Source organism: Hetaerina americana, unplaced genomic scaffold (assembly GCF_022747635.1).
Source record: "Hetaerina americana unplaced genomic scaffold, ioHetAmer1.1.p SCAF_4, whole genome shotgun sequence".
Classification (NCBI taxonomy): domain Eukaryota; kingdom Metazoa; phylum Arthropoda; class Insecta; order Odonata; family Calopterygidae; genus Hetaerina; species Hetaerina americana.
Window position 1 is genome coordinate 24427557 of NW_027286985.1, and position 207293 is coordinate 24634849.

Sequence of the window (207293 nt, forward strand, 5' to 3'; positions counted from 1 at the left end):
AACAGGGAAAACCAGGGGCGTAGATGATTTTTTTCTTTTTTATCTCCTTAAGTTTAATATTACCTTATGTTAAGTGAACTATGAACATTAAAACCATCCTTGACATTGAGATAAACCCTATTGTGAACACTGTTCCAATTTGAAAAATTTTAAATAAATGAAAAACTTCTACTCATTTATGTGCAACGTTAGAACATCTCGTATATTTTTATGCTGCGTAGTCAACCTCACTACAACACGTAACGTTTTATTAAAATAAAGGGATTTCTGCAAACCCTACTCGATCTTGAGGATGCCGAATTCATAAAATGCTACCTTATTTTGAAATGCTAAAGCGGATAATTTGTGAAATCAGAATCGGTATCCTTTTCGATAGAATCGGAATAAGTACGCCTGTAACATACGAGCGATTTGCGACCGGTTTCGGCGATGCACTTTCCCTCTATGACCCAGCTTATTTAAAGCTGCTCAGATTTTGGATGGACACGACTGATCATCGCTACACTTCCCGGTTCCATCCAAAAAGAAATAACCTAACGCCCCACACTACATTAAAATGTTCTTCAATTCCGAATAATTTCAATCTCCCTTCATTCCACCCAGCATGTTGTTCCTTTTCATCTCCCTACCATGCTTGCCTGAAGTCTACTCTCTCTCAAAACATTCAGCATTTCATCGTAATTCAAAATACCCTGCACCCAACTTTCCTACCTTTTATGGATCTCTTCCAGTAACATTCTTTCTTCCCTAGCCATACCAATTACTTCTTCGCATGTTTAATATTCCATCTATTTCATATTCTTCATTCTCTTAACCCACATTTCAAAAATCTCCATTCTATGCCAATCATCTTGCCTCAAAAACCATATTTTGACAACATACAAAACCAAGCCCCACATCAAAGTTTTTACTAGTCCTTTCTTAACCGCCTCAATCAACGTGCTCACCATTAACCCCCTCTTCCTTGTGAAAGTTTGACTGATAGAATTCTTATTCTTATATCCGAGTATTCTTTATCTGATACAATTCTTATGATTCTTGCCTGGTTAATTTTAAATATCTTTGCCTGACATAATTCTTATGATCTTAGCGGGAAACAATTCTTATGATCTTTGCCGAATACAATTCTTCTTCTGACGCCCCAAATACTTTGAGTATTTTGGTTAAAAACACCTCCGAGTAACATGAAATTTCTCTAATGTATGCCCTCCTATTTTAACGTTTAACTTAGCTTTCCACCTTCTCAAAAATTTCATAAAATGTGTTTAATTTTATATTGATCTTCACGCCAAATCTATCACACTGATTTTCTAACGCTCTCATTAATGATTGATAACTAATCAGGGTTTCACATGACGCTTATTTATTTGCATGTTCACTCTCAATACACGTAGTCACATTCAATATCTAGGGTTAAATGGAAGAAGGGGCCTTATGGTCTCCATTCCGCCCGAAAAAAGGCGTTCATCTATGCCATTTAATACATACCTATATTTTTATTTTTAGTGGGGTCCAGACTCTCTCGACCCCCCCCACAATACCTATGTCCCCGGGGAAACCTATATGTCTTTAGCATTTGTTTTATAAAATAAATCGGATTCAGGAAGACCAAAGTTACGAGGAAGGCTATTCTTAGTCTAACGATTCTGGTCGAGAAAATGATACTTAATAAGCCATTGTACGTAGATTTTATAAAGGCCAAGTGCGGTAAGATACTCAAGCTTCTGGAAAAACTCGAAATGGATTGCAGATACTGAAGGAGATTACATCAACTCTGCAAGAACCAAGTCGCTATAAGATAGGAAAAAGACGGGAGAAAAATGAAGCAAAAATAAATAAAGGGATTATGTCATGAAAAAAAATCTCTCACCGGAGTCATTCAACGTGTACTTAGAAGGAAGAGGGATTGGCATAAAATGCATTAGGGTGAAAGGAGAAGAAATTGACATGCTTCACTTAGCGGATTGCAAGACAGTTGTACGAGGGTCGTTCAATAAGTCCTTATGAAAACTAGACATGGTCCTCTTAGTAATAGTATAAAATGGTTTGTTTATAGTAAGACTTATCTTTCACTAGGCTGCTGTTAAGGTTTCAGCTATATCCATCGCGTGGTTTCATTTTCATAGCCGATTGAAACAAAAAACTTTTACTTTATTAAAGAAATGAGTTCATGCGGTGATTAAACACTTCTTACGACTTCACACCAAAACAGATCAAAACCAAGCAGGATGAAGTTCATAGCACATCCCTGTACTTTCAACAGTTTGTAATTGGTAAATGAGTTCAAATGTGGCCGTACGTCCACAAATGATGAGCATCGTTCGGGACGTCCAGTAGAAGTGACTTCCTCCGAAATGATTGGTATAATTCACCATATGGTTTTGAGGGTACGACGAATCAAAGTTCACGAAATTGTTATGACCACAGGCATAGCATAAGTTACTGACAGCGTTTTCAATTTTGCTCGAAAAAGTGGGCGTGAAAATAAATCTCTGCAAAATGGGTGCCGCTGCGTTTTCTCTCATTGTCGTAAGGCCGTAATCCATTCGAAGGCTGGTTTGGCGCTTTTCCATCGCAATTCTGACGAGTTTCTGCGTCGACAAATAACTTTGGATGAAATATTGGTACACTACCAAACTTCAGGGACAAAGTAACAGTCCAAAAAGTAGGTTTCTAAAGGTGATCCGGCTCCGAATGCTTATACGGTGAAATCAGCCGACAAGGTGATGGCCACGGTTTTATCATCTACAACGAATAATTGCAAAAAAGACAAAATATAAATGTAGGGTAAGTTTTTCCTCGTATTATACATCTTTATTACTATGTTGAGTAAAGAGATAAATAAAAATGTCCTCATTCGGCGAAGAAAAACATTTTCTTTCCACATTCTCCCACTGTGTTTTCCACCGCGCTTATTTTGCTCTACAAGTATCTGTTTAACTCCTCAGTTTATTATTTAATTCTTTTTACTTCCTTCTATCTCACCGTGTTTATATTTTCCTATTTCCTTCTTTCGTCTATCTATATACTCATATCGTCCGTAAAACATGGTTTCTTTGTCCTTTTACTGGAACATACCGTAGAAGAGACATCAAGAGCGGCTATTGAACGATAGGAACCATAAATAGATATCCTTCTATTTATGGTTCCTATCGTTCTCGATGTCTCTTCTACGATATGTTCCCATTTGGCCTCTTAAGAGTACCTAGTTCCCTGTCCTCAAACTTAATTTTCGGTTAAATCCTGCTGATGCTCCTTTCTCGCCGTTCCTTCCATTTTATAAGCGATCCTCCCTGTTTTATCTTTATGAATTGGACGCTACACTTCATTATTACTAAATTATGGTCCGAGTCCGAATCTGCCCCCGGGAAACTAAAAATGAATCACGCTGTTCCTAAATCCGTGCCTAATCATAGTATAATCTATCTTATGATATCCTAAATCACCGGGCATTTTCCGTGGGTATCAACGCCTTTCGTGGTGTGTAAAACGGTGTTCGTTGCGATAAATCCGTCTCCTGCAGAACTCAAATGCTATACTCCGCTGTGATTTCTTGATCCTTAAGTCTCCTACCTCACCACCATCTCTTCCTTCGCCTACCTCCCTCTTCATTTCAATCCCACATCAAATATTGCATCAATCACCATCAAATATTTCTTTTCGGGAACATCCGCGATTTTGTCCTCAAATTGATCGTGTGTCCTTTCGACTTCTTTCTCCCTATGACTGATTGATACCTGAGCATTGGCCAAGCTCGTTGGCTCCGGTTTTTCTTCGAAATCCGGAATTGATGTATTCTATTATTCGCTAGTTTACTAGGTTTCTTTGAACCTTGTTCTTCAATGTTATTGCCCCCTCTCGCATGGCTCTCTCCCATCTCACTGCATGTTTCTCTATAAATATTACCCCAGTAATTCCCGCCATCCTTCCATCTCGCCTCGCACAGACCTAAAATATCTGTATTTATTCTCTTCCTCTCTCGCTTTATATTTTCAAATTTTCCTGCTCTCAATATCGTCCTAATATTCCATATCCCTGTTTTAACTAATTTGATCGTCTTCTGTGCTGCTACTGCCGCTTTTACTTTGCAAGGATTTCGGGAGATGAGGTCGGCGGAAGCCTTGCTTCTTCCACTGCCGTGCCACAACACATGTCCATTGAGCCGAGTCCTGCAGTTGCCAGAACTCATTTTATCTAATACTGTCTATCATGAAAAATCTTTGGATCAATAATTGAGGTGATAACCCGTTGTCATTCTCAAAAGTGTTTTTAACATGATATCATCACTCAATGGCCGCCCCACTGGGGCCAGATGCCTTTGAAGCTGCCTCACTAAGGAACAGACGCTGTGCGGACTACCTCTCATCTGGCTCCTATACTTCGACCTACCTGGCATGGGTGGCCCTAGTAGGAGCAAAGATCATTGCTCCCGCCAGCACAGCTCTAGGGCTCATCAGAACGCACAAGCCCTTGCACCACGTTAGGTTGTAGTCCATGGGGAGGGTTTTTCATGTACATAAGCTTAAAATAGATATTGATAGTCCTCGAAATTTTTAGAACTACAATAATGAATAAAACCCCATCAGGAAATTTTTCGAAAAATTCGATGTGCGGACCATTTACGACTTCATGCATTAGTAGACTCAATTTTCTAAGAGATTGAAAGATAGTTTTGAGAGCTATAAATCACAGGTACGAAGCAAGAGTAAAAGGCAACAAACTGGTTGAAATTAGAGTTGGAAAATGATGAGAACATATAGTAATCTAAATAGCGATGTATCCCAAGAAATATTAACTACTTGAACAAAATTAGAGGAAGAAACATAATTGAATGGTCTTAACCATGAAACAAAAAAGAGAATAAAATTCAATAGTTTTGATGGAAACAAAATTTTTTCTTAACATAAAAAATAACCCCCACGAAACACCCACGGAAGAATTAAGAACAGCCAGAATTAATATTTTTTACACAGAGGTTACAATTTCCTATCATTGTTGACTTTTTCATCCCCGTCACTTGTTATTTTGCAATATTTACGTCCAAAACTAAAAGAAGTCCCAGGCTTCCAATTCCATTCCTATCCCCAATATTGTTGGAGAAAAGGGACAGAGTGCCTTCTATTTATTTTGGTCCATTCCTCCGAATCAAACTTCCACGTGCGCCAACTACAAAATAATTAAAACTTCCCTAGAGAATTGTAAAAGAGACGTGTTTTTCCGAGGTGGGTTCCGAGATTTGGAGAAATTCCACGCAGTTAAGCCAGAGAAAATGTCCTACAATCCATCACTAAATGAGCATTTTTTGAAGAAATCACAAATGCCTAAACATTATTTTTTTAAATTATTATTACTGAATCAATCTCGATTGAATGAATTTGAAGTTAAAGCTAAACTCCCTTTGATGACTGACTTACTAAATATTTGTCAACCGCAAATATAATTAACAATTCCAATTCCCCACCCGCTTCCATTCCTACCTCAAGCTCGGGCAATTCCTAATCTAATATTTTGTTGAGGTATAGTTAGAAAATCACTGGCGGCATTTCGTGCATGGGTTTTTCCCCTCCGAGTCATTCCTTTAGAATAATTCTCCAGTCTATTCCAGCATTGTATACTTCTTTTCACTCTGCATTATCTTCCACAGGAGAGCCCTTTCCGAAATTGACGAAGCAAACAAAGGTATTCTGATTATATTCTTATCACGTTTACGTTAATGCTTCTCCAATCACACTCCTCCGCTCCCTGAGGGAGAGGAGGAGTGAGATTCCTCCTCTCCTTGGAAGTTGTCTCCCATGCAATCTTTTATTGGTTACTTTTAGTACTTCCTTCGTAGCGTGCGAAGTTAAAACTGAAATGTTTTTGCTTTACTCTTTTTTGAATTGCTGAAATAAAACGGACCTAATGAAGTCTTTTGAAAAAAAAGTCCTTCATCGTAAATGCAGAAAATGATGCCATAAAAACCCCTACAATTTTTTTTATAGGCGTCCAAGGTAAATTTTTGTGATGGAATCGTTTTATTATCTATCACAAAAGGCAAAGACTGACGGCATGACTCCTGCCTAATCTTTTTGGGGATTTTATCCTTGCATTTGTCATGATGCCGAATTTCTCGATGAGAATGCCCCACCAGTTAAGGAGGAGCATGAGAATATATAAATCCATCCATATGGGGCTGTATTTGGACTCTATTTTCATCGGGGTGGTCTTAGGTTCCCATATACAGTGCGGAAAAGCACGGTGCCGAGAATCGAGGAACCCGGGTTCGAGTCCAGTCAAGGAGTATGATTTCTAATGTGGACCTCCTGCATTTAAAAATAGAGTGGCTTGGAAGCTTTTCGAAAAGACTTACGCTGCGCTGGCTGACATCCTCGCTTGATGACTGGAAGGATCTCATTTTCTCTGAGAAGCATCTAATCTCATTATTCTTTCATTAACATAGCCGCCGCCCTTCTTCAAATTTCACCCAACGCTTTGATCAACAATTACACTGATAGAATTAAGAGTATCAAGCTTGATGTCGGGGAAACTTTTCATTTTTCAGAAAAAACACCAAAAAATTACACTGAGATATAATACCTCTTCCTTCACTTTCCCTGAATTGATTCTGACATCCGAGTTACATTGAATCACACATGGTTTCACAAGACACCTGTTTTAACGCCTCCTTCCATAATGTACGCATACACGTTGATTCAGTTCCAATGACCTTTATTCGTTCTATAACATCATGACGGGAGGTATCAATTTCTTGAATATTTCATGAAATACTACATTAATTTCACCAAAAATTGGTCGAAACATTTTGTATTTTTGTTGCATCGGTGAAATAGTAGTCAAACCAATAAATGATGGGAAATCAGGCGTTGATCGTCGTTGGCAACACCGAGCCTTTGCACCAATCATAGGATGACTACGCATTTTATTCACGCAAATTAATCAGTGTGATGAGCCATGAACAGGGGCGACGTAAGTAAAACTCAGTAGTCATCCATATCTCGAAGAAGAACTTGTGAGACCTGCCCGCAGTGCCCGCATGCCCTTCTACCGGAAATATTGACGGAGCAGGTGGAAGTCGCAGAATGAAGGGAAGGCAGAGGAGCGAAAAGATTGCCGTGGAGGCAGGGGTTCGTTCCGCAGAGCAAAACATGTACCGCCGGTTCCAAGTAAAACGGCCTCTTCAACGAGCGGTCACTTGGCCGCTTCGAGGACACTGGTTCACGATAGCAGATGGCACTTCTGAGGCCGAACGGAATGGTGCTACCTCTGAGTTCGATGTAGGGACCCTTAAAGAGGTGCGCAGATATTTTGTGCGGTCCATTACAATCCTCAGAGGATGCATAAAAAGCATTCAATGTGCCATTTAGAATCTCTTCATTCTATTTAAAGTAACATAATATTGTGATGCTTGATCACTCCTGTAAACTAAATACCAGCCTTCTTAGTTTTTTGATGCGTAATCTGTCGAGTACTTCTCTTCCAAATGCTTACAATATCATTTGATCTAAATTCCAAAAGTGGGATATTACGTTTATCTAGGCGTAGCCCTAACTAATTGAAGACCTCTCCAGGAGGAAATATTAACGAAAAGTACGAGACGAGAAAAAAATACAAACAAAGAGGGAAAATAAAGATTGAATGAAAGGGCATGAGGCAAAAAAATTGAGAAGGTAAAAACGTTATATCACTTTTCACGTTTTAGGTTTCACTTAGAGCACGTTAAATGGAATTCTTACGAGGTGGGCATGATTTCTCATTACATCGGTTGCGGGGAAGAGGGATTACGTTTTACAATAAATATATTGCTCAGAGTAAGTCAGGTATTTAGAAGAACAGTTATCGATTACTCTCGGACGGAAGGTTTAAAACAATGAAATTCACTCTTGCCTAAATTAGAAGCAGATCATTTTCCATATCCAGTTAAGGGCATGGAGCAAACCCCATTTTATCTAGATACAATAAATGATAAATATAGCATCAACGAGATAGGTTGGGAGGTAGACTGGGGTAAAATATTATTGTTTCTATGAAAGATAATACACCAGGGGAGAGATGTCACATGCCATTTCGCACGTTATCGCTGGCACTGTTCACAACACGATTTTCCTCGGCGGCATGGTTTGCGACCATGCATCTTGCGACCCAGCCCCAATGATATGTGACAGCTCCAGGAATCGCGTCACACACGGTTATGAATCACGAGATTTTTAAGACTAGGAAAATGTGTGGATTTAGAAAATACATGCACGCAATGAAGATTAATGATCGCGCCGCAGAGTAACCGCCGTTGAAATCTCCCAAGAGTCATTAAAATGGATGACATCATTGTACAGCTTTTATTCATTTTTTAATACAAATCTTACTTGTAAATTAAAAATACTCCCAGTTGGTCGCTGAAATGCTTAGAATAACACTTGATATTGCGGTGACTGTTAGCAGTTTGTGGTCCAGTGGCCACTTGTTCAGTCCAGCATTGTTTTATATGTAATTATCTGGTAACTTCTGAAATATGAACAATAAATTTCGGAGGTAATGCGTGCTTAGGTTGAATTCCTTCAACATCATAACGTGAAATGTACAGTGATAAAGACGAAATATTAATAAATTACAGACTTTCATAAGTTTCCACAGTTATACAAACGCACTGTCCAACCGGTTTCGCCTTAATAAGACCTCATGCTGCGAATTCGTGAAGCTTATACTATTCTTTGGGTAGAGGAGCTATTTTGAAAGGAAAGAGACACAGAGAGAGAAGAGGCATGGGAGGGCACTCTTCCTGAGACAACAGATCATGCCTCATGAAGGTGAAACCGGTCACAGGGAATGTTAATAAAACGAGAAAAAGTACCAAGGTCTTTACTTTAATGATTAACCACCACTCCCTCAAATTTATTACAAAGGCTGCAAGAAACTACTTAACATGAAGTTTTTCTTTGAGTACCTACACAAAGAAGCAAAGAGCATAATGATAATCAAGCCTAAAATTAGCTTCGTGGGTTAAGGTAGACTTCATTCGGCAAATCATCAAACTACGGTATAAGAATATGAAAGACGCATACGGAATTATGGACCAGTTAATACTTAAAGGAAAGGGATTACTGGGAAGATGATAGAAGGAAATGGATGATATCTTTTTAACTATACTAATATATATATATATATATATATATATATATATATATATATATATATATATATATATATATCAAACCATAAACACAGTTATCAACCCGAAGGTCGGTTTGGTAGGTGACGGTAGAGTTCACCCAACACTAAGCCCGACGGCGTGTGAAATTCAAACATCAGGTTACGGAGGTAGGTCAGCTCCTTTCCCTTAGGTTTCCTTCCCTTATGTTTTCCAAGAAAGATATCACCCGAAAAATCACATCGCTTGGGTGGAGCTGAGGGTGTCAGGAGAGATTTAATCAGGAATCGAATCCAATCCCTCCAATCAGTAATCCAACGCCCTACCCTTGGACTAGCGCGACCCACACACACACAAACACATTATACACACATATAAATATATATATATATACATATACATATATAGATACATATATACATACCTATATACATATATATATATACATATATATACATACATATACATATATATGTATATACATATATATATATACATACATATACATATATATATTCATATATATACATATATATACATATATATATGCATATAATATATACATATATATACATATATATTTACACACACATATAATATACTCGCATATAAAAAACCGTAACTTTTTCTGCTCCACGTTCAAATGACCCCATTCCTACTTGAGGGATCGACATCAAGCACTGAAGAGCAGCCCCACGTGGCAAGGATTCAGCCAAAACCTTGCCACGGGTAGCAGTTTCTCTACCGAGTCCTCGAAGACTCTGCCCTTGGTTATATTTATTTTCTCAGCATCTCCCTGTGCCGGTTATGGTTTCCCCGAAATAACTGGTACCCGAAAAATCCAAATCTGTCCAAAAAGGATCGCGTATTTTCAATTTCCGCCGGTTACGTATGTTTGATATTTGATTTTTTGATGCGTTATCTTGGTACTTATGTCTCTTACATCTGCCGAAACTTTTGAATGTTCCCTTCATTTTTGTCAGTTGTTTTTCTTGCACGTTTTTTGGCTTGTCTTCGATTTTTGCCTATTCCAAGAAATGGATCAAAGAATCTGTATCAAATTTTGTGTGAAAAAAGAAATTAAGTGTGCGGACGCCTTCCGAATGCTGACTGTGACGTATTAAGAAGCTACCTTGGACCTAAGCAATGTTTATCGTTGGTACAACATGTTCTCAGAGGGCCAAGAAGATGTGATGGACGAAGAGCGTGCCGAACTCCCGAGCACGTCAACGATAGACGAAAACATTGATGAAGGGAAGAATATAGTATTGGCCAATCGTCGAATCACCGTAATAGAAGTTGCTGAGAACCTAAACATATCGATTGGCTCGTGTCATTCGATTTTTACCAATGATTTGGGCATGGCACGGGTCGCCGCGAAATTCGTACCAAAATTGCTCAATTTCGACCAAAAACAGCAACGCATTAACATTGCTAATGGACTCCGTCCGCGACGACCCAAAATTGCTCCAGAGGGCCATAACTGGTGACGTATCATGGTCTTATGATTATCACGTGGAAACTAAAGATGCTCAATCATCCCAATGAAAGCTGCAGCATGAGCCAAGACCGATAAAAGTTCGCCAAGTTCGGTCGTATGTAAAAGTTTTGCTCAGAGTTTTCTTAAGCCCTAACTAAAATCCCACTATTGCACTCCTAAGGTCTGACTAAAATGATAAAAAATTTGCTAATACTCTACGATTCAAATCACAATAAATCATTCTTTAGTACTTCATTATCATTATCTGTCTTAAATGAATATTCATTTACCTCTACGTCGCTTTCCTATCGTTCTCCTGTCTATATCAATCTTGATCATATCGTTGCCTTTCATAATTATTTCGCAACCTCTTGTCCTGCTTTCTTTGATGTTTTCCAACAGCCTCTCATCCCATATCATACCAAAAACATCTTCATTTATTTTCAATCATTGCATTATTGTATCTATTTATTCTTCTTCACATTATCATCTGAAAAGCATCTAATTTAACCTTACACTCTTTTCTTAACGACCAAGTTTCCGAACCATACAAAAGCCATTGATAAGCTATATTTCCTCCGGTTTATCACTAGGTGTAAGAAACGGCAACTCACTGCTCCGCTTCTAGTATTCATTCACCGCGGTGGTGTCTTAGAAACATCACATATCACATGTGTGATATGGTTAAATGAAGGATGGATCTATTAGTCGTGGAGATGATTCGGATTTCATTCATTCTCCCTTTTTCGGGATGCTGTAATTTTTAAGAGGCAAAAAGAAATATTTGATGGGTTCACAATAAAAAAATTGGAATGAAGGTTTTTTAATTATTTGTAACGCATATTCATCTAAAGCAGGATAGAAGCTAAAATAAAAATTTAAGGCAGCGTGTTCATTATCGCTCTTGATATTCAATATGTATATTGAGGAGGTGATAAACGTGACCGAGGAATAGATGATGTAATTGGCGAACGCAACAATTACACTTGCAGAGAATAGATGAGGCCTGGCAAGAGGGGTGAATCATACAGGAAGGCCAAGAATGAATTACGGCCGGCAGGGGAAAGAGCACGAAATCGCAAGGAGCTATGGCGGAATGAAGGGATTGGTAGAAGTCATTGGGTAGCTTGGAGAACTGCCACAAATAAATCCTCAAACTGACAGGTGATAAGCCATCTAGACAAGGCCTTGTTTACGTACTACAGGCAGTCGGCCTATGCGAGTTAAATGTCTTCGTCATCACATATTTCGAACGCACTTATGCGGAGTCGATTTCGCATCATTCGATTTCCATCATCATGTATCATTCGAAGATTTTCTCCCGGCCTTTATGCCATTAACGTAGATTTTGTTTCGATCTGCAATATTCTTGGCTCACTGAAACGTCGATCCTGCTACCTGCCACAGTCTCCACTAATCTGCCGCCACAGCCATCGAATGAATTAATGGTATAAAAGTTGAAAACTAAATCAATTTTCCTCAACTGTTTTTATTCCCCAAATCATAATGTAATGGATAAATGATTCAACTCGTCACTGTTGCGTGAAATCCTTTTACAGTGCTTTTAATATCAATTTTCGTTACATAAGATACACCTGTGTGTGTCAAGATATGGTGAGTGATAAAAAATCCAGAGAAAAAATAAAACTTTTTCAACTCTTAAAATATTACTTGTGAGGAGATACTTATTCAAGGAAAATAAAATGACACAGTTTTCAAAGGCTAAGATAAAGGATTTCTGAACATGAAAAGAGTTGAGAGAGAACGGAGTGCTTCATTGTCCATTCACTTGCGGGTGATTTCTGTAAAGAGGATTATGCGCTGCACATAAAGGTTTATGGAGAGATATAAATAATTTTGGAGAGAGGAGATTGAAATAGACAGGCTTGCCAAGGCATAGAATGACTTTCATTCCTTTTATGACTGTTTTATGGAATAAAATCAATGCTAGCAATGTACTTCATCTCTCTCTCTCTCTTTCTAACTCTCTGTCTGCGGAGTTTATTCATCACACTAAAAACATCTCTTATCAAGCACTAAGCGTTGAAATATTTCCCTCGACGACTGAAAGGCTTTCCAGGCGCACTAAATGCTACACTGTCGTCAGAACTACCCTTTCGCAGGTCTATAAATATTAGCTACAAAATTTTCGAGGGTGCCCAGTGAATCAAGTATTATGGGCAATAAAAAGCAACACTCAGAAAGCGCAGGCATCTGATCTTTTATTTCGAAAGACAAGGTACTAATCAAAACCAAGTGAATGGGTCGGGACGTGCAGAATGCCTCCCGCAAACCAATGCACCAACATTAGTCCAAGGAAGAAGCCATCTCTCTAGGAGTGAGAGTGGAAATCACAACGCGAAGCACTCTAGCACTTAGCCACGTGTAGGATAAAAATTAATGAAACGACCTCAGTATGGTGATTTGGAAGCCTACGAGAAATCACTATATAATTACCTCACTCTTGTCACTAGCACGTCATTCCTGACCACTAAATCATGGTGGCAGTGGGACGCCACTCCTTCCCTCTTGAATTGATTTAATGGCAGCCGTGATGAAATCCTCTCGAGTAGAGCATTCCTTCTTTTGAATCTGCGGGGTACGACTACTTAGAGAGCTCACCCGTCAAGCGTGACAAGACATTTTAGACTGATACCTGGGATCTCAGATGGCTTAGACGACAGGGTACCCCGGTAGTGGTCATATGATGAAGAATTCAGGTGAAGTCAGGAAGGAAGAGGTCAGGTGTTTTGTGAACGAATGACGTGGAAAGGCCCGATTGACAAGACTAGAATGATAATTAAAGCATTGATGTTTTTGGCACGGTGAGAAGATGTGACAAGGCAGGAACATTGTTTCACTTCAATAACCGGAATGAAAGCGCAGAGATTTCAGCGATACGCACAGAACATTAAGATCAAGAATTAAATTGAAGGGCACTATTGCCGTGAAATAATGTGCGAGCAAATCAAATTATGACGAAGAGGCACTATGATCTGCCTTCGAAGTAATAGGAGCCGTGATGAGAAGAATCAAAGGAGAGGAAAATCTAGTCATGCCTGAACACACACCTGGGAGACTTGAATGTGGTCGCCGGAGAGAGTAACGAAATGGAGACTTCAGAAAAAACACGCCGAGTAGGATTTTAAGGAAGAAAAGGAAGAAAAAAGAGATTTTTAGTTCTGCAACGTTTAGCAAAAGAAGAAAAATATAAACTGCGATTATTTTTTTATTCAAATAATTTTTTATTAATCCAAGAAATCATTCCTAAAAATAATTGCAAGTTGTAAAGCTATTTTATGTTACAATTGCTTGTGAGCATTAAAATTATTCATTTCATGGCATACGCACGTGTACTATGCGTATAGTTGTTCAACTGTCTAAATATTACAATAATAGGTAATCTATAGGTTAAGGTAGGTTTCAAATGGACACTACTAACAAATAACTCTCTTGCCTCTCCTAAGAAAATGCAACCCAAAATCCTACTCTGTAACAAGCTCCTCTTCAATTCCGTATACTTCCGTCCTCCCTTAATTCATTTTTATGATGTATATGTACATATATGCATTTGTTAGTTATTAGAAGTAATCCACCGGCCAAAGTTGTTTGGTTTGGGTAGAGTCACCACCTAAACTTTGCTGAATTTCTAAAAACCTCCTCCCGCGACACTACTTACATGTATTTTGGTAAAACAGAGTTCAAAGCCAAAAGTACACCAATAAGATCGACGTAAGCGATCACTCGCATCACTTATCATTTAGTAATCATGAATATTCACAATAACCCTGGAGAATCGATGTCAGGAGGGAAATATTAATGAAATAGTAAGGGTAGATCTTTCAAAGAATGCTTAAAAGAAGTGAAGAGGATGATGAGACCAGAAATCATTCGAAGTTAGATAGATACACATAAACTATAGAATACTGAAAGCCATAAAAGAAAAAGTTGAAAGGAAAGCAGTTGTAAGAAAGCCATGGCTAACGATGATATAATTAAAGAAAGGGATACGGATATAAAAAAGAACGGCAAATGGGCAACGGAGAGATAACACTCTAAAAGAGAAAACCTTATCGGACATGCATCAAGATGTATATAACCGACTCTACAAGAGAGTATTAATTGAATCAATGAATAGAAATAATAATGAAGAAAATTAAGCATTAAAGTATGCGCGAAAGAAGAGGCAGAGATAAACGTAAGAAACCACGTTGAAATGATTGCAAATAATTGCGTGGGCTAAGAAAAGAGCATACCAATCCTCCAGTTGACAAACGTTCATGACGATTAACATCATCGTCGTTCAATAAGAATGAAACATTTTCAAACTTGACTTACGTGAAGATTCTTCGGTATATCGATGCAATTCGTAATTTGTTTATTTTACCGATTAAACGCTAAAAGCTTCAATTCATTTAAAGTTTTCCACTCGAATAGATATTTCTCACTGTGCGATAGTTTTGGTACTTCAAGTACATATAACTAACATAACAGTTCGTAATAGACATTTAAAAATGCCATTTCCAACCTTTCCAAATACCATGTCTTCGCATTTCGAACATGTGGAAGTGGAGTCGACGGCGACCGGTCACCTCGACCAACAGCCCACACCGGAGCAAACTTACAGAGGTCCTTACGTACTTGGCCTCGCTGCCTCTCATCATTACGTAACAACCCCACCCGCATCTTCGCCACAGCACTGCGTAGGCCAGGTTTTATGAGCGAAATCAAATGGCGAGTACAATTTGGATATTTCGCCACCCTTATGAGGACAAAAAACGAGTCAAATCAGTGGAAGGAATACCTAACATGGATATGTACATACGGGTAAAATTTTGAAGATGAGATTGCATCAGAAAAACCATCCCAGGAGTGTCTTCGGGGAGAAATTCTTCCGGGTCTATTATATAACCTCTCTCCAGCCAGCGAAAAAGGAAGCGGAAATCGGCTTTAGCTATGGCTCCCGGCCAAACATTTTATTAATCGATTGTAGGTATGTGAATGCGTTTAGCAGCATGGTTACTTCGGATTAATGTTTGTACTGTCGGGTAAATTATGTCGAATGCTAAATATTTTGTGACAAATGTTTTGTGAAATCGTAAGGTTTTAGCCTTTGAAGTCATGACGACTTTTTCCCACACACTACCTCATATTCCTTAAATCTTTTATGGCCATGAAAATGTGTACCCGGAAATAAGCCTGCGAATGAGCGGTATCGCCTGTACGGAAATCATCGAGCAAATTAACGAGCCCCGTTCATTTCCGCCGTTTAGTGTACTCGTGCAGCACAAGGGTTCCAATGTAACATAATAATGAGGAGAAATCCGTAAAATATGAAAAAAGTTGTCTATTTTTAAACTGTGTCTTTATACAGATTGGTGCCATGGAAGTTGAAACAGGAGGCTGCCCACGAACTACCTCGTAACATAAAGCAAGCGAAACCCAACACAGTCTAAACAGGCTGTGAATATTGACCACCACAAAATATCACTCTGAATCTCATCCAAAATCGGACCTTGAATAATAAATTGAAAATCGCTGCTACGACCGTTAAGTAAGTAAAATGACAAATCCCCGAACCCTCCGTGTTGGACCCGACATAATTAACAGGACCATGGGGAAGGAATAAAGAGAGAAGAAATAAAATAATTTTTCAAATACTTGCACGATTAGATTAGTTTATTTTCCTCTCTATTTCGCGGTTAATTTCCGAAACCTTTCCCTTTTACTCGGCCTCAATGAGTTGGTATGGCCTTGGGGATTGCTGCCTTCACCGGCAATTGAGACCTTAAGATTTTAGGGAAGAGGGGAGTCAAGTTGGTACTAACAGTAACAAAATTGCAAGTGATAATTGCATTGGATCATTTGTTATCATAATCCCATCTAAAGGGTCATATTGCGTAACTCCTAATCGCATCCAGGGATAAAAACCTTACCGACGAAGTATAAGGGCCAATGTTCGGGCTAGACGAATTGGTGCTCACCAGTCAGTAAAAGTAGAATCAATGTATCCGCTAATAAAAACGGCCTTAAGTTTGACGTTTAATACCCTCCTAAATTGCGGGAAAACTTTCAACCAATGGGAAATGAGTCTTAAATTCTCCACCTCAAATGAAAAATTCGTATTTCTCGATATCATCAAAACTGAATAATGATTTGACGGCAGGGTATGTGGGGGAAACAATGAAGCAAGACTCAAATCGCTCAGAGTTTATAAAATAATATCTTTAAACTTAAACAGAAGGCGATATTAAATCATAAATTTAAAGTTGATAATATTTTTTATAATAAGAGAAAAAAGTTAGTTCGGCCAAAATCCAATTACTCCGTTTCTTATATTGTAATTAAATTGTAGGAAGAAGCACAATATTTAGAAAATTGAAACACTTTTTCTGGTCCCGCTAACCCAATCAAGTGTTGGCTTGACAGCAGTTGCCAAAAAAGACGAAAAAATAGCACCACAAGATTTGACAAGCTACGAAATCGTATATAATTTCAAAATAGTACTATTTAAAATGTATTTTCTAGCAATACAATAACCACATTTTTATTTTCTGTTAGCCTTTTACGATGTGATAATGTATTTTCATGACTTTCTGAAGCTACAATTTGTATTGGGCTACTAAATTCCGGTCGAGTGTGAGGTGAAAATATCGAAAGGGACCATAACTTGTCGATACTGAAGTCCCGCGGTAAATTTAAAAAGTCGTCGATGTACAAGTCTGTTTCGCTTCTCCACTGTCCCATTCACCGTCCCACACGTCAGCGTTCTTATGGTTTGTAGCCATTAGCATTTTTGTTCACGTTTGTCATCAAGTTAAGGTGTTCTTCCCAGTTCTCACTATATCTCTGTACCTCAGAGTACCTCTTTTAACCTTCTAACGGTTAAACATTCGGTTCATCCCCTATGGTAATATTTTCATCGTCATCCTCTCTTGTTTAAACTTTAATTTTTTTGAGAAATTTCATTCCTGCTGCTCTGAGTTTTTTCCTTTTGTCTATGTGGAACAATAGTAAAAAGTTTGAAGAATAAATCCATATGAATTATAAATCCAGCCACTAATGTGTCAAACCTTGACATTCTCTCCCAGTAGTTTCACATGCTATCTAAACGCGGACATAAATAATAATACAAAAGAGAAAATAAGTTTAATTAAGGAACAAATAAGGAATGAAAGGTAACAGAATAACCTTAAACAGCCTTTCAATTCATATTGGAAATAAATATGAAAAACAAGATGTTTGTGGGAATAGGTGTGGAGGCACGAAAACATATTGAACTGCAGATCAAACAAAGAAACTACGATAGTTGCTAACGAGACCATTAACAGCATTAAAGCCATAAAGCAAAAGCCCTTAAAAACCGAGGATGCACTGAAATCAACTGAGAACTCAACAACTAGATAGGGCTGGATGAGAGTAAAAAAAATACGATATTAAATTATACAGGGTGCGTTCAAAAAGTAATACAATTAAATTTCCCGCGTCGCTCCTATTGGTCGGAGTGGTATCAAACTAATTTGAGTAGGTAGGAGGAATGCTAAGCTTTGCTCTCAGGTGTCAGCTGTGCTCTCCAAGCAGTGGAAGCGGCAGATCGTCAGTTATTGTAAACCTCTGCGCGCCGACCGTGTCACGAAAGACCAACCGAGCGGACATTTCACGTGTACTTTTGCAACGTATTTGAAAATGAACCTGACTATTTGGACAACTTCATCTCTGGTGATGAAACCTGGGTTTTTAATACGACCCATTAACAAAAGGTCAAAGATCTGAGGGGCACACCGACTAGTCCCCCAAACCAAAAAAGGCAATAATGAGCAAATCAAAAGTGAAAACAATGCTCCTTATCTTTTTCGACAGTAAAGGAGTGATCCATAAGCAGTTTGTTCCTCAAGGATAGACAGTTAACGCTGCCTACCACATGGATGTGCTGTAAAGACTCCGAAATGGGGGTCATCAGGACGAGAAAAGACAGCTCCGCTACCTGGCAACTCCATCACGACAACGCGCCTTGCCATAGCGCACTATGAGCCCGCGATTTCCTGGCCAAACACCAGATGCCAACGCTGCCCACCCCCCTATATTCCTTATGTCACCCCAGCAGATTTCCTTTTGTTCATTTGATTAAGGTAGCCCTGAAAGGAATCCGTTTTTCATCCATAGAAGAGATCCAATCAACCTTGACGAAGACCTTGCGAGAGGTCCCCGAAGACGCCTTCCGGGACGCGTACCGGTCATGGCAGGGTCGCTGGAAAAAATGTGTAGAGGCTCAAGGACAATATTTTGAAGAATATTGAGTTTAAAATTGAGTTTCCAAATATGTTCCATAAATTACTTTAAAAAAAAGCATTACTTTTGTAACGCACCCTGTATGAACGACAAGGAAAGCGTGAGACGACGTTTGCAGAAATGTATGAGCATGTGCAAGATGCAATACAACTGGAATGTTTACGGATTTAATGCTTACTGAAGGTGAAGGGAAAGAAAGAGGTAGATGATGGTACATTTGAGCAACCTCATAAAAGAAAAAGAATACGAAGAAAATGCATTAAGACGGACGCAAGTTAAAGTAAAACAACGAAGAATACCATATTGGGCATGGAATGCAACGTGATTAAGGACTAATTGACAAGCGAGGCCCCAGGAATTAATGCCTTCACATGCTAATTAAAAATATCGGAGTAGAGACCCAAAGGCACCGTATAAATTTATTTGTGATGTATTGCTACGGGAAAAATCAATGGAACGGGAAGAAAGATGCATCGAAGACACTGGCAGAAGCGTACAGAGGAATGCAGCGCAAATAAGATGCCTTTCTAGATAGATAAAGTAGTTTGTATTAAAGAAAAACAGGCACGCCGGAGGCTATTTCAACCCTTAAAATCTCTTCCAAGTAAAGACCTTTCTTTCAAATCGTGGATGTCTAGAAAGCCTTCGGTAATGATAGCTGGAACGAAAAGCTGTCCAATCTGAATAGAGCAGGAGTGGACCTACATAAACATGCCATAGTAAACAAGGTCAAAATGTAAGAACAAATTTTTGTTAGTAAATCTCTACAGAACAGTGGAGAATGGATAATTAAGAAATAGCGTAAATTAACGATGTGCACCTCAACTTTCACACAGGACTCATGAAAATGACAACACTAAAGAACTCCGTTCCCTAGAACAAAATATCAACTTGTTGCGTTTCTTAAGTGATATGGAGGTACTGAGAGAGGAAAAAGGGGAACTGAAGCGTTTTAAAAATGAATGGAGGTGATGGAAAGGTATAAACTGATGTTTCGAAAAAGAATAGTAATAATAGGCTGTTTAAAAAATATAAACACGAAGGCTATCATTGGCATAAAATGGGTAATCAAAAATATACAAATGCATATACTATATGTAATCATTCTTTCTCAGTTCCCCGTTTTGTTTTTGCCGATCAGGATCTAACCACCCTAAAGGCCTTAGACAGTCAAATTCGAGCGCGTTAAGGAAGCGTCTCGCGCCAAACTTGTCTGGATCAACTCACTTTTGTTCTTTTAAAATATCCAAAAGTCCCACTCCTATTTCTCTCTTGGAGTTTTTCTCAGCCAATGTAAAATTCTCACGATTATGCTCAGCGGTTTCTCTCCACCGAAAGTTAAGCCGCGAGGGCACGACCTTGAAAATAATTTGAATTTTTGAGACTCAAAAAATTTATTTTTACCATGAGACGTCCCCAACTTTGGTGGAGAAAAGGAGTATTTCTCTATGATCGGCTAATGCACCAACGTGGATCTAATGAGTGAATCCAGCAAAAGTAATGAATGAAAGGAGGAGTACGCGTGCGCCAAGACATTGCTATGTTAATGTATGAAAAGGCGTGAGTTGGAATAACTTCTTTGAAGGTTAAGTGCGAGCCGGTAGGGGTTATACGAGCAGTCAAAGTCAGCCTATTACAAGAGGTCTGTGAAGGGGTGGGTATGCAAAATGGCTTTGCACGTCACCAGCCTTGATTATTCCCATCACTGCCAGGAAATTCCGTCCAAGAAGATCACTCCCTCAAGAACAACACCCAATATCATTTTATTGCGGTTACATAATTTGCCCAGAGAGTCTGGGTTTTCTGCACGATTTCTTCGTTTGAAGGGCATTCCCTAAAAGAGCCCGTAAGTGGTCTTTGAATGCGCGGAGGAGGGAAGGAAGGTCAAAAGTTACGCAATGACGGTTCCGCAGAGATCGAAAAGATCTATAAGACCTCGCCTTGGTTTGCAGGAAATTATTTGAAATGACAAAGAGTGTCTCGGGAATTTCAATTTCCACGCGATCATTTCCTAAAACTGGTCTTTTATTTATTGGGAACTTAAGAAAATGAACTGCATGCTACTGTATTTCTTACTGCATCATCGTTTTAGCACAGACATTTTTAATAAATACAATAAGTTTATCAGACACTCAAAAGTATTTACTTAGATAAAATTACAATATAGAGAGTCAAACGCTTTATACCACCTCACTGGAGACCTTATTTTCGAGCTACTCTAAAATAATAATGTATACTGAGTTATAAACGAGTCAACTTACCAATAACAACTTTCATAAAATCAACACAAACATTAAATTTCATTCAAGGTAATCTATCTATAAAAATTAGGTTCTGGGTGGCCACAACAGAAAATTTTTTCCAAGCATCACAAGATCGTTTTATTAGTCGAACATTATTTCTTTTTTCTATTTCTTCGTAACTTCTGCCTGCTTTCGTGCTGTTCAAGCTGTTCTTCCCTGGCCCCACTTCTCCTACATTCTTCGCTTGACTAGTTTCTTCGTAACATTTCACAGGGATTAGCATAGATTAGCCATTCGGGATGGATTTTCCACTCGTATTGCTAAATGAATCTTTTTGAAGGTCAAGTGAAGCGTGACCCGGTGCAACTTACGTATTATGGCTATGCATATCCACTAAACGTACCCGACCGCATTTGGAGATAGCACCTGTACCCTATATGGAGGATCACCGTAAGTGTAAGAACTAAGTGATGTAGGCCACAACAGCATCTAACTCCCCACCTTCCACTCCTAACGCGCTCCAAACCCTCCCACAACATCTTTTGGAGTTGAATGTAGAAGACCTTTAGCATTATAAGCAATAGAAAGTGCTCATAAATCCCTTAATGAATCGATTGCTCTTGAACGTATAGCACGGATCAATCTTTCAAAAGCACACGTATTGGCCCAAGAGGTGGAACTCTAGTTCAAGACGGATTTCTTCGAAAGTTGCTGCATAGGAAGTTCGATTGGCAGAGCATCCAGGTACGAACATAGCTAGAACTAAAATGATTAGTCTTTACATGAAGCAGCAAAGATTAAGTACGAGCACTCGTATGGATGAGGAATAGGACCTGTAATATCAGAACCCCACGTAAGAAGATTTGTTAAGTACGAGCACTCGTATGGATGAGGAATAGGACCTGTAATATCAGAACCCCACGTAAGAAGATTTGTAACTACACAATATGCAAAAGAAAGCCATCCATTTCGTTAATAAATATGTTTAAAGGAACAAAAAAGTCTCGCAATTTATGAGAAAACCTTGGGTGGGAACCACTCGGGACCTGAATATTAAATGGAGACCATTTACCAGAAAGGTACAAATCGCACGAGTGGCATGAGATAATAATTCTCGTCTCACGTTGACTGGTAGGCGGGGCCACAATGATACAGTTGAGGCCAACTGGCACTGGTTCAAAAATCGATAGGAGAAATTCCTTTATCCCACGCTTAATAGTGAATATAATAGACAAAAATATACGTACTCAATGAAATTAATACGCAATCTATTATAAAATAAAACTCATGATAAAAATCGTGAATTTTAACTTTTTTCATCCAATCACAAAATGATCGAGTGATATAAATGCATTAGGTCGTCGCCTTTGGAGCATGGGGAAAAATAATGCAAAAAAGCAAAAAGAGAGAGATTGGAACGAACAATTAAAGACAATAATCGCAAAAACTCTCTCACTCGGGTTTCAGGGAGCGAAGTGACCCCCGTGAGTCACTCTCACACAAGCGATTTGGGTTTGCGAAGAGAAATTCCTTCGCCAGTCACCCTTCAGTTGTACTTAAATATATAAATTAGGAGAAAAAATACAATTGAAAACGGCAAATTCGAGGACATATTAATGTTCTAAAATCCTAAATCAGTCATAAATTTCCCACAAAAACAAGTATGTTGAGTTAAACCTCCTGTTACTCTCGGGCTGTCGTTTTTTTAAATGTGATTTCCCATTATATAGGTGGCGATCTAGGTGTAAATTAAGGAAGATTAACTTGGCAGATCCACTTGAATTTTTATTTCTCACGACCCCGATTTCGTCACAAAGCAACATTATCAGGTTTAAAAATCCCAGTTCATTATACCACAATAATTCTGGTAAAATCTGCCAAGCTCGTCTGCCTTCATATACGCCCAGTGCAAAAGACTGCCACCAAGTAACGCCTGAGACAGTATCATATATACGAGAATAATAACGGTAAACCTAATTAATGAGAGTCTCAAAAAGTAGCAAGCTTAAGTCAAACATTAGAATGGATGGGAATAAACATAAGCAGGTCGAGCAGTTTGCATATAATGGCTGTATAATGTAGAAAATTAGGCACAGCGATATTTGGAGGAGAAGAACTTCACGAAACAAACATTTGTGAAGAGGATAGACTGACGTTTTGTACTTCAAGCATAGACGTAAAGAAGGATTGATAAAGTTTAAGTATGAACCGCAACGCCGTAGATTTCGAAAACTTGGTCTTCGTCGGATGAGGGTGAGCATCATCATCGCCATTTGTCGTTCAATCCTATGATTGGTTGACTGCAGCCCTCCATCTTATCTGATGCTAATTAGCTTACTTCCAGGTATTTTTTGCAATACACTTTTTTCTTTATCTATCCCATGAATGTATCCCTTAGCCTTCCTCTAGGGACTTCTCCCTCTATTTTTCCTCCTATTATATTCTTCACTAATATAATAGTAGGAAAAATAGAGGGAAAGCAGAGATTAGGGGATTACCACGTATGGATTCGGAACGGAGTGGAAAACATTAATTGGACAGTGAGTAAGACGTTTTAAGTCTTAAATATGGTGAGGGAAGAGAGAAAGTTGTTGGGAGAATTTACTAGAAGGCAGAGAGGGTGAGTGGAGGAGATAGTCAGAGGCATTTGGATTGATCAAGGCTGTGGCAGAGAGGAGGATGATGGATAAGCGGGAAAGGATAAGGAAGAGAATCGATCTTTTTGACCTCTTTTATAGCTTGTAGGGAGTAAGAAGGAAATAATATGGAACAAGACCTTAAGCTGAGGGAAGTCTATGAGAAACTTAAAAGTTGTTTTGGTCAGTCTATGGTCAATCGAGGGGCCTGATACATGGCGGAGGAGGGCTGCCCCCCCCCCCAATTGGGAAATACTTTTGGTTTTAATAAAACTCAAAATGATTATTAATGCCCCACACAACGTTCATATACCTGCTATTCCTCAGAGCAGGAAATAATCTACTGCATTGGAACAATGTGATCTGTAAAATAGCGAGATTCATTTAAAATTCAATATAATTTTCAAAAAGCATTTTGTTACAATTAAATGTTATGAAATGAATTTTGTTCACATTTAAAGCAGCTTCGTCACCATAAAACTGCCCTATTTCCAACATTGCCATTACTTACATTTAATTAGCAGGTTACCTCGATTATATATGCCTGGACTTGCTGTAACAATATGATACCACGTGCGGATCGTTACGCGTTGGGAGAGTCATGAAACGTGTTGTTCCAAGGACAAGATTTAAATAATTTCGAAATATGCCTTTGTGTGCAGTGATGCTCATGTCTTTCGCGAAGGGAATAATTATTAGAACCAACGCACAGGCGTGAGCGGAATAAAAATGCATGCAGAGTTAAAGTGAACGTAGAAAATACGTAAATGTCTCGAGCCGTTGCTCATATATTAACGGGTGAGATGAGATTGCGAAGTCAAGTAGCATGTATACGAATCTACGAAAGTCTGACGACATTGACAATGCATTGGCACAAATGCTTCTTTTCATTTTTCTCCTTTTTATTCACGATATCTTGAAATTTTGCACATGTCATGAACATTTGCCGACCCCGGTGGCGGCGGGGTATCGTCCTCGTCTGCCATTTCAAGGGTTGCGGGTTCGATTCCCGCCTGGGTGAGTTTCCCTCCATCTAGGGCTTGGATGTTTGTAAATGTGTCCATTGTTATCGTTGTTAATTGTTCGATGTAAAGGCCAAAATGTGCTGTTTTCGGACTTATACTGAATAAATAAATAAAATAAATAAATATTTACTTTGTTATAATTTCAGTTATAAATCCCTTTTTGACTCTTTCAGGGCGAAAGTGTCATACGTGATATCGTAGTCCCGAACGTGACAGTAAGGGAAAAACCCCACAAGTGCTTTATAAATTGCATTGCGTATAATTCTAATTTACTCCATGAATTCTAAGGAAAAAATGTTGACTATTTATGAAGTCAACATATCAGCTAAATTTGTCAATACGAGCTGTAAGTATTTAAGCGTGATATGTAGACGAAGTATGTCTGTGGGTGAATATATATTTTAAAAAAAATATATATATATATAGAATTAGAAGATATTACAGAATACATATAGTATATATATGTTTATTTATTTATTTATTTATTTACTTATTTATTTATGTATTCTGTATTTCCTGAGGACACAAAAGAAAAATACATTCTATCGCTAAAAAAATCATGTGAATTTTATTGATTTAACAACTATTGAAATAAAAATAGTTAAATTTTATTTAGGACGATTTTTAGACCCAATTGAAAACTGTAGCTAATTGAGTGATAATGAAGGAAGTCAAGGAAACGTTATTTTTTTGAGAAAATGATGTGAAAGTTACAATGATTTCAAAATTTATAACAGGCACAACTACGCCTGACTGCACATTTACAAATACAGCGGTCTTACACTTACTTATAACCTTTTGCTTCTAAGCCCCTGTAATTTTATTTTTTTTTTAAACTTAACTTCACATTTAATATGTTGGAGCTGGTGAGAGAGACGCAAAGCACCTGAGATTAACTGGAAATAGACTCAAAGATTAAATATTGAGCAATTTTAAGAAACAGGAAAACAATTATGAGCTTGGTTTTCCTTGGACAAAGTTGGTTCCAAAATCAAACCCGCGTTTCTCTCCTTACTCTTTTTTATGGGTTATTCCTTTCGAACTGTAGTTCTGTCCTCGCCGGATGTCATATATATATATATATATATATATATATATATATATATATATATATATATATATATATATATATTTAATAATTTGTTAAGTATTCAGATCAGATTTGACTCTGTGGCTCATTCCTTCACCGACCCAAAGATCAAAAATTGCAAAATGGGAATCCAAATCGGCACTATTTCAACCATCGTCTTTCTTAACATAAGCAGATGATTCAATACAGACGGCCTATGAAAGTGTAGACATTGCATTTGAAATAGCACTAATAATTACACTTAAATAGAGACCATACGAAAAATGAAAAACAAAAGAATGTTGAGATCAATACATTTCATTTCATTACTGCACTTCAGTTTTCACCATGAAATTCGCACTTCCCAGTAATTTGCGTACGTAAGGAATGAAATGGCCAGAATCCTAGCCTCGATGCTGTTTTTTATGAGGAAATAGCGTAACATAATTTAAAAGGTTGCAGGGGTGGGGCCCCCCAAAAATGTTCGAATTCTGTCTTTGCCTATGATAAAATTTGTAATGCGCCTCTCCAAAGAATCGTTTTAGGATAGCAAGTACATACATGTAAGCTAACTTAAGAAATTATGAATAATGAAAGTGTAATGTCCTCAAATATATGCAATTAATAAATTCCTAATAAGTGAATACTGACAAGCTGAATGAAAAGACCCAAAAAAATTAAAAACCACATAAAACTGGTAAGGCAAGAAGATATCCAAAGCAGAGAATTAATTTATTGGAAAATTCAAACAGATGGAATACTTACCTAGAGGAAAAACCGAAGACAAACTCCGGAATAACCTGGCCTCAAGAAAGAAAAGAAGCTTAGAGGGAACGAATTTGCGAAAAGGAGTGGGTGCCTAAGTGTACTTTATATAGTTCTATTGGGGCTTCCGCATTTAATAATAACAATTTAGTCCTTAAAAATTATACAATTCTGAGGAATGTACTAAACATTCATTAGTATCAGATAACAAAGAAATTAAAACCAAGTTTGCTTACGAGAGATAACAAGGATAGAGTTAATTCCGAACGGAGGTCTAAGGCGTGTAAATATTCAGAGCCTGAGGGGATCAGTCTCTTTCTCTTCCCCACCATTCCGTTCAGTTGCTTGAAGGCACGTGACCCGTGATTGTTAAACTGGAACCTTATGGTGTCAGCCAGCGAACGCCGTACCCAATAGACTACCGCGCTATCATTCAGCAGACCATTAAACCATAAACACATTAATCAACCGGAAGGTCGGTTTGGTAGGTGAGGGTAGAGCTCACCCAATACTAAGCCAAATAGCGTGTGAAATTCACACATTAGGATAGGGGTGGAGGAACAGATCCTTTTCCTGTGCCACCTATGGTTTCCCAGGAAGTGTTGGTACCCGAAAGTTTACACAGTACGGTATAAGTAGAGAGTGCCCGGGAATCAAACCTTCACGCCCTCGGTTGAGAAGTCAAACGCTCTATCACTGAACTGCCACATCAACCATTCAGCTTAAGTAATTATTAAATATAAGAACAGCATATTAGTTAATGATTTTTAAGTTTTAATATAATTAGTCGGAAAAGGGACGAATGGGAACGCTCCATTAAAAAATAATTTTAGGAGTACCTTCTCCAATTTTCTGCGCCTCCCCAAAAAGCACACAAGAAGCCTCCGAGTCATCGTGCAAAAATTATGCTGAAAACTTATGAATACTATCATTAAGTTGTCTCCAAGTGAAACATGAAATCTTATGTATTCCTTAAGGCCCCAAAAACCTGTTATTACCGCTGCCGGGATGTGGACACAGATATTTCCTAAGTTAATGGTATAACTCCTGGGCGAGTCTGGAATAACACTGTCAATTAAATTGATAAATGTCAGGAAATAAATTTCTTTACTCTCTGACACCTGACTTTGATTCTCACTACCTGTTGACGTCAACTTACTTTCTTTTTTCTTGAAAATTTAACACACATTTAATTCCATGACATTTAAAATAGGGTTTTAAGTAAATAAATCATCAAAAAAGGTGATATCTTCTTTCGTGCGCCACTTACCATACCTGTTTTATTGCAGCTGTACTAAATATATTTTAAGTTATTTTTATAAGATTTAAATCAACGACATCACCCCCCCTCATACTTATACGTGATATCTTCCGACACCCTTTGGCAGCTTTACCCTATAACATGAAGGCACTCCGCGAGCCAATCGGTTTCCTAGTATTTTATCAAAAATGAGTAAATTAGATTGTGGGTATTACATATTTATCACTCATTATATCCAAAAACATTCCTAGACATTTAGTCCATTAGAGCAACCGTAATTAGTCCAAAATAACCAAATTAAAACGCATTATTTCAATTTAAATGATAACGGAAGCAGATGAAATATTGTGCTTCATTTACATTAGATCTCGTCCAATTCCAATAGAAACTCGAATAATCAACGGTTATTTTTATGTTTCTGATATATTAGGAGGACATATATCCTACAATTTATGGTTAAAGTATAACGTTTACCAAATTTTCCTAAATACCACTGAACTGAACGAAAGCCGTGCTGAAAATCATTTCATAATATTTTATTGGACTAATAAAGAGACACACATTAAATGCAAATGCCGCATTTGGGAGATGACCCTCCAATTAATGATAAATATGTTAGAATAACTTTCCATCCAACATCACGACATTTTCATCTACTGTTGATAGGTCAAAGTAATCTGTTTGTCTAGTCATATAATATGCTACGATGCGCTATAGTGGATATTTAGTTAGCGCTTTATCAGCGTCCTAATATCTAAATGGTGAATCGATATTCTTATGACTTAAGGGTGCCTTGAAAGTTCTACCAAAATTATTCTTCTTTTTCTTAGCATAGAAATAATGTAATTACAAGGATATATTTATATCCATATACATTCACATTATAATCATCTTAACGCATTTATTAACTTGTTTCTGATAATACGTTTTCCCTGTTATCTTGAAAAATTCAAAATTAAAATTTCCCTGCTACAGGCAAGCAATATTTTAGCCGTCATTTCGACAGCAACATACATGAATGGTCCCGTAAATCCCACCTTTGAAATGTATTGTAATTAAATTGAAGGCCTTCTAGTCAAAAAAACATACCTCAACCATTTACATTCGCTGGACGAGTTGCAGAAGTCATACACGTGATTATTAAAGTTTTCCATTCGCGATTAAAATTTAACAATACACAATTACCGACCACAGTCATAGGAACAAAGTTAATCAATTATGCACAGACCATTTCAATAGATTCGCTCATTTAAATCTAAATAGAGATAAGTAATAACTAATATCTTAAAACATTACAGAAGAGCAGCAGAGTCCAGGAAGTCGTTCCCCAAGAAAGAAACTTAAAAAGGATGACACGAGCCCGGAAATTGGAATACATGTCATCAAGGCACACAGCATGCGCAGTCTACGTCCTTAAGAACGTGAGGATGAACGGCAAAGAAAATGTGATATGTAACAAAGGACACTTGTAACACATGTGGTGCCTCGAGAGAATGAAGGAATTAAATCAACTGATTGAATAACTAATAAGGAAGTTCTTCGAATTGAGGAAGAAGAATGAAGCCGATGAAAAACGCCGTAGGAATAAGAAGGATTAGGGATGTCGGACGCATCTGAGTTGAAATAACCCGTTGAATACCATGAAAGGGAAGTGGCACATAAGGCTTTGCTTTTCCCACATAAAAGACTTTTATTGCCGACTAGTGTCCCTACGATAGCATCATCGGGAGTGCGGTTATATAGTGCGGTGAAACTGGTCAGCAATAAAAATCTATCCTTTGGAAACGCTAAGTCTCATGTGTTACCTTCCCTTCATTAAAACGAAATTCCAATCAAGCATCTGCTTCAAATACCTCTCAAATCGACGAACACAGTTGTGAAAGAAAAATGAAACGGAAAAAAGTACATAAACGAAAACGATCCTGGATGAAATAAGAAAGCGACGTGTTGGCAATATTGACAGAAAGTGAAAACGAATAAATACGGGCCCATGAAGACGCTATCCAACGGGGTGGAGAATTGAGTCAAACCAAATTTCCACGATGGGTGGCCATTAAACTATGATTACATGCAGGACTAATGATTTTCAGTTCTAACTCAACTGGTGACGCAAACGCTCGCCAAGTCCAGCAAAATAACTTCGTCCTCATTTGTTTCAAAATATTAAATAGGTATGCACACTGGGAGCGGGTCGTTTTTGTCGCCGCTTGCCCCTCCCCCTCCCCAATGCGGCAATCTCTCCCGTCCCCTTTTTCTTTTATCATCATTATTATTACCCTATGTTCATATTATTTGTATTACCCTCTATTCATCTATACCCTCGACATGAAGAAATTGGAAGGGGTAAACACAGCATCCACAGGAAAAAATCAAAGAGGACGGGAAACATTCCTCTTTCCGTGATCCTCCTTTCTTATCACGTCTCTCGCCCTTCACTTGCGACCCCCACTCTCCATCAAACCCTCACCATGTACCTACCCTCACGTCGTACATCTCCCTTCCTCTGTGGTGACCACCAGTCGCCACTGACAGCCGCCGCCAGTTACTTGATTTGCGAGGCCACACGCTAGACAGGTATTATTATCTCCCCCTACTCCCTTAACCCCCCTGCAGGCGGTCGGGCTATTTGCGAATGCGCTCGAGAGACGGAATTTGCCATCGGAACATGCGATTGTACCTTAAGAAGTAGGTTTGTAACCTTGAACGTGAAAATGGGAAAAACGAACACTAGATCTTATCGCAAGAGTGAGTGAAAAAACAATGAAGGAACGAGTTACTGATAGTAGGAGGGAAGAATCATGAAACATGGACCCAAAACCACTGAAGATTGTATAGGCGGACGATTTTATCGTTACCTCGTTAGATACGTAATTATTTAATCATTAAAACCACGCTATCGACACGCAAGTGTGCATTCAGCTGCGGTGCAGCTGAGATCGTACTTGCGTCTTCGCAGTTGAATGCGCCAGTAAATGCCTTCGCCTAGGCATCAGAAGATGTGGATAAGAGTTGAGAACATAACTTCGTGGTGAAAGTGGCAACCCTGTGGGAAAAGGAGAGCAATCGAAAAGAAATTAAAAGAGAGATATAACTATGCTGCAAGATTACCTCACACAAGGAACGAGAATTAATACCTTGACTCAATTGAGGTAAATTTCGAGAAATCAAACGTCCAGTCAGCCTAGTTAGTTTCTTTGGACTGAATTCCACCGCTGATTTCATCCATCACAATTAATATGGTTTACCTTTTCATCTACGAGGTGAGAGGAGAGACAAGGCGTGAAAAAAATATATACAACAACTCTCTCAAGTTTCCATTCAATCACAGTGAATGATACCAATATTTCTCAGACTTGCAGCCATGAGCTCCATTCCTCTTCAGCTCTCGCCGTGAGCAAGTATGGGAGAAACGCTTAGATCCACAATCGATTCATTCGGATATCAGTTTCCCCAAGGTTTTTGATATCTGTTGATTCATTTATTTGTCAATTTCCAACGTAATATCTTATAAAGAATAATCCTTATGCGTGGTCCATTAAACAGATGGATGTGGCTGTTTGTTAAAGGAAATCGCGAACGTTAGTAAAAATGCGCACTGTCCGTTTCCAACAACGAAATATTGACTTACATTACTTTTCAAATTAATATAAATAGATTAAAATTTAAATTTAATGGAATGCTGAAGACTGTTGCACAAGGGAGCACGTTAGGTAAGGGAAAGAAGAAATGGACGGAATAAAGGCATGTATGCGGACTTGGAAAGAAGTTTATGGAAACATGTGGTGTAAGGTTTTGTATAGTTCGACGAGGTTAAGAAATTCAGTACCGTATACCCGTGTGTCCATCTAAAATTTAGCTTAAACAGTACACTACCCAATATTAATGCCATTGTGTTTCTTGGAAAACACAATACATATTAATAGGGATTTTATTCCATGCAAAATACACGCCCCTTCACCAATGCCTTCTTTGAGTCGACTTCCAGCACTGTTTAAATTATTATTGTCTAAGAAGTACTCCACCGGTTACACTGATTACAATATTTGTGGGCATGACAAGCGACTGATTGATATGACTCACAGCAGTTTTTCGACGCCATTGCTGAAACGTAACTAGAGTGATCTTCTCTGGCTATCATTTTTAAACTAATGATACTAGAATTTTGATCAAATGTTCTTCTATTAAAGCCTAAATCAAAGTTATGTCAATATCAATGTCAAAAATACATGAAAACACGTAACATTACATGAATGTTGCGTTATAAGTGCTAAAAATGCTGCAGTGAGACGTAGAAAATGTATTAATTTGATGAGTATCGTGCCATTTCCCTATAAATCCAATCTATTTCATATTAAAAACTCAGTTATGCATTTTTTTAAAGTTCTAAACTAAATCTTAATAGGTTGTTTTGAATTTCCGCAGTTTCTCCAAAAACAAAGTTATTTATGTGAAACAAATTTATTTTGTTTAATTTTATGCGACTGTATAATTTACCAATTATAATACTTCAAATTAATAATTAAATTGCATACTCAAGTATGATAAATAATTTATTTTCGCTAAATGTGCTATCACACTTTCGGCTATTATACTGTTCAAAAATATGTCTTCACTGGTGTCCTGGGAAATACAAGCATTTAAAGATTAAATTTCATGTGACGCCACTACGGAAATGCTTAATTGGACTGATTTTTATTATAAGAACCCGCAAAAATACGTGAGATCTTGATGGATTTCAAATGCATTCATATTCCATATTTTTAGCATAATTAGTAAATACTATTCATAATTTTCGTCAATATATTTTCCTCCAAAAATCACTTCGTGGAAAATACATTAATCCCGTCTTCATATCAATTTTTCCTGCGGTAAATTCTATTTCCTTTCATGCCATTAGTCAACGCCAATTCATGTCATTGAAATGTCTGTCTTTATGGGCATGTTGACAGGCTGTATTATATCCAGTTCATGCCGTATTACATTTCAGTTCGCCAGCTTAGCCATGTGCAGGTTCATTACCGTTTCTTTATCTCAGGAATGAAATTGATATATTTCTGACCGGGAAAAACCGTTACGAAACGCTTTTAACAGTTACCAAGTGGGATTGAAAAATAGCATTTTTTGCAGATCTGGTGGACCACATCCCCAATTTAAATTTAAAGGTTCAGGGTAATATTTATAAGTTTGTGATTTACTAGTTCATGCCAAGGCACCCAGGGCAACGATTTTTCTTCTGGAAGGCCAGGTGAGCAATTACAATTTTTTCACACAACTTACTGTACAGAAATGCATAAAAAGGGTGAAGCAAAATCCCGTTTCCCCTCTGTTAAAATTAAATTCTTTGGCAGACTTATTTGTTACTATTAGAGTTATTCCACTTATTCTCAAATACCAATTTTAGAAGCGATTTGATGATTAGGTCAACAATACTAGGGAAATAAGTGGTGTGTTTCAACAACCGTTTTACAATAGTGCTCGTTCATGTCCCGAGTCAAATTCAAACGGAAATCATTGAACTTGAGGCAAGTGGACATTTCAAAGATAAATACGAGGGTTGCTATTTATATTTTGAGCAACAATAAGTGCTTTAGGCGCCCTCTGACGTTTCCATCTAAATTTAAAACCCTTTTAACGTTAACTCTTTTCAGAACATTTTGTCGTTGAATCATAACTTGTGTTGTGAACAGTGGCTCGAAACTTTTGTCTAAGCAAAAAATTGTAGTTAACTCGAGAACACTTTCGTGCGATGAATTAGTACGACTTTCGATGTGAATTATCAAGACAGGAGTGTATCGATCAACTTACTTCCACTTTTGGCGATGATGTCCTATCCTTTGCCACTGTGAAACATTGATAAGACGATTTCCATCATGGCCGCCGTTCGTTCAGCGACGAAAGTCGAGAAGGTCGTCCTAAATAAATTTTTGTGCCAGAAAACATTGATGCTGAGCTAGAACTAATAAAGGAAGATCGTCATGTGACTTGTCGTCAGATTAAGGCATCCCTGGGGATTAGTATGACGAGCATCAATAAGATACTGCATGAACATTTAGCTGTAAAAAATATTTGTTCACGTTGGATCCCGTATAATTTTACAAAAGTTCAAAAAGATGCTCGTGAAAATTGGTGCAAATTAATGCTCAACAAATACAATCGCGGTGCATCAAAAGCTGTATAATATCTACACAGGTAAAGAATCTTAGATTTATTCTTATGAGACCGAAACAAAACAGCAATCCACAGGATCGGTCTTCCAAGACGAGCCAAATCCGACAAAAGTGATTCGTGCACGAAGCACATCGAAGCAAACGATCGCCTGTTTCTTCGGAATAACTGGACATGTGGCAACCATACCGTTAGAGCAACATAGAACCGTGCATTCTAAATTGTATACGAGCATTTGTTTGCGAGAAGTGCTTTGTGAAATACGGAAAGAGAAGCGGCAAAGAAGGATCATTTTTCATCATGACAATTCAAGCTCTCGTGGATCGGCTGAAATAACTACCTTTTGACTGGCCAAAACGTCGAATTAATGGGTCATCCTCCGTACAGCCCTGATTTAGATCCAAATGAATTCTTTTTATTCCCGTTTATCGAGGAACAATAGCGTGGCCAAAGTTTTTAGGCGCCAGAAGAAGCCGTTGATGCATTCAAAAACCATGTTTGGAGATACCTCAATCGGATTAGAAAAGTGTTACGAAAATTGGTTCGAGCGCATAGAAAGGTGTATTGATTATCATAGAGAATACTTCGAAAAAAAATAAAGGCATTTTCAAAATTAAATCAATGTCTTTTCATTATTAGTCTCAAAATATAAATAGCAACCCTCGTTCGAGGACGGTAGTTGACTCGCCCCTATTTTTATAAACTTATGAACTCTGATCATATTCAAAATTGGAATAACTTTGCCTCAATAACTATTTTAGATTTTGGAAAAGCATATCTTTAAGAAGAAATTTCAGGAAAAATTCATCTTTAGAACATTTGATGTCATTACTAATCATAAAAATCAACGAATTGGAACTTAAGTTTAATAGCATTAAAAAATTACCATACATAACTCACAATTACCATTAAATATAGATTTTATCACAATTTTGTGCGAAAATCCGAGAATTCACTGGTGTTGTTTGTTATCATTAATATACCATGTTTTAATCTCAAGTACTCCGTGATTCGTGTTTATCCGCTTTCAACGAAACTCATATACTGTCTCAGAGTTTTTTTTGCTACCACTTGCTAAACAGTGCTGAAGTACCCAATGAGGCCCTCAACAGCAAAAAATTTGGATATCTTTGCCCTGTGTTACCGGTCTGTTTTTCACAAAGTTCTTTAAACTTAAATGACGTACGACTTGGATTTAACATGGCGCTTTCTAATGGTATAACTGGGTGTTTTGATCCTCGAGCATCCAGACGAATCGCTCATTAAGCAGAACGCTTTCCCAATCAGCTTACCCACGTTAGATAATTGGGTAGAGCTATCGGAAATTAACCGGAAGGGTCAAGTTCAATTCGCGGTAAATTAGGACAACCCCAACTTCGCCCAAAAGTTTCTAGGTTTTCCATTTTTTATTTTCTAGCAAAATAGGAAGTTTTTAAGTAAATTAATGCGAGGTCTGTCCAAAAAGGATCGCGAATTTTGAATTTCCACAGGTTACGTAGCGCTTTACTGGACTTTAAACGCAAAGTACTTTGCGAGCACTTGGACACTGACCCCAAAGCTTTCTGGTCATATGTTAGGGAAGTAAATGGGAGTAAACAAACCGTGGCTTGCTTAAGGGATTGTAGCAATATAATTCATACAGACAGTGAGGGTAAAGCTAACATCTTAAATTCATTCTTCCAAAGCGTTTTCTCGAATGATGTTGCCACCGCATATCTCCAAGAAACAATACATACTCCACCCATGGAAAACATAACAGTGGACCAACAAGGAATTCTAAAATTGCTTAACGAGATTAAACCCAACAAATCCCCGGGTCCCGAAAATATACCAGCTAGGGTGATAAAACATTTAGCTCCAAACATTGCCCCGTACCTTGAATTTATATTTAAAAAATCCCTCACAGAGTGCAAAGTACCTAAGATTTGGAAAACCGCGCAAATAACGCCTATTTTTAAAGGTGGTGACAGGGAGGATCCCAGTAATTACAGACCTATATCTCTCACTTCTATCTGTTGCAAAATCTTAGAGCACATAATTGTCAGTTCAATAACATTATGTTACAATGTTACAATACATGTTACAATATTAACTTTTTAAGTGACAATCAACACGGATTCAGGAAAACTCGCTCCTGCGAAACCCAATTAGGATTATTTACACATGATTTACTTTTATCGGGTGAGAGAGGGAGGCAAGTGGATGCCATCTTCTTAGATTTTCAAAAGGCATTTGATAAGGTCCCACATGGTAAACTCATTCATAAATTAAAGGTCGCGGGTATAAATAAGGGCGCCATAAGTTGGGTTAAAGATTTTCTTTCGGAGCGGGAACAGAGGGTAGTCCTTGATGGCGCTAGTTCCGACAGCGTTCGAGTCACGTCGGGGGTACCTCAGGGAAGTGTGATCGGGCCGTTGCTTTTCTTGATTTTTGTTAACGATTTGAACCGCGAAGTGAAAAGTAAAATTAGGATGTTCGCGGATGACACGGTGATCTATCGGGAGATATCTGGGGATGAGGATCGTTTTATTCTAGAGCAGGATTTAGATTGCATTACTAAATGGTGTTCTAACTGGGGATTGACTCTAAATTATAATAAATGTTTAGTGGTAAATTTCTTTAAAAGATCAACGGGATTTGCTTACAAATTAGTTGGAGGACCTAGCAGTAGTTGATACGGTAAAATACCTAGGTGTCACATTCACAAAAGAATTAACTTGGGGGACTCACATACGTAAAGTCTGCGGTCAAGCATATAAAAAATTGGGATTCATTAGACGCGTTGTCGGCAAAAGTGACTCGAAGGTCAAGGAACGTTGTTACCACGCTCTTGTAAGGCCTCATTTAGAATACGCATGCAGCGTGTGGGATCCGAGTGAAAAAGGCCTCATTCGGGAAATTGAGAAGGTTCAACGCCGGGCAGCCCGTTTTGTAAAAAAATCCTACGATAAAACGCAAAGCGTCACCGAAATGCTCATGGATTTGGGGTGGGAATCATTGGCTGAGAAACGATTCAATGCAAGATTGAAATTATTAAATAAATTTAGATCCGCATGTTTCACCACGGAGGTCTCGCAAATTATTCGTACTCCCACATACTGTACATTGGTCGCTTGGATCATGCATATAAAATTCGGGAAATAGATGCCAGAACTAGCCAACTCAAGGACTCCTTCCCACGGACAATACGGGATAGCAACTGCAGGGTTATAGATAGCAAAAATTCCACTTGCCACCCTCAGCGTCTAAAAAATAATTAGTTGTATTTAAATGCATCCACTAACCTTATGTGTTTTGTTATAATAACCCATTCTTGCCGAATGACCTCATTCATGTTCTGTTCATCTGTTTTTAAGTTTCCCTTTCAATCCCTCGTCCCTCTCCGCGGGGGCAAATTCCTGCTACCTGCAACGTTGGGTCGCATTCCCTGCCAATTAGAGACTCTTTGGGGGTAGAGTGTTTCGTGGTGCATTTTCATGTGGTAGTGATGTTTCAATTTCTTGCTTGTTGTGTCCTGGCTTCCGTGTTGTAGAATGTCTTTCGTTCTGCATCATGGGGTGCAGTTTTTTAGTTGTTTTGCGGTATATGTGTTTGCATGAGTATTGGATGAAGGGATTTTTGCATGAGTGTGTGCGCTGCTGTGGGTGTAATTTTCCGTGTTGTTTTTTTTTGCATGTGGTATTTTTCTTTTTTACGGTTGGTGACCTAACACCCCCCGCCACACGCCCTTGCGGCGGCTTGCGGGGTATTATGTAGATGTAGATGTTACGTATTTTTGATTTTTTGAGGCGTTATGTTGTTACTTATGTCTCTCACATCTGCCGAAATATTCGGCCATTTTCAATGTTCAGTTACCTGTTGACTGCTGGTTTGCTTGGACGTGTTTTGGCTTGTCTTCGATTTTTGCCTATTCCAAGAAATGGATCAAAGAATCTGTATCAAATTTTGTGTGAACAACGACATTAAGTACGCAGACAAATTCCGAATGCTGACTGTGGCATATTAAGAAGCTACCTTGGACCGAAGCAACGTTTATCGTTGGTACAAAATGTTCTCAGAGGGCCAAGAAGATGTGATGGACGAAGAGCGTGCCGAACGCCCGAGCACGCCAACGATAGACGAAAACATTGATGAAGTGAATAATATAGTATTGGCCAATCGTCGGATCGCCGTAATAGAAGTTGCTGAGAACCTAAACATATCGATTGGCTCGTGTCATTCGATTTTTACCAATGATTTGGGCATGACAAGGGTCGCCGCGAAATTCGTACCAAAATTGCTCAATTTTGACCAAAAACAGCAATGCATTAACATTGCTAATGGACTCCGCCCGCGACGACCCAAATTTGCTCCAGAGGGTCATAACTGGTGACGAATCATGGTCTTATGGTTATGACGTGGAAACTAAAGATGCTCAATCATCCCAATGAAAGCTACAGCATGAGCCAAGACCGTAATAGAAGTTGCTGAGAACCTAAACATATCGATTGGCTCGTGTCATTCGATTTTTACCAATGATTTGGGCATGACACGGGTCGCCGCGAAATTCGTACCAAAATTGCTCAATTTTGACCAAAAACAGCAACGCATTAACATTGCTAATGGACTCCATCCGCGACGACCCAAATTTGCTCCAGAGGGTCATAACTGGTGACGAATCATGGTCTTATGATTATCACGTGGAAACTAAAGATGCTCAATCATCCCAATGGATGCAGCACGAGCCAAGACCGAAAAAAGCGCGCCAAGTTCGGTCGTATGTGAATGTTTTGATCAGAGTTTTCTTCGATTGTAGGGGCATGGTGCATCATGAGTTCTTGCCACAAAGTAGAGCGGTAAATAAGGAATACTATATTACCTTATTTATGCGCAATTATTACCATATTAATTTACGCGCAATTCGCGCGAAGCAATCCGCCACAAACGCCCGGATTTGTGGAAGAACAAAAATTGGCTTTTGCAGAATGACAACGCCCCTGTTCACACATCGTTACTTGTGCGCGAATTTTTGGCCAAAAACAACACACCAATGATGCCGCAGCCACCGTATTCCCCAGATCTAGCCCCCAGTGACTTTTCCTTGTTCCCGAAACTGAAGAGGCCCATAACAGGTCGACGCTACGCTACAACTGACGAAATAAAGGCTGCATAGAAGGAGGAGCTGAACAAGATCACAAAAAATTATTTGTTGAAGTGCTTCGAGGATTGAAAAAAACGTGGGACCAAGTGTATAATATCTAATGGGGATTACTTTGAAGGGAAATAAATATAAATACATGAATACATAAATAATTTTTGAAAAAACACCGAAGTCCTGATACTTTTTGAGCAGGCCTCGTACATAAATATGTTTCATAAAGTGTACATATTCCATCGTTACTTTTCGTTAATTTAATTTTGTTATGGTATTATTTTAATTTTTATCCTTTTACCCCTTTTCGTGTAAAGTTCAAAATTTATTAATTTAGAACTCAGATCAGTTAATAATTTCGTAATAGTTATTTTTTGAAGATTTATTTTCTTTTTTATTCCTCGATGCTCATTGTTTTTAAGGAGGGAATAAAATTACCGCGGTTCCCATCATATTCTTGCTGGAGCACACAGCAAAGCACGGCACTTCGTTATGAATCAGAAAAAACGTATTCAAAGTTCTCTCAAGAAAAAAAATCGTGGATGGATGAAAATTTGAGAAGATATCAATGTCACTCCTGACACACCCCTTGTCTACGTTTGATGGAGTCATATGAAACATCACTCAGCACTCTTAAAAAAAACCAATCCTATTGGAAAACAATAATTTTCATTAATTCTCAAGGAGGATGACCACCTAGGGAAGTGGAGGATGCATGCATTTTCGTGGAGCTGAGCACGTGCGTAACATTAATTCATAGGCGATCAGCGTGATTCGATTTGATGAGCTCCGGAGCCCCGATGATGTAATCAAGTTGAAGAGAAACCGGCACTAATTGTTGCGTGAAGAAGTTAATTAACGGCGTATTTTTTTAACACTAACACACATATCATACATATAGGGGTGATATATAATTGTCTAAGAAGAATATCTATTAATCATCAGACAATTAGTTTTAGGAACTTTAGATCGAGGCCATGATGAGTTAGATACGGCAGGAAACGCCCAGAAACGCCCTCACCATCAAATAGACAGTTGACTTATTATGTGTGCTTAATTGACGAATGCCCAAAATATACTTGGATAGAGTGATTCAGATAGTTCAGTCTCTTATTATTAATTGTGTGAAAAGTTTAATGGGCTAATGAAGGATTTTCCACTTAGGAAGAGCATCATTATTTTTTCCCATATACTACTGTATATATATATATATATATATATATATATATATAAAAACACAGATGTAGATTTTTAGAATATAGAGACACAAAGAAAGGACACTCACAATTTGTTATTTCACGTTTCGACAGCACGGCTGTCGTCTTCCTTTTTCTGAAGACGACAGCCGTGCTGTCGAAACGTGAGTGTCCTTTCTTTGTGTCTCTATATTCTAAAAATCTACATCTGTGTTTTTATATATTTGTGTGTCGCCGAAGAGCGTTCCATTTCGAAGATATTTTATATATAATATATATATATATATATATATATATATATATATATATATATATTGTTCCCATATAAGTAAAAGTATGACGTTTTAAATGCAAGTACAGGAGTTTAAATACTTAAAATTAATAGTTCAATGCTTACCCACAATGCTATGGTGCGAGTGAGTCGTGCACGCTTCGTCAAAAATCTTTTTGATGAAAAACTCGAAGATGTGCAGAAACGCGTTGTACTATACCATTGAATTTCTACTGAAATTAAGGTGGCATCATACTAAGCGTAGGAAATACTAATGATTTTCAATTTTTTTAAGTTAAGACGATTATTAGGGGATGGAAACAATATCAAAAGAGTTGGTAAAAAATTAATTAAGTAAAACTGGGGAGGAAAATGACCTAAGCAGTGTGCGGAACAGAAGTTAGCTCCTTAGAAATGAGACGAAGAATAAGGAGACATTTTCCCCATCCATTATTTGCTGAAGTAATGACTGAGAATACGGTCGGGAAGAGGTGGAGGTGAATTTTGAAAAAATATAGGTGTTAAAGATGCATTTCTCTAGCGTCCTTTTTTTTGCAACTCAGTTTTATATTCATTTCCCCCGACGATAATTTGTAAGCCCGTTTGAAATATTACCTTGTGTGTGAAGTGTTTTTTGGGTACCAAAATTATACTGCTTTGGACTTAGCGAGCCATCTGTTTTTGACCGAACCTTTACTCTGGTGTGACAGTTGATGTTTATCGCCATATAGTTTAGCGTTAATGACTTATTCAATAAAATTATCCAATTTAATGGAAAACACATGTAAATCGAATCCCGGTAGAAACCGGATCAGTGGTATCCAGATCCCTACTTGGGGTTGCTATGTGGAGAGAACTTAATGCAAGTACGCCGTTCATCGGATGGGATATTAAATTGTCCACCCCTTGGCGCCTCTCGTTAATTGTAGGCTTATGCCGACGCTAGGTATCTCTCTACCTTTCCTCCTTTCCCTGAATATCTTACCTCTACCAAATTACCTCAAGTAAATCATAACTTGCATCATTTATGATTTTGCAGTTGGAGTGGTAATTTTTTTAATGCATGCTGCAGCCTATAGTTACACACAAGCTTGTGTTGATCCAAACCTTTACACCTGCTTATATTGGCTGAATCCGCCCTTGAGGTCTCACCAATGGACTGCCAAGAACCTCGCAAAGCGTCTTGTCTTTTTCATAAAATCTGATTAGAGAGCCTATGGAGAAACTCTGTTTAAAATTTATTTCCCATTACCAATATATGGGACGCGGTAGTTTAGGGGGTAGAGCGTTGGACTACTGACCGGAGGGTCCCGTTCGATTCCCGGGCAAGTCCCTGGGCACCTGCAGCTCCACGCAAGCTATGTAGCTATGTGATTTTTCGGGTACCAGATCTTCCTGAAAAACCATAACCGGCAAAGGGAAATGAACTGCCCCCCCCCTACCCTGTTGTGTGAATTTCACGCGCCGTGGGGCTTAGTACTGGGTAAACTCTACCATCACCTACCAAACCGACCTTCGGGGTGTTTACTGATTTTATGGTTTTTTCATTGCCAATATTCTGATTTTCATCTCAAAGATGAAGAAATAATTGAAGCTCCTCATTACGCAGTATAATTTAAAAAAGTCGGATTGTAACAGGTGGTGAGATGGAGTGATGTGTGCACTATTTTGAACCCTCTGTCTATACACATGTTTAAAATTCTCCAGTCGGCAAGAACTGGAATTTTTTTCTCAAAAAAGTACATAGTGTACGCCCTAGACTTATAGCAGCGCTATTTCATTTAGTAGCACCATAGTGACTAACAAATTGAATTTTCTAGAATACATTTCTCACTCAACCGCCCGACTATACCGAAAATACAAGGTATAGGGCTACACCGGCACTGGAAGACTCATATTAATCAATTTTTATCAATGTTCTATTTTGGTGAAAATTTACTTTATTATTTATTTATTTTATGCTACAGATAATATTAACCAAATGTTTCATTAAAATATCCACCTAAACTAAATTACTTATTCATGATTCGCATAAAGCTGTCAGAACTATCTTCAATGATACTTAACGAATAGTATTGTATGCATGTTGGTCCTGCGAGCACCAATGGAAAGAAATCATCAGGGCTAGGAAACAAGTTCACTATTTTTCCTTTTTTTCCAGAATGATCGACTACTCGACAAAATCACATAACTCGAATGAATAAGGTTATTCTCCCTTTAGTCCAATGCTTTTCTCCACCGTATCGAATGAATCTTTAGGTTCATCATTCAGATTTGAACCGGGAACCATCCGTCCCGTGGCCACGGGGCAACCATGCTCATGAAGAAAGTGAAATAAAAATGTTTTCAAATATAAGCAGAGTAAAATAAGTGAGTTATCAATCGAGTTCTGAAAACTCCGTTGACACGCTGACATAAATTTCAATTCAACGGGATGGTCTCGCGGTAGGCTTTCGGTGATGGTTATCCGGGGCCGTCAGACGGAGAGGGCGTGCCTACCATATTTCTCCTCGGCCCCCCCAGGTCCGTCCCTCATCGCGACAGAGTAGCCCTGGCTTAAATCCCCCCACCATCCTCCCTTCCTCACACCACCTCTCTTATCTCCTACGACGACGCTCGTCTATTCAAACGCCTCTCCACCCTCCCTCTCTCCCCGCGGCCGCCCCCTCGGTTGCAGTCCGCCGCGACTCGCCAACCGCGACCGCCCGCAATCACTTTTTCCACGCTCTCTCATTACCACACCCCGTCATTCAACCGTCATCATCGATCGCCCTCGGAACTCCACCCGGGACCCCCTCCCCCGCGTCTCCTAATCCCGCGCCTCACACCCCCCTCCCTCCTCCTCTCGTGTTACAACCCTTCCCCCAGCAGACACCTCTGTGTGATGAATCCCAACCACCCACCCTCACCCCGGCCACCTCCCCGCCTCTAGCCCCAGGATTGTGTGAGGCCCGAAGGGTGCTGAGCCCCAGCTCATCCCCGCGTCCCTCTCGCCTTGATCCCCTCCCCCTGGGATATGTGACTAGCATCCAAAGCCATGGTGGAGCGATGGAGATTATCCGAGGTCAAATTATCCGTAGGGTGGATTTATATGGGGCGCAAGAATGTTCTCGATTCGGGGCAAAGAAGATTCTCGATTGAAAAGAATAGGTTAGCGACTAGGACTAAGAACACGACCCACACTAACACCATCAACTACCACATTCGAATCTAATAACCAACCGGATATGGTGGAGAAAGCATGGATCTGAATGAAGAATATCATCTCAATGTACCACTGAAGTCATGATGCATATAGCATTAGATGAAATACTAACTATAGCTTAAAATACAAGCACCCGCGGATACGGTTTCCTCCGCGCTCCGCCGTCTCGGAAGCGGAAAAATCTCTCTTTGCGTTCTACATCTACATCTACATCAATACCCTGCGAGCCACCAAAAAGGTGTGTGGCAGGGGGTGCAGCACCAGGAGGAAATGGTAAGGGATGAGGGGGTTAGGGTTTTTTAAATCGATGGGGAAAGGTGGGGGAACCTGCAAAAAAATATATAAATATACTAGTACAAACATGCGCAGTCGTTACCTTGTAGGTTAATACTTATTATGTCGATCCGACTAGTGGGGGATTTCGATTACAAGCATTCTGGTCTCTTATTGTTCTTGGAAAAAATGACAATTTAAACCTGTCAGTCTTGCAGTCAATCTCTCTAATCTTATATTCGTGATCCCTCCGCCCGTAATACGTTGGGGTTCGTATATGTTCTTGATGTAATCGGAAAAGGACCCATCTTTAAATGTTTTTAATAAGTTTAATCTATATTGTAAACGCCGCTGTGTAAGGGAATCCCAGCCTAAATTTTCTAGCAAAGTAGTTACGCTACTGCGTTGGTCATAACAATTTTCATTCGTTGCGTTCGGAAGACTCGTGGAGATTGACGGGCTGAAGGGATGTCGAGAGTGTTATTCACTCCTCAAGAACCCCTGTAAAGTCAAGATATGACGGTTTAATTGGAGTGACTCGCGTTGAGGGTGGTATATTTAATGAGTATAAGACAGGACGTAATATGAACCATGAAACGCATATTTTCTTGTTCATTCTGAGATAAAGACGGCAGGCATGCGAAAATACCGGTTTCCAGTGTGATGGTTCGGGTGTTCTGGACAGAGATGGGTCTCTTCACAGCCTCTCCCTCGAGAGCAAAATGTCGACCTCGACGACACGTGTCTGTTTTCGAGAGCGAGGCTGAGATGACCGAGGGACCAACGGGATAAGTGTTCCCCCGAATCTTCTGTACGGAAGGCGAGAGGGCGGAAGGAGGTCAAGGGCGCCATCTTGTCCTTGAGGAGAGAAATCGCCCGGAAAGGTTGAGGAGCAACGCAAGATGGTTAACGGGCAAAGAATGCAGGAGAAAGCAGGAGACCATTGAAATGGAAGTCCCCCACGGATTCGCTCTGAGTTGACCAACGGTCGAAGTCAGATTAATTAACGTGTGAAGTTCAATTAAAGTTGATTATTCCGGAGGTGTATCCACCTCCGGAATAATCAACTTCGGGACTCCGGGTTGGGTAGCGTCGCGCTTGTGATGCTTTGGAGCATATTACATTTTACAGCAGAAATTCATATACATAAAATAATTACATTTAAAACTTATACGAGGGCAACCCAGGAAGAAACCTCCATAATGTTATAAAAAAATACACCGTGATAGATACAGAAAAATATTATTTTCATTTCAAAACTACATATCTCTACTATTTTATACCTATTCGTCAAAGAAATTTTAAAAATTGTCATGTCTCTGAACTAGTTTTCAAGTTCCTTCACGTAAAAATTCTGCCACCAAAGATCGTAGCCAACCGATGACGGAATCTTGAAAATCCTCGTCGAGACGAGCACAAAACATATGGTAGCATAACTTTTCAGTCCTGTTTCCATGCAACAGAGTCGTAGAAATCTATGGAAAACTTTCAACACAGACGAGCGACCAATTCTGTCATTATTATGGGCATTTTTGTTCACTCTTAATCGAGCAACAACACTGACTCTTGTCTGACTGAACTCTTGTCACTCATCACATTTGTTCCGCATAGGGAACAAATTTCCCGTGAGATATCAGCAATTTTTTTAAGTTTTTAGTCAGTAAAAATATTATCACTGAATGGACTTCACATTTGGCAGGAATTTCAATTGTATTGTTCATTTTGACTCGCAGTAATAGTAGTAATAGTATTTAGGGGAGGTGACCGACAGCTGAGGTCATTTGCACCATTAGGGGATGGACTGGAAAGGATGAAGGGTGGAGAGAATCCCGGCGTCGTCTTTAGCCTACTCTTTACGAAAGGCGCCAAGGGGTCCGCTGCTTTACGTCCCATCCGACGGACGGCGTACTCACTCAAAGTGCCCTCCATCAAAGCACCTCAAGTAGGGATCGAGATATCGTAAACAAACGACAAGCGGCGTGACCTTCCAACAACCACAGCTCGAGGCGCACAGAATTACTGCGTACGTCAATATAGTGATTAGTCGGCCCACACTACTTCTCACGCTATACGAAAACGGAGGTTACCTTCTGGACAGATTTCGTGCGTTAGAATTGAATAAAGTGTTTGGATACGCACCTGCTCGAATACTTGTGTACACGAGTATACTTGTACTCATACGCACGTATCAACTAATACTGCGAATGCATGAATTATGTCCCACACACCCCCTGCCGCACACTCTTGAAGCGGGTCTCGTGGAACACTGTGTAGTAGTAGGTGAGTATGATCGCAATAGCGTGGGGATCTCTGAAACGACGAGTATGGAACAATATACTCGGCAACAGAAAATCCCAAAGAATTATTGAGTTTCATTCTAAACGAAAACTGTGAAAAGAAAGTAGTTAGCTACAAGCGGTGTGCCTACTAAATATCATGATGCAACTCCAAATGAAATGGAGTGAATAAAATGAATTCAATCGGAAACTATGAGAGATGATCGAAAGAATAAAAGAGTTGAGAAAAATTGATTTAACCAGGATATTGGGATTCAATATAAGGGGTAGGATCTGACATGAAAATAATAGGCAAATAAGATTTACAAAAACAAGACAAGAAAGAGGAAAGAGGCTGATTAGTATTTAGGATAGATATTCGTGATATAATAAATGAAGAAGACACACATGAAAAAAATCCCGGGAGCCCAAAAATATCGCTATTGGATTGCAAAAATACCCATACCAGTTTATGAATCAAGTTTTTCAGAGTCAACAGTAAAAGTTACTCAAGTGCTGACCCAAAGAATGACCACAATTTGGCCATAATGTATTGCCGTCGTAAATTTAAAAAAATTTGGGAGACGAAAAATCGGTTGAAACGTGATACAAAGTAATTAAAGTGCGAATATGTGCGCGATAAATTTCATAAAGAAACTCTAGCAGGCACAACAAGGAAAAAGATTGGGATACGGATTTGAACAAGAATAGAAATTTTGAAAAAAAAGATCATAAACACCACCGCAAGGATGATGGAAATCAAAAAGGTGCTAAGAAAACCATGAATAACAAGCAGGTGCTAAACTGAGTTTCAAGAAAGGAGGAAACTCAAACGCTAAGAGGATGAAAACGGATTGGCAAAGAAAAAAGATAAACAGGGAACTCTTAAGAAGAAGAAAGGAAAGAAAGAGGAAAGGTTGAGCCAAAAGGATTTGAAAGATCAAATGGAGAGAAGAAAACAAGACAAGGTATGAAAGAAAAAAAGAAAAATTTTTAGTGAAGCGAAGAGCCCACCTGAGACAATCAAAAGCAAAAGTGGGAATTACGTATTGATGGCTGGTAGTGAAAAAGTCGATTCCGGTTGGTAGGAATAACGGTAAAAATATTGAAGATGATGAAACCAATTTATTGGATGGTCTCTCGGGAGAAATTATCCAAAAATCCGGATGAAAAATACGCTCTAACAATATTATCTCCGTAGTTTACGAAGAAGGAATTACACGTACCATCATAATTTTGCAAAACAATAATTATTTCTGTGCCTTCAATGAAATCAACGTAACTCAGGTATTATTACATATGCATATATAAAGTACTTACCAACAGGGCAATCCGGATATTGAATCAGGGAAAAACGGATGGAGAAGAATATAAAAGGGATACATGTTTCAGATAGTTTGAATTTGTGAAGAAATGAAAACAAGAGAAACTATTTCATTATGAAGGTTAGCGATATTGAAACAATAGAATGTGGTACGCTAAAGATTTTGGGTTGCTTAGCAAAAAATATAAATATAGAACTATTTTAAAATAATGAAAAATGTGGAGCTATTTTTAACACTAGAAAATCACCAATGACCTTCAGAAGCAATGGTAAAATTGTACGATGAAACCACGCTGTCGAAATTCATCAAGGTTCTCATACATAGATACTCTTTGATTTAAGTCATATCTAGAAGAGTCATTAATGTATCAATACGTCAATTAAGCATTCAATAAGTTATAGTAATTATTATTATAGATATTCAACCGTTTAGGAACTTTAGACTAAAAGTGAAAAATGATAAGTTTCTTTGCCATTTCTAAAAAACTAAACCTGATACCCGAGACTACCGCAAATCCTCCTTCAATTAACCATATTTTCTTAAGAATTCATTCCGTCCAATATGCCTATCCTTTTCCTTCCTCACTTGCCCCGTCCATTTCACTCTACATTATCCCATCGCCAATCGAAATGCTCAGAATCCACCATTCCTGCCTCCTTTCGATTTTTGTCAAAACTCCCCTCTCCTCCTCCTCTTCCTAGCAATTCCAAGTTTATTTTTATTACTATTCATTCCACATTTTCCATATTTCTCCACATCTACATTTCAAAAGTCCCCAGTCAGTGCTTATCATCTTGCTTCAAATGAAAATGGTTCCGCGCTGTAGAAAAGTACGCTCCAAATCAACGTTTTAAGGAGTCTATTCCCAACCTCCTTATTCTACTTTACTGTCATCAATTCCTTCATTTTTGCAAAATATTCCTTGCCTCACTCAATTTTTCTTCTCTGTATGTGCCTACTAATTGGACCATTTCCGTTCGAAAATTTCCAAGATGTGTAAAATTTTCCACCTGCTCTAAGTTTTTGCTAGCTTATATTAACGTTTAAATTAGCTGTCTCTGGCGTAAATTTATGGAATTTGTAAAACATATTGAAATGAAATGAAATTATTGACTTTGTAATTCCACAGACATTATTTAAAAACACAACCCAGACTGATTCGTGTTTTTAAATAAAGTGTGTAGAATTACTAAGTCAATAATTTCATTTCGTTTCAATACGTTTTAATTAGCTTTCAGCCATCTCTAAAAGTTATTAATCATTGTTTTTTTTATATTGGGACTCATAACATTTCCATCGCACTAATTTCCTAATGCACTCAGTAATGCTTAAAACCCTTTGGCTGATTGGTTAACTAAGGCTCGACCATCTGAAATCCTAACTGATTAGATTCATTCCCCCACGAAATTAAATTCGATTTCCAGTTTTCCCTATGCCATTTTTTAAATTTTATTTGCAGGTTGAAAATTATGGGTGACAATAGACCTCTCTGTAGTACTCCTCTTCCTAATACTGCCCATCGTGATTCTCCAGTCGTGACATGTACCTGAGCAGTGGACCTAAGGGGTAAGTCGCCTACCCCTTAAATCTAATCCAATATATTAATTAATGCTACCAATTTACTTTGTCGAGCGCCTTCTGGAAATACACAACACAAATACCTGCTGATTGTATTCTGTCTCATTCTCAGTTCGTGACATATTTCATCACGCCTCTTCCCTTCCTGAACCCAAATTTACCAACCCCCAAGGAATCAGTTACCCTCATCTCCATCCTCTCATTGATGTTCCTGATTACAACTTTTTCTGCACATGAAAACAAACGTATTGTTCTATAGCCCTAAAATAAAATCTTTCCTTGTTTTGGCTGGAGTAAACACTGATCGAACGAAATCTTCCAGCCAAATTCCTCTCTCATGAATACTACGAACTAGTCTATGAAAACTCTTCCTCCCACTTTTTCTGAAACCCTAGTACCCTGAAAAGTTGTGCCGTGGGAATATTATCCACTCCTACGATCTTATTTGATTTCAATTTCCGTTATTTCTTTCTTTTTAAAATTCAATTATGCCTGTATTGAAACTATTCAATTTACATCACATTGTGTAATATCTTTCCCATGTAGATCTTCCAAGTACTCTTCCCATCCCTCTCGAAACTTTTCCAGTTTAATTTGTAATTTTCCTGACGTACCTTTGCTAGTGAGCACGGATTTTCCCTTGTTTTTTTCTAAAATGCCTCACCTGTATGGGGTGAACCTCTACTGCCTTCGCTATTTATTTTTTCGTTCCTGTCAATGCTTCTGCCCTCCATTTCCTCAGAAGTCTTCCCCGTCCAATTCAATAGCTATTCTTGAATCTGATGTTACATTTATTAGTACTATGTATAGTATGATCTGGATCCGCATCCGCATCCGCTGCGGGAAAACGTTTCGTAAATTAATTACGCTTTTCATAAATCTGTGCCTAACCATAATATAGCCTAACTGACATATTTCTGAATTCCCGGGCATTTTTCATGCGTACCTAAGTCTAAGGTGGTATTTAAACCAAGTGCCAGTTACGATTAATTCTTATCTCCTGGAGAATTCCATTGTTTTTCCCCGCGGCCATTCCTTGTTCCCAAAGCGTAGTTCCCCACCTCACTATCATCTCTCCCTTTGCCTACCGTCGTGTTACAATTTCTATCACTATCAAATTTTTCCATCCAGGAACACCCTCTTATTTCGCTTTTTCAAAATTATTTACTCTAATTGATCGTATGCCCTGTCTATTTCTTCCTCCCTGTGATTACTTGGTAGCATTTAGACCTAAACAATCATCAAGTTCGAGGGTTTAGCTTTTACTTTACTTCAACTAATAATATTCTCTCAGTCGTTTCCCCTACGTTAACTGCGCTTCTAATTATTTTTTGTTCAATATGATAGACACCCATTGCTAACTCTCTCCCCCTTCGATGCATAATATCCTATGACTATCACTCCAGTAATCTCCGATATTCTTTCCTCTCATGTTACACAGCACTAAAATATGTACATCTAATATATCAAAAACGTGATAAGAACAAAATCAGCATAATGGAAATGGCGGAGAGAGCTTTCGTTAGCCAAAAAAACTACTCCGAGTAAACCGTTACCTGGAAGGGGAGTGTGGACTTTCGTGGACAGAGAAAAAAGAAGTCTGCTATAAAATTGCGGTGCTTTCGAAGAATGTTTATGATATTCCAGGACCAAGGGAGAAGCTATTAATGAAGTGCTGGGGACAGGAAAAGTAGATGGGCTTAGGAAGGGAAAAAATAAAAATTAGGATTATAATTATGAGGCATGTTCTGAGGTACAGCGACTGGATAAAATCTACAGTTAAAGGAATACAGAATTTAAAATAGTTGACACTGGGTGCTGTGCGTAGTGGGAAATCATAAGGATAATTTATGGCCGGCAATGATCGAGAGCTATAAGTTCCACCCAATCAAACCTTGAATATCACAGACCAATTTACAACGGCGGTCATATCTGAAAATATACTTCGTGTGTATTGCCTTTCAACCCAAACTTGTTTTAAATGCAAACGATTTCTAGTAATTTTATTTTTTCCACGTACATGGACAACTGTATGTGAGATTCATGTATGGATAACTTAAGTGGAATCGCTGGAGATGCAAATGTACCGTTCCTCAAATACGCAAACGATACAGTACTGCTAGCTAGGAGTTCAAAAGATCTTAAAGAACCCTATATGGTAAGTGAGAATAACATGCAATGGACAGAGTGAAACGAAGTGATAAGGATATTAAAATTGAGGATGTACTAATGCAACCAATAATAAAACTACGTACAGTTGTGTTGTTTAAAAGAGCGGAAGGAATGATTGCATGCATACTGAGGGTAAATAATGAAAAAATTGAAATAATGAATGATCACGTATATCTTGGTGGCATATTAGCGAATGGTGATAAGTAATATGAGGGGATTAACACTACTAAGAAGGAGAAGGCCTTAGATTTTTAGGACAGCATAGGATACTTGAGTTTTCTTTCACCAGAGAGACAATTATTATGAAGTGTGTTTATATCGTTAGATTCGACAAACAAGATAAAATACGAGGGATAAAATCGTCACAGATAGATTCTAGCAATTTCTCTTACTTCGCAAAACACGCATTTATAAAAAATCGAACCCAAGTGCCCGAATAAAATAGCTTTAAGAATAAAAGTCTAATGACTTTAGGAAATCAAAAATTATTACATGACGCATATGGAAATGTATGTGCTTAAGTGTTTTTCATATCAGCTAGTATATTTTACAATTAATTTATGAGCTAATATTCATGCATGCATAGCTGGTGCCTTAACACCCCCCGCTATCTACCCTCGCGGCGACTTGATGGTTATTGCGTGGATGACGATATAAAAAACGCGTGCGAATGTCACAGGAAAGGCGGTTGGTTGTAGGTGGAGTTTATGAAAAAAGTGCGTTTAAGGCAGTGTGCAACGATTAGTCTATACTTTGAGTAATTGCAAGACATTTGGAGTATCTGAATATTGCCGATAAAAATATATGGGATAGTGTGAGGAACAAGTAAGCCGTGAAATTACGTGAACTGGATGAACCGGCATTGGACAAGAATGGAAAAAGTGTGCGAAGCTGGTTTAGTCTTGTTACGAGAATAGCTGAACATTGAGTAACCAAGAAGAAATACGAGGGATGAGGGAATGGTTTGAACTTAAAGCGAGGTGTTAATGTAAAAAGATTGTGAGGCTTTCAATGACAGAACAAAAAGTAAAAGGGAATATTTTTTTTAAATAACCTCAAACCAGGCTCTTACGGCAAGTCAAAATTTATTTATTTCGTCAAAACATATTCCCTACCATTCCGTAAAGATTTCCATACCGTAGAATGCCTTAGACCATAAAATTAAGCGTTCGCAGGCACTTCAGTTGACGCGCGTATGTCCCCCTCATGTGCCCCTCCAACAACAAATACTCAAACATTTATCGGTTGTTTTCTATCCATCACTTCCCTGTACAGAGTCTAACGGGTTCTCCAGGTTGAATTTACCCTCCAATTGAATAAACAGTGGTAAATATTTATCAATGAATTTTCAACGGCAAAAATTCAACGCTTAATCTAACTTGATCAGACGCGATTTTCAATTTTGCATGGATTATTTCTAAAACCAAATTCGTGACAATTCCATTCTCAAATTTCATGAAAATAAAGGATAGCAAAGAAATCAAATTCCGATATTCATTAGCATCCCGACTCTTCGTTCCCTAACGATAACGGCCTGAGATATGCACTGGTTCTGGATAAGTCAAACATCCTTCCCGTCTATTCCTATTTTCCTCAAAATGCTCATTAATTGTAATGAGTTACCTCCGGCTAGTGCCTTCTCAAAATCCACGAAGCATACAAATGTATCCTGGTTATTGCCCGGGCGTTCCTTCTTACGAGTCGCCTCATTCCTGGCATGACCCCATTCTACGTCCAAACTGATCTTCTCCAAAATATTCAATTGCTTTCTTCTCCACCCTTTTGTTGGTGATCCTAAGTACTACCTTTACCGTGTATGAGATCAACTCCGAGTTTTAATACCCATAAAAATGACTACAACTTTAATTGCATACGCTTAAACGGTAGTAATTAGGGATCAAATTACTATCAGCAAGTATAAAGTCGGAAAACTGAGTGAGATGGTAAATCCATCTTTCATCTTTAGTTAATGTCGTTAACTTTCTGGAGGGTAATAAATTCAACACCATGCCTAAATATTGATTTCAGTAGACCTCTACATTATCTTGTAAAGCCAATTATGGCTTTGAGAGGATGGTATTCGAATCTCTCCCATTTCATGTAAGTTTCGATGCCTGGTATACAACTTTCCTAAATAAAAATGTATATTTGTAGGTAATTTCTCAAATTATTTTTTCAAATAATGAAAAATCCAATTCTGCCACTTAATATATCAGGGTATTCGTTGATTACAAATTATAATAATTATTACAAATGGATTTAGAGAAGCATAAATAATTTTCGCGGCTTAAATTTCGTCATACTATAGATTGCTTGAATTAAAATTTCCACTACACAGTTATCACATCTGTCTTTAAAATTCCATTACTACAGGCTACGAGAGGAGTCAGTGATTATGAATCAGAAATATTTATAAGAAATGGAATCATATCCTGTACATTTTTAATGTCATTAAAGCATTTAACTCACTCAAAACCTTAGAAACAATCCTCATCCCTCCGCTTTGCATTGTTGGGACACTTCATTACTGCCAGCTCCGAGTAATGAGATCGCCGTTGGTAGCATACCTATAGGGAGTTGACAAAGGACAAATCTGCATATAGCATTAATGTTTCTGTACAATTCTTCCTATTTTCAAATAGCTTGAAATGAGATCGGGTGCAAGGGCAAGAGAAATTTTAAATATATTCGTTGAAAAAAGAAATTAATACTCGATGGTCTCTACCACTTCTCTTCTTTGCACTTCTCGGCATCCACTCTCTCGTCTCGACACCGTAAATCAATTGACCCATGTCCTGTCAACGTACTAATACCATTCTCCCCACCATGACTTTCCTTTACTCACATTTCCAAGAATCCGAGAAATTTTCAAAGACATACATTCACAGTCGAGATATCTACGGTTACTATGAATAAACTATAACAGCCTCGTCGAGGCGCAAACCAGGCGAAACTTGGCATTTACAAGCGGATAAATACATTTTTATGAACGAACATGGAAATGCTTTTCGGGGGTGAAAATAAAACTGAAAATTTCTGTGCAAACACAAGTCGGCAATCCATGAAAAGTCCGTTGCAATCAACCCGAAGGTTAGTCTGGTAGGTAATGGTAGATCTCATCCCAAAGCCATCTTCCGCGGTGCATGAAATGCGATTTCTCGAAAACCAGTTACTTTCCGTGAGACGAGACCGTCAAGGCTTCGTTAAAAAAATAATAGTATCCATCGAATTCTTTCTTTGTGAAAAAACCTAACATTAGAGTAAAAAGTACATTATTACAATCCCAGAATCTCCGAAGGAAACTTTAAATAATTTCTCACTGGTTAGATTACACCCATTAGCACAGCGGAGTTAAGAAAATGTGTTGAATTCCCACTAAAATACTCATCAATCGATTTGAATTTAAGCACTTTCACTTTAAATAGGCCGTGCATTAAGGGTTATATGGTAGAAACACTCCATTGTCCCAATCTCGCCCCAAAATAAAGACGACTATCTATCTATATATCTCGTTGGTTTTCCTTCATGCATTAATCTACATCAGCAATACCCAATACGAATGTTAACTTCGTCAATATATAAATACTTATTTGCATATATATTGACAGATATACAGTGAATTTCATTCTTTGTGGTCATAAATTAATATTGCGACGCGGGTTTCGACTTCCAAATGGCGAGAAAAATGTTTGAGAACCAGCACTGAAGTACATTTCATCTCATAGCTAGAGTAAAAAGAGTGACTTCAATTTTTCCACATCTTAAATATCCCCATTCCGGCTTGTTTCCACCTGGCTTGTCTCCAGAAATATCATAGCCCACGCCAATCCGACACTTATCATAACACGATTTCTCCGACCGTCACCGTGACCTTTGCCTGCAGTTTCGCACATCAACTCGCTCCCTACCCTCTCTCTCCCAATTGGCGAGATGTCCTCACTCCCTCCGCCCGACTTTTCCGCAAGCCCCTCCCTGGTGGTGCGTCAGACGGGAACGCAGCGAGTCCATGCCGTCGTGACGCGTCAATCCTGAGTCTTGGCCATTTACCAGAAGAGGGATAAAGCCACCATGTTTCCCTCGCCTTCTTCTAGCAATATAAGAAACTAAGACGTGGGACTGGATGCCGTAATTTCCTTCCTGGGACGGCAGGAAAGAGAACGAGAAGAATGAATGGAAATGAATGCGGAGAGTTCAACGTATCGCTCTGGATTATGAGTTCCCTGAGCTTTGCTTTTTATTTCCACCCACTCACTCCACATGCTACTACGGATGTTTATTAACATTTACGTCTGCAAGCTCAGTTAACGTTGCAGCGAAATGCCGAAAGTATACGAAGAAGGTGAGCGGGGGATCCTCTCACGTTGGGGAACCAATAAAGTTAAAAATTGACGAAGGAAATAAAAGTCAGTTTTCTTAGCTCTTCTCTATTCGTACTCCCACTGACTTTTCAAGGGCAAGTTCTAACTAAATACACAAACAATCACCGAAGACGGAACGCTTTTGGTCCCCTTCTATTTCCGGCGAAGCATTAAAAAATCGACATCTTCAAAATTCTATTCTCAAACAAAAATATTTTCCCACTCAGCCTCCGAGTCGTTCGTCTTCTACCGTTGTTTGCTTTAGTCCCCCTAACCTTAATGTGATTCAATAGATGGACGCTTTTGACGAAGGCATGGTGTAGAGATTGCGAAGTTTTTCGTGAGAGAGAGAAAACTAAAGAGAAGTTAACGGAGACCTGACCACAGAGGGAAATATAAGAATGCCCCATCAATCTCTGCGTAGCAATGAGTCAATAGAACGTAACTGCTTTGATTTCCCTCGGTCAGGGTTCTAATACCGAAGCAGAAGATTTTTTTGCACTAATTCCGATTTATACCAGGAGAACGCTTTGAATTCGGTACCCTATCCGTCAGATGAAACGGACTCCCCCCATCACTCCCTAGAAGGTTGCACTAGGAGTGGGCGGCTTGCGCTGGTGTCTCTCCTCCTCCCGCCGCATTCTAAAATCCGACCCACTACCACCGTACATACCAACCCTTATTGCGCAAAAATCCCGGCTGACGTTCGCCCCTAGTGATGACAGCTGCTACAGAACATGGGTATGGGACTTCGATGGATTCCCTCGACACGGACGCAACGCAACAGTTACATAATGATGTCGTCATAGTCTCCCCCCGACGACAATTCACTCGAAGACGCTTGGATTGGGAATATAGCCAGACGCATAGGGGATGCGCCAGAAGAACGCTTAAACAATATAGCATAAATATTTCTGTCTTTCACTTTGCCGTCCTCTTGTCTTCGATCCATTCCCTGCCCACCTTTTCAGTCCCACTTCCCTGCCAACCCCACCTCTCCCAGCCGCCCCCCTCCACCTCACCATTGCCCTACGCTCCTAGCCCCCCCTCCTCCTCCCTTCACTCCCTCTCTCGCAGGCACCTAGTCCCATCCCATTTAATAGAGCTTGCGGCCGCCCTCTCTGAGGAGCGGGACCGGGGGGGAGGAGGATTCCTCCTCCCTCTCTTCCAATTGGTCGAGAGGAAGGGAGGATTACAATGACCACCGAGCTAACCCTAGGAGCACACAGAACGGCAAACAAAAAAAACTCAAGTCTCTCTCTTCCCCACGCGGCCCCTCCAACCTTGCCCCCAGCCCTTCTCCCCTGCCTGCCCCCACTTCTTCCTCCCGCGGTTCGGAAAAGCGGCGGGCAGGGTGGTAGGAGGGGTGGAGTTAGTACGCGAGGGGAGTCGTGGGGTTGGGGGGTGGAGGGGGCGCGATGCGGCGCGTAATTCGTGGGGGCAACTGGACGACGGTTGAAAGGGGGGAAGGAGGAGGAGGTTAGGGTGGAATTTGCTGCTTCCCCCCCTCTTCCTCCCCGCGAGCTAACCACCCACCACCCCTTTTCCGTCGAGGGGGAACGCGGAGTCATGTCTGCCTCCACATATCATTCCTACATCCCTTGCGATGGCGAGGACTAGTGACCGTGGTCCGGGACGGACTGGTGACCGTGGTCCGGGACTGACTCGTGTACCCTGAGTGCGCCGCGCTGTGATTCGAACCAACCCCTGGATTCGACACCGGATCGGAGGAAATAAGATAAGGACGGACCTCTCACCCCTACCCCCAAACGGTGTTTGGTTCACAAGCCCAAGCGAGGGGGTCACTGAACGATTCTCCCCGACCCCCGCCCGCCGCCGCGACACCCCGTCGCTTCATCTTCGAGGTGCGCTGGAAGAAGAGGGACACTGCCATCCTAGGTGCTCTCCTATTCTGTCGACCCATCTCCCCAGAGGGAGGTCAGATCATTGCGACCTTCCTACCCTCCCCACCCTGCTCCCACTCGAGACTCCGTAAAAAGCACAATCATAATTACCCCGTCGGTCGGCAGACAGCAGTCTCGCGCCCACGAGCCAAAGACCAGAGTAAGGCACACGCCTTCGAAACCGCATTGCTTCGGTTCAATCCGGGTGCCGTCTGTTGGTTGCCCTATTCGAGGTAAGGAAGTGTGTTTTAATCTGAAAGAGTTGCCTCGAAACAAAAATTGCCGGTAAGGAAAAGCTTCGAAACTGATTCAATTTGCACTATCTCCTTGACCTCGCCCAAACAGGAGTAACTGATAATTTAAATATGAATGGATGGGTTAAGATCAGCAATTCAATTCCATTTTTGTCGGGACACCAGCTGGAAATTCGGCTTCGTTTTAAGTTGACGATTTACTGTCGATCGTTTTCCAAGGTTCCATATTCTCCTTGGGTAAATTCAAACGGAAGAGGGAGAGAGCGGGGAGAAAGGATCGGAGCGTGTGTCACAATCCTTGATACACCTCTGGAGGAAAGAGCGAACCCACAAAAGAATCGCCTAACCGATAAGGAACCCAATGTCATTGAAAACGGCGTCACGTCTCCGCGGCATTGAGGTTAGACCTACGCGCCGCCGGCTTCCATGCCCGACCGCTGCGACTGTCTATCCCGACTTCGTAATAAATTGCTAGGAAGCAATCCATTGCGTCGTATGCATACGTTGAGATAGGTGGTACTAAAACACCCACACTGCAAGAACAGACGTCGTCCGTGCGCTAAAAAACTTTTACAGGAACTACAGCAAGTAGGTTTGCCCTATCGGAGTCCGTGGTTAAAATGTAAAACACGGTTAGCAATGAAGGCGTTGGTTCGAGAAAATATTTCTTCCGAACCAAAAACCGGGTTAATAAAATATCCTCTTTTAGATTAATTTCCAAATCACTCCGAATTCTGGCCGAGAAAAAATAAACAATGACGAAATGCGCTTATCGGTACATGCGGAACTCAAATGTTTGGAATTGGAATGAGTCGACTAGGAAACGATATGGATGTCATTCGTTTGATTTCGCCTCCTGTGGTATTCTAAATATTCCGCCCAAATCTTCCACGTTACATACCAGTCGAAGAGCACTAGACGCAATGACACCAACTACTAACGTACGCGATCAAATGATTGGGATTTTGCCATCCCCGTCACAAGTAGACGCACTGCACACGTCATCATCTCATCCGCATCAATTGAAGCAAGCGAGCTCCGATAGAATAAAGTCTCCGCCGCGCCATCTAACATTTGCAACATTTACACCACGCAATCCATGGCTTTCTTGAAGCGTCCCTCCGCGTCCGATTTGGCACCTGCCATGAAAACCATGGAAGCAGGAAGAAAGTGGTGAAGGGGAAACGCATTAATGTGTTAGTGCCTCACTCTTTGTGTGCCATGTTCGCGAAACGAGAAGAGAGAAAACGAATCTCTCTATTTTTTTCACTGCTCTTCGACCTGATGCCGAGGGATATTGAGTATTTTCTCGATATTTGTGACAGTTATCGCAAGGCATAATGATAGGCTTAGCGTCCCTCGGTCGGCAAATAAAGCGTCAACTTTAAGCTTCATAAACTCGGTGAGGGTTTTCAATTCGACTAGGTCCGATAGAAATGTTCATAAAAACCACTTATTCCTCTCATTCCTTGTCATAATCACTCTTTTGAACTGTCAGGAATGTAAAATCGTCCCTATCCCTTTGATTTAATGATATTAGTTTTAGAAATATTACCATCACTATACGAGAAGCTAACGGATATTCTAACAGCTTGGCATCAATAATGGTGTTGTGATGATGTCATTGCTCGCACTTCATTCATAAATCAAAGGCTCATTTCAATATTCTTTGTACGTCTTGCATGGCAATGGATACGATCGTGAATTTCATATCTTTATACGTGAAGTATTTTGAATGGGTACATCATGGCTCATATTCTACCAATCGAGTAGAGTTGCAAACGAGGGATATAATAGATCTTGTTTTGAGAAATCTCGAAATTTGTGAAAATAGCGGATCTTTTAATTTATAAACTTAGGCATGGATTAGAGTCAGTACGTAAGAGTGCGAGACTTAAAGAGTCGAAGGGAAAAAATACTGTTGGTTTTATAATAAAAGGAAGACTAAAAATTAATGAGGATGTAAGCGTTTCTAGACGAAAAACTCGGATTCGTCAGCATTTCTTCGTAAGACAAAGATTGGCACGAAATAAGAAAGTCAGAAAATTATCACTCATGGACTGTAGACTGAAAGAACTGCAGCCAGAAACTCCATTCTACCGGTGGGTCAAAATAATATCCCTCTTAAAGGTCAACTCCGACGCTCACTGCACAAGTATTTATTTTCGTGACACGCACCCAATGGCCGCTGTCTGTACTCGGTTCGGCAATGACTTCTGTCTCCTCAAAGGGTCAAGGAGAGACTGGGTACTTCACGTTGGAAGGCCTACGTCTCGCACGATTGATAGACCTGCGTTGCCCCTTAACCACTTCCCTAGCTCTTAAGAGCCGCATTCGTTATAAGACCCAGGACGACTCATAGGAGAGCTCGAGTAGTCCGGGTCATATTTCACTTAGGAAACTGTTTTCTTGCTTTCGCATTCAATTAAGTAAACATTGGTATTTATAATTTGATAAAATTTGTTGTCCCTGGCGTAACTCTATGGAATTTGCATAACATATTGAAATGAAATGAAACAATTTACTTTTTAATTCATTTATAATTTGATTGCAGGTATAATCGATACGGATCTATTATATGTAGAGGGCCCAAGAAAAATGTTTGGACTCAACACACCCCTTCGAATCAAACCCATGGTGGCTAAAACAACACCAGTTTTAAGGGCAGTTTTGTAATTAGTCTAGCGCAAAAATTTTCAACAGCCTATGAAAATAGATAGCACAATAAACACCATCCTTGAAATCTGAAATATAAAACTGCCAACAAATAAAACGGGATGATTTATAGTTTCACACTTCTCGAAAACGTTGACTGAAAAGCGAACTAAAACGCACCTAAAAGGATAAACTATCATTCTTAGGATTTATTTATCTCATAGAAATGTTCAGTGGTAGATGATCATGCAATTTTTTAAAAAATTTCGTCACTCTAGCTACCAACTTGAACGTCGTTTTCCCTTCCTATTCACTTGCACATAGAGACCCTACTCGTGTGAGTCGATTTATGTCATTAATCCGCTCCATAGAACCAATATTTTTGTGCAATTATCGTAAAATGAATCAATCAGCACATTTATTTGTGATCATTCGTTCCGAAAGATGTTGTTTCATGCATGCGTAAAATGAGCGTTTGTTTATTATTTACCCACCTTTGGTTACAAGCTGCTGGGGAAAATAATAATGACCGGAAATGAACTGACTTTTATTACACGCTTAATGACTCAATATGACCAAATGAACACGTTTTAACTCCTTACGACCGGTTAACGCGTGTTCGCCCGGATCGTATGCATACCGTCGCCTATTTGCCCGCGCAGCCCAGCGAAACAAAACTTATATTGAACTTCTCATGTTCATCGTTACCAAGTTTACTGGCAGTGGCCAATGTTTACGTCTTAATTCCGTTGAATCAAGGGAGCAGAGAGGCTAAAAGCGCGGGAAAATGTTATCTCAGACGCCAACACAAACGATCATTAACCTATAAACCTTAACGCTATCCAGCTGAGGATCATCTGCCGTGTTCTCCTATCATGAGAGAGCGATGCCTTGTCGTGCAAAATCACTGTCTGGTAAAATAAGAAGAGACAACCTCCTTATTTTACCCGAGAAGTCATCGAGTGTATTAATACTCGTGAAATTTAATTTTTGTGGCTGGGGGAGAGAAAAAAATCACAGTATTAGAGGGGGAGATGAGGTAATGACAAAAGTAGATGGAAGCCTCGCGATTGGCAACCCAAACATACATATGCGATAGGTAACTACACCGCCCATCCCGTTTCTTAGAATCCTTGGCCTCTCTCTACTCTGACACTCCCACGTCTACGACTTGGATATAAATGACGTCACGGAATAACAGTAGTCATTTCTTTTCAATAGCAGCAACGGGAAAGGCCTACGGGCATGCTATTCACCTCCGAACTCCGCCCACACCTCTCTCCGTGCAGTCCACTGAATGAATTTTTTCATGTCGCGGAATTCTTGTCGATATAATACTGTGTTACTCTTAACTGTCGACGCAGAACATCCATCTCAAAATCATGCCTCGCTATTTTCGGCTAGGCCATAGCACATTATCAAGAATGTGTAAAATATCTAGGTGCAAAGGGTGACAGTTCATACCTAACCCCTTGCATTAGCGGAGCCCCGGCATTTTTATAAAAACCCCTAATCAATTAAAACAGTACTGAAGATCATAAACACATACAATGTGTTATTTTGATAAAACTGAATAACAATGACATTAATATTTTCAAGTCAAACGCGACTTGAAAATAATTCGATATATATAATGAGCTTTGGTAAATGAAATCGAAGCATAAAATACGGAAACCACTGTAATACGCGGATAATTGTTTACCAGTTTGAAATTCGAGAAAAACGGCGAGGAGATTACTCAAATCACGTGCGAAGTGAAATTTCTAAGTACTTCCGAAATCGTAAAATGAGCAACCAATCATGAATTGAGTTTTTTCGAAGGGCATACCGTAAAATTAATCAACCGCAGGGTAAACGTGTCGTATAGGGACATCGTAAAGTCAGAGTAGAGTATTCCCACTGTTCTTGGCAAGCTAACAACACACACAACGGAGCCATTTACCTCCAGAGTGGCAATAATTGACCACCAGCTCTATGAAAGAACCCTATCTCTACTGACTATCGAGTATCGAAAATACACATGCCTCGTTCATTCACATTCCCCGCTACATCGTCCATGCCAGACTTGAAACAAAATTTACTATGTTCAGTCATATTCTTCATTTATTTTTATTCAGCTACTAATCTCCGAAAAAAATCGAATATTTTAAGAGATAGGCATGGGTTCGAAACCTGAAATGTTTTTCATTGTAAAATCATGGTGATAGACTCCGCAGTAGCCAGCGTACTCGCGGGATAAGATAAAGGCTACGGGATAGAACCTTTTATGTCCTCAGAGATGTGTCTATGAATATATTTTTTTTCATTTCGGTAGACTATGTTTTTGAGAGGACCCTAATGGATACTTTAATCACAGATAACTTAAAATCACCGAATACTAGCGCCCATTCAATATTTTCACTGAGAAGTTTCATGTTCTCTTGGATGAGAGAGTTGTCCCACTTCGCAGGAAAGAAGACGACCATCTATATCTATTATCTTCTAGCATAGATAAAAAAATGGGTGAACTTTTAACCTCCAACAGGTATTTAAGATACCCACCGGGTCATTCCTTAAATTATGGGATTTTTTTCTAATTTAAATGTGAAATCCTGGAAAAACATAATGTAAACTATTCCGGGTGCACCAATGCACGCGCCCATTATGTAACATGGAGATCTATGAGCCCCTCGATATACCCTCCGTAGCGTCCTTGACTTCCGAAACTTTTTCCGATGTTATGTAACCAAGCTCCTATTTCCAGTTGAGTTTCTTGGTTCCCCGGCAGTCGAAATTTCTCTCTGGTACGAAGGGCATCCCTGTCGCGTGGAGTGTGTGTGCTGCTCCGTCTCAAACGTGGATTTTTTTAATTTCTCGCATTTTAAGTGACACTTGAGCCGATCGTATACCCTAAGGAACGGAAAGGATTCAGAAGTAGTGTATTTACAGGTACAAATTTTATTTATATCTGCGTGATGGTATCCTAAATGTGCGGGTGCGAGCGTATAATCGTGTGATGTGCCTTTATGCTTTTTTTCTGCATTTTGATTTAATCGAACCAGAGGATTAAAATGCAAATAATTAGGGAATAAATATAATTATGAATTATGTCGGTGATGCATCGATTGCTTCGAGTGATTGTGTACCCTTTTTTTTTCAATTTTCGTATTGCTTGCACGGGTATTCACAAATATACCTATGATAAGTTGGTCGAAATCGAAATTTTCACAGTGATTTTGATGCATCTCGAGGTAGGATTATCGGAGTGCTTTGACATAGGAATATTGTATTTCAAGATGTTTTACTCTAAATATAATGGTAAATTATGTGTTTTTGATAATCTTACTTCAATGTCATCGCTGTAATCCTGCAATGGTGTAAATTATTTGATTTTCTTTAATTTATCTGGGTACATGGTAATCCAGTTATAGAGCACTGGGCTACTCACTCGGATTTGACGTCGCTAGACAACCTTAGCTTCACCAAAACTTTGTGATTTCTCGGGTACCGTATCTACCTTGGAAATAATCGGCGGCACAGGGAAAGGAACTAGCCTCCCTAATAAAGAACGGATAGTAACAATTTTCCGCTTGACAAGTTTCATATAGGGTTAATCTGGTGGAAAATTTGTTACTATCTGCTCTTTATTATGTTCAATTTCCACCACATCACGCCTGAAACTACTCAATTAGCTTCCCTACCCTGATGTGTGAATTTCACATGCCGTTGAGCTTTGTGTTAAGTGAGCTCTACCCCAACCTATTAAATCAAAATTCGGGTTGAAAATTATGATGATTAATTTATCTGACCACCTAAGGCCTCCACCTTTAGAATGTGTAGTATATTTACTTAATGGTATTTCATTCACCATACTCATATTTTATATAATACGAGGAAAAAATGAAATGTTTACTGCCTATAATTTTGATTTTGGTTTATCTCCTTGGACTTTATTTGGCATAATCCTGAGATGGAAGTATATGAGAATCGCATAAGGAGAAATTGCTTGCAAACATCTTTTCCTATTCAATGCAAAAATTTGACAGTGTAGAAATCATTCGCCTTGACCGGGATTCTATCAATCTATCTATTTCTATCGCTAAAGAAATGATTCAATAATCTCAGAAGAATTTATTTGCAGACTATGTAATTGCAATGATCGGAGTTGTGAAAATGTTGACGTTTCTAACCGACTTAAGACAATCCGATTTAATAGAATTCTCTACGAGTGGGTGCACAAAGAAACAATTCTTGTTCCCGATTTACGTTTATTAGTTTGAGCAAGATTAATGGTCCGTTTTGCATTTAAATCATCTTCTGCAAGGATTATGAAGTCTCTCAGTGTGTGTGGCGTTTTATTTCACCGAAGTATTTTCGCATTCATATTGACGAACGTTAACCTCATAGGAATTAGGATATGCGCTCACGGTCGATTTATGCTGGTATTTCACAGACTGCATACAGGGACCCTTCTTCGTAAATTTCCCCATAAGTCTTCGGTTCACTAAATGTATTCATTTTTTTTTGAGAAGGAAGAACTCTCACTTCCGTCCGTGAATTGAGGTAGCACCGCGGTATAACGTTATACCACCGTGGTCGGTTATCGACGGCTGCTTTAGCCGGGTAACCATCGCATGCGCGTCCCCCGACGTGCCACAGGCGTCCGGGGCTAATCAATCACCAGACGCAAAGAGTGCGTGAAACATTACGCTAGTGCATTCTATCGTGTAAGAAGTCGGATTACGCTAGTGGTCGGCGGTTGGACGCTAATAAGGGTTGGCCGATTGGAAATTAGTCATTGCTTGAATCAGTGTCACTCGATTACGTAAGTTCTGATCATGAAACGACCACCCACATATCACCAGTTTGCTAATCGTTTAAGTCCACGGCCGGGGCTGCGTTTAAGTCCACGGCATTTACAGCATGCGTTTCTTATCACAGTTCATCATATTTCAATGTTGAAGACTGAATGTTGGAAACTATGTCTGAAATACATAAAAATATCCCAATAAGTACGGTATGGGGAATAGTGCTCTTGAGTATAACTAATACAAACACTTCCGTAAACGTACACGAAAGGGAATGGACAAAAATATATTTTTTGGATACATGATCTCTTTGGTGATTTCATATCATACAAAAGGAAACCTTAATCAATGTGATTCTCTCACCCAAGTTGACATTCTAATCCCTGATAGTTAAAAACATACAAATAGGTAGGCTAATTAGAAGGTTCTATTATAGCTCACCATGACCACTGTCATTGCCATGAGCATTGTCACTTCTTAAAACCCTTAAAAGAGTTAGTAATGGCTGTGTAATTGAGAAATCAGCGATGGTATAATTGAGAGACCAATTCTAGTGGTATAAAAAATGCCCATAAATTTTAATCCTCACTAAAAAGTTTCAAACCGTAGATCACTAAACTATGCTATCGTGTCGGTGGGAAAATTATACCACAAAAATGCCATTCTGGTTACGTAAGGGGGTTCGTATTTTTATTTTATAATGACTGAAATCTCATCGATGATGAAATTTACGTTGACTATTCATTTAAATGAAGTTGATTAAACAATTTACACAAGTGGCCTATTTGCAATACTGATTTTATTCAATACTAATCGTTCTTTTAGTGTATGTATTACTTTTTATCGCCTGGAAAATTTTGTTTTATTTCAGTAATTAGTATAAACGCTTTAGTTTCAGAATTATTTTTTATGAATGCAACATTTTGCTAACTCTGGTTAAAGGAGGCTTCCTTAGGAAAACATATGGACTGCGTTTCCACAAAATGTGGGGCATAATGATTATTACCATGGGAAAAGTTATCTCTATGCATGGAAAGCAGGAAAAGAGTCATGGAAAAGTGCGCAGGAAATTCGCTATCATTCAAACATTCCTTTCAGTAAAAAAACGAAAAATTAATCAATCAGATTTAAATTTCAAATATCATACAACGCAACTATTTACCTAAATAGATATTTAGTTTTGCATTGTAGTGATACTATTAATGTAAACTTTTGACATAAAACTAGAATGGTACATTTTAGCCACGCTAAAGTTAGAGTGTAACTTCACTCATATTTCACTATAATTCGATGTATATTATGTGTCATAGTTCCGCTAAAAAACCAGACCGCAGAGATGAGTCACCTACTCTCAGGCTTGGTAACCTGACAGGAAGGCGTCTTAAGTTTGGAAAATTCTTGTACTTAAGGTATTGCAAAAGACTAGACAATAAATGAATGGGTAACACGTCTAAGCTTGCGATGAAACGAAACCAGACTATACGTCCTGAGGAAAATTAGAAAAATTGAAATGATCATTTTGGGCATATCACTTTAAGCCTACATGTATTAGTTTCACAACGAAAAAGGATTGCAGTCTACTCAAAACGGCTGAGCGCTGGCTAAAAACCTTGACCCTCTTGAAAACCTTGAAAATCGTCCTACATTTCGAATGCTGATTCACGTGTCGGAACTTATTTTTTTCTTTATCCTCAAAGATACTCGGAATCTTACAATCGCATAAAAGTTTCACACGCAAAGGGGGACAAGCGTTCGCAGAACCCTTTGAAAATTGTTCTTGCGGGTGTCATTGCAACATGTTTTTCCCCCCTCAGCCTTGACATCGCACATAGTTTTGCATGAGTGATAACTATATTTTCCTAATAATTTAAATTTGAAGGAAATAAAAGGAGGTTTTTTTCGGCAGTGGGAGAAACATAAGACACTTCATGTAAAACAACTAACGAAAGTAGTCGGACGAAACCGGCACACGTCTTTATCCATCCAAGTTCGAATTTAACGACTTCCACACGAGTTGCTAACTGATTTCCCAGATATATGATCTGCTGTAAGAGTTCAGAGGGAAACTTTTAAAGCAGAGCAAGGCAGAAGTAATAAGTTAATCTCGTTTGGTGTTCATCAGTTGATAAATGACGAAAATGGAGGCGAGATGAGGGACGTTATAGGAGGAAGAGGTTTGGTAGTATTAACAAGCAGGAAGATCACGGGGATATTTTCAAACGAACAGCGACCGGATCCTTTCCCAGTTGAGTTGGGCCAACATCGATCGCCATTGTTCTTATTATCAGATTGCCCTCCCAAAAAACATCCCTGTTTCCTTCGTTGGAGCTGAATCCCTCCAACGTACGAAGCATTCCGAAATGCGCCCGTATCTTCCTCGACTAAGGGGATCCCTACGATTCCATCCTGCCTCTATCGGTGACAAGCGATACCTCCCACGCCCCTCTGCCGCTGGGGCGTAGACTCGTCCTTACGTAAGAGGCTTAAAACAAAACCGAAAGAGGATGAAAAATAAACTATCTAGGAAGTCCAACGGAAGCCCTTTGACAACGACTTACTGTCAGATCCCAAAAAAGGTCAATATTTTGATAGAAACGAATCCGCGCAAGTCGCGATTATCTTGGTTTATTATACATTTGGTATATCTAGATATTCTCTTAAAAAGATTGAATGGTATTAGGATTATTTACCACGCTTTTGTTTTTCGACTGCTGGTAATTTTAAAGGATAAACCACAAGAGTGAGTAAGAAATCATTCTCGGAATAATTCTATAGAATACAACTGCGAAAAGAGCTAACAATATAGTGATCATGATTGTCTCCAAGGCCATGAAGCAAAGGAGAAAGCAAGAAAATATATGAGAAAAGTATGCAATTTTTATTTTTCAAGCAGTAATGAGTCCAAATCGGTACGGAAAACTTAATGGATAACAAAATGGTAACCGTTAAAAAGTCGATTAGCTGACTTATGCATGCGAAGATAATCAGGAATATCCGAGAAATTCTCGTAAAAATAACCGATGCTATTGCTGATTAAGTGTACTGTCTAGATAAGCTTTTCTGCAAGAGCAGAGAAATGATCTTCCCGACAAATATTCTTTGTATAGTGAACAATATTCATCGCAATTCATAGCAACCAAAACCGTAACTATTTATCATATAATACGTATACCTAGGGTCGTAATTATGAATCAGAAAGTATTGTTTCCGAAAATAAAGAGCATCAAGAGGGCAAAAATAAGAATAAATCATTTGTAGAACTCAGCAGGAAGCGTGGTTTAGGTACACCGTTATCTTTCGCAGGACATTCGGAGAATGACTATCAGGGTTTAAATATGGGCTGCACTCTCAACGTTTCTCATTCATCGGCTGTTGACTTCTTTATTTTACCACACCGCGCACAATCGTAGTTCCCTCACAACTAAATTGTTAATTTACTAGTGTAGTTTAAAAAGAAACCCTTTTCCACTTGGCCCCCATGTAATTTACCAAGTACCAAACCGTCTTGATTTAAGATATAATTAAACTTTTAGGACCCTCTGTGCGCGGAATTATAAGATACCATCGCGAAATGGTATAGATCCTGAAAACTTTAGGGCTCATAAAGTTTAAGATCGTAAATCAATGAAATCAGTCGCAACGCCGCTCGTTTGAGGATCGCCTTGTTTCCCTCGAATAACGGAATATCCTAGACAAGTACGTCTATATAACTGAAAACTGAACTTCGAGGTCGTGAGTTGGGCGGTCAAAATGGATCTCGCGTCCCAGACGAAAAAAAATTCTAGAACCCGTACTATAAACCATCTTACATAATCGCTCCTTCCTCCGCCCACCCCAATACATCTCACACTCCCCTCCTCTCCCTCCTCCACCCTCCACTCCAAACGGTTCCCCTTCCACCCTCCCCTCCTCCTCAAATGCGTGTCCGCCATGAAGGAATGCCTTCCTCTCACGCCTCCTCTCCTCTCTAGACGGTGGAGATCTTGCATTGTCGATCGCATCTAATCCGTCACCGTGATACCCACCTCCGACCTCGGCAGAGCCAAATGGTAACACGAGAAAGCGGTATTTCGTTCCCGTTCATGCTTGATAGGATGAAACAGAATATTGGCGAACGGCTTGGGAACGGAGCGGGGCAAATGGAGTGGGGCAAATGACGTGGAGGGCGGGAAGAACTAGGCGTTCATAGGCGAGAAGGGTTGAAGGGTTCCAAACGGGAGGAAGTTGCTAGAGCGTAGGTTACGCTAGAATAGGGAAAGAGGCGATGGTTAAACACGAGTATGGCTTCCCAAGGTTTCCTCTGTATGGCGAGTTAAGTTCCACTCTGAGAAGAAAGTACAGCGGGATTTTTTTTCACGCCGGTGTCCTGGCGTAAGCTCTTTTCACTAAGTCATCAAGAATGAACTGAAGCCACATATCCGTTCGAGTAAATTCTTGAGAGATTTTTTGATAAAACTGCTACAATTAAGTTAGAAAAATCAATGAGGAGGATAAAGTAAGGAAATGACGGAGCATAGATTACTGGCAAAAAATCTTTATTTTTTAACGCTTAGAAAGAAAACCTAAATGCGGCAACCTCCACGATTATTTATCAACCTCTAAATTATGCTCATTGGCACAAAAAAGTATTTCAAACGAAACAGCTTCGTTGGTAAACGTACACAAATTTTTAAACGAATGTTGTAAATAATTTGGTCTGTCACAAATGTGTCGAGCCTACGACGACTGCTTCAAAAGCATTAAGATCGTTTCAGATGTGATTCCGAGACAACATAACGTAGCAGACCGGAGGATATATTTAAAACACCTTTGGAAATAAAAGGATGTCAGTCCACAGGGAAAGGGCACGACGTCAAATATATCCGAGTCGTAAAATGAATGTCTTTCATTCCGAATGCGTATCCAGTAAGGTAGTAAAAAACAGCAGGTTTGTAAGCCTATTACGCTACCGGCTAGTTGCGAGGTCTCTGACCTCAGGTTGAATTGAAGGCAAGCCAATTAACAAGAGATATTGAAACTCCTAATTGAGTATTCTTCTGTGGCATACATGTACTCGTATATACATAATTCTCATTTATCGGAATGGTTTATAGATAAAATTATTCCAGTTTAAGTAAAGGAATATTATATAAAGACCGTTTGTAGTAGAACTGCATATATTTTCATCCTTGAAATCACTCATTTAACTTCGACGTTCTCTTTCGGATCAATACCCCCATCCGAGGGCTACATTTGCCAAATATTAGTGCCGTGATCTAGCCACGTTTCCACATGGCGAATAATGCAATGACCGCCGGTTGAATTTCTAGGGATCGGGCGATTAGTTAGAGCGATGAAAAAATCCTATATTGCGCGGGGACACCTAAAATGCATAACATTTTTCCTACGTCAAAATAGTACTACTCAAAGCATCTTACGCTTCCCGTTTTCAGAAATGTAATAGGTTTCTAATATTTGAATGATTGAATCCTGCCGACAGAAAGTTGAAATAGCTCAAAACCAAATTAAATCTCGGTTGCCATAATTCTTTCATTTTTAGGAACTCACAATGCGACTCGACACGAGGGTTCATAAATTGATAAAAAATGGTTTCGGTTTTCATGCAATGATTACTCGCTCAAATGAAAAAAATGAATGAAAAGATAAATTAATTATTCTCCATTTCATATAGAATTTATTATTTTAAGATGCTCCTCGAATAGTCTGCGATGAAATTTCCTGATTATAATCAGGGCTTTACGTATGAAATAACATCAACTGCCATGATAGTCCTTCGGCTGATACCAATTAATTTCAGTCAATGTTAATCTGGATCTTCAATTGCCACGGACATTCGTCTTTATGAAATGAAACCTACCTTTTCCTGATTTTAAATACTGCGACAGTAAAACAACTTTAAACTGATATTAATATGGCATTATGGGCAGTGTTAGGAAGAGGTGTAAGGCAGGGTTGTCCACTATTGGTGCTGTTCAACGTATATGTGGAGGAAATGATTAGAGAGGCATGGGAAGAACTGGAGGTAGGAATGAAAGTGGGCGGGGAATTCGTAAAATCAGTTAGGTTTGCTGATCACCAAGCTTTAGTTTGTCAATCAGCCAAGGGGCTACAAGCATTGCTTAGTGAATTGGAAATTCAGTGCGACAGGTATGGAATGAGAATCGATATTAATAAAACAAAGGTTATGCGATTTTCTAGAAAGAAAAAGGATAAGCTTAACATTAAAATAGGGGGGCAAAAACTAGAGCAGGTAGAACAGTTTACGTATCTCGGTAGTGTTTTGGACCAACACGGCCAAAGTAGTAGGGACGTAAGGAGAAGAATTGCGCTAGGCAAAGAGGCTTTCACAAGGAGGAGGGAGTTGATGACGGGGACGTTGCGTAAGGATGTTAAGAAAAGACTCGTGAAAACTTTGATATGGAGCGTAGCTATGTACGGCGCGGAAACGTGGTCATTGAAGCAGGAGGATATACGTAGACTGGAGGATTTTGAAATGTGGGTGTGGAGGAGAATGGAGAAGGTGAAATGGACAGAGAAGAAAACAAACGAGGAAGCACTTGGTATGGTGGGGGAGGAGAGGGTTTTTTGGGAGAAATCCTAAGGAGGTAGGAAAAATGTATGAAGGGCGTATTGATAGGCAGTGGGATGTTGAAGATTTTAATAGAGAGGAGAATGTCAGCCAAACGAGTAAAGAGCAGGAACAGGATAGGGATGTTGAACGGAATGAAGGGAGGAAGGAAGTACTCAGAGATGAAGAAGGACTTGATATAGAGTAGGTTGCTGCATTGTGTTTTGTTAGGAGTCACAAAATATTTATTCGGTAGTTGTGCCCAAAACCTACCTTAACCGGTGGATTACTAAAAAAAAGACAACATAGGCGAAAGAGCTAATAGGTTTGGTCAGGTAAAAGACACGCTGCGATCCCCTCACCCAATGACCGCTGGTTCGAATTCTTCCTTTATCAAGGATGCTGCATTTTCCAGAGATTTTAATGAACCTAAGAATGCGCCGTCCTCAGTCAAGGCATAGGGACGTCGTTTGACGTGACAGCTGCAAGCCAGAGAGGCATCAATCGTATGGACTCAAGAGCCACTAAGTGTTATATTAGGAATAAATATTGGCTTTGACAATTCATTGTTCATCACAGGAGCAATTTGAGTAGTTGTATATTATTTATTGAGCACAAATATTTCCATGAAGCGGGGGAAAGCGGGGGCACGCGAAACAAGTGCATTTTCGGGATTACATTGAGAATGCAACAAGTAAATGTTCATGAGCCATTCTGTGCCAGTGAAGAAAAGCAATTAAACCCCTTGCTGTATTACATAATCCGTTTTAGCATCAAGTTTAAAAAATTTGCACGTTCCCGAAAGCCTCTTTGTTTTATTAAATGTTGCCAACTAATAATTTTTATTACAAATGCACGTCACTACCTGTGAGAAATCATCGTTACCATGAGTGATATGTATAAATATTTAATAGTTTAGGACGGCAGGATTCATACATTCGGAACCCCGCAATGCAAGAAGTAATGCTTCCCCAATCGTCATCGCACAGAATCCTTGCATAGAGGAATCGACAGAGACAGCAGAAATGAAGACACAGGAGAGATCCGCGCCAGTTATAATACGGACTTGGAGTTTTAGGACCACGTTAAGGACAGGGAAATTAGAAAGTACGAGCGGGGGTTAGATGGAGGAAATATAGATATGAAATACTCTCCATTCTTTGGACGTCACCGCGTAGGTTGTTCTTCTGACAACAGTTTCGCCCGTGTTTCAACGAGCGTCTTCAGGTCGAAGTCTTTAAACCTGCTGGTCGCTGCACTGCCTATTCTATTAATTTATAGCATTTAATATTCTTAAAGGGTGATTATGTAACCTCCCAAAAGGAGATCTGGGCGCAACCTCTCTCTAATGCAACAGCGCACGTCACTGTCATATGTGTTACGTTTCAGGCCTACAAATGGTGACGTTAATGTAAATTTATATTCGGAGATGAAGGCCACCCTCTGGTGTGAATTCAAGTTTCCGGTGCTCACCCGTGCGTTTCGATCTCCGGAAAACCTCTTACTGGAGTAAGGCGGTGTGACCTATCGGAATTCCGGGGACAACATAAGGGTCAGAGGAAAAGTTTGAAAAAAGTATATGTTTGATGTTTCAATTTTCCAAAGTGCCATCCCCTCGATCAGGCAGTCAACCAACCAACCGCAAAGTCTTCAAAACCCGAAGGTCGGTTTGATAGGTGAGGGTAGAAAATTATCGGCCGCTAATCCGTACGACATGAGAATTTCACACATTTGGGGCAACGGAGCCTGTTTCTTTCTCCGCGCCGCCTGCGGTTTCCCATTAAGTTGGGAAAGCAAAATAAATAGAAAAGAACGAGAGAAGAAAATGTGGGCATCGATTTGGTGCATTCTCGGTCGGCTTGCCGCCTGCTTCCCGCTCCCAAGGACTCGGATCCTATTCCCGGAAGTAACGCGAGTTTTCACTGGAATTTCGATCCCTTCTTGCGTAACGTTCCGAAATTTAAACACATCCCTGCGATGGTAAAATGTGGTACTTGGTGTTTTCTTTCTTAATGTAGCTGTTTTAACTTTTGTGAAGGCGATCGTCATCTGAAGGTTGTTTGTTTATATAGTTAGGTAATACGTTGGGATTTTCAGGGAGTGGGGGTAAGTAAGACGGAAATTCGGCGTCAGCTTTTGCCTCAGTGTCGTTGATTTGATCTCGTGGTGATAGTAGTTTTTATGGTAGGCGACCGACAGCTGAGGTCATTTGTGCCATTAGGGACGATAGGAAAGGAGGTGGAGAGAAAGCTGGCGTCGGCATTAGCCTGCTCTTAACGAAAGGGACCGCATCTTAACGTCCCATTCGACGGGTGGCGTACTAACTTAGAGTGCCCTGCAAAAAGCACCTAAATTAGGGATCGGGACACCACTGAAAAATATCTGTTGCCACCGTGATTCGAACCCGGGCCCTCAGGATGGGAGTCAGTATGTTAGCCACCGCACCATTCCGATCCCATTTTTAAATCTCGTATGTGTTTTTACTCTCGTATCGATAGGCGCATCGGCATTTCAATTGAAAATGGACGATTCTCATAAAATATTGCAATAAGTACACATTCACGTCAAATTTGTTCATGAAAGCTTGAGAGATTGGAAATCGATTTATGATCAATAATCCCCCTCAATGGTCTCATCAACTCGATATCTTGGTCTGTTGCTGAACATAGAATGTATATACATATATGGCGTTTGTTGACGGATCGATACTGTCATGTGACATCGTTTGAGCGTCGAAGATTTATGAGGAAATAACGCACCAAAGAGTTTTAAATTTATCGTCCCATGTGATGGACGGCTACTTATTACATAACTTTTCCTTTGTACCTCTAGAATGAAATGAACAATCGCATTTCTCCGTAAACATTGAACTGACCTTCGGTCCAAATGAACGGTGGTGAGGGGGGGGTGAACTGTGACAACAGTGACCACCTACACAAGAAAAATATTTAGATATCGAAAGGTTCCCGTTATAGCCGATATCTGAGCTTAAAATCTGTTGACTATATTCGGAAACTAATGAGGAATTGGAATATCAGTGAAAATTTCGCCTCGACCGACTTTTGATTCTGGGTCCTCTTCATTGAAAGCGAGTGCAGTAGCCAGAAGCACCAGTGAAGATCGCTCATTCGCCAAAATTAGACTAGTATCAATGAGAAACTTCCCCTCTTACTTTGCCCACCAATCCCTAATGGTACAAATAGCCTCAACCTTTCAGTCACCTATCCTAAAACAACTACTAATTCTCCATATCCTAAATCCCAACCATCCTACTCCCTAAAATGTTGTTGAAATCATTTCACAGCTCAAAAACAACAGTAGATAATACCACTGCATACGAAAATCATGACAACCATCACCTCATAAGTTATCTATCCACTCTACAAGCAAGAACGACCAATAGGTTCATTAAGGAACCTACGGCGTTTCAGAATATTCCCGACGAATCCACACCTTTTCGGATTTTCTCAGGATCATTTTCTCCCCTCATTTATCGCAGAACCCCTTCGTTATCTACTCTAACCACAAATTCGATCTTAATAATTTTCTAACATAGCGTTACCGCCCCTTTCAATATTTTTTACCTTTCGAAAACGTCTCGAGGAACGGAAAACGCGCAATATGCATGCTTTGACGAAGTATTCTCTAATTCCCAATTCTAACATTAGAATGGTAATGTGTCATTCCATTCGCGTTTATTCGGATGTCATCAATGCCTAGGGATGACTCTTCCCCATGCTATTCCCGTTCGATTGCACACCAGCTTGCTCGCTCCTGGGTGCTGCCGACAGCTCGCGAATCGCAGACGGGCGGAGGATGGTGGAGTAGTGGGGAGAGTCGAGAACTACATCCACCGCAGAGATGTGAATTTCGGACCGCAACGTTAGAGGGGGAGGACCGCAAAACCACCAGCAGGTTGTCTTGGGTTTGCCTTGATGCCTTGGGTTTAAAGATGGGAGATGCGAGGATATCTAATTACGGGAGCATACTTATACTGACCTGACATAATAAGGATATTTATCCAAACAAGTGGACGCATCTATATGCTCTCATTTTTAAGGGCCAAATATTTGAGGCTTCTCTTTTCCCCGAATTTTGTTATAAATGATATAAGGTGAAGTTGGGTGGTGAATTTAGCATTCGAAATGTTTTTTCAACTATGGAAAAAATTGTGGGACACGTAAATGAATATGGGCAACGTGTTTGATATATTAATACATGAATATAATGAAATATTTATTGGATATGGTGGATATGAGTGAAAAATAGAAAGCTTACGTTAAATATTCAAGTAAATTAATATAAACTGTACAAGAACGCCGTCATTGAAACAAATACATTTTTGAAACTTTTTAATCTCAAATGTAATGGTAAATAGCTGATGAGATAATCAATTTGAATTCTCTTCCAATATAACTGCATTGTCGATGCTGATATAAATAATTTTAGCCTTTCTTTCTCTACTTTAACCTACAACTTTGCCTTCTAAAGAGTTTTTAACGTGTTTAGAAATCTTTTTTCCTGAAAAAACAACTTATATACCTTCAGTCAAAGGTAGCTCTCTAAAATTATGAATATTTTTTGCCCTCCCTTATGCCGTTTTCAATATCCAATCTTTTTCTCCTCCTTCCTCGATTATCTAGCTTAATCTAAAACATTATTGAAATAAAAACGCGATTGAATTTTAATATCCTTTCCAACGCTCTTCTCCGAAGTTTCCTTCTTCCCCCTACGACCGCATTTTCGAAGCAACTGGCGGAAATAGGTACCTTGGAATACCTAAGAAAGAACACTTTTTGTGGTTTTTGTAATTACTTGTGAACCATAAATGTTTTGCTGCCACTGCACAATAAATGTGTAAGATGTATCACTTGCCTTTTTGATTCCATACATAGCGAATAAAAACTAACATAAAAATCCAAAAAAATAAATTATGGCAATTACTTGAAAATATAATGAAACGAAATATTTTATTTGCTTTAGATATATTCATCTTCGGAATTTTAACAAGAGAAAACCTAAGAAGCAACTCTAGGGTAAGCTAAAGCATTTAAATTTAAACAAGCTGTTAAATAAGATTCAAATCTAAAAACAATTGCGAAATTAAAATTGTCATTTGTTTGGCCTAATACTCATTTTAAGTATGCCCATCTAAATGTTTCAGGATAAAAGACCAAATTCTTATTTTCACCGAGTGTCCCCGAGGTGTCTATTATTTCCAATTTTGTTACATTTCAAGCTGTATCAGATTATCCTGCCTTCTTGGCAGGTATTTGTTTTATCATATTCTGGGGGTTGCTCTGTAGTAAATGTAATATATTATCGAAAATGAAGTTAATATATAATTGATGCATTTTAAAGTAACATTCACTCAGAATTTTTATTCTACATGGTTTATAAAAGAGAAGAGTTTTTTGTCCTATTAGGACAAAACGACGATCAAGGCCATAATCAACAGTCCTCGGAAGAGTCTAAATTTGAGCCTTGGGTGCCAAATTCTTTTGCAAATTGCCCAGTTACTTCCCCAGTCAAAAGAGTTCCGTGAAGCAGTTTCCGCCTACGGCTGAAGGATGCTTCTTCCGGCAAGTCAAGGTAAGACTACCGTTTTTCAAACTGGGCGTCACTCTGAGTGGTGTTAAATCCGACACGCCGTTATGCGACAGTTTAATTGATGTCTTGTCACGGCATGGGGGTTGACGTGAGTAAACCAATCGAAACTATGACTAAAAAAGATAGGAGAAAGAGGGTAAGGAGGTAATGCACCACAAGGAGGGTAAAAATCCATAATAAGATACCACCTCACTAAAATGTTTATTTCCACTGCGGTAGGTATTCCTAAAAATATTGGTGAGAATTTCAATACAGGACATAATGTTTTCTAGATCAGGAAAAACGTCTTCTTCAAGAAAAGTACGATCGTAGATTAGAATATTTCAAGAAGAGAGTAAGAATAAGGATAGAAAAAATAAGCTGGATAGAGAGGAAGACAAGCTTAGGGGACTGAGATGCAGTAGGAGACAAGAAAGTCGTGGGAGAAAATGTACGTAGAAAAAAAGCAGAAAGTGAGAGGAGATTTTGAGAGGCAACGGGATTTTTTAGATAGCAATAAAAAAGAATAATTATAGGCAAGCATTTAACCGGGAATTAGAATAGAAATTTTCGGTGGCATGAAGTGGAATGAAATACAAGGGTAATTTGAAAAGTTTTCGGAATTGAATAGAAATAAAAGACTTCTCTCGGTGAAATTTTTTTATTTTTTAAAGTAGTCTCCCGTACACTAGTGCACTTGGTCCAGCAACGTTTCAATGACTTACTCGAATACTATCTCGAAAATGAGATTCCTTTAGGCCAGCAAAACACCCATCTACTTCGGCTGTTAGTTCTTTGTTTGAAGAGATCTCCGTCCACCAAGGAAAATTTGAGCTTGGGGAAGAAAGGGAAATGATGGATGCAAACCAGGCGAATAAGGTGGGTGCTTTTTTGCTTTAGTTGGCCCAGGAGGTAAGCGTAGTTTTTCCAGTAATTCCTTAAGCACGGGGAAGATAATCTATCAACAGAATCTCTTTCGCATCCCAGAAAACCGAAGCCATCACCTTTCTGGTCTTTGCTATCTTTGGTTGAGGTGAATCAATATGTTTCCACTGCTTTGACTGCTGTTTTGTCTCTGGGGCAAAGAAGTGGACCCAAGTTTCATCTGTGATTACAAACCGTGGAAAATCTTGTTGGCTGCATTTGAAATGGGTCAAATATTGTTTGGAAATTTCCATTCTGATGCGTTCGTGATTCTGCGTCAAGAGTCATGGCATCTATCTAACAGATGATTTTTTTCATATAAAATTCCACGGTTAAGATGTAAAATGTCCGTTCAGATGACATTCCCATAGCTTCAGCGATTTCTCGCACTTTAAGTCGGCGATACTCCATGACCATAATATGCATTTTTGCAACGATTTCTAGGGTAGCGGCACATTTTGGCCGACCACTACACGGATCATCATCTAAGCTGCCTTGACCAAACGGAAGATGGATATTCCACTAAATGAACGGGAATTTGCAAAATTAAATCGTGAAAAATCAATCAGAGTTCATAATCGCCATCAAAATGTCTATAAAAATTAAAAAACTTCACTACAACCTTCTGATGCCGCCGAAATCATTTCAGAAGTAACAACAAACGCCGTGAATCATAAACCTTAAATCATGCAGCCTTTACAATCTATATGCTGCGGAAGCCTATCAAATCACCTTTATCTTCCTTAATCCCCTATCTCTTAAAAGATTTCATTCTTTTCATAAATCTAACTTTAGTACCTTTAAATGCTTGGCTTCACCAAATATATCACGGCGTATCTGTGAATGTGGGGTCACCAAAAATTTGGCTCTTTGCCCTCAGCAGTGGATCTAGACAACTCTTACGGAGGAACCATTTTCATATTTATAATTTTATTTTTTTAATCTATACAGAAAGCCGGAAGCCGTCATGTTACATTTATACGTACCTGAGAGTATGTGACGAAGACAGACTTCGCCGGTGTAAAAACCTTCTGACTTAGTTCTAAGTTTTTAAATATATGACACTGTTCACAATGGAAGCACAATGTATAACTGAATTGTGAATGATAATAGACTCCAAAATCATATTTTAAGTAAGCTTCGATTTAAAAAATCAGAAACTGGGGGTTTTTGCCTCGATTGAAATTCTCCCATTTGCCGCTGTTTAGTTCACTGGGAAAGATGGGGAAAATGGAGGGAAAATGATCATGTGAGTGGCTTCTGGGTTTGTGAAGGCTGCTTTGAGGGAAGCGCGTCCAGCTAGCTATTTACATAGACGAATTGAGCGACACCACATCGACAACTCTCTTTTTCCATTTTTATCTCGTTGTCTTTCGGTAACTCTATCATACCCAGCCGCCTCCCACCCCTAGCATTCAAACAGTTTGGAAAAATATTCCTTTAACAGGCTTAGCACATTAACCGGCTAACCCACTTAGCCGACTCAGACCTCAGCCGGAAAAATCGTGAGTTAATTAACTGGGTTATCCTCTTAAAAGGACTTTACCATCTATGTCAGACTGGCCGCAGGGACCTAGACAGCAGGTCGAAAAGGTAAAAATTATATATGAGGGGGCTAAGCGAACTGAATGTTGAGAATCCTTCCTTACGTAAGGTAGAACCCCGAGAATTATGGGAAGGAGGGTGGTGAAAGGGGAGCCGAGGCGAGTAGGGTCTACCCGGGAACAAGGCAGAATGTCTACATCCGCCCTCTTATATAACCCATGGGACTGCCGCTGGCCTCTCTTTCCCTCGGGAATAAAGGCCAGCGTCAGGAGTGAAAAATGTAGAAGGTATTGGAAGGAGTCGTGGCCCTCGGACACATTTAGCTTTGACCCCCAGAAAATCTTATCCTAGCTGTCTTCGGCATGACATTGGATCATCGGAATCGTCAGGCAAACCGAGGAGAACCGGCGGCGCTTTTCTAACCCACGTCTCGAGCCCTAAAAATAGCGGCTCAAAAAAGCAAACACTGAAATATGATTAGATAATTATCATATTCCTACACTTTTCCAGACATTTGATTTTTTTAATGCAGAGTCGGAACCAAAATTTTATCCTTCTAATATGGATTTTCCACGGTTTTTTATACTGTTAAGTTGGTAATCTAAGTCAACAGTCTTTCGCAAGGGTAAGTATCACCAATCTCACGAGACTACTTCCATCCGTTAATGGAGAGGCCAATATCAAGGCCGGTAACTTTAATACATTTTAGTGTACTTGATGCAATACCGCCAACATACTTCTAGGATCGGGTCGAACCATTCCGGAGCAGCAAAAAAAGGTAACACCGATAAAGAATGGCAGGAAACGTCTCTCTTTTAATCTCATAAATTAGTAACTAAAGAGGACTAGCGATGAATGTTTATTATCATTTCACATTAGCACCACAGGGCTTTTTTAGATTAAAGGGTGGGATAGCGTGTAGGTCAAATAGTGGGTTTCAATAGCCCTTTTTTCCATAGAATTTAACTTTAAAGTAAGTGAAGATCAATACTAAAGATGCATACGATAGATAACTTAATATGGATCAGATCACATCGAGCAGAAATGTTTGCAAAGGATTCGATAATAATAAGAAAACAAACCCGACAAGCATTTAAGCAATCGTAAATACTAGGAAATATTATCTATATTGGCAGTTAATTACCGAATTTTAAATAAACAAGTGGCAGTATATCATCATCTTATTCAAAGCACAGGCACAGATATAATTATTGAAACAGAAAGCTTGCTATCCCCTGATATCGCTGACGGTGAAATTTTTCCAAAATACTTTTGCGTTTACAGAAATGACCAGTGTAAATAGAATCGGTAGCGGTGTATTTATTGCAGTTAAAAATTCTTACGTCAGCAGGGCTGAGGTAATTCAAGTAACGGTTTCGAAAGCTTTTGACGATCGATAAAAAGTCCTGGATCCAAAAGAATCTAAGCATGCGCATTTTACAGACCGCCGGACGATAAAAATAATTCAATACTAGAAATAGATCAGATAATCGAAAGTTCCTCATCCTAAAACAACGATCGCGGCATTATAATCGGAGGGGAATTCAATGTCTCGCTTCTGATTGGAGCACATGCATGTACAGTTATTATTATTATTATTATTAGAAATACACATGTGCTGATAGACATTGTCAGGTGGCACACAAGTCCCAAATAATTGCAAAAGATAATACATAAAACTAGACTTCAAAACACAAATCTCTTTAACAAAAAAAGTGAATCCCCATCCCATTTACAACCATTTATCAGCAAGAAAAAAAAGATAAATTAAAAAAAAAATTAAGCTATTACATATAATACCATACACCACACATCAATCAAATTATTACATATATGCCTTACATCTATTCTTAAAAGTATACACTCTGTTAGGAAAGGGCTCGAATATTTTTGCAGGTAAAGTGTTCCACTCAACAATTGTTCTATTTAGAAAAGAAAATTTTTTTTATTTGTTCTCTGTGCCCGGCATTTTATCTTAAATTTGTGATCATTTCTGCCTATAAAATTTGGGTTCCCCGCCTCTTTCCTAAGATCTGCCCAAGCTTTCTCCCCCTTCAAAATTCGGAACATTCCACAAAGTCTGCTTACTTTTCTTCTAGATTCTAGAGGTTCCCAGCCCAGCGTTTCTAGCATGTCAGACACACTCTCCATCCTCCCATGCTTCCCCAGTACATATCATATCAAAGTTATAAAACAGGGGGTAAAGGCAAATGCACCCGTGAGTCGCTATTACATTTCTTTACGTTAAAATCATCAACTTGTGACGTTACCAAATAGCGGAGATCATGCTCTTGATTTGTGAGTAACGAACATACCCGAAAAAGTCTTAAATGTAGAAACTATTAAAGGAAATACCGACCACAGAGCAGTAAATGAGTTTTCCCTTATACGTCGGTACGTCATCCTGAGGATAAAGCAGCTTTAGCAAATGGCTCTTAAAAATTAGAATTAAACTTAAAAAGTGTGTAGTGATGAATTAACGGACTAAGAGCAATTACCTCCCGAACGCCTACTGGATTAGGAACACCGAATTAGATAGTGCGGTCTCGATTAAATATACACAGGCGTTACCCTCACTCGCGACCTCTCCTGGACGAAAAATATGCCGGGAATATGTGGACGAGTTTACAAAAAATTAGGAATTATGAGAAGAGGAGAGGGTAAATGTGATGAAAAGGTCACAGAGCAATGCTATCTTTCGCTAGACAAGCCTCAGTCAGAATATACTGCTAGTAAAGGGGATCCTCATGATTTTGGTTTGATTGCCGAATTGGATCGCGATCAGCATAGAGGAGCTACAGTTGTAAAACGTTGTTATGACAAACTGAGTAGCTAAACACAATTGTTAAGAGTATCTGGATCGGCAATCACTCAAGAAGTGAAGGTTAAATTACAGATTAAATATCTTGTATATAATTTTAGGAATGTCTCTTTAGCAATGATGCTGCTAATGCATTCATACCCCCATCGCACTACGGTAAGAGAGATCATGTCGATAAACTTAAATAGATTCAGTGTAGAACAAATAGATGTCATTTTAGTTGTAATTTTTCCAACGAACAATTAGCGATCAGAATAACGTTGCACGATCGCACTAAGGAGAAAAAGTATTTTGTGTCGAAGGTAGTCTGGTATGTGACCACTCCTTGCCACAAACCATAGCGGTGGTTTACAGGGTGCATTGCAATTAAATGTAACCATTGGACAATAATTGACATTGGAATTTATTTTTGAGTATTATGAGTTGTTAAAAAGCTCGAAATAAAAAAGGGCACGGAAATGTGTTGGATCGAGGAAGTCATGGATGAATATGATCGAGGAGACTCCAAGGGTACGGAATATTTTAAGTCTCATGAACAGAAGGGTAATGTCTGAGACAGTGTATGAATCTGACATGAGCCGAATATCATATCAGCCGAAAGAGGTAAGGATCAATCAGTAAAAGAGATTGACTGTGTGTAATATATTTTTATTTTTCCATTGATGTTATTATTTTACCCCTACTTTCTTGCCAAAGAGAACAGCTTGAAAGGTATCCAAGTATTTAAATTGCATCTGCGTAATGCATATGAATTAATTCAATTCTGCTTTGATTCGTGAAGAGCTCAGATGTGAATTACTTTTCTCCTTGAGAAGTGCTGTTTTCTCAGATTTGCGCCCATGGCCATTGCGAAGAATTTCGATCGGAGAATTAATCACGAGTAGGGAGGGAGAGAGAATTTGGAAAGGTGCGGAAGAGAATGGAATACGAGGCATAAGGACCGTAAGGCGAGACGCGGTGAATTGAGGAGGGGGAGGAGAGCACAGATGTGTCCACCATTTTGAGTTCCAATGTGTCTACATCGGAAGGGGAAGAGAGAGGTGAGGACCACACCCCAAAATACGCATGCGGAAATGGCTACGGTAAAGCTCGAACGTTGCGGCACTAACTAGTAGAAGGTAATCGCATTGATAAATACGAGCATTTTGTAATTTTCAAAAATAAAGCTTCAATCGTACACCGGGTCATCGAGGCTTGTGCATAATTATGCTGTCGAAGTCGTCATCAATTGGTGGTATACAGCCTTTATTTGAGAAGCAGCAATTAGGTGATTTGGGATTCAGGATTGGGCGATCCCAGGCTTGGAAGGATAAAAAATTCTTTTTTCTTACCCTTCTTGTTCCAGCATTTTTGCTACCTTATATCTCCAATTTAACCGGACAGACATTGCTAAATTTATAAGATTAAATATATCAGAATTTTCCCGTGCAGCAGAGAAATCTACGTATGTGTAGATGATAAAGCAATAAAAATAGTCTTGAAAATTTGATAGCTCATGCAAATAAAAATCCCTCTTGCCGCAGGGGGTTTAACTAACTTGTAGTTTTGAAGTACGAAATTGAAGTTTTTCGTTTTCTTAAGCGCCTAGATGAAAGTAAACCGTGTCATAGCACCTGAAGTTTTTCATTTCTATTAATGAGGATTAAAGTCATAAGCTAGTGATGATGCAAGGGAATATCAGTAGGTAGAGTGTTTGAGAAATGAATCATTCTAGCCATGGAGCGTTTATCCTCCTCGGAATTCACACCCAAAGAAGTATATACCAAAGGATTACCACTCATGTCAGCTGTAGTGCAGTGATATGTGGGCAGTTTCTTCTTAGTGCGACAGTTAGCCCGATTAACTGAGTGAATGGTTCTCCAAAGTCACATCTGTGACGCATATTTCTTTACCTTCTTCCAGAGTAAGAATGCATTAAAAGCTACTAGTGTGAAATAATCGCTAGGTCAGTCCTTCATATTACATTCAAAAATGTCACCTTTACGTCTAGTGTCCACTGTCTATTCCCCAGTAAAATAACGTTAATCCTCCACAGGTTTTAATGCTCAATTCCATTATATTTGCAAGGATGGCAAGCAACCCTGTGTTAATGTTTCATTGTTGTTCTCTTATTTTGTATTATTCCCAGGAAAATAGTATACTTTTAGCATCATGAAATTTGAAATTGAATATATTTATTTTCTTGTCTTTGAATTGAATATATATAATACCTATTTGTATGAAAAAATTTCAATACAACTTAACCATGCAGTCATGGTGAAATCGTCGGAGAATTCCAGAGCGAAAATTTCTACAGTGTACGAGTATCCTCCTATTTTACCTATGCACTTGTCGAAATTTCGTTTATTTTTATTCCCTGGGATATTTTGCGGCTTGTTGCTGGGAATAAATTATACTTCAAACGTGCTGCATACGAATGCTGTACGATTGAAATTGGACTTCAGCCAATGCTTTTGCTAAAAATGTGTATTTCGGTGTGAGAACCAGTTTGCGAATACATGTACACCTCTTCTTCCCATCTGATGAGATAGGTTAATGACACTTCCAACCGGTCACCTCTAAGTGTGGGATCCTGTTTGTCGTTAGTTGTGGCAGTAATAAATCAAGCAACAGGGTGGATCTCTGAAAACCATAGTGTGGATTTAAGTTTTCACGGGAAATCATTAGTCTCCTTGAAAGATTTTTGTTCAGGAAATTTGTCACGCAAGTACATAATCTCATTGCTCTTCGTGCCAACATATTTTCTCGTAAAATGGAAACAAGACTTTAGGAAGAAAAATGAAGCATTTGCCCCGAAATTAAATATGCACGTACCTAACATTTTGCAAGTATACTAATAGAAATTAAACTCGGTGTTTCCTAGTACTTTTTCATTTATTCTATTCCACACGTCATTAAAGAATCATCCTACTTATAACGTAATGATGACAATAATCAAATGTAATCCTTAAAAATAGGTATCATGAAAGAAAAAGAATACTATAATGAGATTTAAAGCATCATGGCACTTAGTGCAATACAGCCAACTTGGGCAAACTGCACTACGTATCTGTGCATGTTTTTACTAACTTGTAATAAATGGAATGCTTAATAAACATATATAGAATGATGCAACAGAAAATTGGTTAGAAGCGGAAATAGACTACTGTTACATGTTATAATTATTTCATTTATTTTGAGTTTTTTAAGAGATGGCAACCTGGACAAATCCAACTACTTTAAACGGGCGACTAGACAACTAGATGGGTTTGTCAAAAATAAGAGAAAGAGAATATATTAACCTTATCTTTGTAAAAAACCTTAAGTCTAACCACAGTCTAACTCTTGGCATCATTACTTCGAAATAATTTAGAGATTAGGTAGCAGATAAGTCCCTTAGTTTTAAATGAAAAACAGTCAAGTAGTGTCCCTTTAAATGAATGAAAACTTACCAAATCAAGACAATGAGAAACACAAGTCGTGACACGAGAATAATTTACTCAATAAACACTACTAAAACATGAGCACCATAAATTAGAACTAAGTTATTGATGTTTTCTTTGAAAAAATTTCTGATACTTTCATTAACATAATAGGGGGCATGATTCGGATGCTTCTCATTTATCTCTTGCATGCACCGTGTATTTTTTTCTATTTATAACTGGTACCCTGAAATGCACCGCTAGAATGTGTGGCAGGGGGTGATTTAACATCAAGCATGCAAGATCTAATAATATTTTTATTAATATTTAAATACAACTGATTATCGTTTGACGCCATTAGGGATAGGTAGATATTTAGCAGAGGTGGACTTCTAGGGAAAGGAGGAACGTAATTTTCTCGAAAGACACCAAGAACTCCACAATTTAACGCACCATCCAACGGACACGCCCCCACTTGATGTGCTCACTACATTACATCCGAGGTTAGTGGAACAGGATGCCTCAAAAACGCTTTTGCCACTACCGGGATTCGAACTTGGACCCACGGGTTGGAAAATCAGTACATATTCCACAGCAAAAACCCGATTCTCACGTGCTCATTCATATAAATAAATTTCCTTAAAAAAACAAATGATGGAAAATATCGGATGGAAAATGAGAAATGTACCAAAAGGAAACAAACGAGGAAGTAATAGGTATTGCGAGGGAGGAGAGAGGATTGTTGGTAAAAATATAAAGGAGGTAGGAAATATGGATGCAGAGCATTTTGATTAGCGATGAGATGTTGAAGACTTTGATAGAGGGGAGGATGCTAGGGAACCTAGGAAAAGGGCAGTGATAGAATAAGCGAGTTGGACGGAATAAAGGGAGGCAGATTTAGTTGGATTTCAGGTTGTGTTTTGTGGGAGAGGCAAGGGAATTATCGTTGTGCCGTTGTGTAGCCTGAGTCAACGAAAACCTACCTTAACTGGTAGATTAAAAGTAATAATAATTAACTAATGATGGATAGTTGTGAAATAAATTGTGTTTAACCACAGATCACGGCACTTTCTTCGATTGATTCTACGCATCTCCCGAAGGCGATTTAAAAGCTTACACTGTGAATATGGGAGAATGCGAATATGGAGTGAGACGGGTTTGTCTTTGGGGGAAGAGGAAACAGTACGGAAGGGATAGTGAGACTATTTGGGACGGGGGCAAGAGAAAGGGAGTAGGAGTGGGGCAAGCGGGGTTTTTTTTCTGCCAGGTGTGGTGAATGTGGGAGTGGAATTGGCAAGGTCAAAGAAGGACAGAAGCAGAGCAAAGGGCTTTGAGGTGGCGGAGGCGGGGGAAGCCGGTCATCGGGGAAGTGAATTTGCGCTTCAACACGGAGAAGTAAAGCACTTTGAGAAGGAGTTTCAAATCCTGGAGGGTCAACTCGAAATCATGAGAGTGTGGAGGGGATGTCGACTCTCGGTAAGGCTACTGGAAACCCCCCGAAAGGCGAATTCGAACCAGGTGTATACGTAGAGCATGGCCTTGCCCTTGATCGAGGTCACGGAGCCAGAAGCGGGCCGAGAGCGACGGTGGGAATTCGACAACGAGGAGTGAATGGATAATTTCGGTCAGAAAGACTTGAAGTTATGAAGCTGGATGGAATCGGAAGTTTAACGTTACGAGGGGTAATATTAGGCGATTTTGAAATCCACCTACTCCACTCAGAAGTACTCATCTATATCAAATCCCTTCGTCTCCCCACGAATTTCTTATAGTATTCCTTACTTCCGGGCTCTTCGGCGAAGCATCCTTCCTGAGTTATATTTTGGCATCGAGATAAAACCATCCTATCGTCGTCTGACAATATACTGTCATGCGAATTTCAAACAATAAGGGGGAAAGATGTCCTACCAAAGCAAAATCGTACATGTAACCTCAATCGCGTGATAATTTTGGATCGATGAAATACATGTATTAGCTAGTGTTGGTCACGTACGAATCTATTCAAGGTTGAGTATCAATTTCGTTTCAGATTAGCATAGACTTTTATTGGCTATAGTCATATAGTATGCAAGGTTTACTACATAATATCTAGAAGAAATATTTCCGTAAAAATAAATTAATGGACATTAATTTATTTAAATTATTTAATTTCTCTAATAACTTACGGATGAATCCCAAAGGAAAACAACTAAGAAAAAGCGTCAAATGTTGGAAAAACAGAGATAATCTAACTATTCAATGGTATGGCCTTAGTTGGTTCTCGACAACAATTAGGTTTCATTTGAAATTCCTCTTATTAACCCTAGATTAATTTCTTTCTTTGGTTTTTGGCACCCTCTACTCACTTCAATGTCATCGTAAGCATATTTCCTTCCTTTAACCAGCTTACCTAACATTATCCTTTCCACCACGACCATCAATATGCACTATCACTCCCACAATCATTACTTCAACTGATGAATTCCCCATAAATAATGGTGCCGGATCTTAAAAAGTACCCGACTGCAAGCGGGCAAGGCCGTCTTCAACCCTCAGACCAGTCAACCCCCGCACAAGAACACCTATCCGCAAAAAGCGATCAGTAGAAGGTTTTCTTCTTACAAGGGCGTTTACGGGCGATCGTAAGTTACATGAAGACGGTAACATTCGCCAAGAGATGTCCCTTCCGTGGATTAATTGCCATGCAGCCAACGCCAGTGTATGCAGTGAGTCTCTAAAACACGAAAGCCAGGATGTTTTCAGTGATATTTACGGTGAAATCCCCGCCAATTTGGGTTCTGCCTTCAGTTTCCTTCGAATTGAAAATATTCCAAGATTTATGAAACATTCATCATGAGTTCCCGTTATCTTTTTCGGACGGCAGCGGGGGTGGCATGCCGGGTAAGCCTGAGGAGGCCTGCTTGGTTCAATGGTCGGGAAGTCCGATGCGTGATGAGTTCTCGTCCGTCGGTGGGAAATTGCATACCCGAGGAAATTATCGGAAGGTTAAAGCAAGTACTAATTCGGGAATTAGCAAATGTCCGAAGGAAGTCGATTACATAAAATTATCCTTTTTTTAAAATCCGCATTGAATCATGCAAAAAACACTTGAGAGTTGCTCTAAATATACTAATATTAATTAATGGTAAAGAACAATAATTAGTAGAGTTAAGCAAAGTTTAATTGCAACGTGATAATAGTTATGGTCAGAAAAATTTCTAAAACCATTAGAATGTCATATTTATTTATTTTATTTTTATTTTAAAACATTGTTAAGCTAAATAAATAAGTTTCAGGCGTAACATGGAGGAAATACTTCATGATGAGAGATGACACATTGCTTTCCCACATAGGAGTATTTTTATTACGATATAGGCTTCGTTACAGCGTAGATCTTACGCTGTAACGAAACCTGCGACGTATTAAAAACATTCTAAGTGGAAAAGTAAAGTGTCTTCTTTCATCATTATACATAAATGCTAATCAAACAATGGTCGTTCATCCACTCATTTTCGGCATTTGACTAGCACCCGTCCGATGAAATAAAATTTCCGCGAACATATTAAAGAATAATTCTCCAGTCACATTCTTCATGGGATTCATAAAATGGGGACTGCGCCAAGTGAGTCACGTAGGTGAAAAATATTTGTCTTCCGTGAAAAATACCACGTCCCCTCTTGTGGGGGTAATAAAAACCCCCCTGGGATAAAACGAAATTCACCCAGCGGTCTAATCCTCCATTGAGAGTCGGGGGAGGAATGAGAAAAGAGGAAAGGAACAGAGGATGTCCGCCGCATAATGCGAAACCCACCTTTCCGCTTCTACCATCGCATGGAGGTAGAGTCGGCAGCGAAGGGGGGGGAGGTGGTCGGATTATGTAACGCCCACCCTTATATTCGCGTCACGTCCGCATCCTCGGCTTCGCGTCCCCATCCGTGCAAACGAGAGCCTGCGGGAAACGATGAGGATCTCCCCCGCCACCCGCTCCCCGGCATTTTTCGGAAATTTCTCTCTCTTCGATCGCCTCGCCATGTTCTTAAACTCTTGAACCTGGGGTATAAAATGAACCGGCAACTATAATGACAAAGATATTGGGGCCCAGCGACAACCGGGAGAACTCTCCCAATTCATTTCGACCGGGTTGCGTTGGCCAGTTTTAATCGGAAAAGAATGAATTTGTGCAAGTGAAGTGGGAGTGTATCTTTTGAGAGAGTTATTCTTTTTTAAATCTATTCGATCGATATTCATCGCACAACAACGCATCCCCTTACACTCGTCAACATGACAATCACTTCAAAATATCTGTAAACGGTCACCGGCGTGCCGAGTTTTGGGGAAAACATTCCTTTAGGCTGGCATTCAATGGCTGCCAAGTATTTTGGACAGCGGCAGTTTTCCATTGCCCCGAGAGGCCGAAGTATCTGCCAGCTAACGCTGAATGTAAAATGCCAACATACCGAACATTTTCACCTTGCTGCAATTCTCACGAATGCCAGTGACTACCTGCAAAATTTTGCAAATTACAGCACTGCAAGCTCGACGTGGCTGCAGGCCTTGATCGTTCCGATCTCCCCTTGAGATGTGAGGGCTAGAAAGATGATCATTGCTCTTGGTGCCGTCTCCGATGAATGCTAGATTGATGGTTAGGACCCAAAAAGGCAGTCTGCTCCTCAGCTAGACGGCTATGAAGCTGTCCAAACTCGGTGGAGTGACCGCTTTGCCGAATTCGGACTAAAGCACTACGCACTAAAGCACTATTGAGGACTGTAACCGGAAACCACGGCAATAATCTTGCCAAGAAAATATGAGGGAGAAAAGTACGATGAATCCTGCCAACCTACAAACTCATTTGGCAGGACATTTCGGGTTCCTATTTTAACAGTCGAAGTCGTTTTCTTTTATGCTGCTGTTGACTCAACTTTGAATGATATTCTGGGAATAATGACTGAGAAGCATCTTCTCGGCCATTATTCCCAGAATATCATTCGTAGTTGATACAAGAGGAGCGGACAAGAAAATGATGGCGACTGAAATAGGAACACAAAATATCCGAGTGATGTTAAGGACAATGAAGTGCGACAATATCACACAATACAATGAAGGAAGGATATTCAATTATGTTAGAAAAGAAAATGAGACTACTGGAGAAGAATTTATAGTGGAGGGGAGGACAGGCACAATGAGGTAGCCGAAGTACTGGAAGAAGGTTAAGAATAAGGAGAATAAGGTCGAACAGGTGAGTGATTATCACGAGTAGAGAAGAAGGCAGATGAAACAAAATTACCTGTGGTCAAATGGAGTAAATGACACTCAGTCGAGTTTTATGTCTACAGAAATGAGGAGGAGATTTTGATCGAAGGAGTGGACGGAAAAATGTTACCTGGAAAATATGACGAAGTAATCAGAAGGTCAATATCGCGTCTGGATATTGTGGCATCAGCCATAAACTAGGGTGAGCACTGAGTGAACTAGATTCTCAAAATAGGGCGGATTTTATTCCACCACGGATTTCTCTCTAAACGTTTTTTGAGGAAAAATCGCCGGAGAGTTGGTGTTTCAACCTCATTTCTTGTTATTGATCCTTTGAGGCTAAAAAGATCTTCATTCCCCGAGAGAGAGTGAAATTCATAATTTGATCAGAGTATTATACGAAATTACCCAATTGTTTGCTGCAAGAGTACTAATGGTAACATAGGGAAAGTGGAAGGGTTATTTTAACCGCGGAACGGGGATGAAAGCGGGTTTATGTTAACGAAGTGGAATTTTTGGAAAGATACTCAACATCACCTTCAGCAGCTGACCTTTATGAACGAAAGAGGAGTTAGAAACACAAATAAATCCAAAAATTTATATTCTCGTGTACAATTTTATCTTTTGTGTCTACTGCCCGAAATTTCATGTCGTACATCATAATTTGAAGTCGGTTTTGTAAAGTATCCAAATAAAATTCAGTGAAACGTCCAAAAGATCATTATATCAGGATAAAATACCACTCAGAAGCAGTTGTGACGAAAGGGTGATTTTATTCAGCACATCTCAAATAATGGTCATGACAGTGATAGCAATGTTCTTATTTTAGTTCAAAGGGAAGTTTGAAATTTGGTAATAGAAGAGAGGAAGTCGCAAGTGAAATCCAAGGAAGACAGAAAAAATGAGCGAAGGAAATGTTGAAAGGTTTTGCTGTTGTAAAGATCGTAACGGAAGGAAGAGATTGAGGGCATCGGGGAAGATGACGGAAGGGAATAGGCTTTTCGGGCAGCATTGAAAGTAATTCAGAACTGAAGAAATTGGAAAATTTTGCGCGAAGTTTTTGCATCGTTTATACTTGAAATGGGAGCTGATTCGTCAGCGTTCTCCTCCTGGAAGACTGCGTCACCAGTGTCCATGATGACGAGTCGGATACAAACTCGATCGATATCAACTGAATGAAGGGAATAATGTAGTGCAAAAGAGAGGAGGACCACGGGCAATGTATCGTAATGCATAGTTGTCGGAGCCGCAGTCCAAAACCTCCTCTGAACAGACAATACCAATGATGATGATGATGTGATATATAATGGGAAGAGTTCACCCCAGCCGTACTCTTATAAATGGGCAAAGGATGGGTGAGGGAAATTGGAGAAAATACAAGCAGTAAATCGATAAAAATTATAAAATTAAATAATTAACTGAAAATAAGACCAACAATAAATATAGTAAAAAACTGAAAATAATTGAAATATTTAAATACCGCAAACGGTTAGAACAATGAAATGGAGGACTGCAAATAAATCACGTACTATCTAGCTTGGATATACTATACAGCTACTACTGCTTGTATTTTCTCCAATTTACCTCACCCATCCTTTGCCCATTTATAAGAGTACGGCTATTTATACGGCCGTAGTTACCGTTCGCTTTGTATATGATGTGATATTTTTTTACTCTCCAAGAAATAAACAAAAGCGTAACTCTTTGGCTTAAAGTTTAACTCAAAAGGTATTAATGTTCCTGAAGCCAGCGTTGTTAATGAATAATTTTTTCCCAACTCTCCTGCATCCTCCCACAGTGACTCAAAAGAAATATGTACAGAGACCTCTTCCCTTCTTCCTATCTCTTCCCGTCTTTTCACTATGCAGACTAATGTGTCCGAAGGAGATGTCGATCGTATACATTACCTGAGGCGTACACTGTAACACTGAAATTTCACGTTTTACCTATTTGTCTACTAGGTGAAACGTGAAATTCACTGTTCACGTTTAACTAGTCCTCTGGCCTGCAGAAATTTTAAGCAATAAAAATATTGGATTTTCATGTGCGTAAAAATGGATAATGCACACCCGAAAATTCTTGAGTTTTTACGATGAACGCATCAAATCATATTAATTTCATAGTTTCTCTCGGATTTGTTCTCCTATCTCTTAATAATCGCACCCTTCTCTCTTGCAGGTATTATCGAAGGGTGCCCATCAGAGTGTGTTCTTCGGCTTTGGGCCACTGAAGAAGTTTGGCGATTGGAGTCACAAGTCCATCAGTAAGTATTTTCAATTATACCTCTCGATATTTTATCTCGACAATAACGAAACCCTTAAGACTCCATCACCTCGTTCCCTTGCGTTATTATCACGCATACAATTTTTCATTTTCTCTTAAGACGACGAATAGGGGCTCGTTCATATGTAATGGCAACCTGATTATTTTTGCCCACTCCACAGATCAATTGCGCGCCCAAGTAGGCTTCCTGGTGACGTCACGTATCCTTTAAAATCCTCGGAAGGAAAGAAAAGTCGAATAATATTTCATGAAGGAATAGAAAACGTCGTCGTATCTTGCGGTTTTTATCGAGGGCCGTAATATTGGATGTATTTTCGGGGTGGGAATCTGTCGAACGAGAAAAGCAGAATCAGGGGGTTCAAAAATGTTGCCGAAAACTGGACACCTTATTTATACGAGTGACGCCATTTTTACCCCCAACCCTCCCCCAGGTAATATTCCCTGGCCTCGCCCCAATCGCACAGCCTATAGTCTCGAAGTATCGTGACGTAATTTATGGAGAACTCCTTTGGTGAGGTTCTGCGGCTGTGGCACAGTGTCAATTCAGTGAGTAAAATAACGATTTATTGATGGTGGCTCAGGGACTAATTTACGTCCGAGTAACCAAATATGCATTCAACCAAAATACATAAATTTTTTGTGTATCGCATTCAGAAAATATTTAAAGTGCCACATAAATTTTCAGTACCGATAAGTTATATTCTCTATTTTCAGTCCTTATATTTACAAGACACTCTTGCTTTACCTGATTTTATCCTCCTGTATTTAGTTACCTCGTCATTCGACGGTCGTATTTCACTTTATCCACCATGAAAATATTTCAGATTGCTGAAAATCAATTTACCTCGGCTGAAGGTAATATCTGATGGACACCAAAAAATAAAATTCTTTTACCCTTTTAAAAATTTTACATAAATCTAAACTGCCTTCTCTATTAGAAAATAATACTATGGCAATGTGAATCCTATACCCGACTTACTAGTACTGAATAGCTGCATTCATGGCCTCCATCGGATGTCAGGTGGAACATGAAACTGAAATTAGTTCATATAGAAAAAGAAATATTTTAGAAAATGGTATCTATAAAAAAACAGCAAGCTTGCAATGCACAGATAGTCTATATTTCAATTCAAAAATTACAGTGAACTTGGTTGCTGACTCGGTAAATATTCTTTTAACTGATTCTCGGTTTCTCGGTGCGATTTTTGCTGGTTTTCAATACGTTTCTAGTTTAAATACATCATGGCAGGCACAAGTATTTACGAATTCTGATTTCATTAAACTGAATGGAAAAGCCACCAGCTTCGGCTAGGCTGAAGTATGGTTGTACTATCATGAGCGCCGACCGGACAAAGTCTACGGTAAGAAGAAAGTCACACAAAGTTTCCTCATAATTTTCACCTTCCTTCTCACCCTTCTCCTTTCATTTGCCTTTAGAAATTACCGATTTATTTTTTATTTTTGGGTTAGAGTAATTCATAAAATTGTTTCTTGAAATTTCGACGCAGACATATATACCCCACGATCCACCAAAAAGGTGATTGGCAGAGGGTGCCAGCACCAGGTGGGAAGGGTGAGTGATTAGGGAGGATATGGGAGAGGTAGAGAAATTTATGATAGTACAGTGAATATCTGTGATTCGAGTTGTTTGAGTAGTTATAAAGAAAAGTAGTTTGCTCGATCCATCAAACTCTACCTCTGATCGTAGGCATATGTTTTAAAATAAATGAAAATCTAGGGTATGACCGTATTGGAGATCATATGGTACAGATGGACGTTATGCCTAACACCACTTTAGTATAGGCCACGATCCAAAGTGTTATTCTAAGAGAGTGTTTTGCCGAGATGATTTTGAATTTCTGATATAAACTTCGAAAAGCCGAGACCTCAGTGAGAAAACCTTCGGATGGTGATTAAATGCATGCCTCAGCCACCTTCTCTAATAGCTCTCCTTCTCAATTTTCAAAACCACCTCCTTTATCCGCTTCGTTCCTCCCCCATTCACCACTCCGACTGCAGCCACAACCGCGAGATTGGAAATCCTAAACTTTTAATCCTAACCAGCCTTGAGGTAAAATGCTATGGAACTCTTAATAACCCCGGACACGGTAGCTCTCGAGTAAAACCATCTCTTCCTCCATCTCATCCTCTCAATCTCTCTCTCTTTCTCGGTGAATATAGGAATGACCGCACGGTATTGCGGACTCAAACTGCGTCTCCGAAAGGAGGAGGGGAAGTTTCTCACTCCCCGTTGGAATGCAACACCGAGCCCAAGTGATCCCTGGAAACCCAGAAAAAAATGACGGGTATTGAGTGTTTCATATCGAGAATGCAATCTGAATTCAATGGCTTTTCATAAAAAGAATGGCATAAAAACCGAGGGTAATCTTATCAAAGTTACAAGGACTTTCTGCGCATTCTAAATCAGCCTAACAGCTATAGAATTAGTATACCTATAAGATGAAACAAATTTTTATTTATTTAATTTGCATTAGTCCGAAAACAGCACTCCGGTCTCTACATCGCACTTTGAATATTGATATAACAATTTGAAAATTACATAAACCCAAGCCCTAGATAGAGAAAAAAAACCACCTAGGTGGGCATTGAACACGCGACCCCTGGGTTGGCAGGTAAGGGCGTTACTCCGCCGCAACCGGGCCCGGCCGGAGTATGAAAAATGTCTTATGGAAGTCCAAAGAGGGATGAAAGAAGGAAACAGAACTGGAACCAGTCTTCTATGGCGAGGCGGTTCTCAAGAGAAAATATTTAGGAGTACTATGATAAGACAGGCTAAGTACTTGAATACTCTTCGCGGCATTTCAAATTCCACCAAAGGAATAAGAGAACATTAGAAGTGCTATGGATTTCTCCCGGTCAAAACAAATTTTTTTTCTATTTTATTGCTTAATATTTTGATCACATACCAAGCCACAAAATACCAATCACAAAAATAATTATGTAATTTTCCTAGTAAACTGCAAATTTAAATCGTTGCGGAGGTGAAATGAATCGCCCAAAATCCCCAAAGTTAAAGCATTTATTCGCACACTGATTATAACTTAGTGATTTTAACATATTTTTTGTGACATTAGGACATTAGTCGAAATCCACGCCATGATTTTCCATTCGTTCCCCAATGACCCATGAGTTTTGAATATTCTACGCAAGAAACGCCCGACGCAACTTATCGTTCTCACCGTTCCTTCAGTAAATGATCATGTTTAGCCGGTGTTTCTATAAAAAAATCAGGGATCTTGAGGGTCAGAAATCTTTTCGAATCTAAAATGGAGGAAGTCAAAGCTGCCGACGAAAGACGGTCGCCTCCCCTCGGCCGTCTGACTCGAGTGTCATACGCCGCCGATCGCCTCGCCTCCATGCCCCCAGATTCGACCCTGGATATTCCCGGAAAATTATCCTCTCGCCAAATAACCACCACCCCCATAAACCCGTTCTTGAATTGCTGAATTCCGAGTTACCTAACCGACGACGCCGTCTAAAAGTGCCGTAACGCCACTTTTGGCTGTGTTTACCCCACCCCTCGACAATGTCCACACTCCGTCATGCTATAAACCTGCCGCTTTCCTCCCTTAAAATGACGCCGTGGGCGTCGCGGCACCCCCTAGACATCCGCTCAAGGCAGTCAAGTTAAAAAAAAAGGAAGAAAATTCTCGGAGATTGAAATTCGCGACACGAATGAGATGCAAAGCGGCGGCGGTTTGTGAACCGGAGTCGGTCGGACGCAAACTAGTGAAACACGAAAATTTTCTCCCGTCCCGGCGTCGTCACTGTTTTCAGGACCGTACTATAATAAGTAAAAACATCCATTCTTTACTTTTCCATTAAATAAACCCACCAACACAGACTTCACGAAATATATTTAATGGGTTTGCATCAAATCTGGTTTCAGTTACTGTTTCCTAATCGATCCGGTGACAACAGAATATATAATATCGCAGTTCAATTTCAGTATATCTTATTATCTCCAAATGACTACTATATTTCATTTGAATAGTTGAACTATTTGGAGAGAAAAGTAAACCCGTTAAATGAAAATAGGATTTTTCAGGGCGGACATGCAGACTTTTATGACGTCCATAAACATTCGAAAAACTTCTTTTACCTTGGAAATATTTTGTTCGTCCTACCGATTTGTATTCATCTTCTAGGCATTGATTAAGTATTTTTGTATTACGGTAGACTTTGGGATAATAGTGCCTCAAATCGTAGTTGACGGTAAATATGCACCACACCTATTATATAATGCATTATTTCGAACGAAATTTCTCGGAAGAACGTTGAGGAGTTCTAGTAACATTCTCAGTAAACCATGCAGCTCTTCTAGGGTAAAACATAACTTAGGCCATAGCATTTTGTAGGTTAGGTTAGTGTATTTCCAATTGATTTATGAGCATCCTCAATTGAGCGTTATGACTTCAATTTGCCTTATTTTGTCCCACAAAATTACTTGTAATGTTTGCCGTCAAAGTTAGCAGCTGTTACTCTAGCTTAACACTGAATGTACAACTTGCTTCAAACATAATAATATAAATTTCACATTTTACCCATCCCAGACTCCCTAAATATCCTTTTAGCTAAAGCCTCATTTTCCAGTGGAGACGCTTCATTTATTTCATCCGAAGGTCAGATGAAAATACGCATGACATCAGAACTAGATACATTACATCGAGCCATGCGTTGTCATGAAATTCTCAATCGGAAATCTGCAGTAACCGATCTTGAAATTCAAAAAAAATACCGCTCCCAAAATTCCCTTCTCGAAATAGTGTAACGTACGTACGAGTATCTCACACACAAAAATTGCATGCCTCTTAATATATTGGTCCTGAAGAATATACAGACACAACCTATTAAACATGGATCTTTGGTCAATGATAAAAAATACTACCATAGCGTACGTTTACCGGAGATGAAGACGTTACTCAATGCTTCGATTCAACAGAAAATCAATTATATCCACGGGAGCTGACATGACAGAGATTTTCATGACGCATGATAAAAACATTTCCGACGCAAGAGCGCACCGTGCAGTGAATTCCCGCTCCGATGCGATGCTCCAACTGGCTTCGAGAAATGAAAGGCAATAAATACAGGCCGGCGGAAGTAGCGGAGGCAGCCGTAATGGAGATTTCATCACCCTCCGCGCGAACCCCATAAATACATAAGCTGTTTAGCAACTCTCGCGAGCACGTGGAACGTCGACCGGAGAGTGAACATAAATTCACAGCGAGCGGAAATAATTATTTAAAAGCTAGATAAGTAATCAATCTTCATTTGTCCATTTGCATGGCGAATGAAAACCCGCAATGGTGCTTTATCTGCCCTTTTCATCAGTGCTCATCAATCTTGGGATTGTTTTAACATAGATCTCGACTTACGCGATACCTGGAAGTAATTCTTTAAATATCTTTCGCAGTGGGGTGTAGAATAATATACCATGAGAACGTAAACGCAGTAATGAACAGATGAGACTGGTAAGTCGGAGATGTAAGAATGGCGCTCAGGTGGCAAATAGTGTACATATTGTAGTGTAAATAATGTAGTGCAAATAGTGTAGTGTGTATATTTTGACAAAGTTATGGGTACAGAAAAATTCCGAAAAGGAAATTCATAACTTGTCGATCGGGAACACATAAAGACTACGCAAACATGCGAAGGGTGTTCACTTAAGACTAACGACAAAAGTTTCGTTCGCATGAGTTACCCTTGTACCACAACTATATGTGTTGATAGCCTCGGTACTCAAACAGCAGTCTAATTATCATACACATCAATGAAACATTTTTTTAAAAATAACCTTATCATATCAATTCCTTATAAACATAGAATGAAATGGCTTTCGTATGTTTTTTATGATTTCTACGTCGCTTATCAACACCCCATGACTGTTGAGAAAATTTAAAATTTGGTAGAAAACAAAAGCCAGCGTGTTCGGAGAAATGCAAATTCTATTCGCAAAGAAACAAGGTCATGAACAGTAGCCCTAGTACCCCCTTTACTGTGGACTCGGTTTGCCTTCACAAAAGTTTAAGATGCAATGTAATTTCGGCATCACTATATTCGGTCATTGAGATCGGGCCGTATCGGGAAATAACTCGTGTGATCGCAAAATCCACACACGGAATTCAATCCATGTTATACGAGTACGCAAGTACAGTGAGCCGACTAAATGCTTCCGTTCGAGTTTTTTCGTATTTAATGTAGTCATTTAAAATCCTTACGTGGTGGACGCGTTGAAAATATTTTAAACAATCGGATTACGAGAGTCCATGTCCGTCAAATTACGGTTAAATCAACTTCGCAAGCTTTTGAGTCGGCCGCATATATATAGCGATTCAAGGGAAAATAATTTAACTGTCTCTGCCATGAATGACCACGCGCCGACCAAGAAAATGGGGGTGACGAGGAGTCGGAGACCGACCGCCCTCAAAGGGATGGCGGAGTCTTCTTTTGGGCGCGTGGACGGCGGCAACTGCCGCGCAATGCTTACTCATCAAAACGGCTCATAGCGCCAACGGTCATGTGAAATAAATTAAAAGAGTGAAGAAGAATAGACATTTATATGGAGTCAGCGTGGTGTAATAGAAGAAAATAATGAGCAGAAAAACACGATAAATTACATTTAATCATAAAAAAACAACTGCTGAGTTCAAATAAAATAATCTTCAAAAATCAAATAAGTGGAAAGGATTAATTTCTTTCATCTAACGAAGGGAATCCCAAAAAGGGCGGATCCCTAATTTGGGGGAATTTTAGGGTTTCCTGAGGGATTTGGGCCACCATTCAACAAAGTGTAATGCCCTGTAGTATACGAGTATGTATTGTATGGCATGTGGCTACCATGTACAATCTGTAAAATTGTAGTATGCTTTAAATTTATCATTAGTCAGTCAGTAATATTTCAAACGTCAAATTAAAATCGATGCATGCATATTATTTGTAATACATATTTTGAGTTAGAACTACGTATCTTGGGAAGGGGGTAATGATATTTATCTGCACCACGTTGAGAGGGGAGAATGGCGCAAAAACTTTTGAGAGCCTAAGAGATGTGGGCGATAGCAGAGACGGAGAGAAAGAGAGAAGAGATGGTCGTGATGGAGGGGAAGCATGAAAATGGAATGGAAAGAGAGTGACTCATGAAGAATACTTCGAGGGATGAATATTATCGAAGGCACTGATGAAAAGGCAGAATCGATAACATAATGAGGCCCGGTAGTATTCATTGGACAGTGATGAAAAACGCACGAAAAAGAAGAGCTAAAGAGATTTCCCAAGGATGAATTACGTACACCAAGTTGAGCAAGGCATATGAGAGTATTAATGAGACGCCAGAGAGTTGGAAATCATGCAGACCCATTTCACGCCGATCTTGGAAATGCTTCGCCATGGTGATGAAGAGACGGCGCAGTGGGAGACCTGCGGCGACAAGTTCTCGTAGGTATTTCTCATCAAACGTGCTCGTACCTTAACCGGGAAAGTAATCATCTGATAAGTGGCCAATTTAAAACTTCATCAACCCTTCACGAGTCATCAGATTTTCATCTCCGAGCAATGGTGTATAATTGAAGGGAGATGGGGAGGTGTTTGCGCGAAAGAGGGAGAAGAATGGAGGATAGCCTGGAGTTCTCATGTTCCCTGCCAACAGTTCTGCGAAGGCTCTCCCCGCACTTGGTCATCGCTCTGAGAAGACGGGTGGGAAGAGAATGAGGCGGCTGAAGGAAGTTAGCGCGGCTTTTAAAGCAGCGCATTCCATCACGCCAAAGATTTGCGCACGTCAAACAAGATTCCGTGTATCACCAACGATGATTTCCAAATCAGATCGTTATGGCCGGCCTCCAAGAATTATATCTTGAAGTGCATCCTGCCCATTATCTCTAGGTTTTTTTAAACGTACACACAAGCGGGATTGATGGTAAAGGAAACGGAGGAACAGCTTGAGTAGTGAGAGATAGAGGAATGAAAGTAGTAAGTTATATTTGCCCATTATCAAGCTTTATTTAGTCAACCAGCAACCCATGCGTTAAAATCATTTTCATGTACGATGAAATATGAATGTGAGTGGTATGGAATGAAAATATGACAAAAGAGAACGAGTATAATGAAATTCTCAAGAAACTGGAAGAATGAGTTATTGAAAATCCTGACAAATTATGTAATATTTGCAATATGTGAATCATATCCTAGGGGAAATTCTTCATTTCCATTTTACTTGTTCTGCTGATTTATTGATTACATAATGGGGCACCTTAGTAAAAAAAAATCTGAAGCTGACTCTCGAAAATATCCGTAATGAACTAGGTGGGCCGAAGACAGAGCGACATCGAATTGCTTCGTAGGTTTCACGAGAACTTCTCCGCATGCATAAGCGGTCTAAACCAGATCCAAACACCGCTTAAGCCCAATTGAATATACAAAAGTGGTTCATGAATTGCATATTACCATAAAACTTCGGATCTATCGCGTAAGTGGTTGTAATTAATTTTTATTCCCTCCTTTTTAGCATTCCCGAGAACTTTCAAAGTGGGTGAAATTAACATGTTTGGATCTAAGTTTTACGCAAGCATGCGTTGGGATTTGGACTTCTTCACGAGGATTTTGGAGAATTTTTTTCGCTTTTTCTAAACCTTCAAATACTCTTCCTCTTCCTCATCCCTTACATATCCAACTAGGGCTTGCAATCCCGTAACACACCTCGTTTTGGAGGATTTCGGGGTATTTATGTAGATATAAATGTATTATTTGACCACTATTTTCTTTCGAAAATTAGGAAATTCTAAGCAATCGATCAGCTTGCTTAGATAATATTTCTCTACCAGGGGATCCAGATTTTGTGACAAAGGAAAACTAAATACTAAATCAAGAGGACGCCAGATCACTAACTGATGGAATGCACAGTCTAAAAATAAAAACGATGAAAGGTGAATGGTTGAAGGAGACAAGGGTTGAGAAAATTAGGTGGGTGAAAACCGGAAGAACTTCGTGGATTTTCTTATTACTAATTAATTTATTCCCTCATCAAGACTCTGTAATGACGGGAATATTGGAGAGGAGAGAAAGCGCAGAGAAATAAGAGATTCTATACAGAAACTTTCCACGGCAAAAATTTTAAACTTCGAAGTTAGAAAACATACCATTAATATTCAGAGTAGACTTTTTCATGATCGTGAGACTATTCTGTTCCTCCTTTCACCAAGACATATCACTAAGCCGGACCTGAGGCCATTAATATCTAGAATTGGCAGCAATCCTTCCAACGCAGTGAGATAGGCGACGAAAGAAAATATTGACGACCAGATCAGTCTGTTTGGTAAATAACCCTCATACAAAATAAATATCGCGGGTTTGAGTCCTACGTTGGCTGTGAATGTCATACTAGCGCCGGTGATTCAGGTCTTGAGACAACAGTCCCTTTCCTCAAACTCATAAGTCTATAAATACTCAAATGTGATATATTGGTAAAATTGTAAAACTCTCTAATTTGCATACCGTGTTAGTCAAGAAACAAGTTCTTGTACCTTTTAATACCACCAGCAGACTGATTATGTGATAGCAAAAAGGACTTGTACCTTCAAAAAAACAAACCGGGGCGGTTTTTCGGATCGGGTCAGTGGGTAAGACCCAAGGTCACAAAAAATAAACCGCAACACATTTTCACATTCTCTCCGTGGACTACACCATTGACGTGGAAGAAGGGATGTTTTCAGTCTGGATACATCCAAAGATTTGCTGGAGGAAATAAAGCTTCTGATAGGGTCACGCATGCAAATTAAGCGGAAGGGTAAGATTCGAGGGTTTCTATTTATATATTGAGCCTGATAATGAAAAGACAGTAATGTATTGTTGAAAATGACTTTATTGTTTTTCGAAGTATTCTCCATGATAATCAATACACTTTAGCATGCGCTCGAATCAATTTTCGTAACGCTTATTCCACTCCGATTGAGGTACCTCCAAAACATGGTGTTTGAATGCATCAACGACTTCTTCAAGCGCCGAAAAATGTACGCCACGCAATTTTTTATTGATAAACGGGAATAAAAAGAAGTAATATGGTGCTAAATCAGGGCTGTACGGAGGATGACCCATCAATTCGACATTGTGGCCTGTCAAATAGGCAGTTGTTTCAGCCGATCTGTGAGAGCTTGCGTTATCATGATGAAGAATGATCCTTCGTTGCCGCTTCTTTTTCCGTACTTTACCAAGCACTTCTGGCAAACAAATTCTCGTGTACCATTCAGAATTCAGGGTTCTACGTTGATCTAACGGTACGGTTGCCTCATGCCATTTGGAAGAAGCAGGCGATCATTTGCTTCGATGTGCTTAAAAAAGCGACGATGCGTACAGCAGAAATGTGGTCCGCGCAGCGTCTGTTACTCAGTGAGGCGGCTATAAAGGCGCCGGACCACAGCGGTCTTTTGAGTGTGATGGTGTCAAGTTAAAAACACTAATGAGGAAGGCGAAGGGAAAGGACCCACATTAATTATCCAAAAAAACAATGGTGGACATAGATCTGAGCGAGAGTCCTAGCAGGTACGGGATTAGGGGTATCCGCTTAGACGTGTGTGGGGCCCGAGAGCGGGAGAGGCAAGGCTTTCTCGGTCTTCATTACCCGAAATCCTTGGAGAGCGATATCGACAGCAGAAGCAGGAAAGAAGATGCAGGAGAGGGTTGAAGCAATCAGAAATGGGGACTTGAAATATTCGGACGATTTTGAGAGCAGGTAAATTAGAAAATAGCGAAAAGCGGGAGAAAGAGAGAGGAAATATGGATACACCTATTTTAGGACAGCTCGAAGAGAGATGGAAGAATTGCGGGGATTATTGGAGCAATAATTAGAGAGTAATATAAAGCGGAGGAGAAGACACCCTGCGCGTTGCGGCAGTAGTATGGAACAAAAAGGTAGCAAGAAGCGTAATAAATATAGATGTGAGTGATAGAGCATTTTTAGTAGAAGTGAAAACTCAACCAACGAACTTGATCATTTATTCATGTCTACATGGCAACTGGTAACCATAGGGAGGAAGAAATAGGGTATTAGAGCAATTAGAGAACATGTTGCGGAAGTTCTAGGAAGGAAACGTTGGATAGTGATGGGGGACTGGGACGCGAAGGTGAGCGAAATGATAGATGTTAGTAAGGTGGACTAAGGTTTATGAATAAGGAATGAGCTTGGGGAGAAAGTAATTTAATTCTACTTGAGAGAGGGTTTAATTGCATTTTAATACTCGTAAGCATAGGCATACGTGGTAAATGCCTGGGGACTTAAAGAGATGTCAGACTATATCACGGTTTGACAGAGGTTAATGAATAAGGTGATGTATTCGCATACTTCCCCGAGTTCTCGTGCGTACCTAGGTCATAATTAATTGCTAATGAAGCGTAACAACAGATCGAAGAAGCCAAAACAGTGAAAGATAGGGAAATGGAATGTAGAAGCATTGACTTGGAAGAAAATACAGTAGTGTCTAGAGGGCATGGAAAATTTATGAGTGAAGACAAGTAGGAGAAAGATAAGAGCACCTTAAAAGAAGGATATCGATAGCTGCAAGCAAATTCATAAGGACCATTGATAGTGGAATGAAGGGAAACCACGGATTACGGGCAAAATTTTGAGGAAGGTAAACGAGAGAAAGAAATGAAAGCGCTCTACAGTAAAGTGAAATCGCTACCCGGAAGTAGCATGGAAAAATCCCTCCACACCATCAAAGATAAAACAGGAAAAGTAATAATTAACCAAAGAAAGGTTAAAGAGGGACTATATGGTAAGATTTTTAAGTAATGTTAGACACAGAAAGAGAATATTACCTAGATTAGTGCAGCCTAGGTCAAAGCATACTTGTTTGCAAGATAGAAAGGATATTGAGGGAATCGAATCAAATTAAAACCAAGCAAGATCGTGGAAATGAATAACATTAGCAATAACTATTTAAAGGTTCGCGATAATGTGGCAGGAAGTGTTTTTAAGGGGTAATTCTTACTATTAATGAGGGAAGAATTTAGCCGGAAGATTCTTCGTGAAATCCTTTTAAAGGCTTTCGTGGTGTGCAGATATTGAAGATCTAAGTCTTTTGGGATTCACTCCGCGTTGGCCCATATTTCTAGGACAAGATTTTAGCCGGCATTACAATCGGCATCTTCGGCGTCGGTGATTTCGTTAGATCAGCGTTAGTTGCCATCTCAATTAAGAGAAAAGCTGCCATATTTGAATATTATGCAACAATAACTTTTATTTAAAAGCAGCAAAATGGGTACTTATGGTAATCAATAAGAGGATGTAGATGAAGGAAAATGATTAAGTATTTAGAGGTCGATCAGTTTGTTTTCAGGAATGGGAGAGGTACAATTGAGATCGCTAAGACAAAGGGACATTGAGTAAAATTAGGATGCACGTATTCGATTTGTTTTCGAGATGACATTTGATAGAGTTAATAAACGTATTAGAAAAAAACTATGAGTAGATTGGATACACAGGCGACGCATGCGTAACCTGGGCATGTCTCAAACTGCTCAGGTACGAATGGCGAATTTTGCAAGTCTGGATAGTCAGAAAGTCGGATGCAGAGCATTTGGGCTGGCGATGGAATGCAGAAGATTTTGATACAGGGGAGGATTTAGGCATGTGCGGTAGGGTTGGGAAAATGATAGGAATGTTAAATGGAATGAAAAGAGAATGTAGAAGGAATTGAAGAATACTTTAATGTGGTGTGGCTTGTCAGGTATTGTCTTGTAAGACGAGGCTAAAATGATATGTCGTGTAGAGTTCATCCTAAAACCTACCTAATATGCTGGACTACCTCCATCATAATAATAATTTTCGATACGTTTCAAAACGAATAAATGATATTATTTATGGCTCAAATTTATGGCCTTCAAGCATGGATTATTTTCTTATAAAAATGAAGGTACTTAGTTAAACATTGGGTGTAAGGCAGTTGACGACCTTTGAAACATTTTATAGTGCTTTTAAGTATTTTCCAAAAATTGAAGATAAAATCTAATAGGGTGGAAAATAAATTGTAAAACAAATTTAACTCTTACCTTATTTACAAGAAAGTAAAAAATGAGATATTATAACTACCTAAAATCTCGGAAGTATTCGCCAAATTCCATTCACATTTATCTCGCAAGGAAGATGTAATAAAAGAATTTTGAATTTCACAATTAAACTTTGAGCAAGGATGTAAAGGAAAAAGAGGCGAAAACTCTGATATGAGCGTGGTTCAGCACGGAGTAGAAGCAAGATGATAGGCGTAGATTGGAAATTTTGAAATGTGGGTGTAAAGAAGAATAGAAAATGTAAAATAAACGGAGAAGAAAACCAAAGAAATATTAATAGGCACGGTGAGGGAGGGTTTGGTCCCAAAGAGGCAGGACAAAGTACACTTTGATTGACGATAAAATACCGACGACTGTGATAGAGAGAAGGACGTCTGGAAAGCAAAAGAGGAGTATAAAAAAGATTTCTGTACAGAATGAGGAGAGAGGAAAAACATTCGGAATTGAAGCACAGTTTAAAAATTAGTGTGGATGGTCTTGTTGGACGAATCTAAAAAATGTTTCAATTTATCAATTATATCTATAATTAATACATCTGGGTGTGTAAGTAGCGCCCTTCAGTGTCTCAGTATCCCACCGAGAGAAGAATAAAAGCTCTGAACGTTCCGTGGCGGCGTCTCCTTGAAACTAGAACTCCAGTCCCGTGATGACTGTTTCCCCCAACCCGACGAGACGGCCACGTACCAAAAACTATGGTGAAACCATTTCCGCATTGCGAAATTACACGTTTCGGCCATTTCACAATTACTTTTTTGTTGCTTTATTGCTCACCCGCTGCTTTTCTTCCCGCTTTCTCCTTCTCAGAAGGTGCGTCGGCACGGTGGCGGCCGGGGAGATGGCGTCGGGGAATTCACCGGGGGAAGTGCTTCTGGGATACGAGGAGATGACGGAGAGCGGGGGATTAATGGGGAACGGGGTGTTGACAGGGAACGGGGGGTCGACAGGGAACGGAGATGGAGCCTACGGGATGCTGGCGGACCAGGGGAGCTGGTGCTCGCCGCGCGAGGGCCTCACCCTAACCTGGCGGGACTTGAGCGTCTACGTGCACACCAAGGGTGAAAGCAACGGGGGCTCGGGGAGGAAGTGGACCCGCTCCTCCTCCTCTTACAAGAGGGTTCTCAACACAGGTGAGTACGAGCGCCGGCCGACGGGCCGGCCGTCCATGGGGGGAAAACACGAGGAAAAAAAAGCGCTTTGAGAGAGTTCATTGCCCTCCTTTTCGACGGGAAACGGCCGCTGCCATTCCAAAATTATTGACACAGTTTATTTATGTTTACACAATGCCCCGCGTGAGTATCGGGACATCGGGAACCCCGAGTGCTGTGGATAATGTGCTGGCTTCCCACACCGATGGCCCGGGTTCGAACGCTTTTTGAGGTAGAAGGACATCCTGAACGTTCGGTGTCTTCGACATCCGGAATAACTTGCGCCACTAAAAAACACCCGATCGACCCATTTCGTTTTCACCATAAGCTGTCTCGAGAAAATCATGAATCTCTTTCCCGGTTTTGCCTAGTTTCACGCAAAATTTGATTGCGTAGCGCTGTTTCAATAACCGGTTCATGACGGACCATAATGAGGTCACGTCGTAGAGGTTTCGCAAGCGAACCCTCCACACTCGACAAAGGCTGGGAGCCGACTGCCACCAGCCTCCAGTCTTTCGCGTAACTCTCCTCCCTCGCACCCAGCCAGAGAAAACACCGCAAGCCTATCCGGGAAAAAAATAAGTCTCAATAATTTTAGGGCAGACCTTGAACAACCTTTGCACGGAGATATTTGAAGTACATTTTTATGAAAATATGAAGTACGAGCAAATAGCATATCTGCACATTTGCCTCCACATAAACCCACACTAGATTTGTTTTGTAATGAAAATGATTTTTTAAAAATAAAAAGTATTTATTTGGAGTTTAATAGATGTAAGAGATACGAGATGTACGAGAGATGTCGTAAATCTAATAAATAAAAAGCATACGTAATGCTGTAGTACTGTTTCCGTTAGAAATAGTAACAAATCTTTCATTTCGTGAGATTTTCAGCCGCAAACGTCCCGTAGAGTCACGTAAGTATACTCGTAGATATTTTTCCACTATATAATACGCTCTCAGCCATTTGAGAATTTCCGCTGATACTGAGATCAGTTCAGTCATCATGACCATGTGATTTTCGCACTTTTTTTTATGTTTCATCCATCTAAACTTGAATGGATTCGTTCAGAACAAATTAATAAAATTGAGATGACTGAAGCATTTATGATTTAATCTTCTGTGACGTGTGTCAGTTGTTCTACGTTCTCTCAACTGTACTTTAAAAACATTAACTCCGCAAAAACTCGCGGGATCAACACTTTTTTGTTTTTATACACTTGCTATTTATGCACTCTTTCCTTTCAGTGAGTGGTGTCGTAAGACCGGGTTCTTTAGTGGCGCTGATGGGAGCAAGGTGAGTGTATCATACATTATTCCCACCCTATTATTAGAAGAAGGCCCTTCGGAAGCGCAGTTCAAAAAACGCTTTGGATACAAAGTTTTTATAAATTTATGAGAATCTAATATAAGACACTTCAATGTCTGATAACTGATAGTAACAATTTTTTCTGAGATATACATAAAATTCATCGGCAGACTCGGCGTCAATAATAAATTTTTTCTGTCTCCCAAAGTACCATAGACTCTTAGGAACTTAAATGTAACAAACATTTTGCTACATTAAATAATTAAATTCTGTATAAAAACTAGTATTTCATAGAGCAGAGGTAGAAAACAGAATCGAAATTCCAACGTGGTGCAATCATTTTTTAACATTACCACACGACGTACATGGTAATATATAAAATAGTTTATAAAGCAGTAACTAATATATTTCTGTAACATTTAGCCTAGCTTTAAATATGGTTAGTCACTGAGACAGATTCGTAAACCAGAACCAATTACTCAATTCATAATTGCGATATTCAGTCAATTTCAACGGAGAATTTCGAACCGAATGCCTACAGTAAAGTACGTATTCCTCGAAAAAAAGAATTCGAATTCACTTTGATGCCATTTGATTTCGCCTCAATTTTTACTTCAGTGCTGCTTTTTTCACCGGACAGGGGAAGGGTAGTAGTTTTTATGGGAGGCGACCGACAGCTAAGGTCATTGCACCATTAGGGATGGTTGGCAAAGGAAGGGTGGAGAGAAACCAGACATCGACATAAACTATTCTTGTCGAATGGCGCCTAGGGGTCCGCCGTTTAACGCCCCATCCGATGGACGTCTTGCCCACCAAAAGTGCTCTCCACAAAGCACCTCAAGTAGGGATCGGGATACCACTGAAAAATATTTGTTATCTCCAGGATTTTAACCCGGGCCCTCTCAGTGGGAAGCCTGTACGTTAGCCACCGCACTATCTCCATCCCCAGTGGAAGGGTCATAATAAATGAGCCCAATGAAAGGGCCCCAGAAGATAGTATGTCCCATGCTTATTTCTACGATCACACCAAGCTGGGAGGGCTGTCAAGAAAGTAACATACATTTCGGCCTAGCGTGGCGGTGGTTACGGCTAGAGCCACCACCTTCGTGTCTAAACGTCCCTACCCTCAGTACACATCCTGCTGTGGTAAAGTGCAAACTGCGGTTCTTCTATTTTGCTCACTGCTAAGTGTTACAATGTACGCTGAAATAGAAAATCCCTTGAATTGTTAGCGAGGCCAGTCCAGAAAATAACTTACCTTTTGAAATAAAATACGAACCTAGTGAAAAGGTTCATATTAAGACATATATTTTGGAGCATTCATTTTGGGGCATTTATCATTATTATACAAAATTTTTAATTTCATCTCAGATGAAATCTGCCGACTTACAATTTAATCACTTGTTTACACGAGCAGACAATTATGCGTCACTGTCAAAGAGCTGTGTTCCAAGCCACGTCTAGCAAGAGACCTTCAATCGTAAATCGGCGGTTAAAACGAATTTTTTCGTTGATTTTCACCGTCAACTCATCTGTCACAAGGCTAGGTCGACCACTGAGGTCTACATCGTGAGAATTGGTGTGACCATTTTTAAACTGAATGCACCTCTGCCACACTTCACCGTAACTCATTATTCCGTCTCCGTATGCCTCACAAAGTTGCCTGTGCAATACAATTGGCCTGTGGTTTTTGCCGGTAAAAACCTAATCACAGATCGCACTTCACAACTCGCGGGATTTTCTTTTGCAGACCACATTAGGACAGTTCGCAGTGAGCAAAGTAGAAAAACCACAGCAGGATGCGTACTGAGCGTGGGGACGTGTAAACACCAAGATGGTGGCTCAGGCCCAAATCACTGCTGCGCTAGGCCGAAACGTAAGTTACTTACTGGTCATCCCTCGTAAAACCAAATTTCTGGTATTCTATTAGCACCTAAACTTTCGGAGAAACCACACGTGGAACATAGAAATAAAACGCCGCCTCTATCACCTAGGAATAAATATTTTTTGGAGATAATGGCGCAGCCAACTATGATGGTTGAAATGTCATTATTAGTTCGCCAATACTAATAAAACTCAGTCCGAGGCACCGTACAGGGGTGATAACATACTTTAAATATACGGTGGCCAACTTGCGACTTTGGCGGCATGCTAAACAGAATCCCGCCATGCATCCATTATGTAAATGGTTGAAAGTTAATTCTGCTCACAGCTGGTGTAAGCTTAAATACGGGGGATGGGTCCAGGTCAAAAGCATTAGGTGAAAAACTGGGTCACCCAAAGTATTTTAAATTATATTTAGGGCTTAATTTCGATTGATTTCGGGTCTTTGCATGAGTTAGTAGCCTATCTTCCTTGAAATTAAAAATAGAAATATGTGACTTTAAAACCTACCTTTCGGTCCATTTAAGCACTACCAGCGTGGTCACCAACACCACCGAAGCTTGAAACCCAGTTCCACAACTCTGTGGTCAACGTCCATCTAGGCGCGGCGCACCGCAGCCGGAGAAATTTCTTCTGGTTTGGTCTGTCGTCCATTGACACACACCTCGGCACATGAGTTTGGGGTCAACTCCCCACAGTGCGTTACCAAAAGTTGTTTCCACCGTTTTCAGCGGACCGTCCGAAGGCGAGAATCAGGTATCCGAAGATACCCGATAGTGCACGTGAGGACACGACGACGGCGATTCATTCCTCCACTTCCTTCGGATTCCCTTAGCTCACTTTGGCGATAGGAAGAGCGACGTCGAATGGCGGGTTCTTCCGGTAATTCCGCTGGCTACTCCAGCGAAAGCGCGACGTCCAAGGGGGTGCCGTTCTTTTTGACTACAAGCAATTGACCCCAAGAATATCTCTTTTGTGGCATATGACGGATGTCGCGGCATGGCAGGTGACGGGTTTTATCAGGAACTGCCGGAATGAGCCCTTGAGGTAGTGTTTGCAAACCTATGAAAGGAAGATTTACTCTTATACTTACGTGTTTCGTTAACTTTTTCATATGGAAGCATTCGTTCGATATTTCTCTTCGCCTCGTATCTATGACTACTGTCATGTAAACTAACGATGATTGCATGAATAAAATTATTTTCGAGCATAAAAATAAATTTAGATAATACTCTTAGGGACTTTTAAATTGAAAAAGATATCAAACTATCCTCTCAGTTAGCAAAAATTTGACCAACCGAATACGCGTCCATTACCCGAAAGCAAATTACAGTATACCGTTAAAGAGTAAATTGAGTAGCTTCAGGCGTGATGTGGTGGAAGTCGAACATAATGAATAACTGATCGTAACACTTTTCCGCTTGATAAAAATATTTTTATCAAGTGGAAAATTGCTACGATCAGTTATTCATTACCGTAAAAGAGAGTTATAAAGTTTAAAACAATAACCAACACGAAGGTCGGTTTGGTAGGTGATGGCAGAGTTCACCCAGTACTAAACCAGACGGCGTGTGAAATTCACACATCAGGGTAGGGAGGACCAGTTCCTTTCCCTGTGCTGGTTATGGTTTCCCAGGAAGATCACGTGCCCGAAAAACCACATAGCTTGGGTGGTGCTGCAGGTACACAGAGTGCCTTGCCCGGGAATCGAACCCGGGACCCTTCGGTCAGTAATCCAACGTTCTACCCCCTGGACTACGGCGACCCTTATAGTTCATACTCCCGATATTCTTTCGGCAACGATGAGAACTCTGGTATTTGAAATGAGCAAATATATGTTAAACGTGTTAAATGACACATTCATCATACGGCATCGATAAAATGTTATATTTGGGCCCCAAGACATTATCCAGAGTCATTTTTTATAGAATTGAATGTATCGTATACGAAATGCAAGTAGAGAAAAATATCCTGATTTCGAGTGCTGGCCTAACGTTATTATCTTCAATATGCGTAATAATTGTTCAAGAAAACGACTAGAAGCCACTAATGGATTTAACTTTAAGAGTACGATGCCGAGTAATTTTCATATCATGTTCTGTGTGTCGTAATGGTTTTTCCTCGACCGAGTTTAAAAATCCGAAGTTTTTTGGTCGCCTAAAAATTCTTAACTTCAGTTACGAATAACGGAAAGTACATCGTAATAAGACCGGCAAATTTATTTTATAGAAGTTATTAATGTTATAAAATGAAATCCTTACCTAAACCTTAATTTCTGCTAATATATAAAAATCGTGAGTATATTTAGTTGTGAAACACCTCACAAAAAATATTTTTGTGCAACAGAATTACCACGTAGAGTGCAAATACTACGAGACTTTCACGTACTACCTTTCAAATATGTTCCAGCCGACACATTTCCATCGGTATTTTTCCTCGTAATCCATTCAAATTAGAGCAATTGCCGTGTGAGTGAACAGACAGGTACCTACCGTCGTGGAGTGGTGATTAAATTAGCATAAAATAAGAAGGGAGCAAATAGGGTTCTGGTGGATGATTTGAAGAGGTGGATGGAGAAGAGGAAATTTTAAGCCGTCGAGTAGGGAGAAGCTCGACGGCTGGAATAAATCTCTTCCGATAGATATTTTTTTCTAATCTCGTCAATAAGTGTTCAGATTCCTTTGGTTGTATCTCTGGATTACAACAACGGATTCAAAACTAGAAATACAAAATCTTTTGAGACTGTCATGCAAATAAAATGTATCTTCTTTTCGCCTCAATGAACAATTAATTCTATGGATAGAAGTAAATATAAAGATTTCAATAAAGATTCCATTAACTGGTATTTCACAAAACTTCATCGGGTCGTATCCACCTCACTCACAACCCTTCTACTAAATGATATCCGTTTCTCCTCGGAAATTCGAATTTCACAAAAAGTGACAAGGTTCCCCGAATATAAATTCTGACAATTTTTCTCAATGTATATGTGCTTAAGATTTTAAAAACCTCATAAACGGAAGGTTTCCTTACAATTTCGACATTATATGACAAATTAAGTTTTGATATTGTGCTTCAAAATAGCACGTTTACTAATTTTCTGCAATTTCCACATGATCCTGTCCTTCCTTGGTCTCTGCTACCGACGCTGTTTCACCTTCTTTGTCGCCAGTGGAGCCGGAAAGAGCACGTTGATGAACGCTCTGGCGCACAGGAGCCCAGGTGAGTTTCACGACTCCTTACCCGTTCTCTCTCATTGTATACGTATGCAGTCATTTCCCTTCATCGAACCCACTAATCCGAGAGTATTCATTGTACACCTCAACTCCAAAATGTTCTCCTGCGACTGGGTTCTCGGAATGGATTCCAGATTCAAAAGACGCGTCTTTTTAAAGTAAAAATAACGGCCAAAACAATAAAAGACAAATAAAATAATTTAAATAAGTATGGCGCAATATTCATAAATGTGTAATCCATGCTTTGGAAACGGATTTGTGGTATAAATTGGAGGTAATCGTTATGCATTCGGATAATAATGGCATGACACATGTTCGGATGGTTATGTTTGGTATTATCAGGAATGGTGGCCTTCTGCAATAATCTGCAATACCTAATTATTTAAAATGAAAGTTTCATTATTGAATAAAGAGCTTGCTTGGCATATATATATACATATATTTATTTATATATATTTATTTATATATATTTATTTATATATATATATATTTATATTTATATATATATATATATATATCCCTCCCCGGACTACAACCTTGACGTGGTGGAAGGGCTTGTGCATTCCGATGACCCCTAGAGCTGTGCTGGCGGGAGTAATGATTATTGCTCCTGGTAGGGTCACCCATGCCAGATAGGTCGAAGGTTAGGAGCCAGACGAAAGGTAGTCCACGCAGCGTCTGTTCCTCAGTGAGGCGGCTGCAATGGCGTCTGACCCCAGTGGGGCGGCCAGTAAGTGATGGTGTCACGTTAAAAACACTATTGAGGAAGGCAACGGGAAACCACCTCAATTATCATTCCCTAGAAAAATATGATGGACAATAGAGATAATTTGAGTCCTGGCAACCACGGGGCTCGGCCCAATCGGCCGTGTGTCGTGCCCGGCAGCGGGGGAGGCAAGGCTTCCGCGGTCGTCATCCCACGAAACCCTTGCAAGGGAAAACCAGCAGCAGCAGGACAGAAGACGCAGGAGAAGAAGACAAAATTAGTTAGAATAGGAACGTGGAATGTTAGGACAATGATGAGGACAGGGAAATTGGAGAATGTTAAGCGAGAGATGGAAAGGGGAAATATAGATATTTTAGGTCTATGCGAGGTGAGATGGAAAGATAGCGGGGATTACTGGAGTGATAAGTATAGAATAATATACAGCGGTGGGGATGAGAGCCAACGAGGGGTTGCCATAGTATTAAATGAAGAGGTAGGAAGAAGCGTAGTCAACATAGAGCAGGTAACGGATAGAATACTACTAGTGGAGATAAAAGCAGAACCGACGAACTTAGTTATTATTCAGGTATACATGCCACCGAGCAACCATAAGGAAGAAGAGGTCGATAAGATATACAATCAGTTAGAGGACATGATCGCGTGTGTTCCTGCAGGGAAACATTTGATAGTGATGGGGGATTGGAATGCGACGGTAGGCGAAGGAAGAGATGGTGATGAGGTGGGCGACTACGGTTTAGGCACGAGGAATGACCGCGGGGAGAAAACAGTTGAGTTCTGCAGGAGACAGGGGTTAGTCATCACCAACACTTGCTTTAGACACCACAAAAGACGCAGGTATACATGGAAAATGCCAGGTGACTCAGGAAGATATCAGCTAGATTATATCCTGGTTAGACACAGGTTTAGGAATAGTGTGATAAATTCCCACAGCTTTCCGGGAGCGGATGCGGACTCAGACCACAATTTAGTTGTTATGAAATGTAGCGTACGTTTCAAAAGGATAAGGCAGGGGCGGCGAGTTAGAAAATGGAATGTAGAAGCATTAAATGGGTTGAAAAGGAAGGAATACAAACAGGCGGTAGAGAAAATCATGGAGGATGGTAAAGGGCTTATTACTATCGAAGAAAAATGGGAAATGATCAAAAAAGGGTTGTCTAAAGCCGCAAAAGACACTATTGGAACCGTTAACGCTAAAAGGACTAGGAAACCATGGATCACGGATGAGATGATTACAAAGATGGATGAGCGGCGAAAATGGAAGAATATAAATACAGAATTAGGCAAAATGAAGTACAAAGAATTGAACAATAAATTGAGGCGGGCAACAAATAAGGCAAAAGACGCATGGTGGAAGACGCAGTGCGAGGATATGGAAAGTCTGCAGAGGAAGGGTGAAATCGGTGCGCTGTACAGCAAAGTTAAATCGTTATCGGGAAGTAAGAAAGGAAGAGCTATGCTAATAGTTAGAGATAAGGCGGGTAAGGTAATAGTTGACGCAGGAAAGATCCAAGAGAGATGGAAGGAGTATATAGAAGAACTGTATAGTAAAGAACTCAGACCAACACAGTTAGACATTGAAAAAGAAAATGACGTAGAGGAAGACAGCTTAGGTCCAGGCATACTAGACAATGAGATAGAAAGGGCATTAAGGGAGATGAAACTAAATAAGGCCGTGGGGGTAGATAACATTCCCGTGGAACTTTTAAAATGTTTAGGAAAATGTGGGAGGAAGAGGCTATATGGGCTGATCCGTAGCATTTATGAGGAGGGAATCTGGCCGGAAGACTTTTTGGGATCAGTTTTAGTTCCGATTCCGAAAAAGGTAAAGGCCACGTCATGTGAGGACTATAGGACAATTAGTTTGATATCCCACGCAGCTAAAGTTGTTCTCAGGATCATAAACAAAAGGATAGAGAGTAGGGCAAATGATTACTTAGGGGATGATCAGTTTGGGTTTAGGAAGGGGAGAGGTACGCGTGATGCCATTGCAGTAATGAGATTATTAATCGAGAGGAATATAGAACACAACCAGGAGGTATTTGCCTGTTTCGTAGATTTCGAAAAAGCGTTTGATAGAGTGAATTGGGAAAAACTAATGAGTATATTGCAGAAAATAGGAATAGATTGGAGGGAAAGGAGGCTAATCCGCAACCTGTACATGTCTCAGACTGCTCAGGTGCGGGTGGGAAACGGGGAGTCAGGATGGGCAGTGTTAGGAAGGGGTGTAAGGCAGGGTTGCCCATTATCACCGTTGCTGTTCAACCTGTATGCAGAGGAAATGATCAAATAGGCATGGGAAGAACTCGAGGTAGGAATGAAAGTGGGCGGGGAATTCGTAAAATCAGTTAGGTTTGCTGATGACCAAGCTTTAGTTTGTCAGTCAGCCAAGGGGCTGCAAGCATTGCTGAGTGAATTGGAAATTCAGTGCGACGGGTATGGGATGAGAATCAACATTAATAAAACTAAGGTTATGCGATTTTCTAGAAAGAAAAAGGGCAAGCTTAACATCAAAATAGGAGGGCAAAAACTAGAGCAGGTAGAACAGTTTACGTATCTCGGTAGTGTTTTGGACCAACACGGTCAAAGTAGTAGGGACGTAAGGAGAAGAATTGCGCTAGGCAAAGAGGCTTTCACGAGGAGGAGGGAGTTGATGACGGGGACTTTGAGTAAGGATGTTAAAAAAAGACTCGTAAAAACTTTGATATGGAGCGTAGCTATGTACGGCGCGGAAACGTGGTCATTGAAGCAGGAGGATAGACGTAGACTGGAGGCTTTTGAAATGTGGGTGTGGAGAAGAATGGAGAAGGTGAAATGCACAGAGAAGAAAACAAATGAGGAAGTACTTGGTATGGTGGGCGAAGAGAGGGGTTTGTTGGGAGCAATCCTATGGAGGCAGGAAAAGTGGATGAAGGGGGTGTTGACCGGCAGTGGAATGTTGAAGACTTTGATAGAGGGTAGAATTTTGGGCAAAAGAGGAAAGGGAAGGAACAGGATAGGGATGTTGGACGGGATGAAGGGCGGAAGAAAGTACTCAGAGATGAAGAGGGACCTGGTGTAGAGTAGAATTTAGGGTTGTGTTTTGTTAGTAGTCACAAAATATTTGTTTGGTAGTTGTGTCCATCGAAAAACCTACCTTAACCGGTAGATTACCTTAAAAAAATATATATATAGCAGTGGTAATCTCATTATAACAACAAAGGAGTGTTGCAAATTTTACTCTCCAGGGGAAACTAAACGATTCCGACGCTAATTTGTATGACTACGGATATGAAGATTTTAATTAAAAATATTAAATATACACCGATTATTATAACAACGGATTAGTGTATATGTTATGCAATGGCAAACCGTGAACTATTAAAGAAAATAAATAGCAATGCTGCAAAGAAATATTACCAAGATAGAAGCGCCATTTTTGGAATAGGCCTGAAAATACTACCTTCTAGACGCATTAAAATACTTAAATTATGTATGCACCTAAAGGCCTTGATGGAAGTGCATGAGCCATTTTATTAGTTTCTTTACTGAAAGGGATGTCAAGATACATCAACGCCGCCCGTTTTCATTGCATCAGTGCAATCACCATTAAAATCTGCGAGACGATTGCCGCAAAGCGTCCATCACCCAAGAAATTTTAAGAGGACGAGTGGGCAAGGTGTTGCTGCTTCGCTAAAAATTCGAATCTTACGAGGCAGCATATTTTTTTGGCACATGGAACTGAATCCGTTGGAACTCATCCAGAATATCACTATCGGAAATCTTAAATGCGTACTCCTTTAAAAGAAAAAAGGGTGTCGGTCGGATTTCAGATTAAATTTATGGAAAAAACCTAAGACGGGGGAGGGTGATCCAGGGATCAAAGAAGTTTCAAACACACCAATTGAAGTGCCGCACTGACTTTGGGCTAAGAAATTACGTAATCACGGCAAGACACAGTTGTTTCCCCCTTCTGCTTGCCTGGTCTCTATAATGTTTCCGGTACAAGATCCAAATGGCCGAAATTCAGCCGGTTGTGCCCAGAGGTCAACCCCCTAAATTGGAACCTAGTTTCAGCCAGCTCAAAATCGCACGCTGTGCTAATGAGGCCCATAAGACCTGCATGATTCCGGTCCTCCCTCAAAATAGGTCGCGAAATTCAGGATTCTCCAATATTACGGCGTTGCAACAGAACTGAAACGGAGGGAGTAACATTATTTAGCAGGGAAATTCTTGTTCTTGTGGAAATAAACCCAGCATCCAAAGCCTGCGAGAGAAAACGCAGGGGTACGTTGGAAATGTAATTAAAGTAGTTTAAAATTTGCGATCGTTAACTTCTAATGGGAAATATTACTTTAAATAGTTTCCAACCACAGCAATCAGTCAATTAAAATAATAACAGCAATTCCATTAAGTGCGCGATAAGGCTTGATATCTTTTGACTAGATTGACTGACATTAATGGTTATAAATTAGATCGATTAGGTTATGAAATAAAGTTTTATTTTTACCGTAGCAATAATTTTTGTCGCGAGCGCTTTAAAAAACGTCACCATTGTGTTTATTGACACGAGCACGTGACTTATAGCTTAATTATTTCTGCGTGATTAATTAATGGACATGTTACATACTTTCTTAATCAGTAGAGCACCAGGAGAAGAGTCGTATTGGTCGTAATATTCACAGTACGACGAGAGATTTACATCTGTCTAAACTATATATTATAAGCTACCCTTAGGCATACGGTAGAGGGGTAGAAGCCCAACGGAAAGGATGGTAGAGTGGAAGAAGGCTTACGGAGATTGGATGGGGAGAGGACGTCCTCAAGCTTCTCCATCACTTATTGCGTACGGAGAAAGACCTCCGAAGTTTAATTTCTTTGAATTTATTCAGGTCTATAGTGCCCTCGCGCCCGAAGTGTAAATATAAATCAACTACGGAAACTATTAAGCTTCGAAAGTGAACCCAGCCAATTCAAGTATTTTCAATTACTTTGATTAATGATTCCATTTTTTTCTCAAATGGTATTTGCATTTCATGTCTAAATGCCAAAAGTATCCCACAGACACTTTCCTTTCTCCACAATAATGTGGTAATAATTTTTTTTCAAAGAGTCGGGCTGCCCTACATTCATTCTTCTCGATAACGCAGAATGTATCGCTTCCGCGCCCTCCAAACATCCAGACGCAGTCTGCGTCGTGAATTTGATCCTGCCTACTTATGCTCTGAGGGAAATTCTCTGGAAAGCTAGAGTTTGTGGTTGAAAAGGTGTATTACGGTAAACCCATTTCTTACATTCTTCGTGGGATGGCGAAACCTCTTCCTTTACCACCACTTCCCGACGAAATCATTTTCCTCCCGCTGATTCGATTTCTTCGTAAACCAAAGGTTTATATATCGAGGAGAATTATCTTCCACCGGCATTTCCTAGTCATTTTTTCAGGGAAGTCTACGTATTGTGGCATTCTACTTTTTTTCTACTGCGCGAAAACGTGTGACATGAATTGTACGGTCCATCTACGGCAATTGAAAGTTATCCTGCAAAGCAGGCGGAGAGATTAATAAGTATTGAACCGAGACTAAATCAATGCTAAAGGGTCTTAAAATGAGCAGCTGAAGGTATGTTTACCTCCCCCATTCGGAATCCCAATTTAAAATCATACACCACGATCATGGATTTTTTCGTGTGATTCATTAGATATGAACCACTAAGCATTTTAAATCAATATGTTACCGCTGTGCGTATATATACTAATTGTATCTTTTCAGATAACTCATGCATCGATATCCATGATCAAAGTAATTCAAAACTCATATATAAAGACAATAAACGAGAAAAACTACTCAGGAATGTTCCTGAGAATGACTCTCTTATTTCCTTTTTAACGTCAGATACCTGAACCGAATTAAAATGGTAGATAGGCATCATCACCATTAGTCATTTAATCCTTAAATTAGTTGACTGCAGCCCTCCATCCTACCCTATCTGATGCTAATTGTCTTACTTCCTGTTATTTTTTGCAATGTACTTCCTTTTTTATTTTAATTTTTGCCCTATCAGTGCCCCGCTTCTCTCTTGCACATTCTAGGATTTTAGTCTCCGTCTTGTTTATGTTCACGTTGTATCTTTGTAGAACTTGATCCAATACGTTTAGTGACCTTTGAAGATCCTCTTGCTTTTTTGCCATCATTGCAATATCGTCGGTGAGGCGTAGCATGTTTATCTCTTCTCCATTGATCCTAAATCCGTTTAATCCGATGCCTTGTGCTTCTCTAATTGCCTCCTCCTGTTACATGCTGAACAATGCAGGTGAGAGACTGTATCCTTGTCTAACTCAATAAAATTTGTTGTCTCAGGCGTAAATTTATGGAATTTGTATAACATATTGAAATGTAATGAAATAATTGACTTTGTAATTCCACACACTTTATTTAAAAAACACGACCCAGGTTTCGACGTTGAACGTCATCATCAGATCTGACCTGATGAAGATGACGTCTCACCTGATGATGACGTTCAACGTCGAAACCTGGGTCGTGTTTTTAAAATAAAGTGTGTGGAATTACAAAGTCAATTATTTCATTACATTTTAACCTGTCTAACTCCTTCGTTAATTTTAGCCTCTATATGGCTTTCATCTCTCATTCGCATTGTGGCTATTTGCTTTTTGTATGGCTGACAGAATATTTTTCTGTCCTTGTAATCTATTCCAAGTTTTTCCAGCATTCCAAACATTTTGTTCCATTCCACATTGTCGAAGACTCACTCCAATTCCACGAATGCTACATACAGTTGCTCATTCACATATATTGTTTCCTCTAGCATGATTCTTAGACAGAGTATGGCTTCCCTGGTTCCTCTGTTCTTCCTAAAGCCAAATTGGTTTTGCGATTGGCTATCTTCAATTTTCCCTTCCATCCTTCAACTTATTATTCGCGTACGTATTTTTGATGCATGCGACAATGCCACTCAAGGTTCTGGTTTCCTCACATTTCTCTGTCATCATCTTCTTTGGTATCGCGATCATCACATTCTTTTGAAAGTCATCGGCTATCTTTAATTATTCCATACAGATTGTCCTCGGCTTTGTTTCCGAGTGCCATGATGGTGTCCCCGTCGATTTTGTCTTCTCCAGGAGCTTTGTTTTTCTTAAGGTCTTTTACTATTCTATCGAATTCGCTCCTCAGTATGTACGGACCCTAGTTTTCGTCACCCGTTCCACTCTCTTCCTTCATCAGGTTTTCTTCCAGCGGCCTCGGACCTCGGTAGAGTTCTTCGATATATTGCTTCCATATATTTCCAATATCTTCTTCCAACACCTTCTATCAGTATATCCCCGTTTACATCCCTGATTTTATTGCTTTTCATTTTCCTTCATTCAAAAAATTTCATTGGCAATAAAAACCGTAATTTTTTTAAACATTTGATGCAAAAGGTTTAACGCTGATGAACGATGATCGATCTCGATTAACGCCGATGGTGACTCAATCCAGCTTGGGAGTGAATTACCATTCCTAACCAATTACGTTCGAATAACTATCGTAACTATTAATTATTTTTTTTCAAATATCGTAAGACATCTTGAATCAGGTATTTTCCGCACGATGAAGAAAAGACTTAATGGCATCATTTATGAAGCTGCGTCGTGAGTGAAAAACCGTCTTTTAAAGATTAAGTAATTATAGAGGTGTTTACCTGAGCTATAATTTTCTCCTCAATCGTCAAAGGCATGATATTCTCGGCGCCAAATCGCAATGTTACTATCCCGTCACTCAATTCCTCGCAAAGAAGGTGGAAAGAATTCACAGATAGCTGAAAGATATCTGATATCTATGACCACTTTTCAAAGGGGCATTTATTTGAGATATTCTGCCTTTTAAGGGTAAGTTTTGGATGATTACTAAGGACTATTATCTTATACGTATCCCAGGAACTTTTTGTTTGCAGTACATAATGTCCTCCTTCCGTTCTTCGTAACTTCTGCATATCTTTGGGCTGTTTCCCTTTCTTAGCCCCACTTTAGCAACATTCTCCTTTATGTCACGGACTTTAAAATCCAACTATACCAACTTTCAATATTTCCTCCACCCAACTTTGTCTGTTTTATCGGATTTATCCCATCAACTTCATACTACATTTGAAATTACTAAATATTCATATTCCATTTCAACGAATCGACGTGTTTTAGTTTATTTTTTTTAACTTTTCATTCTGCGTCCTTCAAACGGATTGGTGTCTCCTTAATACGGCTCTTTTGCAAGCCTTCTTGCTTGCATAATGGGTCCTAAAAGACTCGATGGTCTTCGAATCATTATAATAAACCCAAGATCATGTCATTTACTTTTATCCATTAGTGTATTGAAGACTAATTTAAAAATCTATATTTTTGTAAATAAAGCCTAATTGATTCGTGAATAAAATTCTTTGAACTTAGAATTACATCATGCGAAAAGATTTCGCTGTTATCGAATACTTAAGTGACCTGAGGCTATTTTAATGAAGGGAAAAGCAAGGTAGGGAATTAAAAATGGCTTCAATCTTCACAACGTGTACCACATGAACCTAAGTCCAATATCATTAAATTAAAAGTCTCTGGCGTTTTTCTGATAACAATCTCCGTCAATTTATTTAGGGGACGAAAAAATTAATTCAGTTCTCGGTTTAAATGCCTCTACGGCAAATGCGATTTGCTTGTCGTAGATATCGGTGAGCCTGGTCGTAAACGCGATCAGTTGTTTTTAATGTTCTCTCGGTTCGAAAACCTTTGAACCTGAAGAGATTATAGAGTGATGGAGAGTGAAAGATATCCGTACTCTAGGCTGAAAAACCACATTCCCCTTGCCTTCTTCCGTTCCTTTCACACCCATAAAAATTCCGTTCCCTTATGTTTTACCGATTTTATCTTCCTCGTATAATATTATCGCACTTTTAAATCCCTGATAATATATCTCCGCGACCATCAACAGTCCTTTCGACTAGTGAACAAAGCTCAATGTTCGCCACGGAATACGCCGAGGCTAGACTACATTGATAACAACAACTTATTTTCGGCGATTCTATCCTTGTAAATTAAACTTTAAAAAAATAAAAGAGAAATGTAAAAAAATAACTAGACTGGCATTTCCAGCCAAAATTTTGGGTTTAGTGTAGAGACTTTAAAATTTGTTTACGACTTACGTAACTGCCTATCTTTCTCATTTCTACGGCATGCAATTATGACCAATATTGCTGTAGGCATATTATGGTAATTTATGCACCAAAGTTACAGAAACTGAGCGGGAAATAATTGCCAGTGTGATGAAAACAGAGCTAATGTTGATTTCGTAAGATTAAGTTTGTTCTTAATTCCATGAATACCTACAAATCTCCACGAGAAATAGGGATATACTTGTTCGTAAGGGAGGCTAATTAATTAATATTATAGGTTTTTTCATGCAAGAGTTCATTGCGGGGAAGCAGAGATATGGTGATTATATAATCCATTCGGAGTTTAATCATAGTTGTGACATAGAGACTGCAGAGGGTGAATTCGAAATGAAGGTAATGTAAGCAGTGCTATTATGATGACAGATAAAGAGTATAAGGAGCGAAAATCGACTTCTACGTTTGAGAATACAGTTACAAAAAGATTTTATAGCCGACTCATAAAGAAATCATAATCGAACGGCTATCAAATTTAGTAGTATTGAACTAAATTAATTAATACTATCACGAATTTTTAATTGAGTTTAAAAACATTTTACCACGAACACTGGTTTATTTATTGAATAATTTTAAGCAGCGTGAATGCGCAGTGAAAAATAAATACTTAGAATTTTTATTTATAGAGACAAAATAGTACAACAAAAAGTTTCATTTTCAGTTTATTCGGTAAATTTCAACTGGGAGGAATTCTCGGAGGGGTGTTCTGGATGAATAAAATAAACGAATAACGGGAGTTTGCGTTTTAGTCTACCCAGAGCGTAATCTTTTACGACTCATAATCCATCATTTTCATTTAGACATGGAAAAAAAAACACAAATTTAATTTCTTCTCGCCATCTGAAGTCCCGGACAAACTCATTTGAATGGCAATCGGGCTTAATTCATCATATACTTAACTTCCGACCAAACGCAAAGAGCACATTAACAATGGGACTAACCAAGAAATGTAAAATGAAAAATTTCGACAGAAATGGGATTGCAAGATTCAAAATTACATGGTATTCAAAGAAGTATTTCAATTAAATTCGATTCAATGTAGTATGGACGTAAGGAAAATACCTGGAAAGGAAACAGATAAAGGAAAACAAAAGAGATGGTGCTACGTATGGTGACGGAGGAGAGGGGATTGTTCGGAGAAATCAAAAGGAGACAGGAAAAATGATTGCAGAGCACCTTGATGGGCAATGGGATGTTAAATTTTATGATAGAAATGATGATGTTAGGCTAATGAGGAAGGGGTACAAATAGGATAGGGATGCTGGATGGAATAAAGGAAGAAATTATACGGAGTTTAATTTACTTTTATTTATTTATTGTATTTTTTACGTGGAAAGGCGAAGCATTTTAAATTTAATTTCAATATGAAGAATTTCCACCAAGTGACGCCAGAAACTGTTTCATTTATACGGAGTTGTTTAGAAATTTTGTTGTAGAGTAGGATGTTGAATTGTTTTGCTGGGAGATGCAAGGGAATTGTCGCTGTACCGTTTGGTCGCCCATGTCCATCCAAACCCTACCTTAACTGGAAGATTACCGATGATGATAATAATAATTATACAAACATATTATGCCGACCAAGGCCCACTTAGGGAAAAAAGTCTATTACTTACGTAAAGTTAAAAACTATGCGTATTTAAATTATTCATACCAAATTCCGTGATGAAATAATTTAAAGCAATTAGTTAATTTTTATTGACTAGTTGTTCCACTTAGAAATGTTGGTTTGGAGATAACAAAAACAAAACCATCATGTTTTTATGACCTTATACCTGTAGTTGATTGAAAAAATCAGAAGTTTCCATGCATTTATTTGATGGCATAATTATTTAACATTAAACCGATTTTTGGTCTTCAAATAGACAATAAAACATTACATATATACGAGTGTAGAACAAAAATGGGAAATTTTAGATAGTCTTCAATTGCAGCAGTCCACGATTCTCCCTGCAAACCTCGTCTCGTATTTAATCGTTAGCAACATCTTCCTCAGAGAAGAGTTTACGGGCGAAACACGCATGGGAGATGCGATCTTACGCTTTCTTCTTTGATCACCAATTCCCTCCACCCAATGCATATTTTTTTACAGCATTTACATCTCGGCACTCCTCTTTTCGCTTTTGTACGTTTGTGTCCACCACTTAAGACTTAAATTTCACTGCGTCTCTCTATCGGAATAAACGGAGAATATAAAAGCAATATACGCATGCATTGTAAATTCACCACGAGAAAGATCCATGCTGTAGACGGTAGGGTCTCTAAATGGGCGACTCCTCCTTTACTCGAATGGATGTAATTGACATATTTATTTCTCAACCGGAAAGGATCCTTGTTCACCTGCCTTCACCAATTCATGTCGCCGTAAAGTAGGCTTTATAAGGAAGACCTCCGCGATGGTTAATTCCTGTTCCTCAAAATATTCACGCGCATGCTATTTTTCCCCCAACGATTTACGCCTTGGAAACGGAAGACTACGATAAGGTGGAAAGATTTTCATTAAGAAAATACTCAATATGTGTTTAGTGATATCGATAAATGTAAGCAACAATGGCTTTCAGAGACAGCTGATGTAGTAGAAAATTCGAATGAACGCATAAAATCTACACTCTGAAAGTAAAAACACGAATTTAAATTTATTTGACAAGTTGCACTTAGAGGTTGATCCATAAAAATTCCTGAAAGGGTGCATGACGAACCCATTCATCTGCACGGGTGGGGAATATTTTATCGAAATGATCAATCGTGAAAACTAATAGCTAACTGCAGTGTTCCCACCACCAGATGTAGGTAAATTAATGTGCCCAGCCTGGCACTTATTAATTCGTTTTCCTTTGTTTTAAACATCTCCATTCACCTCTGTTAACACTGTTCTTAACTCAATCCTGATACTGAAGCGCTGCAAAATACAACAGTTGGAATGATGAAGTCAGCAGGTAGGTAACTCTTTTTACAAAGTTGATTGTATCTCGACTTCTTTTATGGCGACAAATATTATCATTATCCTTGCAAGAGACTTCTCAGACTACCTTAAAGAAACATGGTAACATATTTCAGGCAACCGAGTCGTAAATTTACGTTAAAAATTGGGTTCAGAGTTGTCGAGTCGACATACCAACTTTGTGACTCAAAACCATTGTGATATTCATTAATTCTATTCTATTCAAATTTCCCTCGAATTCGTAGCATATTACCGCTGGTGAAACAGTCCTTCCATTTGATGCCATACCTTTTTATTATGATGCTTGATGTGGAGGAATATATCTAAGCTATATTACTCTAATTCCACAATTGCAATAATTACTTTTATCTGACCAATTAAGAGTAGAAGGTAGGCACTGAGTAGTTTGAATTCATGCAATTTGAAACAAATTACGCTAATAGCATGCTTAAAATGACATCTTGAGTATTTTGAGAGATACCGCAATTAAAAAAGATCATATCTATACATTTAAGTAACCAACTTGCCTGACTGGGAATACTGTATCAGGACGTCCAGCTCTTAATTACGTCACGGCGCGAAATTGGGTTTTTCATCTTAGAAGCCTGATTTTTCAATAATTTTGAGAGGTGATGCTCATGCCTCCGCAGGGGATACATATGCGATCAGAGATTTCGATCTTAAAATAGCGAATGATCTCTCGACTGACTCTTTTAACGGCCGAAGCCTCCTATAAGGCACGTAATACAAAATTCTTGATAATCTCTGCTGCATCGTCATTAGATATAGATTTCTCAAAGTAAAATTAAGACAAGAGTTAAGATGTAAATAAAAGTAATTAAGACAATTAAAATAACTTGATCCATTTTTAACTCTTTTGACCTTCAGTTAACCATGGCTTAAACAATTTTGGCTTACATTTTGCACGGGGTATTTTAGACAAGAATACTGAATTTACATTGGTCGCTTCTTAATTGCTCCTTAATAGTGATTTTTCGTAAAACGGTAAAAGAAACTCTCAATTAATCAAATAAACCAATGGCAAACTTCAATTCACTAATGAGCCAAATAGAGAACATTTTTATACTCACCACTCTGCCCATTAAATACGCGAACTGTGTTCATAAAAACTTTATTTTGCAAAATTTAGTCTACACCGATTTTGTACCCTTAAAAGTCCTCTAAATTCGTCACTATTCACTTATTCCATCTCCTTTTCCACTGTTAAAAGCACCCATGGAAGTCCTCGGCAGTTCGGCTTTTTAGTTTTCTCGTCTTTTCTTGCCTTATTGTGTCCACATCTTCCCAGTGATGTCCCCTCATCGCATTTTTACATTTTGGGAATAGGAAAAAGTCGCAGGGGGCGACATCTGGCAAATTAGGAGGATGATCAAGGATGGTGATTGAATTTTTTTGCCAGAACCTGACGAAAATCTAATGCCGAATGTGCAGGTCCGTTGTCATGGTGAAGGATCCAGCCATCATGTTCGGTTGAAATATAGCGCTTTGTTGATTTTCCTAAATTCAGTTCATCAGCAATCATTCGGAAAGTTTTCTGACGGTCGATAAGGACAAGGGACCGCACACGATCAATGTTGTCGTCAACACAAGTGATTGAAGGTCGTCCGGCCTTGGATCATCCGTGGCATCTTGTCGGCCATCTTTAAAACGCTTAATCCACTTGAAACCGGATGTTTTCTTCAGAGCATTGTCACTGTAAACAGCGGTCAACATTTCAGTAATTCCTTGATAACTTTCACCGCACTTCACTAAAAAACTTGATGTTGATTCGTTGCTCCGTGATTTCATCAATTTCCATTTTGGACAAGCAGTAAAAACAAGGACAACAGAAACTAAGATAACTGGCACCATACGCACAACTCGACGATCCGCCAAGTACAGACGGCTCATTGGGTCTCAGGCAACTAGCGCCGCTAGTGGGCAGGGCTATAGTCCGCGTCATTGCCGCCTGAATGAACCAGTTCGCGCATTTATTGCACAGATCACGTATGCCATATATGACATTGCCGTCATAAAGTAGAAATCGAAAAATGTAATTATCTAGTTAAAAATGATAAAATGGATTTTGTTATAATGGGAGAGGATTTTTTAACCTAATTAGTAAAAATAAAGTTAAAACTTGCGATAGTAATTAGGTGCATTCTCGCTTGTTACTGGGCATCTACCACAGAATGTAAAATATTCTACCTCATTACAAGTGAATCACAAATTCAAAATTTGCCTTGCTTCTTCATTGGCGAATTTTGCAGCAAAACTCGCTCGGCAGGCTACAGGTAAATGTCTGCACATTTACATTTCCAACGACTAATGGTTTCTCGTAAATAAATTTGCAGCGACCATTTTTGCTAAGAACTTGTCACAGATCGTCATTTTTCGCGAGGAGAGGGAAGCAGGAAATCTCCCGCTGAAGAACGGACGGTCGGCCGGAAAGTGCTGAAATGAGATTTAGAGACTCTCTACATTATCACATTCTCACGAAATGACTTGTCGATAGGCAAGCCTGGAAGATGAAGCATTTTATACGTCGGAGTATTCGCGAGCGCGAGAACGTACGAGGGTCATCCGGAAAGTAGTACCCGTTCGTGCCGCATGAAGTGCTGACGACGCGAGTAGCCGCTGGACGAGGTCAGATAGCTTCAGTGGCTTGTCTGCCTTCTCTGAGCCAAGTTGCGTGACGCTAGCATTGCCTGTGTTGTTTCTGTGATTGTTTACAATGTTTAAAAAAATTGAGAACGCCGCCAGTTGTGAAGTGAGGGCAGTGATTAAATTCCTCAATGCAAGAAACGTTCGCCCATGTGACATTCATCGCCAATTAAAGGAGGTGTATGGAGACAATGTAATGGACGAGTCGTCTGTTCGGCGGTGGTGTCGCAACTTCAACATGGGGAGGGGGAACACACACGACGATGAGCGTTCGGAGAGACCGTCTGTCATTACAGACCAACTGGTGAGCTCAGTTGACGAATTCGTGAGGAACGATCGGCGCGTCACAATTGATGACATCTGTGAGCATTTTCCCAATGTTTCTCGAACAATTGTTCATGAAATTGTTAAACACCATCTGCATTATGCAAAAATTTGTGCAAGATGGGTCCCTCGCGTATCTCAATGAGCTGGCGGCGAAGGACTATGCAGCAGGAATACAGAAACTTGTCACACGTTATGACAAATGCCTTAATTTGCTTGGAGATTATGTTGAGAAGTAGTTTAAAGTATCCTCTTTCAAATAAAATTTTTTATGTTTGTTAATATTTACTTTTGTGTCTTTATTTCACGAACGGGTACTACTTTCCGGATGACCCTCGTAGATAGGTGGGTTTTCTTCTCATTTGTACTTGAACTTCACCCTGAAATTTACCTCAACTTTCAAATATGGCTCGTGCAAAATGAGTTGGCAGAAACAAGTTGAAAGGTGTCATTCTACACAGCCGTATAGGAAAAATTAAAACGGATTATGTTTTCACCAAAGAGTTAAAAGAGAGAGGAAAGGGAGACAAATAAGATCGAGCGGGTACATTGATTTGGTGGCCATTTGCCTGACAAAAGTAGCATTTTTCGCACTGATATATTGCTCGCTATTTGCGTCTATCTTCATTACTGAGCATACACAACAGAGGAATCTGATGATTAATGATGCGTCATCATTAATCAGCTACATACATATGATGCATCATTATGACGCGTCCGAGTTATTAAAAATTAAGACTCTTGAAATGATAAATTTCCCTTTCTTAGAATTAACAGGCACTTGCATTCCATCACAGGAGAAATGTATTTCACACTTTTTGAGGGCTTCGGATTTCCCAGAGTGAATGTCGAGGGTTGAAAATTGTAACTAATTTTGAAACCAGCCTAATAATTTTATTCAAACGCTTAATTTTTGCGTCCACTACAACAACTGATAGCGAGTTGAGTTTGCCACCAAAGACAATTAGCATATTTTTCAAAATATTTTCAAATATTTCTCGCAATGAACTCGTCCGCTAACGGTAATAAAAATCATAAAAAACCTTACAAGTCAATTAATTAATGAAGATATTTTTTTCAGATGGAGTTGTGATCGATGGTGACATAAGAGTCAATGGCCGACCCACTGGCGACTTCATGAGCAAACTATGTGGTTACATGCACCAGGAAGATATTTTCGTCGGAGCGCTCACTGTGCGGGAAACACTAAACTTTACGGTATGTGCATTTAAAATACAATAAAATGTCTGAATTTCCAGATAATTTACCTCGCTGTGGTCACTGAACACATAATTTCAATTGTAGGTAAGTTCAATTACTTAAGAATTCGGCCCGAGTAAATTCGTTGGTCATTCCCAACGATTCTTTTTATAAATAAGTAAATCAAAACGTTGGTAATAAATTAATGCATACTTTTAGAACATATGTAATTCCTCAATTATTGAATATGTCAGCTATTAAATTCCCATATTATGGCCATATTGTCGCATGCTTGAACATTGACGCTTTTTTCTACATATTCATGCTTTCCTTGTACGTGTTACACTCCTGACAAATTCATTTGCATCGATGAGTCCCATTACTATCTAATTATTTCATTTTCCACTAATTATTTTCGTGTTCTAGTGATTCTTTGTTTGTGAATACAAACTTCCGAGTTTCTCAACTCATCTGCCCATTTCATCATCAGCATCAGTTTTCCGCACCACTATTTTAAAACTAGTTTCGGTTATTTAATGGGTTCTTGACGGAAGTCTTCCATTCCATCCTACGATACTTCCCCGGTAGCCGATAGATGACGACCATTATAATTTCTCTCCGCGTCGCAAAATGGGAGAGCAACCGCGCAACTTAATGTTTTGCCAATTAAAACCTTCATTAAATGCGTTCGACCGAGTCTGCACGTCTTACATTCATCACCGTCACCGGTGATGCATTAATGCGACGAGTGGCTTGTACCAGTAGCTCTCCAAGCTATCCTGTCACCTATCAATCTCTTTATGCCCCCATATTTCCTTCTACTGACATCTCCCCTCCCCCTCGTGATTCATCATCCTTTGACTTCCTCTGTAATTATTCTCCTTCATGTTTCCTTCAATTACGGTCTTCAGTGAGCCATTGTGCCTCAGGATGTGCCCCATTAGTTTCCCTCTCCTTCTTGTAAGTATCATCATTAGGTTTCCCTCTCAACCCACTTTTCGAAGTTCCTATTTCTTCAATGTTACTCTATCCATTTTACTTCCATCACTCTCCTCGATTATCTGTTATCTGACTGCACGCTGTGCAGATCCTATTGCAACACTAACTCATAACGTGTATTCATACCTATGCCTGTGAAAATTTTAGAGTATTTCGCGGGTCAGTGCCCCCATACTCCGTTATTCACGGGAGTACAAGCCGACAAAGGATCATTAGCATAACTGGTCGGTCATGTAGGCACGGATTGAGGGTGGATTCTAACAAGTACTATCTGTACGCTGCCGAGCCTTTCTGCACAATATGAACACTAATACCGTACGTGAATGGGTTCGTTATTTCACAGTTTTCACTTCCTTCATACCGTCCCGAATAGTATCTTCTCTCCCTTTCTTCAAATCTCTTCCCTAATAATACCCTTCTTCTGTAGTCTCGAACGCACTGGCACCTCTCAAAATTCGCAAATTATGTTAAGTCTCTCTCCAATTGCTTCCGTCTACTTCCTACCCTCTACTCTATCAAAAGGTTTTCACTAAGGGTTTTTCCATATTCAGGTCTTTCTTTTCTAATATTACACACCCAGAATTTACTTAAGCATAAAATAATACCCATGTTGTATAGATTTATAGTTCAAATGCATTGAACTCTCTTATTAGACCTCTCTAATCAGAGGGAATTTAAAATGGCATGGAAGTAAAGCGTGAAGATTCATTGTAGGAAGATAAGCAAACTTGCAAAATACAGAGGATAAGGTAGGAACATCTCGTTACATAATGTCATTCTATGAACATTTAGGAGGCAGTTGGAGATGCTGAGTCAAAGTCAGAAGAACAAAAAGGAAGGTCTAACCTTGACCTTCTCCTTAGTAAAATTTTGGAAAAATCAAACGAAGAAACTCCCCATTTAAATAATATTTCCCTTTTTTCCAACAATGCACGTAATTGATGCGCCATCAATACAACTCTCTGGTTGTATCTCTCACTAGCACTACTTCCTTATTTGCATGTTACCACTTTCGCTTTAAAATACGAAATTCGTTGAAACGAACTTGAAGATCAAGTTTTGACAAAAAATCCTTCCCTCGCCTTAGGGAAATTCGTCTATTTTTCCACACAAAGAACTTGACGTCCCTGCAATCGTAATAAAGCTCTATGCGAAAGTGAACAGGAGAACGTGAGGGCATTTCGACGTCAAACAGGGGCAGAAGATCTTCGCGTGGGCCCTAAACATTTCCTCCGCCATTGCTCGTAAATTTATTTCGGAACTCTTCTCATAGGAGTTCAATTGCAGCACAGCTCGGTAGTCCACCTCGGGAGCTCCCTTCGTTCCATTTCATACCTTCAACTCGTCGCGTGGGACCGAGTGAGAGTCGAAACCCTCACGGCGCAAATTAATAATGCATTCAGGTGCACATAAAAGGAATTGAGAGACTCAGCCGTCGCAGAAGTCATGCAAGCACATGCCTCTGCTGCGGCGAACGAAGCAGCCAAACGCATGTACGACGTCAACTAGAACACGTTATCAATCTCTACGGCGACGCTGGTACTAAACAAATACAAGGCGAAGGGATGCCCTTTCAGAGTTTTCCTCGGAGATTCTTGGGAGTAATGAACAAGGAATGGATAACGATGCATCGGTAAATAGTGCTAGATATCTTGAATGATTTTTAGCGCAACAATCTGAAGAGATTAAATAATTGGAGTATTCCACATTTCTATTCGAATGGTGTCATATTTGTATTTCATTGCATCCGAAAACTTACCATTAACCTGAGCCAATAATCAATAATACTTTTAAAAAGAGAGAAAGCGCCCATGATCGCAGGTTAAGAGTGAATAAAGGTGAAAAATCTTCAACAGGTCTTACTTCGTGTCGGGAGCCAGTGCATTGCAGCTGGCGCTTGAAAAACTCTGACAAGAAAATAAATCTATCCATCCGACAAATAAACTTGAGATACGGCCAAAAGAATTCTTCAATCTAAGCAAATGGTTCGTTCCTCCCACATGTATGAAAAAAAAACGTAACCGATCGTAAGAGCAAAGAATAGAATAGAGAATTTTTAATTCCTGTAATGTGATGCTACATTGCATTTTTGTTTCTTTATTTAATGACATTACCAAAAATGAAAAGACAATCAAAGTATCACATTTTTTTGCGATTACTTGTTGGTTTAACTGAGCTTGAGGGCATCCTTATTTTACTCGGAACAGGGCATTCATATAACCAAAGAGGAAATGTTTTTCAGTCAACATATTCATAAATCCATGAAGTGGTTTAAATTGTATCCCTCTTGTCAATTACCCAGTGTTTATTTCATATACATACATATATATTATGTATATATACATATTAATGATATTTATTCTCTCTATTGATATTTATTGAAACTCAAATTAATTGTCTGGGTTCCGTGACATTGATTTTAAATAGGTCAAAAACGCATATAAAGGTAATGATTTTTGTTATAAGTTTTTGTCTACCTGGTTTTACTTTGGGAATAGATTAGACAGTATTGAGGAAGAAGTTTGAGTTTTTGTCCGTCATTAAATTACTTAATTTCATACATTTCTCTGAAATGAAAAAACAGAACTCAAAGGAACTAGGAGTTCGGAAAAATATTGCAAACAAGGCGTTTCTAGTATCTACTTTAGAATATTTGGTTGATCATTAAAATTGATGATACATTCCGTCTCTCTTCTTATCTCCTGCTACCTCCAGATATCTGATTGTACATTTCAACCATGACAGTAATTGTTTTCAATGCTGGACACCTAAAAGTCTAATATAAGCCTTTTTATCTTACAGTTAAGATTTAACTCAATGGGCATCAATGTAATGATAATTAATTTAATATGTATTTGTGAGTACTCCTTCATTATGTACATCTTACTTTTACTCTTTTGACTTCATTCATAGAAGACAACGGAAACCTTAAGGTACGGAGGACATAAGAAAAAGTTAAAATATAAATCTATCCACTTCTTGCGGTAAATTGATCACTCCATGAGATCCGTTTGATTTTACGTTAATTTGTGTGTATATATATATATATATATATATATATATATATATATATATATATATATATATATATATATACCCTCCCCGGACTACAACCTTGACGTGGTGGAAGGGCTTGTGCGTTCCGATGACCCCTAGAGCTGTGCTGGCGGGAGTAATAATTATTGCTCCTGGTAGGGTCACCCATGCCAGATAGGTCGAAGGTTAGGAGCCACACGAAAGGTAGTCCACGCAGCGACTGTTCCTCAGTGAGGCGGCTGCAATGGCGTCTGACCCCAGTGGGGCGGCCAGTAAGTGATGGTGTCACGTTAAAAACACTATTGAGGAAGGCAACGGGAAACCACCTCAATTATCATTCCCTAGAAAAATATGATGGACAATAGAGATATTTTGAGTCCTGGCAACCACGGGGCTCGGCCCAATCGGCCGTGTGTCGTGCCCGGCAGCGGGGGAGGCAAGGCTTCCGCGGTCGTCATCCCACGAAACCCTTGCAAGGGAAAACCAGCAGCAGCAGGACAGAAGACGCAGGAGAAGAAGACAAAATTAGTTAGAATAGGAACGTGGAATGTTAGGACAATGATGAGGACAGGGAAATTGGAGAATGTTAAGCGAGAGATGGAAAGGGGAAATATAGATATTTTAGGTCTATGCGAGGTGAGATGGAAAGATAGCGGGGATTACTGGAGTGATAAGTATAGAATAATATACAGCGGTGGGGACGAGAGCCAACGAGGGGTTGCCATAGTATTAAATGAAAAGGTAGGAAGAAGCGTAGTCAACATAGAGCAGGTAACGGATAGAATACTACTAGTGGAGATAAAAGCAGAACCGACGAACTTAGTTATTATTCAGGTATACATGCCACCGAGCAACCATAAGGAAGAAGAGGTCGATAGGATATACGATCAGTTAGAGGACATGATCGCGTGTGTTCCTGCAGGGAAACATTTGATAGTGATGGGGGATTGGAATGCGACGGTAGGCGAAGGAAGAGATGGTGATGAGGTGGGCGACTACGGTTTAGGCACGAGGAATGCCCGCGGGGAGAAAGCAGTTGAGTTCTGCAGGAGACAGGGGTTAGTCATCACCAACACTTGGTTTAGGCACCACAAAAGACGCAGGTATACATGGAAAATGCCAGGTGACTCAGGAAGATATCAGCTAGATTATATCCTGGTTAGACACAGGTTTAGGAATAGTGTGATAAATTCGCACAGCTTCCCGGGAGCGGATGCGGACTCAGACCACAATTTAGTTGTTATGAAATGTAGCGTACGTTTCAAAAAGATAAGGCAGGGGCGGCGAGTTAGAAAATGGAATGTAGAAGCATTAAATGGGTTGAAAAGGAAGGAATACAAACAGGCGGTAGAGAAAATCATGGAGGATGGTAAAGAGCTAAGTACTATCGAAGAAAAATGGGAAATTATCAAAAAAGGGTTGTCTAAAGCCGCAAAAGACACTATTGGAACCGTTAACGCTAAAAGGACTAGGAAACCATGGATCACGGATGAGATGATTACAAAGATGGATGAGCGGCGAAAATGGAAGAATATAAATACAGAATTAGGCAAAATGAAGTACAAAGAATTGAACAATAAATTGAGGCGGGCAACAAATAAGGCAAAAGACGCATGGTGGAAGACGCAGTGCGAGGATATGGAAAGTCTGCAGAGGAAGGGTGAAATCGGTGCGCTGTACAGCAAAGTTAAATCGTTATCGGGAAGTAAGAAAGGAAGAGCTATGCTAATAGTTAGAGATAAGGCGGGTAAGGTAATAGTTGACGCAGGAAAGATCCAAGAGAGATGGAAGGAGTATATAGAAGAACTGTATAGTAAAGAACTCAGACCAACACAGTTAGACATTGAAAAAGAAAATGACGTAGAGGAAGACAGCTTAGGTCCAGGCATACTAGACAATGAGATAGAAAGGGCATTAAGGGAGATGAAACTAAATAAGGCCGTGGGGGTAGATAACATTCCCGTGGAACTTTTAAAATGTTTAGGAAAATGTGGGAGGAAGAGGCTATATGGGCTGATCCGTAGCATTTATGAGGAGGGAATCTGGCCGGAAGACTTTTTGGGATCAGTTTTAGTTCCGATTCCGAAAAAGGTAAAGGCCACGTCATGTGAGGACTATAGGACAATTAGTTTGATATCCCACGCAGCTAAAGTTGTTCTCAGGATCATAAACAAAAGGATAGAGAGTAGGGCAAATGATTACTTAGGGGATGATCAGTTTGGGTTTAGGAAGGGGAGAGGTACGCGTGATGCCATTGCAGTAATGAGATTATTAATCGAGAGGAATATAGAACACAACCAGGAGGTATTTGCCTGTTTCGTAGATTTCGAAAAAGCGTTTGATAGAGTGAATTGGGAAAAACTAATGAGTATATTGCAGAAAATAGGAATAGATTGGAGGGAAAGGAGGCTAATCCGCAACCTGTACATGTCTCAGACTGCTCAGGTGCGGGTGGGAAACGGGGAGTCAGGATGGGCAGTGTTAGGAAGGGGTGTAAGGCAGGGTTGCCCATTATCACCGTTGCTGTTCAACCTGTATGCTGAGGAAATGATCAAAGAGGCATGGGAAGAACTCGAGGTAGGAATGAAAGTGGGCGGGGAATTCGTAAAATCAGTTAGGTTTGCTGATGACCAAGCTTTAGTTTGTCAGTCAGCCAAGGGGCTGCAAGCATTGCTGAGTGAATTGGAAATTCAGTGCGACGGGTATGGGATGAGAATCAACATTAATAAAACAAAGGTTATGCGATTTTCTAGAAAGAAAAAGGGCAAGCTTAACATCAAAATAGGAGGGCAAAAACTAGAGCAGGTAGAACAGTTTACGTATCTCGGTAGTGTTTTGGACCAACACGGTCAAAGTAGTAGGGACGTAAGGAGAAGAATTGCGCTAGGCAAAGAGGCTTTCACGAGGAGGAGGGAGTTGATGACGGGGACTTTGAGTAAGGATGTTAAGAAAAGACTCGTAAAAACTTTGATATGGAGCGTAGCTATGTACGGCGCGGAAACGTGGTCATTAAAGCAGGAGGATAGACGTAGACTGGAGGCTTTTGAAATGTGGGTGTGGAGAAGAATGGAGAAGGTGAAATGGACAGAGAAGAAAACAAATGAGGAAGTACTTGGTATGGTGGGCGAAGAGAGGGGTTTGTTGGGAGCAATCCTATGGAGGCAGGAAAAGTGGATGAAGGGGGTGTTGACCGGCAGTGGGATGTTGAAGACTGTGATAGAGGGTAGAATGTTGGGCAAAAGAGGAAAGGGAAGGAACAGGATAGGGATGTTGGACGGGATGAAGGGAGGAAGAAAGTACTCAGAGATGAAGAGGGACCTGATATAGAGTAGGATGATGGATTTTGTGTTTTGTTAGGAGTAATAAAATATTTATTTGGTAGTTGTGTCCATCGAAAAACCTACCTTAACCGGTAGATTACCTTAAAAAAAAAATATATATATATATATATATATATATATATATATATATATATATATATATATATATATATATATATATGTATATATATTATATTTATATATAGCCATAAACCATAAACACAGAAATCAACCCGAAGGTTGGTTTGGTAGGTGATGGTAGAGTTCACCCAGTACCAAGCCCGACGGTGTGTAAAATTCACACATCAGGGTAGGGGGGCCAGTTCCTTTCTCTGTGTCGGTTATGGTTTCCAAGGAAGATCTTACCCGAAAAATCACATCGTTTTGATAGAGCTGAGGGTGTTCGGAGAGGCATGATCAGGAATCGAACCCGGGCCCTCCGGTTAGAAGTCAAACGCTCAACCCCTGGACTACCGCGACCCACACACACACCATATACACAGACACATATATATATATATATATATATATATATATATATATATATATATATATATATGTATAAATATATATATATACATATAATATACTCGTATATACAAAACCGTAACTTTCTCTGCTCCACGTTCAAATGACCCCATTCCTACTTGAGGGATCGACGTCAAGCACTGACGAGCAGCCCCACGTGGCAAGGATTCAGCCGGAACCTTGCCACGTGTAGCAGTTTCTCCACCGAGTCCCCGAAGACTCTGCCCTTGGTTCATATTTATTTCCTCAGTATATTCTCTTTTGCGCAAATATACATGAGACTTTTCTTAAGCATGTTATCGAAAGTTCTGGTCGAATCAAAGACGAGAAAGCCAAGGAATACTTCACCATCTGCGATAGATGATCGCTTCTTCGAATGAAATGAATACATAGGTAAATTATTTTTCCTGCGCTGCATTCGACCGGCACTACTCCCATTTGAGGGACCGACGTCCTTCGAGTAACGAAGGGTTCGCCCGAAACCTTGCCACGTGGGACTGAGTCCCTGAAACCTCTACCCTTGGTGCGTTTTCATTTCCGCAGTGCATCCTTGGTTACGGAACCTACATCGTTAATGCCACTCGCCACGTACCATCGTAATACAATAATACTACAAGGTCACTAAATTGATATGAAAGAGCTCGGTAATGTGAGACCAACCTTTAATAAAAATATTTAAAAATATTTTAGTCGGCCGTAAAAAATTCTTTTTTCGTTATGGTGGTAAAAATCGGGTCTCAGGGTCTCAAGGCTTATAAAAAAATGTTGATCTAAAGATTATCCCCAACAACAAAGTTTTATTAAATGGTATTTTTCATTCTCATTTTAAATACTGTACGAGTAGGTAAACTAGGCATGATTCTGAAGGATAATATGCGATGGAACAATCGAAGTGGTCGTAAATCAAATAAAACCTATATGTGGTTCCACAATTCAGTAGTGAACATAAGTGTATTTTTTTTAAATTCCCCCTAAATGCTCTTAAAGTGACAACTAGTTCGAAAGGTTACAAAAATAGGTTAAAACTGCGTTTAAAAATTCATACGCGGTTTTAAGTGAAATTAGGGAGAGGTTTCATGAAGCTTCTCTGTTAGACTAAAGTTTCAATCTGATACGTGTCAAGAAAAATAAATATAAAAATCAGGCTATAAATTCTAATTTAAGTTCATGAAACACGGAAAAATTTATCGCTGTACCGTCCATGAACAACTCCTAATACGATTTTGAGATAATCAGCTTCAAACTTGACGCTACAAACTACAAATTATTTGACACGTGTAGGAAGTAGTAATCTGAAAGATTTTAAATATTAAACCAACATTTTTTTTAAATTATTTTTATATTCCTTCTATGGAGATGAGCATCAAGAACATTCAATTAAAAAGGCTATAGGAAAACATAAATCCAGTCATGTAACAATAAATTTGTATTTGAAACTGGAATATTTATGATTCTTCTTCACTTAAAGCAATATTATGTATCATTCGAGGCGCATGTTATTATTTGAATTAACTGAAGCGTCGGAGCTGGAACTGAACACCGGGAGTCGTACGTTGAAGAAGAAGAAAAAGAAAAGAGACATCCTGGGTCTATTTTCAACACGTCGCTCGCATCTTGAGCATGGGAAATCACCCACGAAAAAAGGTTATCCGAAGCGACTCCACGTGTGCGCTGGTGACCAAGTTAAAGAGAAGAGCATACGTAAATACGCCACTCGGCGCTTTCTCCCAGTCATTTATCTCCTGGAGGAACACTGCGTACCGATCCGAGGAGAGAGGAACGAGTTCGCGCGCATGGGACGGAGCGCAAGCCAAGGCCAGGCGCCGTCGTGGAGGAGAGAAAGAGAGAAAAATCCAGCCTACCCCCAGGTAGGCCGGCTGTGGACGGGGAGGTGTTGAAAACGCGAAACGGCGGGGGGTGGGGGTTGTGCGAGCGGCGGAGAATAGGGACGGAGGGAAAAGAGGAGGGGGGGGGCTGACACGCTGGATAAGAACTTGCAGTCAAGACTCGATTCTGCGAAGCGACGCTCGAGATTCACCCGGCATGCGGAAAAAAACGCGCGTGATCGATTGCCGGCAAGCATGTGACAAAAGGGAGAGAGGTAGAAGGATAGAATAGAAAAGAATCGTACGATTTAGACTTAGGTTCTCGTTGTCATCCCAATTAAAAGTATAGAATAAGATTAAGAATCGAGATAGTAGATGCTCAGAAACTCCCACCTAATTGACTGTATGGTATTTACATGTATTTTGGTTAATTTGAAGTCAGCTGAATGCATCACGCAAATATAGTTATTTTATCGCTAAATCTGTAACAGAAGTGTACTGCGCTTCCTGCGAGCTAGGTTTTCTTGTGTTGTAGCTAACAGAGAAGTCTGCAGACTTTTACCGCTGCTTTTTTGCACTTTTTACCTTAGTTTCCAATTAAGACTGCCTTAATGAATGCAGCAACGTAGAGCAATAACTCGTTCCACAGCCAGGTCTCTGTCACCATCCCTGGCCATGCAACCAGTTCTTTCCCCCGATTTCCACTAGCGTCTCTCCTACCCCAAAAAAATTCTTCCCTCCCTCCAGAGAGTTTTACGTCTCTCGAAATGCCTTTTGTCTCTCCCGCTAACCCATTCCTCAAACGAACCGAATTCTTTATTTTTTTAATTGGGACGGGGTAAGCCATGAACTGCTCTGTGCAACTGAATGATATATATTAGGATGGTAAACCGCTTGTGGTGGTCTTCCGCCTTTTCTGGAAACTGATCCTTGTGAGATCTTTCCTGCGTGGATCACATTGGAGATAAATGGAAAGCTTTTTGCTTGCACACGGAGCACGTAGTAGGCATGACTTTTGTACTTTTTGCCGATCTGTCGCTACTGGTGAGCGTAGGGCTCGTAATTGGGAATTTCTTAATGGCGAGCACAAATGGAAGCCCCAGACAACTTGTCAGAGATAAGTTTTTATGGTGCCTAAATACTCATGCTTCATAAAATATTTTCTTTTTTCGAATAACACAGTAAATACAACCAGTCTACACTGCAGAAAAAAGTTTTCTTAAGTAAAAACTATCAACAACAGTTTTAAAAACATCATACTCACTGAATATTACACCAATTTTGAGTGTAAATATTGTTCATGATACAGCTGTTATATGTAAATGGTTATTATAATCGTCACACCCTTCTTTAACAACTAACTATCCTTCTGATGTGTTAAGTATACAAATATGATTCTGAAAAAGTTCCCGCCACTTTCATATCTACGTAATTTATGATTTAAAAATCAGATTCTAATAGCATTTAATCCCGAGACAATCATTTATATAGTTAATTGCTTGTCACATAATGTCAGTACATCAATAAACACTGGATACTGCTTCTCTTGCGGCATCTACGAGAAAATTGAATGGTTGGCCAAGAATTAAAAGATGAGAAGTCCACTTAGTGTAATTATCAACGTTATTTGCTAATTATACTCGTTCAGAACTTAGTCGTGACTTTATACCAGTTTACAGCTACGAGCTACAGCTCGTATAAAGATCATTCTTTAATCATAGAATATAACTTTTCTTTAGCAGTCCAATAGCTTACTCCAAAGATGTTAACTATTTGTGGGTAAAATTTTTATGGAACAGAAGCTAGGGAAGGCAACTGCAGTACAGCTACGAGGGTGGTCCCAGAAGTGCCCGGCCCAACAAAGAATACACAAACGTTTTGGAAAAAAATGTATTTAATTAATTTAAGAACTGTCTTGTTCCTCAAAATAGCCATTAACTGCCGACATTACTTCTTCACGGTTGGAAAATCTTTGACCACCGAACCATTTTTTGAAGTATGCGAACAGAAAATAATTCGAGGAAGCTAAATCTAGCGAATAGGGAGCATGAGGTAACAATTCAAATTTTAATTCATGAATTGCGGATTTGTGAGCTGGTGCATTGTCTTGATGAAACAAGACTTTCTTCTTAGGCAAATGCGGCCACTTTTGCTTTATTCCTTGGCTCATGCATTGCAATAAGTTCGCATTATGCTCGCCGTTGATAGTTTTTCCTTCTTCAAGATAGTCAATGAAAATCGTCGCACGCGCATCACAAAAAACCGACGCCATGACCTCGCCTGCAGATGAAACGGTCTTCGCCTTCTTTGGAGCCGGTTCTCTCTTTTGAGTATATTGTTTTGATTGTTCTTTTGTCTCGTATGTGAAGTAATGGACCCATATTTAATCCATGGTAATGAAATAGAGCCGAAATTCTGCTTTGTTGCTGTGAAATTTTGCTAAATACTCAATTGAAACATCTCTGAAAAAGCTCGTACGGCCCCGTTTAAACTCTGCTACCCAATATTTTACTGTTGTAAATGAAGGAGCAGGCTCACCCAGAGTAGAATTCAGCTCAGCTTTGATAATGGTCGGGCTAAGACGTTTATAATAAAAGTATTGTATCACACAACGATGACCAATTTTCTCCATTTTCACAAATTCAATGAAAACGTTCACTTTTGATGGCTGCCAACAAAACACCAACATGGCGTCTTCAAACTTGAAAAACATGCTATATAGATTGCATGCTTTCTAATACAGTGATATTTTTCAAACAACTACCGCCATCTCTAGGTCAGGCCGGGTACTTATGGGACCACCCTCGTAGAATTTTTTACGCTCGTAGCCGATTGAGTGGCAAGATGCTGGAAGTTTTTTCTGCAGTTTAACCACCCCGATAAATTCCTCTGAGAGAAAATCGTTAAGTTCCATTCAGATCGTTGGAAATAACTGGAACTGTACTTAAAATCATGAATACGTAAATTATACACTGCTGAAAATAAGACATGATGCTTCCACAAGAATTATGTGGTGGATGGGGGAATATGTGGATTGGCCCCTTTCCTCCTTCTTTAGAAGCTCTCGCGTACGGTTTAGATTTGTTGATCATAATTATTTTGGACTCAAATGTCAAGAGAAAAAGAAAAACTGCGCACGGTGATCATATTACTATGTTTACATGGATACCTATAAGCTGGTAGGAGGTCTTAATGTCTCCTGAATTTCCAACTTTTGCCTCAGTCACATCCAAAACTTTCGGCCTTATATTTCATACATGGGAAGTAAATGAAACGTGGTTGTAGCAACGAACCTTTACGAATATCGATAACACAGTCATGTTGTAATGAATAATCATGTTATCCCCCTGATTTAATTCTAGCATAGGGATTCCTCATTGATGTGCCAATTTGATTTCCATATCATACTTTCCCTACCAGTCGAAATATATTACTCTGATATAAAGTTAAAATGGTCCATAAGGTGATGGCAATAATTAGATGTTGACAAAGATTAACTGAGAGAGTGTACCAGAAGGGACAACTCATAAATAGAGAATAATGGAAGTGAAATCAGTCTAAATACTATTTCATCTACATTTATTGATCAAAATAGATATAATTATAATTAATTAAATGCTCTATTAAACTTTCTTTGACTCTGTGAGTTTATCATAATGATTGAATTATTCAATAAAATTAATCTTTGATACTCATGCATGAAATTAAAACGTAGATCCGAAATCAAGTACTAAGGTAGTTGGTTAAGTGCATCGGGTTGATGCACAACCGTTGTAAGACTAACGAAAAAACAATTACAAAACTATCACGTTGTGAAAATAAAAAAAACAAGCTATTGCAACTCCGCCACTCAGGATATTGAGTAGCTCCTTATACAGTAAAACGCTACAAAACTATTTTCAGAAAAACCTTAGCCTCTTCATCAAATTAGATATTCTAGGTAAATCTAATTTCAAGGTTAGTTCCTATTCGATTGCAAATCAGCTATTGTGGTTTTGGAACCCGCGTATATTTGGATAATATGGGCAAATTTAAAAATATGTTATTTTTTACAAAAGCTACTGATACCATCGATAACCAAGCCTAACCCAGTAGGCTGCAACTTAAAATAATAAACTTCTCATGTTACAATTTGATTTAAAGCAAGAAAAAAGGTAAAATCAGGTCAAAGCCTAGAGTTACGAAGATAATTTCATGACCTCTAGAATATTGAATTCGATACATGTATTCTCCAGTTGAAGTGATATATTTCTGCCGCAAACGAAGCGCTATAAGACCGCCTGAACCTGAGAAATTTTTCTTATGAGAGAGGTGAATTTAACTCCTTTAACTTCCCTCTCCGACCAACAGTTTATTCTGTTTCTTCCCACGACTCACACCCTCCTCAACGAATAGACTGAAATAATGCCTCGGATTTTCTTCGCGACGCATATTAAGTGATTCTTCCTTTTTTTTAAAGGCATGGCTGAGGCTAGACCGCAGGACGTCAAGGGCGGAGAGGAAACGTCAAGTATCCTTCTTGATATCACAGCTCGGACTCGGAAAGTGTGCGAACACGAGGATCGGCTCCACAGGCCACGAGAAGGTGCTCTCCGGCGGGGAAAAGAAGAGACTGGCCTTCGCCATTGAGGTGGGTGGAACGGCTGAACTTGACTCGATTCCGCGAATTGTCATTCCCATTTTTAGTCAAAGCTCCCTTCTCCTCAAACGAGCGTCACTCAAAACGAGTTTTAGCCGCGCTGGGAGAAAAATCATCACAAATAATTGAGAATGCATAATATTACGTTTACACGTAATTTATAATGATCACTGATGATTACTTAGACTCTGTGAAAATATCAAATCCATTAGTTCACAGAAGAGACATGCTACCCTACGAACCATATCATTACTATAACAGAAATGGATCTATGAATTGAAACATACCAAACACACTTAATGCCCTGCCAAAGGAGATTTAAAGCTTAAAAAAGTTTTAGATGAGAAATTATTATTTTATTATTTGGCAGTTGAATGTTAGAGTTGGCAGGGTTTGGATGGATATAAGTTTCATTTGGATTTCTCCCAACAACGCTCCCCCCTCTCTCCGTGCACATTATTTCTTGCTTGTTTTCCTATTCCTACATTTTACATGTAATTAATTGGTAAAAAGTGCAATAACATAGGAAAACTATTTAGGCAAGATAGTGCAAAATTCTATGCAGACAAGATATATCGTATGAAAAAATATATCTTTTTCCTCTCTAAAGCAAAATATGTTAACTAAGCCATGTATCGCAACTAAAGGACTAAGATGGCATGGGTTGTTTCAATTTAACTCAGGGAAACAGTGAAATTCGTCATTGCATGCATTCATCTCACAGGACTAAGCTAAATATTGAACCACAGGATTTGTAAAGCCGAATGATAGAACTGAATTTCAATGCACAAAAGAATATTTTTTATTTCATCTAATTTTCTTAAAAACAAAATGATGAAGAAAGTGCACGTTTGCGTGTTACATTCGCGATGAAATATCCGTACAATATGGATATTACACCAAGATTAGGATTAGTAGTCGTAAAATCTGAATTGCTAGGCTTTCTCTTCGGGTCAATGGGATTCTATTATGCGAGGTGTGTTCAAAAAGTGAGGTGACTTTATAATTTTATGAAAAAATATTTATTTATTCTTCAATATTCAAGTTGTCCCCTTCAAAGTAATCCCCCCCAGATATAATACACTTGTGCCAACGCTTTTTCCAATCCTCGAAGCAATTCTGATTAGCACTTTATGGTATAGTCTAAAGCTCTTCCAGCGATGCCGTCTTTATCTTCTCAATCGTTGCAAATCCCCGTCCTTTCATAGGTCTCTTTAGTTTTGGGAACAGGAAAAAGCCGCAGGGGGGAAAATCCTGTGGCTAAGGCATGAGTGTGGTGCTGTTTTTGGCCACCAATCTCTCACAAGCAACGATGAGTAAGCAGATGCATTATCATGATGCAAAAGCCATGAATTATTTTTTCACAATTCCGGACATTTTTTGGTATTACCTCTCGCAAAGGGCGCATGACTTCAAGATAATACTCCTTATTGATCGTATGACCTTGTGGTGTGCACTCCTAATGCACTACGCCACGGTAATCGAAGAAAATAGTGAGAAAAACGTTGACATTTGATCGAATTTGGCATGCTTTTTTTCTGTCTTGGTTCTCCTGAGATTCCTCACCAGTTATGATCCTTTTGAGCAAATCAGGATCATCATTGACGTCATTCAACAGCTCCTGAGCGATGCTCATGCGACGGTTTTTCTGGTTAAAATTAAGCAATTTTGGATTGAACTTGCCTGGCACAAGTCTCATGCCCAAAGCATCTGAAAAAATTGCATGGCACGAGCCAATCGATATGCCAACATCCCCAGCAACGTCTCTTATAGTGATTCGACGATTTTTCAAAACAATTGTCTTCACTGCTTCAACGTTTTCATCTGTTGTTGACGTGCCGGAGCGTCCAGAGCGAGGTTCTTCATTGGAATCTTCTCGGCCCTCTTGGAAGATTTGTGCTATTTATAAACATTTTTTACTCATAGTAGACTCACCGTATGCCGCTGTCAACATTTCAAGAGTTTTGGAGCGCTTAAGTACATTTTTTACTCAAAATTTAATTAAAATTTTTTGATCCATTTTTTTATTTATTTATTTAGTAAAAATTGTGCACATACAGCAGGATTGCCAATTTACAGTGACACGTATAACAGCAACATATAAGGACACAAACATACAAACATCAACAAGACAATACTATTGAGGGAGGTGTGAGAGATGTGTCAGAGAAAGGTTTATAAATGTGTTGGCTGGGAGTGAGAGGGGGTCAATACTTTCGGGAAGGGAATTCAGTAAAGCGGGGAGACGGAAGAAAAGGGAACGTTTGGTGAGGGACAATCTGGGAACGGGTTGGTGGAATAAAGAGTGATCGCGGGTTGCTCGGGGGGGAACTCTGAAATTGATAAGGGAAATTAGTTCAGGACAGTCGTTAATGGAGTTAAGGGTGTTATGCATGAGTTTTAAATCGGATTTTAGACGTAGAGTGGAGAGATTACAAATCGAGAGCGAGGAAAGAAGTGATTCGGGCGAGTCCCGAAGATGGGGGACTCTGTACTTGACAATTTTACTGAAAAAATTAGTTATCGTGTTAAGGGTATTAAGGTTAGATAGGGCAGACATGGACCATATAGGGGAGCAGTAGGTAATTAATGGTAAGATAATGGTTGAGAAATATGCGGTTAGAGATTTTACATCTTTTATTTCTGTGTAGCGGTAAAGTAGACCTAGAAGAGACATGGCTTTGCATTTAACTGCTTTGATATGACCTGAGAAATTTAGTTTGCGATCAGTTAATACACCAAGATCCTTGACAGAAGCAACACGATTCAGAGGAACTGAATTAATTGTATAGTTAAAGGTAAGAGGAGATTTTTTTAGGGAGAGAACTAGAGTATTGCATTTATTTGAGTTTAAATTTAGCATCCATGTGCTGCACCATTCTGAAATTTTATTTAAAGCCTCCTGAAGGTGGTAGCAATCCGCGGGGGAATTAATTTCCTTAAAAATTTTGCAGTCGTCGGCATATAGTAACGTGTGGGCTAGGGAGGTCGGGACTAGGGAAGCTAAGTCATCAATGTACAGATTAAAAAGATATGGTCCGAGAATACTACCTTGAGGAACTCCAGATGTCACAGAGGACCAAGGAGATGAGGCGCCAGATAGTATTACTCGCTGATTTCTATTCGAAAGAAAGCTGGTCAGTAATTTGAGAAAGTTTCCATGAACGTTAAAACGCTGACTGAGTTTGTTAATGAGGAGGTTATGATTGAGGGAGTCGAAGGCTTTTGAGAAATCCAAGAAGATGGCATCTAATTGAGTCTTACTTGTTATCGCACTAACAGCGTGGTGTTGAAAAAGTGCTAAATTGGTCAAGCATGACCTGCCCGGAAGGAAACCATGTTGGTTGCTAGACAGAAAAGGGGAAGTAAAATAATAAAGTCTGTTGAGAATAATTCTCTCGCAAACAGAAGAAAGAATAGGTAGTAAAGAGATAGGGCGATAGTTAGATATTTCATTTTTAATTCCAGTTTTAAGAATAGGGATAACATTAGCGGATTTCCATTGGGGGGGGAAAGTACCGAGGGAAAAGCAGCGATTTAATAAGAGGCCTAAGGGAAGAGAGAGGGAGGAAGCGCAGTTGCGTACAAATATAGGACTTATGCCATCGGGGCCAGGGGAGCGACGGAGGGGGATTTTACAAAGGAATTTAAAAACCTCCCGGGAATCGGTTTGGATTTGGGATAAAGAGTAGCAACAACTTGGAGTGAGCTTTTAATAGCAGAAAATCGCCGAGCACACCAAAACAGGTCCAACATTTGTATTTGTCAAGGACAAACTAGATAGGATATATTGTTGAAACTGTAAAGAAATTTTTAGGACATGTGTATCAACACAAAAAAAAGCAAAAAAATCGATCGAATGTATGTTGCCCGCAAATTTTGAAAAGTCACCTTAATTTTTGAACACCCCACGTATTCCATTTCAATAATTTACAATAATCTACGTCAGTGTCTCAAGAATATACCGCCAAATTATTAAGTGTAAAATCAAGACTCTTTTGGTGGTTATACCAAATAAAGATCATATCTTCCGCAAGTCTATAACTACAAAACAAATAGACCTGCAGTGAATAATCTATAGGGAAACAAGTGTGTTAAAGATAAAACTGGATGATACTCAAGGACTGAAAACAGTAATTTACTATCCAAACATTATTATTTTACCTAAATTCACGGAACGGCATCATGTAGGGTTATTTTTTTAAATTTAGTCTAATCATGTCTGATTCCACAAAATATGTAAATAAGTAATCTGCATTAGAAGTAATTGCCATTAATTAACTTTGACCCTGTAATATCCGAAATTCACTAATTATTATTCTAATAATGGCATTGATGCAAGACGTTTATCCGAAGGGTCTCTCCTTCTTCTCTTTCAGATGCTGACAGACCCACCGATATTGTTTTGCGACGAGCCCACAACGGGGTTGGACTCCTACTCCGCTCGCAAACTCGTCAGGATAATGCAAATGGCCGCCAATGGAACGTCGTGGTCGGGTCGCAAAGACTTCAAGACGGGAAAGACAAAGGCGATCCTCTGCACCATCCACCAGCCGTCCTCTGAAGTGTTCGCCCTTTTCTCGCAAATAGTCCTCTTGGTCGAAGGGAGGGTTGCCTTCAGCGGCACTGCCGCCGCCGCGCTCGCCTTCTTCTCGAGGTGAGTGAGACCCATGAGTGGGAATGACGACACCACCTCCTTTCCTCAATCACAGTGTAGTCGTCTCTATGATATAGCGACTGCGACGTGCCTTTTTCGTAGGATGTCCCGTAACCACGTAGCGGCAGGGAGCACTGGGCTGCATTGCACTGAGATATATGTACATTGATTGTGCATTATTTTAATGTTGACAAGATGTGGATGAATGCCAATACGAATATCCTGTAAGCGGTAACACCGGGGTGATAGTTGTCTCTTTAACGAATTATCTTGAAAATTCAACTTCAAGTGTCGTATCGCACCCACTCCATTACAAATTCTCAACCGACCACGGAGAGTTCAACGCCCGGAAGTAGCCGCTTTTCTAGTCTCCTTTTTTTTAATTTGCTCCTAATTTTCAAATACTTTTTCAGCTGGTCTTCGATTCAATATCACCGTAATATTAACATTTGAAGATAAATTTACAAAAGTAGGCATGATTGACTTTTCAAGTGGAACAACTCGAGGTCCCATTAACAAATATTTTCGTGATCCAATCATCTCCATGCAAGTCTGAAACGCTTAGGCTGCTGATTCTTAGTCGCTGTATGGGAAAAACAATAACTTGGAGAATTCAAAAGGAATCAAATAGTTAAGCCACCGGCAGCAACTCTCTTGGAAAGTACCTACCTGCACGGTGGGTCGAAGAGTTCAATAGTCGTAATGGCGCAGGTGCGGGCACATCTAATCATTTCAAACTCATTCGACCTAATAAATCTGACACTAATTACTCGAATCAACAGCCTCTTGAAATTCAACATCTTTGAATATTGAGGACGAATCATTGGACCTCGCTAAATAGCATTGACTGACCCATCATACACACATCGTTAAGCAAGGGCCTCTCACCCCTTCCCTTCGTGTTACATATCGAATCAGCTTTTTTCCTATTGTGTTCCGAAATGTATATGAGACGATAAAAAGGAATGAAAGTAAGAAACCCGAACTAGGAAGGTCATTCCTTACTTCGAAGGTCTAGAATCTCTCTTTCAGTTATTTACGAGCTCGTACGTGAGCGGCTGTTTTGATCGTGTCCATCTGTTCCCGAAAAAATTAAAAGCCCATTATGAATAGTTAAAATAGTGAGGACATGATATTCCAGTGAGTTAAGCCTTGTACTACTGACCAACGGAGGGGCCGGGTTCAATTCCCTTGGGCGCCTCTAGGCACGCTCAGCTTCACCCGAGCAGCGTGATTTTTCGGGTACCACATGTAAAACCATTTGTAGCACTGGGAAAGGAATTGTCCTCCACACCACCCTGATGTGTGAATTTCTCACTCCGTTGGGTTTGTACTAGGTGGACTCTACCCCTACATATCAAACCAACCTTTGAGTTGTCAACTGAGGTTGGTTATGAATAGTGAAAATAACGGGAAATTGGAGTCCCACAAAACCTCCTTCCATATTTCAATGTAGTGGTTGACTTTATCAAGATCATCAAATTGGTAATTGTCCCAAAGAACTGCACACAGAAGTATTTTCTCTTTCTTAACCGTCGTGTTTAACAAAAACGGATTCATGAATTTAACCCGCCGGTCCAAAAGCGTTCACGAATACCAACTATTTCAATCTGGAAGGAATATAATAAAAAACAAAAGAAGAACTGCACACAATCCACGTCTGCACATAATAACCCGGTTTATGATCTCAGCGGAAAAATATGAAATGCCAAACAATTCAGACGCAGGGGCCTTCAAACATTATCCTATCGTTTTTTCCATAATGGTTATTTTTTGTAACTTTCTGATGATTGACTTGTAATTTTAATGATGATTATTAATTCCCAGTTTTGACACAATTCATCAGAGCATTTGACTCTCGCTTTCCAACAATTCTAGGGATACGGCTTCAATTCAAAACATTTGAGACTAAATGGACCATCTGGTATGGCATCAAGTAAACCTACATTTTACAGGAGTGGGTGTTCTCGTAATGTTTCATGAACGGCGTGAGCATAAGCGTATGTATAATTTGAGTGGGAGTACTTAACGCGGTCTTGATTATGCGTAGCCTTCCTCTCCTCGTGATCAATGATCAGGACTCGGCCGCGATGCAGGATGCAATAAATCCAGTGCCTCGTGGATCCAGTTCCAGAAAAAATCTTTCGGTTGAGTAATTAACCTGCTTTCATAATGTGTCATGTCCCTTAAATAACGAAAACAAGCAGGCGGTGTGTGAAGTAATATGAGGTCTTCTACTGAGTCACCCTCGGAAAGTAATGAGGCCCCGTTAAAGTATCAATAAGCAAAGAAAACAGAGCCTAATATCCCAGAAGGCAATTGCTCATAAAGAATTAAGATACCCCAGCGATTAAGCATTGCTGCTGGCAATGAGAAGTATTTAAAATAATTATAATAAACGTGAAAAAATAGAATGTGCACGAAGAAGATAATATAATGATGGAAGGTGATAAAAAACAGCTGACAAGATAAAGACTCTCGCTTTTCATGCAGTCATAGGAGCAAGCAAAATCGTTCCAAAAACAGCGGAGAGAAATAAATTGTTATGATGTATAATAAAAAAATCAGGAACAAAAAATCAATTCTTTTTAAAACATAAAATAAAGTTAGAAACAGCCAATTAATATTTTTTAAAGAGGGAAATCAAAATGTTAGAGGGGACTCCCAGCCGTTCTGCCATGACACATCTTCCTCAGTGTCTCTACTACTAATGCCCACGACGGAGCGGCGCAGGTGGCCGGACGCACGTGGAGGGCTGGCGGGGGTCAGGGCGTTTGCAACCGTGGGCAGGCGGAGAAGACACGTGGGGAAAAGGGGAGAATTTGACTGCTTCCCATTGACGCTGCATGAGGGCCGCTAGCGGTGGGGGGTGGGGAATCGGAGAAATGTGAGAGTTTCAGATTGCCAAAATAATTTGCCTCTGCGGGGTTGACTAAAAAAGGCTTTTTATTGCGGTAAAATAAGACCCAAAACATAACATTATTCATTTTTTCATGAGTTATGGAACGCGGTGGCGTGAATATATATGGGATGTGGTTATCGTTCGATCCGGATCTTCTGCCATCATCAAATGCCTTGGAATTTCTGCCAGTCCCATCAAAAACTGCATTTTTTAAATTTATTCCAAGTGTTATATTCGGGTTAAGTAGCAATATTTATTCTCCTCGGAGGAGAATTGTAAACATTCCCGCGAGTCTAATGCTTAAAATCCTACCAAAACCCCTATCTACTGACTCCCGCGTCTAAGTCACCATTTAATCAAGCAACCCTTCATAATAAAGCAAAAAGGTCAGTATTCATGCGACGTAGTCATTAAGAGCCATTTTAAACAAGCCATCAAAATTGAATCGTATGAATATTCTTCGTTTTCATATCACTTCAAACACGAGCTTGTCGTTTTATTTTGGAAAACGCTATCGATTCCGGAGGCAGCATTTAGTCGTCCCTCCCGTTAAGGCCAGACGGCCCTTGTCCCGGCCGCAAGAGGAGCGTAGCTTATCCCAGCCGGTCACTGGATGAATCTTGTTACTACGTAGATGCCCTGAAGGGGATAACGCATGTGTATGGAGGGTGGAGCAGGCGGGAAAGAGAAAGTCATCCGCTTTGACTCAATTACCTCCATAGTTGCGTCACATTTCGGCCACCTCCGTCGCTCTCATGGAGAATGGATGCCCCGGAGGTAAAATTTTGAGTTAATCGAATTTCCCAAACTAAAGTGCTTTTTGAACTAAGAGGACACCGCCGGATCCATGGATTCGAAATATTGTCGCCATTAATTCATAGGGGAAGTGTCGCGAAATAAAAAAACGGAAACCAAACTCTACAAAAAATCGCTCAGAAAATATTTTTCTCCAACAGTTTTTGTGCTTATCTGTGGGTGGATGTGCCGGAGAGAGCTTTTACGTAAGCGTATCGAGGGGGTGGGACGACGAAACCTAGGAGGTGGAGGGGAGGGTGAACCCGCTGTCTACAAAGGTTTTGTTGTGAGTGGGAGGACAGACGATTTCCTCACGGATGAGTGAGACCGTGGCGCCGGTGTGGGGAAAGATGTCTCCCTTGCCGTCAGCCACCTTCGCGGTCACGGCGTGGCCGGTGGCCCACTCACATCGGCTCGTCATTGGCTTCCTCTCCGTCGAGCATCGTGCACCACGCCTCCAGTTTCTCACCACGCGATGGGAATCAGGGGGGGAGGGTACGCCATCATCCTGGGTGCCGTCGGGGGCGGGTTCTATCCGAAGCTGGGCCGGTGGAAGGTTGCGTGGGTTGTCGGCGTAGATAGAGTGTCCAGATGCACGGAGTATGGGTGAATGCCCATCGATGGGGCCGGGAGGCGGTGATGAACTCTTTTTGCCACGGAAGGAAGGGTGCGGACCTTTGTGGAATGCAGGTCGCGTGAAACCGCAGTATGCCCGACAGATATGGCCGAGTATATGACAGCACCTCGTCTCTGAACTCCATATTACAGTCATGCACTCGTGTAACCATTATTATTAAGTGTAAAGCAGATAGATTTAAGATCCACGAACGATAATGGATCAGAATCACATTGTACGACCGCAGCAGGGTCATACTAGGGTCAAAATTAGTCTATTGTGTATTTCACCCCTGCCACACACCCTAGCGGTAGCTTGCAGGGTACTAAAATATCAAATATCAATATCAAAATAACCAATTACATACACGAGTTCATTGCCCTTTTACAAGGACAATGCTCGTATTTCTTGACCGATATGAAAGGCCCTCTTTGGTTCGTAGTCTCTAAGGGCGAGGGATAAAACTACGCCAAGTAGTTTTATCCCTCGCTCCTCCATCGCTCATCGTATGCGAAAGTAAATCAAACCTTTACTCCAAACCCAAAAAGAGCAAGATATCACACGCTCCTGGTGCGACATATTTTTATGTCTGCTCTTCGCCACCACGCTCAACTCTTAGCGTGTGTATATCGGGATCCATATTCAGCCTACAGTCAGAGGGTGTGTGTAGAGGTTATAGTGAGGGTAGGGAGGACCGTCTCATTGGATATGCAATTTTTTCTTTCTTACTAACTGAATTTTAGTCGAATAATTTAATTAATATGATGTTACAGGTCCACAACTTCAAATTAACCCTCAACGGTCTATTAATTTCATTTCATTAAGTTGCAATATATCTGTATAAGGAAAGGAGAACAAAATATATCTAAAATCATGTCATACCTGTGTTCTTCGCGTCCGATTCCATTTCAGCACTTATCTTTCTTCCTTATTTGCTTTTTCGACACCTCAGCAGGTCATAAAAATTTATTTCTTGGATGCCATTATATATGTGTTCATTGTAAGTGCTCTCGTCAGCTCACAAGGCTCCTGACTATTTCTTTGAAGTAATTCTAACAATTATTTCATCCATTGTAAGCATTTTAAAATTACACGGACTACCGCAGCACTTTATTAGCGATGATACGTCACATTCTCGCATTGATGAATTTGACGACGACAGAACATACGAATAAAGTGAAGGCTCGTTTATTTTGTGTTTATGTTTCTTTTGCACCACTACTTCATGTTCAATTCCTCTATTCACGATATTCCTGAGGTGTTGTACTACGAAATTCTGCAGAGAAAATATTAAGAATGCTCTGTAAATGATGACCGATCGATTCTATGCAACAAGCCACTACCTTTTTCACTTAAAAACCCTTTTGATCATTTCCGTGACTTAGTATTCATTGCTAGACAATCACGTACTGGCAAAGAAAATGGAATAACAGAAACGAAGAATGTTCTCAATGTTTATCAATATCTAAATAATCTCCTTCCTCTAAAATACGCAAGAAATATCTAAATACTGCTTTCAGTATGGATTTTTGGCTGAACTCGCCTGTATTTCATTTAAAATTTGCCTGAAGAAGTTTGGACCTGGCAACACATTTCCATTTATGTTTTGCGATTGTATTTTTTTCACCATTCCGAATATTTTTGGTCATCTTATTTTTGGAAGTACATTGGGCGAAATTGGAAGATATTTTTGTTTTTTTCCGTCAGACGTCGAAGTGTATGTAGGAAATCCAGAAATTTTCAAGCAAAAAAACAATCCCGTTACTAAAGCAACTACCGTATCTCATGATTCTGTTTGAGAAAGCATAATCCCATGACCAGAAAAATACCTCTTTCGCCGGGAATGTTGGAAAATGGCAAAGAATAATTACTAATGCTAAGAAAAACTACATTTGAATGCAAAGTTTAATGCTTAATGCTTTTCAATTACTTGTTTTACGGGCTCACGTTCGTTAGTTATTGATAACAGTTACCACAGACCAACAATATACTCATGTACAAATCATGGCTGAATACCGTAAGTTGTATTAATTAAGCTGTACATTTGATATGCTAAATGGGTAGGTGTATATTCATTAGTCAGAGTTAGCACAGGCTGTGAAATACCCGAATTTGCATGAGCAATCCTCCATGCTGCAAAGCAGTCGCACGATGGATAGAATTAATGGCGGGGACACCTGTCTCGGACTATTCAGAGATTATTGATATAGAACCATAAAGAGCCCAAAAATCACCTTAGTGTGTTTAGCACTCTCTGCCCATGGTCTTTTATATTTTTTGAGTGCGCTTACAGGGTAGGAGAACTTCTCTCCCAGTCTTGAGTCCTTCATGCCTTCTTAAAATCATTTTTCGGCTTCATATGAAGTGGTCACGCTATGAATTTTCGTCATCGGTCTGGTCTTTATTTCCAGGCTAAACGAGAGAAACTTTGAGTCACACGGTAATAAGATCTTATAATTCTAATAAGGTATTTTCAGAGTGTAGTGTTCTGAAATTGAAGCGGAAGAACAAAAAGCTACGAAAATGGAAAATGGGAACTCTTAAAAGATCTTTTCGCTCTCCCAAGTTCCCATTCCAGTCTACTCCTGTTTGCCATCGAACAAACACACGCAGATTCAACAAATAAGTGATAACACACTCTCGTAAAGCACACAATTTGGGTTCCCAAATATGTACTGATGGAAAGAGCTGTGTTTGAGATCAAGTTCCCATGTCGATTACGATTTCGGAACTTAAACATTCGACATGCAAAGTACTTTGGACATACTTTCATAGAAGATAAAAGGTAGACCTATCATCGCCACATCATTGGTGCGCGAGATGCATGCCATCATTCTGATAATTTATTACGTCAGCTGAATTCAATAATGTCCGCCTCATTAAAAAGCATATACCACAATTTTACGGAGATAAGTCTATAAATAATTGAATAATTAAAGGCACTTTTGTTTCTTACGTCTAACCTTATGTGACTGAGTATTGATTGCCCTCTTGTGCCACATGAAGTCTCTAACACTTCAATATCGTACGTTTGGGATGAATAAAGTTGTTTAAAGGGACTTAATACACCTTGAGACACAATGAATTTTTAATATAGATACAGGAAAGGTATGCAGAAAAAAGGCTGCTATACGGAAGGCACAGGGGTAACTACGTAAACCAAATAGAGTGGAATTTGAGGCAGAGGTGATAAAAGGAAAAATATAATCATCACTTGATTAAGTTTGACTGGTGAATAAAGCGCTGGGCTACCGACCGGAGGGCTTGGGTTCGATTTCCATTGACACCTCTAAGCACCCTCAGCTACACCCTAAATAAGTGAATTTCAGCCTTAGTACGAGATGGCGCAGTTTATTTCTTGATGAGCTCTACCCAAACTAAGTAAACCAATCCTCGGATTGATAACTGCGGTTAACTCTGTTATTGAAAAAAAGAAAGGTTGAGGTAAAATTAGAAATAATTAAGACTCATGATGTGAATTATCGCCAATTAAGTCAGAGTGATGGTTACAAGGTGCATATAAATTTGAGATAATATTTACTTATTTTATTCATTTTGACGAAACAGCACTACGGTCATTACATCGGACTTACAACAATCATATAACACTAATAAAATTATATGCACCCAAGCCCTAAGTGGCGGAAACCACCTAGGCGGGAATCGAACCTGTAACCTCTAAATTGGCAGGCGAGGACTCCTTTCGTCGCCTCTGCTTCAAATTCCACTCTATTTGGTTTACGTATTTACCCCTGTGCCTTCCGTATAGCAGCCTTTTTTCTGAATACATATCCTTTATCTATATTAAAAATTCATTGTGTCTCAAGGTGTATTCAGTCCCTTTAAACAAATTTATTCAAGTTTTGATGAATTTTATTCAATCAGAAATACGCTGAAATAAACACCAGTTTTTCCATGAGAGCTTTTTCTCGACATCTTCAAGAACGCGAGGGTCACCAGCTACCTTGGTGCTATGAAACATACTTCGCCGGCATTACAGACTGAAAAACATGTAGGTACCGGCATTAGAACGTACGAACGCTCGGCAAAGACAGCCAATGAAATAGCTCGAGTCAAACGAACGTCAGTATCCCCTAGAAGGCTCAGTATTGTACACATTCAATTCGTACTCTCGCGGTTTGTTAAGCGACGGGAAATTACCCATCAAAAATCTATATTTTGACCAAATATGCTCTTCAATGCAATTTCGGAGTGTACAATTCATTCACCTTGACCGGGATCCCATTCAAGGCGAATGATTTTTGCACTATGAAACTGTTGGATTGAAATTCATATTAGCGGATGACTAAGTTAAAAGTAGTTACTGTTGCGGCATCTCCCGCGGTTTCTTTGAAAAAAAAATGCTCTTTCAATGACACTGAATTCACTTAGATATTGAGACAGGAAGGCCCGCCAGTGAGTTTTCCACTTAGGTTACTATTTCACACTCTGATGTCGTAAAAGTAGGGCCCTGTAATAAATGCTACATTTAATAGCATCCATCGCTTCTCAGAATCTCGAATGAGCCTGAATTGGAGCGGTGCCACGTATTCACTGGCTGGCTGCCTTCATTTCAACGCTTGTTCCCCGTCGCCTCCCGCACATACGAGTGGCTGACGTGCCATTGTCTCCATGAATGCATGTGTTTGTTCGACTCGAGTTTGCCAGAACTGCTTCAAATTCTACGCACTCCGACCTACCCCCATTGTCAGCTCCAAGGCGGTCTAAAATGGCAACCGCGCGTAATTAAACTCAAGTCGTCCTACGCGACCAATTATGCATACGGGATATTTTATCGCTTCGCAGTTCGAGTTCGAAATGCACTGAATCCACGAGACTCGGTCGAATATGCCATATTTGAACGAATGCTCTCGGCCGAATGTGCTCCCTGCCACTCGCATAGGAACCCTTGCTCAATCGAGCCAAACATCATTTTCCTCCGCTCGTGCTCACTCGAACGGCATTTCGTGAATACTCTCAACCACATTTGTCCGTGAATGTATCCCGTTCCATGGCACTCCGAATCAAGAAGGGTGAATTAAGATATTTATGAAAATAAGTGACGGTAGTATTGCCCCGATACTTTCCGAAAAAAATTGGAAAAACTTCCAATTTTGGTTACTTCTATGCACTTCTATACATTTGGTTACTTACTAGTTTGATGACTGCGGAGAATGGAAATGGATATTTTTCATTCGTAAAATTTTACTCTACAAAGACGAACACTTAGGCTCCAGAGTGAAATAGCGTAGATTACTGTCAAACTTCTGCAATAATCATTTATCTGTTCCTTGAGTCAAAAACCATGAGGAGCGAGAAACGAAAAAAAAACTTTTTCATTTTCACTGAAAATTAATCAAACTCACAATTAAGTTCCATGATATAATCTGTGGCCTTGTGTTACTAAGTAGTTTTATGCACAAATATTCCATGATCTTTACTGCGGAACCAATGGCAACAAAAAAATGAAATTTATCACGCACCCCCACTTTGATGGTAAAAAATATCTATCACCATGCTGTTTTGCTAAGAAGTAGAAATAATATTTGTCTGTCCTGATAAGTTTTATTTCTCGGTCCGATTGCTGTTAAAAATAATATGATTGTATTACAGCTTATAGAATAGGTATTTTTGTAGGGGTCTATAAAAAATAACACGCACGTTACTGTTACCTTCAGTGTTCTCAGCCCTACACATCGGAAAAATAATATATACAATAATATATACAATGGTTCTGATGATAATTCCTTTTACCATCGCCCAACTTTTGATTCCACTGCCTTAATTTTCAGCCTGGGCTACTCGTGTCCGCCGAATTTCAACCCTGCCGACTTTCTCATACGCACGCTGGCTCATCAGACGGAGCTAGGGAATGAGCTGGACTCCTCCTCCGACCAGTTTGGGCAATACAGAAGACGGGTCAAGAGGATATGCGACAGATTCGCCGTCAGCGATTATGCAGACGAGGTACGCATGCAACTTATTCCAGATGCAAATGAAACAAGGAGAAGAAAGTAGGCACCTGTTCAAATATTCATAATTCATTACAAATCGAAATCGTTACACCTGATCCGAACGATGAATAACCGTGGTGAGAAAGCGATCTATTTCTTCCTTAAGAAAACGTAAAATGAAAACTAACATTATTCACGACATTCCAAATGTAAATATCAAACAAACATGGCTGTGGATAGAATTTTAACAACGCTTTCACAAGGCCATCATTAATTCGGACAACTTCTCATGAGCGGGTGCAGATTTTAATTATCATTTTACTACTATGGAGCTTGCTTAATTTAAAATTCAATGGGCTGCGAACCAGGAGGACTTCGCGAAACTGAAATGTAGGGCATGGATTGAAATTAAAGGAAAGGATTACAAAACTTTAATTTTTTAAACTGTAAGAGGCAAAAAATATCAATTGAATCGAAGGAAATTCTAGAAGTATGGAATGAGTTAGTTAAAAAATAGTATAGTAAATAAATCAAGGCAATGATATTAGGTGTCGAGGGGAAACCTGACGAGCATACTAGTTCAGACTCAGGAATGCTAGGATAAAAAGCAAGGTGGAATAAGCACACCTGTAAATGAAGTAGAATAATACAACTGCATGGAATAAAAATCTTCGCAAAATTAATCGGTCGTGGAGGGGGGATATTTATATGTGTAGATAAAAACCTAATAAGTACATTGGAATGGGTAAGAGATGATTGTGAGATGATGTGTGTTCATGTTAAAGTTAGGAATGGAGGGAAAATTTTAAAAATAGTTGCTATGTACAGAAGCCCCAACGAAGGGATGTACGCAGTCGAGGTATTAGCAGACATATGCTCGGCTAACCCTGAGGATCACACCCTCATAGCGGGGGACTTGAACCTTCCAGGTATTCAATGGTCGGCAGACGAGGTCACGGTGGGGGGTGGGAAGGCCCAAGAAATCGTTAGTCGTCTTATAAACGAGGAGGGTTTTGTACAGATGGTGGAAAAACCCACGCGCGGGGGAAACATCCTCGACGTCATACTTGTGAGACCGAAAAAGTGGGTAGGGGAAGTCGATGAAGTCGATGTCCTTCCGGGAATAAGTGACCATTCAGCTGTGCGTATATATCTAAACTGGGAGAGGGCTCAGTATAAGGGGCTAGTAAACAAAAAGATAGTTTGGCAATATAAACGGGGTGACAGGGAAGGGTTACAGACCTTTTTAAGGGAAAAATATTCAAAATGGGTAAGTGGTGGGCAGAATGTAGAAGAAATCTGGAAAACATTTAAGGGGATAATGGAGGAGGGATTAAATAAATTTGTCCCGAAAAAAATTCTTAAAGAAAATACTGATCCAGAATTCTACAACCGCAAAATTAGATCCTTGAAGAAAAAACTGAGAGTGATTCACAAAAAACGGAACGAGAGCTCGGAATGGCTCATAATTTACAAAAAATTAGTTCGTGAATTGAATAGAGAAAAGAAAATAGCCAAAGATAGTTTTCTACTGAAAATAATCGGGATAGATAATGGAAATAAATTTTACAAGTACCTCCGGAGGAGGAAAGGCAACAGGGAAAACATAACAGCTTTAAAAAAAGAGGATGGGACACTAATCGTTGATGATAAGGAAAAGGCTAATACGTTTAATAATTGGTATGCAAGTGTATTTAAGGTTATGGTAAATAAAAAGGATCCTGTAGATTCATCTCTGAGTCAACAAGGAGGCGAAAAAATATTAAATACCAAAAGTATTAAAACGACGAGCGCAGAAATTTATAAAAAAATTATGAAAATGAGGGCAAATAAATCAAAAGGGCCAGATGGTATCTCAATTGACTTGCTTAAATTGGGCGGTAGTGTAGTTTCAAATTATATAAATCATTTATTCAATGTTACCTTAAACAATAATGCCCTGCCAAATCCTTGGAAGGAGGCATATGTTACGCCAATTTTCAAAGGAGGAGATAAGGCACTAGTTGATAATTATAGACCGGTAAGCTTGACATCAGTTGTATGCAAGCTATTAGAAAAGATAATGGCTGATTATCTCTGGGACCTGTGGGAGAGTGAGAATTGGTTGTATAGTCGCCAATACGGTTTTAGAAAAGGGCACTCTTGTGAAACTCAGCTATTAGGGTTCTGCCAAGAAATGTTCGACTCTATGGATGCGGGAATAGAGGTGGATGCTATAATAGTCGACCTGTCAAAAGCCTTTGACAAAGTTGACCACGATCGCTTAATGCTTAAGATGGGCCAATTGCCACTACACACAGATGGAAGAGTAATCTCTTGGGTCAGAAATTTCATGGAAGGTCGAACACAAAGGGTAAAATTAGGAGAAGTGTATTCTGAAAAAGCAAGGGTAACATCGGGAATCCCACAAGGAAGCGTACTTGGCCCGCTATTGTTTTTAATATATATAAATGATCTCCCAATAAATATTAATTCTCAGTTAAGACTTTTTGCAGACGACTGTATTATCTACAGGAAAGTCGAAAATGACAGAGACCGTGACAAACTTCAGAGGGACATTAATAAAATGGCTGATTGGGTGACAAAAAATGGGATGGATATTAATGTTAACAAATGCAAATCCATCACTTTTAGCAATAAGGTAAATGGAAACCATAGGGAATATAAATTCTCAGAAAATGTCATTCCTAGAAGTGATACTGTCAAATACTTAGGTGTATATTTAACTAAGGACTTAGGGTGGGGGCTAAATGTGGAGTACATCTATAAGAAAGCTTTCAAAACTCTTCATTGGGTAATGAGAAACCTAAAAGGGAGCGTTAGAGCAACCAAGGAGAAGGCTTATCAGACCCTAGTAAGACCAATTTTAGAGTACGCTTCTCTTGTATGGGACCCTCATGAAGAAGGTCATATTAAAAAACTGGAAAAGGTGCAAAGAAAGGCTGCCCGATATGTACTGGGGAAGCATAGGAGGATGGAGAGTGTGTCTGACATGCTAGAAACGCTGGGCTGGGAACCTCTAGAATCTAGAAGAAAAGTAAGCAGACTTTGTGGAATGTTCCGAATTTTGAAGGGGGAGAAAGCTTGGGCAGATCTTAGGAAAGAGGCGAGGAACCCAAATTTTATAGGCAGAAATGATCACAAATTTAAGATAAAATGCCGGGCACAGAGGACAAATAAAAAAAAATTTTCATTTCTAAATAGAACAATTGTTGAGTGGAACACCTTACCTGCAAAAATATTCGAGCCCTTTCCTAACAGAGTGTATACTTTTAAGAATAGATGTAAGGTATATATGTAAAAATTTGATTTATGTGTGGTGTATGGTATTATATGTTATAGCTTAATTTTTTTTATGTATCTTTTTTTTTTTCTTGCTGGTTAATGGTTGTAAATGGGATGGGGATTCACTTGTTTTGTTAAAGAGATCTGTGTTTGTCTGGTTTTATGTATTATATTTTGCAATTGTTTGGGACTTGTGTGCCACCTGACAGTGTCTATTAGCACATGTGTATTTATAATAATAATAATAATAATAATCGAAGGGTTTATGGAAAATTCGAGGGTTCTTCATTGGGCTATATAAAAGCATGCAAGAGAATGAATTTTGAACACAAGAATTCGTAGGGGAATTACTTTCCTTAGAAACGAGTGAAACAGCACCAAGTGGGAACTCCGGGATTGTTAAGTTTTATTTCACACGCATAAAGTCATTATCATTAGAAAAATGTAAAGCACTATTTACATCAGTTTAAATATAGAAAGGATATTGATATGAGGCGTTCGGAAAAGTGGACCACATAAATGAAGGCGGACGTTCAGAATATAGGAAGATAATGGAGTGATAGGTAACTAATTGCTAAATGTTTACTCCCTAGTACTGTTCAAGTGAGGGGATCCGATGGATAATCGTGTTGTACGGCGATAGATAACAAGGCAGGGCTTTCCGATACCACCTATGAATTCAAATTTTACGTCGAAAAATACCAGGAGAGGCACGGGAGAGGATATGAGTGGAAATTAAATTATGTGAGAAAATGATTAAGTCAATCAAACGTTTGTGGCTTCTGAAGGGTAAACATTTATTAGGAAATTACGGAACGTGTTAGGGATGAGATGAGATGAAAATATTCTATAAGAAACGAGAGTGTTCAACAATCATAAGGTGCATTGTACTAATGGAAGTAATAGACCTGATTATGACATAGAAATTTGCCTAATCGCTTTTAGAGGAAAGTAGTGTTTCGGAAAATTCTAGGACCTGTTATAGACTATAATTTCTGGGGAATCGGATTAAACAACGAATCGTAGGAGTTTTAAATAACGCCCTCTATCAAAGTTAATCCTAATACATTGGGCTGAACTTGTGGTTAGAATGAAAAACAAGAGGCTGCCAAAGAGAACATCAGATACGGTAAGATACCAGTAAGAAGCCGCGGAAGCCCTGTGAAGATTCAGTACAGATTAGCGCCCGATAATAAATACAAGGAATTACGACTCCGGAGAAAACTGCCCGTGAGATAAGTCCGAACGCCATAGGTTCCAAGCCTGCTCATGCTTGAACAACAGGACGTTCACATGACGGTTTTTTCGCAGTTAAAGTTGGTATTACAGTAAGACTAGACATTTCTTTCGAAGAGTATCACTGTAGATAAAACTTGGCTACATCATTTATGATAGATCCTGAGAGCAAATAACAAATCTCTGTGAGGAAACCTCCGGCATTGCCAACACCAAAAAGAAAAGCCGAACTAATTTTGCTTATGATGTTACGGTCATATTACTCTCATAAATTCAGGAAATGGTATGTCAGTATATCGTACCAGAACAAATTACTGTAAATGCAGCATACTTCAAGGATGTGCTGTCCCTAAATGTGGAAAAGCAAAGATCAATGTTACTTCTTATTAATCAGCCTCGAAATTAAGGAATACGGAGGACTAGAATACGAGGACGAGAATACGAGGACGAGAATACGAGGACGAGAATACGAGGACGAGAGTATTCATGATTAAACATTGAATTGCGAAAAATATACCAACAATCATAAATATAATATGCCATGTATTTTTTTTCTTTATATAAGCTGATAGTTAAGGCTACATTTTTTGAATAAGACATAAAAATGTAATGTGGAGAATTAATGAGATTTTGAATGCAGTGCTAGACGGGAGAATGTTACTATCACGGTGATAATGTTGTGGCGGGGTCAAATTCAGTCTGATTCTTCAGTAATGTCGACAAACTTTTGCATCGTTAACATATTTACACATGAGACTTGTACGAAGTTTTTTACTCGATGCTAAATGCTAAAATGGTATCTGCGAGACACCTGCAAGATAAGGTAAGCTAAGTGACACATAATTATCTCTCACAGCAAAATGTTAAGCCCCTATTCCGGTATTGGAGAAATTAAATGGTACAACCTAAACATGCGAATACAGCTTATAAGCCCATTCATTATTTGTTTTCTGCGGGTGTGAAATGTTTTATAAAAATTACCATGCGCAATATTTATACATTTGTCCATTACAGGTTGAATTATTGCAGAGGTATGAGGCTCACTTGGCGGCATCATTGGCAGACGATAAGGTACGTTTTTTATGGATTCACCATCATGTGCCAAAAGTACTATTGGTATTTTTTATATTCCTCCTACATACAGAGGATTCATTGGGAGTTACATTACATGAGTCATTACAAGATATACTGATCTTAAAACGAGTCATTATAACAAGAACAGAACAAGCCTTAAAGACAGTGAATTTACATTCAGACCCATATTCGCATCGTAATTTTTGCTTTGAATAATCCCAGTATACGATATGGAAAACGCTTACGCAAAATCGAAACACAAATTTTTCAGACCTGCTATCTTCCGCTACTATGAATTCCCTTACATCTTTGTATCACAACTATTTTAAATTTTGAAATTAAATTTAAAATACTTCGCCTTTCCACATAAACCGCTGGTTTATTCGCAAATCTTTTATGGAGAACAGAAATTAGAAAAGCAGTTACAGATGTGAATCCCCTACTTCGTTCCGTACTTTCTTTTTTAGCGAAAGGGGGAGGGTTCAATCCGAAACCGTTATTATAATTTATAGCAATTGCTCAAAAAAGGAAACATACTACACATTCTGATCAAGGGATCAGTCTATTACGGTACATTTTAATTATACTCGTATGTAATTAATGATAAATAATGATTCGTTTTTTAATAATATTTTTTTTGTTTTCCATGTATCCCTGTGGGAACTTTCACGGGACATCACCAATCTGAACATAATTCATTCGGAATTCAGGAATGGAAGGCTTACACGACCAAATCGTACTTGTGGGTATATTTTTTTAAATAAAATTAAACCAATAAATTTCAGTTATCAATAGCTATCATTGCAAGAGTTGCGACTAAAAAATTCAGCATATGAGTCAATGTTGTTATTCATGCCATGCTTTCAGAAACGCCCATGAAAGTAAATATTCCCATAAAATCAAATCTAGCTCAAATTTTTTCAGATCATGTTTCAATGAAATTGATCCCCATCCATTTTTTACTAAAGAGCATCCCATTCAAGTTTTCATTTGTGAAACAGAAATCATAATTTACAAGTCTAAGCAGTAATAACAGAAGGGCGTTGCGGTAGCTAAGGTATCATATTTGAGGAACGAAACTAAAGTTTTACACTGCTTCTGTTACTTACACTGCCTTGTTTCAATGTATCAATGCATTCCTAAATGAAGGTACTTGAGAATGTTATTTGTAATCAGCTAAAGTTTCAGTGAAAAACATCAATTTTTATGTATACATAACTTTTTCTCGTTTATATAACAAAAATATCATCATAATATTATCACCTATGCTATTTTAATTTCCAGTTGGGCTCCATTGTGGATAATGCAACTCTTTTGGCTCACATACCGATCTTTTGTCACAGTGATTAGAGATCCTTCCGTACAGTCAATTCGTATTCTCCAGAAAGTGGTAAGTAGAGCATTTTATTGAAACCAACCCTTAACAATTACAATTTAACCACTTTAAATGTTGCTTTTATCCACCATTATGTGAATGAAAGATAAGAAGCTAACAAAATTTTCGTGGTCTAAGGTTAGGTAATAATATCATTTGCATGTGATTAATTAGTTATTAGCAAACACAAACAATTAAACCACTACTATATTTTAGGTGGGCAAAGACTGGTACTTTTCTTAGCCTCGCCTGACAAGTACAAACCTGACGCCGCAAATTACAATAAAATATTCTTTAATTCCACATACCCAACTCCCTCCCTTCATTCCGTCCACCATTCCTTTACTTTTTCGTTCTCTACCTAAGTTACCTAACGCCCTCTCCTCTGGTACAGTCTTCAGTATTCCATAGCCAATCAAAATCCTCTGAGTCCGCCTATCCTGCCTTCTTTATATTTCTCCCAACAACGCTCTCTCATCAATCGCTCAATCATTTGCCCTGCTCTCCATCTTATTATTGATGCCCCTGAGTACCATTTTAGCAGGGAAGCAAATCAACTGCATTATTCTACAGACCTCTCATATGGCAGACTTTCCTTTTTTGGGATAGTATCTAGCACTTATATGATGAAATATTCCGGCCAAAGTTTTCCTTGACAAATGCTACTAATCAACCCATTAAAATTCTTTCTTCCACGTTTTCTCAAACCCTTAAGTAGTTCCATGGGGATGTTATCTATCCCCACGGCCATAGTTGATTACAGTTCCCTTCATGCCCTTTCTATCTCTCTTACCAGTAATCTTGATGCTAAACCATCCTCATCATATTATCTTTCTGTATCTAAACTTACTGGCCTAATATCTTTACCCTAACATTCCGAATGTATCCTTCCATCTCTCACCAAACTTTCCTGGTTCAATTAGTAATTTTCCTGCGGTATCTTTTATTGTATTAACAGATTTTTACTTCTTACTTCCTGACATATATTTTACCTTTCTCTGCGGTGAATAGTCTTCCTGTGTAAACTTTTCATGTCTGTACAGTGCTGTCCTCCACCACGCCTCGTTCGCCTCATTAGTTTCCCGCCCGTGAATATTATCTATGCATATTCTTGTACTTCCTTCTACTCTATTCTGTGTTTGCATGCTTCCATTTCCTTCTTTAATCAATAAGAACCAAGAGCACTGCATAAATATAAATTGACGGTATCCAAAGCCGTCCCCGATAATCGAACCCGAACCTCCAGTCAAGTCCAGCGCTCTCCCACTGGACCACCACACCCCACTTCATTGCAAGTACTAATACGTATACCTTACATTAAAGTAGATATACATCAACAGAATGTTTTCAAAATGTTTAAATGCAGTTTAGTGAGTGAATATTTTTCGAAGAAGTTTATCAAAGAGAAATTTTACATATTTTAATTATCGGGAACACATATACGTATGCGCTACATTTAATGGCCGTCATTTAAATTGCCAATTATGATTATCTGAAAGTTTCCATTAATACCACAGATGATATCGCAAAATGCGGGTAATTAAAAAATAATTTCTCTTCCCATGTCAAGGGGATAGCCATTATGGCCGGCCTCTGTTACTTCGGAGTTGGAATGGGAGACCAGAGAGGAATCCAAGCGGTCCAGGGAGCCCTCTTCATCTTTGTGACGGAGAATACCTTCGCCCCCATGTACTCTGTGCTCTCAGTCTTTCCACAAGAGATGCCGCTATTCAACAGGGAGTACAGGGCTGGACTCTACAACACACAAGCTTATTACCTCTCCAAAATGATAGCAATGGTAAGTGCCTGACGTGACCCCTCTACGTATTTACAATCACCTTCCTTCATCATGAAACGATGTGTGAAACACTGGATTTAAAGCACCAGAGTTTTTATATTGAGAGGGTCAATAAAGTTATCATAAAATATATTGCGATATAGAGCAATAGATATTTCGCTCAACAAGGTAATCACCATCGTGGAAGGACACATTTCGTTCAAGGCTTATGTGGTCACGGAAATTGGCTCTCCACTAATCTAATCCTTCGCCGATTCCTCTAAATACATAATTTGCTCCGCCCTATAACAGTTACCTTGTTGAGCGAAGAATCGATAATGGAATATTATCTCTGTTATATGTCTGTATTGGATTTAAGAATATGAACTTCTATCTCGTCGTTATTTTACGAGATTCGTCGTCACTTGGATTGCATGTTTTCGATGAATTAGAATTTTTCTTACATTAAGACTTAGATAAATTCATCTGCAACCAATCAGCACTTTATCTCTTTGAGTTTTTACCATCAGTTGCTTTAGTTTCGATAATTATCGGTAATTTATCTCAAAGATCTGTACATTATTTCATGACAGTCCTTTAGTTCACATTGGTACTTTACTTCATAGCGGTACGTTATTTCTCACATCTCATTTTAACTTCTTATGCCTAAGGGACACAACACACTATTAACAGAGAAGATCACTCGGATAAAATAAGAGCAATATACTCCTCAATAGAGACTTCAAAGTACTATTTTTTCTCTATCGAAATGCGCCGACAGCAATTCCACGCGCCATGGCAATTTTTATGGACATAATCTCTTTCTTTCACTACCTCATCTAAGGTAAATTTGATAAAAATAATGACTAATTCACCAAAATTATGTTGCATGTGGTTTAGTTCTCCAATTCGGGTGGTGACCTAACACTCCCCGCCACACACCCTTGCGGTGGCTTGCGGGGTATTGCGTAGATGTAGAAGAATTAATTAATTATAAGCTTGTGTCCAAACACCGCCTTCCTCAATCCCGTGTGACGGCTCTCTGGATATACATCACGAGGAAATAATGAAGCACGATGCTTATCTTCCGACAGAATGTATTGACGCCTTTCAAAACACCTCATTAAGTTTCATTCTTCCACTGGTCGCCGCAATCTCACCGTCGGGAAAGATTTGATTGACTTGGTAGACGAGCGCCCAAGTAAAGATGAAACCTTAGGAAGCCGCGTACTTACCAATTCAGACTAAAAAAGCGCAGAAAATTATTTTTCTTTGGGGATGAATACAATTTTTTTTCGTAGATATTTATTTTCCACGAACGTTATGCGAGAAAACTGGTTTCCACACGATGATAATGAACCATCCCAAATCGAGAGCCGTATGATGGCAGAAAACGTCAAAACCGGTCATGTAAAATTCAAAAACTGTTCTCTGAAAAACTACCGAGATAAATGCTATAAAACCTTTCAAATTGAATTCCCGTAAGTTTTTATCCAGTCTCCTCAGGCTCCATGTGATAGGAAGATCAACTCATATCGGAAATATAAATGCAAAATGATATTGCCAAATCTTCTCCCCAACGAATAATTTGCTCGGTATCGTCTTTAAAAATATAGGACTAAACTGACAGAATATTATTGAGGAAGGTATGAAAAAAGCAAAAAAAAGCTGAAAGCTATTAAAAATGATACCATCATAACTTAAACCCAAATATTACCTCATGTATTTTCACACTTTTATACGATCAATTTTTTTAATCACAATATAAATTTGCAGCTGAAATGCTCGACTGCTTATCCTCAAACTGCCTGATATAAAATTTTCAATTTCACACCCAAAGGAGGAAAAAGTAACATTTAATCACTCTTCGAAGTTTTTTTCTCCATTACTGTCGGGAGTTATTTCAAAAAGATATTTAAAATTTAATAGCCACTCTACCTGACTTCCCCAGTAAGTTAATTAGAAATTTGGACTCGTATTATGTAAATTTGATGAGATAAACACGTCCCAATACGTACATAACGATGGGAGAGCGGATAAATCAACCCTTATCGCTGCAGACAGAATTGATGACAGTATAAAGTAGTTTAACATAAATGAAATTGTGTTAACTCAGCGCAAGGCATTATCCTTTCGGGATTCATGGAGTTGGTTGATTTGATAGACTTGATTTCCCATCATGTCAAAAGCGCCGAGTTTTGGATGAAAATATTTTTCTCTACAATGCGCCGCGGGAGACTGCAGAATAATGAGGTCAAGATTAAATGGGCGAAGGAAATATTTCTGTTTTTCCAAAATAAATAAAAGTAAGGAATTTCACCAGCTGTGTCAGAAAGACAGCCGCTCATTGAACTTTTTAACAAGTTAACTTACAAGAATTAAATTTTCAACGATTGGACATATTTTTTCGTATCACTCATTATATATTCATTATTGGGACTACTGTGCGTTAAATAAAAAGCCAATGTTAAGGAAGCAAGTAACCCCAGTGTAATTTGTACAGACGGACTGCAAAATACCTAATATAATTAAAGATTAATACGCAGAACTCGGTAAAATTGTAAAATAATATGTAATCCTGATGCCAATAGTACACCACTTACGCGCATTAATAGCATCTCCGCTCGAGACATTATCGATTTTTTTAATAATGAGAGCCAAAATATTTCTCAAAAAACTTTAATATTAATAAATTGTGATGGCATATCTGATTGGACGCAGAAGTTAATCCAATGGACGATAGGATTGCATTATGAAGTTAAATAAGATCAAATGAGAGATATTTTTTTATGATTTCTCAGATTTCCTGAGAGAAATTTGTACCTTCTTTCAAAACATTGTCAAAGAGTGTGGTCCTTACACGGAATGTCAACATTCATTTTTCTGCATATTTCCTTTCTTATCCATTCCCCAATCCTGAAATTCACAAGTAGAAGACCTCGAGACTACTTCACGAAGCGTAGTCTTCGAGTAGTGGCAGAATTTAAATGCTTTCTTCACTAGAAGTAGCACATTACGCGTAATATACCACGTGGTGTCAGTGTGGTCCACTTCCAACAGTTGTTGAGGGAAAGCGGTCGCCAACACTTGGTTGAGGATAGGGCACTGCGCCCTGACCCGCTATTTTCTCTCGACCGAAAAGAAAATACCTCTCCGACGTGAAAAGTGACTCTCCCAGGAGCATAAGGCATGGCAGGAATGCGGTAAATACCATGTTCTACACGAGGTGGTGAACACCAGGGTAGAACCAGTACTGTCCTTGGTAAAAGCCACGTTGTCATCCGTGTCACAAAATTTCTTAATGAAACTGTCCTGTTGATTCTAACATACTTTTCCTTTAATAAAAGTTCATAAAGTCACTGTGATGCAATTTTATACATTTTCACTGAATCAACAACGAACTGTGTAAGAAAAAGTACAGAAAATTCGCAAAAGGAAAAACATTAGCGGACAAGTTAGAAGGAAGAAGGTTTTTTCTTCTGAAATCTTCATCAACTTCCCCATTAAATTTTTGATTTGTTCTCTTGTTTGTCCCCGATACCTTTCCTTATCCAATATCTTTGATAATATTTTCACATCGTTAACAGCATCATCACATTCATCGGCGCATTCAAAATTTCTTATTACAACTGACTCGCTCATTCTAAATTCAAATGTCAACCAGACTAAATAGGTACTTCAAGGTATTCTTCAAGCACACCTTTTTTGATCGCCAAAATCTTTAGCTCAGATAGATAAGAACTAAGTTGAAGTTTAAATATGTGGTGACCTGTCGCAAATCGCAAAGTATTTAAAATTTTATGCCCGTATGAACATCCTTATCGTCTAAATTCAATCTGGTGATAAATTTCGAAGACCCCCTGAAGTATCTCTTATGCATAGCCCCCAAAAATTCGTCGTTCCTTCCATTTATTTGAGCGCATGAGTTTCTTTAAGGCCGAGAACAATAAACCCGTTACGTCATGCGAATCCGCTGGTGTCCATGGCGCTTCATTATTGTGAAGGGCGCAGGGTGAGTCGTCACGGAGCTGCCACCCAAATCTCTCCGTGACATCTCGCCCCTTTCCGTAACGCTACGTGGTGACGGAGCGATGCAGTGCATCGCGCATTCCGCTCGCGAGATCCGATGGCAAGGAGCCCCTTCACCATTTACACAGTCATTGAAATTCTCCGGGTGCTTCAAAGGCAGTATCCGCTTTCGTATTACTTTACACATTGTGAGACCTCTCTGCCACATCTATTTGCAATTTGAAACGTAAAAAAAGCATTGTCCTATCGAGATAATCTCAAACACTTGGGATAAAATATTTATTATTATTACTTAAAAACTACCAAATGAACGATTGGCCCACATTAGCCAATGGTTGTGGTATTTTATTACGAAAATTAAGTCCTCACAACCATGCTTGGCTTAGTATTATCAGATTGAGAAATGAAGAGTTACCAAAATGCGGAATTTCGGAGTAGGGCCGTTAGTCGCCCTCCAACTATAGGCGTCTCCGAGGGGTTTCCTACATCGAAACAGCCGATGTGATTTTCTGCGCAAGTGAATCCTCAGGAATTTGCAGAACTGAGATATGGCATGAGAAGTTCTACCGTAAGAGACATTTTAAGAGGCCCAGAGAGCTTGGGGATGTCAATTAACCTCACCATGATGTTTGCACCACCAATTGGATCAACATTGGTATTTGTTAAAGATCGCTGATTAAAGTTCAACCGAAAGTATTATTCTATCTTTTGATGAAAACCTATCAGTACGTAGGACTGTCGAAAACAGCCCGCCCTCTATTGATTCCGCCACTGTTTAATTGACTTGAGCGGCAAGAGTCATTAAAAATTGACGATCTTGATTTTTAAAAAACATGAAGGGAAATGTCAAATGTGTTTACATCAAAAGTGTAAGGCAAGAGCCAGAATATTCGAAAGAGAGTCACTAGCTTTCATTTACGACTCAAAAAATAAATTTCATCCGGCTAAACGGGATCTGAGGAGACAGCTGAAGTTCTCTAACTGGACGTCAATGCCGATACGGAATTATGGCCCCGTCAAAATCAATAACCTCGTAAATTTGAAACCCGGATTCTTCGTGAGGGCTTCGAAGTGGTATCCGAGGCAACAAGTTAAGCCTCAAATTTCGAGACGAGGGCAGAAAGTCTGCCCTAATTACTCGTTGGCCATTTCAATCTGAATAGGCCATTAAAAAATGTAATTATTCTGAAGGTAGCGTGATTTCGAGAATCTTATAACTCTCAATTTTAAGGATACAATAGGATTTAAAAGTATATAAATTAGCCTCTGAGAGTTTGGTGATTTTTTTATTTCGCGTAAGCAGCAGCTTTGCCTCAAAATGTGTACTGCAAATTTTATGGGGTTTAACGGTAATTTTTTACACCGTAGAGTGATTATTAAAAATAACTACACAAAAATGATGATTTGAAATTTAATTGCTTAAGACGAGTTAACATCAATTAATTTTTTGATGCGGGACAATATTAGGGTCACACAATGTTTAAATTTTCGCTACTTAGCAGCAAGCGATGTTTTCGTTCACCTTTGCCATTTCCATTTCATTTCAAATTGCAATTATAAGTATTCTTAGGCATCCTTGTAAAATTTTGGCGAAAATTTATTCTTCTATGGATATATATATATATATATATATATATATATATATATATATATATATATATATATATATATATATATCCTATTTTTTCCCAAACTTAGTTATAAACAGCAGGACGTTGAGACAATTGCTTAATTTAAAATTTAATTAAAATTTTAAAATATGCGGAAATTAATTATTACTCTAGTAATAATTCTAATAAATTAAAACTATGCCCACAGAGACTATGAAATGCCTTTAGAACGATGGATAGGATAACCATTAGGTAAGCGTGAATACGAAGCCAGGAGTAAATTGTAAAATTCCCGCGACATATAATTTTGACCCCGACATTAGCATTTGCATCAATCCAGCAATTGGGGTACGGCTTTTGAGCAGGAGGATGTATGTGATTTCTATGAGGGCCTTAAATACCCAATGATGCTGAATTGGTGAGAGGCAAGGGGTGGCATGAGGAAGGGGTGAGGATTGAATAAGGAGTTATGAATCCCGGGGATCGATCGCTTGCTGAAGAACCCTTAATCAATTGGCGACGGCAGGATCATCTTGATGCTGGTGACACGATCACTATGTGCGAGTGATACGATATAACAAGAGGTCACCGGGGTAGGGACGTGGTGTGGTGGAAGGGAAGGGTAGATTTTGAAGGAAAAATTATATTCACGGATGTATCAAAGGAAAAAGAAAAGGAGAGAGATAAAGTGGGAAAATATGCAATTCCGTTTCGTTGGCAAGTCCATATTCATCAAGCAAAGAATGGTTACCTAATAACTGCGCAACAGATCGCGGAGAAGGGTAAAAATGGGAGTTAAGGGAGGGAAAGTGGGAGGGAGGGGTGGGATAAATTCGTGAGGAAGAGGGAAAAACGGGGCCCCCAGGTCCGAATTGATACGAATGTCGGATTTAAAGACGAAAATGCATTCGTAGGAGTCAAGGAGATGATCTGGACGACTTTTTATGACATGAAAGTCTGAAGGAGTTTTAGAGCGGTTACTATCTATTAGATGAGGCGATGCTGGATTTTTTCAATCTTTTGTTTCAGAAGAATGCTAAATTTTCCTTGAATCTTATGAGGAGACGAATTGCTTGTCCGGTACATTTTTGGTTGTTTTGTGGGGGTACTGAATTTGGTAGGATTTCAGAAGAGTAGGAGTATCATATTTGAGACAGGAGGGCAGGTTTTTAAATTTTTGTCAGAGAAAGAAATCGATAGGTTAAGTCGTTTAAAAATAGAGGAAATGGCATGTGTTGAAGGAAGTTTAATGTATTTTTGTCGGAAGCTGGAGAAAGGGTAGCAGCGGATTTGATTAGTTTTTTGTATTTGTTTCTTGAGGATTTGTCGTTTTAAATTGGTGATGCATGGGGATGGCTATGATTGTTGTGTGGGGGAGTTCTTTCAAAAACGCATGGTATTTTAGAAGATGATTAATATTTCGGAGAGAAGAGGAGTGCTCCTTGAAGTGAAAGGTATTCGTTAAAGAGTAGAACTGCTTTAGGTTAAACGCCAAATTATTTCTAGTAATTCTTTTGTTCATCCCGGCTTCTCATTTATTTTTAAGTGTAATATATTTAGCGCAAAACACCACTTACGGTCTATTTGTATTTTTTTAAATAAAAATATATCTATATATATATAATGTATATACATTAAAGAATCAGTTCAACAGATTCAGGCTTGAGGTCGTGGAAGTTCATCATAATGAAATAAGGACAATTTGCACTTTTCCACAGTTTATTTAACGTACGACGCGTTTCAACTCACAGAGTCATCTTGTACCTGATGATGACTCTGTGAGTTGAAACGCGTCGTACGTTAAATAAACTGTGGAAAAGTGCAAATTGTCCTTATTTCATTATTTCATTAAAGAATCAAAGAATCGGGGCGCTTGGCGACGTATTAGACCCACGGATCTCATGGTAAATTACGTTTCCTCGATAGCTCAAGTGGTTAAGAGCATCCGCCCGACAAGTTGAAAGATCCGGTGTTCGAGTCCCGGTCAAGGAAATATTTTTACTCCTGTGATCCGTTCGATTCCGCCCTCCCCACCTCTATTGTGCTCGTCCTTTATGTGTGTTCCTATCCCTTTTCCTTATATCTGTTTCTGTATATGAGTATATATTATATATATATATATGTAATATATATATATATATATGTTACATATACATATTATATATATATATATATATATATATATATATATATATATATATATATATATATATATATATATTACGTTAACACTTTTTTCCATATGTTCCTGAATGTTTTATGAATTTATTATATATCATTTCGATCATGTCAAACCTGATTATATAGTATGCCGCATTACTGTTACTGCCTGTAAAATCAAAATTTAACTTTTAGCCTTTCATCTTTTTTCTAACTTTTGTTTCACTTTTTTCAGCTTCCTGGACTCATTGTTGAACCTTTCCTCTTTGTACTCATCTGCTATTGGATGATAGGCCTCAGACCCTCAGTCTATGCATTCCTCATGACAATTTTCATTTCCGTGCTGACAATGAACGTGTCAGCTGCTTGCGGTAAGTTACAAATGCTTTCCAAATCTACAAATTTTATTCAAATATATCTTTTCGATAGATTTTAAAGATAATTCTAAAAGAGATATCAAGGTTGAAATTTCTCTTACACTTATTCATAAGTATGATATTGAGCAAATTGAACTTTTCTTTACTTTAATGTAAATTGTTGCTATATCTTTTTCAAGATATCAAACTTAACTAAATCTGAATAGGGCCTCGAGCGTATTGCCAAAAGAAATAAGATTAATTATATATGTTGTCAATAACTGTGACACAAAGTAATGGACACATTGGTCAAAACTAAATGTTTGAATGAAAATAAAACGATCTTCATTTTCAGGATGCTTCTTCTCTACAGCCTTCGATTCCGTGGCAATGGCAATGACTTATTTGGTGCCTTTTGATTTTGTCTTGATGGCCACAGCGGGGTTATTTATTAAAATCAGGTGAGAGACATAATATGGCGACAAGCCCTAGCATTTAGTTACTCTGAGTTCAAGTAATTTTTTCAATTCGCTGAAAGTTGATACGAATAGTATTTCGAAAAAGTATATTGCCCTTTTCATTTCTTTTATCGTCTGAACTCTTATGACGCCATCGGATACCAAAATGACTGCTCAATATACAGCTAATAGCGTGTGAAAAGTGACATACTGATTCAATTTCAAAATGTACCATTATTTTCCCATGCAACTGTAGTACGATGATGAATAATAAAAATAATGACGGATTCATCATTGAATTACGTAGGGTCATAGTGATGATTTTCATCTTTATTGCTACAAACTGGCCATTTTTATAATGATATCCAGCTTCAAAAATGATCACTTTTGATGTTTTTGACATTTAAATAGCCCTGGTGATAAATTCATGCCTATCAGAAAAAATGTATGTCATACTATGTAAAATATTAATATAAATAAAGTTTTATCAAGACTACTACAAATTATGTCACAGTCATATGTAGCAAATAATCAATAAAACAAAGGAAAATACAGTACTTCACACACTCATACGTACGCACACATTGCGTATTGCATATTTTCCATACTACCTGCACATTTCAATCCTTCAGCAGCCGTGCATCTCACCAACGACCTAATTCTGGTATTCCTTTTCTCCCGGAACAATTGTAATTATTTGTAGAATTTGGGAAGGTCAACTTCAGGATTGCTCATAAAAACAGTTTACCTGTCATAGAATGTGCTTCCTTTTTTGCCACTCAAAGAAAATTTATAGATGTTCTTATTCCAATTTTTCAGCACTATTCCGAATATGATTGGCTGGGTAAAATATCTTTCGTGGCTGATGTACTCTAACGAAGCCATGTCCATTGTGCAGTGGGATGGCATCCACAATATAAGTAAGTACCCTATTTTATAATTTATGATATGAAATTTGTTCACATTCTCTGTATTCATAACGGAAATGTTTCGTATATTAGTCATTTATCTAGATTCTGAGCCGTTCCGTGACCCTAAAGTATTTTTGCTTCAAGAATTAACATACTGCGCTATGTATTCTTTTATTAAATTGCAAAACAAAATTCTATCAAATAGTATGGTAGGTGAATGATAGCCGTAGTAATTACGGTTTATCAGACCAAAATTGAATTACTAATACTACATAGTTAACTGAAGAAGAAAGCTTTTAGTTTTCATGAACCTCGGAAATGCCTTTCATTAAGTTAGTATGGTAGTGTAGTGAAAGTAATAGTAAAAAGGGATTAAATTCCATTAATACAAAAGCAAAAAATAATAAAAAATATTTTTACTTCGCCGGCACCGAAAGAGATCGCACACACCACGGTAAGTGCGATGAATGTATGTTCGAGTCGAATGATAGTAAAATACCCCCAGCCAACAAATGGAAAAACCGTAGCTCCAATCTCAGTCAATCCCAACGACTTTTCGTCGTAAATCACAACATGTAAGCAATTTGAAGGTGAAATTCAAAAATAAAAGTCCTACTGGCGTGAAAAAACTAATAGAATACCCATCAACCAGACTTCCGAAAACTCGATCACATAATCAAGAAAGATTCTTAATTAAGTAATATTTGTTAACCGGGAAGGAACGTGAACTCAATAACCACTGTAATTTTAAAACTGAAAGCCAGAATTTAAACTTTACAGCATCCCTTGGTCACGGAATGAGCCTGGTAAATCATTTGCTTTCTCTAAATTTCATTTATCAGCAAGTGACTCGCAAAGAATTTCGTCGAAGCATCAAGAAATTTGATTACTGATAACTCAATACTTCAGATTTTGGATGGACACAAATACCAAATATATAACAACAAAATATTTTCTTTCTACTTACAAAAAACAATCCAATATCCTTCTCCAAAACACAAGCCCTTCTTTTTCTCTACGTTCTTCCTTCTTCCCTTCATCCCGTCCAACATCTCTATCCCATTCCTGCCATTTCCTCGTTTGGCTAACATTCTCCCCTCTATTGCAGTCTTCACCATCCCACTGCCAACCAATACGCCCTTCATCCATTTTTCCTGCCTCCCCACCATGTCTAGCTCCTAGCCGTTTTCCTCCCCACCATGCCTAGCACTTCCTCATTTGTTTTCTTTTCGGTCCATTTCACCTTCTCCATTCTTCTCCACGCCCACATTTCAAAAGCCTCCAGTCTACGTCTATCCTCCTGCTTCAATGATCACGTTTCCGCGCCGTACATAGCTACGCTCCATATCAAAGTTTTTACGAGTCTTTTCTTAACATCCTTACGCAACGTCCCTGTCACCAACTCCCTCCTCCTTGTGAAAACCTCTTTTCCTAGTGCAATTCTTCTCTTTATCTCCCTACTACTTTGGCCGTGTTGGTCCAAAACACTTCCAAGATACGTTACTGTTCTACCTGTTCTATGTTTTGCCCTCCTATTACATGTTAAGCGTAGCTTTTGTCTTTCTGTGAAATCGCATAATCTTTGTTTTATTTATATTGATTATCATCCTATATCTATCACATTGAATTACCAATTCACTCAGTATTGCTCACAACCTCTTGGATGATTAATAAAGCAAAGTTTGGTCATCAGCAAACCTAACTGATTTTACGAATTACCCGCCAACTTTCATTCCTACCTCCAGTTCTTCCCATACATATTTAATCATTTGCCTAACACATGCTTTGAACAGCACCGGTGATAATGGACAACCCTGCCTTACATCTATTTCTATCACCGCCCATCCGGACTTCCCGTCCCCCAGGCACACCTATACAGTCTGATACATGCACAGGTTGCGGATGAGCCCCCAATCCCTCAATCTATTCTTTTCTGCAATTTAATCATTAGATTTTCCCGATTCCCTCTATAACATGCCTTTTGAAATTTTTAAACAGGCGAATACTTCCTGATTGTATTCTACACTTCTCTCGATTATTGATCGATCTCATTACTGCAATGGCATCGCGCGTGCCTCTCCCCTTCCTAAACCCAAACTGATCATCCCCTGCATAATCATTTGCCTTACTCTCCATCCTTTTGTTGGCGATCCTGAGAGCAACTTTAGCTACGTGGGAAATCAAACTTATTGTTCTGAAATCCTTACATGGTTTAGTTTTTACCTTTTTCGGAATAGGAACTAACAACGATCTCACAATGTCTTCCGGTCAGATTTCTTCCTCATAGATGATACCAATCAGTCTATATAGATTATTCCTCCCACATTTTCCCAAACTTAATAGTAGTTCCACAGGAATTTTTTCTACCCCCGCGGCCTTATTTGATTTTATATCCCTTAATGCCCTTTCTATCTCATCATCCAATATCCCTGGACCTAAGCTATCTTCATCTACGGCATATTCTCTTTCTATGTCTAAGCTTGTTGGCCAGGTTCTTTACCATCCAGTTCTATATATTCTTTCCATCTCTCTTAGACAGTTTCTGTTTCAGCTATTATCCAACCTTACTTATCTCTAACTGTTAACACAGATCGTTCTTCCTTACTCTTGCCAACGACGCGTAACAACCATTATTCTAAGTCGCCAATTTGAATCATGAGTCGGAATGGCTTTATTTTGCCAGAAAAGATTTGAAGAACATTGTTTACAGAACAGAAAGACATCGGGCGGAGGAGCACATAATAATAATATCAGCTTATATTTAACTATGGCTCTTTGACAATAAAATGTGCCGACAGCGCTATTTATCCTATGTCGAATGCAATATTTAAGCAATACACTACATTTTATTACGATTACCAGATAGATAAAAAGATATCCCATTTCCAATATCGATCCTCCTTATAACATGAAGATTGAGAAACGAGAGATAGAAACTATATACACCGGATATCCTAAGTACGAGGGTCATCCGGAAAGTAGTACCCGTTCGTGCCGCATGAAGTGCTGACGACGCGAGTAGCCGCTGGACGAGGTCAGATAGCTTCAGTGGCTTGTCTGCCTTCTCTGAGCCAAGTTGCGTGACGCTAGCATTGCCTGTGTTGTTTCTGTGATTGTTTACAATGTTTAAAAAAATTGAGAACGCCGCCAGTTGTGAAGTGAGGGCAGTGATTAAATTCCTCAATGCAAGAAACGTTCGCCGATGTGACATTCATCGCCAATTAAAGGAGGTGTATGGAGACAATGTAATGGACGAGTCGTCTGTTCGGCGGTGGTGTCGCAACTTCAACATGGGGAGGGGGAACACACACGACGATGAGCGTTCGGAGAGACCGTCTGTCATTACAGACCAACTGGTGAGCTCAGTTGACGAATTCGTGAGGAACGATCGGCGCGTCACAATTGATGACATCTGTGAGCATTTTCCCAATGTTTCTCGAACAATTGTTCATGAAATTGTTAAACACCATCTGCATTATGCAAAAATTTGTGCAAGATGGGTCCCTCGCGTATCTCAATGAGCTGGCGGCGAAGGACTATGCAGCAGGAATACAGAAACTTGTCACACGTTATGACAAATGCCTTAATTTGCTTGGAGATTATGTTGAGAAGTAGTTTAAAGTATCCTCTTTCAAATAAAGTTTTTTATGTTTGTTAATATTTACTTTTGTGTCTTTATTTCACGAACGGGTACTACTTTCCGGATGACCCTCGTATATCGACCAATAGATATTAAATGCTTTTGTATTAGGAGATATGAGGGCGGTGAATGGGTTTGCAATTAGAAATGGTGTTGAAACATCTTTAAGCCCGGCAAACTTAAGTTAAATGTGATCTGAAATAAATATAAGATATTAAGATAAGCAATTCGATGTCCTCAAATTATATCGTATCGCCAAGTCGATAGATCACTTCAGGATATCAAATAATTATCGCATGCCATACTCAAAATCGAAAGTGTGTCCAGAAACCTTGCCCGGCCAAGCGGCATTGTAGGGTGAGTGTGCCTGTGAACTAGCCTCACCGCGAAACCGTAATCCGTCGAGGTTGCATATACTTACGGCGCTCTAGGGAAAAACACGTAGCCATTGATACCAGAAAAACGTGGATAGCATTAGAAAAGGCCTTTTACCTGCGTAATTATCGCAATAATCTAACAAAATTATTTCAAAATACGTCTACATGCGTTTGAATAAAGTTTATACGCTTATTTTATGGATTTTATTTGTATGTAGACACGAACTGGTGGTGTATTATGATGACTACGGAGACTCACAACGTTTTCTTATGAAGTTAGCATCTCCGTTAGCGGTGCTCGTAGACTGATACGGTAGTGGACTTAGACTTAATGGCATTTACGGCATCCTAGCAAGGCGTCATTGCTTGATGGTACCCCTGAGTAGAGGATATACTGTAAATTAAATGTCATTCTTCAATTAAACGTTCCTTTATGTCATTCGAAAGATACCTTTAAGAAAATCGTTCTTAATAGTTTGATGAGATTGCAAAATTTGAGACTGATTGTTCATGTAATATACTAATTGGTTCAAACCAGATAAGGTCATAGTATTAACGGGTCGAGATATGCTACAAAGCTGCAGATATATTTAAGCAATTTTGAAGTGAAAACGCAACTATTTTCGATATCTCTGCATTTCAATTGTCAATCCAACTGGCCAGCTTTTTGAGGTGTTCTCTTTTGAGTGCTAGTTAAAATAACATTATTCATAAAGAAAATGAGTTCATTTACGATTTCTTTGCACAAAAACCGGCGTACTTTATAATTCTAACTTCTGATGTGTTAGTGTTAGAATCTTTCTAAAATCATTTTATCGCCTAGTGAGTAATTCCCATTAATCTCTCCTCAATTAAAAATTATACAGCAACCACCCATACGAGCCTGCTAGTAACAACCCATTTTAGACCTCCGCGCAATATGTAAATAAAAGGCTAATTTTTAATTATTTTATTGTTACCATTAATTACTTTATTATTTTCCCTACAGCACAAGAAATGATTCGATAAGAATTAATAATCATAAAATTTGTAATGTGTTCTTCAATTTCTGACTCATGAGCTTGAATCACTTGAATAAATGCTTATATATATAACTGCTGCCTTCTCATACAAGTGTCTAAAAATATCTGAAAATTGTGTATTTTTATTTTCAGCCTGCGAAATGGTGGATCCTGTAAATGATATACCATGTTTGACGGAGGGATCAGATGTACTGGACAAATATAGCTTCTCTGTGCAAAATTTATCATGGAATATTAGCGCAATGGTTATCTTATACTTTTCGTTCCACATTCTGGGTTATATTTGTCTGCAGTGTAAGACAAAAAAGAATAAATGACCCCACTGTATAAGAAAGTCAACATACTGTTCTCTGAAAAGAAACCTTGAAAAGAACTGTTTACTGATCAATGATTTCACGAGGCTTAACGAAGTGATCATTTCAAAAAAGTGTGGAGCCAATTCAATGAGTTTCACATGAACTCCAAATTGCGATTTATTTCCAGCGATTAGTCATTTATCTTACTCAAACTGAAATGGAATGAGAAAATATATTTTGCAAAATAAATAGCCTTGAGCTAAATTTCCTATAAAAACATGTTGCGTTGGGCGTGCAACTTTGAGTGATTTTTACACTAGTTGAAATGTGAGTACCAAAGGGTGCCATATTGTTATGAAAACATTTTTTACTATAATTATGTTGAATAAACTTTTATACTAACCTAATTATGTTCATTTTGCATTATTTATCATACGTTTCTTTCCTTTTCATCGCCATTATTCAATGTATGTTAAAATGTGATAGCCAAATTTATTTTTTCTAATTGTGTTCGTCTACAGTAACCGCAAATCATCAGAAAATAAACGTGCGGCTTTTAATTGGGGAATTAGACTATTCATCTGAGTCTAAACGAGAAATCACTCAAAATAAGTTTCCGTAGTTTGATCCGAAGGATTAATACTCTTTTCCCATTTTATATGGCATATGGTGTTTGCTTTACTTCATATTGCAATCTTAGGACATTTAGCATCATGCTAAGTCATACGTCTTTCTCATAATGGAAAAGACAATTTTCTTTATCCATTGGCGTTTCTTGAAACCCAAAAGCATTCATCTCGTTTTTTCAATACATACTTCCATATCTTGATATTTAAGAGGAGCTTGATACCTTTGCAATCTCGCAGGCGCCTCTAAAATCGATAAGCTATTAAGAAAGCCGCTATATTTCTATATAACCAAGAATGAAATACCTCATCTGCCCTGTGGACGATGCACGAGTCGGGCATCGAAATTTTGGTCAATGTGGAACCCCTGACCCGGTGGAATACCCGAGAAAACTTCATCGAGTAAATTTTCCTTTTAGGCTTCTTATTTCGGACCCAATGATGTGAAAACTTAGCATTTACTGCCCTGTCGTCACTAATTTCATTTATAGTTTCCATACTTTAGACTTCTTCGGGAATATTCGCTGCTAAAAATCAAGAAAATTATCGACCCTAGTTGGTGAAATGACAAGTTGATTCAATGAGTTCAACGTACAAGATTTCAATAACGATTCGCAGATATCTTTGTCTTCACCACCAGTTTTAAAACTATGTGTGCTCCAGCCAATAGATGAGACAGTTAAATCTCCACCGATTATAATGCCGCGATCAATGTGTTGGTATAAAAAACCTTCGATATGCTGATCTAGTTCTAGTATTGAACTGTCTCCGTCGACTGGTGGTCTGCAAGATGCACATGCATTAGTTCTTTTGGGTTGAGAACTTTAAATTGAGCACCAAACGCTTTCCAAACCATTAACCAGTATTACCTCAGCCCTGCTAAAGCAATACAAATGTTTACTGTAATAAAGACACCGCCCTCGATTCTATTTTTTCCGTCATTTCTGTAAATGGAAAAGGATTTTGGGAAGTTTTCGCCGTCGACAATATTAGTGGATAACCAGCTTTCTGTCCCAAATATTATATCTGCGCCTATACGTTTAATAAGGTGATGAAATTCTGCGACTTTATTTCTTTAATTTCGGGAATTTACTACCAATACAGTTAATGTTCCATTGAAATTACGGTTTTATGAATTTTTAACGAGGATTGATGGACTTTTTTTGGAAACGATTTTTAAGGAGTTTGAGTGGACCGTGCTAAAAGAGGACTAAGACAGGCGTGTCCATTATCACTGGTGCTGTCAAACGCATGCATTGAGGAAACGTTTCAAGAGGAATGGGAAGAACTGGAGATATGCATGAAAGTCGGTGGACAATTCATGAAATCAGTTAGGTTAGCGAATGATCAAGCTTTACTTCGTCAATCAGCCAAGGGTTTCAAGCACTGCTGAGCGAAATGTGGGTGTGGAGAAGGATAGAAAAGGTGAAATTGATAGAAATTAAAACAAACGGATGAGTACTACGCATGTTGGGGGAGGAGAGAGGACTGCTGGTAGAAATATAGAAGAGGCAGGAAAGATGGATGCCGCACATTTTGATTTGGAGTGGGATGTTGATATCGGCGATAGAGGGAAGAATGTTGAGCAAGCGGAGGAGGGGTAGAAATGGGGTGGGTGAGTTGGATTAATTGAAGAGAAGAAGAAAATATTTGGAATTGAGAGGAGCTAATGCGGTGTCGAATGCCAGGTTGTGTTTTGTTAGGAGAGGCAAGAATCTGTCGTTGTACCTTTGTTTAGGCTGTGTCCATCCTAGACCGGTAGAAAGCCAATATGAGTTATAAAAATAATTAATCTTTTGCTGATGAAAAAATTATAATGATGTCAGAAAAGAAAAAGAAGCTTACAAAACGGTTGATCTTATAGTAAAATGTCCAAGAATTAAATCACACAATACAAAAGGACATACTGCGGTTCGCAGACGACATCGCAGTAGTAGCAGGGACGCGAGAGGATCTGAAAGCAAACCTGAATACTATGGACCAAGTACTTCGGGATTATAATATGAGCATCAACAAGAAGAAAACGAAGATCCTTGTGCGTGGAAGAGAGAAGCTGAATACAGATATCACTATTCGAGGAGTGAAACTAGAGCAAGTGGAATTCTTCATCTAATTGGCCAGCAGTATAACTTGGGATGGAAGAAGCTCGACCCACATCAAGCGAAGAAAAGCCCAAGCAAAGAAGGCGTTCATTGAGAAGATGAAGAAGAAATCAACTGCTATGCACAAAGAACATAAGATTGCAAACATGGAAGAATTTCGTCGAAACTTTTGTGTGGAGCATGGCACTCTACGGATCGGAGACATAGAATATTGGAAAAGTGGACCAAAGAAGAATAGAAGCATTTGAAACATGGTGCTGGAGGAGAATGCTGAAGATTAAATGGACAGACAAAGTGAGGGACGATGAGGTATATAGAAGAAAAGAAGAGGAAAAGACCATATTGTGAGATCTACGGCAAAGAAGAACTAGATGGATTGGCCATACCTTGAGGCACAAGGGATTAGTTAGAAACATAATAGAGGGATAAATTGAAGGAAAGATCCCGCGAAGGCCAAGAGACAAGAACATAGGGCAAATTAAGAATGATATAAAACAGGGACCCTATCAGAGAATGAGGGAATTGACACTAAATAGGGATGCATGGAGGGCTACAATAAACCAATCTTAAGATTGAAAAACTGATGATGATGAAAATAAATGGCCAAGCTCTTAATTTGAATCAGAATAAAATGGAATGCAATGGGAAACTCAAACTAAAGAAAATGTAATTAATACCTCCGCACAAAGCAAAACCAATTAACACCTTACTAAAATTCACTCAACATATGGTCATTCCGTATAAATGTGCCGTGGTGGCTGGGCGTAACCATAGCCCCATCAGCTACTCGAAAGTAATGATACTCGCTCCGCCCCCGGCCTTCATTGCAATACACTGGGTGCCACAAGTACTGCGCATCCGCGGCACAATGCCCTCAGACCCTAATTGCCTCCCAGCTCCATGAGGATTTTAGGAATAAAATCACAGTAATCATCTCGAAGGTTATTTTGATATGTGAGGGTTGGGTTCCCTTCGCACTAAGACTATGGGTGTCTGGACTTCACGCGAAAGGGTAAAGGGGGGGGGGGCAGTTTCTTCTCTTTTTTCTCATTTATTTGCCCAGGAATATATAGAGTCCATAGAGTCAAAAAGCTCAGGTGTAGCAGTCGGCGATCGAGAGGATACCACGCATAGTATAGATGATACCAGAAATCTGTATACGTGTACTCCACCAAAATTTAGTTCGTCATTTATTGTTAATGTGGAAAGATTTCAATTTTATAGACATCGCGTTTTTAAAATGAAAAAAGAGTATTTTTCATTATTAAGGGAAAAATGCATTCAGTGTTTCAAAAAAATCAAAACTGTAAGCCAACCTAATTATTTGTATGTAAAACATAACTGGCTTTAAAAGCATCCCTACTGAAGTCGAATTCTTTATACATATATCGGGCTACCATACTTCCCCTAAAGAACATTCTACGCCAAAAATCGCAGTGAAATACTTAACTTAAAGGCTTCTAACGGATGCACAGAGCGTAGGATATCAATGTGAGCCGTAGTACTCCATTGCATGCTACATACTATTGCAAATTTATTTCTCCAGTTACCTTAGGACTAGCATGCTATACCCCTACTATATAGGGGAGTAGAGAAATTTAAAGCTGTAAGACAGAGACCGTTAAGATTTTTTTTATTTGACTCCACCCAAGCATTTCTCTCATCACTGCTTTATTTTATCCATTTAAACTAACTCTTCATTATGGTCAGCACTAGTATTTTGCATTTTCTGAGCATTTATCAGTTAAAAATAACGCTTCATGCTGCTTTAAAGAAATTTGATGCTGTGTCACAATCAAAAACCATAATAATAGTAATCACAAACTATTAAAAAATCCTTGGTGCGCATACATGTTTATAGACGGTAAACATAAAAAAACTTTGCAATAGGATTTCACTATATTTTCCCAGTGGTCGTTGAAATAATAGCAGAAATTCAAAGGGTTTGAATACATGAATAGATATACTATAATTTATAACAATTTTTTTTATAAAGACGGTTTCAAAACACAATAAATATCCAGGATACTAAAAATAACATTTACACAGCACACATTAATTATACATGTTACCAAATTTCGTTTGCTGCATTTTAAGTTAATTCACAAGAATGCTGGATTTTTGAACTAATATTTTCTCGTCAACAAAGAATTTTGAGCACTATTCAATGCATCTGCTTTCAGCTTAGACATCTGAAATTCAAAAAAATAGTCCCCGTTAATCAATGTGATTCTTTACTCTCGATTCTCAATTTTTTCTCGAATTTCAACCTTCCATTCATTTCAAATTCAAAATATTTTTCAAGCAAATCATTGTTCTTTAAGCGAAGAAAAGGTTCCAGGCTGGTAGAGGACAGTCATCTTTCTCTTATTAATCATTTTCCTTTTTAATCCTAGGTAACGCTGTGAAGTATTATTTGTGGCCTGTGAGGAATGAACATTTTTCCTAAATATTCAATACTGTTTTTATGCCACAAAAATTCTCACTCCATATAAAAAATATTTGATGAAAAGAAAAGTTTAGTTTAATCCTAAATTTTTCTTGGACGCTTGAAGTTAACTATGTATTTGGTGTTGCATTTTTCAATGTTTCGAAAATCTAAAACGTACACCTTCAGGTAATGTAGTTTGAAACTATAAAATTGTACCAAAGTATCTTCCGGGGTCTTTTATTTCATATGAGGAAAACCTTGAATTAATTGGATACAGTTCACAGATTTACTATTGCCCCGTCAAGACAGTTCATTTCTGCAGCTAGAAAATGAACTTCAGCGCCTATCAAACTTACCCAAACACTTTAAACTTTTTATCAACCTTTTCAAGAACTCACGATTCCGCCTGGATTTCATCAATTTCCTCGTATCTTGCGTCCTATCAACACTTCATTCAATCGAGAATAGGCAAAGAAAAACAGTAGGTCCCGAGAATATGAGCGGAGTCTAGAACACCACATCATATTCTTTGATCAACAGTCTGTGATACGGGCGAGTTAAACAACAGACTACTTGTACAACAGGAAAAGGTGTAGGTTTGTGTAGGCTGGAAACCGATCCCAATGCATTGGTCACTCTTGTGCCATCCACATGGTTGCTCGTTTGCAAAGAGAAGGTGATGGACCGAACCTTGGCTCCATTCTTGTGCCATCTGCGAAGTCACCGATAGTTGTACCCCGATCATCATGATTTGTTTTTCTGCACTTATTTAAAGTTTTCTTGGTTCACACATCAGTCCGTCCAGCACGCAGGTTCGTGGCATCATTCCCGCAAGTCTCAGTGAGCATCGCATACGCTTTTTTAGCAGCCTTTCGGAGGTTAAAACAAAATATTTCCCTCGCGCGTTGTTTGCTCTTTTGTCATAAACATGTTTGCAACGACGAGAAATCGCAGTTTAGCACAAATGGAGGCATGAATGTAGAAACTTCCACTTTTGTGAACTGGATATACACCCGCGAAAAATTCACCAACGAAACATTGCACGTGCCCTCGGCCAACTATGGAAGTCAACTAAATAAAAGTGAAAGCTGCGTCATCTCGGCTAGCGAAAGCATAAAAATTCAGCGATCGTAGCGCTATGTGACCAGTCCCGAAACGTTTTGCGGGCACCTGATATGACGATGAATAAACCATTCGAAATTAGTAAATCTAGGATAAAGTTCTCTCCAGAGAAATTTTTGGGGCAAAAGCAGGATAATTAAAACTTATAAACTTTTAAAAGGTTAATTGCCTATGAAAAATTAAAACTCCTCTATGATACTCAGAGCATACACGTTATTAGCATCAGTCATTGGGTGTAAAATGTTTTCTTTTAATGTACAGTGGCCATTAAACATACCTCCATGCTAAAGGAAAATTGAATAGAATAGTATCTAAGAATGAAGTAGGTTAATGAGGTGAAGAATACTTTATCTAATTTTGGATTTGTATACACCGTTAAAGTAGGGCAAACTGCCACCGCATACTGATGGAATACCAATAATACAGTGATTTGGCTCTACACCCTCCCAAGAACAGAAAGGAGTCTAGAGAGAAAGAGTGCAGAGGAATGAGAAAAGGAAAATTAAATAAGATAGACAGGAATCTTGAGTAAAATATTCTTGTTTGAATTTCATAAAATTTTCAAGCACATGGGCATTTGATTTAAGAAGGGAAAGAGTATTCCTTCAATCACTCCAATCATCTATTGGTATACCAAGGACAATGATGAGTCAGCATCACAAGATATGCTTGCGAAAGTGCAGATGGTTTTCATTGAAATTTGGCATTCCAAAAGATATCTACTTCATTGATTATACCTGCAATCAGTGGTGTGCTTTCCAATAAATTATAGCTTTACCAAATTGAATGTACAAGTTACTTAAACATTAATATATCGAAATTAAGCATTGCTAATTGTTTTGCACTAAAATCATTAGATCCACTGCCAAAATGTAGATTCAAATAAGCTGCACTCTGTGCAACTATGGCATCTGTTGGCTGCAGTGACAGCTGTAAGGATACCAACTGATAAGCAGTGATATTGAATCATATAGCTATCTAGGAGACAGTAAGGTCTGTTATTTGGCCACCAAAGAGGAAGAAGGCACCAAACTGTTTACCCAACAGATAGGTGAGTTATTTGTTGATGAAATGACCACAGTGAGCCTATATGGATGTGATGAGTCCAGGCAAAAAGTCACTAAGCTGAAGTTGCCCACATCTTATTATGCTAGAGAAACTAATAGAGTGAAAATTCCTCTGAAATTCAGGCAGGTATTGAGTAAATCATTTTCTAAGTTATACTTTTGTAAATACTTTTTCATAAAAAAACTATGCTCTAGCTAAAAGGAATGGCAAAGCAATACTTTCAGATCTGAAGAAAATAACCTACTTTAACTATTGTAAGCCAGGTAACATCTTAATTTTACCCCATATGTATAGATGAAAAAAAGCAGTATACTACATATTTCTTTAAATTAGATCAACACTTTTGCAATTTTCCTTAACCAAATGATAACATATGAGAGGTATACTTTGACCAACAGTATCAGTATTATATGAAAACATTGAAAACCAGATATTTACACTCTTAATGTAACCCCAGGGGGTTACTTCATGATAGCCAGTGCATTTTTATCAGCTGCTTGTAATAGGTGTCAGATAAACTGGAGGAAAGTTGAGTGGAAAGGGAGGCCAGAAGAGCAATGGGTAGTCAAATTAAGTTAGGGGAGAGAAAAGTAATCCAAAGGAGAAGTATTTCTTATTCTATCAAAGCAGATTTCCTTTGTCAAAACACAGTAATACTCATCAATCTCCACACACCACTTGTAAAATCAAGGTAAAATATAGGCAAAGGTTGTATGTTAAGATTTTGGATATGCAAGCAGAAGGGAAGTTGTTTGTCTTTCACATTCAATTTAGCCAAGATGAATATGAAAGAGTTAAGTTAATCCGAGGTAAATTAAGAGATTTATTATTTTATAATCTTGGAAGTAGACCTCATTAAATTGAAGAATTCAAAGATATAAATTCAAAGTTTAGAGAGGCTTCATATTCATTATAATGAAAATCATCAAAAGTTCTATCCTATGGGGTCTTGAAAGTTCTATAGACATTGTATTTTTTATCATTGCAAGCAAAGCTACCATTAGATTTACATCAAGGGGAGTGATAGTATTTGGGAAATTTCCAAACAAAAATTTTTAATTGGTTTGCTTGCTCGTAGAAGAATGATGGTAGCATGTCAAAAAAGATATCAAAAGCCACAAACAAAACTAGGGGAACAGTAAATAGGAAAATGAGAGGGTAGCCATGAGTTACAGACAAGATAATTAGGAAGAAAAACAAGAGAAGGAACATGAAAGAATGTAAATAGAGAATTAGGTTAAAGGTAGTAAAAAGATATTCCATCAACTGAGACAGGAAACTAATAGGACAAAAGAAGTATGGTGGAAGATGTAGTGCAAGAATATATGGGTTCAAGTTTATGAGAAAAGTATGAAATACAGAAAAATGCGTATGCAGAAAAATGCACTATCAGGTAGTAAGAGGATAAAATTCATGCTTAATATCAAAGATACACGTATAGCAGGAAAATGATTGATTGATACACAAAAGATTCAAGAGATATGGAAAGAATACAGAGAGTATCTGTATATATGGTAAGAATTATAATTAACAAGTTTACACAGGAAGAGAATATGTTTTAGTTAAGATTAGCTTAGTCCAGGAATACATAAAAAGGACATTAAGGGAATTAACAAGACCATGGGCATCGATGGCATCCCAGGGAAATATTGTGAGGGGTTATGAAAATATAGAAGGAAAAGTTTATAAGGGCTAATTAGTCGAATTTATGAGGGAGGGAAGAATTAGTCCAGAAGATTTCAGCAGAGCAGGGTTCATTGGGATGATTAGTTTGAGTTCAGGGATGGAAGAGGGGAGCTCATCATGTCAAAGTAGTGTTGAGGCAACTAATAGTAGAAACAGTGAGTACATCCAGGATGTACTGCTCATTTAGCAGATTTTGAGAAACCATTCAATAGAGTAAATTGGGTTGAATTAATGAATACAGAGGATAGATAGATAGTCGTCTTTATTCTGGGGCGAGATTGTGATTATGGAGTCCCTTCTACCACCTAACTCCTAAGGATAGGAGTAGATTGTAGGGATAGGCAACTTATTGGCAAACTACATAGGTCTCACACTGTCCAGATGCATGTGGCAGATAGAGGGGATAGGCAGCACTAGGAAGGGGGTTAAGACAGGGCTGTCCAATATCTTTCATCCTTTTCAATATATACATGTAGGAAATTGAAAAAGGGTCATGGAAAGAGTTGGAAATAGGAATGAATAATAAATGAGTGAAATCTGTTGGTAGGGAATTCAATATATCAGTGCAATTTGTAGACGATCAAGGTTTAGTTATCCAGTTAGCCAAAAGGTTACAATCATTGATGAGTGAATTAGAAAATTACTTTGATTATAGAAGATTAGAATAAATGAAAACAAAATAAATGCCATGAGATGTGCAAAAAAGAGAAAGGCTAAGTTAAATGTTATCATTGGAGGGCATAAAATAGAGCAGGTGGAATATTGACTATGATAGAGGGAGATTGTTAGGCAAGCAAGGTAGGGAAAGGAAAAGGATGGGCATGATGGATGGAATGGTGGAGGAATGCGTGTAGAATCAAAGAAGGGTTTATTAGAGCTTTGGGTGAATGTTTTTCTCATTAGGTGAGGCTTTAAAGTGCAGCAGGGTTCAGTCTGCCCACCTACTACTTCATACTTCCTACCTTAACAAATTTATGCACAACTAAATAATTAAAAAAATAATTATATCGACAGTCTCAGAAGTAGCCTACTGAAGGCAATGCATTGACACTACATTTGTGCCTTCATACTATCAACAACTATTTGAAGATGCAATTGCACAACCAAGGCTGACAATCATAAGAATTTCAGGTTTAACTTTGTGGAATTCCTTCATGATGAGGATAAAAAAGAAACTTTACACTTCTACAATAAATATTTAATATTTCACGACCATGTATTCGATGCTGCGCATCACCATCAGGTAACTCACATCAACATAAGTTGAAAAAATGTAGATGTATGTTACCTGATGATGATGCACAGCATCGAATACATGGTCGTGAAATATTAAATCTTTATTGTGGAAGTGTAAAGTTTCTTTTTTACCCTCATCAAGGCTGCCAATGTTATTTTTCCCATGAAATAAACGAAAGATAAAATTGAAAATAAAATCTATATACTTGGTTTAATTGAGGTAATAATATCCTTTAGGTGTGGGCCTGTCTTTTCACACTGAATAAATTAATGTCTTCTTGTTCAGATAGACTAAACATTTTTTTAACATTAAAAGAGTAAGGACTGATTTAAGGTTAGCAAACTAATAATTGAGTGAAATCCCAACTAACAAATTCAAGATCTTGATTTTTTTAGCCATTACCTACATTTTATTTGGTGAGATCATGAAACAGCATTTCAAATTAAATCTCCTATCACGCTAATGGTAAATATCCATTTAGCATCAAATTGAAAAGATTTTTCATGCTTCTTTATGTAGAACCTGACTTAAAGTGGAAATTTTATTTCAAATAATTTCACTTTACACAAGTTCTAATAAATAGGGATTTTAAATTCTATTCATAATAAGCCATTACAATAAGTCATAATGTAGCCTGTAATTTTTAATACAGAAAAGAGAGGCAACAGTTTAGGTAGTAAGACTAAACTAATTGTTCATTTTTAAAAAGGCATAATTCACCTTCCTCATCCCATAAATTTGTACCATCATTTAAGTGAAATTGAGATTCTAGCAAGCCTTCATTTATCAAAAAAAATGTCTCATTGCCATCCGCAACTTTTAAATGAAGGCATTGGGTGAGGTAAAAGCTAAGTATGAAAAAGCTATTTAATTGAAAACTCACCATAATGTTGGTTTTACATATTATGAGAAAGAGTGAAATAAAATTCCTTACCTTCCACATAGTATTTTTAAGTTCACTTTCTCTTCGATGCAGCATTTCTGTAAGCATTTGCTGAACCCTTCTTTGTATAGCCATATGTCTTTGGAAGTCAGCTACATATGACATAAGCTTTTGTGAAGCAAACCTAAAATAATTTTTTTTCCTTTTATATTAATACATGTTTAACATATGCTAACAATAAAAACTTTTATGCATCAAAAGCATCATAGTACATTTTTCAAGCTACATGGAGTAGTATTAAAATGGTAGAGTTGATTGAGAAATGGAAAAACTTTGCCACCAATTTGAACCAAGAGTTTCAAAACTTGACTAAATTCATTATTCATCTATCTCATCTCGGGGGATAAATTATGAAATGAACTAGCACAAAAATGAAGTCATACCATCTGCATTGGTTAAAGAAAATGTAGGTATGGTCCATTGTAGTTCTTTTAGTTTTCAATACACATACGTATATCTATTAATTTGACACAAAGATTAGCTGACCCAAGGGCAGATGGGCCTTTTATGTGCAGAGATTCCAAAGTGAGAGCAGGATTGACATGTACCATTACCCAATTCAGTTACTATCAAGTCAAAGTTGTTTCTAAGCTTAACCATACTCAAATCAAGTTAATTAAAACTCAACATGGAGAAGATACTAGATTGCCCACTTTTCCATGGGATGCTTGAGGAAAGTAGAGCATTTATAAAATTCCAAGAAGCTGCAGGGGATGCCGTGATAGTAACTTTTAACAGAGTCATCCGTTAAATGTACATTGGAGAGCATGTGTGTTTACAGCACAGATGGCTTAAAGTGACAATTCAATTTTAAGAAATTTGGGGGTTTCATGTTAGGATCAGTCGAAGATGAGCTTTACTCAATTCCTTTGTAATATCAAAACTGAGATATTTCAACAGATACAGCAGGAGACCAAAGGAGTATTTCTGAACCTCTAATTTCACTCTTGTAAGGGCCATGCAATACATTGTATGAACATGTATTGCAGCCTTACATGATCAAGTATCACATGAGTTTGCATGCGAGGGATCCCTGAGCCAGTGAGTTGCTCTGTAACCCAGGCAAGGGGTGTTTTGGTGGACATAATAAATCAATTTGGTGGCCTGAGTAGTGATTTCTTTTATCAGCAATACATATGTGTCAGTGAAAATTAGGAACATTGAAATAAACACAAGAGGCACTGAAGCTGTGACCTTCCTTGCAAACAAATGGCTAACTGTAAAGCGAAGCATGGTTTATGATTCATTTGGAAAGGTCGGTAGTTGTAATGAGTTGCAATAAATAGCATTCCCCCACACTATGGGGGAATGCTATTTATTGCCTTCATAAAGATTTCTCCCTTGCCAGGAGAGAAAAACTCACATGAGTATACATGCATGTGCATTGTCACCTGTAGACACACAAACTTATGTTTCCAAGTGTGCATTGACTGCAAACTTTCAAAATGAATCAGCATTAACCACACAGGCTTAAATGTGTTTGTGGAAAATTAAACTTGATTATGACTGGTACAATTCATGCAAAACCATAGGCAGCATTCCCTGGTGTCTGTTTCATCTTTGAGAACAATGTGGAATTAACAGGTGCTACAGTCAAAGAAGCACAATGTTGTGAAGGATTAATGCCCATGGGAAAGAATTTTTGATGCATTTAGCTGATGGGAGCGAACACATAAACAAATGTTCATTTAATAGTTGAGCATTTTTCATTCCGGAAAATCAAAACTTTCCAATTTACTACGTGATGCTTTTGGCTATGCAAACAAGCTATTAAGCTAGATATTATTTGTTTCATTTGAGATATTTATCAAACTAGGAAATAGGATTGACATTTTAAAAATACATACCATGCAGTGTTTTTCCCACACTCATTTTTTAACATTCCCTGTGATAAGGAGTTTAACAAAGGTAAGGAAACAGTAAAAAGCTGCTGCCCAGGAGATTGAGTCATTTAACACTTCAATTCAGATTGGCTGAAAGCAGCTCCCACATTCTTCCTGACATAATGCTAGTCTAGCACACCTTAAAACCATTTTTAACATACCTTTTCACAATTTCTATGCAATTGTTCCCAAGAACTTTTCCTATGATTTCCATGTTTTTACTAACTATTAAACCAAGATAAGTGAACATCATTGAGAAATTATTGGAAATATTTAGAGGGGGAGAAACAGTTTCTTATCAGGAAAATTTTGAGTAAATTATGTAAACCAAAGGATATTTTTATGAAGCAAGTTTGTTGAACAGAATAGGAAGCTCTTCCTCTGCTTAAAAATGAACTATGTAATACTTACAATAGAAATGACTTTCAATTCAGTTTAAGATGTTGAAATCACACTCACCTAGCAGCTCTAATTGCATCATTACGTTCCCTGGTCAATCTCTTTACATATTCCTGCCATTCTGCAGTTTTTGTTTCCACTTCCTGTTCTAACTGCTCCAGCATGCGTACGTGTTCTGTGCATTCATTTCCCATGTTCATGCTACTTTCATATTGCATAAGTTGATGATGTGTTTCTTCCAACTGTTTTGAAAGTTCCTCCTCTTGCCACCTAAGTTGCTAAAAAATACATAAGTAATTATAAAATGGAAGTACATGTTGATTATCATAGTTATGAGGATACTATAGGGACTAAGATATTCATTTAAAATGTGATTTTACATCATCCATGAATTTATTCCCTTTTGTCAAGAGAGAGGAAAATTCTTTTTATTTGAAAATATTTGCATATTCTGGTAGTGTGCACATAAGCATGTTTACGCATACATGTACATGTATAGAGAGTTAACACTGAGTTTATGCTTAATGGGCTTATGCCAGTGGATTGAAATCCATAGTCCACCAATGGACTCCTGCAGGTTGGTATTCATTTTTGTATTTTTCTAATGTACATACTTCAAGCACAGGGGGCTTCCTTCTCTATCATGGCGACAAAATTTAATTACAAACTTGCCCTAGAATTTGAATTGACAGATGAAAGATCCAAGTGGTTTGATAGGCCAAACGTGGTACTGTAAGGATTCTTGTTTACTTTATTCATTTTGAATTCAGCAATTATGTTTACAATCCAATGCTTTCAGTTCCTTTTCAAAATAATGATGTTTCAATGCACCTATGCTTCACTTTATTAATTATGGGTCAACAAAATCATCTGCCAAGTCAACTACTTCATTTTCAAAATGTTATCCAGGCAGATCAACCATATCACAGAGTTAAAGAAAGTGCCTAGTACCACCTTTTACCAAGAGACATGTTTTTTTTAATATTTTGAGTTACTATTCTCATATTTCACACATATGATGTGTTGACTTTGCCCAATGCCAGCAGAAGTATCTATTGATAAAAAATTGCAAGAAGGCAATATGTAGGAAAGGTATTTCAGCAAATGATCCCATGATGCAAATTTTACTGCTAATTGAAAGCATGATCAATTTTCATCCTGTTTTGGAAAAAAAGTGAATGATGGTTACAGTACATTTTAATTACAATATTCCAAGAAAATCCCTTACTCTCACGTGGTCACACTTGATTGTAAATAATAATTCAGGAATGCCACTTAGCAGAAAAAAATCTGTTTTAGTTTATTTAGAATTACTAAATCAAAAGCATTTGATATTGGATGTGATTATATTTTTGACAAAAATATTGCTTCAAACACCCCTAGAATATGTATTCATATCTAAAGGTGGTAAATGATGTCATTTTTTAGCAAATATTTGACAGGAATAAGGTGAACGAATCTCTGACAGCATTTGACAGTACTTTCCAGAAAATAGAGGGGTGTAGACAAGTTTGCACTTCACTGACACTTCCCCTTAAGCTGTATTCCACTACCTTGCTTCAAATGATGATTTAAGTACATAATTTGGATAAGCTAAGTTACAATGAAAACCACATTCTCAGAACAGAAATTTTTTGACCACTTTGGCCTCTTACCGTTAACTCATCTAGTAATTTTTCATTCTGGCGTCTTACTTGACAGAAAGACAGCTTCATGCTTCTCTCAGACTGCTCCTTCTCCCTCAGAGCAGTCTGCAATTCTTGCAATTTGCAACTTTCAGCCTCACTAGCAAGCTCAATCTTTCCTCTCAATTCACTTATGAGCTTGCATTTATTTTCAGACTCCAATTTCTCCTTTTCCAGTGCCTCTCTAAGAATTTTCAAAATTTTCAATTGGTGATTAAGGATTAATTTTTTTCGTAAATAAATATAAAACACACACCCATACATTCAAACATAAAATCCCACCATTTGGCAAAAAAATATTCATTCACATGGAAATGGGTATAAGGAAAAGGTATAGGGTCACATATAAAGGACGAAAATATATTGATATAGATGTAATTCAATGATGATTAAGCTCATCAGTAGAAACTGTAGGAATAAATGAGACAAGCCTAGAAGAATGATGGAAGGAAATAAAGAATATGTAACATCTGAAGTAAGAGATGAGCAACTCTTGAGAAGTGAAACAAAAACTAAGCTTCTATGGATAACAGCTTAAATAAGAGAACTCATAGAGGGAAGTAAAAAATACAAGAAATTTAACTGAGGAAACCTTTTTCAACAAGTTGCAAGGGCAACTCATATGAGAGTGCAAGGAGGCAAATGAAAGTGGATAGAAAGCTGCTGTGCAGAAATTAATAGCAACATAAAGAAGGAAAATACGGAAATGGCTTACATATCAACTAATGAATAAATTATCTAGAGAAAGAAAAACAAAACTCCAGAATGTCTGAGATGTTAATGGAAAGATACTAATAAATGATGAAGGCATCAGGAAGAGATGGAATGAATGCATTGTAGCATTCTAGCAAGGGTCAAAACCACTTGAAGGTGACTTAATAAAATGAAAATCTTGAAAGAAGATGAATGGGTCCAGAAAATACAGAAAAATAAATTCAGCAGAGCCATGAAAGACCTGAATAAGGCACCAGGAGTTGAGAAAATAAATGGAGAAATATTGAAGACTCAAGGTTAAAGCCAAGAATACCCTCTTTGGAATAATCAAAGATAGATACAACACTGGAAAAATACCAGATGATTTTGAACATAGTGTGACGATTACAATACCAAAGAAATTGAAAGCCAATAAATATGAAGAACAGATAAAATTGAGCCTGATGCTTAATGGATTGGATATACTTACCCTAATAATTAGCCAATGAATAGAAGGAAAGATAGAAGAAAGCCTTATGGAAAACCAATTTTGATTCAGGAAAAACAGAGGAGCAAAATATATTTAGAAGAGACAATAGAAGAATTTATAATAATAATGAGAAAATTAGCATAAAAAAGAGGATAAGAATGGCAAAGAAATTAGCAGACAGAAATACAAGAATATCTGCAAGCAACTGAATACCATGGACCAAATACTTCAGGAATATAATATGAGCATCAATCATTATATTAAAATTCTAGGAGTTAAACTAGAGCAAGTTCAATCCTTCATCTATCTTAGCAGCAGTATAATTTGGAATGGAAAATATTAAATTGACATCAAGTAAAGAGTAGTTCAAGCAAATAAGGGGTTCATGAAGAAGAGGCAACCACAGAGTTTAAAGAACCTGAAGCTGCAGTCAAGGAAGCAGTTCACCAAAAAATGGGTATAGAGATGGCACTCTATTTATCAGAGACATATTACGTTGGAAAAATGGACCAGCAAAGAAAAGAAGCCTTTGAAACATGGTGCTGGAGAAGAATTCTGAAGGTTAAATGGACAGACAAAGTGAGGGATGAGTAAGTGTTTAGAAGAGTTAAAGAGGAAAGGACCAAATGGAGAACTCTGTGGCAAAGAAAAACTACATGAATGGGACCCTCCTTGAGGTGCAATGGGATAGTTAGAAACATAATTGAAGGAAAAATCTAATATGGAAGACTAAGAGGAAAATACTTAGGGCAAAATAAGAAGGATATAAAACAGAAAAGCTATCAAGTGGTGAAGAAATAAACACAGAATAGAGAAGAATGGAGGGCTGCAGTAAGCCAATCTTAGGTTTGAAATATTGATGATGATGAAGAAATTAAAAATACAAATAATGGATGATGAGACACTGTAAAAGTGCCATAGGTTTTATTCCCACATGATAAATCCACAAAAAGCCATGAACATTCAAAGTTATGTTCGTAAAATTGAAAATACTAAAAAAGTAAATAATGGCAGAGAAAAAAACCTTGTCCTTTCAAGCTCCTCTTGAAGGGCAGACAGCTTTGGAAGTTCGCCATCACTTTCACAATTCACCGTTTGCTGGCTAGCATCTAGATAGCTTTTATTTTCATATTTTGCCATACATTCTTGTAAATTTCCTAGATGAACTGGCATATCATGCCTTCCATCATTCCTCTTCTCACATGGCTGCTCCTGAAAATGGAATATAAAAGCATTACCAATATAACTTATATCATTTCACAGCATGCAAAGAGAAATAGGATTGCAACTATAGCCATATCAGTAATCACCTTGGTTTTAACATGGGCTGATTGTGCACATAACTTCTCTTTTAAGCATGCATTTTCTTGTGTTAACCCAGCAATTCTAAAATGAAACAAAATAAAGGTAAGCAAAACAAAGGAATGAGGAATTGAATAAAATGAGGTAGACAGAAGATTCAAGAGAAAATTACAGAAAAATACAAAGAGGGACTCAATTTCAAACTAATAAATTTTATATGTGTTCATATGTGTACCTACATATACAAAAATAATTTTTGAAAGCATTTATCTGGTAGATTTAATTACCTTGTTCACTTCACAGGAATTTTGAAAATCAATGCCTGGCAACTTTATTATTACTTGTTTTAAATTTTCTTAAATGCTTATATAGCAATAAGAAAAAATGGCAAAACTTATATTCAGATAGGAATCATTAAATCATCATTCATGATATATTATTTTTATAGGTATTTCAAGGATTATAATTTAGCTAAATATGCTTGCCCATTTATTTTGCTTCTAAATACTTCAAATCGTCAATTAATAATAAAATGAACCACTATATGAACAATCAAATATAACTGCAAACATATATATCTAAAATGTGAAAGAAATTAATTTACTCTTTTTCTTTCTGTTCAATATTTGATCGCAGGCAGGTTTCTTTTCTTTCTGAGTCCTTCTTCACTTGACATAGCTCCTGCTGTGTTTTTCTCAGTGCGGCTTCATAATTTGTTGCTTTTTCCTTTAATTCATTGAGTGAATTTTCCATTTCATTCTGAGATGATATAGTCCTAATCATAAGGAATAATAATGAAAAAAGAACCTTAGAATTACACCCTAACCATCTGGTCATATTATAAGTAAATATTAAATTATAATTAAAGCCTTCAAATATTTCATATCATTCTGCATTTAAACCAACCAAAATTAATCAATTGTTGCCTACCTGTCATTTATTTCCTTTGCCTTGCAAATTTCAGATTTTAATTCTTCAAGTTGTTGATTGGAGACATTTAGCATATTTTCTTTTTTGACTAATAAGTTTCTCACACATTTAAGTTCATTTTCTAAATTCCCCTGTTCATTGGACCTTTCCATATCTTCTCTGACTGATAGCCTATTAAATAATTATAAATTTATCATTGGGAGATTCAAAAAAGTTAATGATAGTTCTCATTTAGCCAAGAGAAATAATAGAATAAATATGGTTGTTCTGAATTACAATGACAAGTGCACATGGAGGTAGGATACACAAATCCTCCAAGGGAGACACTATATACACCATTATGCAAACCTTTCCTTTGGTCATCTCAGAATGCACATTTAGCAAATTTAATTTTAAGTTTAAATAATTCCCTTTTAGAGAATACTTTCAAAAATAAAAGTGGCATTTGTGAATGCCATGTTTTAGATAGTCTTTGCACATATACAACTAAAGGACAAACAATTTAGAGTGATCTATATCTTAATTCATTCTTATTCCTGTAACTTCCTTGGTCAAGACGTCACCTTATTAGTCATTAGCTGTTAAACATAAAGTTGACGGTTTAAGACTGGAATGTCACTGTATATATTTTATTTGAAGAAAACTATTTTGCTAGGATGATTCCCTAATGATTTTCTTAAAAACCACAAACACAGTATTCATAAAATTAAATTAATTAATAGTAATAGAGAATAGTGAACTTGCTGTGCTATTAATTCATCACTATATGAATTCTCTTTCTGCTGGAAATCTTTTTTCACACTTGCCAATGTGCAATTAAGTATTTCCACTTTGCTTGATAACTCTGAGTTTTCATTTATCAATTCCAGAAGTTTTTTTTCACCTTCTTGGTGCATCTTATTGCTCTCAGATTTTAGTCTACAACATCTCTTTTCCAGCTTTGCAATAATATCTTCCTGGTCATCCACCAAGGACTTCAATTTATTCTTTTCTTCTCTCACAGCGGACAACTCTGTCAATAGCTCAGCAGAACCTGTCTGGAGTAATGGTGCTCATTTTTTTTAAGTTGGCCTAATAAAAATACCAAAAACATTTAACATCGATATTACTGTTTACTTGAAATATCAATCAATGACTTATGAGAGAAGCAAGACAAACATTCAATTAAGGCAGACCACATGAAAAAACCGAGTAAAATATGGATTCTTGGATCACTTTCAAAAAAGACATTCTTTTGCAATTCAGAAACATTTTTTTCAAACAAACTGACAAAAAAACAAACAATTCAGAAAAATTTCTTACTGCTAGTTTAACTCAATATTGCTATGCTACAGAAGTATAACAAAATAATACCTTTTCTTTATAGAGGCGCACTACATCATTTTTAAGCTTACAGTTTTCTTTTTTCAGTTGTTCCTGTTCATTTTTTAGAGTTTCCAACTCATTATTAGCCATCAATAAAGCTGCTCTTTCGGATTTCAGAGTCCCTTCTGTTTCTTTCAGCTTATTCCTTAAACATTTGACCTCCTATTATTCCCATTCAGGAAAACAAGATGGAAAGACAAAAAATTAATGACCCATACTGTAGAAAAATATTTTTGATGATATTTCAAAATTCTTAGCAACTCAATACCTTCAATATTTTTTCACTCTCATCAGTATCAAGTATACTGGACCGTATCACTCTATGTTTTGGTAAGCTATTTGACTCAGAGCAGTCCTACAAAAGAGTTGAATCATTACAAATTTTTCTTAAAAAGAAAAGACTAGAAACCTAACTGTCACCATACAATGATATATATTTTTATCTATTGCTATTATTGATTTCTATCACTTTATCTATTGCTGAGGATTGGTTTGGACAGGTAATGATAAGGGTCACTGAGGACTCTTCCACAAAGTTAGGGCAGATGTAATGGTTTCTTCCCATTTGACCTTATGCATTCCCAAAAAGTAGTATCCAGGAATGTGCTGCTCTTACTTTTTAGTTGTGGTTAGCATTATTCAGATTGATCACCTGGGTATGAAACTAGGACCCTCTCTTCTATACCCAAACACTCTATCTACTAGGTCATGTGTTGTATTGGTAATTTATCTACCTACATTAGTAATACAACAACAAATATTGTAGATTAGTATAGATGTTAATTCACAACATCCATTCGCATGACAACTCAAATGTACCACCCCACTGGAAATCCTGCTAACTAGATACCATGGGAAAAAATCCACTACCATTAGGCTCACAAAGTGCCAAAAGGTTTTAGCCATTGGAATAACTGAGGCCAACATCACATAAGGAATATATCTGAAATACTGCCATGAAACTCAATTTTAAAAAAAATACATCTTCCCTTAATCTTGGAAACTATCCCCTTTGCTGCAAAAAATCTGCATTATTTAAATTTCTTCGTTAACCCCAATTTGATTACATAGCAAACCTATAACACCCACTATATCTGCCCTGCAGCATTTTGTCTCTTAGATTAATATTAATAGTATCATATCTTAGTCTAGGCAGATATTGTAAACATGTACAGATATTTAGCATGGAATACTACAAGCTACAGGAAATCCATGGTATGGTACCTTCTGATATTTAAACTGTTTCCGACATTTAAAAAATGTGTGCACCTTTAGTGGATATATTCTTTAAGGACTCATATTCATGACAGAGGTGGTAGTCCAATGGTAGGGTTTTGGACTATTACTAAAGCTACCCACATAGTAGTAGTCAAGGATCATAGTTCTATTTCCCAAGTTTTAACTTATGAGAAAGAAACATCAGCAGAAGAAATATATTAAAGACAAGGCACCATGGTAGTTCAGTGGCTAGAGAACTATCAAGTTGACCATAGAGACCAGGTCCAAATCTGAGTGATGCCTCTGGGCACCCTCAGCTTCACCCAAGCTGTGTGATTTATACCTGGGCAACCATAGGCAGCACAGTGAAAGGATTTGGCCCCCCTACCCTGATGTGTGAATTTTGCATGCTGTTGAGATAAGTATGAGATGATGGATCCCCTCTAGCTCTAGTATTGGGTGAACTCTACCATCGCCTATCAAACCGACCTTCGGGTGGATAACTGTTTATAGTCTTATTTATGTCCACTTGAGGTATTTGTATACCGGCTTCTTAAACATAACCACTTCCATTTTCTATGGTGAAATTGAAATTTGTATCGGAATTAGAAATAAAATGTTTTAATTAGAGGAAATAACTGGCATTTTTCAATTGCTGGTTATTAAAAATAACGCAAGTAATTCATCATTCCATGAGTAATGAGGGTTGGTTTACCAGCGAGAAAGTTGAAAATAATCATAAACTGCAAAATAGTTGCGAAGGGGTCGGATTATCTTTGAAAATCAGACTGATTAGAGTTGTACTAAAAATTGAGTGATTGTATTTTTATCTAGGAAATATTAACAGTTGATTATGAAAAATATTGAACTTTGGGTGAGAAAACTTTCTCACCACCAAATACTTCAGAAACCGATACGCTAATCATTAATTATATAGTATATTATTAATGGAGGCAATAATTGCAGAAAGTACTGATAGCAGTCGTTCATAGAGAATCGGAGATGTAAATCTTCCGTGATTTCTTTCGCGTGGGTCCAATTCCTAGGACGACAGTTTCGCTGGCGTTCCATGCGGAAGAAATACCGGAAGATTTGCATCTTCGATTGCTACACTCCGCGGAAGCCTTCTTAGCGTGTTCATAGAGAATTTTTTACTTCGACGTACCCTGCTTGGTGGCATACTTTGAGTACTTTTTAAGCTAGATCCTATGCTTTTGCAAGAGTGCTTGATTCTAGGATTATACGCCAGCTTGATAAGCACGCCTTCAGACGGCATGTCATGGCGTTCTTCTCGGTAGCTTGTATTACCAGGACATTGTACTTGATTGGCCGCTAACTCTTCGCAACTTTCCTGTAAAACTTCTACTGCAAAATTCTCTTCGCCATGAGTACAAATCAGCTTGTAATTCATATTAAGAGGAGTCATGGCCTCTTGTAATAGAAGCATACATTCCAAATCGCTCTCTATTTTTTTAAGGCGATTTTTATCAGACTGAAAAGGATGAAATTATTGTAATCAATATAATAATAGGAAAACAGCATAAAGGGTAAAACCAATAAAATTAAACCTATTGAAAAACCGATAAACTGCTGAAAAACCTGTACATTGAAATTTTTGGGCCAACCAAAGTATATTGCTATGCAATCCGTATCAATTTCTCCGCGAAGATACATAAAGGCATATTTTCGGGTCAGTTTATAGACATTCGTTAACAATTGAAACAATTTGTG

The 207293-nt window shown here is 38.8% G+C and overlaps 2 protein-coding genes across 4 annotated transcripts; one reads left to right on the forward strand and one right to left on the reverse strand.

Annotated features, from left to right (window-relative positions):
- The first annotated feature begins 57435 nt into the window (after positions 1-57435).
- st (ATP-binding cassette transporter scarlet) lies at positions 57436-184789 on the forward strand. 3 transcript variants are annotated; one of them, XM_071589641.1, is made up of 17 exons: positions 57436-57997; positions 93716-93800; positions 107705-108027; positions 109294-109342; positions 114411-114460; positions 131386-131522; positions 145673-145843; positions 150232-150509; positions 160615-160789; positions 166312-166368; positions 167082-167113; positions 167656-167761; positions 169317-169544; positions 177558-177693; positions 178034-178139; positions 178956-179056; positions 184219-184789. In XM_071589641.1, the coding sequence occupies exons 3-17, from the start codon at positions 107736-107738 to the stop codon at positions 184401-184403; spliced, it is 2103 nt and encodes a 700-aa protein (XP_071445742.1). In that variant the 5' UTR covers positions 57436-57997; positions 93716-93800; positions 107705-107735; the 3' UTR covers positions 184404-184789. The 3 variants fall into 3 exon arrangements, with proteins under 3 accessions (XP_071445742.1, XP_071445743.1, XP_071445741.1); XM_071589642.1 differs by having other exon boundaries at positions 57436-57759; XM_071589640.1 differs by lacking the exon at positions 57436-57997 and adding an exon at positions 77509-77620.
- Positions 184790-189236: 4447 nt separating this feature from the next.
- On the reverse strand, positions 189237-206988 carry LOC139692109 (uncharacterized). The gene is made up of 10 exons (XM_071590143.1): positions 206745-206988; positions 203724-204012; positions 202980-203150; positions 202654-202824; positions 202058-202133; positions 201772-201959; positions 199574-199748; positions 197940-198157; positions 195589-195721; positions 189237-189302 (listed from the first exon to the last, which is right to left on the reverse strand). Exons 1-10 carry the CDS (start codon positions 206986-206988, stop codon positions 189237-189239), a joined length of 1731 nt encoding a protein of 576 aa, XP_071446244.1.
- Between the last annotated feature and the right edge of the window lie 305 nt (positions 206989-207293).

Bases quoted from the DNA above. Each gene is read 5' to 3' on its own strand.
- st (XM_071589640.1), top strand. From the start codon at position 77,599: ATGCTTCTTCCGGCAAGTCAAG. The intron at 150,510-160,614 runs GTGAGTGAGACC...CTTAATTTTCAG, and splicing joins GCGCTCGCCTTCTTCTCGAG to CCTGGGCTACTCGTGTCCGC. The intron at 167,762-169,316 runs GTAAGTAGAGCA...TCCCATGTCAAG, and splicing joins TTCGTATTCTCCAGAAAGTG to GGGATAGCCATTATGGCCGG.
- LOC139692109 (XM_071590143.1), bottom strand. From the start codon at position 206,988: ATGACTCCTCTTAATATGAATTACAAGCTGATTTGTACTCATGGCGAA. The intron at 204,013-206,744 runs GTATGCCACCAA...TACTCCAGACAG, and splicing joins TAGCTTAAAAAGTACTCAAA to GTTCTGCTGAGCTATTGACA. The intron at 198,158-199,573 runs GTAAGACGCCAG...TGTATTTTTTAG, and splicing joins TGAAGCTGTCTTTCTGTCAA to CAACTTAGGTGGCAAGAGGA.